Below are 288,358 nucleotides of genomic sequence, written 5' to 3'. Positions count from 1 at the left end.
AATGTAAAAGAAGTGGAGAAGAGTTTGACACTTTTAATTGAGCATATGAAAAGCAAAGGGTGGAAAATTAACCCTATAAAAATTCAAGGGCCAGCTCAAACTAAAAAAAAATGGTAAGTAATGGAATAGAGATCTGTGAGGGATTTTCTTATAAGACTGACAAAAGATTCAGGATTTTCCTATCCTTACCAATAAGAAAGAAACACAAAAGTTTATAGGATTATTTGGATATTGAAGGCACCACATTTCACATCTGGCACAGATTATGATACCTTTATATAAAGTTACTAGAAAAAAAATAAGAATTTGATTGGAGTCTTGAACAATGTAAAGTTTTTGAAGAAGTAAAGGCTGCTATACAATTGGCCCTAGATATATGACTTATGCAAAGTGACCTGGTAGAATTAGAAGTGACTGCACAGGATGAATATGCAAACTGGAGTTTGTGGCAAAAACAACAAAACTGAAATGTACCCTTAGAATTTTAGTGTAGGAACCTCCCTTCACCTGGAGTTCAATGTAGCCCTTTTGAAAAACAGTTGTTAGCTGCATATTGGGCTTTGGTAGAGACTGAACAACTAATTCTGGGGCATGATGACCTAGAATCCCAATTATGACCTGGGTAACGAGTACCCCAGCTTATCATAGAATTGGACATGCACAAGAGGCTAGAAAAATTAAATGGAAATGGTATATTCAAAATAAATCTAAAACTGACAAGAACAGAGTTTCTGCTTTACATGAATGTATAGCAAACATAGAAACTGAAGGAAATGATACACCCCCTGAACCAAAGCAATAGTTGGTACAGTCCTTGGCAAAATGGAATGAGGGATATGATGGATTAAGAGAAGAGCAAAAGAGACATGCATGGTTTACTAAGATGCAAAATATTTGGGCCACAAATTATATACATCAATGACAAAAAATCTTTCCAATGTTGATAAGAATTATTAGAACTTAACTTCCTTAACTGTTCTTTCAATAATCCGTTCATTCTTTCATTGAACCCAGACACTTGTGGATAACAAGGAATAAGATATGCCCATCCTGTATTGTTTAATATAGAATTGTTTAATATGTTTAACCACTGGAAAGTGGTAGACTATAACCCATGTACTAGGCAGACTTTGGAAAGCGCTGAGACAGGTAGAAGTAGTCAATATACTAAATTTATGGCAGTACATCAAGTTATCTAAACATAACAAAGAGGACAATATCATATATTCACTGATTCATGGGCTGTAGCTAATGGGTTAGCTACATGGATGCCCATGTGGAAAAATCAAAACTGGAAAATTCGTGGCAAACAAATCCGGGTCAAAGAATTACGGGAAGATATATGGGGCATGTCTTTGGTTACTAATTTGTTAGTTTTTCATGTAGATGCTCATGTGATCCTCACCATGCCAGACTGTGAGTACAATGCACATGCTGATCAACTAGTAAAGATTGCTACTCAACATATTGTATCCCTGCTCTGACACCAACTGATGAGCTGGTACTAGTAAAATGGGTCCATCAAGTGGCAGACATTTAGGTGTCCAGACCACCCACCAGTGGACACAAGACTCAGGTGTTAGTATCTCTCATTCATTGTTAAAATAAGTAACAGAGTAATGTTATGTATGTCAATTAGAAAAGGAATTAACTGTTCCTTGGGTAATAACTGGAGAGACAGCAAAGGGAAAAGTACCAGCCCAAATTTGTCAAATAGATTATATTGGACCCCTACCCTAAGATAAAGGATGCAAATGTATATGACACCTATTCAGGTTTACTAGTTTCTTGTCTCTATAAGAATGCAACCCAGGAAAACACCTGCAAAACTCTAGGTATCATAAGTCTACATTATCGAACCCCACTGCAGATTCAGAGTGACAATGGGTCACATTTCAAAGATAATGAAATGAACAGATATTATTTATTAAACAACATAGAATGGACATATCTTATTCCCTATTATCCACAAGTCTCTGAGTTCATTGAAAGACTGAAGAGATTATTGAAAGAACAGCTAAGGAAGTTAAGTTCTAGGGGGGCGGAGCCAAGATGGCGGAGTGAAAGCAACGACTCACCTAAGCTCCTGGAAAAACTCCTCTGGATATATCTGGGGGGAGAGTCTGACCAGACTTTGGAGGTGTAAAATCCAGGGGGTGACGGACTTTGACAGATTCGGAGCCCAGGCTGGACCGGAGGGTCCACGGGAGGGATCTGTTCCGCGGGGGTAAGACCCCGGCGCACAGCGCAGCAGGGTCGCGCTGCAGGGCGGAGGGGACCAGAGGAGCCCGAGAGTGGCGGGCGAGACCAGCTGAGCAGGAGATATGCCAGGCCGAGCCGGTGAGAGCCACTGAGTGCCAGACATCAGCGCAGCAGCCCTTGAAATCTTCAGCCTGAAGACAGACTTCGGTGGGTCACTACTTGAACTTCCAGGAACTGGGATGGCAGAGTGATCAGTAAGTGCTCTCTCCTCCCCCCTGATGACCCTGAGGGAACCATAAAATTCTTCCCCAGATTAATCCTGGATCAGCGGGAACAGCAGAAGGGGGCGGGTGGTCTCATAACACCAGAGGCTGGAAAAGTGGCACAGGGGGATTCTTCCTACTGTGGTGGAGGCGATCTGGAGGGACAGATGACCCAGGGCAGAGAAAATTCGCACTGAGACCCAGGCAAGCCTCAGAGCCAGGAGACGAGCCCCAGGAGGGGCGGGAACACGCGTTAGCTTCTAGGCGTGCCCCAGCCCTCCAGGGGAAAAGGGAAGACAATAGGGAAGCAGGGATTACCATCCCCTGACCTTGCCTTTGCCTCAAGTCAGCTGAGGAGATAGCTTGAGACCAGACCACACCTCCCACACACCTAACAAGCTAACCCCAGGGTTGATCGGGGAAACAAAAAACAAAAGCCTGCTTTTAGCCCAGACACACATCAGCTCAACTTAAAGATCTGTACCTTCTGACTGAAAGAACCAAAAGCTACAACACTCAGCCAACATCATGAATCGGAAAAAGCAGACGAAAAGTGAAAAAACCATAGAATCTTTCTATGGGGATAAGGACCAAAACACAAACACCAAAGAGGTTAGAGCTGAGACTGTACTTCCATCTGAAACCTCAGATGGGACTATGAATTTCTCCCAAGCACAACTAGATTACCTGGAACGTCTGAAGAAGGATATAAAAGAAAAACTGGCCAATGATTTTAAAACTATAAAAAAAGAATTCACTGATGAGAACATCACCCTGAAAAAGAAAATTGAAGAAATGGAAAAGGAAGTTCAAAAATTAACTGGAGAGAATAATTCCCTAAAAGGAAGAGCTAATCAAATGGAAAAGGAAACCCAAAACCTAATTGGGAAAATTGATCAGATGGAAAAGGAAACCCAAAACCTAACTGGGAAAATTGGTCGATTGGAAAAAGAAGTACAAAAATTAAATGGAGAAAATAGCTCCTTAAAGGGAAAAATTGGTCAGATGGAAAAGGAGATGGAAAAGCTAACTGAAGAAAACACTACGATGAAGATTAGAATTGGGCAAGTAGAAACTAATGACTCAATGAGGCAACAAGAATCAGTCAAACAAAATCTAAAGAATGAAAAGATAGAAGAAAATGTAAAATATTTAATTGGAAAAACAACTGACCTGGAAAACAGATCCAGGAGAGAAAATCTAAGAATTATTGGCCTGCCAGAAACCCATGATGAAGAAAAGAGTCTGGACAATATCTTCCAGGAAATCATCAAGGAAAACTGTCCAGAAGTACTAGACTCAGAGGGCAAAATAGTCATCGAAAGAATCCACCGTTCCCCTCCCGAAAGGGATCCCAAACTCAAAACCCCAAGAAATATTGTTGCCAAATTCCAGAGCTATCAAGTGAAGGAGAAAATACTACAAGCAGCCAGAAAGAAACAATTCAAATATCAAGGACACACAGTCAGGATCACACAGGACCTTGCAGCTTCTACATTAAAAGATCGAAAGAATTGGAACCCAATATTCCGTAAGGCAAAGGAGTTGGGACTTCAACCAAGGATCAACTACCCAGCAAAGTTCAGCATAACATTTCAGGCAAGGAGAAAGTCATTCAACGAAATAAGGGATTTCCAGAGCTTTCTGACCAAAACATCAGAACTCAATAGACAATTTGATCTTCAAATGCAGGTCTCCAGAGAATCATAAAAAGGTAAACAGAGGGGAAAAAACAAAAACAAAAACTTGCTACTCAATTAGGGCAAACTGTTTACCTCCCTATAAGGGAAGATGATACCTGTTAATCTTGAGAACTGTGCAGCTATTATGATAAAAGGGATATATGTAGAGGGAACGGGCATAAAGTAAATGATGTCATGTCAAAAATATGATTTAAGTATGAGAAGGGAATGTAATAGGAGGTGTGGAAAGGGGGAAGCAGAAAATGGCAAATTATATCACAGGAAGAAGTACAAAACTATAGTAGAGGGAAGGAGGGGAGGGAGATGAGCATTGTTTGAGAGGTACTCTCATCTGATTTGTTCAAAGGAGGGAACAATAATCTTAAGTAGATAAGCCTAACTAGCTCTATAGGTAGTAGGAGGGGAAGGGGGAAGAAAGGGGAGGGTGGCTAAAAGGGAGGAAAGAAGCAATAAGAGTAAAGGGAACTAAAAGGGAGGGGGGTCAAAAGAAGGAGGGGAAGGCTGCAGGAGGAGGGGGAGAAAAGTGAATACTATTGAGGAGGGGAAGGGAGACGGGAGAGCTAAAAGCACAAATGGTGGGAAAGAGGTTGGAGGGAAATACACAGATTGTAATCATAACTGTGAATGTGAATGGAATGAACTCTCCCATAAAACGGAGACGGATAGCAGAATGGATTAAAAGCCATAATCCAACAATATGCTGCTTACAAGAAACACATTTGAAACGGGGGGATACACATAGGATAAAGATCAAAGGATGGAGCAGAATATATTGTGCTTCAGCTCATGTAAGAAAGGCAGGAGTAGCAATCCTAATCTCAGACAAAGCAAAAGCAGAAATAGATCTAATCAAAAGGGATAAGGATGGAAACTATATCCTGCTAAAAGGCACCATAGACAATGAAGCAATATCATTACTAAACATGTATGCTCCAAGTGGTATAGCATCCAGATTCTTAGAGGAGAGGTTGGGGGAGTTGAAGGAAGAAATTGATAGCAAAACTATACTAGTGGGGGACCTCAACCTCCCCCTCTCTGAACTCGATAAATCCAACCTCAAAATAAACAAGAAAGAGGTTAAGGAGGTAAATAAAACTCTGGATAAGGTAGATATGATAGATCTTTGGAGAAAATTAAATGGGAATAGAAAGGAATATACTTTTTTCTCAGCGGTACATGGAACATTTACAAAAATTGACCATGTACTAGGACATAAAAATCTCACAATCCAGTGCAGAAAGGTAGAGATAATCAATGCATCCTTTTCAGATCATAATGCATTAAAAATTACATGTAATAAAAGGCCATGGAAAGAGAAACCAAAAATCAATTGGAAACTAAATAATCTAATTCTAAAGAAGGGTTGGGTTAAAGAAGAAATCATAGAAACAATCAACAATTTTATTCGAGAGAATGACAATAGTGAGACAACATACCAAAACTTATGGGATACTGCAAAAGCAGTTATTAGGGGAAGTTTTATATCTCTGAATGCTTACATAAATAAAATAGAGAAAGAGGAGATCAATGACTTAGGCTTGCAGTTGAAAAAGCTAGAAAAAGAACAAATTGAAAATCCCCAAGTAAATACCAAATTAGAAATACTGAAAACCAAAGGAGAGATTAATAAAATTGAAATTAAGAAAACTATTGAATTAATAAATAAAATCAATAGTTGGTTTTATGAAAAAACTAATAAAATTGATAAACCTTTGGTCAATCTGATTAAAAAAAAAAGAAAGAAGGAAGTTAAGTTCTAATAATTCTTATCAACACTGGAAAGATTTTCATTGATTTATGTAATTTGAATAATACATATTGGGAGAAAATACACCTCTAGCCAGAATGATGACTACCAATCTGCAAATTAGAAAACAACAAACTCATACAATTCCAAATAAAGGGTATTGGACTGTGAAGCCAGATGTCTCAGTCCTGTATCCTAGGACACCTGGTTTGGCAGGATATGATTTGCTTTGGTTAGTGGACTTTTGGTTGGACAGAAAAGAAACAAGAAAAATCTCTACTAGAATATATATGAGAATCTCTAAAAAATCATCTTGGATGGATATTACCTAAATCAGGATTAGTAGCTTGAGGAATACATGTATTGACAGGGGTGATAGATTCTAATTATCAAGGAGAAATTATTGTGACATTCCAAAATTTAATTGAAGAACTCAAAAGTTTTTTAAAATGATAGAATAGTTGAAGTGATTATTATTCTTTATGAAACAATATCACCTTTGAAAACTGACTCTCATAAAATCACTAGCAGAGGAACTATAGGTTTGGGTAAAATGGAAATCAGATGATGTTACAAAGGCTGTGGAAATTATAGCACATGGGAAAGATAATACCATAACTTATTTATTCAGGAGAAGATGATTACCAAATTCTACCCTTAAGTCATATATTCTACTGTGAATGAGGCTATGATAGTGGGTTCATGGACTCCAGAATCATGGCTAACCCTATATCTATCCTGCTTCTGGTTATTGTCTCCTTGTCTATTTTTTATTTCTATTAAATTTGTTCGCTAAATCTGTTTCCTGCAGGCTTAGTATCCTCCACTTGCAGATTCCTGATCACTTAAACCAGACATCATGCCTTGTCCATGACTGTGATGTGTCAGCCCTGGACCTGGAATCAGCTGAGCTCCAGATGCCAGCTAGAAAACTGACCCCTTGAATGGGACCTCTTGCGGCAGGGACAGCTCTATGTCCAATGTAAGCAGGAAGTAGCTATAGAAGAAGATACCTTTGCCCTTACCCCAAGATTTTAGTCTTTGGTTGAGGGGGGAAGGATGAGGTGTTTGTGTTCAAGCCTAACCCTAAGATTTTTTTCTGCTTATTTTTTGTGATCTGTGTTATATTGTTGTAAAGTTCTGTTGACACCTATGTAATGGATAAGAAAGATCTTGGAGCCTAATGTATTGATAATGTATTTTTGCTTAATTTGTAGATCTTTCTCACCCATTAATAGACCCACATGACCTGCTTAAACCACATGAAAGCCTAAGTCACATGTAGTGGGAGAAGCTTGCTGAATAGGGGGAACAGAGCTGGGAGGAAGTTGGTGAAAGCAGTTAGCATGGAGGGAGAGAGAAGACACCTGCAAGTAGACAGCTAAGATTGTGAGTACTTGGTTGGAGGAAGGCCCCAGTGAAGTGGGGGTGGGAGGAAACTTGGGAATGGAAGTATTCCCTGAAGTGATAATGTGCATTGACTTGTTAGTTACTATGATGCATTTGGCTTTCTGGTGTTGGGATGGGGCTTTCTGATATTTGAATAAATATTTTTCTTCTGCCTTCTATAATAGGGAGTCTGTTATAATTTGTGATTCAGAACTATGTTGGCATATTTATAGTTGCCGTCAGTGTCCTGGTAATACAGGGGCTAGGAGTGATAGCATTCCTCAACCATGCCTTGGTTTCAACTGAAAAAAGATCTCCTTTTGAACTAGGCTAAGAGATGGCATTTTGATAAAATGGGGAAAAGGATCAAATGATACCGCATAATATTAATTTTCCTCAGGCCCCAAAGGAAAGATATGAGAAGACATCTCACCCCACTCTTTTGTAGAGGTGGTAGGTCCAAAATACACAATATTGCATATATTTTCAAACTTTTTTGATGAATTATTAGTTTTGCCATTTTCGCCTCTCTTCTTTCTCTTTCTCTTTAAAAATGTCTTATGGGATGGTCCTCTAAGAGGGGGGAGGAGAAATAAAAAGAAAATTAAATGTTGTAAAAAACAAAATAAATTTTGTTTTAAAAAACAAACCATTCATACGTAAGACAAGCCAAGGTTGTGGAATAGAAGGAAGCAGTACTGTACAACTCTTGATACAAGTACTCGAATGAAACTAGGAAGACAGAGAGATCTGGTAGTGAATAAGAGTCATTCAATGGGGCATCTTTCTAGTCCAAGATCACAAATTCTACTGGCAGGCAAGTGATAGATGCAAGAAATACACAAAGGATGGGGACACTGGGTTTTCCAGAGAGACTGGAATCAGACTCTCAGGCTCTAGGGTCCCAAATAAAGTTGGGTCAATAGTGCAGCATAGGGTAGATCAGAGAAGGTGGTAGACTTAACCCTAGACCCAGGACAGTAGTACAAAGTCTTCTAGAGTGTGCCACTCTAGGGCAACTGCATCTATGATGCCTAGATATAAACCAAGGTCTGGAGCTTAGAAAAGCCAGTATATCAGGTCTCAGGCCATAACTTTGATCTGTCCTCATAAAATTCACCAAATTTTGCAGCTGTTTGGCTTGTCATCCCTGTGGTCTTTAAAGCATTCACCAAAGGATGCACAGACAGGACCCCAGATAAAACAGACCAGGATCATTCAAGCCACAAGAGTCCTGTCAGAAGAACACAGATTCTAGAACTAAACACAAGTCCCAATCTGGGAAATAAAATCCAAAGAAAGAATGAATAGAAAAAAGAGCAATCATGATGCCAAGAATGCCCACGGTACAAACACAATAGGGAAGAAAAATTACATAACGCCCACAAGCCAATTTCAAAGAAAATCACAACTTGAAGATGAAATAGATTAGAATTCTTAGAAGAAATAAAACAAGGGGTTTTTTTCCTTTTAAATTAAAAATGACATTTTAAATGAGATAAGAGCAATAAAGGAAAGAATTGGAAAAGAAATTTGAACTTCATAGGGAAAATCTGGCAAGAAGATTATCAGTTTAGTACAAGAGATGCAAAACCTTATCCAAGTTAACTAATTCCTTGAAAATTAGAGTAGTCTAAAAAGAACTTAATGACTCCATGAAACAGCAAGAAATATTAAAACAAAGGCAAAACATTGAAATTATAGAAGAAAATGTAGGTTTCACATATCAAAAACAATTGATCAGGAAAAAAATCAAGGAGGGATAATTTAAGAATCACCAGATTACCTGAAACCTGTGAGCAAGAAACTTATTTGATTTGAACATCCTCAGCCCCCAAGATGCATATACGCTAAGGTTCTCTTCTCAGATTGGCTAGAGAAAAGGGTCTTGAATCATTCTGTGTTCTGGGGAAGCTCGTGATCTTACTGGACTTTTAATAAGCAATTGAGTTATCAAAACTTCAACCCTTTCTAAAAATAGGAGATGCCTCTTTTGAATCTGAAACAACTTCCCTTTGACATTTCATTCTCTCTGTTTTTTGTCCTTGGTGATTTTGGTGTCATAGGAATTGAGATTATATCTCATTCTGCCACCTGTGTGACCTTGGGAAAGTTATTAACCTGTCTTTTTTTATTTGTAAAATAGATGAATTGGACTGGGTAAAGTCTCAGCTCCAAATCTGTGATCTTATGATTTTGGGCTTTCCTCATTTATTTTCCTTTCCTGGGGTACTCCAGTATTGCTATCAAGTTATTAGCATAATTTTTGTTAAGTAATCATATTATGTACAATGCCTAATTCAGGCTCTATTGATTCAGGCTTCTGATTCAAATAAAAAAATAATTTGTGGACCACAAATTAAATTAAAAATTACTTTCCTTATAACAAAGGATTAAAAGGATATAGTTGCTTAAAAAAGAACCAACAGATGAAGCAAGAAGATCAACAACATTGGGTCAGTAAAACATCTTTCAGGGGAATAGTTACTCTGCAAGATATCAGGACCAGAAGAACAGGATCTAGATCATCCACTAGGCAGCCTTGATAGCAGTATGATTGGTCAGCAGGATCTGGAAAGGTCCGTTCCAGGAGGGCTGGAGACCACATGTTTTCTTGAAATTGTGGATCTATGCAAAGTTTCCTGGTTACAATGAACATATCATCTTTTTCAAAGGTAGAATTTATCAAGAGCTACCTCCTTCCAGACCTGTGAAAGAGAACTAGGCAGAGAGACCGCAGATTTTATCAGGCTTTCACTTTCTATGGCCAGGCTCAGACTTGACATGTACTACAGCCTTTGCCAGAAGACTATTACATATACCTGTGCAGTCTTCCCCATCCTCTGTGAAAGGGCTGTCATGCATACCCACTAAAAGAGGATGAGAAATATAATGAAATAATCCCAAACAAATTTATGTCATCTTATCTTAACTGGGCACTCACAGAAGCAAGGCAATCTTAATGACCTTTTATTGACTATATCAAATTCCCTGTGAGTATATTCCATGGATATCATGTTTAAAAGATTTCCTGTATTTGGGTTATTTGTTATCTGCATATGCAGAAGTACAATTTGGAACTTTTCTCCTCTGTTACCATACTAAATCTCTTCTCAAAAACAAAACAAAAAACCAACTAAATGACCATGCTTTATCTTTTAAACTATTAAAGTCCCCTTCTCTTATTTTCCCAACCAAGACAAGGTCAAGGGTTAAAAATGTTTACTAAGGAATTAGAAAAAGAGAGAAAATGAGCCATGGAACTATTGAGTTACAAATGCTTAGAGATATTATCAAGCCCAAACAATATTAGAGATATTGTTCCAGGGTGTCAGTCTTAGAGGAAAAGAGTTTCCTCTTCACTCCTCTGCCAAACCTTCAATTTGCTCCACAAAGTACTATGAAGATATCGCCCCTCTCCTAAAGAATATCTTTTTCATTGTCACACCTCTGGCTTTTCCTGGAGTTGCCTAGTACAACTGGACCAATCATCCCCTATCCAACTTCTCTCTTAAGACTGCAAGTGAAGTCCATCCCTCTCTGGTTTGGTCCATTTTCTGCCAGGAGGATTCAGGCTCACAATTAGTCTATTTATCTCATCTGGTAATTTGTCCTACAGGTTGCCTGGTAAGATGATTCCTCCTTCCACATATTCTCAAGGGTTATCAGTTTGTTCAGTGAAACAGCACCATCTTACTTCTAGGGCCCACCTTTTGCCACTAAGGTACATTTGTCTCTATTAACCTCATATCTGCCATCTCCTTTCCTCTTATCTCTTCAAAGGAGTTTCCTGATCAGAGTATTCTTCTTTCTGAAGATTGTCTCCTGAAAGTGCCCAATTATTGTTGCCCTGTGATCTTGAATAATTGTACTTTACTTTTCTGACCCTCAATTTCTTCACCAGTAAAATGGTGAAAATAATACTTGCACTATCTACTCTAATGGGATGGTTGTGGTGATAGATACGAGTTATTTTAGAACTTCTTTTCTTATTTTTAAAAAGAAAACAAAAGACTCAACAATTACATATAGGACAGGTAATGTCTAAAAAATGTGTGTTTCATTTCAAGTTCATCATTTCTCTGACAGGAGGTGAATGGCATTTCATCTTAAGTCATTTGGATTGGTTTATCATTGTGCTAAACTCATGAGTTATTTTGATTCTTTCACACTGATTTAGCTACATTCATGGTTTGAGAACTTAGGATATTGTTCTGTCTCCTCACTTCTGCATAACTTCAAATCCAATAGTTACATTAATGTGTAAAATAAATCTGTTGTTCTGGGTCCATGAGTTGGGCAGATGTCTGAAGAGACTAGGACATTAAATCAGAATAAATGGAAAACAATACTGAAAGCTAGTGCATGTGTGTGGGGAAGGGGAATTCTCCACCAGGTGAGATTTTAGAAATCTTGAAGGAAGCCAGAAAATCCAGGAGGTGGAGATGAAAAGGGAGAGAAGTTCAGTTATGAAAGATAGCCAATGAAAAGGTCAACATTTGGGAGATAGGGTATCGTTTTAAAGGAACAGAAAGCAGACTGGTGTTGAGTTATCAAGGAGTGTGTAGAGAAGAATAAAGTGGAAAAAGTGTAGAGATAGGGAGGAGCAAGGCTATGAAGGACGAGAAAATATCAAACATAGGATTTTGTGTTCTATCTTGAAGATAATAGGCAGCCACTAGAGTTTATTGAGGAGGAGGTGACATGGTACTGGTTGATCTTTCAAAAAAATCACTTTTGCAGCTAAATGGAGTAATGGGAGTGGGGAGGCAGGGTGATCAACAGGAAGGTTATTACAATAATCAAGCGGTAAGATGATGAGGACCTAAACTAAGGTGGAAGTTGTGGGGGAAGAGAAGAGAAAATATTCAAGAGACGATGTGAAGGAAGAAAGGACAAAATTTGGAAATGGATTGACTATATGGTGTGAATGAGTATGAGGGGACAAAGATTGTCCCTAAATCACAAAAATGGGAGGATGATGGTACCCTTGACAGTAATGGGGAACTTTGAAAAAGAATTTGGGTAGGGGAAAAAGGAAGAGTTCAGTTTTGGATATGTTCCATTTGAAATGCCTAGAGGATATCTAGTATGAGATTCCAAAAGACTGTTGGTGATGTTACATTGGAGCTCAGAAGAATGAATGAAACATTTATTAAGTAAATATTTCATTAATTCATAAAGCATTTTAAGTAAATATTTTATTAATTTACATTATAAATAAATGTAAATGTATTGATTTATAATCAATTACATGCATCATTCATTCAATGCTGTAAAATAGGGATAATAAGAGCACCTATCATAATATTTGTAAAGTACATGGTGCCTGGAGCATAGTAGATACGGTAAAGATGCTTATTTCTTTCCATCTTTCCTTCCCAGCTCTCCTTGGGGATGCTTTACTACTTCAACTTAGCAAGCTTGCTTATCCTGTATACGGTATTTGGTTGACCTTTGGTGGGGATAGTTGGCCTCCATAGGATTTGGTTCCCTACATGATGACTACAAAGGTTGATCTGGAGATAGGACCAGTGGTCTGAATTGTGCTGCCACTCCTAGGTCACAAGTCTCTCTGCCTCTTGGTTGTAGTTGGTCAACAGTTGTTGCTGGAGGTGATGAGGAAGTTGGGTCCCTTCTCCACGGTGATTTTTCTCCTTAATAATGGCTGTCATGACTGAAAGCAGGTCTTGTGGTTTGTAGGGGGCACTGGTATTCCTGAGGCTCTTGGGCTGAGGGTCCTGGGCTGTGTCCATCCAAGTCTGAGGGGGAAAAGGAGAGAAACCAGGTCTGGACATATAGATCTGGAAATAATATGAATGAGACGTTAATTGAACCCATGAGAGATGATGAAATCATAGAATGGTGGCTGATAATGATTAACTTTAATAATTATATTTATATGATATAGATATACATACATATAGATACATGTATGCATAGATTAATACAATATATTGATTATTCATCTAATGTTTGTTGTTGTAATTATTAAAATTAATAATTAATTATAATTATTATTCCCTAAAAGGGAAGAGAAGAGGATATAGAATGGGTCCTTGGGATATTACCATGATTGGTGAACATGAATTGGATGAAGAACTGATAGAGGAAACTAAGAAGAATTGGTCAGATAGTGGAACTCTCACATTTGGTGGTTTAGTCTATTCTATGGGTCAATTTTTCTATTTTTAACTAATACCAAGTAACTTTGATAAGTATTGCTTTATAGTCTGAGATCTGAAAATGCTATTTGACTTTTGTTATTATTTTTTTCATTTTTCTTGACATTCTTGAACTTTTGCTCTTTAAAATTTTATTATTTTGTATATTTCTTAGTTCTGATTGATTTAGCCTTGAATAGGTATATTAATTTAGATAGTATAATTTTTACTACTTTGAAACAGTCCAACTATGAGCAAAAAAGTCTCAAATTATTAAGTATGAATTTGTTTATTGATAAAATGTTTTGAAGATGGCAGAGAGAAACCAGGAAGTTGCCTGAACTCTGCCCAGTTTCCCTTGGAAACAATGTTAAATCAAACCTCTAAATGGATTCTGGAGTGACAAAATTCATAAAAAGATGGAGTGAAACAACTTTCCAGCTTAAGATAACTTAGAAGGACTTTAGGAAAGGTCTATCTCACTTGGGTAAAAGTGGAACACAACACAGTGCACAGTGTGAGGCTCTTAGCCACAGCACAGATCAGCAACTGAGGCACCTCAGTTTTGACTCAGAAATCCAGGAGTGAAGGCTCCTTGGAGTAGAAGGCAAATAGTAAGCCTCAGAACTGCAGCACAATAGGTGGCACTAGGTTGAGTCACTGCCAGTACAGTGGGCAAGCCACAAGCACCTGAGGCCCCTTCTTGAAAATACAGTGACTAGGCCACTACTCCAGCACAAGAAACTTCAGGTAGTACCTCCTGTGCCCTAGGAGCAGAGCTCAACTTTAAAAGTAATGAAATAAGTTGAAAAATTAGTAAGAAACAGAAGAGGGTCCTGACCATAGAAAGTTAATATGGCAACAGGGTAGATCAAAACAAACTCAGAAGAGGACAATGTCAAAATCCCTAAAGGAGTAGGAATTGGTCTGAAAGCCAAAAAGTACTCTTGCTAGAGTTCAACAAGGATATTAAAAATCAAGTAAGAGTGGTAGAAGAAAAAGTGGGAAAATAAATGAGAGTTATGAAGGAGAATTGTGAAAAAAAGAGTCAACAGTTTGGAAAAGAAAGAACAAAAATTGACTGAACAAAACAACTCCTTTAAAAATAGAATTGGTCAAATGGAAAAGAAGGTACAAAAGCTAACTGAAGAAAATAATTCCTCAAAAAAAAATCAGAATTGACAAGTGGAAGCTAATGATACTATGAGACATGAAAAATGAGTCAAACATAATCAAAAGGATGAAAAATAGAAGAAAATGTAAAATGTCTCACTGGAAAAACAACTGATCAGGAAAATAGATCCAGGAGATATAGTTTAAGAATGATTGGACTTCCTGAAGGCCAAGATCAAAAAGCATCAGAATCCACAGAATGATGGAATGAAGTCAATCTCCAGCCCAAGACAACCTGGAAGATCACCAGGAAGTGTCGATCGTGTGGTGCTGTGAGCAGAGTGCAGTCCAGACCTGAGCAGACCTTGAGGCGACTGAATCTTGGGCACCTGTGGTGGTTTCCAGACTTCACGACCCCAAAATGCCAAGGACAAATTGGAAGGTCAGTGGAAAAGACCCTTGGCACCTGTGTGAGAGAATAGAGGGATTGTGCCCCAGCCCCAAGGCAGCAGTGGGGGTAGAGGAGCCTGTGGAGGAGGAGCCCAAGGAAGCAGCAGAAGCAGCAGCTGGGACAGGACCAGAGGCAGAGGCAGCAACTCTTTATGGAACTCTAGGCCCACAGATTGTGGGAGGATGGAGCGGCTGACAGTACACCCCTCACCCCCAATGGAAGCAAAGAACCACCTTAACAACGAGCTCAAAAGTCAAGTAAATAGCTGGGAAAATCACCAGTGAGATCATAAAAAAGGGAAAAGTGCCCACATATATAAAAATATCTATAGCTACTCTTTGTGTGGTGGCAAAGAATTGGAAATTGAGGTGATGCCCGTCAATTGAGTTGAACAAGTCATGGTATATGAAAGTAATGGAATGCTACCATTCTATAAAAAATGATGAGCAGGTGGATTTAAAAAAAACAAACAAACCTGGAAATACTTACACGAACTGATGCTGAGTGAAATAAGTAGAATCAAGAGCACATCAAGCACAGCAACAGCAGCATTGTGCAATGATTAACCATGATAGACTTAGCTCTTCTCAGCAAGACAATTCTAAAAGCCTCCTGATGATTTTCCACATTTTCCATGGCTAACCATATCCAGAGAAAGAACTGGAAAGAGTCTGAATGCACATTGAAGCACATTAATTTAATTTTTTTCTTTTCTTGTGGTTTTTCCCTTTTGTTCTGATTCTTCTTTCACAACATGACCAATGTGGAAATATGTTTACCATGGTCATAGAGGTATAACCTATATTGTATTGTTTCCTGTCTTGGGGGTAGGGAAGGGAGGAAGAAAAGTTTAGAACTCAAAATTTTACAATAATCAATGTTGTATGTAATTGGAAAAAATAAAATACCATTAAGAAAAAAATATTACCCTATATTACATATTGAATCCAGCTCTTTGTTTTTATTTTATTTTCCTACCTCCACCTCATTTCCAGTAATTTATTTAGATACATAATGTGCTTCATATTTATTTTCCTTTTGGACTTGTCAGTAACTGAGATAGATATATTAAAGTCATTTTAAACTGTATTATTCTCTAGCTCCTTCTGCATTTCAGTTAGCTTTTCATCTCTGTACCATTTAACATATTTGGGTTTCATATTATTATTTCATTATCTATGGTTACACTAAAATAAGTAGTTTTTTCATTTGGCATTTATTTTTATTGTTACCTGTTATGTGATCACTATAGTTCCTGTGTTTAAAAAGTACACTGGAAAAAAAAGATACGGATCTGCAATTGTATTTATATGTCTTGGGTATTTCTTGGTAGATTATTTTATGCATTTGTTAGATATTTTGCATGGGATTTCACTTTCTATTGCTTCTCCCTGGTTTTCTAACCAGCATATTGAAATGCTGATTATTTGATGGATTTGCTTTGCATCCTGCTGCTTTACTGAAGCTATTTATTTTTTCTGTAAATAATGACAATTTATTCATTTTCTTGCTTTGTTGCTATTGTTAGTATAATGGGGACTGGCCAATGAGAGCCTTAGTCCTTAGAGCATGTGCAATATCCATGTGGAGGCTTATTGAGCTTACTTCCAGAAATACATGGTGGAGGGACCCTATCCCTGTTTCAGACCATTTGAAAATATTCTCTCACTCTTTCCTATCAGCTTACTGTCTGGTGAAGAAAAGTCCTTTAAAATTATCCGCTAAGGCCCCTTTCTCCCCTTTCTTCTCCTTCTCCCTTCCCCTCTCTTCCCTCTCCTTCATCCCCCTCCTTTCTCCTTCCTCCTTTCCCCAGCCTAGACTATGATATGGTGGAAAGAGCTGAGAAGGCCACAGAGCCCACCAAGGTGGACATCACAGGGGTGTGCCAGGACATGTCCTCCAAAGTGACCGCGTACCTGATAGGCAAGCTAACAGCCACCAGCTGTCTTCTCTAGAATATAATCTTCTGGAAAATATGAACAAACTGACCAGCTTGAAGTATCTAGAAATGAAAGATATTGGAGCAAACAAATAGAAACCTAAAGGACTTAAACCAGAAATATGCCACACTTCAGCTTTATCTGAATCAGATCGCTTTAATTGAGGAGCAAGTACAGCTCTTGAACAGGCAGCTTACAATTTGGATGCATATTCAAAGAAACTAGAAAAGTACAAGAAGCTAAAAAGGTGATGAAAGAATTCTTTAGTACAAAGACTTTAATTACAAGAATGTTTCATAAGAAATGAAATAACTAGGCTGGAACTTATCGCTAGGCTTCAATTCCATAAAGGGAAGTGCACCCTTCCCACCCACCCCCATTTAGTTGAATGTGTAACTTTGGCCACCCCCTGATATTTTCCTAAACCTTTACTCCCTGGAACGTCATCTTATCTTGTGCTTCTTTGTGTGCCCTGGACCAAGGCTCAGAAATCAGGATCAATCCCTTCTAGAGGAGACACAGATGACAGACTTTAGTCTCCCTGTCTCCACCCTTATTCCCTTTCCCCTGGGGCTCTCCCTCATCCCCTTCATGACCTATTGTTTAACTTAAATAATAAATGCTGACTTATGAGCCTCAAAAAATTATCTGCTAAGCTCAAACTGAGTGTGTATACAAAAGATTCAAACTTTGTCTCTATCTTTCTCTCTCTGTCTCTCTGTTTTTGTTTGTCTCTGAGATAAGGTGTCTTATTTCCACATCTAGCTGCTGTGTGCTACCCACATGGTACCTGGGTTACTTCCATATTTGATGTGTTTTTTCCTTTTCTTATCCAAGGGCACTAAGTAACTAATGCTGAATGAACCAGATTATGAAATTTTTATTTTTGAAATACAGGAAAAACCAATGAAAGTCTAGGAACTGGAGGTGGTTACAGTCTCAGAGTCTGGTAGCTACAGTAGCTGAGCCTAGTAAGAAGTCAGCCCTAAAGAGAATTAAAACATCAAGTAAAAATGGGAATTGAGTGAAACACTCATTCCATTTTGTGAGTAAACCCTGGAGCTAGCTCAGTTTCCTTTCTATTCAATTATGAATCTAGTCCGATATCTGTTTGAACTTTATTCAATTGTGGGAATTGTAAGAAAATTTTATTGCATTGCTTGAACTTAGCCCAGTGTGGTTGGGAAAATGGACCACCTATACCTGCTGTTTAGACACCCTTCTTTGGTTGTGCTGACCAGAAACCAAGTCATATCCAAAGATTGACTCAAGGAATTTTCTCACAATTATGTGTCTCAAGCAATGCATATGTCTCCTCTGAAAACCGGATTCATACTTATCAATTGGTTGTTGTTTCTATATTCCTTTGATGACTTACAGACACCTGATATGTGGGGGGGGGGGAGGGAAATGGAGGAAGGAGAAACCACTTTTTCCAATTTCAGAGAATTGTATCTGTTCTCTCCCTCCCACTTTGGATACTTTCTAATCTTTTTTCCAATTAGAAATCAGATTGCCTAATTTTATATGCTATCTAATTATTATTTTTAATTAATTGGTTTTATTTGATTAATGTAGTTTTGTTTGGGGGATTTTTTTAGGCAATCAGGGTTAAGTGATTTGCCCAGGGTCACACAGCTAGTAAATATCTGAAGCCAGATTTGAAGTCAGGTCATCCTTACTGCAGAGCCAGTACTTTGTCTACTATACCACTTAGTTGACCTCAATTAATTGCTTTAATGCATAATTAAATGCTTTCAATGTCTCACCCTTTACTTGAGGCCAAGTGCCAAAGCCTGGCCCCGACTAATTATGCAATTAACACGCAGAAACTTGGACCTTTTATTCAGTCTTTTCATCTTTCACTTGCCACAGTCCTGAGGAAAAAGTTATGTGACCCATCCCAGGAGAAAATAGACCAACCAGCACCGACAATGTCCTTCAAGTGAAGGAGTCATTCCTCCATTGGTTCTACTACACCAACAAAAAGGACAAATTTCCTCCCAATTTTCAGGGAGAGGGGGAAATGTTTTATAAAAGCCATTTTATTTGGACATTAATACACTGTTGGTAGAATTGTGAACTCATCCAACCATTTTGGAATGCAATTTGAAATCTTCCCAAAGGGTAATCAAACTGTGCAGACCCTTTCATCCAGCAATGCTGCTACTAGGTCTATATCCCAAAGAGATCAAGTAACAGGGGAAAGGACCTATTTGTACAAAAACATTTATAGGAGCTATTTTTGTGGTGACAAAAAAATGGAAACTGAGAGTATACCAATCAATTGGGGAATTGTTAAACAAACTGTGCTAGATGAATGTAATGGAATAATATAATGCTATAAGAAATGATGTGCAGGATACTCTCAGAAAAACTTGGAAAGACATATATGAACTGATGAAAAACAAAATGAGCAGAACCAGGAGAACATTGTATACAATAACAGCAACATTGTATGATGATCAGCTGTGAATGGCTTAGCTCTTCTCAGCAATACAGTGATCCAAGACAACTCTGAAGGATTTATCATGATAATGAATCTGAATGCAGATCAAAGCATTGTATTTTTACTTTACTCTGCATGATTTTTTTTGTTTTGTTTCTTCTTTCACATGATTAATTGCAGAAATATGTTTCACATGATTGCATATATATATAATCTATATCAGATTGCTTACAATCTTAGGAAGGGTACAGGGGGGCAAGGAGGGAGAAAAATTTGAAATTCAAATAATTTTTAAAAATGAATGTTAAAAATTGTCTTTACATGTAATTGGAAAAAATAAAATACTATTAAGAACATTTTAAATTTGATCTACCTTCTGAGGATCGAAGTATAGCATGTAAAGGGAAAGGTATGCTCCCTGTTTGGTATACTGTTATCCTACAGTCTTTGCTGTATCTTCTCAATAAATATTCCTTTGTAAAATATAGTTGATTTTAATTGGACATTGGATATTAGGGAAATGTTAGCTGGTGGATGGATATTCATGGAGCACATTGGATGAGGATTCAAGAATGATGGTATTAGATACCCTCACTCTGAGAGTTACCCCTAGAATCCTGAGGAAGGAACAAAGTTCCTCTGAGGACCCAACAAACTAGCCAAAGTTTAGTTAGGAGAATAGACCCCAGAGTCTGTACACGTTTCACCTATGTTAAATAATAGTGGGAAAAGGAAGCATCCTTGTTTTACCCTTGAATTTATTAGTATATTTTATCAAAATGAAAAATGACCCTTCTGGAAGGGTGGAAGGATATATTTGGAAATGGTGATACAAAAACAGAAGATTCTTCTTTTGTTTCATTATCTTTATTTTAAAAATTAATTCATATATTTACTTTTAGTTTTCAACATTCATTTCCACAAGATTTTGAGTTCCACATTTTTCCCCATCACTCCCTTCCCCCACCCCAAAATGGAATGCATTCTAATTACCCCTGTCCCCTCTCTGCCCTCCCTTCTATCACCCCCACCCTTATCTCCTTCCCCCTTACTTTCTTATAGGGCAAGATAGATTTCTATGTCCCTTTGCCTGTATATCTTATTTCTCAGTTGCATCTAAAAACAATTTTTAGCATTTGTTTTTAAAACTCTGAATTTCAAATTTTCTCCCTTCTTCCCTCCCCACCTGCCCTCATTGAAAAGACAAGCAATTCAACATAGGTAATACATGTGTAGTCATGCAAAACATTTCCATAATAGTCATATTGTAAAAGATTAACTCTATTTCCCTCCATCTTATCCTGAGCCCCACTTATCCTATTTTCTCCTTTGCTCCTGTCCCTTTTCAAAAGTGTTTGCTTCTACTCCCTCAATCTACCCTCCCTTCTATTACCCTCCCTCCCATCCCCTTCTTCCTTACTTTTCTTTAGGAAAGGTACCCAATTGAATGTGGATATTATTCTCTCCTTAAGTCAAATCCAACAAAAATAAGGTTCACTCTTTCCATCTCACCTCCTCCTCTTCCCCTCCATCGTGAAACCTTTTTCTTTCCTCTTTCACTTGAGATAATTTACCCCATTCTATAGCTCACTTTCTCCTTCTCCCAATATGTTCCTTTTTCGCCCCTTAATTTTATTTTTTTACCTTATCCCTTCATGTTCAACTCACCCAGTGCCCTCTATCTATCCGTCTATCTATCTATATTTCCTCCAAATACCATAATACCGAGAACAGTCTTATGAGTTACAAATATCTTTCCATGTAGGAATGTAAACAGTTTGGCTTTAATAAGTCCCTTCTAATTTCTCTTTCCTGTTTACTTTTTAATGCTTTTCTTCATTCTTGTATTTGAAAGTCAAATTTTTTATTCAGTTCTGCTCTTTTCATCAAGGATTCTTGAAAGTCCTCTATTTCATTGAATGTCCATTTTCTCCCCTGAAATATTAGACTCAGTTTTGCTAGGTAAGTGATTCTGGCTCCTTTGACCTCCGGAATATCATATTCTAAACCCTTCAATACCTTAATGTAAAAGTTGCTAGATCTTGTGTTATCCTGATTGGATTTCCACAATACTTGAATTGATTCTTTCTGGCTGCTTGCAGTATTTTCTACTTGGAACTGGTAACTCTGGAATTTGTCTACAATATTCCAAAGAGTTTTCCTTCTGGCATCTCTTTCAAGAGGTGATCAGCGGATTTTTTCAATTTCTATTTTACCCTCTGGTTCTAGACTATCAGCATCTAGACTATCCTTGATAATTTCTTGAAAGATAATGTCTAGGTTCCTTTTTTGATCTTGGCTTTCAGATAGTTCAATAATTGTTAAATTATCTCTCCTGGATCCATTTTCCAGGTCAGTTGCTTTTCAATGAGATATTTCACTTTGCTATTTTTTTCATTCTTTTGGTTTTGTTTTATAATTTCTTAATTTCTCATAAACTCATTTGCTTTCATATGCTCCATTCTAATTTTGAAGGAATTACTTTCTTCAGTGAGCTTTTGGGTCTCTTTTCCCATTTGGGTTGGTTCAATTTTAAAGGTATCATTTTCTTCAGTATTTTTGAGGTCTCCTTTAGCAAGCTGTTGACTCGTTTTTCATGATTTTCTTGCATCAGTCTCATTTCTCTTCCCAATTTTTCCTCTACTTGTCTTACTTGATTTTCAAAATCCTTTTTTGAGCTCTTCCATAGTCTGTGACCAATTCACATTTTTCTTGGAGGCTTTAGATGCAGGAGCTTTGACTTTGTTGTTTCCTTCTAGTTATATGTTTTGATCTTCCCCATCACCAATGATGTAAGAAAATATCTTTTCACCAAGAAAGTAAGAATCTATAGTCTGTTTTCTCTTCCCTGTTTGCTCATTTTCCCAGCCAATTACTTCACTTTTGACTTCTTTGGAGGGCTCCAGAAACACCTGCAGCTTGTAGCCTCAACAGTGATTGTCACTGGCCTGGGGCTGGTGTGGGACTAATGCTCCCCTCTCAGCCAGGCAAGAGACCCTTCCTACTGACCTTAGAAGCTGTATTTGGCATTTGGGGGTTGAGAAGTCTGGAAACTGCCACAGTTGCTGGCAATTTGGTCCCTTAATACCAGCTTCATCTCCATCCACATAGGAATGACCCATGCTTAACTGTACTCTGCTACCTGCATGGTGCGATAAACCTTTCTTGTCCACTTTCCAGATTGTTTTGGGCTGGAAACTTGCTTCAGTCTGTCATGTAGCTTTTGCTGCTCTAGAATTTGTTTAGAGTCATTTTCAAAGATTTTTTGAGGGATTTGGGGGGAGAGCTCAAGCAGGTCCCTGCTTCTACTCCACCATCTTAGTGTGATTCTATTATTAAAATATTAGTGGAAAGGGAGAGGGAAAGAAATGGACTGGTGGTGTGGAAGGGGTTGGAAGAGAGAAGAAGAATGAGGAAAATTATGTCAAATAAATAAGATGCACAAATAGAAATCTGTAAAAACAAGTCATTAGAGAAGAGTAAACAAGACTCTTATCTGAACTGGTCAAAGGAAAGAAGAATATACAGACACAGACACAGACACATACACATAAACACAGAGAAAGAGTTGGGTACGGAAATACATTTCCCCCAATAGCAAAAATGGAGGAAAGAAGTTAAGTAAAAGTGGAAAAATAGGAGGATTAAAGGAGGAATTAGTCAGAGTCTTAAAAGTGGAGGCAAGAGAAAGAAAAGTATAAGAAAATAGGAAGAGGGAAATAGTTAATGTTGTGCATATGAGCAGGTTGAACTTATCTATAATCCATCAACCAGTACACATTTGTTAAGCACTTAAATTTAGCCATAGCTAAATTTAGCATTAAGCTAAATACTGAGGATGCAAAAAGTGGCAAAAGACAGCCCTTGCCCAGTTCACACTCTAAAGAGGGGGACAACATGACAAAATAAGTTATATACAGGATTGTTAGGAAGTAATTAAGATAGAGAAAGCACTGCAATAAAGAGGGGTTAGGTAAGTCTTCCTTTACAAGGTGGAATTTTAGTTGGGTCCTAAAGGAAGCCAGAGAGATGATGTTCTAGGCATGGGAGATAGCTAGAGAAAATGCCCAGAACTGAGAGATGGAGGGTATCGCTTGAAGAATGGCCAGGAAGTCAGTGTCACTGGATTGAAGGGTACATATTGGAGAGTAAGGTGTAACAAGACTGGAAATGTAGCAGGGGGCTAGGTTATGAAGGACTTTAAATGCCTCTTGCATTTGCTCCTGGAGGCAATAGGAAGTCACTGGAGTTTATTGAAAATAGAAGATGACATAGAATGGAGTAGAAACCAGAAATCAACAATAAGCTTTTTTTCTATTAAAAATTATACTTGAAACAGATCTCTTGCCATTAAGTGACAGAAGAAGACCACTATAATCAATTTGCCAGTCAAAGGCCAGGAACCACTGAGAATTATGTCATATTGGTCTTTCAGAAATGGGCACTTTGATTGGTATGAAGAGCATAGTTGGGCAGAAAGAGCTGCATCAACCTTTGTTAGGAGGAAAGATATTGTCCCAAACCTACACCAACATGGTATGATGGCCTACATGTCCTAACTGGCTATGGACCCATTTTCCAATGTTTCATGCTCATTCAGCTGAGCTGAAGGTATCTGTTGTCTCTGACACTAATATACTTCACAAACTATTGTATGTGATGAATTGTGATGGTAGATATCAGCAAATTCCTACATTAGTCTTCATCTCAAACACGATAGTCTTTGCTAGTACAGTCTTATTCTTTTCAGTTTCCAGATAACCCCACCATACTTATAACCACTGTTCAAAAATTAGTATAAATAAAAACATTATCAGTCCCATCCCTAAAGACTTTCTCATATCAGTCACAATCCAGTCAACTGGAAGGACATAACAATACCTCTCATCTGCCCTTGTCAACATTATATCACCAGTGTAGTGGCATATCTCAATACCTCTCTTCCCATCTCTTCTTCCTCTTCTTCACTTTTCACCTCCCCTCCTCTACTCCCACTTCTTCTCTCTCTTCCTTTTTCCTATTCACTCCCCCAAACAATCCCAGCCAACTCGATTTTGAATCCACAGATATGTGGATGAGCGGGGGACTCTTGACCATTCAGTGACTCATGGCCAATGACCATCCTTCTTCCCTCTGGCAGGATTTCCAAATTGGTCTTCAGACTCCACCAGGTTCAGAGCCACAAGAAGTGAAGATGTCTAATGTCTAACTTCCATCCCTCAGACTATCATCACTTACCAGATTCATTGCTACTGAAGTGGAATTTCATATACCTCTTGCATGGAGGGCAGAAGAACAATCAGGAAATAAAACAAATGGCATCCCTTAGGAGTCAGGTCCTTACAGGCCCACTGGTCTAGCAGGGCTAATGGAGTCACAACCTATTTGTGAAGGGTACTAATATACGAAGGGCCTGGGAGGGCTCAAGTTTTAATGTATCATTTCCACTTGACATAGATGCCATTTGTGCCCTACTCATCTTGTTAAAGAACCCATCTCTTATCATACAACTCATATCCAATTTTTGGTGAAGGAATGATCTGATGTGATTGACTTAGTAGTAGCTAGAACTCTGTAGCAAAAGAGTAACTTCTTTTTTTTTTATTTTATGCATTATGTTTTTATTTTATTATTGACATTTTATGACATAGGATTACTATTCCAGTCATTATTGGAGCCTAAAAAAATAAATCATATATCCAATATAATGAACTTTGATAAATTCCAATGAAAAATCAGTTAGTGAATCAAAGTATGTTACATTAATACTTTACAAAAATGCTGTACTTTAGAATCACATTTCAATGTATCCATCGACATGTTTATGCATTAAAACAAAGCCCTATGTATTTGGGTATTTACTATTTAAAATAATGAAAACCTGGTGTAAATAAATGCATATAAAAATATTTTTAAAAGCAGAATATGTGCTCTACATATTTATTGAGGCATTACAAAAAATATATTTATCTGAACATATAACTTGTTTAACAGAAGCATTTTTCCTCAGAGCTTTCACAACCTTAGTGTTCTTGGCTTCATTCAGTATAGATACATAGTGCTACCATGCAACTGTGCTGCAAAATAATTATTTTAAACTAAGAAGGAACATGAGTAACCAATAATACTCAAGGGATGTTGTGGGGGCATCCAAGAATGCGTAAGTATAACACATCCAGAACAGAAAACTGTACCCACTGGCTTGGGAGCATCATATCTAGAGTAACTTCTTTTCAAAAGTGAAATAATGAGTAGCTATTTGGGGAACTTTTGAGTTTCAGAAATCAAATTGTTGTTTGGTCTCTCTGTTTGTAGGTGCCTGCCAAAGATTTTACTTTGCCTGATCTTTGTGGAGAGAGACTTCTAAATACCTGGGCTACACAAAGTATAAGGGCCTGGTATGGCCTGTTTTAGGTCTTCCAGAATTGCAGTTTGTTCTGGGCTCCATTCAAAAGAAGCAAATTGGCAAGTAAATTGGTATATGGGAGCCATCAGGATACCAAAATATGAAATATGGTTCTCCAGAAAATGAAATATCCAATAAGTGTCAGACTTTGGACATTGCCTCACTCTAAGTGAGAACTTGAAAAGGTCTAAAAAAGGCCATGGTCTCCCATTGCATCCTGGGGCATCTCCAGTCATCTTGATGAATATAAGGTCATTGAACCCAGACGGCTCTGGAAGAGAAAGTGAGGTTGGTGACCTTGCACAGCCCTCCCTCATTCAAATCCAAGTCAAATGCAAATCATGTCATCATTCCTTGATGTCAAGGTCCTCTTCGAGAATGAAAGACAAACACAATGAGGAAGCCAATGCCAGTAGCTTATTTTAACCTGTGCCCTTAAGTATCTATTGTATTCTCAAGAACTGATCAGTAAGAACTGATCAGGCTGGACACTGGATTTTCTTGGGGTTGATTTCCCACACCTTATCCCTCATATATGTCACTATTCAATCCAGAGTCTCAGCTACTATGAGCTCATCTGCCCTTGTCAACATTATATCACCAGTGTAGTGGCATATCTCAATACCTTCAGGAAGAAAAACCTCTTTCAGATGTCTGCCCACCAGAATGTGGAAATATTAGGGTGAAGTCAGGTAACACTGAGGAAGGACAGTGAAGTATGGGGTGTCCAAGGAGGACTTGCACCTCTAGTGTGAAGACTTGCTGAGTAAGGAAGATGTGACTGTGGTCTTCCTGGGATATAAAGGCCCTAATCCTGGGCTAGGGTCCATTGGATTTCAAAAACACTTCCCCCCAATCCCTGCTCACACCAGAGCTTGACGGGTAGGGCATGGCACCAGAGGCCCAAGTTCTGGCCCACCTTTGGTATCCATATGCCACCCAACTCTCTCATCTGTGACTCCAAGAAGCATATGCAGCAAACACACTCCAGTAAAACCATCTTAGCAGATGGGCTAACCCAAGTTGAGAGTAACCAACAGGCTTCAAATTGGTTGATGAGTTAAGGGGATATCTACCCTTAGACATATGAAACATGCGAAGACTTCCTCCAGTGAAGTGGGTGGATGAGAACAATTTGTTCCAACATTCATGAAGACAGCTGAAGCAGGTGCTGTGGAGTACTTACAGTTGGGTCAGAACTAAAGACACCAAGGTTGTCCAGTGCATCCTAGGTCATCACCAGTTATCTTGACTTTTGTCTTGCGACTAGACTTCAATGACTTTGGAAGAAAGAGTGAGGCTGATGACTTTGTACAACTCTGCCTCATCTAAATCCAATTCACAAGCAAGTAAAGATATTACCTTGTCCTCAAGATATCCTCTGTCCTCTTCAAAAGCAACAACTGAACTCATTTCAAGGTGAAAGCAAATCATTCCTGACTAGTCTCAACCACAAGAATAAAGACATTGACAAAGTCAATAACCTCATATCACTCACTTTGCGTTAGGGACAACTGCAGCGATTGGTATGACAACTTTATTTCTTTCATTCCCCTGCAAGCTACCAGGCTCCATCTACATATTTAACTAGCTACACCACATAAGGGGATGCTGACATAGCACAATTCCATCCTCCATCTCTATCACTAGTGAGAAAATATCTTTCACCTCCCCAACCCCTACCCCCAAGGTATCTGTGTTGTTTATGGTACTAAATTCCAAGATGTCCTAAAGGAAAAGGAAGGGAATAACCATTTATAAGGTATCCGCTATGTGCCAGGCACTGGAACTAAATGCTTTACAGTATTATCTCATTTCCTTATACCTCTATTAACTACACCATTGAGCTGCTGCCATTTCCATAATATTCATAATATCCATTCCAATATGTTTCCTGAGATTATTCATCACAATTATAACCAACATGAGAAGTTCTTCATTGACTTCCACCTGAACAGAGATGCCCTGCTCTCTCAGCAGTCAGCCCCCTAAAGTTCCTTATGAAAACTAGAGTGTCTCTATGAATTTGTTTGGAGTTACATATAGTAACCTGTTTTCAGTGTCAAGTGGTCCCTTGAATACTTGGTATTCCTCTCTCCCTTTTTTGTCCCATAGCCTTGGCCCTAGATAGACTCATCCCCAAAGCTCCTAAAATGTGAATAGAGAGACTTGAACTCTTTTCTTTGCTTTTTCATAAAAAAACAGCTCATGTATTATTTATTAGTTCAGTAGTTTTCTTACTTTCAATTTTACTCATCTCTTGTTAGACTTTCAGAATTTCTAATTTTGTATTTAATTGGAGATTTTTTATCTGTTCTTTTTTCATTTTTTTAGTTGCATGCACAATTCACTGATTTCCTCTTTCTCTATTTTATGCATGTAAACATTTAGAGATACAAAATTTCCCCTAAGAGCTGCTTTGGCTGCATCCTATAAGTTTTGGTATGTTGTCTCATTATTATTGTCATCTGTGAGATTTTATGACTTAGCAAATGCCCAATTTTGTACAGGTGAAACTCACAGCTTTAAAATGAAAACTCATTTATTTTCCCCATTAGAAATTGTCAGAGTTCTAGTAATTCATTTTCTCAAGTTTTATTCAGTTCTTTAACTTCTTTCTTGTTTATCTTTTTGTTAGATTTGTCTAAGTGCAAAAGGAAATACAATGATATTCTTCATTATTATAATTCTACTATTTCTCTCCAAAATTCAATTAAGTTTTTATTTAAGTATTTAGATGTTACTCTTCAGTGCATAAATATTAAATATTTATCTGGTATACCTTTCAAATATAATGTATGATTTTCCCTATTTTTTATTTGACTGGAAATGTTATTGATTCTGCTCTAAACCCTCATTTTAATTTTATGTGAATTTTTATGTTTCAAGTATGTTTTGTTCAAACAACATAGTTTTGATGTTTTCAGCTATTCTTTTCTATTTTGGGGATGAGTTAATCCCATTCATGTTCTCAGTTATGACTGTTAATTATTTTCCTTCATTTATTCCTCTTGTTTACAGTTAAAATGGTGAGAGACTGCCCAACATTTGTGGCTTTAAAATGCCACAGTCTCTTTTGGTCCCACAAGTTTTTACTCCGTTTACATTTAACACTTCATTCTAATTTCCTTCTCTGGCAATAGAATTTTGTTTTTTGTCTTGCTTATAACTCCCCCCACACCTTTCCTTCCATCCCTCTTAAAATCACTTTTTTCTTATCATCCCTTAATATTTCCCCATTAAGTTTAATATATTTCTACATTACACTCTGCACATATAAGTATTGGTTTGTGGGATGTCTATTTCCCCCCATCCTTTTCTTCACTTTGGTATACTCTTCATCTCATACACTCCTATTATGTGAGATGAATTCTGTCCCCCTCTTCTTACTCTCCTTCCCAGTAGTTCTGTAACCATTTTCTTTTCCTCTACAGCCATCAAAAAAAGACAGAACTACTCCCAGGACCTGGATCTTTGGCATTTACTTTTTCTATGCCCCTTGAAGACACAGTTTTGAAAAGATATTTGTTTCATTTCTCTCATTAGCATGCAAACAATTCGTATCCACTATAGTTCCTTTAAGCTGATCAAATGTATGTACATTCCTACATTTCTCTTGGCTCCTGCTTTTCCAATTCTAAGTGTCTATTTAGTTCTGAAATTTTCATCAGGAATGTTTAGAAATCCTGTTTTTTTGATAAAGATCTGTTTCCCTTCACACGATTGCACTCTGTTTTGCCAGATGAGTCACTCTGGATTAAACTTTTGGGGATACCATATTCCAAACTCTCCTCTCCTTTAGAGGCAGATGATAATTGTGTTATCTTCACTGATACTCTTTGGAATTTGATCTCTGGCTATTAGTAGTATTTTTTCTTCTATCTAGAAGGTCTGGATTTTGACTGACATTCCTGGGAATTTTCATTTGGAGGTTTCAGAAGACAATAATTCCTAAATTCTTTCTATTTTTACTTTTACCTGTTGTTTTATGAGGATTTCCATGAAGGCAATATTCACTCGTGATTTCTTAAAATATAGCATCCAAACTTTCTTCTTGACCATGAATTTTAGATACTGCAGTGATTTTTAGATTCTTTCATTTATTGACTTGTTTTCTAAGTCAGTTGTTTTTTTATCCTTTTTTGCTTTCTAGTTTTTTCTTTATTTATTTTTTTGTTAATATTTTCTTATTATCTCATGGAGTGATTCTGTGTTTGTCACACAATTTTCAAAGAGTTCAATTCTTAGATGTTTGCCACTATGAAGTCTCCTTGCCATTTTTTCTCCCTAGATATTCCATTTTGTATCACTTATTTAATTTCTTTTTTATTTCTTAATAGTATTTTTTCAATTATATGTAAGGCAGTTTTAACATTCATTTTTACAAAATTTTGAGTTCCAAATTTTTCTCCCTCTTTTCCTCCTCTCCCCTTTCCTAAACCAGTAAGCAATTTGATATGGCTTACATATGCGAAACCATGTAAAACACATTTCCATATTAATTATGTTGTGAAAAAAGACACAGATGGACAAGAAAAAACCATGGAAAAAGAAAAGTGAAAATTGTATGCTTTTATCTGCATTCAGAGTCCATCAGTTCTTTCTCTGGATGTGGATAGCATTTTCCATCATGAGTGCATTGGATTTGTCTTGGATTATTGTTTTGGTGAAGACAGCTAAATCATTCAAAGTTGATCGTCACATAATGTTGCTATTACTTCGTACAATGTTCTCCTGGTTCTGTTCATTTTGCTTTGCATCAGTTCATGTAAGTTTTCCAAGTGTTTCTGAAATCAGCTGATTTCTTATTACACAATGGTAAGGGCAGCTAGGTAGTACAGTGCATAGAGTACCAGTACAGGAGTCAGGAGGACCTGAGTTCAAATCTCACCTCAGAAACTTGACACTCACTAGCTGTGTGACCTTGGGCAAGTCACTTAACCCCAAGTACCTCATCCTGGGTCATCTCCAGTCATCCTGATGAATATCTGGTCACCGGATTCAGATGGCTCTGGAGGAGAAGAGAGGGTGGTGACCTACACAGACCTCTCTCACTCAAAACAAAGTCAAGTGCAAGTCATGACATTATTTCTCTGATGGCACGGTCTGCTTCAGCAACAAAGGATGAACACACACACAATAGCATTCTATTACATTCATATACCACAGCTTGTTCAGCCATTCCTCAACTGATAGACATACCCTCAATTTTGAATTTTTTGACATCACTAAAAGATTTGTTATAAATACTTTTGTGCATGTAGGTCCTTTTCTTTTTTTAATGATCTCTTTGGGATACATATGGTAATGGTATTGCTGAATCAAAGGGTATACACAATTTGGCTGTGCTTTGAACATAGTTCTAAATTGTTCTCCAGAATGTTTCAATCAGTTCATAATTCTACCAACAGTACATTAGCATCCCAACCTTACCACATCCTTTCCAATGTTTATCATTTTCCTTTTCTGTCATACTAGCCAATCTGAATAGGTGTGATGTGGTACCTCAGTTGTTTTAATTAGGATTCACCTAATCAAAATGGATTTAGAACATTTCTTCATATGAGTATAGATAGTTTTGATTTCTTCATCTGAGAATTGCCTGTTCATATCCTTTGACCATTTATCAGTTGGGAAATGGCTTCTATTCTTTATATGTGACTCAGTTCTTCATAAATTTGAGAAATGAGGGCTTTATCAGAGACACTTTCTATAAGGATTATTTCCCAGCTCTCTGTTTTCCTTCTAATCTTGGTTGCATGGGTTTTGGTTGTGCAAAACCTTTTTGACTAAATATAAAAAAAAATCTATTTTTGCATTTTGTAATACTATCTCTTGTTTGGTCATAAATTCTTCCCTTTTACATAGATCTGACAGGTAAATTATTCTTTGCCCTTTTAATTTATTTATAGTATCACCATTTATGTCCTAATCATGTACCCATTTTAACCTTTTCTTGGTATACAGTGTAAGATGTTGGTCTATACCTAGTTTTTGCCATATTATTTTCCAGTTGCACCAGCAATTTTTGACAAATAATGAGTTCTTATCCCAGGGGCTGGAGTATTCTTCTGTATCTAATTTATTCTACTGATCCACCATTCTATTTCTTAGCCAGTTCTATTTAGTCTTGATAAATATCACTTTATAATGTAGTTTGAAATCTGGTACTGCTTGGTCTCCCTCCTTTGTATTTTTTTCCATTAGTTCACTTGACCTGTTGTTCCCCTAGAAGAATTTTTTTTCTAGCTCTATAAAATAAGTTTTGGTAGTTTGATTGGTATGGCATTAAAGAAGTAAATTGTTATTTTTACTTTATTGGTTCAGCCTATCTATGAGCAACCCATAACTGTTTAGATCTGACTTTATTTGTGTGAAAAGTGTTTCATAATTGTGTTCATATAGTTCCTGGATTTGTCTTGGCAGGTAAATTCCCAAATATTTTATAGTGTCTAAAATTACTTTAAATGGAATTTCTCTTTCTGTCTCTTTTTGTGGAACTTTGTTGGTAATATGTAAAAAATGCTGATGATTTATGTGGGTTTATTATATATCCTGCAACTTTGCAAAAGTTGTTAATTATTTCAAATAGTTTTTTGGTTGATTCTCTAAGTATACTATCATACTGGAGTGATGGTCTTGTTTCTTCATTGCCTATTTTCTTTCAGTTTCTTTTTCTTCTTTTATTGATATGACTAATATTTCTAGTACAATATGAATAATAGTAGTGATGATGGACATTCTTGCTTCACCACTGATCTTGCTGTGAAGGCTTCTAGCTTATTGTTGTTATAGTTAGTGTTTGCTAATGGTTTTAGAGAGCTGCTACTTATCATTATAAGGTAAGCTCCATCTGTTCCTATCCTGTCTAGTGTTTTTAACAGGAATGAGTGCTGTATTTTGTCAAAAGCTTTTTCAGCATCTATTGAGCTAATCATATGATTTCTCTTGGTTTTATTATTGATATGGTCAATAATGCTGAGAGTTCTCCTATTATCTAACCAACCCTACATTCCTGGTAAAAATTGTACCTGGTCACAGTGTATGGTCCCTGTGATATATCAATGTAATATCCTTGCAAGAGTTTTATTTAAATTTTTTTGCATCAATATTCACTAGGAATATATATATATATATATATATATATATATATATATATATATATATATATATATATATATATATATATATATATATATATATATATATTTTCTTTATCTGTTTTAGTTCTTCCTGGTTTAGGTATCAGCACCATATTTATGTCATAAAAGTAATTTGATAGAACTCATTGTTTACCTACTTTTTCAAATAGTTTATATAGTATTAGAATCAATTTTTCTTTAAATATTTGGTAGAATTTATTAGTGAACCCATTTGACCCTGGGGATTTTTTCTTAGGGAGTTCACTGATGAATTGTTCAATTCCTTTTTCTAATATGGGGTTATTTAGGTATTCTATTCCCTCTTATGTTAATCTGGATAATTTATATTTTATAAATATCCATCAAATTTACTCAGATTGTTAGATTTATTGGCATATAATTGAGTAAAGTATTTCCCAATGCTTGCTTTAATTTCCTCTTCATTGGTAATGAATTCACCTTTTTCATTTTTGATATTGCATTTTTGATTTCCTTCTTTTAAAAAATCAAATTAACAAATGATTTATCTATCTCATTTGGTTTTCTTTTTCACAAAACCAACTGCTAGTTTTATTTATTAACAATAATTTTCTTGCTTTTAATTTTATTAATTTCATCGTTGTTTTTCAAGATTTTTCATTTGATACTCAATTGGGGATTTTTAATTTGTTTGTTCCCAAATCAATCTGCTCTTTCTCTATTTTATTGATGTAAGAATTTAGAGAAATGAAATTATTCTTAAGTAATTTTGATATGTCATCTTCATTCTCTTTAATGAAATCATTGTTTCTATGATTTGTTCATTGACTCACTTATTCTTTAGGATTAGATTATTTAGTTTCCAAATTTTAAATCTATCTTTCCATTGTCCTTTGTTGTATGTAATTTTTATTGCATTAAGATCTGAACATGATGCATTAATATTTCTGCCTTCCTAAATATAGAGGTTTTTATGCCATAATACATGGTCATCTTTTGGGTAGCTGTCATGTACAAGAGAAAAATGCATAATCTTTTCTAGTTCCATTCATTTTTTCCCAGAGTCTTGATATATCCAGCTTTTGTAAAGTTCTATTCGCCTCCTTAATTTCTTTCTTGTTTATATTTTGGTGGGATTTATCAGTGTGGAGACTGTTGAAGTCCCCTACTAATATAGTTTTGCTGTCTATTTTCTCCTGTACCTCACTAAATTACTCCTTTATCAATACTCTTTGTGGTCAGGATGCTCCTTTTTCTGAGGCTCTACTTAGAATCTCTACTTCGTGTTTAGAGTTCCTTCTGCTTGTGTACTTTTTTGTTTTGCTCATATTTCTAGCTTCAGTTTCTGGATTAGGAACTTATTTTGTTTGGGTCATATTCCTATACTTCTGTATTATGTGGGTAGCTCCGACTTGATCCTGAGTTTGGTGTCTGATGAGGCCATAAATTGCCTGGCCTTGACTTCTGCTATGGTTCAGATCCAAGCTGCCTGGATGCTGGTCTTGCCTAGTCTCCTGTTGTGTAGGGATGAGGCCCTGGTTCACATCTTACTGGTCTAGGCTACCTCCATCTCCTGCATCAGATAGGAACTCAGCTCCTTGAGATGTATTTTGCCATCTTCAACTTTGGTCTGACCCTGTCTTTTGCTTGTTGCATATGTGAATGAAGTCAGCATCTCCCCTTTCCTTTTGGGCAATGGTCTATTTATATCTTGCTGTGGGCTTACATCACTTTTCACTTTGACTTGCACATAACTTATATCTGCTCCCCACTTCCATTGAATCTTTCTGTGCAGTCATGAGTTGGATAGCAGAATTTTTACTTGATTTATTTTGGTTTTCTTTTATCATTTTTTATTCTGGTGTATTTTTAAAGTTTTATGGCTACCTGTAGAGGAATTCAGCTTTATTAAGATCTAATATGTCACCATCTTCCCACAATCCCTAACTCCCTCATTTACAGATGAAAGTGAGGTCAAGGGAGGAAAAATTTCTTGTTCAAAATCACACAGGTAGTAAGCCTCAGAAACAACTTAGAACACAGGGCCTCTGATTCCTGAATCAATATTCTTTCCACTTTATTAAAATGTCAAGAATACAGATTGATTCTTAGAACTGTTAGAAGCCTTAGATACTTCTAATATAACTGTCTCTTTTTATATTAGAAAATTAAGAGATAGATGACCCAAATAAATGCTCAGGGTCAGACAGGTAATCAATATCAGAACAAAGGCTCAAACCCAGATAAACTGACTTAGCTAGTGCTCTTTTTGCCACAATCAACAAACACGTAATTAATCAATTAAAAGTATTTACTGAAGACCTACTATGTGTAGGGATTCAAAGTTTAAGACATAGCATTTTCATTCAATGAGTTTTAAATCTGTGATCAATTTTAGGGTGATTCAGAAGGCAAAGAAGAAAACACACCAGTGAAAAAAGAAATATTGATAAGTAAAAAACTCAGCACTTTGGGGTATGTTTGAAAAGGGATGTATGCATGTAAACTGAAGATGATAGCAAAATTCAGGGAGGAAAGCTGTGAAATTTGTAGCACAGGCATCTTGTGACTTTTGGGCTTGGGAAAGAAAAGGCTGGTATATGTGTCTAACTAAAATATTCTAAGACTTGGTGGTTAAACAATGAACAATTGTCATATAGTCATATATATATATATATATACACATATGGAGAAATGTTTTATCTGACTTTATATTATTTCTATCACCATAACCACAAAATAGACAAATCACATTGAATGACCAAAGTAATTTGGAAGTTTGAATAATTTGTGAGATAGCATGTATTCTTAGTTGAAAGGGAAACTTAAATCTAAAAGTAACTGAATACAGTTTCCAAGAATTCATCAAGATTCTCAAAAGTTGTTGTTTATTTTCCCCTAAAATCCCCACAATTTACGCTCTTTGAAAGCTTTTCTGAATCCTTTCAACAAATTTCATGCAGCCTCTCATTACTGTATTTGTAGTCTAGTCCATTGTTCAAAATTATTTCTGTTTATTACAGTAACATCAGTTTCTTTTCTTTTCCTTTCTTCTCTTTTTCTCTCCTTTCCTTTAACTTTTCTTTCGCTGTTTTTCCTCTCCTTTCCTTTCTCCTTTTTTTTCCTTTCCCTTCCCCCCCCCCATTTCTCCATGGAAGCATTTCAAAATTGATTTCCAGGTGATGTGTGACATTGATAACCATTATGCACAAAGGTTATGTTGATGGAGCATCATGTGTTTTCAGTGAAATCTGACAGTATAGTATTGAACGCATCAGTCTCAGAACAGGAGGCCTAAGAATAACAAAAATCCAAGGATCAATTATTGAGTTAATTGATAAAAATCTAAGTGCTTGTAGTTTCCAATTTTTGTCCCCGGAGGAAGGGTCAGATAAGTATGCATAAATCTGTAAAAAGTAAAGGGAAAACAAAAGTTGTTAATTTTTAACTAAAATTTGTTAGTTCATTAATATTTTCAGTGGAAGAGATTAGAACATATTTTGTTATTCCTTAGGAAATGCTGCCAAAAAGATCTAACATCTAGCTGTTAGAATGGAAAAAATAATGTCTTTTTTCTCCCTCTTGTCCTTAACTTATAAGTTTCCCCTAATGTATTTCAAGAGGATTACACATTCCTACCATCAGTAGTGTTCTGGATGACATTATCAGAGATGAATCAAACCCAGGTCTTCCTGCTATTGTATGTCCTGTAATTTGGCAATGGGAAGAAAAATAAAAACTCTCGGCCACTGGAGGTGCCTTTATTTCACCAGACAATTGAGGAACAGTAAAATATGAACACAAATACATCTTTCCTATTCTTTCTACTTTTCTTCCCATTTTATGACTTTCTCACCTTTTTTTTCTTCCCCCAAAAGGCTTCCATAACTAATGGCAAGAAAACAATAGATCAAATCTTTAAAATAATATAATGAAAAAAATTTATTTCAGGTTTCTCTCAATTCATAGGTTTATAGAATATAGAACTGAGATCCTCTCCTTCAATTCCCCTTTTACAAATGAGAAAATTCAAGTCAAGAGAGGTAAGATGACTTGTTCTTGAGTCCACTCATGAGTAACAAGATCTTGACTCAAACCCAGAAGCAAATGCAGATGCTTTTGGATTCAACACCATCTAGATGACTTGGGGGTCATATTTAATTCAAAAACAGTGGAATGGCATGTACACAAGTAATCTGCTTTGTAAGGAATGTTTTTTATTAGACTTTGGAAAAAGGATTGTGTTGCTATGTGTTTTTTTAAAATTGGTTCTCCATATATAACATTATATATATACACATATATGTGTGTGTGTGTGTGTATTTCACTTTTTTCATTGCAGTTTCACCTTGCCAAAGAGAAGAGAAGAAATTTTCATGTTGGGTGTTTTTTATGGTAGGAAATGAGTAAACTAACCCCAATTCTAATAAAAGTTATCATTTATTATGCAATTAACTGATTATAACATCTTTGGGTCTTCAAGTTTACACACTCCCAAAAATAGAGCAATCTGTTTTGATTAATATCCAGATTTGATCTGATCTCTATTATGTTTATAGGCTGGTACTGTTTTTAGTCCATGAAATCCCAAACAATGAAACAGTAAACATTTTTTTAAAATTAGAGCATTACCACATGACCTATAGATGTGAGAAAAATGAACGTAAATAACACTTGTTTTTACATAATTTAGAGTAAAGTCAGGAAGAAACATACATTTTTCTTGTAGACTAAATTATTTTGGATAGTGAGTACTTAAAGCGTTTATTCAAAATACTTAGTCAAAGTATCAATAGGGTTAATTGTCTTCTGAGATTAGAATAGCATGAAAATCTTATGGTGTGGTATAAGAAATAGATTTACACTTGCAATAAGGAAGATGATTTGAATCCCATTTCTTATATGACCTTTGGCAAGTCACCTAACCATTCTGGACCTCAGTTTCCTCATCTGTAAAATAATAATGTTGGACCTGATGCCCTCTAAAATCTCTTCCAGCTCTATGATCCTATGATCTCTAAATATTTACCAAACAGGAACAAATATACAAATACTATATGAAGAAAATGGTCTTTGGCTGGATTTCCACCTTAATGTAATAAAAGAAATTAGCCTATTTCTCCTCTTTCTCCTCCTTCATCATCATTATCATCATCATAGTTAACATTTACATAGTACTGACAGTGTACCAGGTACTGTATTAAGCATTTTACAATTACAGACCGCTCTTTATTTCTGTAAGTGGAATGTTAGGCAGACCTCTAGGTAAAGCCTGAATCCAAATTTGCCCCGGTATGCGGGGAAAGGAGGAAAGCAGGCAAACAGGAAGAGGAATGTTCTTGTGGAGGGAAAGGGCCAGAACGTAGTTCAAGGACACACAGGTGCAGAAAACAGAGAAGTGAAAACAAGAAAAGGAACTCACCATACTTGGGCGAGCCATATGGGGGCCTGGTTGGAACTGAGAAGTGGGTGAGTAATAATAGATACATGGGGACCAAACAATACAGACAGGAGGTACCCCAGCATGGGCAGACAGAAGAGAGGTGCAGACCTGACATGTGGGAGGGTGAGCAGAGTGAGTGCAAAGATCTCCTCTCTCAACTGGAGGTCTCAAACCACGTCCCTGATCAGGTGGCAGGGGTGGTAGTGTCTCACCTCTCCCTTATGCTTTCATTTGGAGGTTTGTTTGTTTCTTTTTAGTTTTTAGGGGGTTTTTTGGTAAGGAAGTTGGGGGCAAAGTATGGAGCTGAGGGGCAGAAGTGAGGAGAGACAGAGGAGAGTGACGTAAAGTTACCATAGATGTTTTTGAAATGTTGATAAGAGTGATAATTTTTTGGATAAAGTCAAATGTATATAAAGTAAATTTATGTAAAACAAGAGATGCCCTGCTAACCCTGTCTCATGTTTTGTAACTGTCATTTCAAAAATTGGGTATTTCCACCTTTGCCTGTAGTTAAGAGGAAGTTACAGCTAAAATAATTTGGCTATCATTTATGAAAGTTGTAAGATTGTTAGCTAAGTTATTTGGGACTATTGTCATAATGTTAAAACTTAAAATGGGTAATTGAGGGAATGAGGCAAAAGAGGCAAAGCCTTATTCAGATTGGCTCTGTTCATTCAGTCTTTTCCACCTTGGGGCAGGTGGGGTTCAAAGAGCACAGCCCACAGCAGCTCTAAGGGTAAATGGGGTTGATACCACCAACTCTCCTCTCTTAGGAAGACAGCCAAGGTTGCCTCTGATCTAGGGCAATAGGGAGTGACCAGAGGTACCATGTGACAGTTACTATATATTGGGATAAACTATATATTGGGATAAACAAACCTTGTCTGCCCTGGTAGACACTGGTGTGGAATGCCAGATGCTTTATGGGAGGTCAGAAAGATATCCTGGCAAGTGGGTGGCCATAGAAGGATACAGGAGAAAATCCACAAGCAAAAAAAAAAACACTAAATTAAGACTGAAAATAGAGGATTTGCCACCAAGAGAATATGTTGCTTACATCACTCCAGGGGAAGAATATATCTCAGTGGGTGAGCTGGTAGGGGCATCAGGATCAACCCCTTCTCTGGGGTCTCTGTTGATTCCCCTCGTTTTGCAAATTTGTCAGGTTCTTGGAAACTATCTGTGTGGGCAAGGTCATTAACTCTGGGAAAAGAGCTTGTTTGAGTAATGGAATTCCTAAACAATGAACTTGGCTTGCTGAATATTTGCAAGTTTATGTGTAGTACAGAAATGATTTCTGATGATTGGTCTTTACACGAAGACAAATTTAAACTTGAGAAGAAAAGAAAAACAAGTGAAAGACGGTAAGTGAAATTTCTAATATGTGTGAGTCCTGGTAAACTTTTATTGATTATTCCAACTTCATACGGGTAAATAAAATAACTTGTATCTAGCCTTAAGCTGTGATGAATAAAACTTGTCATTTTAAGTGAAAGCTCTTGGGACTGTAACTGATTTTGTTTTGAGTTTTGAATTCAGGTATAGTAGTCTGATGGATCATTAAGTCAGTAATCTACCATTTGAGAGAAATGTCACACGCTACTCAAAGGGAATGTGATCCTGAACTGTCACAGGTAAAAGTTTTCATCTGGGAAAAAAACAAGAAGACAACCTTAGTATTAGCTTAGGGTGGGATCCTCCTGACTCAGTTTCCCCATTGATTTCCTTTTGAATAGGAATGTTTCCCATCTGGCTATTCCTGAGTCTGGCTATGAGGTGAAATTATTACTGTGTGGCTGGTTGTTAAACTGTGACTCTTACCTGAAATCAAGCAAAGCTAAAGATACTTTATTCCATTACATATGTGTCCTTAAGCTTAAGCCTGAAGGGCCAGTTTGATATTTGTATAAACATGTCCCTCCTTCTTTCTTTTATAGCAAATTTCTATGATCAGAGCAAAAGGTCAGTAGAAGATATGAGCACAATGCAAGTATGTGAGCTCTTGGTATTTTCAGTCTGAAGGTGTAGTAATTCCATATCCAAAATAACTAAATGAATTAGCACTTAGGCTTGTCATCAGCTGCTAATGCTTACATAGTTAGGTGAAAGATTAAGTCTTGGAATAGTTTATTCTTTCAGAATGTTATGGGAATAACTGGACAAAGGTAAAATGTGAAACCAAGATATGAATCTAGTAATTTTTGTAGTGGAAATCAAAAACATTTTCAGTTTGATTTGGGGAAGAGAATTTCAGTGCAATCCATTTGCTTGGAGGGATGGAACTCATGGAATACTCTGTGTTGCATTCATAGAAAAGTCAAGTTCAAGCCAAAGTCATTCAAGTTTATTACTAATGTGGAAATAACACCTGTTTGTACTGTGTGTCCTGTGGTACAAACACATTTTACTATAAAAACAACTTATTGATGTGCACTGTTTTGTAATTAATTGCTTATATATCCTCCAATGTCTGTTATTATAATTAGAATGACATCAGTAAATTCATTTGTGTAACTATAGAATCCAGGGATGAAAACTTCTACCTATAAGAGTGTTGTTACTTATGTTTTAATATACAGTATTGAATCCTCAGTAGCATCTGATACTCCTAAAGAATTGGACTCAGAGTGGAAAATTTCGAGAAATCTACAAGGTTAGACAATTCTGTGTCAAATGTAAATGATTTCCAAAAGGGCATATAAAAACCAATATTTTCTGAGGCTTCAAGGAAACTCTGGGTTCTTACTTTGATGTTCCCCTTTATAGCTCTATTGTTAAGATCAGAACTCTTAAGGTTTATACTGCTTTTCACAATATGACGTAGTTATTTGAGAAGGAAAATTTGAAAGGCTTATATTTAGATCCATTTTGTAAAAGATTTTAGGAGTTGCTACAAGTTACCTGGAATCAGAAAAATAATTCTACTGAAGAGTTACTCCTGAGGACAACACATTTTTAAGACTGGCCCAAGAAAAGATGTTCCAGAGATCAGACAGCTACATGTGATGTCTGAATTCCAAGGAGAGTAGTCCCTAAGGTTATGCCCTCAGTCAAAATTCAGAAAATAACAGTAAAGAGGACCTGAAACCTAGGGCAACATTATCCACAACTTAGGACAAAAACTTGATAATAATAATAATAAGCTTCTAAAATAAAAGAAAATATGCAAATTAAAAATAAAAATGATTAAGCAAAGGAAAAAGGACCCAACCACGAATATCTATGAAGATCTGAAGGAAGATAGGAAAGTAAAAAAAGCCATTCCTACCCCAAACAGTAACATCAAATGGTCACAAACTTGTGAAAAGAACTCTTGGAAGAACTTAAAAAGAAATTTAAAAATCAAATAAGAATGATCAAGGAAAAATTAGGAGAAAAATAAAAGCAATTCAATAAACTTATGAAAAGAAAATTAACCATATGGAAAAATATTAAGGAAGAAAATAACTCCTTCAAATCTAGAATTGAGCAAGAGGAACTGAATGATTTAATTATAAGACACCAAGAAATAATAATACTAGAAGAGAAGTTGGAACATTTTATTAGTAAAACAACTGATCTGGAGAACAGAATGAAGAGAGACAATATAAGAATTGTTAGACTACCTGAAAGGTATAATCAAAAAGAAAATCTGGATATAATATTAGAAGAAATTATTAGGGAAAATTGCCCTGAAGTTCTACACCAAGAAGGTAAAGTAGAAATAGAAAAAAAATCTACTATTCACCATCTGAAAGAGATCCCAGGAAGAAAACTTAACTGGAATGTCATAGCTAAGTTTTAAAATATTCAGGCAATAAGAAAAAACCTTTTCACTATTGCAGAAAGAGAGTCAGAATTACATAACACCTAAATACCTTAAATACCATAAAATACCTTAAGCCTTGAAACATTCTATTTCAAAGGACAAAGGAAGTGGGATTGCATTCAAGAATAAGTTACCCAACAAAGTGGAGTATAATCCTGAATGAAAAAAAAAATGACTACTTGATGAACTGAAAGACTTTCAGGTATTTGTGACAAAAAGACCAGAACTCAATGGAAAATTCAATATAAAAGATTCAGAAGGAATGCAGGGAAAACATTGAAGACTAATTATAAAGCACTGATGAAGGTCAAATTATTTACTTCTTATATATGGAAATGTTGTCAGTGTTCTTAAAAGGTTACAGGGAAAAGGTAAAAAGAGAGGCTGACAAGGACAAACCTAGCTCTCCCTTTCTCTTTCTCCCATTGGAGGAAAATTCACAAATGACAACTATAACTTTGAATGTGAACAGGATGAACTCATCTATAAAATGGAAACAAATAACAGGATGGATTAAAAATCAGAATCCAACAAAATGCAGTTTACAAGAAACACATTTAAGAATGAGAACTACACAGAATTATAACGGAAGGCTGGAGTAGAATTTATAATGTTTCAACTGATGCAAAAAAGGCAGAAGTGGCAATTAAGATCTCAGACAAAGTTATGGCTAAAATATATTTTATTAAAAGTTTAACAGGGTAACTACACTTTGATAAAAGGTACCAGAGACAATGAAGCAATATCAATACTGATCCTATATGCATCAACTGCTATAGCATCTAAAATTTTAAAATACAAGATGAATTACAAATGGGGATACATAGTAGTACTATAATGGTAGGGGTCTTTAAACTTTTCCTCTAAGAACTAGATAAATCTAACCAAAGAATAAATAAGAAAGAAGTTAAGGAACTGAATAGAATTTTAAATAAACTTGATATGGTAGATATCTGGAGAGAATTCAATGGAAACAGAAAGAAACACACCCTTTTCTTGGTGGTTCACAGTACCTTTACAAAGACTGACCATATATTAGTACTGAAAAATTTTACAGTCAAAATCAGAAAAACAGATTTTAAAAGAAACCTTTTCATATGATAATGCAATAAAAATATATTTAATAAGAGAGCAAGGAAACACAGATTAAGATCCAATTGAGGATTAAACAACCCAATCATAAGGAAAGAATGATTAAAGAAAAAAATATAGAAACAATCTGTAATTTCATTAAAGAGAATGAAAAATGAGAAACTATTCTAAAACCTATAGGATACAGCAAAAACAGTGATCAGATCAATAAAATAGAGAAAGGACAGAATATTGAATTGGGTATGCAAATTAAAAAACTAGAAAAAGAACCAATTAAAAATCCCAATTAAACATTAAATTGGAAATCTGAACAACGAAGCATGAGATTAATAAAACTGAGAGTAAAAGAAGCCATTAAATTAATAAATAAAACTAAGATTTGTTTTTTGAAAAAACAATATCTATTGACAAAGAATTGGTTAATTTGATTTTTAAAGGAGAGAAGAAAATCAAATCACTGGTATCAAAAATTAAGAGTGTGAATATATCAATAATGAAGACGAAATTAGTCATTATAAGAAGTTATTTTGCCCAATTATATGCCAATAAATTTAACAATTTAAGTAAAATGGAAAAATACTTACAAAAACATACATTACCTAGGTCAGCAAATGATGGAATGGAATATCTAAATAGAATGATTTTAGAAAAAGAAATCAAAGAGGCCATAAATGAGCTTCCTACAAGTAAAGCACCCAGGATCAGATGTATTTACAAGTGAATTCTATTGAACATTTAAAAGTCACCTAATTCCAAAATTAATTATTTGGAATAATAGGTAAAGAAGGGATCCTACCAAACTCCTCTTAGAAAACAAATATGATAGTGATACCTAAGCCAAGAAGAGTAAAAACAGAGAAAAAAAATTATGTACCAATTTCCTTAATGAATATGGTTGCAAAAATCTTAAAATACTAACCAAAAGATTATAACAATATATTACAAAGGTTATACATTATGATGAAGTGGGATGTATATCAGGAATGCAATGATTTAATGCAAGGAAAACTATTAACATTATCAACTACATTAGTAATAAAAGTTTAAAAAATGATTATATGAATAGATGCAGAAAAAGCTTTTGATGAATTTCAACACATTTCAATTTTTTTAAAAACTTGAAAGTAGTGATATAAATGGAATTATCCTTAAATTGATAAAAAAAAAATTTGTCCAAAATCATCAGCAAGCACTATTTATAATACTTATTATATTATATTGTTATATTTATAAACTGGAGGCCTTCCCATTAAGATTGGGTGTAAAGCAAGGATGCCCACTATCACCAATATTATTCAGTACTGAATAGAAATCCTAGCAATATCTATGAGAAGAAAAAGAAATAGAAGGAATCATAATAGGGAATGAGGTGATTAAACTATCTTTTTTTTTTGAAGATGACATGATGATATTCTTGGAAAATCTCAAAGACTCAACTAAAAAGCTAACTGAAACAATAATTTTTAGCAAAGTAGCAGGATAAAAAATAAATCCAACTAAATCATCAGCATCTCTATATATCTCAAATAAAACTCTGCAAGAAGAGATACTAAAAGATACTCCATTTAAAATAACTTCAGGGGGCAGAGCCAAGATGGCAGAGTAGAAGCAGAGACTTGCTATTGGTCTCCCCTGAAGCCTGGACAAATAACTGTAAAAAAATGACTCTAAACAAATTCTGAACCTGCAGAACCCACAGAAGACAGAGTGAAGTAAATCTCCAGCACACGTTAGCCTAGAAGATCAAATGGTCTATTGCACATAGCTGGGAGCACACCACAGTGCAGCATGGGCCACTCCAGGGCAGATGGTACCTGAGCAGGCCTCAGGGGGACTAAATCTGGCACCTCTTATGGCTTCCACACTTCACAACCCCAAAATGTTGAGTACACATTGGAAGGTCAGTGGAAAAAATCTTTCAGACCTGTGTGAGAGAGTAGAGTGGTCGGGCCTGAATCCCAGGGTGGTGGAGGGGGTAGAGGACTCATGGCAGCAGTAGCAGCAGCAGCTGCTGTTGCAGCAGCAACTGTTTCTGGACTTTAGGCCCACAGATTGTGGGGAGAATCTAGTGGGTGACAGTACACACCCCCACCTCCACTGGAAGCAGGGAACTACCTTGACAAAGAGCTCAAAAGTCAAACAAATGACTGGGGAAATGAGAAAAAATGGGAAAAGAATTAGACTATAGAATCTTATTTAGTGACAAGGAAAAAGAAAATATACAAACAGAAGAAGACACCAAAGTCAAAGAGTCTACATCCAAAGACTCCAAGAAAAATATGAATTGGTATCAAGCCATGGAATAGCTCAAAAGGGATTTGGAAAATTAAGTAAGAGAAATAGAGGAAAAATTGGGAAGAAAAATGAGAGGGATGCAAGAAAATCATGAAAAACAAGTCAACTGCTTGCTAAAGGGGACCCCAAAAATGCTGAAGAAAATAATATCTTAAAAAATACACTAACACAAATGGCAAAAGAAATTCAAAAAGTCAATGAGGAGAAGAATGCCATAAAAAGCAGAGTTAACCAGATGAAAAGGGAGGTCCAAAAGCTCATTGAAGAAAATAATTCTTTAAAGATTAGAATGGAGCAGATAGAAGCTAATGACTTCATGAAAAATCAAGAAATTATAAAACAAAACCAAAGGAATGAAAATAGCAGACAATGTGAACTAACTGACCTGGATAATTTATCCAGGACGGACAATTTAAAAATTATTTCATTATCTGAAAACCATGATCAAAAAAAGAGCTTAGACATCATCTTTCAAGAAATTATCAAGGAAAACTGCCCTGATATTCTAGAACCAGAAGATAAAATAGATATTGAAAGTATCCACTGATCACCTTCTGAAAGAGATTCCGAAAGGAAAATTCCTAGGAATATTGTAGCCAAATTCCAGAGCTCCCAGGTCAAGGAGAAAATATTGCAAGCAGAAAGAAACAAAGTATTGTGGAAAGACAATAAGGATAATATCTAGTAGCTTCTACACTAAGGGACTGAAGGGCTTGGAATATGATATTCCAGAGGTCAAAGGAGCTAGGATTAAAACCAAGAATCACCTAACCAGCAAAACTGAGTATAATACTTCAGGGCAAAAAAAATGTTCATTCAGTGAAATAGAGGACTTTCAAGCATTCTTGATGAAAAGACCAGAGCTAAATAGAAAATTTGACTTTCAAACACAAGAATCAAGCACAAAAAGGTAAATGGGAAAGGAGACTTACTAAAGTCGAACTGTTAACATTCCTACATGGAAAGACAACTCTTGGGATTTTTCTCAATATTAGCATAGCTGGGGGGATTATATACATATAGACAGAGGGTACAGGGTGAGTTGAATATGAAGCGATGAAATAAAATAATAAAATTAAGGGGTGAGAGAGGAATATGTTGGGAGGAGAAAAGGAGAAATAGACTGGGGTAAATTGTCTCTCACATTAAAGAAGCAAGAAAAAGCTTTTTCAATGAAGGCGAAGAGGTGAGCGGTGAGAGGGAAAGAGTGAACCTTATTGTCATCAGATTTGGCTTAAGGAGGGAATAACATGTACATTCAATTTGGTATGAAAATCTATTTTATGCTTAAAAAAAAGTAGGGGGAAGGGCAAAAGGATGGTAGGGGGAATGACAGAAGGGCGGGCAAATGGGAGGAGGAGGTAATTAGAAGTAAATATTTTTGAGGAGGAATAGGATCAAAAGAGAGAACGGAATAAATGGGGGGAAGTATAGGATGGAGGGAAATAGAGTTAGTTTTTCAAATCATGACTGTTATGGAAGTGTTTTGCATAACTACACACGGATAACTATATCGAATTGCTTGCCTTCTCAGTAGGGATGGGAGAGGAAGGAGGAAGGAAAAGATGCTGGCACTCAAAGTTTTAAAAACTAATGTTAAAATTTGTCTTTCCATGCAACTGAGAAGTAAGATTTACAGGCAATGGGGTATAGAAATCTATCTTGCCCTTCAAGAAAATAGAGGGGAAGGGAATGAGAGAAGGGAGGGATATGATAGAAGGGAAGGCAGATTAGGTGAAGGTGTAATTGCAATGCACACTGTCTTGGGGTGCGTGGAGGGGAGAGATGGGGAGAAAATTTGGAGCTCAAAATCTTGTGTATGTGAATGTTGAGAACTAAAAATAAATAAATTAATTTTTAAAACTGACTCTAGACAATATAAAATACCTGTGAGTATGCCCACCCAAACAAACCTAGGGACTAAATAAACAAAATCACAAAAAACTTTTACACAAATAAAATCAGATTTAAATAATTGGAGAGATGTGAATTGTTCAAGGGTAGACAGGGCCAATATAATAAAAATATAATTTTACCCAAATTTATATATTCAATGTTATCCCAATTAAATTAACAAAAGTTCTTGACATAAGGACAAGAATATGAAAGAAAATAATGAAAAGATGTAAAGGAAGATTAATCAGTACCACATCTTAAACTATATCATAAGGTAAGAATTATCAAAACTATCTGGTACTGGCTAAGAAATAGAAATATAGAGCAATGGTATATAAAAGACTTACAATTTACAGCAGCAAGTACACATAATAACTCTATTTGACAAGTGTAAAGTATTTATTATTTGGTAAAAAATTGTTGGGACAACTGGAAAACAGATGGCAGAAAATGGTCATAGAACAATATCTTAAACCATTTACCAAGATAAGGTCAAAATAGATACCTAGATGACCTAAATATAAAGAGTTTTTACAAGAAAATTAGAAGAACATGGAACTTGCTACTTGCTAGTTAGGAGAACAATTTATGAATAAACAAGAGATAGAAAACAAATTGGTATAAAATAAATTAAAAAGGTTTTGTTCAAGTAAAATATGTCGCCAAGATCACAGGAAAGTAGAAAAAATGGTTTCTCAGATAGAGGTCTCATATCTCAAATATATAAAGATTTTTGCCAATCCAAAACAATATGTGTCATTCCCTATTTATAAATGAACAAAGGAGATAAACGGGCAGTTTTTCAATGAAGAAATCAAAATAATATATAGTCATATGAAAAGTGTTCTAAACCATAATGTATTAGAGAAAAGCAAATTCAAACAACATTGTGATAGCACTTCACACCTAACATACTGGTTAAAATGATTGAAGGGGAAAATGAAAAATGTTGGAAGGGATGTGTAAAAATTGGGACACTAATCCATTATTGGTAGAATTGTGAACTGATCCAACCATTTTGGGGAGCAATTTTGAATTATGTCCAAGGAATTATTAAACCACCTACACCCAGCAATACCACCTTTAAGTCTATTTCCAAAGATGATTAGGAGAAAAGGAAAAGAACCTATGTGTTCTAAAATGTTTATTGCACCTCTCTTTGTGGTGACAAAGAACTAAAAATTGCAGGGATGCCCATCAAGTGGGGAGTAGCTGAACAAGTTGTGGTATACAAGTGTGATATCATATTACTAATATAATAAGAAATCATGAGCTCAATGTTCTTAGACCTGCATAAAATATGAAAAGCAAAATGATCAGAATCAAGAGAACATTGTATACAGTAACAACAATATTGTTTTAAGAATGACTGAATAAATAAGTTATTTTGACTACTATAAATATCCAAATTAACTACTAAGGACATATGAACAAAGACACTGTATGCATCCAGAGAAAGAACCAACAAATAGAAGTATGTATAGAATAATTTTACATACATATATACATATACATACAAATAGATAGATAGATAGATACATAGACTTATTTTTTTAAAACATCATTTTCTCAAAGTAGTCAGGTAACCTTAAGAAATTTTTGTTCAGTCCTTTTTCAGTCACACCCAACATTTTGTGATCCCATTTGGGGTTTTCTTGACAGATGCTGGAGTGGTTTCCCATTTTCTTCTCCAGTTTCTTTTAGAGATGAGGAAATTGAGGCAAACAGGGTTAAGTGACTTGCTCAGGTTCATCCAACTAGTAAGTATCTGAGGCCAGATTTGAACTGAGGAAGATGAGTCTTCCTGACTTCACACCTAGTTCTCTATCCACTGCACAACTTAGCTGCCCCTAAAAAGCTTTTAGAAAGGTGTCTTTACTAAGCTAGTGCAGTAATAATAATTGGCAGAAACTATCCCTCCAGAAGGAGAGTTCAGAGGAAAAGTATGGATCAAATTGAGTGAGCACAGATGGCAAAGGGTTAAGTTCTAGCTCCTAATTACCTAAAAATTCTTTTCTCCCATTCATAGAATATTTTGTCACTTTCGCTAAATGTAGTAGATCTACATTTATCTGCCCTTAGCTGCCTATTCAGATCTGAGAATACTGGTAGGACACTGTTGGGAAGATGGAAAGTTCAAAAATCCTCTGTCCAAAAGAAGGAGGGCAAGGATATCTGTTCAGGATTAAACTAAGACTTCTCCATACTTTTCTCCACAGGGATGCATTAGAAAACCACACTTTCTGGAAATCATTTTCTTCTCAACCAATTTGATGATTTTGGGGGCTTGAGCAAGTTTTTCAGCTTGTCCAAACACAATTCTTATGCAACACCATTCCTGTTCAAAGGCCTTTCAATAATTAGTGTAATTTAGAAAGAAATAAAAGACTAATACAGTTTTATTTTAACTGTGCACTCCTTAGCCCAATGGATTTATGGGAGAATTCTATCAATTTTTCAAAGAATAATTATGACCCATACTTCATAAAACAGTCTAGCAGAATTGTTTTATGAGACAAACAATCCTAAATCTTAAACCAGGGAAGATGAAAGTATAGATGGAGAACTGTAGATCAATAGCATTAAGGGATATCAATTTAAAATTTTTAAATAAAATCATGCCAGACTAAATTATTTATCCAAGAAATCATTCATTATGACCAAGTTGGATTTACACTAGTGATATAAGGATGGCATTTTATAAATTTATTACTAAGGATAGTAACTTATAAAATTATAAAATAAGGACTAAATAAAAGAAAGAGAGGGGGGAGAGGATAAGGAAGGGATTTTTAGAGGGTTAGGGTGAAGGAATAGGTTAAGGGAGATATCAAAGGGTGTTTAGATTAACAAGGAATGGGAGAATGAAAGATCCTTGAAGGAGTGTAGGCTAAGTAACAGGAGGGCAAGATAGCCAGTAGAAGTAAAGTAAAGGAGTCTATGGAGAAAAATAGGGAAACTATACTATATGTCAGCCATATTGATTAATATTGTTTTAGACTATTTAAAATAACTAAACAGTATAAATTCAGAATATTGCTGTGGTGTAGGAAATGATGAGTTGGTGGACTTGGGCCTTAGAAAAATATGGAAAGACTAGAACTTACGAAGGAAGAAGTTATCCAATCTCAGAGAAACAATGGACAAATAAGCATAGCACAGTCTTACATAGATGTGTATGAATGTATATGTTTATATGTGAGTATGATTATAGATGTCGAAGTATGTGTATATTTATGTAAGTGTATGTATGTAAATCTGTGTGCATATTTATATATGTATATATGTGAGTATTTATATGCATATATGTGTGTACACATACATACATACACATACATATATACATGTTTGCTTAATTGCAGCCTTATTGGGAGAGAGGTGAGGGGGAAGGCAGGGAAAGAACAAAGTAAAAAGTCAACAGCAGAGAACTAAAGAAAACTCACAAGGAAGCAAAGAAAAGATGGACACTCTGAACATAATGCATAGTATTTATTATATAAGCTTTCTTGAAATGGAAATTTATTACTACATATTTTGAATCCTCTTTTACATTCTATTGTGCACATGATGATGCTTTTTTTCTTTTCTTATTATGTATTTATGTTTTAATATTTAAGTTTAAAATAAATAAAAACTTAAAAACCAATTAGTGTAAGGCCTGGTTGATTTTGGTATGTTCTTAATTAATTAAAATATCTCAGCTAAAATGGAATGGTGGAACAAGGATGCAAAGAATAAAGTTAAGAGAAAGAAAAAGGCACCGATAAAAATTTCTATGCTGATTAGTTAGATCTAAATTCCAAATCTAAAAAAAAATATGCTTAATAATACATCTTTAAAAAACACTATCACTCTGTTTTTGCTTAACTGTCTTTATTTTGACTGTTGCAGTGGGGGATGATGAATATAGAGGAGTGGATATTATGAAGTGTTATTACTGTAAAAATGTATTAATGAAACAGAAAGAAAATAGAAAATTGCCACTCTACAGCAAGGTTTCATAACCCTTTTTATGTCAAGGACCTCTATAGCAGTCTGGGGAAGCCTAGGGTTCTGTGAAACCTTCTCAGGATAATGTTTAAAAGCATAAAATAAAATATATAAGATTAAAAGGTAAAGCAACAATGTTGAAAAACTGATAATTTTTTTAAGTTTATGGATACCATGTTAAGAGCCCTGGTCTACAGTGTAATCTTTTTTGATGTATCATTTGATTTGATTCATTCATAACAAACTATTAATCATTAGTTTTATTTTAACTGTGCACTCCTTAGCCAATGGATTTATGGGAGAATTCTATCAGTTTTTCAAAGGATAATTATTACCCATACTTCATAAAACAGTCTCAAAAATTAAGAAAGAGAACATTCTAGCAGCATTATTTTATGAGACAAACAGTCTTAAATCTCAAACCAGGAAAGATAAAAGCATAGACGGAGAACTATAGTTCAAGAGCATTAAAGGACATCAATTAAAAAAATTTCAATAAAATCTTGCCAGACTAAATTATTTATCCAAGAAATCATTCATTATGACCAAGTTGGATTTACACTAGTGATATAAGGATGGTTCAAATCTAAGAAAACATAAACGTTTAAAACCATATTACTATCTCAATATATACAGAAAAAGCCTTTGACAAAATAAAAGTCATTTATATTAATTTAAAAAGCCCCAAACTCATGAAAGGGAATATATTTGTATTGGAGTTATAACTTAGGAATTTCTTGGGTAAACAAATTTCTTTCCTGTTATTCATTATTGCTGTTGTTGTTGTGTGTTTGTCCTTCCTTCTTGAAGAGGAAAATTTCATCAAGATGATGACATGACTTATAGTTGGCTTTGATTTGAGTGAGGAGGGCCTGTGCAAGGTCACCAGCCTCACTTTCTCCTCCAGAGTGATTTGAGTCCAGTGGCCAGATATTCATGGAAATGGCCCAGGATGCAATGGGAAATTCTCAGATTCTCACTTTGAATGTGAGATACACCCATTCAATGAATAGGCCTCTTTAAGTAGTTACTGAAGGGATGGCCACCTTAATGAAAAACAAAAACAAAAACAAAAACCACATCAAACTAGGAGGGGAAGACCTTCAGGGTTCTTGGGTAAAAGAAAAATGGTTACTATTTAGTATTTACATTCATTCTGTGCTAGCAGGGTGAGCAGGTCCAATCTATGAGCTCCAGAGTGAATTGGGCTTAAGGCTTGATCTTTGAGCAAGTAATCTAGCCAGTAAACCCTGAGGACAAAAGGTAGTTTTTGGCCATCTAAGTATACCTTCCCCTGGGCAGAGCACCTCAGGCAAGGAGGGAGAGAGGACAGGAGAGGGTCATCTCCAGTTGTCTTGATGAATATATGGCCACTGGACCTAGATGGCTCTGGAGGAGAAAGTGAGGCTGGTGACCTTGCACAGCCCTCCCTCACTCAAATCAAAGTCAACTGCAAGTCATGCCATCATCTTGATGTCATCGTCCTCTTCAAGAACAAAGGACAAACACAACCTGTGTATGAGTAACAGCTCCTCTCCTCTCCTCTCCTTCTGTCTTCTCCTCTCCTCTCCTTGCCTGGGGTCCTCTGCCAAGGGGAAGGTATACTTCAATGGCCTGTTTATCCATATGCACAAGTAGAAATTATGAGAATTTAGTTGTTAGAGAATTATTTTTTCCTTACATATGTTGTATTTGGTAAAAGCAAGATTGGCTGTGGGTCACAGACAGCCTTTATTTTTATGGATGAGTACTAAACACTTATACACATAATTGTATTATCTGATGTTCATTGGTAATGAATTGCCAAATGTCTACTCTTTGTTTCTAGTAGACTTGTTTCTTCTGTTACTTCCTAAAAGACAACATAGAAATCTTTGAAGATTTTCTATTAGTTTGAATTTATTTTTAAGTGAGGAGGATAAAGAGAACTGGTTACAGTATTTTAAAAGCAAAGTCAAGGAATAATTTGTCTTTAAGTGGAAATTTTGGGGATCCACAGTTAAAATTATTTTTTCATAAGATTTATAACTACTTAAGTGTGGCTAACATGAAGCCTGTGTGAGGATTACACTTAGTCTGTTCTTGTAGCTATTCATATAACAAGTAAGAAAATTGCCTTTGTAATTACAATAAAATATTGTTATCTTCCCTTTTGGAAAAATAAGTCCCACAAAGTACAGGCATGTAGGGATCTACTTTTTTAAATATCACAAAAAGTATCTAAAACCAAAAGCAAGCATTATTTGTAATGAGGGTACAACAGAAGCTTTTCCAACAGATTTGAGAGTGAAGTAAGGACAACCTCTCTCCTCACCAATATTTGGCATTGTTCTGGACATGTTAGCAATAGCAGTAAGAAAAGTGAAAGAACTTAATGGCTTAAAGATAGGTCAAAAGGACTATAGGTATTCCTGTCAGCTGCTGATGTAATGAATTACTTGAAAATTCCTAGAGAATCAGTAAAGATACTATTTAATACAACTTCAACAAAGCTTCAACAAAGTTTGTTGACTTAAAAAAAACCTACCAAAACACCTCACTGATTATATTTGTCTTATCTGCATACCAAAGAATTGCAAACAGGGGGCACTGGAGTGGTTGGACTCCAGCCTCTAACAGATTCACTCTTGATCTGGTCAGACAAGAAAGACAGGAAGACAACTTCAGAGGGGTTAAATAATCTGACTTTATTATAGTCTAGTCTTCTTAAAAGAGAGTTGCTGATAATGGGAACACCAGCTCCTACAGTATTCCCCAATCACTCTTCTCTCAGGGGCAGGTGAGTGGGTGGTAGTGGGAGCAACCACCTCTATGTCTCAATGAGGTCAATTGAGACAGGCACAACCTGTGCATTCCCGAAAATCCCTTCAGGTCTTGATGGGGCTGGTCAAGGCACACACAGATTCCCCACTCACTGACCAGTGCCCACTTGCTTTATAGGGCAACAGACAAGGAAGGTATCTTGCCCACAATGGCCTCACAGGTTAACTTTAGCAATATCATCATTCAGCAAAAGTATAGTAAAAATTACTTATGTCATCCCTATATCTCAATGAACAGAATCCTTGGAGCTATTCTGGGAGTTATTATCTAACACCTGGAAATGAGATGCTGCCATGGCTATGGATCCTGAGAAACTAAAGTCTAAAAAGGATAACAAAATCCTTCTTACATACACCTCCAGAAATAGACAGAAAATTGCCATTAAATAAATATAGAGCAGCAAAAATAAAGGGGTAAAGCAGTTGTCCTAGGAGGACAACTTGAAAGGACCTCAGAAAAGACTCCAAGGGCTGAAGCTTGATCTGAGTGAAGTGTGAATACCTCCAGACTCCACTGAATCAATAAACAGTAGGACCTGAGAGAAGCAACTAGGCCTCAAGAAATTTACCTCAACTTTCACGTAATTCATAGCCTCAAGAAACTTCACCTCAGGAACTTTTACCTCACAGCAGACAACTGAGTGAAGGAAGATTGAAAGACTCCCTACTATTTCCAGAAGCCAGATCTAGTGATGTTGACCAGCAGTAATCCCTGGCTTGTGGTTATGGGCAAGAAGGAGCCAATACAAGTCTCATGAATACAGACAGGAAACAAGAACATTTTTGGGGACAGCATGGATGGGGTTTTGAGGAAAAAGAGGAGAGTTCCTGAGGTTGAGTCCCCAGACAGAATTCAGGAAACAATAATAAGAAGGACCAGATGCCTATGGCAACATTACCCACAACTCAGGATTAAAACTTGATAATAATAAAATATTAAGCTAATAAAAAATAAAGTAAGACAAATTAAAAATAAAAATGAGTAACAAAAGGAAAAAGAACCTGACCATTGATAGCTACTTTAGTGTAAAATAAGATCTAGGTTAATCTTCAAAGGAAGATAGTGATGTTAAAAAATAAAAGCCGTTCCTACCCTAAAGAGTACCATCAAGTGGTTGCCCAAAAAGAAATCTTGGAAGAATTTAAAAAGGAATTCAAAAATCAAATGAGAGAATATGGAAAAATTAGGGAAAAAATAAAATCAGTCCAAGAACATTATAAAAAGAAAGTTTTACCAATTAAAAAAGGAGATACAAAATCTTAAGGAAGAAAATAACTCTTTGAAAACTAGAATCGGGCAAGTAAAATTAAATAACACCAGGATATAATAAAACTTGAAAAAATAGAAGAGAATCTGAAATATCTCATTAGAAAAACAACTGATCTGGAGAACAGATCAAGAAGACACAATATAAGAATTGTTGGACTACCTGAAGGTTATGATTAAAAAAAGGATCTGGCTACAATATTACAAGACATTATTAAGGAAAATTGCCCTGAAGTTCTAGAATAAGAAATAAAGTAGAAATAAAAAGAATTCATTGACCACCACCTGAAAAAGATCCTAAGAAAAAAGCTTACAGGAGGAATGTCATAGCTAAGTTTCAAATTTCCCAGGTTAAGGAGAAAATATTGCAAACAACAAGAAAAGAACAATTTAAATACTGCAGAAAAGCAATTAGGATTTCACAAGACCTAGCCGCTTCTAAACATAAACATTATCTTGGAACATTATATTTCAAAGAGCAAAAGAGCTGGGATTGCATGCAACAAAAACTTATCCAGCAAAGTTGAATATAATACTGAATGAAAGAAAAAAAGATATTTGATAAAAAGACTTTCAAGTATTTGTAACAAAAAAACATAACTCAGTGGAAAATTTGATATAAAAGATCCAGAAGAAAAAAAGGAAACATTAAAATTAATTATAAGATGGATAAAGGTTAAATTATTTACTTATGATATATAAAAATATTATCAGTATTTTTAAAACTGTTACAATTACTAAGGTAGTTTGAAAGAAAGGTTGTAGTTGAGTTACATATGAAAGGGTGATTCTAAAAACCAAACTGCGTGGGAAATGGCAAAAAGGAGCAAATATAAAAATGGGGCATGAAAGAAAGAACTAATACAATAGGTGGGGATGGAGGGCTACTCTCATCTGCACTGAAGAGTAAATAAAATGTACCTCTGGAGAGGTGTAGAAGTCTTCTGAACTTCTAGAGAGGTGAGAAAACTAAGGAATCATGTGGGGGAGGGACTTTTAAAAGGGTGTATAGAATAAGATTAGAAGGGTGGGGGGAGAAGGCAAGGAAGGGACTTTTAGAGTGTGGGTAAAATAAGGAATAAGAGGGTAAGGGGAGAACATAAGATTAACAGGGATAGGGTAAAAAGAAAGGCTGAGAAAGAAAATAGCAATAAACATAAGATGGAAGAAATTCAGGAGCAGCAATTAGAATTTTGTCAAATCTATAAGAATACAAGTCATTCCCCAACTGATAAATAGTCAAAGGATATGAACAAGTAATTTTCCAACGAAGAAATCAAAGCAATTTGTGGTCATGTGAAAAAAAAATGTTCTAAATAATTATTGATTAGAGAAATACTAACTAAAACAACCTTGAGATATCATTTTACATTTACCAAATTAGTTAAAATAATAGAAGGGGAAAGCAGCAAATACTGGAAGGAATGTGAAAAAATTGGGACATTAACTCATTGGTTAATGGAACTGTAAAATGACCTAACCATTTTTGGAGAGCAATCTGGAATTATGTCGAAGGAGTTATTAAACTATACTCTTTGACCCAGCAATACCACTACTAGGTCTATTTCCAAAGATGATTAGGAAAAAAGGAAAATAACCTATATGCTCTAAAATTATTATAGCAGCTCTCTTTATGGTGGCAAAGAAATTGTAAAGATGCCCATCAATTGGGGAAAGCTATGGTATATGATTGGATGGAATACTACTATGCTATTAGAATGATGAGCTCAAAGACTTTAGTAAACATGGAAAGACTTGCACAAAATAATGAAGAGCAAAATGAGAAAAACCAAGAAAACACTGTGTACAGTAACAGCAATATTCTTTTAAGAATAACTGAGCAAATAACTTATTTTGTCTATTATAAATACTAAATTAACTATGAAGAAAGATGTTATCTGTATCCAGAGAAAGAACTAATAAATAGAAATATGTATGGAATACTTTTACACGCACTTTTACACACACATACATACATATATGTATAGGTATGTGCACCTATTTGTTTTTAATGGCAGTCATCTCTAGGGCAGGGGGAAGGAGAGAAGAAAAAGAGAAAAACAAATTATATGAAAATTTCGTTGGATATTTGAAAGGAATACCAAGTTGTGCATAGTAGGTTGGCAGTTTCTTGTACAATCATCTTTCTTATTGTACTATGTTATGGAAATGTTTGTTTTATTCCATAACTTAAAAAATTTTTTTTAAAATAATATAGATCAGTCACCTGCATTTTTATGTCTTCAAAATTAGGATCCTTACAATAATGGAAAGGAAGAAAATAATTTATTTCAGTAAATTTGTACTCTCTCATTTAAGTAATTAAGTTGGTTGATTCATTGTTAACTCTAAAAGTTATCACTGAAAGGGACCTTACGGACTATATAGACAAACTAATGGCAAAATTTAGGTTCAGGACCCGGCTTACCTGAATGGCCAAAATCATTCAGTTAGTTGAAATCTGAGACTACAATGAATCTGCAGTCAAATCATTCTCAATAGCTGTTACCGATCTCCTAGCTAATCTACAATATTACCTCCTTTCTCACTGAACACCGCTAAAGCCTGACTGTCTTGGAGTGGCTAGAGGAAGAGGAAAAGAGAGCACTGTGAAGGTGAAAAGTAAGAGAAAGAAATAGGATACAGAAGTTGCAGGAAAATTAGGAAATAGTTTTGCAAAATAAACTTTAGATGCATGGGGGAAGTATTGTAAGGTTGTGGGAAAGTGGAGAGCAGTATATAAGAGTGACATACCGTAAAGGGTAACGAGCAGATCACAAACGTGATGGTCATGACAGCCAGAAGGATGAGGTGGTCTATCTCCTCCGACATGGACATTCTTTCCCTTTTCTTGAGGCTTCTAGGATTACCTGTGCCTGTGTCCGGGGAGTGCACCCTACTGTTGCCCTTTCTTCGGCGGTGCATACGGGCTAGGTTAAGGATGACGCTGACGTTACAGAATATCACCGCAACAATAAGAAGCAGTAACAGCGTGGCATATATCTGTAAATAAGAGGACTTTCCCGGTTTGATGAAACACCAAGTTCCAGGACAGTACTGCACATAATGCCTGTTGTCCAGCAATGGGAAGGAGCAAAAGAGCAGAGAAAAGACATAGACGCCTGGCAGGACCACCAGTCCAAGTCGCCAAGTGATGTAACGCTCGTAGAAGTAGGGATGGCCGATGGAGAGGCAGCGCTCTAGAGCCATAGCAAAGAGCATCAGCATCGTAGCCAGGCTGAAGAAGGTCATGGCGAAGGCAAAGTAGGTGCACATCCGGTCACCGGACGCCAGTGCTACCAGAGTCTGATTCCGTGAGTATGATGCCAGCACCACTGGACTGATGAGGCAGGTCCCGAGGAGATCTGTGAACACCAACTCGGTCACTAGCAAGTGGAACAGGGAAATGGGGGTCCTACAGAAGCAGTTGGGGGAGCCCTGGTCACTCCGAGAGCCAGCCCACCAGCGGTGTATCAGTAGTGCCAGTGCTAGGAGGTTGCCCAACACTCCCATACAGTACATCACAGCGCTTATGGATGGACTTTCACCAGGCGGCAGCCATAGTCGCTTCTTGCAGTCCCAGGAGTCAGAGATATTGCTCATTATTGGAAACTCCCAGTTTCACTTCAGAGAGGGAAGGGATGGGAGGAATAGGAGAAGAGGAAGACGTGGATGAGAAGAAAAAAGTCAAAGGGGGCAAGGGGAGATGGAGTAAGGAGAGAGCAGAGACCATAGAATGAACTAGGACAAGGGACAACTTCGTGTCCTCCAGGCTCCCCAGGGTGCTCAGTTTCCTGATTTAGAAAGCAGATTGTTTATACTTCATAGACTCTCCGGAATTGCAAAGTCATTCATTAAGTACTCAAGAGTCTGTTACAGCATTGCAGGCTCAGCATCCGGAGGAACGTGAGTACATCTTAAGTACTTCCCTTCCCTGAGGTAAGACGCTAGAGATCCCCAGTGGGAGTGGGCGGGCGGGCGGGGGAGGGGGGGGGGAGGGGGAATGTAGGGAGCCAAAGCAAAATAAGAGGGTGAGGGTATGCCTTTGGCCCTGGGAATCTGTGGAAGTCACACTCCTTTCATGGAGGTAGCTCGAAGCCTCATCAGGACTTTCTAATGAGAGAGAGAGAGAGAGAGAGAGAGGGAGAGGGAGAGGGAGAGGGAGAGGGAGAGGGAGAGAGAGGGGTAGAGGGAATGAGGGAGGAAGGGAAATTGCCATAGAATGAGGTTTGGCTCCAGCCACTTATTTCCTAGCTTACCAGAAGTTACATGTCTCTTAAAACTGAAGAACAGAAGGAGGAGAGCTCCCTCCAGGATTATATAAACCACACTGACACCTCCTGGAAAAACTTCATAGCCACACACACACACACACACACACACACACACACACACCCCCTACATGTCTACATACAGACTTGGACAAAGAAGAGGTAAAAAGGTGACCTGACAGGACAAGAGAAAGAAATCTAGAAACAATCTAGATTCCAGAGAAAACTTTATAAATGACTTCATTACAATCTCCTGCCTAGGGACAGCTTCAGATACAGGTCATTTATAGGAGATAGTTGAAAGAATTATTTAGGAGGAACCAGTCCTGATTGATTTCAAAGAGAAAAGCATGAAAGAAAAGTCAGGAAAGGACCAATCTAATTAGACAAATTTTCTCCATACAGCCAAGCTAATTCAGAAGTGCTTGTTGAGATTTCAAATTTGCTTTTAGAACTAGAGTTTCACTTTTTCTATGTAAAGACATGATCCTGTAAATCATACTGAAGTAACTTGGTTGCTTAAAGGCTGTTACCTGTTCAACATGACCCTGATTTCCTGCACAATTCCCTAGAGGGGAGAGCAATTTTCCCCTTGGGTGAACCTGGGACATATTTTTTACTTCAAACTGAGCTCTTATCTCACTCCTAGACAAAGAAATCATTCACCCTAGTATATTCTAATCTGTAAAACATCTTCATTTTCTGTTTACTATTCTGCTTAAATAAATAGGTCTATTCATTATTTGCCATTTTGATAGTCTTTTGAATAATTACTGTTTAGTGAGAAAAGAATTTAGCTATTGAGTGTAAGTCAAATGTTAGGAATTTCTTAGGAATGATTAGGCACGAAGTTTTTCCTTCTGAATCACTGAATGTTGTAGTCTTAAACCAGAGACATTTGAGGGAGCAGTTAAGTAATCTTGCCCAATACCCCTCTAGTCAAGGAAAGAGTTGCAGTCCTTCTCAAAGCATAAATCTCTCTCCCTTGTAGAAGTATGGGTCAAACTCCGGAGATATTTAACCATGCCATCCACAAGTTGAGATTATAATTTGGATGACTCATATGGACATGTCAACATATTTTATTTGGGCACACATTCAAGATATTAATCAATCAATAAACTTTATTAAATTTTTTATTAAAGGCTCACCATATGCTAAGCACAGTGTTAAACTAATACAGAAGTGAGACAGATGGAGTCCTCACAGAGATTATATTCTGTTAGGGAGATGCAACATGTAAATAGAAGATATATACAAAATAAATCACATATGGGGCACTAACAATTAGGGGAATTAAGAAAGACTTTTTAAAGGAGGTGGACCTTATGCTGATCCTTCAAAGCAGTCTGGCATTGTAAGAAGCAGAGATCAGGAGACTCTGGGAATAGGGAACAGAATACATAGAGATACAAAGGTGGGAAATAGAATATCTTATATGGGGAATAGATGAGTAGACCAGATAGAGTGCTTTGAGAGGAAATGTAAGATTCAACCATGAAAGATAGGCTAAAACCAGGTTGTGAAGAGTTATAAATGCCAGAGAAATTTTTATTTTAACCAAAAGGAAACAGAGAGCCACTGAAGCTTCTTGAGAAGAGAATAAGACATATTTTAAATAAGCTTATGTTCTAGTAAGTGGACACACACATGCATACACACACAGAGACACATTCCATTTAAATTTTCTGGACTCAGAAAATGAATTAGACTAAATGGCCTTTAAGATACCTAAATACACTAAATATGCGATCCTAAGTAAATAAAAATACATGCAATTTAATATAAAACAATTATGAGAAATAGTAGTAATAATGAAAAAATTGAGCAAAGGTGCAGAAGATATGATGGTACGTCTTCAGGGAACAGCTAGAAGCCTAGTTTAACTGTGAAAGTAAATGTTTGGGAGAACTTAAATGATTCCATCTTGTCCTATAATTGTTATTTTTTCTTTTTCTTTCTATATGATGCCTCTTTGATACAAACTAAATGTCTCCTTCAGTACCTCACTTCCCCTTAATCATTTTATGCTTTCAAAAGAAAACTCATAGGACATTATTAGTTCCAGGATCTCATCCCCTTCTCTTTCTTCTATCTATTAAAGCATGTTGTAGGGGCTTAACAAAATGCTGATCAACTGACTGATAAAGAAGAGACAGGTCTCTTGGTCCAGTGTAACTGGCTATGCTAAAGGATACTTTCTTTGTAACAATTTAAGCATCCCCTTTCTTGTTTTTTATTTAATATTTTATATTTCCTAAACACATGTAAAAATAATTTTAACATTCTTTTTTTCAAATTTTCAGTTCTGAATTCTCTCCCTCCTTCCCCATTGAGAATGAAAAGCAATTTCACATAGGTTATATATGTGGTCATGCAAAACACATTTTCATGTAAGTCATGCTGTGAAAGAAAACATAGACAAAAAACTCAAGAAAAATAAAGACAAAGTATCTTCAATATGCATTCAGACTCCAGCAGTTCTTTCTCTAGAGATGGACAGCACCTTTCATCAAGAATTCTTCGCAATTGTCTTCAATCAATGTATTGCTGATATTAAGATACTATTAGGAGATGCCCTGTTTTCCTGAGCTAAGGTTCAGTAAGCAAACAAGCTGTGCCCTGAGTTTGGCATAACAACAGTCCTTTACATCTACTCTCTGGATGAACACTGCTGCAACTAAATCACAGAACTGATGGTCCCTGAGCTCAGGCAAGCACCAATATTAAACTCTGCTATGAATGGACTTTTTGTCACTTGACAACCTTGTCTCACTGTTATAGTTATCCTCACTATGGTTGCTACGTTACACTGTTTGACTCTTTGTCTAGCCACAAATATGTAAACCATTGCTTCAGGTTTCCACTAGAGGTGTGGGGTGGCCCTATATACGTGTCTAGTTTCCCTCCTTGCTTGCAAGCCATTTCCCTCACTATAGAAAATAAACTTCTTAGTCTCTGCAGCTGCTCTTGCCTGCTCTGTTTGTCTCTAGTCTCTACAGGCTAAGAGGTTGAATCCAGTTGACACTCAGAATAGCTACATCATTCAGTATTGTCAAGAATAGCTAAGTTATTCACAATAGATCATCATACGATATTGCTGTTACTGTATACAGTGCTCTCCTACTTCTGCTCATTTTACTTGGCATCAGTTCATGTAAGCCTTTCCAGGTTTTCCTAAGTGCATTCTGCTTGTTATTTTCTATAGCGCAATAGTATTCCATCACAATCATAAACAACAACTTATTTAGCCATTCCCTAATTGATGGATATTCTTTCAATTTCCAGTTCTTAGCTATCACTGAAAGAGCTGCTACAAATATTTTTTGTATACACAATTTCTTTTTAATTTTGTTTTGTTTGGTTTTGTTGTTTAATTCTTTGGGATACAGACCTAGCAGTGATATTGCTTAGTCAAAGGATATTTCTGGTTTTATAACCCTTTGGGCATAGTTCCAAATTGCTCTCCAGAATGGTTGAATCAGTATACAACTTCACCAACAGTGCATAAGTGTCTTAATTTTCCCACATCCCTTCCAACAACTGTCATTTTCCTTTTTTGTCATATTAGCTAATCTGATCGGTGTAAAGTGGTAACTCAGAGTTATTTTAATGTGCATTTTTCTAATCAATAGTGATTTAGAGCATTTTTCATATGACTATAGATAGCTTTATCAAAAGCTATCTGAAAACTATCTGCTTGTATCCATCGACCTTTTATTAGTTGAGGAATGGCTCTTATTTCCATAAATTTAGCTCCATTCACTATATATTTGAGAAATGATGTCTTTGTCAGAGAAATAACTGTACTCTTTTTCACAGATCTGATTACTATTTCCCTTCATTCTATTTTCCTCATTTATCTGACTCTCTCTCTACTTTCACCTTGTCCATTTATAAATGTTTTGTTTCTGATTTTTACCTTCCCCAATCTGCTCTACTTTTTATCAGCTCCCCCACTTCTCTTGTCTTTTTCTTCCTACTTGCCTGTATACTAAGATAGATTTCTACACCCCAAAAAAGTGTATATGTTATTCCCTCTTTGATCCAATTCTGGTGAAAGTAAGGTTCATGTGCTCACCTCCATCCTCCATCTGCCTCTCCACTGTAAATTTTCTTTTATGTCAGATAATTTACCTCATTCAACCTCTTATTTTCCCCCTCTCACAGTGCATTCTTCTTTCTCAGTCAATTTTATTTTTTTAGATAATCATCCCTTCATATCCAGCTTACACCTGTGCCTTCTGTCTATGCATACTCCTAACTTCTTTAATAATGAGAAAGTTTTTCAGTTACAAATAGCATTCTACCATGTAAAAATGTAAACAGTTTAATTTTATTGAATCCTTTATGATTTATCTTTCCTGTTTACATTTTTATGCTTCCTTTGAGTTGTATTTTTTTGGAAATCAAATTTTCTGCTTAGCTCTGGTCTTTTCATCAGGAATGCTTGAAAGTCCATTTGTCCACTCCCCCCAAAAGATTATACTCAGCTTTTCTGGGTAGGTGATTTGTGATTATAGTCCTAGTTCTTCTGCCTTCCCGTATATCATATTCCACCCCTCCAATGTACAAACTGCTAAATCTTGTGTTATCCTGACTGTGACTCTATGATATTTGAATTGTTTCTTTTTGACTGCTTGCAATATTTTTTCATTGTCCTGGGAGTTCTGGAATTTGGTTATATTATTCCTGAGAGTTTCATTTTGTGATCTCTTTAATGAGGAGATCAGTGGGTTCTTTCCATTTCTATTTATCTTGTAGTTCTAGAATATCAGGGCAGTTTTCCTTGATAATTTCTTGAATGATGATATCTAGGATCATTTTTTAATCATGGTTTTCAGGTATTCTAATAATTCTTAAATTATCTCTCCTGAATCAAATTATTTTTCCAATGAGATATTTCACATTTTCTTCTATTTTTGCATTCTTTTCATTTTCTCTTTATTTCTTCTTGATGTCTCATAAAGTCAATAGCTTCCACTTGCCCAATTCTACTTTTGTACTTCCTTTTCCATTTGGCCAATTCTACTTTTTAAAGAGTTCTTTTCTTCAGTGACTTTTTTGTATATCTTTTTCCATTTGGCCAATTCTACTTTTCAAGGCATTCTTCTCTTCATTGGATTTTTGTCTGTATTTTGTCATTTGACTTATTCTGGTCTTTAAGGTGTTGCTTTCTTCAGCATTTTGTGTGTGTGTGTGTGTGTGTGTGTGTGTGTGTGTTTCTTTTATGAAGCTGTTGACTCTCTTTTCATAATTTCACTGTATCACTCTCATTACTCTTCTCAGTTTTGCCTCTACCTCTCTTATTTGATTTTTAAAGCCTTTGTGAGATCTTCCATGACCAATTCATTTTTTCTCTGATGCTCTAGATGTAGGATTTTTAACTTTATTATCTTCTTCTAAGTTTGGTTTTGATCTTCCCTGTCACCATGGTAACTTCCTATAGTCAGGATCTTTTCCTGCTGTTTGCTCATTTTCTAGAATATTTCTTGACTTTTAACTCTATGCTAAAGTAAGGCTTTGCTTCTGGAGTGGACGGGGCACTCTCCCAATCTTTCAGGGTTTTGTGCAGCTGTTTTCAGAATTAATTCTGGGGACCTATAAGTTTCCAGTTCTTCTAAGATGGTATGATTTAAGGAAAGCGTTTACTACTACCTGTATTGTGCATTGGTTTGTGAGCAACCATGCTACCCTGGAACCGTGAGAAGGGTCCCTGCTCCACCATGGCACTGATATTCTAGTGTTCCTCTTTGCCCTGGGACTGCCACCCAGGATTGGGACTCAAATCTAAGCATAGGCAATGCAACAGAGTCCTGCCCCAAGAGTCAGCAAAGTGACCCCTGTAATCTCTTTCTGACCAGTTATCCAGCCCCTTGGACAGAGATTTGGAAACCACCTCTGCCACTACTAATTCAATCACTCCCAAGGCCTGCTCCTGGTTTGTTGGGGTCTGGTCTGCATTCAACTGTGTGCAACAGATCTTTCCCATTGACCTAAATTATTTTGGGTGGGAAAATTGCTTCACTCCATCTTTTTGTGGGTTCTGTCTCTAGAATTTGTTTTGAAGGGTTGTTTTATTTTTGAGCTTTACATTTAATTTTTTTACTTTTTTCCCCAATTACATGTAAAAACTATTTTAACATTCCTTTTTTCAAATTATGAGTTTCAAATTCTCTCCTTTCCCCCATCCCATTGAGAAATCAAGAAATTTGACATAGGTCATATATGTATAGTAATGCAAAACACATTTCCATTGTTCTAGTTGCTTGTAATATTTTTTTCCTTGACTTGGGAGGTTCAAACATAGTTACGATGTTCCTGTGAGTTTTCATTTTGAGATCCCTTTCAGGTAGGGACGAGTGGATGTTTTCCAATTTCTCTTTTACCTTCTAGTTCTAAAACTTTAGGGTAATTTTCCTTAATGGTTTCTTAAATTATAGTGTGTAGACTTTTTTTTATCATAACTTTCAGCTAATCCAACAATTCTTATTTTTTTCAATCTGTTTTCCATGTGAGTTGTTTTTCTAATTAAATGGTTCATAGTCTTTTCTATTTTTTCATTTTTTTGATTTTGGGCTCTTATGAAGTCATTAGCTTCCCTTAAACCAATTCAGTTTTTAAGGATTAATTTTTTTCCATAAGTTTTTGTATCTCTTTTTCATATTGGTGCTTTCTTTTCATGATTTTCTTGCATCACATTTTTAAAAATAATTTTTCTAACTTCTCTTATTTGATTTTTAAAGCTCTTCCAAGAACTCTTTCCCCCTCAAAATTTATTAATTTATTTTCAGTTTTCAACTATCACATCCGTAAGTTCCAAGTTTCCCTCCCTTCCTTCTCCCTCCCCAAGACAGCATACAATCTTAAATGGGCTCTACATGTACATTCCTATTAAACACATTTTCCCATTAGTCATGTTGCATAGAAGAATTAAAATAAATGGGAGAAACCATGAGAAAAACAAAACAAAACATAAAAAACAAAATAGTCTGCTTCAGTCTGGAGTGAAGCAAATTTCTAGCCCAAGACAGCCTGAAAGATTGCCAAGAGGTGTGTATCATGCCACACTGGGAGCAGAGTGCAGTCTAGTGTGCACTGTGCTGGCAGAGACAGGACTTGAGCAGACCCTGGGGGGACTAAATCTTAGGCACCTGTGGTGATTTCCAGACTTCATGACCCCAAAAACCTGGAGGACAAATTGAAGGGTCACTGGAAAAAACCTGTAGGACCTGTGTGAGAGAGTAGAGTGTTTAGACCCCAGCCCCAGGGCTGAGGGGGGGGAGGAGCTCATAGAGGAGGAACCTGGGGCAGCAGCAACAGGGGCAAAGAAAGCAGCAGTGGTAGCAATTGTTTCTGGAACTCTAGGCCCACAGATTGCGGGGGGGTAAAGCAGATGACACTACTCACCCCACCCCCACTGGAAGCAGAGAACTACCTTGACAAAGAGCTCAAAAGTCAAGTAAATAGCTGGAAAAATGAGCAAAAACTAGAAAAAGAATCAGAATATAGAATCTTACTTTGGTGACAGGGAAGACCAAAGTATATAAACAGAAGACAACAAAGTCAAAGATCCTACAACCAAAGCCTCCAAGAAAAGATTAGAATGGAGCAGATGGAAGCTAATGACTTTATGAAAAATCAAGCAATTATAAAACAAAGCCAAGGGAAATAAAAAATAGCAGGAAATGTGAAATATCTCATTGGAAAAACAACTTAGCTGGAAAATGGATCCAGGAGAGACAATTTAAAAATTATTGGACTATCTGAAAGCCATGATCAAAACAGAGCCTAGACATCATCTTTCAAAAACTTATCAAGAAAAACTGCCCTGATATTCTAGAACCAGAGGGAAGAATAGATATTGAAAGAATCCACCAATTCCCTCCTAAAAGAGATTGCAAAAGGAAAACTCCTAGGAATATTGTAGTCAAATTTCAGAGGTCCCAGGTCAAGGAAAAAATATTGAAAGCAGCCAGAAAGAAACAATTCGAGTATTGTGGAAATACAATCAGGATAACAAAAGATCTAGCAGCTTCTACATTACGGGATCACAGGGCTTGGAATATGATATTTCAGAAGTCAAAGGAACTAGGATTAAAACCAAGAATTATCTACCCAGCAAACATGATTATAATGCTTCAGAGGAAAAATAGTCATTCAATGAAATAGAGGACTTTCAAGCATTCTTGTTGTAATGACCAGAGCTGAATAGAAAATTTGACTTTCAAACACAAGGTTCAAGAGAAGCATGAAAAGGTAAACAGGAAAGAGAAATCATAAGGGACTTACTAAAGTTGAACTGTTTACATTCCTACATGAAAAGATCATATTTGTAATTCCTGAGACTTTTCTCAGTATTAGGGTGCTTGGAGGTATTATATACATATAGACAGAGGACACAGGGTGAGTTGAATAGGTAGGGATGATATCTAAAAAGATAAAAGTAAGGGGTGAGAGAGGAATATATTGGGAGGATAAAGGGAGAAATAGAATGAGGCAAATTATATCACATAAAAGAGGCAAGAAAAAGCTTTCTCAATGGAGGCAAAAAGAGGGGAGGTGAGAGGGAAAGAGTGAACCTTACTCTCATCATATTTGGTTCTAGGAGGGAAGAACATGCACACTCAATTTAATATGAAAATACATCCTACACTACAGGAAAGTAGGAGGAAAGGGATAAGTAGAGGGTGGGGGGGGATAATAGAAGGGAGGGTAAATGGGAGGAGGGAGTGATTAGAAGTAAACACTTTTGAGGAGGGACAGGGTCAAAAGAGAGAATAGAATAAATGGGGGATAGGATGGAATGGAAATATAGCAGGATAGGATGGAGGGAAATATAGTTAATCTTTCACAATATAATATGTTATGGAAGAGTTTTGCATAACTACTCATGTATAAACTATATTGAACTGCTTGCCTTCTCAGTGGGGATGAGTGGGGAGGGAGGAAAGGAGAGTAGTTGGAACTCAAAGTTTTAAAAATGAATGCTAAAAATTATTTTTACATGCAACTGGGAAATAAGAAGTACAGGCATTGGGATATAGAAATCTATCTTGCCCTACAAGAAAATAGAGGAGTTGAGGATCAGAGAAGGTAGGGGTGTGATAGAAGGGAGGGCAGATTGGGGGAAGTGGTAATCAGAATGTAAACTCTCTTGGGGTGGGTGGAGGGGAGAGATGAGGAGAAAATTTGGAACTCAAAATCTTATGGAAGTGTCTGCTGAAAACTAAAAAATAATTAATTAATTTTTAAAAATTACATCATTCCTTATGCCTTACTCCTCCTAAATCTCCATTTATGCTCACTAAGATCTCCCTTCCTTCTACCCCAAAGGTTAACTTCTCTTGTTGCCTTTTCTTCTCTTTAAAGTCTCCATTTTTCAGGCTACTGAGTTATATTCTATATTAACCTGTACTCTTGAATTTTTTGCCCCTTTGTTCTATAGCCACTTACACACTGAAAACTCAGTGTTCTCAATTTCAGCCCTGTGTTACTCCCACTATTTGCCTCCTTCACTCTTACAAATTTAGGCTATCTAATCTCAAACGGGTCCTCACTGTGACTCCTTATTTCCCTCCACACAAAGGCCACACCTTTTTTTCTATCCTTAAAAATTCCACACCATCTCTCTCCCACGCTACCAGCTAAAAACCTCTATTCACACTTACTTTATGGAGAAAAGAGAGGCCATTCTTTGGCTCTCCTTTTCTCCTTCTTTTCATCTCTGGGTCCTTTGACATTGTCCTCCATTCTCTCCTTTACATAAATCTCTTATGTAGAAGTAGCTTTTTCTTGTCAATTTCAAAACCCTCTACATGTGTCTTTTATACTGTTGGGGAAACTCTCATCCTGTGTTCTTTGAAAGCCTAGGTATAATCTTACTTATCATCAGCACCATAGGAGTGGAGAAAAAATAAATTGAGTAGCCAAACAGAAAGGAGAAAAAATATATTAGCATGTCAAGAAAGATTGCTTGGCTTTATAATAGCTTCAGCTTCTTAGGGTACAGGTTAGGTTTTTATAACCTTTCAAGCTCACTTATACACAGTCAATCAGAGGCATTTTGAAACAGAAAGGAAATGTGCATGGTGGTGTGGAGAATTGTGCAAGTCTTGAGGATAAAGCAGTTGCTAAACAAGTCGGTTTACTTTAAAAATCAGAATTTGTTTCAGAAAATGCCATCTCTAGTTAGCCTTAACAGAAGTCTTGTGTTGATAGAAGATGTCTAAAGTAGTGGAGGCTTCTTAAAATAGAATGTTTTCCTCATCCTGCTACTGCTAGTGAAAAAGAGAGCAAAGTATGCACTGTGAATCTCTATTTACTTAATGTCAGCTGTATTTTCTTTAGCTTTCAGAAGTTACTTTATCTGGGGGGAAGATGATTCCCTAGAATTCACAGTACTTATGTTCATACTATTCTTCTCTGTCACCATCCTTTCCAGTCTTTTCCAACATACCGCTCCTACTACCATTCTCTGTCTCTCTGTCTCTGTCTCTCTGTCTCTCTGTCTCTGTCTCTCTCTGTCTCTCTCTGTCTCTCTCTGTCTCTCTGTCTCTGTCTCTGTCTCTCTCTCTCTCTCTCTCTCTCTCTGTGTGTCTCTGTTTCTGTCTGTCTGTCTTTTTCTTCATGCTTAGGCTACCTCTTTTTTTAAAAAAAACACTCAATATATCATTCAATATCACTTTTCCCATTCAAGGCTAAAATTCTTGAAAAAGCTGTCATTAGTGATGGCCTTTACTTCTCTGTTTGTTGTTTTCTAAATGCCCTACAATTTGGCTTCCTATGTCATCATTCAATCAAAACAACCCTTTCCAAAGTTACCAGTGATCTCTTATTTGCCTAATCTGATTGCTTTCCCCTCCCCCACCCCCAATTCTTGCCATTCTTGAAATCTTGATTGTGCTTCTACCTGTCTGACCATTGATTTCCAATCTTCTTTATCATGACATCATCCACAATATGCCCCCTAACTATGGTTGTAATCCAATGATCTGTCCTAGGCCCTCTTCACTTGTCTTGTTATACTATTGTGAAAATTTCATCAGCTCACATATTTTTGTTATCATTATTGACTCCAAAGTCATAAAGATGATAATAGGTTTTTAGTCATACTCTTTCTCCTAGTGCTCACTCACCACCAACTGTCCCATGGAATATCACAAACCGGACATCCTAGAAAGAGAAATGAGAGCAATGCAAAATCATGAAAATCAAAAGGAGACCCAAAAATGCTGATGAAAATAATACCTTTAAAACAGACTAAACCAAATGGCAAAAGAGGTCCAAAAAGTCAATGAAGAGAAGAATACATTAAAAAGCAGAATTGACCAAATGGAAAAGGAGATCCAAAAGCTCACTGAAGAAATGATTCCTTCAAAATTAGAATGGAGCAAATAGACACTAATTATTTATAAGAAATAAAATTATAAAACAAAACCAAAAGAATGAAAAAATAGAAGACAATGTGAAATATTTCATTGGAACAACAACTGACCTAGAAAACAGAGCCAGGAGAGAGAATTTAAAAATCATTAGTCTACCTGAAAACCATGATCAAAAAAAGAGCCTAGATATCATCTTTCAAGAAATTATCAAGGAAAACTGCCCTGATATTCTAGAACCAGATGGTAAAATAAAAACAGAAAGAATCCACCCATCACTTCCTGAAAGAGATCCCAAAAGAAAACTCCTAGCAATATTGTAGCCAAAGTCCAGAGGTTCAAGGTCAAGGAGACAATATTACAAGCAGCCAAAAAGAAACAATTCAAGTACTGTAGAAACACAATCAGGATAACACAGAATTAAGCAGCTTCTACACTAAGGGATCACAGGGCTTGGGATAGGATGTCCCAGAGGTCAAAGGAGCTAGGATTAAAACCAAGAATCACTTACCCAGAAAAACTGAGTATAATATTTCAGGGAAAAAATAGAATTTCATGAAATAGAGGACTTTCAAGCATTGTTGTTGAAAAGAACAGAACTGAATAGAAATTTTTACTTTCAAATACAAGAATCAAGAGAAACATGAAAAGATGAACAGGAAAGAGAAGCCATAAGGGACTCATTAAAGTTGAATTGTTTACATTCCTACATAGAAAGATATTTGTAACTCATGAGACCTTTCTCAGACATATATATGTGTGTATGTATATATTATGTGTGTATGTATATGGATGCATATATGTGTGTATATGTATGTATATATACGTACATATATACATACTCACACATATATATGTATATGGAGAGAGAGAGAGCACAGGGTGAGCTGAATATGAAGGGAAGATACCTAAGAAATAAAATTAAGTATTGAGAGGAATGTACTGAGAGAAAGAGAAAGGAAGAGGTAGTATGTAATAAAGCATATCACATAAAAGAGGCAGGAAAGAGCTTTTACAATGGAGGGGAAGAGGGGGAAGGTGAGAAGGAACAAGTGAGCTTGGATTTGGCTTAAGGAGGGAATAGTACATATTCAATTGGGTATGAAAATCTATCTTACCCTACAGGAAGGCAGGGGAAAGGAGGTAGGAGGAGAGTCATAGAAGGGATGGTAGACTGGGGGAAGGGGTAATCAGAAGCAAATATTATTATGGAGAGACAAGTCAAGGGAGAGAATGGAATAAATGGTGGGCAGGACAGGATAGAGGGAAATGTGATTCGTCTTTCACAACATAACTATTATGGAAGTGTTTTGCATGGCTACATGTGTATGAGCTATATCGAATCACTTGCTTTCTCAATGAGAGTGGGTGGGGAGGGAGGAAGGGAGAGAATGTGGAACTCAAAGCTTTAAAAATTAATGTTAAAAATGCTTTTGCATGCAACTGGGAAATAAGTTGTACAGGCAATGGGACATAGAAATCTATCTTGCTGTACAAGAAAATAGAGTGGAGGGGGATGCGATAAGTGGGGGTGATAGCAGGGAGGGCAGATTGGGGAAAGAGGTGTTTCGGGTGCAAACTGTCCTGGGGTTGGGGGAGGGGAGAGATGGGGAGAAAATCAGAAATTCAAAATCTTGTGGAAGTGAACGTTGAAAACTGAAAATAAATAAATAATATATGCGTATCAATGTGTATATGTATATACATACATATAGATAGACAGATACAGACATATAAATGCATTGTTTATGCACCTTGGTCCTTGGTGTTCTTATATTTTGATCTTCCTAGTACAATATGATTTGTCTGTAATCACAGTTATTGTCAGAAATGGACTCAGATTTTCCTGCCTTCAAGTCAAGCATTCAATCTCCTCCCTCTTTCTTATCATTCTGAAGGATATAGTTACAAAAGAACTATAAGATAAAGACTCAGAAGCATATACTATTAGTGGTCTTTAAAGGATAATGCAGTATGGAAAATGGACAGATATCCTAATTTTCAAAAGAGACAAAACAATGATTTCCTCCGACTACAAGGCCAGTGAATTTGACTTCAAAATCATGGCCAAATTTTGGAACATTTTATTAATGGGATGCCTTGTGAAAATTCAGAAGGGAAAGCAATGATCACTAGAGATAAAAACATATCCTACCAGAGAAATTTCATGTAGTGGTTGTTCACAGAAAACCCTAAGAGTTCATTCAACTTAGGTAATCAATCAACAAGCAATTTTTAAGTGCCTACTATATACCAGTCATTGTGCTATATGCTAGAGATACAAAAACATTGAAAACAATCCTGAGCTTAAGGAGTTTATAGTCTAGTTGGGGAGACAACATATACATTTGTTGAAAGAAATCCAGGTTAGGGCCTCATTGATCAGTTAAGGCAAACTCAGGAAATAAGGCAAAGCAATTTATTAACACCAAGAAAGTACACATTGGTAGATCAGCCCACATTTAATGTGTGTGCTGCTTTGGAAACAGGAGTAAACAATTTCCATAGATGGTTAGGGAGAGTGAAGTGGACAGAGCACCACGCCTGGAGTCATGAAGACCTGAGTACAAATTCTGCCTCATATACTTACAAGCTGTGTGGCAAGTCATATAACCCTGTTTGCCTCAGTTTCTTTATCTGTAGAAGGAAAAGGCAAATCACTCCAATATCCTTGCCAATAAAACCATAAATGGAATCACAGAGAATTGGACATGATTGAAAATGACTTAACAACAACAAGCAATTTCTATATAACAGAAAGACCATCTAGATTGGTCTGTGCATCAAATGAGGAGATGGGTTTAGCTCAGATCTTGATTGGTCCATGTAACATATGAGAAGGTGGAATTAGGATTGCCTCAGTTCTCCACTCACCTTTTGAAATATTCTCAACATTTAATGTTTAAATAATAGACTTTTTAATGTGCTATCCAGCTATTGGTGAGGGCCTTATCTAGAACATTGTAGAAAATATTTGCCATACTTTTAACATGACAAAGTGTCAGAATAGGACCACAGATGCAGGCTTCACTTGCAACAAACAAACAAAAAACCAGCCTCTTTGTGAAATTGCCATAGGTTACATTTAATAGTGGTTTCATGAGCTTCAATACTACATCTGCAAGTTGATGGATATTATTGATTCATCTTTTTCCAAGTAAAGAAATCCACTGAACAAATATTTGTTTATAGTATCTACTGCTAATCAAATTTTTAGTCCAACTTTGTCAGGCTTATTTGACATATACTGAAAAATTTTATAGTGTGCTAGATATTGCTCATCATCAACTATGATCTCTCCCTATCTCCCTCTCTCTCTCCACATCTATTTCTCATTATCTTTTATACTGTCAGAGAAAGAACTTTACTTATTGACTCATTGTTATAAGAATCAGATGGGTAATACCTTTTCTCTACCTCATGCATTGCGATTGTACCATTTATATCACTGAATTCTGAAAGTTCACTGCAGGATGAGTCAGATGGGATATTTCTTATTAGTTTTACATTTGTTTCTTGGAGCCTCTTAGACATTTTAGCAGTAAGGAAGAAACCAAAGCTACATTATTGTGATGACAAAATTACAAATTCTGAAAATTTGGAAAGCCAGGAAAAAACAAATTAGTAAAATAGTGGAAATTATTTGCAAAGACAAAATTACATTTCACTCTATAAATATATTATTCATAATGCTTTGCAAACATTTGATGAATTTTATTATTGTTCTCAGGGGAAAAGACATAACCTAAAAGACATGACAAGCAAAAATGACCCAACAGGAATAAATGTAGGAGCATTTCCTCTTATTTATAATAAAAATATAAAGTGTTTAAGTATTTGCATTATTTGATACATCTGGTCCTTATAGGTAGAACTACATATTTTATTTCTTTTGCTATTTGAAAAGCCTTTAGAATTCTAAGCAACAAAGGTAAAGTCATGAAGTAACAAGTAGAAACACCTAAGCCTTTTGAGTTTCAAGTGTCTAAAACAAAAGCAACAATTATGGCTAATTTTTTTAAGGCTTCTCGCCCAATCATTTATTTTTAAATAATGCTGACAGGTAGTTCTGTGACACATGTATATGCACACACATGCACACATACACTATTTTAATCTCAAAATGTCATTCTTACAATTAGAAAAAGAAATAAAATGTGGGGAAAAAACCAAGTAGCTGGATACACACACTGTAAAATCTCACCTACAATTAATTACCTTTCAATTCAGGAGTGAGTAGATTTCAACACAGGTCTAATGCATGTTTGAACCTATTGCACCAAGGCAGAAGTCATGCTCTTCATCCATATAAACAAAAACAAAATCAGAAATACAAATCAGAAGCTACTGAAAGTAAAAAGAAGTTTGCAAAACATCTCACATTTTCATTTTACATGCCCATAAATATAAGTGGACCATGGAAAACAAAATATTTGGATGGTAAACTATGAAAGAAGACTTAGAATAGAATAAATAATTTTATAAAGTTGTTTTCTTCCTTTTTTAACCCCCCAAATCTTAAATTCACTATTATATATTCTATCTGAATTCTGTTTTCAATGAAAACTCTATCTAGTGAGACTAATCTCTGGGGAATCTGTCTCACTACTACTGAAGATAATTGAGCTTCAACTGTTTGACCAGCTAAATAATGATGAAAACTACTTTACAGTAACTTCACCTGCATGAACATATTGAACAATTCTAAATGATTATCCAAACACAAAGTGAGCCTGGTTTTCATTCTGGGGAAAAGAATGCACATTTTAACCAATTCCATCTTGAATGAAATGTTTTTTAAAGCTTCACTGGAGGGAGGGAATCAGAATCTGACTCTGAGGCTTCCTTCTACTGCTGACATTTACTTAGATGCAGCCCCTCTTACTAGAGAAAACTACAATAAGCTAAGTCAAATGGAGCAAAAATCTTCCCAGAGAAAATAGTCCTGTTGTAAAGAGATTTTGATATGATACAATTTTAGAAAAATTGGTACTTTTGCCACTGAGGTTTTATTGAGTTAACACACTTACAAAAGCAGAGTTAAACACAATAATTAATAATGAATAACCAGTTCGAGATGTTAATATTGGTTTCCATATATTACCTACATATTTATACATAGATTACCTATATTTAAATATAATGATGTACCAACATAGCAAATTCAAGTGATTTTAAAGATAGCTACAAATTTACAAATATGTATAATGCAGATTGTTATGAGGTCAAGTTACAACTGACTGTGAATTGCTTTTAATCTGAATTTTCATTTTGATATTATTTAATCCTTTCTCAGTCTCATCACATAGGAAACTACCCAAGTTTTAAATGTTTTGCTTAAAATTGTACTGCAGTAATTTCTAGTTTTGCAGAATGCTTCAGCAGATTATGTATTTTAAGGTACTGTAATGTAAATAAGAGTTAAAAATCTTCCCTGCCCATCAATAGGCCTCAGATACCTTTTGTTAATTTGTAATGAGGCACTGGGTCACAAAGATCGTGATGCGCAATGGCTCTGAAAAGTGTATATATACTCCAAGGTGAAGTTTGACTTTGGGAATTGGGGATTTGGGGATGTGCCAGATGAGACTCTGGGTGGTCATTAAAGAGCACCGCTGCCCCCCCCCCCCCCCCCCCCCCCCCCGCCTCAGCTTTGAAAACCTAGATGTTGGTGCTTTGCTGTCTGGTAACTATGTATGTATGTAATAATCAGAAGGATCTGTCTATTGATCTGTATTGTATATATCGCTTATGGTCAGACAGTTAGAAGTCCTGTCTGTTGGTCTTTATTTCTCTGCTTATGTTTTGACTGGAACTTAAAAAGACTGTTGAACCCCTCAAAAGTTTTCCTTTTAGAAAAGCAAATCTAAGAACGTGTACAGCAGGCTATCTTGTATATGTTAGGGTGCTTACTGTTACAGGTAGATAGGTAACATTTATTATGTATATACATATCTAATCATTAAACCATCACATGTTGAATCTGATTTGGATGGAGTATCAGGCTTGGATAAGTCAACAGTTCAAACTGTACTAGAAGTGAACTTAACTAGTTTATATTAAGAAGTTTATTTTAAATAGTCTGAATTAATAGTCTTGTGTTCAGGTTTTAATTGCCTAATTTATGGTCAAATGGATTTAATTAATTTAATTAGCTCTTCTTGTAGATAAGAATGAAGTTGCATTAACTATTAATTCCTTCCATTTCATGCATATGAAACACGAAATTGGAAGAAAAAATAAAGTTGTATAAAGGAGCCCAATTATACCTTCAAAAGTTAATTCACAAACTCAGTCACTAAAGAAATACATATTGAGAAAGATACAGTTTTCTAAGGGCCAGGACTGCCAATGACACTATGCTGGACCAAACATCCTACAACCATAGGCTCCTCCTCATTCCCGCCTTAGTCTCTGTTACTACTGAGGGAGAAAGGTGAACTACACAAGCTCTCCAGGTTCCCTGAGGTTGATGGCATTAACTGTATATTTTAAACTTGGATTTCTCCAGTTCACAACACAACAAAAACAGGGAGCAAGAAGGGAGGGATGAATCGGTGCATCAGACTTGTGGGGGGCACAGTTGATGACTTCGATTTGGATTACTTCAGCAAATGGCTCTATTCTCACTCTTACTTAGTCAGACTCTAAATCACTATTGTAATAAATGTTTGTGTGTTAGCAAATAGGGAATACTATTATGTAAAAAGCCAAAGATACCTACATTTTGGAGAAGAAAGGGTTTAGCAAAACTGACTGGCAGTTACAATTTATCAACTAAAAATTCCATTGGTCAAGAATGACTAGAATTCATTCTGAGTCCTTTTTAACCTCTTTCTATACCAGTCAGCCATTGTAATATGTAGTTTGCAGAAATCATTCCAGATTAACATTTACCAAAGAAAATGCAGGCTGGGTATACATGCATACAAGACAAAGCTAAGAACCAAGGCAATTATGTGGGCAAATCAGGTAAAAATGTTGCCCTTGTTTGGCCTAAAATGGACAGAAATCACCTCATTTCTCTACTTTACTTTTGTGTAGCTAATTACAACCTGTAGGAGGTTTTATTTTTCAATTTTGATAGCTACGAGCTCAAGCCAAGATCTCAATGAAGCTTTTAACTACTCAATTTGGTAGTTACTACTCAAAACACTATCACCTACGACAAGCCGCTAAATCCATTATTTCTCCAGATTGCTAAAACATGTGTGAAATGAAGGGGGGAAAGGTCAAATGGACAAACTATGGTATCAACACATTATACAATTTTTTCATGGAAATGATTAAAAGAAAACTGGAATTGTTCTGTAAGCCTCTGTTAAAATGACTAAAGACAATACAAAACACTCAGCTCTAAGAATGAAAATTTTTTATATTGCGCTGTCTTTATGACTAGTTTTCCAGAACAATTCTGTTGGGTTACGTGATGTCAGTTTGATGTGCTGAGAAGGTGCCTGATGATAGTCTCTGCCAAAAACTCAGTCCCAAAAGACACTAAAGTTCTCTTTCAGCAAGTCCATTTTGGGTCTGCAATGTAGCAGCAAAGATGCTTTGTTAAATCTCCATTTGGTAGCAACTACAAACTTGCGTGTGTGGTCCTTGCCAAGAATCTCTTCCTTGCATAATATATCCAGCTGTTCATTACTTCTGGGATTGTCATTATCCTGTCTTGTTTACCTTCTGAGGTTGTTTTTTGGAACTGTAACGGGCTTTGGTTTCACTATTGGGATGTGAGTGTAAGTGCTGCTTTGCAGAGCAAGTTTCCCCTTTGATGTCTCCTGACACTTTCATGCCTAATTTGTGATATAATTCCCTCAGTTTCCTCATTTCTGCTTCTTGGAAGCCAATTTGTAAACCATGTCTTGCATGGTCCTGTCATGACCCATGCATTGCAGCGGATGACTGATGAATAACAGTTCTATACATTATTTTCAGTGTTATTTTCTTCCGAATACTCTACAGAAGGTAGGCAAACACTCCGTTCCGGTGGTAGCCTCAATTAGGTATCCATTACACTTCTTTTTCTAGTCAGCATCTTTGGGGTCTCCTTCTAGAAGTTCTGCCTTCAGTTTGTCCTTTCCTTGGGTTTTTATGCTACCGTTCTACTCCCTTATCCCGGGAGTCTGGTTTAGTCTGTCTTCTGGGTCGTCACCCCTGCTCCTTTCCTCCTGCCTTTCTAGCAGACAGCCTGGGAATCCCATGCTACCTGGTGGAAACCTTAAAAACTGCTCTTCATTTCACTTGTAAAAGTACTGATGACTGTGTACTACTGGGATATCTTGACAAGCGTAGAGTCGCAGATCCCCCGGGAACTTGCAGGAGAGGAAAAAGGGGAGGGGTGCCGGTTCCTCCTGGTTCTCCGAAAAGGAGGGGAGAACAATGTGTCCGGAGTTTAAAACAAAGAGGCGGAAATGCCCGAGCCCAGCCGAGGAGTCTGGGCGTCCAGCTCTGAGCACCCGGGGCTCCCTCCTGCCCCGCTCCGCCCAAAGGGGTGCGCAGGGGCGAGATCGGAAGGGAGTGAACCGTTGCCGGAGGTCTGCGAAGGAGGGAAGAGCGGCAATCGTTCAAGTTAATTGACCCATGTGGTCCTTCTAGTATTTCAATTTTCTCAGCTGTAAAATGGGTTTAACAAAATTTGTAGTATCTCCTTAACAAAGCTGTTTTGTGGATCAAATATAAAATATTTTAAAAAGTGAAATATCATATAAACATTCATATGACTCCTCTCCAAATCCCCTTTGCAAAATACATATCTAACACTTGCTAGTTGGTTGTACTTAATAAATAATTAGTAAAAGAAAAACAGCCAAGATTTCTTCATTACTTGTGTGGTATCACAACTTCTAATTTTCTACTGGTATATTACATAGAACTGAGATACAATATTTAAGTTGTATTTCAAACTCCTATTTTCTAAATATAGCTTGAAGTAATTTAATTTTTTAAATGAATGTTGGCTTAAAATTCTGTATTTTTTAATTGACAACTCAACAAAATTCTGTATTTACAGCTCAAAGAAATAGCTTTTCATTTTGGCTGAGCTTTGGTGACATGCAATTTCATGTTATCCAAGTTTGTTATGGAGCTAACATTCTCTCATATAACTCTTATAATATAATTGATCTCAGTCTTACAAAATAAAGCAGAAATGACTGGGATATTGGACAATGGTTTAGCTGAGTTAGACTAAAAAAAATCTGATCCATATTATTACATATTATTAAAAGTTAGTATGTCTTGACAGTAGCATGATAAATATTTCCAGATGTCCAACTTTTGGACAAACCAAGGTAAATTAAAGTTTATTCATATCCACATTCACTTGAGTTTTGGTAAGGCCATCCATCAGCTGTCATATTGATGGAATTCTAATAAAGCTTCCCCTAACCCCAACATTCTAACTTATTTATTTTAACTTCTTTTTTCCAAAGGCATGTCCTAATTTAACCACACAGTCTGGCTATAACCACACCACAGGCCCCCAGACTCAATATAATCACTGCCTCTAGCTAGCCACTGCCCCCAGATCCAATTCACATATTTGAACAGGTGTGTTCTTATACTCAACCACAATAACATCATCCATTTAGCCCAAGACAGGACCACAATACCCTAACTATCCATCTTGACCAGATAGGATCACAATAGCTCCCTAACCAGAAAGAGGCACAACCAAGATGTTTGAACACTGACCCCTTCCCTTTTACCTGATCCTTGAACAAACCTCTCCAACCTTTTTCATACTCATCAGTACACTATAAATTTGCCTGTGTTGTCTAATAAGTTGCTAGTTCCTCTTGAACCTGATGCACTTCTAAGGGGCATTCAATCCTCAATAATTGCCTATATTTGGATTATAGGTGGTCTCACTCTGAATTCTTTGAAATGGGGCCACCAAAACACAACATGAAATAAATATTACTGAACTTCAAATAAAACAATGGGAAATACATAAATATACTAAAACTTATTGCCTTACAGAAAGAAAAAGAAATTTCAGAGCTGCACCTCCCGTAGTTTGTATATAGCATTATTCTTTAGAGCATTTTGAGTGTGGCAAAACTGTGTAATAACATACTCAGTTCTGCTTACTGCATTTTAGGAAGAACACTGATAAAATGGAGAATGTGCAGAGGAGAGCAATCAGAATGACAAATGGCCACAAAAAATAAGTAGCAGAAAAATAAGTTATTTCCTATTAGACAAATGAATAAAAGATGTGAGTAGTTCTCCTAGGGAGAAAACAGCAAATAACAGCAACCATAGAAAAAAATGCTCTAAATCAATAAAAATAAGAAACAGCTGGTGACCAGAAAAGATGAAAGTATAGGAAGAAGCAGTAGAAACCAGCTTTCTTCCACAACTACTCCAGCAAAGACAGGACCAAGAAGTGATTAGGAAAACTAAGAAAACGTCATCATGTGTCATTTTTCCAGCCCAGGTTAGGAGAGGGAACCAATGGAGTGTAGGTACTGAAGAGGGAGCCCATCCAGAAAAGCCAGCCCAAAGTCTTATAGTATGGGAACAGAGCTGAGGGGCCATGGCTGTGTTTCATGGCAAAGAGCACCATAGCAAATCCAGCACTGCCAGAGTGTGAAGCTGTATACTAGGCATGGAGCAAGAAGAGAAGCAAGCTTATAGCTCTGTCACTCTGGCCCAAGAACAGGATCTTGAATTCAGTCCATGGTCCCAGGCTGGGACTTGCAGGCCAGGGAGTTCAACTCAAAATTGAATCTACAATTCTGTGATTCTGAACCTAGAGAACTTTTCAGCTAGTTAAATCGAATGAGCAGCTGCCTTCTAGACTGGCAATGGGGGCAAAGTTGCAGTTTTGTCATCCAGATGGAAATATTGCTACATAAGAACCCAAATCTGATGTGATTGAATGGCACAAATGTGGTCAGTGTAACTCTAAATTAGACAAAATGTCATAGTATCTGAGCCAACAGTAAAGAATACAATAAAACACACAGGCAAAAGAAACCAAAAAGGCAAAGTTTTTTTGTGATTTGCAAATAATCATATGTAATAGAAATGTTAGCAAGCATTTTTAGTTATATGGATTGAAGACTACAATAAAAGATGCATTCCCTTCAGCAGAGTAGCCACTCAGGCAAAAACTTCAAGTTTATTTAAGGCAGGGAAAGCAAATGGTAATGAAATGGTTAGTGAAGAAACTTACAGCTTTAAAAATTGAATTCAACTACAGACTGTTAAAAATTACCAGAGAGGTCACCAGTGTAGATGAGGCTGCTGTAACTTCATGTTTTGAAGAAAATACTTAAAAAACATGAATATACAATCAACACATTTTTAATGTGGATGAAACAGGCTTCATCTGGAAAAAGAGACCTTTCAAAACTTATATTTTGAAAAAATAAGACTCAACCTGGGTTTAAAGTGTGTAAAGATCATATTACACTTCTATTGGGAGGTAATGCAAAGGGAGATTTTAAAAGGAAACCAATGCTTATCAGTCTTGAAATCCTCTTGCTCTGAGAAGCTAAAACTATCTAATGTTTTTAGTTCTTTTATAAGAAAGCATGAGTGACTAGAATTGTTTTTGAATAGTGATTCTCAAGTTATTTTAGCACAGCTATTGAAAAATATTTCAAGGACAATAATACAGTATTTAAAGCATTAACTATTTTAGATAATACTCAAGGATAAAATTATGTATTGTTTACCATATAAGAATTTGAGCATGCAAATTCGCCAAGATGTGGATAAAGTTTTCTGAACCCACTAGCATATGAAGACTTACAGAAAGAAAAGATAGTTCAGTTTAGGCAAAAGTATTTTAAACAACAGTAATTATTTTTTCATCATAACACCAGTAAAGAATTTTATTTAAGTATAATAGTAATTTTTAAAACTTTCCTTGCTTTCTATAACTACTATATTACTTTATAATAAATGAATCAGAAATATATTTTCCTGATCTTTTGTTATTATGTTATATTAATAAAGAAATAAAGACCTTATTTTTAATAATTTTCATTGAACATTTCCATTAGGCTAGAAAAAATTACCACAATATATATACAGTCACTCCTCAACTTTGTACTGTTCTCAGAAAATGGAACAAAAGCAAAAACCCAAATGATGAAATATTGAACCTATGGGAAATAGGGGGTTAGGATCCCATGACCATCAAAAACTGTAATCTTTCACTAGAGATTGCTGAAAATACACTTTCCTACATACAATTCTTTATAATAAAATATTAATACTGATGACATGCACTTTTCTAACACAGTAACCATGAAATAACCCATACAATGCATTATGCAAAATACAACTGGTAACATTTTTTTCTCACTAGTAATTTAGTAGAATTCTGTGACCTTTTGTACTAACAGTTCAACAAAAAAATTGATTTCATATGATACTCACTTTTCATAATGCATGAAATCTATAGAAACATAAATATTATAAGGCAAATAAAAATTCTTAAAACTAAAACATATTTTAACCTGAATCTTACCTTCCACTGTGTCAGATGATAGTATGAGGGCATTGTATTGTATACTATACTTTACTCCTTTTTGCAGATATAAAGAATTGATGGTTTTGTAACACCAAACTTACAGAGATTTGTGCGGGGCAGGGTCAAGATGGCAGAGTAAAAGCAGGGACTTGCTTGAGCTCTCCCCCAAAACCCTCCAAATACCTGTAAAAAAAATGACAAATTCTAGAGCTACAGAACCCACAAAATGGCAGAGTGAAACAAATCTCCAGCCCAAGACAACCTGGAAGGTTGACAGGAAGGGTATATTACACTGGGAGTGGAGTACAGTTCAGCATGAGCACCAACACAGACAGGGCCGGAGCAGGCCTCAGGGGACTGACTCACTGGCAGCTGTGGCAATTTCCAGACTTTTCAACCCGCAAATGCCAAAGATAGCTTAGAAGTTCAGTGGGAAAATTCTGTGGGACCTGGATGAAAGAGAAGCTGGGGTAGGGAGTGGGGGTGGTAGCATAGCAGTGGCAACAACAGCAGCAACAATGACTCCCTTGGGAGTTCTGGGCCCACACAGAGTGAGGAATCAAGAGGCTGACACAAAATTTCTGCAGCCTGAGACAGTAAAGGCACCCCTACCCCCACCCCCACTAGAAGCAGAGTCCTACCTTCACAAAGAATTAAAAAGTCAAGTATTTGGCTGGGAAGATGAGCAAACAGTATAAAAAACTCAGACTACAGAATCTTACTTTGGTGACAAAGAAGATCAAAACATGAAACCAGAAGAAAACAAAATCAAAGCTCCTACATCAAACACCTCAAGAAAACTTTAACTGGTCTCAGGCCATGGAAGGGCTCAGGAAGGATTTTGTAAATCAAGTAAGAGAAGGAGAGGAAAAATTAGAAAGAGAAATGAGTGATGCAAGAAAGATGAAAAATGATTCAACAGCTTGCTAAAGGAGCCCCCAAAAAATGCTGAAGAAAATAACACCTTTAAAAATAGAATAAATCAAGGGCAGAGCCAAGATGATGGAGTAGAAAAAAGGACCTGTAGAAGTTCCCCCAGATAGACCATAAAATACCTGTAACAAATGACACTAAATAAATTTTAGAGCAGCAGAAGCCTCAAAAAGACAGAGTAAAAGAGATTTCCAGTCCAAGACAGCCTGAAAGCCAACAGGAAAGGTCTATTGCACCAGGCAGGAACAGGCCCCAGAACAGGCTTCAGGGAGGCATCAGAAGCAGCAGTTCCCAGATTCCTCAACCCATGAACTCCACAGACAGCTTCAAAGGTCAGTGAGAAAGCTCCTTCACCCAGAAGGGAATGTGGTCTGAATCACAGGCAGCAGTCACTGCAGGGTAGCTTAAAGTTCCAGGGGGAATTGAGGAGCTGATCGGAATCTCAGCCCTGGGTGGCAGCCCTGCCCCCCACCTAAAGTCCCTGGAGAATTGAGGCAGATCTGAATCTCAGGCCTGAGAGTGGCCTTGGGGTGAGGAGGAGTGCTGGCTGCCCTGGAGCAGGGCAGGGACTGGAGGCAGTTGTGAAGAGGGAATTCTCACAAATCCTGGGCAGAAAAACTTTTGGTTGCTCCCAGACCAATGTGCAGGCCAGGAGAGGAGTAAACTCCTGTCCCTTGATTGTGCCACTTTGGAGGAACTGAGAACATACAAGTCCCCAGAGTATACCCTCCTCTTGACAAAAGACTGAAAAGTCAAGTAACTGGCTGGAAAAAAATACCCAAAAAAGGGGGAAAAAATAAGACTATAGAAAGTTATTTTCTTGGTGAACAGGTATTTCCTTCCATCCTTTCAGAAGAGGAAGAAATATGCTTACCATGAGAGGAAGTCAAGGCTTCTGCATCCAAAACCTCCAAAATAAATAAGCAATGGTCTCAGGCTATGGAAGAGCTCAAAAAGGATTTTGAAAATCAAGTAACAGAGGTGGAAGAAAACCTGGGAAGAGAAATGAGAGCAATGCAAGAAAATCATGAAAATCAAGTCAACAGATTGCTAAAGGAGACCCAAAAAATGCTGAAGAAAATAACACCTTTAAAAATAAGCTAACTCAATTGGCAAAAGAGGTGCAAAAAGCCAATGAGGAGAAAAATGCTTTAAAAAGCATAATTAGCCAAATGGAAAAGGAGGTTCAAAAGCTCACTGCAGAAAATAGTTTTTAAAAATTAGAATGGAGCAGATGGAAGCTAATGACTTTATGAGAAACCAAGAAATTATAAAACAAAACCAAAAGAATGAAAAATAGAAGATAATGTGAAATATCTCATTGGAAAAAGAACTGACCTGAAAAACAGATCCAGGAGAGATAATTTAAAAATTTTGGGACTATCTGAAAGCCATGATCATAAAAAATGAGCCTAGACATCATCTTTCATGAAATAATTAAGGAAAACTGCCCTGATAGTCTAGAATCAGAGGGCAAATAAATATTGAAAGAATCCACCTATCACCTCCTGAAAGAGATCTGAAAAGAAAAACTCCTAGGAATATTGTAGCCAAATTCCAGAGTTCTCAGGTCAAGAAGAAAATATTGCAAACAGCAAGCAAGAAAGAAACAATTCAAGTATGTGGAAATACAATCAGGATAACACAAGATCTAGCAACTTCTACTTTAAGGGATCAAAGGGCTTGGAATATGATATTCCAGAAGTCAAAGGAACTAGGATCAAAACCAAGAATCACCTACCCAGCAAAACTGAGTATAATACTTCAGGGGAAAAAAATGTGAAGAGACCAGAACTGAATATGAAATTTGACTTTGAAACACAAGAATCAAGAGAAGCATGAAAAGGTAAACAGGAAAGAGAAATCATGAGAGACTTTCTAAAGTTGAACTGTTTACATTCCTACATGGAAAGATAATATTTGTAACTCTTGAGACTTTTCTCAGTATTTCTCAGGTAGTTGGAGGGATCACACACACACACACACACACACACATATACACACACATACATATATATAGACAGAGAGCACAGGGTGAGTTGAATAAGAAGGGATGATATCTAAAAAAAATAAAAGTAAGGGGTGAAAGAGGAATATATTGAGAGGAGAAAGGGAGAAATGGAATGGGGTAAAATATCTCTTATAAAAGAGGCAATAAAAAGCTTTTTCAATGGAGGAGAAAAGGGAGGAGGTGAGAGGAAAAAAGTAAAGCTTACACTCTTCACATTTGGCTTAAGAAGGGAATAACATGCTCACTCAATTTGGTATGAAAATCTATATTACACTACAGAAAAGTAGGGGAGAAGGAGAAAATTGTGGTGGGGGAATGAGAGAAGGGAGAGCAAATGGGAGGAGGGAGTAATTAGAAGTAAACACTTTTGGGGACGGACAAGGTCAAAAGAGAGATTAGAATAAATGAGGGGCAGGATAGGACGGAGGGAAATATAGTTAGTCTTACACAACGTGACTATTTTGGAAGTCTTTTGCAAAACTACACATATGTAGCCTATGTTGAAATGCCTGCCTTCTCAGTGGGAATGAGTGGGAAGGAAGGAAGGGAGAGAAGTTGGGAAGAGAAGTTGGGACTCAAAGTTTTAGGAACAAATGTTGAGAACTGTCTTTGCATACAACTGGGAAAAAAGAAGTACAAGTAATGGGGTATAGAAATCTATCTTGTCCTACAAGAAAAAAGAGAAGATAGGGATAAGGAAGGGAGGGGTATGATAGAAGGGAGGGCATATATAGGGAAGGGGTAATCAGAATGCAAAGCATTATGGGGTGGGGGGAGGGGAGAGATGGGGAGAAAATTTGGAACTCAAAATTATGTGGAAATGAATGTTGAAAACAAAAAATTAACAAATTTTAAAAAATAATAGAATAAATCAAATGACAAAAGAGGCCCAAAAAGCCAATGAGGAGAAGAATGCCTTAAACAGAAGAACTGGCCAAATGAAAAGGAAGTCTAAAAGCTCACTAAAGAAAATAATTCCTTAAAAATTAGATTGGAACAAATGGAAGCTACTGACTTTATGAGGAATCAAGAAATTATATAAACTATATAAATTACATAAAATTATATAAAACAGAACTAAAAGAATGAAAAAATAGAAGACAATGTGAAATATTTCATTGGAAAAGAAGCAAACACTATTGTGGGTGGACAGGACACAGGAGAGAATGGAATAATGGAGGGCAGGTCAGGACAGAGGGAAATGTGGTTAGTAATTCACAACATATCTATTACAGAAGTATTTTGCATGGATACACATGCATGACCTATATTGAATTGGAGGAAGGGGTGAGAATATGGAACTCAAAAATTTTAAAAAAGAATGTTAAAAATTGTTTTTCCATGCAACTGGAAAATAAGATATACAGGCAACAGGATATAGAAATCTATTTTGCCCTACAGGAAAATAAAGGGGAGGGGGAACAGAGGAAGAGGAGGTGAGAGAAGGGAGGATAGACTAGAGGAAGGGGTGGATGGGGTGCATGCTGTCCTGGGGTGGGGGTGGGGAAAGATGGGGAGAAAATTTGTAATTCAAATTCTTGTGGAAGTGAATGTTGAAAAATAAATAAATTATATATTAAAAGAGAGCTTACATCATCTTTCAAGAAATCATCAAGGAAAACTGCCTTGATATTCTAGAAACAGAGGGTTAAATGGAAACTGAAAGAATCCACTGATCACCTCTTAAAAGATGAATTTTTCTGGTAGACTTAGTACTTCATTGCAATGTAAGGACTTAAAAAATTCCCAGTGGTTTCTTAAGGCAAAATGCCTTCCACATCCAGAGAAAGAACTAAGGAATTCGATCACAGAATAAAGCAGATCATTTCCTTTTGTATTATATTTTGGCTTGTTTTATGATTTCTCCCGTTCATTTTAATTCTTCTATGCAACATGACTAAGGTGAAAGTGTATTTAATAGGAATGTATGTGTAGAACCTATATAAAATTGTATACCATCTCAGGAAGGAAGTGGGGAGTTAGAAAGGAAGGAGGGAGAGGTAGGGGAAAAAATCTAAGATATATGGAAGTGATTGTAGAATATTGAAAACAAATAAAATAAAAAATAATAAAAAAAAAGAAAAAAGTGGTTTAGCAAAACTAATAAATATATCAATTATGTTTGAAAAAAAGAGATCCCAAAAGGAAAACCCCTAGGAATATTGTAGCAGAGTTCCCAGGTCAAGGAGAAAATATTGTAAACATCCAAAAAGGAACAATTCGAGTATTGTGGAAATACAATCAAGATAACACAAGATCTAGAGCTTCTATATTAAGTGACTGAAGGGCTTGGAATATGATATTCTGGAGGTCAGAGGAGCTAGGATTAAAACCAAGAATCACCTACCCAGCAAAACTGAGTATAATACTTCAGGAAGAAAATGGAATTTCAATGAAATAGAGGATTTACAAGCCTTTTTGAAGAAAAGACCAGAGCTGAATGGAAAACTTGGCTTTCAAATACAAGAATCAAGAGAACCATGAAGGTGTAATTAAATAAAAAAAGAGTGGAAGACCACAAAATACCTTTTAGCATTTTTCTCTTAGAGTGAAATGGATTAGAAACAGAAAAGCCTCATAAACGTCAGAATGTTTATCTGAATTATTCAAGACCATAGAGAAATATGTACACTAGTACTTTTCAAACACTGATGTATAGCTTTGGATAAAATCTGCTTATTATTTCATTAGTCTCATGAAAAAAGTTTCCAAAAAAAATGCTTGTGTCATGATTACTTAATTATTAAATATATTTGATCCTCATTTGATGAAATTCTTGTCTTTCTCCGTACTACCTTTTTGATAAACTTGATGTGTCTAAGAGACTCCCTTAGATTTATAACATGTCAAGCCATTTTTGATTTTCATTTTCATGCCAAAATAATGTCTTCTTAATTCTATTTTGAATTGAATTCAAAATTGAAATGAATTAATTTGAACTTATTTCAACTCAATAAACAGTTAGGAAATGACTATTATGCATTAGGGAATGAAGCAGGAAGAGGAGATACAAAGGTGAAAATTTAAAACATTTCTTCCTTCAACAAAACAAAACACCAAACTCACAGCCTACAGACATTTTAGAACTAAGTATATCTAATACCTTTATTTTCTCATTAAGCTGCATCACTGACTTTGCACAATTGGGCTTAGGGCCGAATGGACTTGCACTATACTTTGGGGCCATAACTGCACACAAAACTCGAGTTTTAAAGGCAATGAATACACAGGGAGCTTTTTACTCTATAATGGCATGATGAACAAGACCAGTGAAGTTCCTAGTAGGGTACCAACCACTCCACAAATCTGCATTTTCCTAGACTCTCATTTTTTTCTCTACTGCACATAGTGAATGTATGTAATTGTCAGAGCAAAAGTGAAGATGAGGTTATTAATAAAATCAAGTGAATTCTTGAAGGTCCAAATGTTAAAGACAAGAATGCTGAGGATTGACTATAATTATAACCTCAAATAACGCAAATTTGGACTTGACCACTTCATGGGATTATTTGCACTAACTGGGGACTAGCAGATTTTGAGTAAGGGCAGCTAAATCGTCCAGTGGATAGTGCTGGGCCTGGAGTCAGGAAGACTTCTATTCCTGGAGTTCAAAGCTGGCCTCTCACACTTACTAGCTGTGTGACCCTGGGCAAGTCACTTAACCCTATTTGCCTCAGTTCCTCATCTGTAAAATGAGCTAGAGAAGGAAATGACAAACTTTGCCAAGAAAATCCCAAATGCGATATGTTGATATACTTAGAGAATCAAGTAAAAAACTACTTGAAATAATAAACAACTTTGGCAAAGTTGCAGGTTACAAAATAAAGCCACATAAATCATCTGCATTTCTATAGATTACTAACAAAGCCCAACAGCAAGAGATAGAAAGAGAAATCTCATTTAAAGCTATGGTAGACCCTATAAAATATCCAGGAGTCTACCTGCCAAAACAAACCCAGGGACTATATGAACACAATTGCAAAACACTTTTCACATAAATAAAGTCAGATCTAAGTAATTAGAAAGTTAGAAAATCCCAAATGGGGCTTTGCATATGGCTTTCATTTTAATGAAAAAAAGGGGAAGAGCCTTTCAATTTAAATATTTTGAAATTTATTTGCTACTTTTATCTCCATATGGAAGTTTCAAAATATCATTTCTTCTAAATAAGCTTCTCTGTAAAATTACTCTGGCAAAATGCAATGATAAAAATAACTACCAACAAAGGAATTAGGCAATTTTGCAAATGAAATGTTTTAGCATAAATATGTATGATGTTTTAAATATTAGGAACTATTTTTTTACATGTTTTGCATGATAGTATCTAGTGTTTTGTTACTAAGGCTAGGTTTTACGGGTAATATCTTGTTAGTATAATCAGTACTGTTTATTTTAATTAAAATTCACTAATCTCAATTGTCATCCAATTACTAATAGTAACCATTGATAGTAACAATAATATAAATTATATATGTATATGTGTGTACATATATATACATATATGTTGTATATATATACATATATATATATATAACATGTAACATTTTTTGATTTTTATAACAATTCTATAAAGGAGGTGGGCAAGTATTTTATGGATGGAGAAACAGAGACTTGGCAAGTTGTACTTGCTCAAAGTCCCACAACTGAGTACTAACAGAGTTGTAAAGAACTTGTCTACCTTAAGCAGAAATGTGACAGACTACTTCAACTTTACTATTATCTGAAATTTAGCAAGAATAGTAATTAATCAGCTCTTCTCATTTTAAATAAATATGAATCCTTAAGTCTTAGGAGGATTCATGAAAGTTTCCCAGGCTTTTAAAAAATATTGTTGGGAAATACCATAAACATAATTTATTTAGGCTATGCCTATACAAAAACTTTACATTTTATTTTAATAGTTTCCATTTTCTAAAAGTACTTTCTCATCTATTTTCTCACATATAACAATAATAAATCAGAAAAGTAAATTCAATCATCCCAATACGTCACAGATTTGGGGACAAAATAAACCAGTGCTTAGATCTTAATTGATGGATTCACGAGGTAGACTACTATGACAAACTGTTGGCAAATGTTTACATTTGTAGTTTGATATTAATGACATGCAAATACCTATATATAGTGATATGATCAAGCCATCTCCATATATTAAGCTTATTCCTTCCTCAACTCTATCTGGTAGGTCCTTCTCATCCATACTACCTGCTCCAGTTCTTATCACTCTCTTGAGATTGCATTTGTATATATTTTAGCTCTCCTTACTAATATATAGGTAAGTTCCTTGTATAAAACTCCCCAGGAGACTGTAAACTCCTTGAAGGAAAGGGCTGTCATTCTTGTCTTTGTAGCCCCAGAGTCTAGTACATACCTTGCTCACAGTAGGTGCTAAATGTTTTTTGAATTGAACTAAATGGCTTTATAAACAATAAAATGCTACAGAAATTATTATTGTTGCTACATTCTATTTATTCCTATATAATAAAGGTCATACAACAAAATTAAATTGATCATTTAATGATAAATATTTGATCTGTGGTATGATGGGACATTCCAGTGATTAGGACTAAGTTAAATTAATATACAATCTAAAGAACATAAATTTTATCCAGAGCTTTAAAATAGTTATAATTTTTAATTAAGGTAATATATTCAAATGCCAAATAAGTCAAAAAGCCTCTGACATATCTCCCCAAATTCTGCAGTTAACTAAATTTTGAAAATCACAAATAATTATCACCAAGTTTAAACATTTTTCCTGCTCTTTCAAATGGAGTTGTTTTCTCAGTGTTTCATTTTCATTGTTTAAGTAGCTTCCTTTCTGATTGCAGGTTTATCTTCAGAGTGTCCATTGTCATGCTGTTGAAGATCAATTGTTTTCGCACATGTAAGCATATTTGGTGCAGGAAACTGGGCAATTTCTGTGTAGGGAACTGTGGCATCCATCCTGCTAAGAAAATTGTAAGCAGGAAGAGGTGGCTTCCAGTCTTCATCAGATAAAGTTGCTATGAAAAGAATAATGTTAATAATTAAAAGTACAGTTGTTAGAAAGCTAATTAATGAAAGTACACAAAAGTTTTTTTTATAGTATTGTAATTTTCAGCTATTTTTGCAAAAGAAATATATTACTTTCACTAACAGTAAGAAATTTGGTAAATATGTTTTTCTTAGGATTATAATTTTTGCTTTTTGAAATCTTTGGTTAGCACCTCTTTTTCAACTTCAACTGTTTTTATTCAACATCAAGAGTACACATATGTGTGTGTGTAAATATATATGTACATACATATATATATATAATGCTATACAAAAAACTGCAACTGAATAGACTAAACTAGAAAATGGAAAAGTGATTTGCTTTGTAAGATAAGTTAAGCATTAAATGTAGTCAAAAAGAAATTCAATATTAAAAAAGTCCATGCTATTTCCAAGACTATAGAAAGAGATAAAAGAGAAGGAGGGGATGGAAACAAGGTTGGAGTTTCATCTCCTTTTGCAACCATGTTAGTAATTAGAAGTATGACATAAGCTAACTTATTTGTATCTCCAATAATTCTCCATTAAGATAACCCATTTTAGAAATGAGTTCTGGAATTTGACTAAAATTTTCTAAAATGCCATTTGGAAGAAACATAAAGCAATAAGGATGACTGAGCAAGGAAATGATTGGTTTTGGTTTCATTCAAACTTCTGATCACATGTATTTCAGTTTCCTATATACGTTACCTGTGTAACCAAAACTTTTTTAAAAACATAAATCCAAATGAAGAAAAATGAATTCTACTTCCTAGAAACAATTTCAGCATAATGTCAAGCAACTCAGAGATGTTTATGAGACAAATCTAAGCATTTCTCATAAGTAAAAAAAATTGAGAAAAGACTTTTTGAAAGTTCAAGGAATAAAGTCTAATTAATAAATAGTTATAAATTATAAATATATACATAAATATACAATAATATAAAATATATATAATTATATAAAATACAAATATATATGAATATAATGAATAAATTAATAATTTATTAGACCGTAATTAAACAAAAAAATTGACAAATGTAAATTTGTAGTCTTCCTTCAGCTTTTTTTTTGACCGGACCTGTGATTTCATTAGTATTGGGAACTCCAATTAATGTAGATCAGCACCTGTTCTTCAATTTATAGTATTAGAGACAAATTTATTTGAGACATTGAGTGGTTAAGTGCTTAGACAACAGTCACAAATAAATATGGACTTGAAAGCAGGTGTTAACTGATGTCATGACTAGTTGGCTTCTATTTACCATGCAATATTTCTGCTCATTGACATTATTACCCAAACATTAATGTTTTAGATTGGTGATCCCTACAGACAAGGTAGTAAATTCAAAGATGACATAAAGATGAATTTAAATATTTCTTGAATATAATATAAGTAGATGACTGGGCTTTGCACTAAAATACAACAAAACAAAGCAAAACAAAACCTCAGGAAAGGCAAATCATTTAGCAATTCCTTAATTTTTAAAGGTAAACACTGCAGCCTAGTGGTCTGACCATGTTGACAGGCTATTAAAATAATTTAAATCTTGTTCTGCTAAGGACTAGCTGAGCTAAACTGAAAACAAAACGAATCCTTGAATTTGGCTACACGATTCAGAATTGAAAGGATCTAGTATATTTCTTCATTATAAACGTGAGGGAATTGAGACCCAGACAGGTTAAGTGATTTGCTCAAAGTTGCACAGGTACAGCTAGAATCTGAAGCCAGATCCTCTGACTCCTAACTAATCAGCAAAATACAAAAGTGTTTGGTAATAAATGTTACAAAAGTAGTGAAGGAAAAGTTTTACAAATAAAACTAGTGTTAACAAAAAAGTGAGAGGCATTGTGGCACAGTGGATAGAGGACCAGTTTTGGAGTCAGGAAGACCTGGCTTAAAGTCCTACCTCTGGCACACAGTAGATGTGTGTGAACATGGAAAAATCATTTAGGCTGTCAGTGTTCTAGTAACTATCTCAAGACTAAGTTACAGATAAACATCAATAGCGTTTTTAGGAGTTTCTCACAGCAATGGATTCACGGGTCTGGACCAAAGAAATAAAGAAGGCAAAACCAGCGTATTTCACAGCTGTGACAGACACACACTCTGAGAGATGTTGGGTAACAAGCTGGTACAATGAAGAATGTAGTCAATTCACTAGCACACAGACCTTGACCACAAGAATACATTTCTACGGAAGGGGTTTTTGTTTTTTGGAGTTTCTCTCTCTCTCTCTCTCTCTCTCTCTCTCTCTCTCTCTCTCTCTCTCTCTCTCTCTCTCTCTCTCTCTCTCTCTCTTTCTCTCTCTCTCTCTCTCTCTCTCTCTCCCACCCTCCCTCCCTCCCTCTCTCTCTCTCTCTCTTTATTTAGTTAAAACAATTAAGACTTCCCACCTTGATTGCAACAAAGCATATCATTTTGGGAACCCAAAATGAGTGGAGATTCAAGAAAGATAATGATCTCCAAGAATGAAGTGGCACTTCTCTTTGCCAGGGTCAATCCTGCTAAGGACCCCTTGATTTTATCCTCTCCCTCTCTATGTATTTTAGCTTTCCTTATCTACTTGTTATTTCCTTACTGTCTTGAAACATGCCAAAGTCTCCTCATACCTATGAAATCCAAAAGATCCCATCTTTCCCTCAGGCTGTTATTGTTCTATCATCTCTCTTGAACAGAATTATTAGAACAAAGTATTAGTCATACTTGTTGCCCCTTTCCTTTCTTAACACTTTCCAATCTGGTTTCTACCCTCATCTCAATTTAAAGGGATTTTTCTAAATTACCAATGGTCCTTTAATTGCAAATTTGATGGTCTTTTCTCCATCTTCATCTGTCTTGAATACTCTGATTCATTTGATGCTGTTATCACTTTCTACTCTTGAATTCTCCTTTCTGAGCATGTGTAAGTCAGGAATGCTCTTTCCTAGATCTCTCCCCACTTGTCTGACCAGTCCTCATTCTCCTTTGCTGGCTCATCATGCAAAATTTGGCAAGTGATTTTAAATAGGGAAGGAAGAAGAATGTAGCTTGGGCAGGGGAAATGGCCTATGCAAGAATAAGCCCATGGGCTGCTTGGCTCTCCTGGGAATGAGGATAACCTGCCTGATCTCATTCCTCAATGATTAATTTAATCTTACCTTATGATATCCTACTCATCTTAGTTATTCTGAATCCGGAATTGTCATTGTACAATTCCTGTTACCATTCCTCTCGAGCTGAGAAGCAGTAAGGTCTCCTCTAAAGTTGATTCCCCAAAAGTCTCACTCAAAATCCATGGTACTCTGTGGAATGCCTGCTCCAGAGGAAACAAACTTCCTTTCATCTTAAACTTTTTCCTTTTTTACTTCTTCCAACTTCTTGTTCTCACTGAGATATGGCTCCTCCTGATGACACAACACCCTTAGTCACTCTTCCCAGCACTGGCTGCACTTTTAACTCGTACATCCAACTCAGTGATTGTGGGGGGCGAGTCAGAATACTCTTTGCTCCACCCTACCACTTGTAATAGGTAACTTGTGACCCACCTGCTGTTCCACCGATCTGCTTTGCCCTCCTAAATGTACATAGCCCATTTGTAACTCCCCTCACTGAACTTCCCTGTTTGAGTAAGATAAGACCATTGTTCCAGATTCTTTGACCCTCAAATAACTTACTTTATTTTTTGATTACCTTGTTGATCTGATATTTATACAGGTCTGACACCTCTTCCCTACTTCCTATTTATTCTTATAAATAAGAACGTCCTTCGGCAAAGAAGGGTGAACACACACAGATTCTTAAGCTAATCACATAACCTTGTTTACACATATTTGCTTGCTTCTTGTCTCCCCCATTAGACTGTGAGCTCCATGAGGGCAAGGACTGTCTTTCAGCCTTTCCTTGCATTCTTAGTGCTTAGTAAAGATACTTAAGAGATGCTTACTGACTGACAACCAACATACTTGTAGTAGTTATCTTTTTATTAATCTCCAGAAAATTCTCTTATTCCTCAATGATTTCAATACTTGGCCCAGTCTTTGTCTCTTCCCTAACTTCTGCCTTCACAATAAGGTACTTGAACATTCATACTGAACTCCCTCAAACACCCAGATTTTTAGGTCTTTAGCTTGTTAATTTCCCATGACATATTTACCCCCATCACCCCACATCAGCTCCATAGATAAGCACACCCTTGATCTTGCCAATACCCCTAAATACTCTGTTTGCCTGTTCATAAACTCTGAAATTTTTTTATCTGACTCAATTTTTTAAAAAATCATCATATATTTCATTCTACCTAACAACCTAACTGTTCCTCATTGTCCCTGGAAACTCAATTCTCCCTACACCTCAGTTCTTTCACAGACCATTACTCCTAAACTGCCTATATTCTTCTCCATTCTCCATTTTGACCTTTTGATGAACCAGTTCAACTTTCCACTATTTTCTCTCAAGTCCTTTACTACCCCTCACCTCCAAATCTATCATGAATATTGTCTGCCAGGTACCAGCCATGGATTACTCTCATCATGTATTGAAGAAAATTATAAAACCATGCTGAGTCCACTACAAATTTATATTACATAATATTAACTAGGCCTTCATTGCATCAAAACAATTCTTTTACAACTTTTTAAATGATTCACTTTATTCCATTCCCCAGAGGTTTTTCTAAGACTTTTCATTCCTATTCAAACTTCCCATGTTTTTTTATTGTCCCACATCCTAAGCTGAAAACCTAGCCTCTGATTTCATTGACAAAGGTATAGCTAGCTATTTGCTCAGCTCCCACTTCTCCCCTCCTCATGTCTCATATTACTCACTATTCAAATGCCTTTCTCCATGATCTCTTCATTCATCCTGTCTCATATGAAGAAGTCTTTCTCCTTGCCAAAGCAAGCTCCCTCTACATGTGCAAATGTCCCAAATATGCTTAGATATTAGCTTCTAAACTTAATATATTAGTAATGATATGTAACTGCTTTCTATTCTAATCATTCTATGATTCTTTATTGCATTATCTTTTCTGTTATAAGAATAAAGTTAGCTGTTTCATACTTAATTCATTTTTGTATTCTGGATACACTTTTTTAAACTTTCCTTCCTTGCTGGGAAGAACCTGTAAACTAAAGAGAAAAACAGAATTATTCCTAAAGAATCTGAGTTGGGAGTGTAAATGAAATATAGTTAACCCTAGAGAAATGAACTTAGGTCAAACCAAGAAGACTGGTACAGGTTGCCAACCCTTATAGTCTCAGCTGAATTTTGATACTCTACTTACTATGCTAGAGAGACAACATAATATTGAACTGGAGGAAGCACATTTTGCCATAATATAGTCTTCAGGGTCTATGCTATGGACCAATGTGAGAGGTAAGATTATGGCATTCTTCCAATAATAAACTCCTCAGGTAGATAACAGAGAGTGTTACAACAAAATTAAAGTGGTTCAAAAATGTTGCCAATACATTAATACTTTGATGTACCTGTGATCTAATGGATGTGAGTACTCTCTTCAGTGGTGCAGACTGTCATTCATTCATGTCTTCTCATTCTGTACAACACTTTTGTGCATGACTTCCTACAAATCTTTTGAGGAAAAAATGCAATATGTTGGGGGCCTTCCTACAGATATTTTGCTATTGCTTAGATCTCAATGAGGCAAATGAACTGTCTCTACTCCACACTTGTCACATAAACATAATTCTGAGGATATTCTTTCAGAAACTGCTGTGCAGCACTTCATTGCTGCATTCCAATTCTATTTTCAACATACCTCTCTACTGTCATTTGGGTATGCTAAGTGACTTGCAAATTTATATCTTTAAGATCTATGAGACCACATGAGTTACAATTATACAGCATGACCAAAAATACTGACATTAAAGAGATCTGCCTTTGTTTCAGGGAGAAGCTCAGTGCCATAAAAAGTACTTTATAATATATTCCAAAAACAATTGAGTCAATTTTCTTCCTCCTATTCAATTCTGATTCCAGTTCACTATCCACCTCTACAGTACACTCTAATACATATCATTATGAGGAAAAGGTATTTTTTAACTATTTGGTTTTCCCTATATAGACAGTTAGACTAATCTTTTTATTGAAACAGTCCGTTAAATTTTTTTAAATTATTTTTAGCTTTTCAAGTAGCAATTAAAAAAAAATGTGTCCTTTCCACTATCAACACTGCCCCCCCACCCCATACAACTTAGGCAATTTTTAAAAAATCCCTCAATAACAATATTATCCAGCAGAACAAATTCCTCTATTACCAATGCCCCAAAATGCAAGTCTCTTTTTGCACTTTAAATTCATCACATTTCTGTCAGAGGTAAATGGAGGTTTTATTAATCATTGTTCTCTTGGATTCAAATCTATCATTACATTGATCAAAGTTGTTTTTTTCTATAATATCCTGAAATTGTTTTCCTAGCTTTATTCACTTTGCTCTTTATCAGTTCACAAAGGTCTTCCCAGTTTCCTTTGAAATTGTCTATTTCATTATTTCTTATGGCACAAAAATATTCCATTACATTCATATACCGTAAGTTTTTTTCAGCCATTTCTCAATAGAAGAATTTTCCATTTTGGGGTACCATGAAAAGAGCTGCTACAAATATTTTTGTACCTATAGATCCTTTTTCTTCCTTTAATTCTTTTGTATATAAGTCTACTAGTGGGTATGTAGTATGTCAAAGGGTATGTACAGTTTAATAACTCTCTGAGCATATTTTCATATTAATTTACAAAATGGCTGGATCAATTCACAGCTCCACAGGTTACCTGTTTTCTCATAGCCCCTCCAATATCTGTCATATTCCTGTTCTTTCATCGTTGCCAGTGTGATGGGTATGAGGCAGAACTTCAAAGTTGCTTAATTTTATATTTCTCTAATTGGTGATTTAGAAAATTTTTCATATGATTGTTAGTAGCCTAAATTTCTTCCTCTGAGAAATGTCTTTTTGTATCTTTTGATCATCTATGTATTGGAGAATGACTCTGAATCATATAAATTTTGAAATATGTGTATATACTTATATGTGTGTGTACATCCATCCATACATACACACAAACCCACACACACAGACTTTTACCAGAGAAACATTGTAAAGATTTTTCCCCGATTATCTGTTTTTCTTCTAATTTTTAGTACATTAGATTTGATTATACTATACCTATATTTTATATAAATCAAAATCACTCATTTTGTCTTGTGTGATACTCTCACTTACTTAGTCATGAACACTCTTCCCCTATACACAAAACTGAAATGTAATTTTTTCCCTTGTTCCTCTAATTTAAGTTTTGACTTTTTTAACATCTAGACCAACGCTCATGTACATCAAGATAAGCTCCAACTGGATATATGACTTAGGCATAAAAAGTCACATACCAATCAAACTACCAAAAGCTATATAGCTAAAAAAAAATTTTAATTCATATGGATTAAAAAAAAATTAAAAAGGCAACAATAAAAAAAGTAGGGAGGAAGGAGATCTATCAATACCAGAACTCAAACTGTATAAAGTACTAAAATGTATAAAGTAATAATCATGAAAATTATTTAATACAAACTTTTTTAAAAAGAGGCTGGTGAGTGGAATAGAGTAGGCCCACTACATACCAAGTCAAACACTGTAGCACTGATAAGTCCCCAAATCCCAATTACTGGGGGTGGAGGAAGGGCCTTAATATCTGAAAAAAAACTGCTGGGAAAACTGGATAGCCATCTGGCAGTTTGATTGGTATGACACTGAATAAGTAAACTAAGTTAGCACTAGTATTGTCATTTCTATTATATTATCTTAATCTACTTAAGAGCAATTAATATTTCCCCATTTATTTAGGTCTGTATTTCTGCAAAAAAATATTTTATATTTTCACCTATTCCTTGGATTAATCTTGGTAGATACACTCCTAATATTGTATGATGTATGCTATTATCCTGAATTGTGTTTTTCTTTCTAGTTCTTTCTGGTTATATATAAGAATTCCAAGGATTTATATGTATTTATCTTACATCCTAAAGTTATGAGTTGTTATAATTAATTTTACTAGATTCTCTAGAGTTATCTAGGAACATTATTGTGTTGTATGATGTCCCTTTTCTGTTTACCTTTTTATACTTGAGTCTTGTATTTATTTGAAAATCACATTTTCTTTTCAGCTCTGATGTTTTTATCAAGAATGATTCTTGTTCAAATTGTAGCTCCTTTCCCCTCCAGAATACCTGCTACCAAAACCATTGATCATTTAATGTGGGAGCTGCTAAATCTTGTATTATCCTACTTGTGTCTCCACATTGTTTGAATTATTTCTTTCTGGTTATTTGCAATATTTTCTCCTTAACTTGGGAGCTCTGAAATTTGTCTGTGATATTCTTGGGAATTTTTGTTTTGCTATTTCCTTTAGAAGGTAATTGGTGGATTCTTTTTTTTAATAATTAATTTTAGTTTTCAACAGTCACTTCCATAACATTTTGAGTTTTGAATTTTCTCCCCCTACCCTCTATTCTTTCAATTTCTGTTTCACTCTCTGGTTGCAAAATATCAGGGAAGTCTTCTTTGATAATTTTTTAAAAGATGATACCTAGGTTTATTTTTTTAATCATGGTTTTCAGGTACAATTTTAACAAGAAACACCTACCTAGCAAAATTGAGTATAATTCTTTCAGGGGACAAAATGAAAATTCAATGAAATAGAAGACTTTTAAGCATTCTTGATAAAAAGATCAGAGCCAAAAAGAAAATGTGATTTTCAAATAAATACAAGACTCAAGCATAAAAAGGTTAACAGAAAAGGGACATCATAAAGGATTCAATAAGGTTAAACTGTTTACATTCCAACATGGTAATATGATACTTGGAGATTAATTTCATCTTTTTAGATATCATCCCTTCATATTCAACTCACCCTGTGCCCTCTGTCTACATGTATGTAATCACTTCAACTACCCTAATACTGAGAAAAGTCTCAAGAGTTACAAATATGATCTTTCCATGTAGGAATGCAAACATTTCAACTTTAGTAAGCCCCTTATGATTTCTCTTCTCTTCTTTACCTTTTCATCCTTCTCTTGATTCTTGTGTTTGAAAGTGAAATTTTCTATTCAGCTCTCATCTTTTCATCAAGAATGCTTGAAATTCCTCTATTTCATTGAATGACCACTTCTCCCTTGAAGTATTATACTCAGTTTTGCTGGGTAGATGATTCTTGGTTTTAATCCTAGCTCCTTTGACCTCTGGAATATCATACTCCAGGCCCTCCAATCCCTTAATGTAAAAGCTGTGAGATCTTGTGATATCCTTATTGTATTTTCACAATACTTGAATTGTTTCTTTCTGGCTGCTTGCAATATTTTCACCTTGACCTGAGAACTCTGCAACTTGGCTAAAATATTCCTGGGGTTTTTCTTTTGGGATCTCTTTCAGAAGATGATGGGTGGATTCTTTCAATATCTAATTTTACCCTCTGGTTCTAGAATATCAGGGCAGTTTTCCTTAATAATTTCTTTAAAAATGATGTCTAGGTTCTTTTTTGATAACAGCTTTCATATAGTCCAATAACTTTTAATTTCTTTCTCCTGGATCTATCTTCAAGGTCAGTTGTTTTTCCAATGAGATATTTCACATTGTCTGCTATTTTTTTATTCCTTTGGATTTGTTTTATAATTTCTTGATTTTTCATAAAATCAATACCTTCTATCTGCTCCATTCTAATCTTTAAAGAATTATTTTCTTCAGTGAGCTTTTGGGCATCCTTTTCCATCTGGTCAATTCTGCTTTTTAAGGCATTCTTCTCCTCATTGGCTTTTTGAATGTCTTTTTGCTATTTGGGTTAGTCTATTTTTTTTTGGGTCCCCTTTAGCAAGCACTTGACTCAGTTTTCATGATTTTCTTGTATCACTCTCACTTCTCTTCCCAATTTTTCCTCTACTTCTCTTACTTGATTTTCAAAGTTATTTTTGAGCTCTTCCATGGCCTGTGACCAAATCATATTTTTCTTGGAGGCTTTGGATGTAGGAGCTTTCACTTTGTTGTCTTCTCCTGTTTGTATATTTTGGTCTTCCTTTGTTACCAAAGTAAGATTCTATAGACTGATTCTTTTTCTACCGTTTGCTTGTTTCCCCAGCCATTTATTTGATTTTTCAGATCTTTGTCAAGGTAGTTCTCTGCTTCCAGTAGGGGTGGGGGAGTGTACTGTCAGTCACTCAATCTCCCCATAGTCTGTGGGCCTAGAGTTCTAGAAACAATCACTGTCATGGCTCCTACTGCTGCTGTGGTTGCCACAGACTCCTCCATCTCCTCCACCACCCTTGGTGTGGGGCTGTACCACTCTACTCTCTCACACAGGTTCAACAGGGTTTTTTCCACTGACCTTCCAATTTTTCCTCAGCATTTTGGGGGTCTAGAAGACCACAAGTGGCAGAGATTCAGTCCCCCCAAGGCCTGCTCAGGTCTCATCTGTGCTGGCATGGCCCACAGTGGCCTACGTTCCACTCCCAGCATGACACGCTCGTTGACCTTCTAGGCTGTTTTGGGCTGGATATTTGCTTCACTCGGTCATTCTGTGGGTTCTGCTGCTCCAGAATTTGTTTAGAGTCATTTTTTGCACGTATTTGGCTGAGTTTGGGGGAAGAACTCTATCAAGTCTCTGCTTTTACTCTGACATCTTGGTTCTACTCCTGAGAAACGCAATTTAAAACAAACCCTGAGGTACTACCTTTCTCCTGTCAGATTGGCCAGGAGGAAAGAAAAGAAAAATGACAAATGCTGGAGTGATGTGGGGTAAATGAGACAATGATTCACTGCTGGAGTTGTGAACTGATTCAACCACTCTAAAGTAATTTGGAACTATGCTCAAAGGGCTATAAAAATGTCTATACCCTTTGACCCAGCAATACCACTACTAGGTCTGTGTCCAAAAGAGATAAAAAACCAAAAAGGAAATGGACTAATATAAAAAAAATATTTATAGTAGGTCCTATGGTGGTGGCAAAGAATTAAAAATTGAGAGGACTTCCATTAATCCAGGAATGAATGACCAAGTTATGATATATGATCATGATGGAATACTATTGTACTATAAGAAATGATGAACAGGATGCTTTCAGAAAAATCTGGAAAGACTTAAATGAACTGATGCAAAGGGAAGAGAATAGAACCAGGAAAACAGTGTACATAGTAAAAGCTATATTGTATGATGATCAGATGTGAATGACTTTGAAACAATTCAATGATCCAAGAGAATTTCAAAGGACTCATGATGAAAAATGCTGTCCATCTCCAGAGAAAGAACTGATGGAGTCTGAATGCAGATTGAAGCATACTTTTTAAAATTTTCTTTACCTTGGTCCTTTTCTTTTTTTATGATCCGTGTTTTCTTTTACAACATGACTACTATAAAAATGTTTTGCATGACTCCATATATATAACCTATATCAAATTGCTTGCCTTCTCAATGAGGGGGGAGGAGAGGGAGTAAAGGAGGGAGAGAATTTGGAACTCAAAATATTAAAAAAAAAATTGTTAAAATTGCTTTTACATGTTATTGGGGGAAAATAAAATAATAAATAATAAAACAAAATTAGAATTGGGTAAGGGAAAGTTAATGATAAGACACCAAGAAGCAATAAGCAAAATGTAATAAGGAGAAACGTAAACTTCTATACTCAGATTTGTATTTCATCTATTAAACATCTTTAGTTCTTCACGCTGTCCTTCTAAAGCACTCTCTACCTCAAGACCCTTAATTATCCCAGTTGTTCTCCTTTGGATTCTCTCCAACACATCATTATTGTTCCTAAATGTGGCACTCAGAACTGAACAAAATATTCCATAAGTGTGGTCTGATCATGGCAGAGTACAATAGGATTATTATTTCCTAAGCACTAGATGTTGTTACGCTCTTAATGAAATCTAAGGTTATAATAGCTTTTTTCACTGTCCTATAACACTGCTGATACATATTGCATTGACAATCCACAAATTCCTCATATCTTTTTCAGATAAGCTATTTAGTCACGTCTTCTTATCTTGTAATTATTAATATGTCTTTTAAAAGTTAGTTGTAAGATGCCTTCTAAATAGAAACAGAATGTTAGTGATTAGGTATGTCCATCCAAGCACTTTCAAATCCCTCTAATTTGTCTGCTATCTAGATCACATTTGCCCAGACAGGCATAAGGCTAGCATGAAAGATTTTATCAAAGGCCTTGCTGAATTCTTAATTTATAATGATCCTAGGTCTATAATCTTCTGTTGACCTACCAAACTAACAATCTTGTCAAAAATGAATTGAGATTAGTCTGGCATAATCTTGATCAAGCCTTAATGGCTCTTAATTATCACCACTTCCCTTTTTAAGACACTCACAAGCCATCTTTTGTTCAAGTAAAAATTACTACTTGTTAGTAAGAATCTAACTTCTGCACAAATGTTAAATGAATAAGGAGGTTTTAAAAAACAAACTTTGTAAAGTCCTTGACTGATTTGGCAGTACAAACACGGACATGAAGTGTGGAAATCGTAATCTTAGTATCTTCTCAAAAGTTATCATACTAGTTGCTTAATATTTCTGCTTTAAATCCAAGTTTGTCATAAAATCTAAGAAAAATTTCTAAACAATATTCTTATTGAAATTGGGCTCAATATAAAGGGTGAATTCAAAATTTATTAAGGAGATTCTCTGCACCTTTGCCTGAATTGTCTGATTTTGACATCAAAGCATTCCAAATTTGAATAAAATTTCCCAAATTATCTTGGAAAACAGTGTAGTTATATTAAGACTTAAGCCCTTGAGCTGCCTGTAGTTTTATAAACAAACTTATAGTTCTCCAAGAACTCCAATTTCTATATTATACTAATTATGTATTGTATCACTGCATTATACTGTCATGCTAAATTATGTTATATCAAATGTTGTCGTGTCATATTTTGATGTTGTTACCAGTCGTTTCAGTTTTATCTGAGTGACCCCCATTTGGGATTTTCTTGGCAAAGATACTAGAGAGGTTTGTAATTTCCTTCTCTAGTTCATTTTACAGATGAGGAAAATGAGGCAAACAGGCTTAAGTATGGGCAGGGTCACAAAGCTATTAAGTATCTGAGGCTAGACTTGAACTCAGATGCTCCTGACTCTAGGTCTGGTGCTCTATGCACTGCACCACTCAATTGCCCATTATGTCATATTATATTACATTATATCAGAAAATATGTCCCGTGGCTCTTTTGTTAACAGATTACAAATGGGGCTTGTGTTACCATTACTGAGTACCACTGGTGTGGTCAATCATATACTAACTGAACAGATTTGGTGTTCAGTACACATATGGCTTTATGGTGGCCCTTATAAGGGATAGGGATGGGGAATTCTTATTATTATTATGTATTATTATTATTATTGCATCGGTGTAGGGGAATACTAGAGGAGGAATCTCCCTCTACCAATGTAGATCATCACCTTTTCTGCAGACTGTAGGGTCAGAGAATTGCCTGGGTAGAAAGGAATAATGATGTCCTGAAGGTCACACAGTCTTAAGCAGGATTAGAACCCAAATTTTTTCCTTGTCCTGGGGCCGGATTTCTATCCACTGTACCATAATGACTTTAGGTCCTTATAAATCAGTTGGAAATCAACTTTTAAGTTCTGTCTATATACAGAGTAAGTCATTAGTTACCCCAAGTCATTTAGTAAGTCTTTATGTTACCCTAAGGTAAGTTTTTTGGCATTATTGTCCATGCCTCAGAACTAATGAAACAATGAACAAACTTTTAGTACCTACTATATTCCAGGCACTGGGGATAAGACAATAAAAATGACACCGTTCTTGTTCTCATGGAACTTACATTCTAATGGGAGGCAAGGGAGAAGGAGGAAAAACAACATGTACATACAGAATAAATACAAGGTAAAGAGGGAGAGAAAATTAGCAGGAATTACCAGGAAAAGATTCATGTAAAACATGAATTCTGAACTACGTCCTGAAGGTTGTGAGGGATTCTTTGAGGTGCAAGTGAGGCAGGAGAACATTCCAGGTATGAGGGATGGTCAAAGGCACAGAGACGGGAGATGGAGTGTCTTGCATGAGGAACAGAGGGAAGGCCACTTTGGCTGGACTGCAGAGTTCAGGAAGGAGAGCAGTGTTTAATGAGAATGGAAATATAAATTGGGGCTAGGATGCAAAGGGCTTTAAAAATCAAACATGGATTTAAATCCCATGGAGCAAAATTCATAGCTCTATGTACCATACAAATCTGAATACTTACTGATAGGACTATCTAATCCCGCTTCTAATCTCTGAAGCCACAACAAAATGTTTTTTTCATTTATAGTTTGATCCAATGGAAATGCAGATACTTGGCCCCGTAAATGGAGATCCACTAAAATAAGAAGTGGCAATGGAGGTAGATGCTTGAAGTAAGCTTTCAGTATTCCTCTTCCCACAGGAGTAGTCTTACTATAAAAATGAACAATTCAACAAGTTAAAATTTTATTTCTGATACAAAATGCCATTATGTTTTGATAGAAATTAAATTTCAAATCTGTATGATACTAATAATTTCTATTTATGATAAGGACCTACTGAAAATTTTCTAGAAAATATGGCCTTCTGTGACTTCTTGGAAGAAATACATGTTGTGCCTAATATTGTTGAGGAAATAGCTCTTAACACAGAATAATGCGCTCCTTTGATGAGGAAAAACTTAAATTTTTATAAAGATTTTTAAAAATCAAGTTCAAAATTTTTCACTTGCTTCTATGACCAGTAATTTCTGTTCAAAAGTCAGCCATAAATCAGAATCAATACCTGCTGACTCAAAAATCAAATACATTCAAATAACCATAAGATGTAATCTTCCCCTTTTTATGAATTTTAAAACAAAATGCACATGTTCTTTAGAATAAAAAGAAGGAAGTAGGTCAGTAATAAGGCTAGAGGCCAGAAAAGAAAATTAGTTATCTGCTTTTTCTCAGAAAACAAAGCATGCTGTGGTTTCATGTTGTATAAATATAGCACTTCATTCTGAGATATTATGATTAATAAAAATTAGAAAAGCTAATAGCCTCTTTCCTCCATTTTTCTTATATTTTATTTAAACTGATTTTTTCTTCTAATTTTCAATTTAAAAGTTTTTCATTTTTCTTTAAGTAGGCTATATAATTCAAGAGCCAATTCATAATTATATCAGCCAAAAGTATCTGCTAAAATAGTTTAAATGAGCTCATCTCTAATAAGCTAAAAATGCAATATTTCACATGTTTAATATGAATGAGTGATTATTGATTACACTAATATGCAGTAATGTATATCACATTTGTAAAAATAATATATGCAAAAATTTTTTTTAAAACCTATCAGTTCTAAATATATTACAACCTACTAGAACACTACTGGCAGAACATAACTCATCTTAGTATGGTTCACTTATACCAAAAATACTTTGTAAAATATTATTAAAACTATGACCTGTTCCCACAGAATGGACACTGAATAGGAAAGCTCTGGGTTTTTTTTATATAGTAAAAACTTAATTATAACATTTTCTCCAGGATATTTTTAGTTATAGTAAAAATAAGAAATGTGTCATTGTATCCTTACAGATTTAACCAGCAAGGGATGAGTGTTTCCAGGTGTTTTTGTTTTACTAGAGGTAACATTTCTAGTTTATCCTTGTGACTTAAATTGCCATCTCTGAACAAAATAAGTAATGGTTTCTTAAGTCTTAAATAGATGGGAAGATTTTCCACTGTTATTTCTGGCTGTTAAATGCAAAAACAAACAGAAGGAAAACAAGGAAGAAAGAAAAGAATGAGGGGAAAGGAGGTAGGAAGAAAGAAGAAAGGAAAAAAGGAGGAAGAGGAATAGGAGATTATCATACATAAAACTGAAGAATACAATACAATCTGCTCTTACAAGTTTACATTTTGTCAAGCATATGGTTTAAATGTAGGTTTCATTTAACTACAAAATTTCCTACTTATAAAACTCACCCTCATCATTAACATCTATTCATATTATCTTAAATAAAACAATGCTGAATTAGTACTTCAACACATTAAAATTAATATTAAAATATTAGTTTTTCAAATATTGATATTTAAAAATAAAATCACTTCTAAAGAGTTTTACTTTTTTAACAGGAAGAACATTAAGCTTCTGATAACCTCTTTCCAATTTCATATATTGTTATGAGGTTAATCTGAAAGATCTAGCAACAGAAATACTAATCCACACATAACAAATAAACACATTAAAATGACAAACTTATCTTAATGCTCAAATTATTAACTTTCCTAATATTAATTTCTCAAAGGAAAATAAATTTGAATGCTAAAATTGTCAAATATTCTTAAGTCTCTTTTAATTTTTTTATTATTGTTAATTTATATGTTTTCAATTTTCTACAATCACTTCCATAAGTCTGAGATTTTTCTCCCCCTCCTTCCCTGAGACAGCATGCAATCTTACATGGGTTCTACACATACATTCTTATTAAACACATTTCCACATTGGTCATGTTGCATAGAAGAATTAAAATGAATGAGAGAGTCTCTATTTTTAAATAAAGTAAAATATTACTTAGTGTTTGGTAAAATCTTATAATGAGCTTTTAAGAGAATCATAAATAAATAAAGAGATGATAAAAATTTATCTACTCCAATGTCCCTGGATTGAAAATAACTAGAAAAAATGTCAATATATAATACAATGTTAAACCATATATTTTTTACTACAAATTAAAAGAGAAAAAAAACATATTTTTTTTGGAAATTCATAGAAAGCAAAACATATGATATAAGTCAAGGCCCCTGAAATAATGATAATGTATTTCTTAATACCCAAATTGGCTTTTTCAGAGTAGACCTATAACTTTATTCATGGATTGCACGGAAACTTGCAGTGAGGAAACTTCCCATACAGTTGTGCACAATGTTCTTTCTGCAGTCTCCTTACTTAGCCCTTCCCTTAAAAAACATAACAAAACAAAATATGCTACTTCTTTAAGCTTTTCCTTTTCATTCAATCCAAGTGAATCCTTCTCCCTTCCCCCTTTTCATCTCTCATATCTCTTCCTTTGACCATTGGTTTCATGCTTTAATGTTTTCCTCTTCCTACATATGTTGAAGGACTTGTGTTTTATTTTGTTTTTGGTGGTAGTTCCTTTTTTTCTCTAACAATGTAGTAATAGTTGTTTTGTAAAAAAAAAAAAAAGTATGTTATTCTACCAAGAAATCTTATACCACTTACTTCTATTAACTAACAATCATATTAGCCTTACAAATTATCCAAATGCTTATTAAATTTTGGTAGTGGATTAGGAAGTTGTATTTATGTAATTTTAATAATATATAGCAGCTAGCCTTCGGTTCAGTAGTTAAGGCCAGTAAAAAAGTTAGAAGACTATAAAGATGTAGAGAGAAATCTTGTTTTTTTAGATTGAGTTTTCCTGATTTCAAATGCCATTGATGCTATAAAAATATACTCACAAATATTTCCAACAATGCACTTTTTATTATTTGAACTATATTGTTAGCATTGGAATTAGGGAGCAAAATGCTATCTATTTTCCCTTCTTTGTGTCTGGCAAGCAGTAGTGCTGGAAGAGTCACAGCATATTTCTTTGCCCTGTGAAGAGACAAAGTAAGATTATTTTAGTAAACAAGATATTGTAAGTATATAAAATCTGAATTAGGTTCCCAAGAAAATCAGGAGACAAGGGGAGGATGCAGCAAATGGGAAGCTCTAATCAGTAGGAAAAAAAAATACAATGCTAGACAAACAAATTTCTAATTGCTTCGTTTTCGAAGACTGGAAAGCCTGGTAGATTCAGAAAAAGCAACAAATATAATCTCCAACTTGCTTTTCCAAATTCTCTTCTATACAATATACCTACCATTCCATATACTGGCAAAACAACTAATAGTTATTGTACTTTTCTGACCTAAAGAATCTTTAGGCTGAGAAGACAACATCACCCACTTCTGATTGCTACCTTCCACTCAAAATTCTCAATTAAATCAGAAAATTTGCAGTGATCTGAATGAAACAGTAATGAGGTATTGTATGAATTTTCCTGAGTCATATGCAACTTACCAATTTATATTAAAAATACAGACATTATAAAAATATGAGGTGAGCAACCCAAATACCACCCAAAAAATGCTCAGAAACCAAAAATTTATTTAAAATTGTAAGCTCAGATCACATTCTAAATGAGTACATAATTGTCTAAAAGATCAAAGAGACATTATTTGGAGATTTGTGGAAAGGGGGAGGACTTGTATGACATTACATAGAAATCTTGGGACCAAGATTTAATGTTTTAATTAGTGACATGGGTAAAGCATGATCATTGTTTGCATTTGATATTAATTATAGAAAGAGTGGGCAGGATAACAGAAAAAAGGATTATAATGGAATTAAGAGAATAGGTAAAGTTTCTAACATCCAGCTTATCGGTATACTACTACCTTCCAAATTTTTTTGGAGAAACCCAATCTTTGGGATAAATAGCTGTATCAGTAAGCACCCTAACACACATAGGGCAGCCTGCTATCACAGATTCTTAGATCTGCATTCATGAAAGGAAAGCAACTTTTGAGGGGTTAACAATCACTTTAATCAAGCATATGTATCATTTCTTTAACCAAGTACATAAATCATTCAGTTAGTTCAGAGGAATCAGAACCCTGAATTTCAAAGAAAATACAGAGAAGTCAAAAGATAAACAGACATGGCTTCCTCTGCCTGAATTCAACAGACAGTTAGACCCCAACTGTCTGACCATAGTTACCAGAGAGGGAAGCACTGACATCTGAGTTTTCAAAGCTGGGGGGCTCCTTTAGTAGCTTCCCAGACTCCTCATCTGGCCAAACAAACACTTCCAGTTGGCAAGCCCCAAAGTAATCAACAGACATGGCTTCCTCTGCCTAACCAGAATTCAACAGACAGATAAAACTGTCTGATCATAGCTGACAGAGAGGGAACCACTAACATCTAGGTTTTCAAAGCTAAGGGGCTCCTTAAAGCGACTTCCCAGAATATTCATCTGGCACTCAAATCTTCTAACAAAAACTAAGCCCCTAAGTAAAACCTTACCTTCAGAGTATTTATACACTTTTTAGAGCCAGAGGGCATAACCCTCTGACCCAGTGCCTCAGTACAAAAAACAAAAGGTACTTTTGGACCCTCCTACAAAACAACTCCCTTAATCAAGCTTCCCACAATGGGAAGGCCCCTCAATGGGTGGGAAAGATCTTCTTTAATCACATTATTCAATCAGAGGCACTTTTAGTAAAACAAAAACAGATCCTAATTTGATTGCCATCACAATAGCATGCTATACTCCTATTTTGTGTTCAACTGTTTGTGGGACAATTATGCACCCTGAGAGATTATGAAAAATTTCTGAATTATTTTCACTTATTTATTAAAACTGAAGAAAATAAAAAACTTACAGGATCAAAGCATCTTCTTCAGAATAGAATCCTGTGATGACATAACCTTTAAGATGGTCTCCTGCTTCAATGAAATTTTCTTTTTCTATAAACATAAAAATATGCAAAATTTTGAAATGTCCCCTTTAAAATTATGTTAGATTATAAATTTGATGAATCAATTTATAAACATTTGTATTTCTCTATACAAGAGAAATTCAGAGATATATGAATATTGGTACCTTAAAGACTTTTTCAACAGAGCATTTTTAATACTATATTAACATATTCAGAGGCGTAACTCATTTTTGTACCAAAAAATATTGATCCTAATATATATATATATTCCTTCACTCTCTTCTCCTCTTTCCTCTAATCACTTGTCACTCCTCTTCCTAACTTTCACAATGCTGACCTGGGACTCCACATTCACACCTTTCTTCAAAGATCTTTCTTTAAGAGTTGGTATCTCAGCTTCAGTTGATTGTATCCACACTCAACTCTCCTTTGAAAGATTGTGTTGATTGTGTTAGCTGGGCAGCCCCCCAGAGAGTAAAGAAATCAATATTTATTTTGTACTTGATGTGAGAAAGGATTTACTTTAGAGACTGCAAAAAATATCATAAAATAAACTTGTATCTTAAAATGTTATAAGATCACTATTGTAATCACTAATGCATTTTTCCTCCCATGTTAAATGCTTATTACTTTTAGCTGCTTTTTTCCTTTAAGATACTTGTAACATTTACCTTTTCAAAACACCTCATTCACACCTGATCAGCACAGTCTACTACAGCTCAGAAATCTTGAGTTCAAGAGATATGGGCAGCTTGCCCAGTGATGTCTCTTTCACTCCCTCTTAAGAATCTGAAATGTTACCCTTTGTAGTGGCATGTGTACTTTAATAGTCCAATAAAGCACTAATCTTAAGGAATGAAGCTCTAACTATAAAATTTCAGGTTGTCAGCTGGTACTTGGAGGAAAAATTTCTTTGAGGCAAGTAGAGCCTTCTTACCAACACATAAGTTACCACAAACTCCTTCTATTCAGATCTTAAGGATAAGGGTGGTTCTAAATTTCAAAATGGTATCCTGTCATATGATTTTTTCTTATTCTCTTGGAATTATTTAAACCAAGTCCTAAGCAAAACTTGCTGAAGTGGATACTACTAACTTAGACATTTTAAAGTTTCTGAAGCAAATGATTAATTTTATCAGTAAAAAGGCAAAAGTCAGTTGGGCATTTGTTCTAGTATGTTCTAGTATACCTCTCATTTCAGGTACATTGCTTTTAGTTAACATATGATTATGTTAGCTTTTCATGTTAGCTTTTAAACAGAGCAGCTGATAAAATCCTCCATTAAAGTTTGAAATTAATCATGTAAATTCTTTGAATCTTTCTTTGGTAAAATTTTTGAGGGGTTACATTTTAATTTCTTTCCTTTCCAATTCAAACAGAGGAATGAGGGAAAAGAAATCCAGTCTGTCTGTGAACCATGATATAGAGAGTCAACCTAGATCCTCTGTAGGTTCTATAAGTCATCTAGACTAGGTAGGTTCTCCTTCTGCTTTTGGAAAAACTTTGGGTTCCTTTCTGTGAAAGGAGGGAATGTAAATGAATATACTAAGATTGATTTTTTTAATGGTTAGATTTTTTCTTTTTTTCCCTAAGAACCAAAGAAAAATGTTCTCTTAAGAAAACTTTTGAGTCTTTCTATGATAACACAGGTCATACTCTAAAAAATTTCATTTTTAATAATTTCCACCAATTATATAGCTCACTGTAAACTTAAGAATTAGTAACAGAAGATATTGTTTCAGAGAAGAAACTGACTCAAATAAAAAATTCATTAAAAAGAGAAATTTGAGAATGAGTCAAGTGCAAAATGTTGTGTAATAAAAATGAAATGTTTTCAATTTTTGAAATTCTTAGTATAATATATTGAGAATTCACAAAAAGGAGGGAAAAGTATTTTTGTTTTGCTTTTTTCTCTTTCATTTTTTAATGTATAATTCATTTATTTTTCAGTTCTCAACATTCACTTCCAAAAGAATCTGAATTCAAAATTTTCTCCTCATCTCTCCCCAACCTCCATGCCAGGACAGCAGTCATCCCATCTACTCCTTCCTCCAGTCTGTCCTCTCTTCTATTAACCACCCTTCTTCCATCCCCCTTCCCCTCTATTCTCCTGTAGGACAAAATAGATTTCTATATTCCATTGACTGTATATCTTAATTTCCAGTTGGATGCTAAAACAATTTTTAACATTTATTATTAAAGCTTTAAGTTTCATGTTCTCTCCCTCCCTCTTCACCCTCCCTCATTGAGGAAAAAAGCAATTCAGTATAGGTCATACATGTGTAACAATGCAAAACACTTCCATAATAGTTGTGTTGTAAAAGACTAACCACATTTCCCTCTGTCCCATCCTCCATTTATTCCATTCTCTCCCTTGACCTGTTCTCCCACAATAGTGTTTGCTTCTGATTATCCCTTTCCCTAATTTGCTGTCCCTTTTATTATCTCTCCTCTCCTATCCCCTTCCCCCTTGCCTTACTGTAGGGTAAAATAGATTTCCATATCCAATTGAGTGTATGTTATTTCCTCCCTAAGCCAAATTTCATGAGAGTAAGGCTCACTTATTAACTTTCATCTCCCTCCCTTCCCCTCCATTGTAAAAGCTCTTTCTTCCCTCTTTTATGGGAGATAATTTGCTACATTCTACATCTTCTTTTCTCTTACTCCTAGTACATTCAACAGTAAATTTTATTTTTTTAGGTATTCTTGTTCATATTCAGCTCACCCTGTGCTCTATGTCTATGTGTGTATACACATATGTGTATATACACATACACCTATGTATATATACATACCTACACATATAGAATATACAGATACATACGTACCAAACACACCTACAGATATATTCTCTCCAACTACCCTAAAACTGAAAAAGATTTCATGAATTACAAATAACATCTTCCCATGTAGGAATGTAAACAGTTCACCTTTAGTAAGTTCCTTATGATTTCTCTTTCCTTTTTACCTTTTCATGTTTTTCTTGATTCTTGTATTTGAAAGTCAAATTTCCTATTCAGCTCTGGTCTTTTCAATAAGAACACTTGGAAGTGCTCTATTTCATCTAAATTCCATTTTTTCCCCTGAAATATTATACTCAGTTTTGCTGGGTAGGTGATTCTTGGTTTTAATTCTAGTTCCTTTGACCTCTGGAATATCATATTCCAAGCCCTTCAATCCCTTAGTGTAGAAGCTGCTAAATCCTGCATTACCCTGATTGTATTTCCATAATATTTGAATTGTTTCTGACTGCTTGTAATATTTTCCCCTTGACATGGGAAGTCTAGAATTTGGCTACAATATTCCTAGGAGTTTTCCTTTAGGGATCTCTTTCAGGAGGTAATCAGTGAATTCTTTCCATTTCTGTTTTACCCCCTAGGTCTAGATTATCAGGGCAGTTTTCCTTGATAATTTCTTGGAAGATGATGTCTAGGCTATTTTTTTGATCATGATTTTCAGGTAGTCCATTAATCTCTCCTGGATCCATTTCCCATGTCAGTTGTTTCTCCAGTGAAATATTTCACATTGCCTTCTATTTTTTCATTCTTTTGGTTTTGTTTTATACTTTCTTGGTTTCTCATAAAGTCATTTACTTCTATCTGCTCCATTAACGAAGTATTTTCATCAGTGAGCTTTTGAACCTCCTTTTCCATTTGACCAATTCTGCTTTTTAAAGCATTCTTCTCCTCATTGACTTTTTGGACTTCTTTTGCCTTTGGAGTTAGTCTATTTTTAAAGGTATTATTTTCTTCAGCATTTTTGTGTTGTCCTTTAGCAAGCTGTTGACTTGTTTTTCATGATTTTCTTGTATTGCTCTCATTTCTCTTCCCAATTTTTCCTCCACCTCTCTTACTTGATTTTCAAAATCCTTTTTGAACTCATTCATGACCTGACATCATTGCATATTTTTTTGGAGGTTTTGGATGTAGAAGTCTTGACTTTGATGTCTTCCTCTGATGGGATGTTTTGTTCATCCTCATCAGAAAGGATGAAAGAAAATACCTTTACATCAAGAAAGTAATCTTCTATAGTTTTATTTTTTTCCCTTTTTTGGGCATTTTCCCAGCCAGTCACTTGACTTTTGAATCCTTTGTTAGGTAGAAGGTATACTATCCTAGGCTTCAGAGGTTTTGTGCAGCAGTTCCCTGAGATATCTCTAGGGACCTGTAAGTTCTCAGTTCCTTCAAGGTGGCACAGTCAAGTGAGAAGAGTTTACTCCTCTCCTGGCCTGTGCTCTGCTCTGTGAGCAACCACAAGTACTTTTTGTTCCCTGAAACTTCCAGCAGGGTTCCCTCTCCATAGCCACTACCAGCTCCACCACATTTGTGCTCTTCCTCATCCCAGGACTGCCACTCAGAACTGAGACCCAGATCAGCCAGTTGATTCACCCAGGGTCTTTAGGCAAGGGCTCCAAAAGTGGATGCTGCTTCTGCAGTGGCTACCACCACACTGGGGCTGAGGTGGGGGCCAGAGCTGTGGCTGGACCTCACTTCCCTCTCATCCTGGTGAAAGAGCTTTCTCACTGACCTTGCTGTCTGTGGGGTTTGTGGGTTCAGAAATCTGGGAACCCCAGCTTCTACATGTGATTCTGTGCCCTGAAGCCTGCTCCAGTCCTGTCCATGCAGTGTGGTCCAGGCTGGGATGCAACCCTGCTCTGAGCCCAGTGTGATAGACCTTTTCTGTTGACCTTCCAGGCTGTCTTGTGCTGGAAATCTGTTTCACTTTGTCATTTTGTGGCTTCTGCTGCTATAGAATTTGTTTAGAGTCACTTTTTACAGGTATTTAATGGATTATGGATGAAGAGTTAGAGTAGATCTGTCCTTCTACTCTGCCATCTTGGCTCTGCCCCAGTATTTTTGGTTTTCAAGTTAAGGTATAATAGTGTATTCCTTGACTTAAAACTACAATGGATGATTCATTTTTTCTCTTTATGGTAATATAATGTTTATTCTTCCAATGTCTCATCATGATGTGGAAGTGATTCTAGCTTCTCAAAGTCTATGTCAGTGGAATGTAAATTCTGCCAGGTCCCAAACAAAGCTGGAAAATTCTCAAGTACATGCCCAGTTAGTTAAGGCACAAAATAACATTAAAAGGTACTTGAAGGTGGGGTCTGAAAAAGCAAACATTTCAGGTATCTAGTACAAGTGGACAAGTACAAGTGCAAGTCTTCATACAAAAATATTTTTTATAAATGTACTAAATTAAAGAGAGCAATATTAATGGTTATTAAATATCTTAAAAACATAGAAAAATTGGCCATATTTTACAGATGCTTTTAAAAATTTCATGAAGTACTTCCACTTTAGAGTGAAATGACATTTTAAAAATAATAACCAGCATTTAAACTTTCAGTTTCCCAAAGAAATTTACAAAAAGTATTTCATTAATAAACAGTAATAATAAATAGCAAACAATGAATTTTCAAAAATACATTTAATTATCAAGGACTGAAATTTACCTTTTGTCATGCTTGGGCTAAATATTCCCAGAACTGATACACTAGAATAGGATGTTAATTCTTTATATAACTCCCCATTTAAAAATTCTTCTGCTTCTTCAATAGTCACTATCTTCACTGGACATGAAATTCTGTTTCTAAATGATACATAAAACCATATTCTAAATTATTTTAAATTAATATTTCGGCCTATCAAAAATAAATTATACTTTTTATAGACACAAGTAAGCATTACTATTTTGAAATTTAGGCCTCTTTTAATAATATATCAGCTCCATTGTAATGACCACAAAGTGTTGACATATGAGAAAGATAACTATATAATCTCCTTTTCTGTTCAATTATTCTACCTACTGGTTTTCTCTATTTGCTCAAAACTTTAAATTAGAAAAATAATAATTAACTCATAATTAGAAGTTATATCTACCTAAAATTCTGCCATTTCCTTAGGATATTATGCCATTCCAATACTGAAGTGTATATACTTACAATATTATGAATTTTAGGAGATATTCAGTTTCGAGCATACCAGTATAAATTACTGGCTTTTCTCCTTCCTTAAATATTTTTATAACAGGATATTCAGTGACATTTTGTTTTGTACAGACATTAGACCAATCTCCACAGTTGACTCTAGTAAATAACATGTTGTACATGCCTAGATAAAAGAAAAAATAATAATATTTTTCTAGATATCAAACCCCCAAAACAGCCATTCAGAATTATTTGGATAAGAAAGGACTGTACTTGCTTGAAAAAATATTAGAATATTATTTGGGATACAGTTTGAACACTGATTTAAAAGCATGATGAGCACCAAGGAAATAAATAATATAATGAAATATGCTAATTGTTAATTCAATGAATGAAAGGGAGAAGTAATTAGCTTTGTTCTTGATTAATCTTGATTAATCATTCTTTAAATTCTCAAGCTTGTCAAGGCTCTGAATTGTTCCTCAAATTAATGTTAAGTGTAGAATTCAAGAAACATAATTCAAGAAAAATTACTGAATTTTCATTCAAAAATAAGAATTGGGTTTTTCTGAGACAGGGTCTCTCTATGTCACCTAGGATAGAAGTACCATGGCCGCTCTCAGGCCCTATCCCAATACTGATCAGTTTGGAAGTTTTGACTTGCTCCATTTCTGACCTGGGCTAATTTGCCTCTGTTTAAATATCCTAATGGCTTCTGCTCCCAAAGGCTCATCATAATGGTTCTCAGCTTAAATGTAGACATCTGATTTGCTTAGCTCCCTACGGCTCAGAATTCTCAAGCTCAAATAATACATAAGCTGCTGCCCCCAAGGCAACAAAGATTACAAGAGCTCACCATAATGCCCAGGATCAAGAATTAATTTTTTGATCAAATACCAAAGACAGTGACATCTAATAGCAATATTAAATGAAAGAACTTCCATGGCACATGAAAAACAATATGATGAACTAAATACTTTCCTCAGTCCTCACTAATTCTCAAAAATAGAGCAACATAAAAAACCTCCAAAGAGGAACTCTGAACCAGACAGGGAGCCGTTGCAGTTGAACACCCAGGACAAAAAGTAAAGCACAATCAGGTAAAATCCTTATGAATTAACACTGAAAAATGTTAAGTCTTAAAATACTTGCTCAATACCCTCATCAAACCCACTGTATCAGATTACCCTAATCACATCAGGGATTAAATTTGCAGGCTTGTGCCTGGTGCCCCAATATTGGGATCTCCTCTTGCTACAGAGATTTCACAGATAAGCAAAACTCACTCTCTGCCAGTCCCTAACCCTGCAACCTGATTGTGGCCAAACACCTGAGGAGGAGAGGAGGGGATATATGCTATCTTTTTCTTATGAAGCTGAGCTTAGCCCATCCTCTCCCCCCACCTCAATTTTGAAGAAGTCCTATTCAGAACATGTTCCTCATCCACATCCAAGTCTAAAAAAAGTAATTGACGCTAATTCCATTTAGGAAAAAGCCAAGGGAGGAACTAAGGCAGAGGACCAGTGGGGTCAGTTCTATTATCACAGAAGCTAATGGCAGGGACAAAGCTAGTGAAGACAAAATTCACCAAAATAAGAGGAGGCTAAAACAGTTTTGCAGTTTAGCTCTAGTGGTATGCCTATTAGGAAAGAGTCAGAAAGTGAGTAATGAGAAAATATTAAAAAAAAAATCTGAAATTCCAAAGACAAGAGGAAAAACTTTTAATAAAAATCTGGAAAGTAAGTAGGTAAATCAACAGAGAGAATCCTAAAATCAGAAGTAAAAATGAATACTAAACTCTTAAAGAATTATATAGTTCTCAACAAATATTACAACACACAAAAAAAGTAAAACAATTAAACACAGAAAACTGGGCTATCTCAACTAAGCATGAAACAACAAGACTTTCCAGAATGAATCAAAAGAGAAATAAAATCCCCAAGAAGAAATTACAAGTTAATAAAAGTCAGAATTAAGAGCCCTTAAGGCAAAATTTTAAAAATTGAAGCAGCATACTTAAAAAAAAATCAATCAGATGTTGTCCAAAGAAACAAAAATAGATTAATGGATTATGAACACATAAATACTGAAGTGAAGGAAAATCTAGCAGAAAAGAAGTAAAGAGCAACCATGTTAAACAAACACATTAACTGTATACACACCAAAGCCCTTGACTTTGAAGATAGGATGCTTACAAATAGTTCAGTGACCAGAGGTCACCCAGAAGAACATGACAAATTTGAATACCTGAATATCATAATGAATGCAGGAAAATAAAACTACCCAGAATTTTTAAATACAGAAAACAAAGCACCAGCTGAAGAAATGCATGGATTACCTTCAGAAAAAAATCTTATGTTTCAGATCCCAAGATAAGAAGTGGTTAAATTTAATAGTTCCAATGTCACATGATAACTTGTGGCACAGACCAAGAGAAAGATCTTCAAATATAAAAGGAAGAAAATTCAAATAACAAAGGGTATTCTGCACCCAATAGAAAGCTCATAAGAAAATTGAAGAATATATCCTGAAAAGCAAAAGAAGTTAAGGTGTTACTCAAATGGCATAACCTATTACATATCTGAACCTAATTATCAACAACAAAAAAACTCCACACATTTAAAAAATTCCAGGAGCCAAGATGGTGGAGTAAGAAGTTGATCTCACTCTCCCTTACTGACCTCTGAAAGCCCAGAAAATGTTACCTCAGGAAAAAAAAACCCTGGAACAGCTGAGCCAGCAGAAAGACAGTGTGAAGTAGTCTTGTAGCCTGGGAAGTGTGGTGGATTAATGGGAAAGACACATGAGGCTCCGTTAGAAAGGGAACAGTATAAGACAGAAGACATCCCAGCACGCCAACAGCAAGCCCCCTCTCAGAAAACCAGGGGGAGATCCTAAGTCCCAGGGTGGTGGAGCAGGCAAATGCCAACACCAGGACCCCCTGAGTGTCTTTGCACAGGCAAGGGAACCAGAAAACAACAGCTCAGAAAATCACCATATGCACCAGTGAGCTGGCATCCCTCAGCAGCCAAACCTCCTGGTATTTCAACACAACTCCAGGAACCACAACTCCAGGATGCACAACTCCAGGCTGGCAGGCATCCTCAAACAGATAAACCTTCCAGTGCTTTAAAGAAGTGCAGAGTAGCAGGAGTCCTCCAGGGGCCAGATTCCCAACCCCTCCACCCTGACAGCTTCAGTGTTGCTGACCCCAACTCAGCACCAAGTAAGCTGCCAGAACCCTACAACCTCCAGCTGACAGCACCTGAGGCCCCAACACACAAAGCCGGTGACCAGGCCCCAGGGCTCCCAGCCCAAAAAGCTTGGGTCCCTGCCCCCTCTACTCTACCAGGAGAGCTCAATTCTAAGAGCCACAAAATAGGCAAATACCATGAGTCAAAAGCAGAAACAGACAATGACCATAATTTCTTACTATGGAGACAGGGAAGACAGAAGGTACAAATTCAAAAGAGGACAACACTATCAATTTACCTACATTTGAAACCTCAAAGGGGAATATAAACTGGTCTCAAGCCCAAAAAGCCTCCTTGAAAGGGCTCAAGAAAGATTTTGAAAGTCCAATAAGAGAGGTAGAAAAAAACTGGAAAAACAAATGAGAAGTATGCAAGACAGAATCAAAAGCTTGGAAAAGGAAGGACAAAAATTGACTATAGAAAACAAGTCCTTAAAAAATACAATTGGCTAAACAGAAAAAAACTACAGTGAAGAAAACAACATCTTAAAAAATAGAATTGGACGAATGGAAAAGGAGGTACAAAATCTAATTGAAGAAACCAATTTGTTAAAAATTAGAATTGGGCAAGTGGAAGCTAATGACTCTATGAGTTATCAACAATCAGTCAAACAAAAGCAAATGAAGGAAAAAATAGAAAAAAGCATAAAATACCTCATTGGTAAAAACAAATGACATGGAAAATAAATACAGGAGAAAAAAATTTAAAAGTATTGGTCTACCTAAAAGCATGATGAAAAAAAAGAGCCTAGATAGCATTTTTCAAGAAATCATCAAGGAAAACTAGGTCCTAGAACCAAGGCTAAAAGGTCATTCAAAGAATCCACTGATTACCTCCTGAAGAAGATCCCAAACTGAATATGCTAAGGAATATTGTAGCAAAATTCCTAAATTACCAGGTCAAAGAGAAAATAGTGCAAGCAGCCAGAAAGAAACAATTTAATTATTATGGAATGAAAGAATTATGCAGAACCTTGCAGTTTCTACATTTAAAGATCAGAGAACATGGAATACAATATTCCACACAGCAGAGGAGCTGGGATTACAACCAAGGATCAACTACCCAGCAAATGTGAGCATAATCTTTCAGGAGAGGAGACATACATTCATTGAAACAAGGGAATTTCCTCATTAAAATACCAGAGATCAACAGAAAATTTGATCTTCAAAAACAAGACTCAGAGGCATAAAAAGGTAAACAGAAATGAAAAAAAATAACGTTATTAATAATGGCAAACTGTTTACATCCCTACAAAGGAAGATGATATTTGTAAATCTTGAGAATGTTATCATTATTACAACATTTAAAAGCAGTATACATAGACATAGGTCATGAGCATAAGTTGACTTGGATGTGATGATAAAAACTCTGATGAAGTGATAAAAAGGGATTGTATTGAGAGAAGAGGAAAGGAGGAGGAAGAAAGGAATAAATTGCATCACATGACAAGGCACAAAGACCTATTATATTAGAGGAAAAGAAGGGAGGGAGATGAGCATTGTTTGAACCCTATCCTCATCAGATTTGACTCAAAGAGGGAATAAAATACTCAGGTATAGAAATATAACTTATCTTACAGGCAGAAGGAGGGGAAAGGGGAAAGAAAAGGGAGGGGGTAGATAAAAGGGAGGACAGATTGAGGGAGGCAGTGGTCAAAGCAAAGCTCAAGTAAGGAGGGAAAAAAGGAAGGAGAGAGAAAAGAATAAATGGGGGGGAATAACATAGAAAGGAAGACACAGATAGTAATCACACCTGTGAATTTGAATGGGATGAACTCTCTCTTAAAATGGAAGTGGACAGCAGAATAGATTCAAAACTATAATCCTACAATATGTTGTTTACAAGAAACACATTTGAAACAGAGGGATACAGAAAGAGCAAAGGTAAAAAGGCTGGGGCAGAATATATTATGCTTCAGCTGAAATTTTAAAAAAAGCAGCAGTAGCAATCCTAATCTCAGAAAAAGCAAAAGCAAAAATAGATCTAATTAAAAGAGAAAAGGAAGGGAACTACATCTTGCTAAGAAGTAACTGACAATGAAGTAGTATCATCACTAAACATATATAGAATTCAAATTCTTAGAGAAGTTAAGGGAGTTACAGGAAGAAATAAACAACAAAACTATACTAGAGGGGGGGGCCTCAACCTCCCACTTTCAGAACTAGATAAATCTAACCACAAAATAAATAAGAAAGAAGTTATGGAAATGAATAGAATTTTAGAAAAGTTAGATATGGTTCACCTCTAGAGAAAAGTGATTGGGGAGAGAAAGGAAGACACCTTTTTTCAGCAGCGCATGGCACCTACACACAAAACGACCACATATTAGGACATAAAAAACTCACAATTCAATGCAGAAAGGCAGAAATATAAAATGCATCCTTTTCAGATAATGATGCAATAAAAATTACATGTAATAGGGGGCCATGGAAAGACAGATTAAAAATTATTTGGAAACTAAATAAGCTAATCCTAAAGAATGAGAGGGACAAACAACAAATCATAGAAACAATCAACTACTTCATCCAAGAGAATTTCAATAATGAGACAACATACAAAAACTTATGGGATGCAATGGAAGCGGTTCTTATGTGAAGTTTTATATCTCTCAATGCTTAGATGAATAAAACAGAGAAAGATGATGTCAGTTAATTGGGCATGTAACTAAAAAAACTAGAAAAAGAACAAATTAAAAATCCCCAAATAAATACCAAATTAGAAATTCTGAAAACCAAAAGAGAGATTAATAAACTTGAAATTAAAAAAAACTACAGGATAAATAAAACTAAGAGCTGGATTTATAAAAATAAAATAAATAAATTTTGGTTAATTTGACTACAAAAAAAATAAAGAAGAAAACCAAATTACCAGTATCAAAAAAGAAAAGGGTGAATTCACCACAAATGAAGAGGAAATTAAAACAATAATTAGGAACTATTTTGCCCAAGTGTATGCCAATAAATGTGACAATCTTAGTGAAATAAATGAATATTTACAAAAAATATAAATTGCTCAGATTAACGGAAGAGGAAATAAAATACTTAATTAACCCCATTTTAGAAAAAGAAATTGAAGAAACCATCAATGAACTTCCTGGGAAAAAATCTCCAGGGCCAGATGAATTTAAAGTGAATTCTATCAAACATTTAAAGAACAATTCATTCCAATACCATATAAACTATTTGGGCAAACAGGCAAAGTAGTCTGACCAAATGCTTTTTATGATACAAATATGGTACTAATATGTAAATCAGGAAGAGCCAAAATGGAGAAAGAAAATTGGAGACCAATTTCCCTAATGAATATAGATGCAAAAATTTTAAATAAAATATTAGCAAAGAGATTACAGGAATTTGTCTTGAGATTAATACACTATGACCAGGTAGGATTTATACCAGCAATGCAAGGCTGGTTCTATATATTAGGAGAATTACTAGCATAACTGACCATATCTACAATGGGAATAACAGAAATCACATGATAGATCCAGAAAAAGCAAATGACAAAATATAATACCCATTCCTATTACAGTCACTAGAGAGCATAAGAATAAATGGAGTCTTCCTTAAAATGATAGGCAGCATCTATCTAAAACCATCAGTAAGCATCATATGTAATGGGGATAAACTTGGAGTATTTCCAGTAAGATCACGAGTGAAACAAGGATGTTTCTTAGTGCATTATTAACACTGTTATTCCATATTGTACTAGAAATGTTAACTTTATCAAATAAGAAAGGAAAATGAAATTGAAGAAATTAGAATAGACAAAGAAAAAAACAAAGGTATTGCTCTTTGAAGATGATATGATGGTAGACTTAGAAAATCCTAGAGAATCAAGTAAAAAACTACTTGAAACAATAAACAAGTTTAGCAAAATGGCAGGATATAAAATAAACCCACATAAATCACTTGCATTTCTATAAATCAGTAACAGAGCTCAACAGCAGGAGATAGAAAGGGAAATTCAATTTAAAGTTTCTGTAAACATAAGAAAATATTTGAGAATCTACCTGCCAAAACAAACCCAGGAACTATATAAACATAATTACAAAACACTTTTCACATAAATAAAGTCAGATCTAAATAACTGGAAAAATATCAGTTGCTCATGGGTAGGCCAAGCTAATATAAAAAAAAGTTACAATTCTACCTAAATAAATTTACTTATTCAGTGCCATACCAATCAAGCTACCAAAAATTATTTTATACGGTTAGAAAAAACAATAACAAAATTGATCTGGAAGAATAAAAAATCCAGAATATCAAGGGAATTAATGAAAAGAAATGCAAGGGAATCTGGCCTTGTCAAACCAGACCCTAAATTATATTATAAAGCAGCAATCATCAAAAGTACTTGGTACTGGCTAAGAAATAGAGTGGTGGATCAATGGAACAGGTTAAGCACACAAGACACAGGAGTGAATGACTATAGTAATCCACTCTGATAAATCCAAAGATTCCAGCTTCTGGAATAAGAACTCACTATTTGACAAAAACTGCTGGGAAAACAGGAAAATAGTATGGCAAAAACTAGGCATAGGCTAACATCTTAAACTATACACTAAGACAAAAGTCAAAATAAGTCCATGACTTAGCTGTAAAGGCTGATACTATAAGCAAACTAGGAGAGCAAGAAATAGTTTACCTGTCAGATCTATGGAGAAGGGAAGAATTTGTGACCAAACAAGAGATAAAGAACATTATGAAATGCAAAATGGAAGATTTGGATTACATTAAATTGAAAGGGTTTTGCACAAAGAAGCCAATGCAACCAAGATTAGAAGGGAAGTAGAAAGATGGGAAACAATGTTTATATCCAGTGTCTCTTATAAGGGCCTCATCTCTAAAATATGTAGAGAACTGAGTCCAATTTATAAGAATATATGTCCTTCCTCAATTGATAAATGGTTAAAGGATACGAAGAGGCAATTTTCAGAGGAAGAAATTAAAGTTATCTACAGTCATATAAAAAATACTCTTAATCACTATTGATTAGAGAAATGCAAAGCAAAATGACTCTGAGGTACCACATCACACCTATCAGATTGGATCAAAACAGGAAAATGATAAATGTTGAAGAAAATGTGGGAAAATTGGAACACTAATGCATTGTTGATGAAGCTGTGAACTGATCTAACCATTCTGGAGAACAATTTGGAACTATGTTAAAAGGGCTATGAAGGGGGCAGAGCCAAGATAGTGGAGTAGAAGGATGGACCTGCTCCAGCTCTACTCCAATAACCCATAAAATACCTTTAAAAATGGCTTTAAAGTAATTCTACAGAAGCAGAAGACACAAAACGATAGTGAAAGAGATTTCCAGCCCAAGACAGCCAACAGGAAAGGTCTATCACATCAGGCTCAGAGCACAGTGCAGCCCAGCCTTGGCTGTCCTGCTCCGCACAGACAGGACTGGAGCAGGCTTCAGGGCATGGAATCACAGGTAAGAAATGTGGTTCCCAGATTTCTCAACCCACAAGAATCAAGAAAATCATGAAAAAGTTAAATAGGAAAGAGAAATCATAAGGAACTCACAGAAGTTGAACTTTTTATATTCCTACATGGAAAGATTATATTTGTAACTCTTGAGACTTTTTCAATATTAGGGTACTTGGAGGGATCATATACATATAGACAGAGTGCACAGGGTGAATTGAATAGGAAGGGATGATATTCAAAAAAATAAAATTAAAGAGTGAGAGAGGAATATATTGGGAGGAGAAAGGGAGAAATGGAATGGGGCAAACTATCTCTCATCAAAGAGGAAAGCAAAAGCTTTTTCAATGGAGAGGAAAAGGAGGCAGGTGAGAGGGAAAAAGTGAAGCTTACTCTCATCACTTTTGGCTTAAGGAGGGAATAACATGCACACTCAATTTGATATGAAAAACTATCTTACACTACAGGAAAGTAGGGGAGAAGGGGATAAGTGGAGTGGGGAATGATAGAAGGGAGGGTAAATGAGAGGAGGGAGTAATAAGAAGTAATCACTTGAGGGAAGGGATAAGGTGTAAAGAGAGAATAGAATAAATAGGGGGCAGGATAGAATGGAGGGAAATATAATTAGTCTTTCACAACATGACTATTATGGAAGTATTTAGCAAAACTACACATACATAGCCTATATTGAATTGCTTGCCTTCTCAGTGGGGATGGGTGGGGAGGGAGGAAGGGAGAGAAGTTGGAACTCAAACTTTTAGGAAGGAGTGTTGAGAATTGTTTTTGCATGCTCAGGGAACTATGGATCCAGTACTGACACACTGCCTACTTAACAATAGAGAAGTCAAGATGTTTCAGTACAAAGGCAAAGAGGGTAGGAGAAAGGCTTCTGCATCTTTGCTGAATATCCTTTCTATGCTATGGCTAAGTAAATCTTTTACGAATTGTTGGCTGGATCAGGATAGGGAGTAATATAAAATGAGGCTAGAAAGGCTGAGTCTGTCTTGTAGGGTTTTAAAAGATAAATACAGGAGTTGATATTTGATCCTAGAGGCAAAAGGGAGTTGCTGGAATTGATCGAGTAGGAGAGGGACCCAGTCAGATCCACGCTTAAGCAAAATCACTTTAGCAGTAATGTGAAATGAAATAGATGGACTAGAGTGATGGGAGCCGTGAGGTAGAAAGGCTAGTTAGGGATATGTTATAATAACTAGGTGAGAGCTGAAGAAAGCCTGAACTAAAATGGTAGCTATTAGTAGAGAGAAAGAGAATCAAGAGATTCAGTGGATTGGATATACATGAGGTACAGATAACACTGAGGTTACAAACCTAAAAGACCAAAAGAATAGCAATGCCTTCTACAGAAATAGGAAAGTTTAGAAAATGGTGGAACTTTTTGGGGGGGGGTGGTAGAGGTAATAAATTGTTTTGCACATGCTGAGTTTGAGAAGTTTCTGGAACTGCCAGGAACCTCTAAATGTAATCTAATAGTCCAACTGGTGATGGGGCCTGAAGCTAAGAGAAGAGACCAAGGCCGTACACTTATATAGATCAGTGAGTTATCTACATAAAGCTGACCTGTATAGGAGAATAGAGGAAGAAGAAAAAGAAGGCCTTGGACAAAAACTGTGGAAGAACCACACCTAGGAAGCATGATACATATTTTGTATATACTTAAAATAATAATAGCAGCAGATATCAATACAGGATTGCAACGTTTGCAAAGTGTTTTACATACATTATCTTGCCTGTTTCTAGCAACAACCCCATAATATAGATGCTATAATCAGCCCAATTTTTCAGATGAGGACACTAGGTTCAAAGCCCTTGCTGACCTGACCCCTAGTTCTTTGCGTCTGAAGAAAGAACATGCCACAGAAACCAACAGTGCTGTTGCCTAACCATTTTGCCCTCCTTTAACATAGGAACCAAGAAGGTAGGTTCCAATCAACTATTATTTCTCTATCTATAGTAGCTAGGCAGCGCACTAGATAAAGGAGAGGATAATAACTTCTGCACTTGGGAGTCATGAAGATATGAGTTCAAACCTTGCCTCAGATACTTAATCTAGCCTTTGACTCTTAGTAGTTGTATGACCCTATGCAAGCCACTTAACCTTTCTTAGCACCTAGTTTCTTCATCTGTAAAAAGGATAAAATAATAATTCCTACCTCCCAGGACTGTGGTAAAGATCAAATGACATAATATATGTAAAACACTTGTGAACCTCAAGGTGATATATACATGCCAGTTATTGTTGCTACCACCACCACCACCATCAGCATCATCAGCATTATCATTGTTAGCAAATTCTAATTCTCCTATAATCCCTAGTACTCAGAGTGGTGGTAAAAACTGCCTAACAAACTCCTCTCTTAGTCACTATAATTTAAAATGGCCTCTCCTATTCCCAATCCCCATACTCTCCTTCCCCATTCAGCTGAGACCTCATTGTACCCTCTCATGGGGCTCTCTAGAGTTCCTGCTCTTATCATTACCACATGTCCCCTTCATCTCAAATCTCTTCCCCTTCATGCTCCAACTTGTCACTAGGGGTACAAACAAATGCCAAAACAGGGTCCTTGCTCTCCAGGAACTCACTTCTAATGGGAGAGACAACATACAAATAACTCTGTATGTATAAAATGCATACAGTATTTTTTTCATATGGGGGGGAGGGCAAGATAGAGTCAACATATCAGAAACCAAAAGGATAAAAAAAAACCCTCAAAACTTCAATACCTACCCTAATCACTTCAATAGCCTGGCAATAGAAGCTGGCAATACTGATAACACCGGAGAGAAAATGTAAGAGTAAATCAAACAGACTCAACAGTGCAGAGCTAAATTAAGGAGACCTGTATGCCAAAGCGTTACTTTGTTATCACAACGGTCACAAATACCTAGCATTTGTACCTAGTATGGTATGGGCAATCTGACTTTATATCATGTTACTATTTTATAATTCATGTCTACTTAATAATAAATACATGTTTATTAATAATATTGCTACGAATAAATTATTTACATCAATAATTCTTAAAAAGTGGATTTATGGTCATATTAGTAATTGTAGTTGCATATAATATTTTAATACAATAATGATAACAATATAAAACAGAGCATTCTTTGCTTTTTAGGGGGTTCAACAAAACACAAAACCCTTTGGAATACAGCACAACTTAGATCTGTTTAATCAAGCTCTTTCCCCTGTAGATTGTGATTTGGTTATTATTTGAGACACAAACTATAGAAGGACCAAAGCCCAAAGAGTCTGATATGCTATATGCATTTGTATATGTGTGTACACATATATATGTATGTGTGCACATACATACACACACACACACACACACACATATATATATATACACACACATATATATATATATATATATATATATATATATATATATATATATATACATAAAAACATATATATACCCCAAATAAATACCAGCAAATGAAGGGATGCCTACATAACCCTGGGCATATAATGACTACGGGGTTCTCTGGTCATTCAAATAGAGTGGTTGACAGATACACTGAAATACCTACTTTCTATCAAGCCATGCTTACATACTGGAATGATTTTGAATAGCATCTTTATAAAAGATTTTTACTACCATCAATTTAGTTATGAAGATATAATCATCGTGTGCTTAGGTTTCTCTTGGGCTTTCTGTCAAATTGCACAGACATATCAGAAATTATTACACTATAGTACTATACCTTTCAATTTAATTGCCACATCAATATAGGTTTGTAAAAATGCCAAGGACACTGCTTCCCCTGCAAAGGAAAAAAAATAGATATATGTATCTATATGTATATAGATATACATATGATAGCAATATAGATATGGTATTTGAATAGTTACTATATTGTTTATAATTATATTCTTAAAGGTGTATTATATTTTGTTACAAGGGATATCTTGCTATCACCAATGCATTTTAAAAACACGTTAAAGTTCTGTTATTCAACCAAATTGTTACTTTTTAATTGTATAAATGTTTTTTAAAATTCTAATACTTTTTGTAAAATTCCAATAGTTATGGGAAATAAATATTAAGTATATCAAATTGTCCTTAATAATAGAAAAATAGATGAATAAATTTCTCAAAATTTAAATAGCATATTTCTATCAAATCTACAACTCGTCTTATTTATCAATTATATAGTACTCTAACAGAAAAATATATTAACAAAATTATAAAAGTATTCTCCAAATTTCTTAGTAATTTGTCCTGTTTAATAACTGATTCAAACTTCTTGAAAAAAATAAGGCTTTAGATTATAAATATAGTTAGGATGGACAGGTATGAAGACATAATTAAACACTTCAAAAAATCATATACTTAGAAAATTTGAAAGCTATTCTGTTTTATTTCTAGTTACATTCAAAATATTAAATAAAAGTAATTTCAATATTAAAATTTGAAATAAAATTTTTATTTTGAATGATATACTTACAATTAGCATAAAATAATATTATGCTGCTAGAAGTATTCATTATTATGCTGTTAAATGTTTCCTCAGTTAGGTCTATTATTACTTCCAAAGGTAAATTTCTCTTTCTGTCTCTATAAACTGTTTCAACCACTTGATCATCTTGGATGCCTATAATGTTTTAAAAGAATAAAACAGTATGTGAAATGAAAAAGATCTAAAGTTAATCTTAAAAGTAAACATATAAAACCTTAATTATATCGTAAATATCTGTGAATTCATATTGATCTAAGGTAAAATATGTGATAATATAGAAACTTATTCAAGGATCTAGATCTTCAATTTACAGAAGCCTATACATGACTCAGAAATTGAGATTGGTTTTAATGGTAGTACGTGGAATCCAGCAACAATGTTATAACTTTTACATCAAGCTATTTACAATGCTGCTTTGTTGTTAATAAAGCTATATTAATCTATAATCAAATACTCAATAACCAAATGGACCTGTAATATCATCAGTATGGTTGTTTGACACAACAATGTTGATTCCAACCTATGATGCCTGACCACCGTATGTAACTCTTGTCCAAGTCTTTCCATAAATTCACCAGAGGGAAATCATCCTATGTATTAGGGGCTTTCCTCATTTTCTCCTTACATCATAAGGATGTCAATGGACATTGGGGGTCTTCTATCAGTTATTCTTTGTTCTCCTCAGAAATGCAGCCTTTCTCCCTTTTCCCTAATAGGTTTCTTTAATACCATTATTTACACCACCTCTTCACCACCACTCTTGTTAATAATGAGTTACTGTCTACTCTCTACTGCCTTTTGGATAATCCTCAATTTCACTTCATTAGAGACGGTAGTGTTTCATGACTTACAAACACAGAACAAAACCAAAAGGTAACTGGTATTAAAAAGATGGGTATTAAAAAGATAGAAACATGGGATCATTAAAAGAACCTGTCAGTTTCCAAAGTTTTCTTTTTTCCAAAGTTTCCAAAATCATTCTTTTCCTTTTTTTCAATTCTGGGCACAGTCTCTAATAGATACATTCTCCCAGATAAATCTATAGTATGGACAAAAGGTATGCCACTATAAAATGTAAAACTACACTCCCTAAAGTGGATGAAGCCTATAGGCTTTATGATATAATTTAGCTTATTCAATTTAAGCTACTATTCTTGCTCACTAGTTCCATGTTGTCTCATTTAGCCATATGGGGCAATGAGATGGAGCTAAGGAATATAGCTGGCAACTCAGAGTTAGGTTGCTCTGCTGATGTGCTATTCCCCACCCTTCCTCCAAAAATATATAAGACCTCTGAAGCACACTGCAACTGAGATTTAATGTAATTTTCCTTCTGAGAAGACTTGACCCTTCCTTTCCAGGACATACCTATAGATAATCATAAGTGGCAAGGAGAGTTACGTCAAATCCAAACCCTGTGTCTGACTTGAACCTTGAAACTTTTATGCTTGAATTGCTTTTGCATCTTTCATGTAGGTTCTTTGTTTTCTTTGAATTGACCAGTGTCTTAGTTATTTCATTTCTCTCATATCCCAAACCTAGGAAACGTGTTTAGAACCAGCCTAATATAGCCAGGATATTCAACAAGGTATGTAGAAAATGAATATCATGGTTGAAATGACATAGTGATGAGAGGAGAAATCTCTGTCAAAGTTAACCACCTCAAGGTGATTCCCTAAAAATTTCTGGCATGAGTTTGCTATAATCTTTCTGTCAGAAGCCATGACTCTTAACACTAGCCTTCTCTTAGTTCAAATTCATTGTTGGGATGAAATGAGGAACATGTAAAAGTCATTAAACATTTAATATAACCTAGAAAAGATACACAACCAGGATACAACAGCACTTAGTTTCTCAAGACAGTTTCTCATGTGGAAACTCATGTGGTCAGCAAAGCAGGGTAAAGGTTACTTGCAGAGGTTTCAGAAATCCCACCCAAGGCAAAAAGGCTTGATTACATGTGGCCAGTACTCTTTTTTAAAAAAAATATAGATGATGAGGAAACTATATCAGGGAAGCCAGGACCAATCAAGAACCAGGAACCACTTTGTCTTAGATCCATCCCATGCTGGCTAGCTGTTGGGTAGGTGTGAGAAAAGGAAACTATATGAAGGAAGCTGGGGTCAATCACATAAGCCATTCAGGTTATGGAAGCAAATTTGCTGTCTTTTGGGTAAAGCTTTCTTATGTTCTAGGAGGGAGGAAAGAAACTGTGTCAAGAAAACACTGGTCCTTTCATATCTTCATATTCAATACAGCATGAGGGAAAATTCAGACATTTAGTGGCAGAATTAAGACTAGTTATACTTTTTGTGCTTGACCTCAGAGAGCAGAGCTAGGAGCCAAGAAGAATAATTTCAAAGAGGCAAGTCTGAAGATGATTTACGCAAATATTTGTTAACAACAAGAGCTATCTCTAAAGAGGAATGGACTACATTGGGTGGTGGTAAGTTCCCCTTCCCTAGAGATCTTCTACCTAAGACAAAATGACCATTTCACAGGGATCTTTTAGAGGAGATTCTTGCTCAGGTATAAGAGGAAACATACTACAAGAATCCTAGACTTGGACACAGGAGGGTCGTATGTTCAAATTCCATCCCTGATAATCATTAGTTACATGGCTCTGGCAATTACTGTCCCTTAGTCTCTTTTTCTCCACCCACAAATTGGCAATAACATTTACACTGCCTACACACAGAGGGGTATTATCAATGTTGAGCACAGAACCTGGCATATTGTAGGCAGTTATTAAATACCTGTTGACTGATTGATGTCCTAGACTCTAAGGAGAGTAGAATGGTTCAAAATTTTGAAAAGTAAAGTATCTAAAATGTAGAACAATCATTCCGCATAATGGGAATATGCCAGAAGCCAGATCAATAGTGAAAGACAGATGCCCATTATCATCACTATTATACAATATTGTGCTAGAAATGCTAGATAAAGCAATAAGACATGAAAAAGAAAATAAAGAAATAAGAATAGGCAATGAAGCAACAAAACTATTTCTCTTTGGAGACAATATAATGATATACTTAGAGAACTCTAGAGAATCAACTAAAAAAAGTAGTTGAAATAACTAACAACTTTGGCAATGCTGTAGGATATAAAATAAACTCACAGAATCAGCAGCATTTCTATATGTTATAAACAAAACCCAGTAGGAAGAGATAGAAATAGAAATTTCATTTAAAATAGCTGCAGAAAATATAAAATACTTGAGTATCTACCTGCCAAGACAAACTTGGAAACTATATGAAGATAATTATAAAAACTTTTCATGCAAATACAGACAGATCTAAGTAATTAAAGAACTGCTAATTGCTTATGGGTAGGCCAAGCCAATATAATAAAAAGAATAATTTTAACTAAATGTCTTCACTTATTCAGTGTCATACCAATAAAATTACCAAAAATATTTTATAAAGTTAGAAAATATAATAACAAAATTCAATGGAAAAAAAGATTTAGAATATAACAAGAATCAACAAAAAAAAGTGAAGGAAGGGGAGTTTGCTAACTTTGAGGGAAAGTCGAACTAACACATGGTTGGCAACAGTGGAGCAGAAAAGAAGTGGGCAACTTTCAAATATTTAGTGTATAGCAGCATTTACTGAGCCAGAACACTCCCAAACACCAAGACTTGTTTGACAAAAATGATGGGGAAATTCAGAAGCTGCTAAATGAAAAACAAGAACTCCACAGGGTTTATCAGCAGGATACCTTATACTTCTCCAAGAAAGTAAAATGTAATTCCATCAAAAGTAAAGTGCAAGTGAAGCTTAAAGAGATGAAGGATCCTTAGCTAAGTAAAGCAGCTGATGAAATTCAGTTTTCTACTGACAGTAACAATCCAAAACGCTTTTATGATGCCCTGAAGGATATTCATGGGCCAAAGACCTACAGTGCAGTTCAACTTAGTGCTGAGGGAGTCACACTGTTTAGTGATAAGGACAGCACAACCCTGGCCACAGCAAACAAAGAGCAGGCCTTGGGAATGACTGAATCAGCAGCAGTAGTGGCAGTGGCACTTCTGGAACTTTCAGCCCACAGATGGTAAGGGGCTGAACAACTGGTCAGAAGGAGATTACAGGGTTTTTTGATAGCACTGAGGCAGGACTCTGTTGGTTTGACCATACTTGGCTCTAGGTTGAAGCCTTGGGTGATAATCCTGGGGCAAGGAGGAGTACTAGCATAGCAGAATTTGTAGCAGCAGTGGAGGGGAGACCCTCCTCCAAGCCAGAAAAGAGTGCTTGTGGTTGCTCACAGAATAGAACACAGGCCAGGAGAGTAGAATACACCTCTCCTTAGATCATACCACCTTGGAAGAACTGAAAATTTAGAAGTCCCTAGAAGTATCTCTGAAAACAGCTATAGAAATCCACTGAAGCTTGGGATAGTGCACCTTCCACCCTGCAAGCGGAGCCATACTTTAACAAACAGTTAATAGTCAAGTAATAGGATGGGGAAAAGAGCAAATAAAGTAAAAAAATTCTGACTACAGAAGGTTATTATGGTGACAAGAAAGATTAAGAAATACACTCAGAAGAAGATAGCAAAGTCAAAGCTCCTACATCCAAGGCCTCCAAGAAAAATATGAATTGGTCTCAGGCCATGGAAGAGCTCAAAAAAGGTTTTGGAAATCACGTTAAGAAATTGGGAAGACAAATGAGAGTGATGCAAGAAAATCATGAGAAAATTGAACATAATCTTTCAGGGGAGGAGATGGATATTCAATGAAATAGGGAACTTCCAAACTTTCTTGATGAAAAAACCAGAGTTGAACAGAAAATTCAATCTTCAAATACAAGACTCAAGAGAAGCATAAAAAGATAAGCAGGAAAGAAAATAAAATGCTATTCAATAAGGTTAAACTGTTTATATCCCTACATGGGAAAACAATACTTGTAACTCTTTATTATGACATTTAGAAGGGATAGACATAGACAGAGGGCATGGGTATAAATTAAATATCATGTGATGATAAAAAAACCTAATTAAGTGATAAGAAGAGATTTTACTGGGAGAAAAGGAAAGGAGGAGGCAGAAAAGGGTAAATTACATCACATGAAGAGGCACAAAAACATATTACATTAAAGGGAAAGAAAGGAGGGAAGTGAGCATTGTTTGAACCTTACTCTCATCAGATTTGACTTAAGGAGGGTATAGAATACTCAGCTAGGTATAGAAATATAACTTGCCCTATGGGCAGTGGGAAGGGAAAGGGGAAAGGGGAAAGAAAAGGGAGGGAAGAAGTAGTAAGGTAAAAAAGGAGGAAAAGGGAGAGAATTGATAGAAGGAAGAGAGGACTGACAGAGACAGAGGTCAAAAGCAAAACTCTGGTGAGATGGAAAAGGAAGAAAGGAGAAAGAAAAACATAAACAGGAGGGAAAGAGGGTGGAGAGAAAAACACAGATAGTAATCATAACTGCGAATGAGATGAACTCTTCCACAAAACAAAACCTGACAGCAGAAAGGATTAAAAAACATAACCTTATAACATGTTGTTTCCAAAAACCACATTTGAAACAGAGGGATACAAACTGAGTAAAGGTAAAAGGTTGGAGCAGAATATATTATGCCTCAGCTGAAGTAAAAAAAGCAGGGGTAGCAATCCTGATCTCAAAGTAAAAACTAAAATAGAGTGAAAATTGGAACACTAATGTGTTGTTGATGGAGTTGTGAACTGATTCAACCATTCTGGAGAGCAATCTGGAACTATGTTCAAAGGGCTACAAAAACTGTGCATAGTCTTTGACCCAGCAATACCAATTCTAGGCCTGCATCCTCAAGAGATCATACAAATGGGAAAAGGAACCACATGTACAAAAATACTTATAGCAGTTTTTTGTGTGTTGGCCAAGAATTAGAATTTGAGGGGATGCCCATCAACTGGCAAATAGGTGAACAAGTTGTGGTAAATGAATGTGATGGAATACTATTCTTCCCTAAGAAATGATGAGCAGGATGACTTCAGAAAAACCTGGAAAGCTTCTATGAACTGATGGTGAGTAAAGTGAGCAGAACCAGAAGAACATCGTACACACCAACTGTAACATTGTGCAGTTACTAACTTTGATCTCTTCTTATCAATGCAAGGATCTAAGACAACTCCGAAAGACTCCTGATGGAGAATGCTGCCCACATCTAGAAAAACTACTATGGAGTCTGAATGGAGATCAAAGCATAATATTTGTCCTTTTTTGTGTGTCTTCTTGTGGTTTCTCCCATTGGTTCTTGTTCTTCTTTACAACATGAGTAATGTGAAAATAGTTTTAATTGAATGTATATGTAGAGCCTATATCAGATTACACCCAATCTTGGGGTGGGGGTGGGGAAAGATAGGAAGGAAATTTGGAACTCAAAAATCTTGTGGAAGTGAATGTTGAAAACTAAAAATAAATTTATTTAAGAAAAATAATTAGAAATTGAGGGGATACGTATCAACTGGGGAATGGCTAAAAAAGTTGTGGTATGTAATCATGAGCAGTATGCTCTCAGGAAAACCTGGAAACATCTGCATATGTTGATCCAAAGTGAAATGTACTGGGTACAAAATAACAGCAATATTGTAGGATTATCAGCTGTGAATGACATAGCTATTCTCAGCAATACAATGATCCATGAGAACTCTGAAGGACTTAGTATGAAAAACATCCATCCCCAGAGAAAGAACTGATGGTGTCTGAATACAGATTGAAACATACTTTTTAAATTTTATTTCTGAGTTTTTTTGGTCTGTTTTTTTTTTTTTTACATCATGACTACTATGGATATATTTTGCATGACTACACATAAACAACTTCCATGAAATTGCTTGCCTTCTCAATGAGGTGGGTGGGTGGGTGGGGAGGGAGGGAGAGAATTTGGGAGTCAAAATTTTAAAAACAAATGTTAAAAATTGTTTTTACATGTAATTGGGGAAAATGAAATATTAAATTAAAAAATATTTAATTTTTTTTTTAAGTTAGGAAGACCTAAATTAAAATTCCACTTCAGATGTTTCCTAGCTATGTGACCCTGGGCAACTCTTTTAGATTCAATTTCTTTGTCAGTGAAAGAGAGATGATAATAGTGCCCACTTCAAAGACTGTAGTGAGAATCAATTGAGGTATTATACGAAAAGTTCTTTGTAAACCTTAAAGCTATGTATAATATATATGAGATATTATTATTTAAAAGATTAAAATAAAATATTAGAGCATTCTAGTATGTGCAAATCTTTGCCAACAAATATGTAGAAGTTTCTAGACTGTGGAAGAAGCTAGAGTTAAAAGAAGTGATGCTCAATTAAACTTTTTTTTAAAATCTATGAACAACATGCATTCAGAGTCTGGATATCACTAACCAATATTATGGTGAAAAGTATAGTAATTTCATAACTATTAACTTTTTAAAATCTTACTTTTTCAAAGTAGGTTTCTATAAGTGATGCACAGGACTAAATATGAACATATTTCATAATAGAAAATTAATAAATAGGATTCAAAGCAAATTTTAGTATGACAGAAAAAAATCATGACAAGCATTACCTAGATTTAAAGTCTCCATGTCATCTTCTTCATATTCTTTAACTGGCTCATTATTTTGGATAGGTATGTTATTTTCCACCAGGGATATTATCGAGTTAGCATCATGTAAAACCAAGAAGTCGAGTGGTACTCCCTGAAAATATTAAAATATTCATATAATTAAGAGTTCCTTTAAATACATGCCAGATAGGTGGTATATGACCATTAAAAATGTAGCAAAGTAAAAAACGACATATTTTTCCCATTTAGTACAAAACTTTTACTGTCTACAAACTCTAATTTTAAAAAACTAAAAGGAAATTCAAATAGAATCTCAGATCACAAACAATATTTTTTTAAAAAGCATTCAAGTCACTGATTAAACAGTTTAAGAGAAGAGGCTCAAGGACAAAATCTGATATGTCATTAAAGACAAACCTCCAGGTTGGCACTGTTCCATTAATCACCACTTTTCATGGACATATAAATGACCTCTTTATGAAATTTGTTGACAAGACAGTCAGGGGAATTCAAAAAGATTGAAAACGTATTAACTTGGGTAGGGATGCTAATTGATAATCAAAGCCAGACAAACAAACTAACCTTATCCCAGGAAAAATTAAATAAAAAAATGAAGACTCTAGAGATGTAATACTGAGGATTATAGTTCTATAAAAACACAGTTTGGTGACACAGAGGATAGAGTGCCAGACCTGGAGTCAGGGCGACTCATCTTTCTATATTCAAATCTAGCCTCAAACACTTCAGAGCTGTGTGACCCTGAACACGTAATCCTGTTTGCCTCAATTTCCTCATCTGTAAAGCGAGTTGGAGAAGGAAATGGCCAACCACTCCAGTATCTTTAGCAAGAAAACCCCAAATGGATCCACAAAGAGTTGGACACAATTGGAAAACGATAGAACAACAAATAAGTAGTAGTTTTACATAGCACTATATCACATGGGGTATGACCAATAAGAGCACAGATTTTCAAAGTGGACAATACCACACCCCGGAGGGTGCTGGAATCATCTGAGTGGGGCAGTAGTAGCCTCAGATGCAATCGGGAAGCACTGAATAAAAATAAGGGAAGCATAAGTAGAAGTATAAGTGGAAGTATAAGAAAAAAAGTAGATAAGAAAATTTTGAAAAACCTTTCAAACATGTCTCGTCTGTTGCATAACAGAGTTAGAGTCATAATGATTACATTATTTTCCAAATGAACATACAAAATGCAAGTTATAACCAATCAGTGATCAAGTCTGCTGACAGGTCTTAACAAGTGAGTCTTGACAGGCAAGCGTGTCATATGTTAGGAAGCCCAGCATGCATCAGCAGGAATATGTGCTAGTAATGACTTGTTTACAATACAATACTATTGGTTACATGATGCAATATTGTGCCATCAAAATTTCAATGCAGGAAAAAACCCACAAATTTATAATAAATTATTAAATTCAAGATGCATCATTTTTTCTAAAAAACATTTTAGTTTTTGAAATGACGCAAATAAAAAAAAGTTAAAGGGTTAAAGAATAAAGTAGGTTTCCGGAGGAAATTGAGTAAATTTTTTTTAAAAAGGGGGTGGTAGACCAAATAAGTTTGGAAACCTCTGAATAAGAGGATAAGGATATGCTTCCAGGAAGTAAAAGGTAAGGATAATTGCACAGTTTCCTCCAAAGACCATACAATCTATGTCTATTCCCCAAGAGCACTTCCCTTATTCTTCCCAGTTGCTAATGTTCCCTTTACCTAAAAAAACTTCTTGTATTTGACAAGTGATATTTAGGAGAAGCAGAAACAGTAGGAAAAGGATGCCTTCTAGGATACTGACTCTAAACTTCATAACAACTGGAGCACTTTCTCTTCCTTGACTCATCACTCAGCTTATTGAAAGAATCAAGCAACAAGTGACTAAATTATACCTAATCAGAGGAATCTCTAAGACAGTGAATTTACTCTACTGTTTCTCCCTTCTGTTTCACTGTTGCTTGCAACTAAGGGAACTGAGGGGATGAGGGTAGCAAGCAGTTAATTGTGGGAACTGAGTGGACCACACTGACTTTATCTTGTGACTCAATTCTGGAGCCAGTTCAACTCCCCCTCTATTCAATTATAGGCCTAGTCTAGTTTTATCCCATGACAAAACCTTATTCAATTATGGAAAGTGGGAGAAAACCTTATTGCATTGTTTGAACCTAACCCTGCATGGTTGGGAAACTGGACCAGGACCTCTACCTGTTAATTGGAGACCCTTAACTAAGGACCTTTTGACAAGAAACTCAGTAAGATCCAAAGACTGATACAAGGAATTTCCTCACAATTGCAAATCTCAAGCAACTCAGGTCTTATCTGAAAACTGACTCCATACTGATCAATCAGTAATTGTTTCAATGTTTCTTTGACTTTTTACAGACACTGTGTGGAACAAGACACCTCCTTTTCTGATTTCAAGGAAATGCATCTATTCACTCTTGGAACTTCACTCTTGGAACACTCCCAACTTGGAAAGTCCTTAATCTTTCTTCCAATTAGAAATCATATTACCTAATATTGTATTGTTTCTTTTTAATTAACTGTCCTTATTTGATTAGTTGTTTTTAATCAGTTTTAAAAGTCTATCTCCCTCTGTATTCAGGGTCCAGCAATTAGCTAAAGAAGAAACCTGATCTCAGTTTGTTAGGCAACTGGCATTGCTTAATAAATCAAAATGCTCAAAAGCTTGAACTGTCGTTTCCTCAGACATTTCATTTTTCACCTGCTACACAACAGGAAGCATAGTTGGCATTTTTACTATAAATAATGTGTTTGGGGAGAAGGAAAGACCTAGGAATAACTGACTACACCAAATTCGAATGTCTAGGAGACCACCTTTCTGGTTTCACAATCAAATGATTACCAGGGGGCTCAGAACATTATGTGAATTTTGTTGATAAATTTCTAGTTTTGCAAATAAAGAAAGCATGGAGGAACAAGAACTTTTTGTCTTAGACTAAAACTCTCATAAACTAACCTCATTATCTCCAAGCAGATAAACTGACTTGAACCAGAGAGCTATGGTCAAGAAAGGGGAAGTAGAGACCTCAACAGTTCATGCCCTGAGTTGAAGTCCCAGAAGGAAGAGCTAGGCATGGTCATAGAGAATCAATTCCACCCACTCTCCTAAAAGAAAGTGAGGTGAAATATGCTCGTCATGTAAACTGTACTACCATAGAAATATCTGTTGGGGCATCACTGTCTGTGAACATGCTATATCACTTCTAGTAGAATGTATGCTCCTAGAGGGTAGAGACTGTCCTGCTTTTGTATTTGTATCCCAAGCACCTAGAATAGTATATAGACCCTCAAAGGAATAATTATGCAGCTTTACAGGAGAGGTACCACCAAATAAGAATCGTAGGAAAAAAATAATTACCAGTGATTGGTGATGACCTTCTGAGAGGGTACTAAGTTAGCTATCTACTAGGCTTTGCTATACTCCAAGGAATTTCCAATTCAACAATCACTATCCACTTTTGGCATTTCACATAGGGATAAATGATACTGCCAGAAAGAATCTGGAAAACATTACAAGAAACTGATGAAGATGACCCTGGCCAAAAAGAACAAGACAAAAAAAGTACTGTTTTTTCATTACTTACTAAAAAACATTAAAAAGTATGTTTGGGAAGGAGCTGATTTCATTTTAGTGGTTTCTGAAAAAAAATAAATTTATTTCTAGATCATAGTTTATATAATAAAGAAGTTTTTTGACCAAAACTTGAGTGCTTATAGGTACCAGCTAAGCCTACATGCCAGAGATCAATGAAAAGAGGCCACATGTATAAAACTATTTATATGCAAATTGTTTTCTGATGGCAAAGAACTGGAAACTGTGGGAATGCACAGCAATTTGGAATAGCTAAACAAATTATTGTTTATGGATATGAGAGGATATTATTGTGCTCTAAGAAATGATGAAAGGGGGATGGAGTCAAGATGTCAGAGTAACAGCATGGATTTGCTAGCACTCTGCTCCCAAACCCAGCCAAATACTTCTAATCTATTAGTATACTCATTACACATATCATATCAATTAATGAGAAAATCACAATTCCCTTCATAATGGAAACGTCCTTTATTTCACCATTACCCACAAGTGTACCACTACGAGGATCAAATCTGAAATTTCTTCATCCAAATATAATTTTCTACTACTACACCATTCCCTAAATGGGGAGGGAGGTGGAACCAAGATGGCAGAGTAACAGCACAGACTTGCAAGCAAGCTCTCCCCAAACCCAGTCAAATACCTCTAAACAAATTCTGGAGCTGCAGAACCCACAGAATGATGGAGTGAAGCAAATCATCAGCCCAAGACAAGAGAAAAAAAACAAAGAAAAAGCTGGGAAGAATAATATGAACTGATACAAAGGAAAGTGAGCAGAACTAGGAGACACTACATACAGCAATGGCAATACCATAAGGATGACCAATTGAGAAAGACTTATCTACTCTAATCAAAACAATGATCCAAGACAATTCCAAAGGATTAATGATGAAAAATGCTATCCACCTCCAGAGAGAGAAGTGGTGAACTTTAAGTGCAGAATGAAGCATACATTTTTCACTTTCTTTATGCTTTTTTCTTTTTCTTTTCTTTTTTGGTAACATGGCTAATTTAATGGAAATGTTTTACATGATTTCACATATATAACTGAGATAATGCCTTCACAATGGGTGGGGGAGGAGTGGGAAGGAGAGAATTTGGAACTCAAAATTTTTTTAAAAGAATGTTTAAAATAAATAGAAATTTTTTTTAAATAAAAAAGGAATCGATTCTGAAAGGAAGAGAGTCAAGTTTGTTTGCTTTTAAATATTTGAGGGAAGTATTCGGGTGTATTTGAAGACAATAGGGAATGAGCCAATAGATAAGAGAAAATAAAAATCAGAAGAAGGAATGATTGTAGGGGGAGGGGTTAGAGGAATGGAGGGAAGGAAACCCCTAGAGATGGGAAGAGCTGAGATCAAGGACACAAGTAGAGAAAGGCCACCTCATTACTACAAGGCGAGAACAAAAGGAGGAAAAGAACAAAACAAAGGAATATGATGATTCAGAATGTGGAATTGTGGCTAAGAAGAAGCTTTTAACAAGAGGAATGGGGACACTCTAAAGGATACAGCTTGAGAAGTTAAGAATAGTTTTTGAATAACTGCTTTAGGGATTGTGATGGAGAACTGTTGAGGAAAAGATAAAAGGGTTAACATGAAACTGAGCCAAGAATTAGAAGGCACCAGACATGATGAGCAGCAAAAAGCATCCTTCAAAATGAAACTGATCATGTTTTAAAAGACAGGAAATAAATCACTACTAATTGAGTCATTCTACAATCAGCTATCTCTGTATTACAAATCTAAGATCAAAAAGATATAAAGCTTTAAAATGAAGAACACATGGTACACAATAAAAACAACTTCAACTTGACCTACTAATGAATTACTGATAAAAAATGGGAAATGGAAAGGATATTTACACCAATTAAAACAACTTACTAGAGAAGTTTAGTCAAGTATATTAATTGTTGTAATGAGGAAACAACAATCTACCAGATTGTTAAGAGAACTCGGGGTCACCTACACAATACAATTAGACTTCCAGAAGGCCCTACTAACAAATCAAACTTGGTAACAGATTCTCTGTTGATATAAGATGATTTAAATTACAGATCTAATTTTTTTATTAACAAAGAGAATTTAATTGACCTAAGAAACAAAATTAACAAGCTTGAAAACATTTTTCTATTACCCATAATAATAGATAAGCAAAATTTCAGAATAATAAAGACTAACCTCTTCTGCTCTTTTGAAGATCACGTTGGCATGAGCAGGAATATTCAAATCTCTGGAGTTCCTGTTTCAAAATGGAAATTAATCTTTCAGCTACTTCACATAAAGAGCAGTTGTCCCTAGACTTAACAAACAGTAAGTCTAATTAATGCCTTTGTAAACAATGCCTAATTATTATAAGATTACTAACAAATGACCCATATGTTCTCATAAAACTTTTTTTGAAGTCCTTTGTAGCAGGTGGAATATGCGTATTTTTAAAATTAGACTTTTACCTAATTGGTAGGGAGAGTTTATCTAGATAACTGTTGGTTTATCTCTATTTGTTACAGTTCTGAATTAATATATAAGTAATGAGGGTTACCATTTAAAAATGTTTTAAACTTTTACATGAAAATATTCTGCCTTAAAGTAATCAAATTTTACAATACTTTAACAATAATGCAACTCCTGCTTTTCCCAAGAGGCGCCAAGCAACTATTTCTGCAGTTTTCTTATCAGCTTCATAGGTGGTTTGTTGACTAAGAATAAAAATCAGTGGCAAACCAAGTTGGAGATGAAGAGTTGAAACCTTTTCAGGATCTTCAGTAACTTCTGTCTTTATAAGAAAAAAGAAAGAGTAAATTATAGCTATTATGCACTGTTGTTCTACAATTTTTTACACTGAAAATAAATGAATACAATAAAGAAAATAAATTTGCTATTCTGACATAATTTTCAGCATTAATAAAATTGTTATACACTATGAAAGATAAGAATCTATAAACCAAATATAACATTAACCGAAATTTTTCTGTCATTATTTTAGCCTGATGTTCCCAATGTGAAACTTAAAATTGTGATAGAGTATGACATACATAAACTTAAAATAATAAATATATGGATTTTCTTAAAAACATATGCACAAAGACGTTGCTATATGCATTAAGTAGATATTTATATATTCTTCAAACACAGCTTAGGCTTCAGAGAATAGCTATTCAATTTAAAATGTTTCTCTAAAAAAGTTATTAGTCAAAAAACTGACTTAGTCAAAATATTCATGAAAATGTCTGAACAAGTCACAGTAGTGAATGGGATGATAAGTCAATTAGGAAAGTGCAAAAATATGGGATTTGAAAAAAAATGGATTCAGCAAGGGGGCTTGTGAACATGTGAAGACTCTAAAGGAATATGTAGATGTCTCCAAGTATCCAGGGTGCCCTCAGTCACTTTCAGAGAAATATTTGCTCCTTATTTTTGTTATTACTTAAAGTGATAATAGAATGAATAATTGATTAGATTTTTAAAAGTCCCGAATATCACTATACATTTTACATTCAGATAGACAGATATCTGTGGAAAACACATACAACACCTGAAAACTGACCCATTTTCACACAATTGTTCTATCAACTGACTTCAAACAGCCGAACTTTTCACATATACATTAAATGTATATATGTACACAAATGTACACAAAATGTGTGTGTAATGTAAGGTTTTTGCACAAACAAAACCAACGCAACCAAGATTAGAAGGAAAGCATAAAGCTGGGAAACAATTTTTATAGGCAGTGTTTCTGATAAAGGCCTCATTTCTAAAATACAGTAGAGTATTAGTTTATGAGTAACCTGGTTTATGTATGTTTCACTGGATGAGGGAAAAAATTTCACAAAATTTGTCTTGCAGGACAAATAATGATTTTCAATATAAACATTATGTTTGGACTTGAATGGCTCACAAAAGGATGATGCTCAACTAGAGCAATGGGTTTGGTTTTTTTTTGCAAAAATGCAAAGTTTTGTTGAAAAACATCACCCAAAAAAGGCTGTAGCAATAAGAGCCACGAATATTTTTTAATGATAATGCAATGTCACATTTCCGTGACATTCTGAAAAAATGTCAAAAACAAGTCAGTAGATAGATTCCTAGTCAGATGCAAACATAAAGAAAAAAATCAGTGACTCAAAACATGAAAGTGATTCTGAAAAACAAAAAATAAGTGAAGGCAGTAGTGTTGGTCTTACTTTTAGCAAAAGTAGCATAAGAGAGAATATTCTTGACATTGAAATTCCTGATGTTCTCATAGGAGATTCTCCTTCCAAGCAATAACGCTTCCTCCTCTTCCTCCCTCTCATCTCCCTCACATCAGCCACAATGCTTCTCAAAGGTAAAGTGCAGGTTAATTTATTTTATTTTTGGTTTATATTGTGTACTAATCATTGTTACTGTATTTCAGACACATTCAGGACCAAAACCTTACTTAAAATTATGAATAATTATTTCATATGAATATTTTTGGGGATGTGGTATGGATCATCCGACTTTACATTATTTCCTATGGGAAAATTCACTTTGCAATACACCAAATCGCATGACTAACAGAATCGTGGAATGAATTAAATTCGTACACCGAGGTTTACACAAAAGCCATCCCCAACTGATAAATGGTCAAAAGATATGAACAAGCAGTTTTTAGATGAAGAAATTAAAGCTATTTATAGCCATGTAAAAGTGCTCTAAATCATTATTGATTAGATTAATGTAAATTAAAACAACTCTGAGGTACCATCTTATACCTTTCAGATTGACTAATATGACAGACAAGGAAAATGATACATGTTGGAGAAGATGTGAGAAAACTGAAATAATGCATTGTTGGTGAAGATGTGAACTGATCCAACCATTCTAGAGAATAATTTGGAACTATGCCCAAACTGTGCATACCTTTTGATCCAGCAATACTGTTTCTAAGTCTGTATCCCAAAGAGATCACAAAAAAGGGGATAGGACCCACATGTACAAAAATATTTATAGCAGCTATTTTTGTGATGGCAAAGAATTGGACACTGAGAAAAATGGGGAATGGCTGAACAAGTTGTGGTATATGAATTTAATGGAATACTGCTGTGCAATAAGAAATGATAAGCAGGAAGACTTCAGAAAAACCTGGAAAGACTTGTATGAAGTGATGCTGAGTGAAGTGAGTAGAACAAGAAGGACATTATACACAGTAACAACACTGTGCAACAATCAACCATGATAGACTTAGCTTTGATCCCTCAGGATTACCATGATCCAGAGAAAGTACTATGGAGTCTGAATGCAGATCAAAGCATACTATTTTCATTTTTTTTGTTTTTCTTTCTCGTGGTTTTTCCCTTTTGCTCTGATTCTTCTTTCAATATGTTTAACATGATTGTGTATATACATGCATACATACATACATACATACATATATATATATACACATACACATATATATGTAAAACCTTATATCAAACTGCTTGCTGTCTTGGGGAGGGGAGAGGGAATGGTAGGAGCAAGAAAAATTTTGGATGTCAAAATTTTACAAAATGAAAAATATCTTTATATATAATTAGAAAAAAATAAAATATTAAGTGCAAAAACATTTTAAAAAGGACCTCATTTATAAACTAGTCTTGCATATGGTATGATCTCATAGAATGATCTATTATACCACTGGTGAAGTGGGGGATGGGGAAAGGCGATGGTACTAATAGAGAGATGTCCAAGAATAAAAGGAAATTTTATCCAGCACTAAACTTACTAACCATTTATTTACTTTCTCCTGTACTGTATGTGTCTACCTCTGGAAGAGAACAAAGGACAATTACCAACCAACCAACTAACTTTATTTACCTACCATAGCTAGGTGGCTCACTGGATAGAGTACTGGTCCTAAAGTCAGGAAGTTATTGATGTTGTAGTTCAGTCGTGTCCCAACCCTACATGGGATTTTCTTGGCAAAAATACAGGAGTAGTTTGCCATTTACTTCCTTTTCACAGGACCTTCTGAGAAGTTCTTAGTTCAAATTCAGCCTCAGATACTTTCGAGCAGTGATCCTGGGCAAGTCACTTAATCTTTGTTTGCCTTAATCCAACAGATAAGGAAATAGCAAACCACTCCAATATTTTTGCCAAGAAAACTAGCATGCTGTGGTCCACAGGGTCATGTAGAGTTGGACATGACTGAAAAACTAAACAACAATGTATAATTAAAAGTTTAGTATAATAAACATCTTATCCCCACCCATCCTCTTCCCCCAAAAAAGCAATGGTAAACTTGTAGAGAAAACAACAAAACTAGAAAGGAGAACAATGGAACAATGGAAATAAATTCCAAGTAAATTACTAATAAGATTATGTATTAAAAGGAAGTAGGACAAGTTAGCACTTAACATTACGTGTTTCTAGATTATTGATAATTCATTGTGCAAAAAAAAATCTGAATGTATCAAAAATTTTATTTCAATTCATATCTGACAAATAGAAATTACCACAAGACGCTACTCAAAAATCCTCCAGTTTCTACAGCATGAATGCAAGACGATTGCAAGACTTAATATGGCTCAGTGCTTTAACACTATTAAACCCTTAATCTATCATCTTACTTCTCTCCACTCTAGCACTCACAGTTTTGTTTTGTTTTAGAAAGAATCATAGAGTCATCTGTATTTGATGCCTTGGCTCTATCCATTGAAACTGCTCTCTCTAAAGTCAGAAATGATCTTCTAATTTCCAAACCCAATGACCAGTTGTGAGGTACCCTGTTTCTCCTTGACCTTACCACAACATTTAATACTGCTGGCCATGCTCTTCTTATTAATTCCCTCCCCTCCAGTGGCTTCCACAAACAAATGTACTTTCATAACTCTCTTAACATTCTAACCACTGTTTTTCTAACTCCCCTTTTTCATAACAACTAGACTATGTTTAGTTCTCATAATTTCTGTTTTCCCTTAGCAATCTTCTACATTCCCAGTTTCCACTCCTAAAGTGATTCTCAAATCTATACTTCCATTCCTATCTTCTCTTTCTGAGGTCTAGAACCATATTTCTAAATAATAGCAGACTACTGCTATGGGATGTCTTAAAAATCCAACATATTCAAAACTCAAGGATCTGTTATCACATCAGTATGGATAAGTCTTCACTAGTACAGTTTATAACTCATGTAAATCTTCTCATCTTGTGAAAATTTTGTCCCTGGCTTTCGAGAGCAGAAGCTAAAAACCTGCTTTTTTATGTCATGAACCACTTTGCAAATATGATAAAGCCTATAGCCCAATTCCTTATCAGAATAATATTTTAATGCATGAAATAGAATAGAAAGAATATGAAGGAAACAAATTATATTGCAATATAATTAATCAAAGTAATAAAAAAATAAGTTCACAGATACCAGGTTAAGAATCCCTGTTCAAGAGGATTTATTTAGAATACTATAGGGTCTCCCTCCTGTTCTTTTGCTATTTCATGTATACCTGTAGAGCTCTCAAAATGTCAATTTGTTATCTTTTACTAATGTTATGTGATTAGTTTAACCTCCTTTTCAGCTACACATACTCTATGATATTTTCTTACTTCCTGAAAACAAATTCTCATTTATGAACAGACCATATACTCACCATATTTTCACTGCTCTTTAGCAAGATTTAGAAACACAGAATATAAAATCTGAGAAGGGGTACCTAGGGAGAGGTATGTAGAACAGCCTTCATCTTAACTGAGATTCTTTGAAGGATTCCTCTTTATAAAAATTCTAACAGATGGTCATTCAGCCTTTATTAGAACACTTACAAAGATAGAGAATTTGCTACCTGATGAAACAGCTCATTCCTTTTGTGTTTATGTATGAAAGCTTTGACTGTTAGGAATTTTGTTCTTTTTTTAATTTAAAAACCAGCCTTTTTGTAACTTATTTTGTCCTAGCTCCATCCTCAGATGTCCCACCTACAAACTCAGATACAGAACAAATCTGTTTCCTTTCCCACATTCTTTTAAATATTTGAAGGCATGTATCAAGTTTCACAAGCCCTTTCTTCTAGGCAACAATGCAAAATTCCTTGAAGTATTCTTCCTATGACATTGTTTCAAGATTCCTCACTATCCTGTTTGTATTACTATTAGTCAATATTTCTTTTAAAATGAGGCATTCAGAAATGAACACAGTATTCTATATGTGGTCTAATCAGCATAGATCACAATGGGACTATCACCTCCTTTGTTTTGAACACTGTACAAATCTGTCTTTCAACCACACTGCACTTTTCGGTTGTGATGAATTTATAGTAAACCAAAAGCACTATTTTCATATGTACTACTATATATAGTCTTGTCTTTACTGTTTATTTGCTATCTTAACCATTTTAAGATAAGCCTTAGAATGATAGAAGACAACAATAAAATAATTTGTAAAACTATATTTATCCCTATTAAATTTCATTTTGATAGATCTGACCCATTTTCCATCCTGTTGAAATTTTTAGGACCCTAATTCTGCCATCTAATATTTAGATGCTTCTGCAATTTTATATCATCTGCAAATCTCAGAAATACTCATCTATGCTATCGTTCAATTTTTTTTTACAAAATACTGAACCTGAAAATATGGCATACTTCAGAAAACATGATAAACTAATATTCCTCAGGGGTGAATAATGGCTCAACATCGTACCCTCTCAATTAATTATGTAAAAATGAATTCTAAGTAGGCATGGAATTACTGAGTCTTCTGCTTTTGTGAATCCAACTTCATTGGATCTAAATGTCATACTTTTAAAAAGCACCCCTTGGGGTCTAAATTGCAATACAGATAGCAAAATCCTATTTCAGAGTGACCTCTCAGTCTCCACTTCACCAAAGCTTAGCCCTGAGAACTCCTGAAGTGCTCTAAGTGATAAGGCTCTCTTATCTCACTATCATAATTTCTGACCAGTCATAATTTAAGCTATAACAGTAATTCTTTAGGTCTTCAGAAAAGAACTTCTGCAGAAAGCTAATACTTAGGGTGTTTCAAGAGGCTCCTCAAGGCACAATGAAAGTGTGGTCCCAAGAATTTTACAGACCTAGAATCAGGCAACTGATCTTTCTGTTTAAATTATTTCTCCTCTGCAGCCCATTTTCCACACAGGATATTACAGGACATTATTTGATATTACAAAAATACAAATCTGACCATTTCATTTTTCATAAATTTTCTTGTTGCTTTTAGAATGCCTAAAATGTAAAGCCCCTTATAATGTAGCTTCCACTTACCTTTCCAGTCTTATTTCCTATTACTCCCTTTTTCATACACTCTCTGCTACAAACAAACTGGATAGTTCTATCATGCACACTCTGCATGACATCACATCTCCTGCCTCTGATCCATTGCACAGGTGATCCCCATATCTAGAAGGCACTCTCTGCTTACCTTTACCTCTAAGAATCTCTAGCTTCCTTTCTAAAGCCCATGTATTTCCTACATGAGGTCTTTATTGATACCGCTAATATGAGCTCTGTAATGGTTATACTATATATTAGAACTTCCCTTCTTCACAAGGGAGCAGAACAATGGAGTTACACAACAACCAGTCAATTAGAAGGATTTCTGAGGCTTAGAGCTATTTGACATACCAGTGATCCTTTGCAAGTGAATTCTAGCCAAATTTGGAGATGCCTGTAGCTGCCAGAAACCACAAAGCCAGTCTTGGTCAGCCCAAGGGCAACCTTGAGCAGAAGTTGAAGATTTAAGATCTTGCTCAGGGCTTTCTAAACATCCTGCTGCCTGGCTTATTGTGTCTACAGATGGCCTCTCCCTCAATCTCTGCTCCTGCATGAAAGCCTCCAGAAACTACATCTCACCCTTTTGAGCAACTGAGAACTCTCTCTCCCTCCCTGCTCCCTTGTACCATCTTCTCTCCCATATGAGTCTTTTGCTAAGACAATAAATGCTTTTAATTGGTGACTGGACTCTGTTTCATTTCAGGTCCCTCTATATCCCTGAGGGTCTTTTGTTAACAACATCTACCTTCCAATCCCCTGCCAATTTTTAACACTCTCCTTGAAATTATTTTGTATTTACTTATCTTTCCCCAGTAAGTAATTATATGTTATATTTATGTTCAAGAATATACAGAGTTCAGTAATATCTTCCAGGCTATCATAACTATATTCCTTGAAGGGAATAGCATCGTAACAAAAGAAAGAAATGTGCCCAGTAATAGTTTGAAAAAGATACTCATCTAGGCTAGACTCACATGCATGAAATAAAAATATTCTGAATTCATCCTTGGGATTTCTCATTAATACATACCAACAAAGGTGCATCCATCAGCTTGAGAAATCGATGAATGTTTAATATAGTCAATGGTTGTTCTAATACAGTCTTTTGGCACTTTTGAGCCAAGTCTAAGACAAGTTTACAGTGAAAGAAGAAAAGACGTCCGGATATTATATCAGAGGTTTCAGTCCTAATAATGAAAGACAGATAGATAAAAATATTTACTGTCTTAAGATTCAATATACCTGTGTGTGAGTGTGTGTGTGTGAGCGTGTGTGTGTGTGTGTGTGTGTGTGTGTGTGTGTGTGAAGGATCTATCATTTCAATGGTATAGGTACTTTTATGCCTCCATGTCTTCCATGATCTATGATCACCACAGATTTTATTAAAAAGAAAAAGACTTCTGTATAAAAGTAAAGGTAACATAAAGTTGTTTTTTTTTTAAGTTTTTTTTTTTTTACCAGAGATGGAAATAAACTTTAACTAACATCTTAAAGAATATTTTCTGAACAATATTATTTTTTCATCACCAATTTGCAAATGAAATCTTTCAAAAGATGGTTTCTAACCTAAGTCTCTCAATGGAACAAAAATTTTTAATAGAACAGTATCACTTTCTAATTAAATTATGTTTAAAAATATGTAATAAAGTACAAATAAACTTTCTAATATTTCCTTAAACTCAAAATTCATATTTTGAAAGGACAAGCAATCTGATACTATAAGGAGATGTGTTTCTATCTTAATGTGCTAGAATTTAGCAACTGTGAGAGAAATAACTATGAATAACTAATTATTAATATGGAGGATCAAGGGTTTTGGTTCATTTTTTCCCCTTTCTATTTCCTTATTTAGTTACTAGGTCAAGGCAGCCTCTGATGGAGAGGGCTGATGATAAGATTGGGGGCAATCTTGAGCAGGAGTACATCCAAGTAGGAAAGTTTAGATCTGATTGAAGGGTAAAGACCATCTTTCCTAAGTGGAATTCTTACCATAACCCCACTATTGTTCTACTGGTAAGACTGGTTGGAGAACAGATTTTTTTTGTCTAGATTGCCCCAGGCAGAGATGGTCTGGTTAGAGATGAGTCTATCAGACATAAGAGTGACATAATTAAAGTCAAGTTTCCCCAGTCCCTTATTATAATAAGCCCATTTCTCATCATAATATTCATTCTTTCATTAATTGTTAAGCAATTACAGTTAATTTCTGCCTGCTGGGAACACTCACTCTTCCAACACTCACACATTCAGAAGCCTCCAAAGTTCCTCTTTGGCTTTTGAGAGTGCCGCTGACTTTACATTTTTATTAATTATTTGCTAATCATAATTAATAACCAATTATTAATTACCTAGAAATTATGCCTCTTGGATTTTTCATTCATCAAAACTATTGCTTTCTTTCAAGTTTAATAGTTCACTTCAGTATAAAAACAATATAGCTCAAAGACAGAAAAGCATTCCTTGAAATAAAAATATCAAAAAGTTAATTCCTCACAGGACTTCATGATCTTCTACTGAACTACACCCAAAATTAATTTATTCTTCTATTACAATACTTAATAGACACTTGAACTAAGCCACAGGCCAGAGTGGGGGAAGATAGGGGATAGAGATTAGAGGAAAAGAAATGCTGGCCTCTCTCTCTTGCTCAGGCTGGTTCTTTCCTTGTGCCCTTCCTGCTCTTAGTATCTCTTTGCCTGTCTTTCTCTTCTTACTTATTACCCAGAAGGTCACAATATGGACCTGGTACACTGGTTTATGTTTTTTCAATATGTTTTATGTTTCTAATTTTTAAATTTCCCCCACCAATCCCCCCCCCTCCCAACCAGATGACTAACCCTAGTTCTATCAACATTAATTTTTACTTAGTATGTGCTCCTGGAATGATTTCCTCCCATCCTCTTGGAATCAATGTCCCTAGCTTTTGGGGGTTTTAAGTTCCCAGAGCCTATTCTAATATTTAAATTGAAATTAAAGTATTCAAAACGTTTGGTAATTCCTAACAGTTAAAAATTTGTAGGAATTGTTACCTGTCTGGCACAATCTCTCAAAAAATTGAAATTAGAGTAATATTAATTTAAAAAGAGAAGAATTAAAAGGTCCCAAGTTATGATGTTTGAAAAAAAAGCTGGACTTGTAATCAGAAAACCAAGGTTGATACTTAAGAACCACATTATTTTAGAAAAGTCATAGCCCCTGTGAATCTCAATTCTTACATTTATGAAATGAAGAATAATAACAATGCTTTTACTATCTACTTCATAAGATAAGAAAAAATCACTGCAAACTATAAATTGCTATGTGAATGTAAGGTACTTTTACTTTACACATTACTTTTCTTATCAGAAAAAGAATGATAAGCTAGAATGGAAAATAAATATTAATAAGAAAATATTTTATGTAAATTATAAATACAGAATAAGACTATTATGGTAGAACAGTAGCTTAACAATTTTTAAAAGACTTTCAGGTGACTGAGGTAGCAATCTGTTAGTCTCTGGTATCCCGTTACGCCAGTTGGGTTAAATATTTCAGCAAATTTTAATTGAATGCTTAGATTATTGTCTTTATTATCCAGGCAGAAAAGTGTCTTACCAAAAATGCCTTCTACAGGGGGATAGGAAAAATTTTTATTTGTTATAGCCATTACATTAACTGTTTTATATATTTCAACATGGCAGTCATTAGAAAGGAAAACAATTTCAAATTCTTTTGATACATTTATCTCAAAAGAAGAAATGTAGGTTGCCTTTAGAATATTTATCTACATATTGTCATAATTTATTTTGAATAACAAAATTTAACATTTTGGACAGGTACCTCAAATACATACCCAATTCCTTCTAAAAGGGCAGTTTCTGTAGTTAATACAAACTGATAAGCAGTACCATATACAAAAGCAGTTTCCATTACTGACCTATGTTCTGAAAAAGATGAGGAAAAGGGAAGTTAGTTTACATTTACAAAGAAGAAAAAAAACAAGAAATAAGCAGCTTGGTAAAGGAAACACAAAATAATGGTAAAAAATGCGCAAAAAAATTCACTGAAGAAAACAACTCTTTAAAAAGTACAATTGGCCAAAGGGAAAAGAATATACAAAAGCTAACTGAGGAAAACAACTGTTTAAAAATTGGAACTGGGCAAGTGCAAGCTAATGATTCTATAAGACGTCAAGAATCAATTAAACAAAATCAAAAAAATGAAAAAATAGAATATGTAAAATATCTCATTACAAAAACAACTGAGAAAAATAGATCCAGGAGAAGTAATGTCAGAATCATTGGACAACCTGAAAATCATAAACAGAAGGAGGATCTGGACAGCATTTTTCAAGAAATTATCAAGGAAAACTGCCCTGATAGCCTGGAACCAGAGGTTAACATAGGCACTTAAAGATTCCATATATCACCTCAAGAAAGAAATACCAAAATAAAAACTCCAAGGAACATCATAGCCAAATTTCAGAATTATCAGGTCAAGGGAAAAATACTCTTATTGTCCATGAAGAAATAATTCAAATACCTGGGATCTACAATCATGATCACACAAGACTCAGCATCCATAATATTAAAGGATCAGAAGTCATAGAACATGATATTCTGGAAGGTAAGGGAGCTAAGACTACAACCCACCTGGAATCACCCACTCAGTGAAAATGAGTGTAATACTTCAAGGAAAAAAATGGTCCTTCAATGAAATAGAAGGATTTCAAGTTATCATAAGAAGACCAGAATAGAAAAAAAGAAGCATAAAATGTACACACAAAAAAAGAAAACATAAGGGATTCAACAGGGTTAACCTGTTTATTATTCCTACATAGGAAGCTGATACTTGTAATTCTTGAGAACTGTACTACTAATAGTGTATGTAGAAGGAATATGCAAAGACTGAGGGTATGGGTATAAAAATTTAAGAGAATCACATAAAAAATTAAGGGATGAAAAAGAGGTATACACTGGGTACAGATAGAAGGAAGAAGTAGAATGGCATGAAGAGGCATGAAAGAGAGTGGAGGGGAACTAAAGTTATCTGTAGTTATATGAAAAAAATGCTCTAAATCACTATCGATTAGAGAAATGCAAATCAAAACAACTGTTAGGTACCACCTCACACATATCAGATTGGCTAACGTGACAAAACAGGAAAATGATAAATGTTGGAGAAGATGTGGGAAAATTGGAACACTAATGCATTGTTGATGGAGTTGTGAACTGATCCAACCATTCTGGAGAGCAATTTGGAACTATGTTCAAAGGGCTATAAAACTGTGCATACCCTTTGACCCAGCAATACCACTTCTAGGTCAGTAATGTAAAGAGATCATAAAAATGGGAAAAGAATCCACATATACAAAAATATTTATAGCAGCTCTTCTTGTGGTGGCCAAGAATTGAAAATGGAAGGCATCAGTTGGAAATTGATGCTCATCAGATGGAGAATAGCTGAACAAATTGTTGTATATGAATGTAATGGAATACTATTCTTCCATAAGTAATGATGAAGAAGTGGATTTCAGAAAAACCTAGAAAGATTTACATGAACTGATGCTAAGTGAAGTAAGCAGAACCAGGAAAACATTGTACACAGTAAATAACCACACTGTGTGATGACTGATTTTGATAGACTTAGCTCTTCTCAGCAATAAAAGGATCCAAGAGAATTCCAAAAGATTCATGATGGAAAATATTCTCCATATCCAGAGAAAGAACTATGGAGTCTGAATGCAGATCAAAGCACACTATTTTCTTTATCTCTTTTTTTTGTTTCTTCCTTCTCATTGCTTTTCCTTTGGTTCTAATTCTTCTTTACAACATGACTAATGGAGTAATATGTTTAATATGAGTGTACATCATTGTATATCAGATTGCATGCCACTTTGGAAAAGGAAGCGTGCATAGAGGGAGAGAAAATTTTAAACTCAAAATCTTATGAAAGTGAATGCTGAAAACTAAAAACAAATAAAAAATTTTTTTAAAAAAAGAAAAACAAGAAAGACAAAAGGCAAGCATGTGCATACACACACACACACACACACACACACACACACAGAAATTATAAATGAATATTGCCCAGAACCTTTAGAATGAGAGGCCAAAATGAAAATGGAAAAAATGAGTTAATTCACTTCTGAGTAGAAATTCCTTATCTCTAAATGTTTTTATCAACAAAAGAAAGAACAAATAATTGAACTGCACATGCAACTAAAAACTTGAAAAAAACAAAAAAAATCACCAGTTAAATATCAAAATAGAAATTATGAAAATTAAAGAAGAGATAAATGAAACTGGAAGCAAAAAGACCCCTGAACTGAAAAATGTAACTAGATTTTTTTAAACTAATAAAATAGATAAATAATTATTCAATCCAATTAATTTAAAAAGAAAGGAAAACCATGTTATAGTCTTCCCATAAAAAGAAGAATTTAAAACAACTGAAGTGAAATAAACTTATTAGAAACTATTTTGCCCAAATACATGCTAAAAAAATTGATCACTTAAAGTAGATAAATGTTTAGAAACATAAGATACTTAAATGAACAAAAGAAGAGATAGACTATTTAGCCCAATATCAGAAAAAGAAATTGGATAAGTCATAAATGCCCAAAGAAAAAACTTAAGAAGGCTTCACAAGTGAATTCTATCAAACATTCCTAGATTCTAATACTATATCAACAACTATTTACAATAACAAGAAAATAAAGCACCCTTCTAATCTTTTTCTTTCTACCTAAATCAGGAAGAGACAAAGTAGAGGAAGAAAACTACAATTATCCCCAGTGAATATTAATGCAAAAAATTAAATAAATAGAAAGTATCATATACTAGGGTGAGACTGGGTTTATACCAGGAATGCAGGGTTGATTCAACACAATGAAAACTATAAATATTAAAATGTAAATAACCATAAATAATATATACTATAAATTACAAATAGTATAAACATAAAACATAAAACCATGTTAACATAAATTATAAATGGATGACTATATTAATAGATGCTAAAAAAGACTTTTGACAAACTCCAACACTTTTCTATTAAAAATGCCACAAATCATAGGGATAAACAGACCTTTCCTTGATACAATATGTACCTAAATCCAAGAAGAAACACTATATGTAATGAATAAAAGTTAAAAGTCTTTACAACATGGAGGTCAAGCAAGGATTTCTATTATATGTCTATTTAATGTGGAAGAAGGAAAAAAGAGAAAGAAGGAGGAGGAAGATGGGGAGAAAGAGAAGAAGAAAGAAGAGGAAGGGGGAGGGAAAAGGAAAAAAATAACAAGTAGGAAGAGGAGAAAGGAGAGGAGGGGAAGAAGAGGAGGAGGAAGAGAACAAAAAAGAAAAGAAAGAAAAGAGGAGAACAACAAGAAGATGATGATGATGGAGGAGGAGGAGAAGAAACTGAGGGAATAAGCACTGACAAAGAAAAATCAACTTATTTCTATTTTTTAAGATCATATGATCATGGACTCAGGGAAACCTATAGAGTCAACTAAAAATTAATTGAAATAATAAATACAACAAGGTTAAAGGTCATAAGATAAATCCACATACGTTATCCCCATTCAAGGAGGTCAAATCAATCAATATTCAAATAAATTAATTCAGGCTATTCCCTGTAAAATCAAATACCAAGGCTAAGGCTTAAATACTTTGGCCACATGAAAACATGGGACTCACTGCAAAAGACCCTGATATTGGGAAAGATGAAAGGCAAAAGGAAAATGGGGTAGCAAAAGATGAGAAGAATATATAGTATCATGGAAACAACCAACATGAAGTTGGACAGATTTCAAGAGACACTGAAAGCTAGAAGAGCCTGCTATGCTATGGTCTATATGGTCCAAAGTGTAAATACAACTGAACAACTACACCACAAAAACATATAATCAAGAAAGCCAGGAGGAAGAGCTAGAAAAAGGAATTTTGTTCAAATTAATTTAAAATGTTATAAAACACCTAGGAATGGACTTCAAATTTTACCCAGAAACTATGAGTTGAATTATAAAACATTCTTTGAAGACAAGCAAGCTTAAATAATTCAAGAAGTATCACTTATTCATAGGTGGATTGAGCCAGTATGATGAAAATGGTGACACTGCTTAAATTAATTCACTCAATCAGTGCCACACCAAACTATCTAAAGAATAGTTTATATAGACAGAAAAAATAATACCAAATTGATACCAAAAAATATACCAAAATTCATGAGATGAATAAAAAGTAAAAAAAGTTTTAAAAAAGATGATAAAAAAGTAAAGAAGGTAAAAGAAAATCCTAAGAATCTCAATTTTTAAAAGTGGGGGGGTCTATTAGTACCAAATTTCAAATTGCACTATAAAGTATGAATCACTAAAAATTATTTAGTTCTGGTTTAAAAAGAGAGGTTAACAGGTAAAACAGATTACATATACAACAGAAGAAAACAAGATAGGAAAATAAGGTTTGAAAAGCCCAAAGATTACAGTTATTGGGGGAAAGATTCACTATTTGACAAAAATTTCTGGAAAAAAAATCTGAACTGGATTCTGGCCATGCATGCATGCACTGTACTCACCAATAAACACATACCAATAAACACTTCTAGGCACTTGAACTGTGCCTCCTTTCCCACTGTTCAGGCAGATGCTGTACCACAATTAATTTTCCTTAAGCTCATTCTCATCATGTCACTACCTTACTCACAACTGGTATTCACAATTCCTGCTAGGATCAAGTACAGGTTATTTGAACTCTTGATGCAGTTTGAAGCTATTAAAAGCCAAGATAACAGAGTGATGGAAGCACTATAGCCCAGCTCTCCAAACATTTCCTTCCAATTCCTTTACAATAATGATTTAAATTGAATTCTGGAGCAGCACAGTTAACAAAAAGCCAAGGTAAGATTTTTTTTAAGCCAAAGACAACATAGGAGGTTGAAAGAGAGGTCTGTGACACTGCAGAAGGAATTTGCAGGAATGCCCACAGTAGCAACACCAACTGTAGGTCTTAGAGGCAGCTCAGCAGCAACTTATTTTGGAGCTCCCAGTTCAGAGATAATAAGGGGATAGTACAACTCGTCAGAAAGAGAATACAGTGGACTCCTATGCTAGTACTTGGCACAGGAATAGACACTTTTTGTCAATTTCACTGGTCATACCCAGATCTGGGTAGTAGTTCCAAGGAAGAGAAAAGCACTTGCAGTCTAACAGTAGCAGGGAACCGTGTTGGCAGGTCCAGGATAGAGAGGAGTTTGAAGGCTTGTGGTTGTAAAGGAGTAGAGGTCCTTCTTGGATAAGAAAGATAACACAATTGCTTCTAGGGCTGTATGCCAAAGATATCATAAAAATGGGAAAACATCTCACATATACAAAAATATTTGTGGCAGCTCTTTTTGTGGTGGCCAAGAACAGTAAATTGGGAGAATGCCCATCAACTGGGAAATGGATGAACAAGTTGTGATACATGAATGTAATGGAATATTATTGTGCTATAAGAAATGACAAACAAGAAGACTTCACAAAAGCCTGGAAAGACTTATATGAACTGATGCTGAGTGAAATGAGCAGAACCAGGAAAATATTATACACAGTAGCAGTCACAGTGTGTGAGGACTGTTTCTGATAGACTTAGTCCTTCACAACAGTGCAAGGACTTAAAACATTCCCAAAGGATTCTTGATGCAAAATGACATTCACATTCAGAGAAAGAACTATTGAATTGGAACACAGAATGAAGCATTCTCTTGTGTTATGTTATGTTTTGGTCTGTTTTTTCTCATGGTTTCTCCCATTAGTTGTAATTCTTCTATGCAAAATGACTAATGTGAAAATGTGTTTTATATGAACATATGTGTAGAACCCATATAGGACTGCATGCCATCTCAGGGAGGGAGGGGAGTGTAAGGAGCAGAAAATTTAAAACTTATGGAAGTGATTGTTGAAAACTGAAAACAAATTAATTAAATTTTTAAAAAAAGAAAGAGAACACAGACCAGGAGAGCAGTGAACACACATCTCCCTGGATCATATCATCTAGAAAATTTGCAGGCCCCTAAAACTAGCTCCAAAAACAGAATCTTAACAAAAGAACATGAACCTTTGAACAGTGAACCACTCCCACCCTTTAGATAAGAAAATCATAACTTTAACATAAAGTTCAACATCAAGAGAAGGGTTAGAAAAATGAGCAAACAACCACAAAAGAATCTGACCATAAAAATCTATTATAGTGTCAGGGAAGATCAATTCATAAACATAGAAGAAAAGAATGTAAAGATAGCTACAAGCAAAGCATCCAAGTTAAATTAAAATTGGACACAAACCTCAAAAAAGAATTCCTAGAAGAGGTAAAGAAAGCACAAGAAAGGATCTGAAAAATCAAGTATGAATGATAGAGGAAAGATTTGGAAAAGAAAAAGAACAATTACATAATGGGATAATGTTTTGACTTCTGAGTGAACTAGATTTGTGAGACAGGGTTGCACAAAGTCACCCACCTCACTCTCTTCCTGAATTATCAAAGTCCTATGACAAGACAAAAGTCAAAATGAATGGTGATGGCCCAGGATGTAATGGATGACCTTGCTGTCTTCAGTATCTGACCAGGCTCTAAGCACTCCACAGTGCCTGCTTCAGCCACCTTCATGACCATGGGAACAAATTGTTTTCATCCACCCATTTCACTGGGGGAAGTCTTCATATACTTGGCATAGACATCCCCCTAATTCATCAACAATTTTGAAGTCCACTGGTTACCCTCAATCAAGTTTAGCCCATCCGTTGAGATGGTTTTACAGGGTGTTACCACTGCACATGCTACAGCTTCTTGGAGCCACACATGAGATTTGGGCAATAGGTGGACACCAAAGATGGATAAGCATCCCTGAAAAGGTCTCAGAAAGCCTTCAAACCAGAGGTACAAGTTCTCCCTGAATATGTCATACACCCCTGAGAACAATATGAGAAAATTATAAAAATTAACAGCTTTGCATAAGAAACATAAAAAATGCTAAAGAAAATAAAAACTTGTAAACCAAAACAGACAAAATGGAAAAAGAGGTACAAAATCTCACCGAAGAAAATAATTCTACAAAAATTAGAATTTGTCAAGTTAATGCTAATGACTCCATAAGACATCCAGAAAAGAACAAATTAAAGAAATTTAAAAATGGAAGAAAAGTGAAATATCTTATTAAAACGCAATTAACCTGAAAAATAGATCAAGGAGATATAATTGAAGAACTATTAAACAATCTAAAAGTCATGATCAAAAGGGGGGGGGGAACCTAGACTCATATTTCAAGAAATTAAAAAGGAAAACTCTCCCAATATCTTAGAACCAGAGGGCAAAATAGAAACTGAAAGAATCCCTTGACTGTCTCTTGAAAGCAAACCCAAAATGAAAACTCTCAGGAATACTAGAGCCAAATTCCAGAAATCTCAGGTCGAAAAGAAAATATTAAAAATGCCAAAAAAGAAACCATTCAAATACAGAGCCATAGTCAGGGTCACACAAGTTTTAGCAGCTATTACACAGAAGCAAAGGAGTTACTATTACAACCAAGAATAGTCTACCTAGTAAGTATAATTCTTGAGGGGAAAAAGAAATAGAGGACATTAATGAAATATAGGATATCAAATATTCCCAATGAAAAGAACACAGTTGCATAAAATATTTGACAGTCAAAAAAAAAAGAGAAGCATAAAAAGGTAAATATGAAAAAAATCCTAAGAGATTTAATAAGGTTAAATTCTTTACATTCCTATATGGAAAGATACTTTTAAGAACTTTAACATCATTAGGGCAGTTAGAAGGAGTCTATGTAAACAGAGGGCATGGGTGTGAATCAATTATGATGGTTGTGATGGAAATCAAAATAGGATCTTTTGCTCTTTTTGTTTTAGTATAATCAGGTGCCTCTGATTCATTCTTGCCTTTATCAATCAAGAGTCTTTACAAGGAGTAAAGTATAGAAACAAGAGTTTCTTTAACTAAAAACAGTGTATGTATTTCTATTGATAATTATTTTAATGTGATTAAAGATCCTTCCCACCCACTGATGGAACTGCCCATTGTAGGAACCTTGATTAGGGGAGTTGTTTTGTAGGAGGGTTCCAAAAATCTTTTGTTTTTTCTATTGAAGCAGTGGGTCAAAGGGTTGCAATGGCCCTCCAGCTCTAAAAAAAAAAAATGGTATAAATACTCTGAGGGTGAGGTTTTACTTTGGGGCTTAGTTTTTGGTAAAAAGGTTTGAGTGCCAGATGAGGACTCTGCGAAGTGGCTAAGGTGCCCCAACTGTGAGAACCCAGATGTAATGCTTTACTCTCTGGTAACTGGTCAGACAGCTGTACCTGTCTGTTGAATTATGGTTAGGTAGAGGAAGCCATGTCTGATGATTACTCCGAGATTACTGATTGGAAGTGTTTGTTTGGCCAGACAAGGCCTCTAGGAAGCCACTAAAGTAGCCCCCCGGGTCTGAGAACCCAGATGTTGTACTTCCCTCTCTGGTAACTAAGGTCAGACAGTTGGGGTCCAATTGTCTGTTAAATTCAGGCAGAGGAAGCCATGTCTGTTGATCTTCTGATTTCTCTGTATTTTCTTTGAAATTCAGGGTGCTGACTCCCTGAACTAACTGAATGATACATGTACTTAGTTAAAGATATGATATATGTGTTTGATTAAAGTGATTGTTAACCCCTTGAAAGTTGCTTTCCTTTTATGAATGCAGATCTAAGAACCTGTGATAGCAAGCACCCTATGTTTGTTGGGGTGCTTACTGTTACAATGGTATGGTTTCAAAAAAATTAAAAGATGAAAAAGAGGGATGAACTGGGAGAAGGGAGAGGAAAAACTGGGAAATTTATCTCACATAAAGGAGACATGAAAAAAAGAGCTTGTACACTACAGAGGAAAATGGGGGTTGGGGGGATGGGCAACACCTAAACCTCACTCTAATCTGAAGTAGTTCAAAAAGGGAAGAATATATATAAAACTCAGTTGGGTATGCAAACATAACTAACCCAGGGAAGCACAAGTGGAAAAAGTTATACTGGGGAGTGAGGTGGAATTGGAAAGAAGAATGGATTAAGGAAGGCAGTGGTCAAAAGTAAAACCAACATTTTAGAGGAAGGGGAAAGGGAGGGAGAGGGAGAAGGAGAGGAGAAAGGAGAGGGAGAGAAGAAAATAGGATAAAGGGAAATACCCAGCTAGTAATTACATCTGTGAATGTGAATGAGACACACTTACCCATAAAATGGAAGTGGAGAGCAGAACAGAGTAGAAAGTAAAATCCAATAATATGTTGCTTACAAGAAAAACAATGAAAACAAGAAGACAAGCACAAAATTAAAATAAGGGACTAAAAAGGAATCTGTTTTGCTTCAGGTGAAATAAAAAAGGAAGAGGAAGTAATGATGATCTCAGACAAATAAAACTAGGAGCAAGTTTTATGAAAAATGAAATAAAATAAATTAACCATTGGTTAATTTGATTTTTTAAAAAGAAAGAAGAAAACTACATTACCAGTATCAAAAATGAAAAGGGTAAATGCACTACCAATGAAGATGAAATCAAGTTAATTATTGCAAGCTGGTTTTCCCATTAATATGCTGATAATCCAAGTGAAATGGATAACTATTATAAGTGCAAGTTGTCAAAATTAACATAAGAAGAAACAGAAAAATAACCCAATCTTAGAAAAAGAAATTGAACAAGACACAAATGAGTAGCTCTAGGAATATCAGTATTTCAGCATAAATTCCTGCATAGTTATGTTCTTGCTTGTGGCCTTTCCCAGTGCCAAGGTTAATACTAAGAATTGCCCTGCACTACACCACCTACTCAACATGTCCTGGCTGACCAGCTAGAATAGCTGTACCTTCATGGAAACCCTGAATGTGTATGTTTGGTGGAATATCAAATTACTGCCCGTTAGAAAACTTGCATGAGGCATTAACCCAATTCTTCCTAATGGACGGGAGTTTTCTCTCACCACAATAGCCAGAAAATCAAGCTACTTCCCACTAATATCACCATCTCTAGTCCTCCAAGCCTTCTCTGGGGAGTACAGTACTGGCAGCAATGTGGAAAGTGCCCATCAGTTCCAGATTATCAGAAGCAAAGGACAATACTAGACCTGACTATCACTGCCCACGCCAGTGCCCATTATACTGGGGGCCATGTCACTCCCTATTCCAATTCTGCTAGGTCCTGCTACCACTGGAAACCACTCCTTTCTTGTTGCCATTAGGGTCTGCCTTAGTGCCCACTGCCACAGGGATCTATATTATTGTGCCCCTGAAGTTGGCCATAGCAATGACCTCCTGTGCTAGTCAGCACTGCCTTAAGCACTACCACTGCTGGAACCTAAGCAATGGCCCCAGGGCTAAGATCCAGAAATGCCTTCTTGATGCCAGGACAAGCAATATCCCTGTGTTCTAGAACCTGAAAACTATCCCTGAAAGCTGCTCCTAAATCCATACTGAAGCATTCAAAACTGCCACTATCTCCCTTTGCTAGATGCTGCCACTACTGGGGTTTTAGCTTTACCTTTACCAGAACCTGAGTATTATCTTTGAAATGGACTGAGCTCAGCCCACCCCATCCCACATACCACTCCTAAACACTGGGACTGCTGTAGCCTGAGTTTTTCTTTCCCTCCTATGTAGTGGCCAGAAGACTGCCTCCCTTGTGTTAGGTACTGCCACTGCTGGAGTATGAGCTCTGTTCTAGATGCCATGCTTCTGTAAGAGATGCCACTGTTGAGACCTCAGCTTTGCTTCCCTTATTCCAGCATAGGAGCACTGCTGCTGTGACAGATTGCTACAGGTGTTGACATGGCTGGGGCATAAACTTAGCCCCACTATGTCAGGTTAAATGTTGGTCTGGGAGCTATTAATGTTCCCTTGGTCTCTAATGCTACTCCCCTATGCTGGGGCCCACGCTTGAGGGGCACCTTATAACCCTTCTTTACTAGAAGTTCTAGAGGATATACATAAACTACTTTTTCTTGAAAACTAAACAAATTTAATGCAACCCCATCCTGTTCTTGGGAAATGAAGTCAATTTGCACATTCAACTGCAGAAACATCTCTGGGCTCTCTAAGAGTATTGCTTGTGTGTGTATATACATGTACATACAGACACACACACACACACACACACACACACACACATACACACACGTTGTGTCATCTCCTCAATTAGAATATAAACTCTTTGAGGGTACGGAATGTTTTCACTTCTTTCCATACCTGGAGCTTCACATAGTGCTTAGCACAAAGTACACTAATAATAATGTTTGCTAATTCCATGATTATTTTTTTAAAATGACTTAGAAAAGAAAAATGCAGCCATTAAGGCAGTGTATCTTTTTAAATTATATATCTCACTTGTATCTTTTTAAATTAAATTTTTTTTCACAAGATCTACCTTCTCTCCCTCTCACCTTCTTCCCACCCTCAACAAGAAAGCAAGAAAAACAAAAGCTCTATTATAAACATGTACAGACAAGTAAAACAAATTTCCACAAAAGACATACGCAAAAATAATGTCTCAGTCTGCACTGAGTCTATCACCTCTCTGTTGGGAAAGGAATGGTATGTTTCACAAGTCCTTTGGAATTGTGACTGGTCATTGTATTGATCAGAATTCCTAAGTCTTTCAAAGTTGTTTGTCTTTACAAGGTTGATAACATGCAAATTGTTTGTCCCCCCAGGTGCATCTTAAGATTACACAACATTCTTTGAAAGACTGAAACAGACATAAATTTGTTCAATGATCCTTTGGCTATAAATATAAAATAAGTTTGTCAAAGTTCTTCCTAAAAGGCAAGAATCTGCAATTAAAGAAAATGTTCAAAATGTGGTTCAATCGGGTCCAAGGACAATAGGGCTACTCTCATTTTTCTTACATGACTAATATTTCTTTTTTACAACAGTTGAAAAAGGTGAGAGCTTTTTAAATAACTGACATTCACTATTAAATCATGCTTACCCACTGATTCTGTTTTCTAAGTATGTCTCCCTAGTCCTTGTACTCATGCAGTTAAATTTTTTAAGCAAAACACAAGACCTTGGACCTATTTCTATTATGTGTAGTCCATTGTTGTAGGCTAATGAGATTTATCTTTTGGTTCCTGAGTGAGATCCAGTATGTTATTTAATAACAAATTCCACTAGCACTCCATCTGTACTTTTATCCAAGTTAGTGATAAAATGTTAGCTATTACCTGCTAAGAGAAACTAATCTGGACAATGAAAGGTTTTGATGTTGTTCACTCATTTCAGTCTGACTACTCATGACCCCATTTGGAGTTTTCTTGACAAATTTTCTTGACAAGTTTTCTTGCAATTTCCTTCTCCAGCTTATTTTACAGATGAGGAAACTGAGGCAAACAGGGTTAAGTGACTTGCCCAGGGTCACACAAGTAATGTGTATAAGGTCAAATCTGAACTCAGATCTTCCTGACTCCAGACCCAATGCTCTATCCAAATATCCATGAAAGATAGTATGGTATAAAAAGGATTGGGCTTAAGAAGCAAAGAATCACAGAATTTCAGAATTGGAAGAGAATGCAGTGACTATTTAGTTCAACCTATGCAGGAAAACAAATCACTTCCACAACACTGCACTTTGGGATGTTAGGAAGTTTGTCTCTGCAACTTCCACCTCCTGCTCTCAATTCTGTAGTCTGCAATAAAGTGAAGAAACTCCCAGAATCCTAGCAGCAGAAGAGTGAGTATGTGCAATGACAAAAAGCAGAACCACTGTAACCTAATGCTTACTATAATCTAGAACTAATTGGCCCCTCTATATTTCTGTAAGTAACTAGAGGTCATTGTACAACTCTTCCCCAAGAGGGCTTGGAAGGCCATGGGGTGGCACTGTTGGGGAGGACTTTCTTAACAGGCAATAAGAGGGAGATTTTTTTTTAAAAAGTGCTAACCCAGCTCCCATAGAATAAAGGATGTGGTTCCCTAGGGATTTCCCATAGGGGAAAAAAATTTATTCCCCCTCATCCTCCCATATAGCTCTCAGGGAAAGGGAGGTCACAGTGGGTAGGCCAAGGAAAACTAAGTGAATAGGAGTACAGAACAATCTGACTCATGATGAGGATCAGTGGCTATGCAGGAAGTACCATGATCCGTGCTATAGACCTGATATTCCTGGTCCTGTTCCCATACATAGTGACCTTTTTACATTGAGAGACCCACTATAAACTTCAAAGATTTGGTATCATTTACATACAGACTTGGATGTTTAAATCCTCCCTATGACTCCCAGCTTCAGTTACTTCTTCAGGGAGCCATTAAATTTGTTTTCTATGCTTCTGCTTTAGTTTTTCTCTTTCTCTTTTAATGATGTCAGCATCAGACTTCTTGAATACTAGAAGTAACGGTTGACTACTAACAGCCCTAAAGTCATTAAAGTAATGGACAGTCCTGTAGAAGACCTTAAGGTCCTTTACTAACAAGGGATGATGGCAAGAACAATGTTTTAACTCTTCCCCCCCAAACAAGTTAGCATTTTTTCCCTAACAGGTATTGAAACATTCTGAGACTTGAATACCTCCAGTTCCAGGGCAAAAAAAAGTACTTGTGTCCACTGAAAGACCAAAGCACAGGCCAAGAGAGTAGTAAACACACCACTCTTTAGATCATACCACCTTGGAAAAACTAAAAACATACAAGTTTTTAGAAGTATCTCTGAAAATAGCTGCACAAAACCCCTGAAATTTGGGACAGTGCACCCTCCACCCTGAAAGCAGAGGCCTATCTTAACAAAGGGTTAAAAGTCCAGTAATAGACTTGGAAAATGGGCAAACTACAGAAAAAAGTTCTGACCATAGAAAGTTGCTATGGTGACAAGAAAGATCAAAACATATACTCAGAAGAAAATAATCAAGTCACAGCTTCCAAAAAAAATATAAATCAGGCTACAGAAGAACTCAAAAAGAGTTCTGAAAATCAAGTAAAAGAGGTAGCAGAGAATTGGGAAGAGAACTGAGAGTGATGCAAGAAAATCATTAAAAAAGAGTCAAAAAGTTGGTAATGGAGGCATAAGAAATACTGAAGAAAATAACACCTCAAAAAATAGACTAGGCCAAATGGTAAAAGAGGTAAAAGAAAAATAATTAAATAAGGAGAACACCTTGAAAATTAGAACTGGTCAAATGGAAAAGGAGGTACAAAACCTCACTAAAGAGATGAACTCCTTAAAAATTAGAACTGGCTAAAAGGGAAAGGAGGTACAAAAGCTCAATGAAGAAAATAGTTCCTTAGAAAATTAGACTTGAGCAAGTGGAAGTTAATTACTCTATGAAACATCAAGAAACAACAAAAAACAAAAGAATGAAAAAAACAGAAGACAATATGAAATATCTCAGAAAAACAATTGACCTGGAAAATAAATCTGAAACAGATAAATTTTTAAATTATTGGATATGCTAAAAGTTATGATAAAAAAGAGCCTAGACACCATCTCTCAACAGTTTATCAAGGAAAACTGCCATAACAAACTAGAACCAGGGGGTAAAATAGAAATGGAAAGAATCCAACAATCACCTGCTGAAAGAAATCCAAAAATGAAAAATCCCAGGAATATTACATCCAAATTCTAGAGCTCCAAGGTTAAGGAGAAAATAGTGCAATCAGAAACAATTCAAGTATGATGGAGTCACAGTCATAGGATAACACAAGACTTAGAAGCTTTTGCATTAAATGATCAGAGGGCTTGGAATATGATATTCCAAAGGGCAAAAGAGCTAGGATTACAACCAAGAATCACCTATCCAGAAAAACTGAGTTTAATCCTTTGGGGGGAAAAATAGATATTCAATGAAATAAAGGACTTTCAAGCACTGCTGATGAAAAGACCAGAGCTGAATAGAAAATTTGACTTTCAAATAACAGATTCAAGAGAACCATAAAAAGGCATATTGTTAATGGAATGAGAGATCTCTCCCATCCATTGATAGGCGTATATGACCTGCTTAAGTACGGAAGTCTGAGTCACATGAGTCTAAGTCACAGGAGCAGGAAGGTGTGGAGAGGAAGGGTGGAGCAGAGCTGAGAGGAAGTGAGACAGAGCAGGTAGAGTTGGGAAAGAGAGAGGAAGCAAGCAGCTAGCTGTGAGTGAGAGAGGGAGTGATTTTGCTTAAAGGAGTTGGTTTGTGTGAAGGCCTTATAATGTCTATTGACTTCTTGGTTACTATGATGGATTTTTTTGGTGTTTAAATAAATGTATTGGTTCTGTCTTTAATGAAGAGAATCTGTTATATCTTGTGATTCAAACCTGAAAATATGCATATTCATGGATGCTGCTGTGGGTATTGCCTTGGTGATATAAAAGGTAAACAGGAAAGAGAAGTCATAGGAGACTTAATAAGGTTAAACTGTTCACATTCCTACATGTGAAGATGATACTTGTAACTCATAAGAACTTTGTCATTAGTTAGAGCAATTAGGAGTATATGTAGACAGAGGGCACAGGTTTGAGTTGAATATGATGGAAAGATAACTAAAAAATAAAATTTAGGGGTGAGAAAGAGGCATGCATTGGGAGAAAGGGAAAGGTAGAATGGGGTGAGTTATCTGACATAAAAGAGGCAAGACAGAGTTTTTACAGTGGAGGGGAAGATGGGGGATATGGTGGGGAATGATTCAACCTTAGCCTCACTGGAATTGGCTCAAAGAGAGAATAATATACACATTCAATTGGATAAAGAAATCTATCTTATCTTATGAAAACGTAGGAGGGGAAGGGCAATTCAAAAAGGGGGAAGGGGTGTGCTCATAGAAAGAAAGATGGATTGAAGGAGGTAGTAGTCAGAAGCAAAATACTTGAGGAAGAACAGGGTGAAAAGAGAGAAAGAAAAGAATAAGAAAGGAATAGGAGAGAGGAAAACATAGGTAGCAATCAAAGATGAAAAAATTTTGAAGCAAGTTTCTCTGATAAAGGGTTCATCTCTCAAATATATTGAGAAATGAGTCAAGTTTATAGAAGTAAGCACTTCCCAAATAATAAATAGTCACAAGATATGAGCTGTCAGTTTTCAGATGAAGGAATCAAAGCTATCAATGGTCACATTAAAAAGTGCTATAAATCACTACTGGCTGGAAAAATGGAAATTAAAGTAATTCTGAGGTATTACTTTATATCCATTAGATTAGCTAATAGGACAGAATAGGTGAATGACAAATGTTGGGAGGCGATGTGGAAAAACTGACACACTGATGTACTGTTGGTGGAGCTGTGAAATGATTCAACCATTCTATACAGAAATTTGGAATTATGCCCAAATATTTATAGCAGCTCTTCCTGGTGGCAAAGAATTGGAAATAGAAGGGATGCCCATCAAATGAGAAATGGCTGAACAATCTGTTAGTATATGATTGTAATGGAATACTACAGTGATATAAGAAATGATGCTAGATGCTCTCAGAAAAACCTGGAAACACTTAGATGAACTGATGCAAAGTGAAATGAGGAGAACTAGAACATTGTACACAGTAACAGCAATAATATAAGATGATTAACTGTGAATGATTTAGCTATTCTCATCAATATAATGATCCAAGACAACTTTGAAAGATTTATGATGAAAAATGCTATCCATCCCCAGAGAAAGAACTGATGGAGTGTGAATACAGATCAAAGTATACTTTTTTAATTTCTTTATTTTACTTGGTTTTTATTTTGGTTTATGTTTTCTTTTACAAATATGGAAATATGTTTTGCATGACTACACACATATAACCTATATCAAATTGCTTGCCTTCTCAATTAGGGTTGGGGAGGGATGGTGAGAATTTTGAACTCAACAGTGTTGAAAATTGTTTCTACATGTAATTGGGGAAAAGTAAGATACTAAATTTAAATAAAATACAATAAAGAAAACAATTCTACTATTCTTGTTATTTTTTGTTTTGAAAAACAGCTATTTTTCATGTTAATATATTGTGTTTCATTATTGCTATTTTAAAGGCTTTTTAATAAATATTTTAAAATCTTATCCATCTTAATTTCTAACATGGTAAAAATCAATACATAAACCCCACATAAACAAAAACTCTTTTAGCTCCTCTACAATTTTTGAGTGTAAAAGGGTCCTGAGATAAAAAAATCTGGAAACTGTCAGCGGAATCCTTATTCAAATTCTTATAATGCTATATATAGCCATTACACAACAACTATTTCATTATGATTCTATCCAGGAAAGAAATGCAATTTTTTAAAAATGTAATTTCTATAATCTAGAGTTATATGATCAGACTCAAGTATAAATCAGAGTCTCAAAATTGTTACAACAAAAACCTTTGTTCTACAGTTTAGAACCTACAATTTATTCTGTCATGAAACAGCAAAATTATGCTCCTCTACCTCATAAGGCTGCTGTAAAAGTAAATCATAATAATAAGAGAAAAAATAGGGAAAATAAATAACTAACAAACAAATTTCTAGGATAAAGCATACTCAGTGGAGTCACATAACATAACATAACTGACTTCAGTTATACACAGTGTGAAAAAGAGAGAAAAGGAAAGAAACAAGCAATTTTTTAAGTATATATAATATGTGACAGGCATTGTGCTATGCACTTTCAAAATATTATCTCATTTGATCCTCACCACTCTAAGAGTCAGATGTTATTATTATCCCTATTTCACAGTTGAGGAAACTGGGACAAAGAGAGATTAAATGACTTGCTCAAAATCAGATAGCTAGTAAGTGTTTAAGGGTGGATTTAAACTTAGGTCTTCCTGACTCCAGGGAGGAAAGAAGGGAAAGAGGGAAAGGAAGAATAATTAACATAGTGCAAGTAATTCTATATCCACTATTCCATTAAATGAGCAGAGATAAACTTAGGGCATGGCTTGCCAACTTCCATTACTCACCTGACAAAATCAGTTAAACTTGGAGATTTCCTAAAGAGGGTGCCATTTTGACAAAACATGATTTTTTTCTTTACATGCTGATTTTTGAGACTAATTCCACTTTAAGATGCAACTCCTTTTCACATCTCCCATTACAATCCCTTAAATCACATTTTTATCATTACATCATTTACTTTATGCCCGCTCTCTCTACGCATATCCCTTTTATATATCATAAGATACAATTCTCAAGATTAACAAGTATCATCTTCCCTTATAAGAATGTAAACAGTTTGCTCATATTGAATAACAAGCTTGTTTTATCCCCCTGTTTACCATCTTGAGACCTACGTTTGAAGATTGAATTTTCTATTGAGCTCTGGCCTTTTTATCAGGAAGGTCTTATTTCATTAAATGTCCATCTCTTTGCCTGAAATATTATGCTCAACTTTGCTGAGTAAGTGAACCTTGGTTGTAATCCTAGCTCCTTTGCCTTACAGAATATCATATTCCAATTCCTTCCATCTTTAGATGTAGAAACTACCAGGTCCTGTGTGATCCTGACTGGAGCTCCTCGATATTTGAATTGCTTCTTTCTGACTGCCTGTAGCATTTTCTCCTTCACTTGATAGTTCTGGAATTTGGCAATGATATGCCTTTGTGTTTTCAGTTTGGGATCCCTTTCAGGAGGTGAATGGTGGATTCTTTTGATGACGATTTTGCCCTCTGGATCTAGGACTTCTAGGTAATTTTCCTTGATGATTTCTTGGAGGATATTTTTCAGGCTCTTTTTTTTATCATGGCTTTCTGCTAGACGGATAATCCTTAGATTTTCTCTCCTGGATCTATTTTCCAGGTCAGTTGTTTTTTCAATTAGTCCTACACTGGTCCCCTTCAGTAACAGCAAGAGGGACCCTCCTTTTATGATTTTGCTAGCTTCACAGGCTAAGAGACTGCTTACCCGTTCTGCTGATCCCACTGTGCCAGGATTTTTCCTGGGGAAATATTCTCTGAGCTCTTCAAGGTCAACAAGGGGAGGGAGATAGCAATTACTGATCACTCCGCCATCTTGACTCCTGGAAGTTCAAGTAGGTGACTTATAGATATTTAATTTGCGAGCTAATAGTCTCAGAAGTGGCTGCTGCAATTACTTGGGGTGCTGTGCTTCTCTCACCCTCAGTTTCACTGGAATCCCATCCTGAGCTGATATGTTTGAGAATTCACAGCACATCTGCAATTTCAGGGGCTTCCTGCTCAGCCTTGCCACAGCAGGGAAAGCACTGGTACAGCCTGTGCACTGTGCACTGTGTACTCCTCCAGCCCTGCACAGCAGATCCTTCCCATTGACCTTCCAGTCTGTCCTGGGCTAGAAATCTGCCACAGTCTCTCTCCTATTGGATTCCGTCCCTCCAAAATCCACTCCGATTTTCTTTGTAGAGGTATCTGAAGGAGTATGTCTTGGAGCTTAGGTGAGTAGTTGCTCTCACTCTACCATCTTGGCTCACATCATGGGAGATGCGAAAAGGAGGAGGCAGGAAAACGTAAATTACATCACAGGAAGAGGCACATAAACATATTATAGTAGAGGGAAAGAGAGGACAGAGATGAGCATTGTTTGAGATTTACTCTCATCTGATTTGGTTGAAGGAGAGAACAACAAACTCAGTTAAGTATAGAAATATAATTAGCTCTGTAGGCACTAGGAGGGAAAGGGGGAAAGAAAAGGGAGGGGAAGCTAAAAAGGAGGGGAAAAGTAGCAAGGGAAAAAGGGAGTAAAAGGGAGGGGAGCTGAAAGAAGGGTGGGAAGACTAAGGGAGGTGGTGGTCAAAAATTAAAACTCTATTGTGGAGGGAAAGGTAGAAGGGAGTACTAAAAGCATAAACAGGGGGAAAGGAGATAGAGGGAAAGACACAGATAATAATCATAACTGTGAATGTGAATGGGATGAACTCTGATAAAATGGAGACAGACAGTTAAAAACCATAATCCAACAATATGTTGTTTACAAGAAACACATTTGAAACGAGGGCATACACATAGGGTAAAAGCAAAAGGTTGGAGCAAAATATATTGTGCTTCAGCTGATGAAAAAAAAAGCAGGGGTAGCAATCCTAATCTCAGATAAAGAAAAAGCAGAAATAGATCTAATCAAAAGAGATAAGGAAGGAAACTATATCCTACTAAAAGGCACCATAGACAATGAAGCAATTTCATTACTAAACATATATGCTTCAAGTGATATAGAGGAGAAGATAAGGGAGTTACAGAAAGGAAAAGACAGCAAAACTATACTAGCAGGGGACCTCAACCTCCCCCTCTCTGAACTTGATAAATCTAACCTCAAAATAAACAATAAATAAGTTAAGGAGTGAATAAAACTCTAGATAATGCAGATATGATCTCTGGAGAAAAATGAATGGAGAAAGAAAGGAATACACCTTTTTCTCAGTGCCACATGGCATATATACAAAAACTGACCATGTACTATGGCATAAAAACATCACAGTCCAGTGCAGAAAGACAGAGATAGTGAATGCATCCTTCTCAGATCATAATGCAATAAAAATTATATGTAATAAAAGACCATGGAATGATAGACCAAAAATTAATTAGAAACTAAATAATCTAATCCTAAAGAATGAGTAGATTAAACAACAAATCATAGAAACAATCAACAACTTCATTCAAGAGAATGACAATAATGAGACAACCTATCAAATCTTATGAGATACTGCAAAAGCAGTTCTTAGGGGAAGTTTTATATCTTTGAATGCTTACATGAATAAAATAAAGAAAGAGATCAATGAATTGGGCATGTAGCTGAAAAAAGTTAGAAAAAGAACAAATTGAGAATCCCCAAGAAAATACCAAATAAAACCAAAGGAGAGATAAATAAAACTGAAATTAAGAAAACTACTGAAATAATAAATAAAACTAAGAGTTGGTTTTATGAAAAAAACAATAAAATGGATAAACTTTTGGTCAATTTGATTTAAAAAAAGAAATAAGAAAACCAAATTACCAATATCAAAAATGAAAAGGGTAAACTAACATTCAATGAGGAGGAAATTAAAATAATAATTAGAAATTACTTTGCCCAAGAGTATGCCCATAAATTCTACAATCCGAATGGGGTGGATGATTATTTTTAAAAAATATAAATTGCCCAGATTAACAGAAGAGGAAGTTGAATACTTAAATAACCCCATCTCAGAAAAAGAAATTGAAAAAGCCATCAATGAACTCCCTAGGAAGAAATCTCCAGGGCAAGATGGATTTACAAGTGAATTCTATCAAACATTTAAAGAACAGTTAAATCCAATACTACATAGAATATCTGGGAAAACTGCCAAAGAAGGAGTCCTACCAAATTCTTTTTATGATACAAATATGGTTCTGATATCTAAACCAGGAAGAGCCAAAAGAGAGAAAGAAAACTATAGACCAATTTCTCTAATGAATATAGATGCAAAAATTTTAAATAAGATATTAACAAAAAGAATACAGAAACTTATCACGAGAATGATACATTATGATCAGGTAGGATTTATACCAGGAATGTAAGGCTGGTTCAATATTAGGAAAACTATTAGTATTATCGGTCATGTCAACAACAAAACTAACAGAAACCACATGATTACCTCAATAGATGCAGAAAAAGCTTTTGACAAAATACAACACCCATTCCTATTGAAAACACTGGAGAGCATAGAAATAAATGGAACTTTCCATAAAATAATATGCAATATCTACCTAAAACCATTAGCAAGCATTATATGCAATGGGGATAAGCTAGATGCATTTCTAATTACATCAGGGGTTAAACAAGTATGTCCATTATCATCACTATTATTCAATATGGTACCAGAAATGTTAGCTTTATCACTTTTTAGAAGACATTAAAGCTATCTACAGTAATATGAAAAAATGCTCTAAATCACTATTGATTAGAGAGATGCAAATCAAAACTACTCGGAGGTACCACAACCCACCTATTCGATTGGCTAACATGGCAAAACAGGGAGATGATAAATGTTGGAGAAGATGTGGGAGAGTTGGAACACTAATTCATTTTTGGTGGAGCTGTGAGCTGATCCAATTATTCTGGAGAGCAACTGTGGTATATGGATGTAATGGAATATTATTGTGCTATAAGAAATGATGAACAGGAAGACTTCAGAGAAGCCTGAAAAAATTTTTCTGAACTGATGCTGAGTGAAAGAAGCAGAACCAGGAGAACTTTGTACACAGCAACAACCACAGTGTGTGAGGAATTTTTCTAGTAGACTTTGTACTTCATTGCAATTCAAGGACTTAAAAAATTCCCAATGGACTCTTCAGGCAAAATGCCTTCCACATCCAGAGAAAGAACTACAGAATTGGATTGTAGAATGAAGCAGACCATTTTGTTTTGTATTATGTATTGTTTATTTTGTTTAATGACTTCTCCCATTCATTTTAATTCTTCTTTGCAACACGACCAAGGTGAAAATGTATTTAATAGGAATGATGTGTAGAACCTACATAAGATTGTACACCATCTCAGAGAGGAAGTGGGGAGGGATGAGAAAAAAGATCTAAGACATATGAAAGTGATTGTAGAATACTGAAAAAAATAATTTAATAAACAAAAGGAAAAAAGATGCAACTCTACTGTAATTAGTCAATATTAATTAAATGCCACAGAATAACAAAGAAAGTAGACAAGATCTACAAAATATATTTTCAAGTTTGACACTATGATCATAATCTATTTTACTTACCTTCTGTACAGTTACACAAATATAGTAACACAACAAAATTAAAAGTTTTTACTTAGTACCTGGTGTTCCAATTGCTCTTACATATATGAGGGCAATATTAGTTTTTCCCTTCATAGCATTTTCTATATTTTCAAAGTCCTCTAGTGAAGTAACGTATTTTATTTCATTAAATAGAAGTGCACTGTGAAAGAAAAAAAAATTTAGTTTATATGCATTACTTCCAAAAAAGAGTAAGATAAAACAATTAAGTCAATTTATCTCAAACTTCTGATTCCATAAGAGTGGCAAAGAGAACCAATTTAAAAATTACAAAACAATTGTACCACCTCCTATTTAGTTTTAACACTAATCAATAACAATAAAATCAGAATTACTCTAACTGGTAAGATCCATAATCCTAATCAGTAGTCTAGTTCTTACAGTGACAACAAGGTACAGCTCATAGGACAGCAAGATTGTCTTCCATGATATTATTCAATTCAACTCAATATTCTTTAAATTTTATAACTAAAGTAAGGCACTAGTAGGTACTAGCGATAAAAAGATAAAAATTATAATCTCCTGCCCTGTAGGTATTTTTTAATTTTGTGGAGATGTAACATGTATACAAATAAATTCTAATATAAAGTAAGATATAATAGAGGCCAAGGAAAAAATCAAAAGTCTTCTACCAAATTTGATGAGAAAAAAAATCACTTTCAATTCGATAGACCAAGGAAGTGAGAAAGAAATGCACTCTACATAAAGGATAATTTGCCAATATTCTAGTTAAAATATGTACTAAAGCACATTATCCTAATATTCTCAAATAACCCCTTGGAAAATTATCGTCCATTAACATGTAAAATCTTTAATATATTTTTATTTTCAGATTATACTACCTTGTATATATACTACCCTTGTAAGTTCCTTAAATTTACTACCTGTTGTATAAAGTAGTACTAAAAACATTATTTAAGTTATCTTTTGAACCCTTTAGAAACAGCTTGGTCATATGATGGATAAAATGTTTGTCCTGGAGTCAAGAAGACATGAATTCCAATCTGGCTTCAGACACTTACTAGCTACGTGACCTTAGTCAAATGATGTAAAATTCCATCTGATTCAATTTCCTCAACTGTAAAATGGGGATAATAATCATTATCAACCTCCCAGATGAAGATCAAATAAAATAATATTTGTAAAATTCTTATCATAGTACCTCAAATATAATAATAGGCATTCAATAAATACTTATTCCCCTGCCCACCTCTTTCTTGCAGTCTCAGTTTTCCAAGACACATTAATCATAATGACACTCAATAAGCACTTGGGTACCAAAATACAAAAATTAACTCAAAAATTAAAATACTACTTTGTGTAAGGATGGAATCACATTTTTTTTTTGTTTCTACTACTTTTTCTAATTATATTTTAATGGTCAATAGATATTTATTTAGCACCTTCTATGTGCCAGGTGGTGTGCTAAGTGCTATTATATTACAGTACAAAAAAAGGCAAAAGGCTGCAAGGAGTTCACAACCTAATGGGGAAGACATTGTACAAATAACTGAACAAACAAATTATTTATAGGATAAACTAGAGATGAAGGATAGAAAGAGGCACTAAAATTAAAGGGATCAGGAAGGAGGTGGGATTTTGGTTCTTTGGTTGGTTGGTTGTTGTCCTTAGTGATAGTGATATCACTATGCTACATGAACACACCCTACACCCCAGGCGGGATTTTTAGTTAGTACTTGAAGTCAGAGGTCTAATGGACAGCCAGTAAAAATGCCCAGAGTGAAGACACCAGCACCACTGAATCACTGTGTATAGGAGGAAGGGGGATGTGGGGAAGGCCATATGAAAGGAGAGTTCAGGGTCAAGGGGCATGTAAGTTATAAGATGATCACACAGGTTATGAAGGGCTTTGAGGTCAAAAAAGTGCATTTTCTATTTCATCCAAGAGGTGATAGGGAATCACTGCAGTATACTGAGTAGTGAGAAGGGGGTGGCATGATCAGATTTTCACTTTAGGATGATGGTTTCAGCATTTGGGTTGAAGTTATTGGAGTGGGGAGGTATTTGTGGCAGGGGGAACAACAAGCAGACTATTATTGCAGTAATCATGGTATGAGATGATCAGGGCCTAGGCCAGGTTGATGGCAATGTCACATAAGAGGAAAAGACATACATAAAAGATGTTACTAAGAAAAACTTAGAAGTAGGCCTTGGCAATAGATTGGATTTGGGGGAGCAAGGATATGTGAAAGAGTGAGGAGTCTAGAATGACACCTAAATTGCAAGCCTTGGTGATTGGGAATATGGTGGTACCCTCAACAGTAATAGGGAAGCTTGGAAGAGGAGAGGTTTTGAGAGGAAAGATAACGAGTTCAGATTTAGACATGTTGAATTTAAAGTGTCTACAGGATATCCAGTTGGAGATGAGAAACTTGGAAGTCAGCAAAAATGTTAGCATTAAATGACCAAATCTGAGAATCATTAGCATGATGATTTAATCCATGATAACTTAATCCATGACAATTAATGAGATTACAAAGGGAAATAGTACGGTAGGAAAAGACAAAAGGGTCCTACGGAGCATCCATGATTAGTAGGCCTTTTCCTGGATGAAGATCTAAAAAAGAAAAGGAGTGGGGAGATAGGCAGTATGAGAATCAGGACAGAATGGTGTTCTGAAAACCTACAGAAAAGACAATATCAAGGTAAAAAGGATAAATGATAGGATCAAAGAGAGAGGTCAGGAAGAATGAGGACTGGTAAAATCCCATTAGATCTGGCAATTGTTAGTAACCTTGGGGAGACTAAAAAAGTTAACAAGAAAGTGAAAAGTGAGGAAATTATTATTATTACAAATGGCCTTTCAATGAGTTTAGCCACAAAATGCAGGAGACATATAGGTTGATGGTGGGGATGGACTGATCATGTGTGGATTTTTTGAGAATGGGGGAGACAGGGGTATATTTGTAGGCAATGAGGAAGCAGCCAGTAGACAGATAGAGACTGAAGATAAGTGAGAGAGTGGGGATGACAGAGAAGGCAATATTTTGGAGAAGATGTGATAAAATGAGAGGTCTTGGCAAGAAAAAGGGCCATTTCTTGTGAAAGATAGGGTGAAGTAGATAGTGATTGAAGGCAATGTGAAGACGAGGAAGAGAGAAAAAGTGAGAGCTTTCTGTGAATAGCCCCAATTTTTTTCAGTAAAATATGAGTCAAGATTCTCAACTGAGAGGATGGGAGGAAGAGGAACCAAGGGATGTTTGAGAAAGGATGAAAAAGTTTGGAAAAGCTGCAATGGTAGGTGTAATAATGAGTTAATTAGGAAGACATATAAGGATTACCTTTTATCACAATTTTTTAGTTAGAATGGTTTCATAGGCATAGGAGTGAAGACAATATATGATGGAAGTGATCCAAGCTGTGACCTGACAGGGCAAGACTGGCTATATGATAACTGGACAAAGAACTCAAGAAAAGAGAACAGTGTAGAGGTTTACCAAGGGGTCAAGATGGAGAAAGGAAGAGAGTATAACTAGGCCTGGGGTGATATCCTACGAGAGAAATGAAGGGTCAGAGATTGGGGGTCACACTGCTGACAAAGAATAAGACTTTTTGGAAGACAGAAGGAGAGGTGGAATATCAATAGATCTGTGATCAGATGAGGAAATTTCAGAGTTCATGAATGTGAAACTCTTGAATTTGTAGGTGACAGCAAGAGTCAAAATTCAGAGCTCCCAGTCAAGGAAAAAACACCACTAACACCCAGAAGGAAAGAATTAAAAGTAGCAAAGTATCACAGTCAGAATCACACAAGATTTAATATCATAAAGAAGTTGAAAGTTTGGAATATATATTCCAAAAAAACCCCTAAGATTTAGTTTTACAAGCAAGAATAATTCTACAAAAGAAAAAAATGCCCTCTGCTAAAATAGAGGAGTTCTAAGCATCCCTGAAAAGACAAAAGGCTAGTAAAAAATCTGGCATATAAATGACAGGAGTCAAGAGAAACATAAAAAGGTAAAGATGAGGAAGCAATCATAAGGAACTAAAGGATAAACTGTTTATAATCTTATGTGGACAGATGATAACATGTATCCCTTTAGAACTTTCTCTTCATTAGGGTTCATAAAAAGAAGACTTCATTTAATAAACCTAGGAATTATTCTGTTACATCTTGTTGATTGTAAAAGAAGAATGGAAAGGGAGGGGATATGGAACTGGAGGCCAGGGAGGTGTGGAGGGGAAGGGAAAGAAGAAAGGAGAAAATTATCTCACTTAAACGGAGCATGAAAGGAAAAGTTTATACAAATAGAAGGGAAGAACAGGAAGGGGTAGTGGGCAATACATGAACTTGACTCACATCTGAGCAGGTTAAAGAATGGAAGAATACACATACACAGAGAGCTGGGTACAGAAATACATTTCACTCAAAAGGGAAAAAGGAAGGAAAGAGGTTAAGGGAAGGGGAGGGGAGAAAGAGAAGAGAGAGTACATTAAGGTAAAGATTAGTCAGAGGCAAAATAAATTCTTAAATAGGAAAAAAGAAAAGAAAAGGAAAATATAAGAAAACAGGATGAAGGGAAATATAGAACAGTCATCCATAAAATGGAAGAGAATATAAAAATGGATTGGAAACTAGAATCTAACAATATATCATTTGCAAGAAACACACTGAATACAGAGGAGCTAAAACAGAATCTATTGTGCTTCAGCTGAAATAAAAAAGACAGAGGTAGCAAAAGCAAAAATCATTAAAAAAATAAATGGAAACTACATTTTATTAAAAAGCAAAGTATCACACATATATGCACCAAATGACTCAGTATCTGGATTCACAGAGGACAAGTTAAATGAGTTAAAGGAGACAATAAAACTATAAACGTGGGGAATATCAATTAACCCGTCTTAGACTTTGATGAATCTATATAAAATTTTTTTAAGAGAAATAAAGAACCTGAGATTTCTGGAGAATACTGAATGAGAATAAAAAGGATCATGTCTATTTATAAGCCATGAATGGAATGCTATAAAATGCCATATAATGCTATAAAAATTATATTTAATAAAGAGGATCTGAAGCAAAGATTAAACTTAATTGGAAGTTAAGTAACTATCTTAAATGAGTAAAAGAACAAATCATAAAATCAATTATTTTATTAAAGACTGACAAAAAATAAGACAACAAAGCAAAATTTTGGGAATACTGTCAAAACAGAGTTTAGGGGAAATTTTTTATCTATAAACACATTCCCAATAAAACAGACAGGGCAGATCAACAAGCTAGGCATGCAACTAAAAATACCTAAAAAACTCCAACAAATTAAAAATTCCCAATTACATATCAAAATAGAAATCCTGAACATTAACTGAAAATAAAAGCAAAAATAAAAAAAGAATAAACAAAAGAAGTAACTTTTCAAAAATAACAGATAAACTAATATGTGACTAACAGCCATTCCCTAACTGATAACAGGTCAAAGGATATAAACAGCTCTCAAAAAAAATTTGCAAACTATAAACCACATGAAAGAATATTCCATATCCCTATAGAGAAATAAAAAACAGAACAATCCTGAAGTTTTTCCTATAATGTGTAAAATGGCAAAAATGATCAAAAATACAATAACTTTGGGGAAGTTGTGGGGTGACAATACCTACTAATATATTGTTTGTAGAATTGTTTTGGAACTTGCACAATCATTTTGGAAAATGATTTGGAATTAATCAAATAAAGTGTCTAAAATGTCCCCACCCTTTGACCCAGAGACTCTGTTACTGAGCTTATACCCCAAGAAAGTCATTGATAAAAGGAAAGCCCCCATGAACACCAAAATATTTATAACAGCAGTTTTTGTACTAGCAAAGAAATGGAAACAAAGTAAATGCCCAACAATTGGAAAATGGCTAAAAAATATATGGTACATGAATGTATTGGAATATTACTGAGCTGTAAGGAAAGATGAATGTGATGAATAAAGAAAGGCACAGAATGAACTGCATGAACTAAAGCAGAGAGAAGTAAGCAGAAGCAAGAAAATTATGCACAATTACTACAAAAATGCAAATGGAAACAAAAACACAAACAAATACCAGTGAACGTAGCAAAATTATAAAGGTCAAACATGACTCAAATGAAGAGATAAGAGAGGACACCTCCAGCCCACTCCTTCCTGGAGGTGAGAAGTCCACAGATGTTGGACGCTGCACATGCTTTTGGACTTGTTCAATGTATTGATCAGCTGTGCTGACATTTTTCACCTCTTTTTCTTTTTACCTGCCTTTTAAAAATACTATTTGTTTTATGTGATATATCTGTTATATGGGAGAACTCTGGGAGGGGGAAGGAAATGCAGAGAGATAAGAGGAAAAACCATGATGATTTAAAAAATAAGACATACTAAATACCTGTTTGATATACCTCAATACATTTTTAGTTTAGAACCTACTTACCAAAACAGATACAGGCCCTGTACATTTTATCATTAATAACTTACAAATCTCAAAAAAAAAACCCAACTATCAAAATCAAGTTTAAATCAATATAAGACAACTTTTAAAAAGTAACAAATGAATTCATTTTTACTTCTACTTACAAGAGAACATTAGCTATAATGGCATTCACATCAAACAAAGTATCAGTGGGGAATTCTCTGAGTAATATGTTCCCTCTGTCAAAAAAAAATGAGAATTCATGTAGTATTTGAAATTACTTATTACTTTTGACTAAACTTAGTATTAATGAACACTTCATACAAATTATCATTTAAAAATCATTTATAAAGGATTTATTACATCAATCCCAAAACTATATGTAATAATACTATTTCAAATTAATCAAGTTTCATTTGCCATGTTTTCTCTAAACTTTCTATCTACTACTTGCAATGTTCTATAAATAATAGGAGACAGTATTCATTGGATTAGAAAGAATATTTTATTAGCAATATGAAATGTTCTATTCTATGAAAATGACAGATCGTATCCTAAAGAATATGGTGTTATGTTTGGAGTCACCAAAATGGTTTGCAACACACTTGCTTTTTTTAATTTTTATGAATAAAATGATTCCAAATGTTTTATCACTATAGAGTAGAGACTTAAATAAATCTACTCAGTAAAGTCATAGATTTATAACTAGAAGGGATCTTAGAGGACAACAAGTAAGAGACTTAAGGTAAGAAATTATGTCAGAATGCTTATGTTCAGAAGAAAACTTGTACCAACATATAATACGAAACAACATATATTATTAATGAAATGTTAAGTTCAACTAAAAAATTAAATGTGTACTCTCTACAAAACAATATGCTAAAGAATATATAATGTCTTGATAAAACATGATGCATGGTAATTTTTTTAAAAGTCAGACATTGCACACCCATTAAATGGATCAAAAATTACTGTTCTTTGAAGACTAGTTCCTAAAAAGGAAAGATACTATACTTTAGATATTAAAAAGTCATGTCATATTCTCTTTTCAACCTCTGTTACACATGACTTCATCATGGTTCCACACTATGTTCCTTCCCTTCCTCCTCCTATCTGGCCTTGCTTTTTATTTTCCTCCTATGTGTTCTCTTTCCTCAGTAGACTGTAAGCTTCTTGAGGACAGGAACTGTCTTTCTTTTTCATATTTGTATCCTCACAATTTAGCATAGTACTTAGAACATAGTAGGCACTTAAAAATATTTATTGGCTGACTGTCTAACCTTTATGGAGAGTATTATTCTTTTTGTCTAAAAAATTGCAATACATAATGAAATTATGTATTTTAATCTCAAAACTTAAAATTTACCTTTATCTACTTTTCTACTTTTTTTTCTACTTTTACCCCTTACTTTTCACTATGAGACATATATAAAACAAGTTTCTACTTTTCTACTTTTTACATATTTTTTACATATATAAAACTTTTTACATATATAAAACAAGTTACCGGAATAAATATGCTTTTGTCAAATCATTTTCCTTTCCACAGTATTTTGATGCTTCTTCTTTAGCACAGTTAACCTGGAAAAAAGTTTGAAATATTTAAGTTTTATGACATGAAAAATACATATAAATATGTTAAAAACAATTATCCACATTGTAGCTTCTCTCCAAACTGGTCATATTTTAGGGAGGCAGGATAATAAGTAGGAAGAGCAATGGAAATACAGAGATATCTGGGTTCAAATCCTGTTTTTGAAACTTAATAGTCGTACGGACATGAGTTAGTCACCTAAGCTCTCTGTACCTCCAATTCCTTTTTTCTGTAAAATGGGGCTAAAAACGTGCTACTTCCTCTGAGTAGCTATGAAGATCAAATGAGGTAACATGTAAAATGCTTAGGAAATGTTAAACCAATACAATACTTAAACCAGTTATAAATGACCTTGTGACACACTTATTGACCATCTCTGCTAATATTCTGATGACTTCTTTTATTAATCCCTATCTAGATGTAGACATCCCATAGGCACTGAAACTCCAATATGTCCAAAACATAACTCATTATCATTCTTCCTAAAACCTACCCTTCCTTCTAACTTCCTAACCTTTGTCAATGGTACCAACATTCTTTCAGTCACTCAGATTTACAACTAGGAGCCATCCTTAATTCTTCAGTCCCTCAATCTCATATTCAATGAGGTGCCAAGTCTTGCATATTCTACCTTAACAATTCCCTTCACTCACACCAAATACACAATAATCCAGACTTTCTTCATTAATGCAACAACCTTCTAACTGGTTTTGTCACATCTAACTTCTCTACTTATCGATCATCCCCCATATAACTACAAAATTTAATGTTCCTACTACAATACTCTTCTGCTCAAGGTGCTTCACTTGTTCCCTATGACTTCTAGGACAGGAGCTCTAGTAAATTCAGCTTTTAAATATTTTAATAATTCTATTTCAATATAATTGATCCCCTTTGTAATTCTATGCATTTTATTTTATACGCTAAAAATATTATTCTAAAGAGTTCATAGACTTCACCAGACTGCCAAAGAGGTCAATGAAACAAAGTTAAAAATCTCTGCTCTAGGATAAAATATGAACCTCTAAGTGACATTTAAAGCTTTTCACAACTTTTTTTCCAACCTATCTTTCCTGACTAATTTTATATAACTCCCTCATGTACCAAAGCAGTCTACTTTCTATTCTGTTAAATTTATTCAATATTACATCTCCTGTCTCAAAATCTTGACACACATAAGCTGTTCCCCATGCTTTCAAGTTTGCCTCTGGAAACTCCTATCTCCTTTCTACGTTGAGCTCAAGTGCTTTCTATGTGAGGCTTTTCCTGATTCCCCCAATTGTTAGTCTTCCCCATCTTTATTTTGTATGTATTTTGTTTACATTGTTCTCCCCCACCTCTTCTGACTAAAATGTGGATTTCTGGAAAAAAGTGGCCATATTTTGGTCTTTGCATCCCCCAGTACCAGTTGTTAAAATGAACTGAATATTACAAAATGATACCTGAGATTTTGATTTCTTAACATTTAGGAATAGTAGAATTAAAAGCAATCTTTAGGCTTATTAGTCCAACTCTCCCATTTTACAAATAAGATCCCAGTGGTTAATTGGTTTAGCCAATGTCAAACTGCTATGTCAGTAACAAAGCTCTATTACAAACAAATAGATGAGAGTAGGGGAAACCTGAAAGATTCAGAGAAAGGGACACTGCACAATCAAACAAAAGTAAGAATGAAAAATGTTGAATAATTTTCTTTTTGTTTTGAATTTTAATTTTCCTTTTACTATGAACTTAGTATTCATTCAAAAATATAATCTAACACACACATAAGAAATAAAAAGAAGGTTTCAAATAAAAGCGCAAACTTGCTACATATAGTTTGGTTGTTTTCCAAACTACAGACTAACAGAGGTTCATAGTTTTTGAACCACTGGTACATTTCAGTTTGACTGATACTGCTCTAAATGTGAGACTCTTGCCCAATGACTATGACTGAGTGGACATATTGCTGGAAGAGCTGAATCATATAAATTTGGATACTGTTGCTATATATGATATCAAAAGAAATAAGGAAATTGCATCTAGATGGAAGGATAGCTCACAATTACTTCTTGCAAAGGTAAACAAAGGAATTGGCTGAATGGATTTTATAATATGCCCAAAGGCAATAAGTAACATTATTTCATTGGATATTGGTCATGTATTTGTCAATATTAATGATAATCAGCTGCAAAACATCTACCATGAAAATAATTATGGTTTATTTACCAACACTGATTGCTGAGGATGAAGGAGTAGAAATATTCTATGAAGAATTTGATAAGGCCTTCCAGATGTAGTCAGCATACGCTGACTTTGGTGGAGATGGGAAGGGGTTTGAACACTTCAATAAGAAACCAGAAAAAGGTGAATATGGGATGGTCTCATTCAGGAAAAAGAAATAAGAGAAGCCAAAGACCTATAGATTATATAAAAGTCTCATGCCTCTGGGTCCTGAACATTTTCTTAAAAAAAAAAAAGAATCAGCAGGTGCTAAATATGTAGAGTACTAGGTACCACCAAAGAGAATGAAATAAATTATAACAGAGAGGAAAAAACTTATTATTGACATGAAAATACCTCCTAAGTTAGCCATGTATAGGTGGGCCATAAAATTGATGAGGTAAGACCAGAATTAGTAAAAAATTAAAAAGAATAATAATGAAAAGGATATGGTGAATAAATGAAATGATGACCTATTTAAAATATTTAAATGTTAAAATAAGTGAAAATAAAAATAGTAATAATATAATAATTGATCAAGAAGTTTTAAAGCAACATACAATTGCTGCAACAGAGGGCCTACAAAATATCTTAAGAAACATCTGCCACACTTGCCAAACAAAGAGAGATGGCTTCCAAAAGTAATAATGAAATAGAACATATGATAAACGATGATAGACAAGCATGTGCGTTATCAGTATCTTCTAATCAAGCAAACCTGAAGAGTGGAAGACAAAACTCATTTTAAAGATGGATTAACAAGATATCCAACTAAAAAGTTATCCAAAAGGTATTAAAGGACAAAAATCAAAGGACTACAAACATAAGAAAAGTGGAAAATATCTATATAAACTGTTTTCTCCATCAAAGATGACAGATACACCACACATAGTCCTAGATGTGCTTATAAGGTAAAAATGGAATTATGGAGAACAAATATAGAAAAGCAGTAGAACTGAACCAAATATATAGAGAAGAGATCTGTGCTAGAGACAAAGTAACTGTGAAAGTATTAAGGGACTGAAGTATAAGGTAGGTGAAGAAGGAAGAAATACCAAAGCCATTAAAAACTTAAGACCTTATTAATATCAAAAAAGGTGACAGGAAACATCAACCCATCTAGATGTCTATTCTCTCAGCTAAATCAAAGGTTTATGAGATATCTATACAAGAATCAAAAGTATACTTGATGATAGTATGGAGTGCAATAAGCAGGGTTTCACAAGTGACATTAAAAATGGACAATACATTTACATTTCATAGTTAACTGATAGTATAAGATTAACTTTATTAATTACAAAAGCATTTGATTAGGTAGAACACAGCATTACAGGTTATTTTCCAATAAAGTGTCTCCCATTCATCTATAAAGAGGATTCACTAATTCTTTGGAAGATATAAAACAGAATTAATCCTGTTTATTATATTATATATATTATATATCATATATTTATTCATTTATTTTAAATATTATTATAATATAATATATTATATTATGATATATATTATAATTAACCCTTTGATAATAAATATTAGGTAAGACAAAAACAGACATACAAAGAGATGCTTGCATACTACTCTATTAAGGGACATCTAATAAAGAGCCAAGATTGAAGATAGATTCCCAGTGGATGGTGTCATCTTCCAATATGTTCCTGTTAAGGGATGATCGCATCAAGTACTAAAGCATTACTGAGTTACCTGGAAGAGGTCTGTAATCATTCACAGGTATCTGACCTGTCCATCCACACAAAAAACAAGTCTATGTCTAGTGTCAGGCACAAACAATACAGAACCTAGGATGCAGTAGAAGGGCATACAGTAAGGCCTTGTGGTCTTCCATCTAACTGAAAAGATTGTAGTTAATGACTTCTAGCTTATCCAAGAAGTATGAGTTTTTCTCATATTGCACAGGGCCTTCTCAGTAAGTGGTTCCCTATTACCTCCAGGATCAAATATAATGTTCTCTATTTGGTATTTAAAACCTTTTACAACCAGGTCCCTTCCACATACTCTCAGATCCTACTCCAAAGAAGTTACTCTTGAGTTCTTTACATGATACTCCATTTCTTGTCTCCATGACTTGCACTTATTGTCCTCCCTTCCTGGAATGCTGTCCTCTCACTTCCATCTATTAGTTTCCCCAGCTTCCTTCAAGACTCAGCTCAAATCTCACTTCTCTAGGAGCCTTTCTAAGGCAATTCCCTGCTAGGGACTTTTCTCTTTGATTATCTTTCACTAAAGTAAACTTTATATTTTCATCCTTGCTTAGCTTTCTGATGGATTTATCCAATTTTCAGACAGAAAAATTAAAATGTCTGCCTTGCAATTCATGTAAGTTTTTCTTTTAAAAGAACTTAAGTCACTATATTTTGTGGTGCATACATATTTAGTTGAGTTAATTATTCACCATCGATGATGCCTTTAAACATAATTTAGTTTCCCTGGTTATTTATTTGAATTCATCAGCTTTAATTGTTGCATAATCTAAGACTGATTAAACTCTTGATTAGGTGACTAAAACACAGCAGACTGCAGTTTTCTTCTTTACTCTTTGACTTTCACTGTGTCTGTTTCTTGTGTGCAGGAAATTCTTGCGGATTTTTGTTGATGCTGCTGTTCATCCATGGTTTTATTCTACTTTTAGTAAAACAATTTAATCCTTTCATATTTAGGTTTCATACTCAGGATTAAGTTTGGAGTTCTCCATCAAGCACTAATATGAATATCTATTTGATTTGTCATCAGATGGGTGACCTACATCAGCTGCAGTGGCATCTATAAAACGCACTGCTAGCTGCCTAGCCATGGTCTCGTAAAACTTCACCAATCTGGGTACCCCCTGGAGAGGAGCCATGCTGAGCTATCTGTCCAACTCCTCCCTGTTGGTTTCTCCTCCTTCCTGCATCACTGTCCCCGGAAATGCCCAGGACCATATCTACCATGAAGCAATAAACAGAATAGCTCCTTAGTGACCATTAGTGAGATAGAAGGATTAAGTGAGGCTTTTTTTAAGGTTGTGGAAACAGTTATACTTGAAGACAGAAGGGAAGAACCCAGTAGACAGTAAGAAACTGAAAATAAGAAATAGAGGAGGAGGAGCCAAGATGGTAGAGTTAAGGCATTGAGAAGCCAATGTGCACCCCCCCCCCCCAACAACTTTAGTGTTAAATCTAATTAAGGAGCAGCATAGTTAACAAAAAATTGGGGAGAGACATTTTTCAGCCCAAGAAAATGAGGAGAAATATGTGACACTAGGATGGGTGCCAGGCCAGAGTAATACTAGCTGTGTGCCTCAGAGGCTGCAACCGCAGGACCATCTGGAGCTCTCAGCCCAGAAACAAAAATAGGGTCAGAAAGAGATTAGAGGGGATCATTTGCCAGCACTGGGCACAGGACCTGGCATTATTTGGTAACTTCATTGCCTATATATATAGTTCTTTGTCACAGTTACAGGGAAATGAAAAGCAATTGTAGTCACAAAGGAGCAAGGGCCCTGGTCACAATTTCAGGGCCCTGAGAAGTGCTGGAGCTTGAGAATGTACGAGAGCAGGGGCCATTCCTAGAAAAGACTAGAGCTCAAACCAAGAGAGTAGTGACCACATCTTTCCCTAGATTATACCATTCTGGAAGCAGTGAAAAACAGAACTAGATCTGAAAACAGCAGCTTAAAAGCCTAAAGCTTGGGAGAGTACCCCCACCTCAGGTAATCAGGTAAGCAAAGCCTATGTTTAACAGAAAGTTCAAAGTCAAGAAATAGGTTAGAAAATGAGCAAACACACACAGAATCTAAGCATAAAAAGCTAATACACTATCAGGAGAAATCAAAACATAAACTCAGAAGACAACAATGTGAAAACAGTTGAAAGCAAAGCTTCAAAGAAAATTCTAATCAAACACAAGCCCAAAAAAATTTCTAGAAGAGTTAAAGAAAGAGGAAACTACCAGGTCTGCTGCCCCTTGAGGGAGATCAAGCCTCCCTTAATTGCAAGGACAGATGACTTGTCTTTTGAGGGGTGGCACCAAGTAAGGCTGGTTGGGGCTTATACACAACAAGCCAATGTCCCAGGCACTATGGACATGAATGATTTCAACATTCCCTTTCAACCACACCTTTAACCTAAAACTGCATTTTTCAGCTTAACTCTCTAAGACTGAAATGTGTCTTCAGAAAATGGGAAATAGGATCAATTACATTGTAAAATCAGTACAGTAGATATTAGGGATAATATTAACTTTTATCTTTTCACATTTATATGGTCACTTATACAATACTTATGATTTTTTCTAATATTGAACTAGTCCTACATTCTTGTATAAATCCTACCTGGTCATCTTTGTGAGATATTGCCGTCATCACCTCATTAGTATTTTATTTAAAATTGTTACATCAAAAAAATAAAATAAAATTGTTGCATCATTATTCATTAGGAAGATTGGTACATAATTTTCTTTGGTTTTGCTCTCTCAGGCTTAGAAATTAAAACCATTTGGTAGGACACTTTTTTAAACCAATTTTTCAAATAGTTTATATAATGTTGGAATTAATGGTTTACATCTTTGATAGAATTCACTTGTAAATATGTCTGGTCTGGGAATTTTTTTGTTAAGGAGCTCATTTATGGCTTATTCAATTTCTTTTTCTAAAATGGGATTATTTAAGTATTCTATTTCCTCTTCCATTAATCTGGGCAATTTATATATTATTTTGAAAATCATCCATTTCATTGTTAGTTTTACTGCCACTTAATAGGGCAAAATAGCTCCTAATAATTGTCAGGATCTTATCTTTATTAGTGGTACATTCACCCTTTTCATTTTTAAAAAAATCAAATTAACAAATGGCTTAACTATTTCATTGTATTTTATTTTATTGGTACACCAGTTCCCGGCTTTTGGTGGTTGTTTTTTTTACTTTTAATTTTATTAATCTCTTCTTGATTTTCAGAATTTCTATTTTGGTGTTTAATTGGAGATTTTTAATTTGTCCTTTATCCATTTTTTAATTGCATGCACAAATCTTTGATCTGCTCTTTCTCTTTTTTTATTGATATAAGCATTTAGAGATACAAAATTTCTCCTAATTATTGCTTTGGCTGCATCTCACAAATAATTGATTGATTCTATGCCTTGTTCTTTGACTCACTCATTCTTTGGGATTAGATTATTTAGTTTCCAACTAATTTTTAACCTATATTTCCAAGGCCCTTTATCAAATGTAATTTTCATTTCATCTGAACAGAGTGCATTTAATATTTCTGCTTTTCTTCATTTGTTTGTGAGGTTCATATAGTCTAATACATGGTCATTTTGTGAAGATGCCATGTACATCTAAGAAAAAAGTATACTTTTGCCTGGTGGTTTCCAGTTCCCTAACAAAGATTACAAGAGACAGATGAGTCCCATAAAACAATTAACATTCCTTAATTGTCAGAGAGACATAGTTAGACACAACAGAATGCTAATCTAGTTTTCCTTGTATAGCCATACACAAATCCCCCTCCATTCCTGTATGTCAATAAAGATGGTATCCCCTTTCTCACTGAGGTCACTGATCTTACTGAGGTGACCAATCTGACCCACATTGTTAACAATTACATGTCACAGCTACTAAACTGACTCAGAGTGTGTGGTTTTGAAGGGCACAGGAGAGGTATTTTAAAGAAAAAAGAAAAGGAAGCATTCCTACACTTTAAATGTGTTGGAAAGAAAGATCTGAGAGAAGTTTTTGGTTTTAAGAGTTAAGAATTGAAAAGCCAGGGGTAGCTAGATGACACAGTGGACAAAGCACTGGCTCTGGACAGGAAGACCATGAGTTCAAATCTGGCCTCAGCTACGTGACTCTCAGCCAAGTGACCTCAGTCACTTAACCCTGATTGTTTCACAAAAAAAAGAAAAGGACTGAAAAGCCTCAGGGACAGGTAAGAGGAGGTAGGGACAGAAACACTTTATCAGGCTTTTGGGGTGATCTGAAAGGAAATAGAGAAAATGGTATTCTGAGTAGAGAGTACTATCATGTGTCTTTTAAAATGAGCTAAGTAATAACATCAGGCTCTCAATTTTGAAGTGCTGCCAGAAATTTTTCAGATTTTAAATGTGAGAAAGAAATTTAAAATTTTCATATTAATTGTTATATGCATAATGAATATACTAGTAATTTAGTTTTCTGAAGAGCTGACTCTCTGGCTTGGGAGTCAGAGCTCACAATGCAGCTTAAACTCTGACATCAAAATTCTGACAATGCTCACAATCACTGGATCTTAAGTGAAGCAAATCAAAGATTGCAGAACCTGTTCCCATCACAGAACTCTGGTTCTATACTTTAGGGGAGGTGGTGGTCACAATCCCCAAAGACTTAACTCCAGAATTGTTGAACTGTGGGACTTAAAAGTTTCTCATGGAAAACCAATAAATGACTGTTTGTAATCTACCTTCTTTCCACCGCTCCTTCCCAACTTGTGACTTAAGTATACAACCTGTGCTTTTACTTCAGCTAAGAGAACCTGACTCACTCTGAAACTGATTAATCTATTTGATTCCTGGCATTCCCTCTATGTCTGTTTTGGGCAGGCTCTGAGCATTCTCAGGTTAGAGACTGGCTCAGTAAAAATCCTGTTAACAAATGTTACCATTAGTGGTTATAAAATCCGTATTTGATTTGGTCAAAATCTGTCCTGAAATTAAATCAGAATGTGGTCTATGTGGTCCCCTATTAGAGTAACTGTGGTAGACTAGAACTTAATAAAATGTAATTGCTATTTGGCATCAACATATGCATTGGTTCTGTGACTTTGCTTTATCTCAGTTTACCAATCTGTAAAGTGGATAAATAAACTAACAGACTATGCTCCCAGCTGCATAACCCTGGAGATGTAAATTAAATCCTTTTTCTTGGCTTCAGTTTCCCTACCTATAAAGGAAATTCTAAATTTCCTATAAAGGAAATTCTAAAATCTACTCCATCTGGGAGCCAAGATGGAGGAACAAACAGTAAATCACTCTCTTTCCCATGTTCACCTGCATAAAAACCATAAAACAGCACCCCAGAACAAATCCTAGAACTACAGCGTCAGTAGAAGGACAGAGTGGAGCAGTCCTTTAGCCTGGGAAACTTGAAGGATCAGTAGAAAAAAGTCTGTCACACTCCAGTAAAAAAAGAGCACACTCTAGGACAGGAAGCATCCCAGCAAGCCAGCAGCAAGCCCTACCTGAGCAAACCAGCAGGAGATCCTGAACCTCCATAGTTCCAACATCAACACCCCACATACCATAGTATGGCCAGGGGAGCCAGCATACTCCAGTTCAGGGAAGCACCACATGCTTTAGTGCAACCCAGAGCAGACAAGCATCCAAAAGCTGCTGGACCTCCCTGTGTTCCAGCGCAGTCCCAGGAGTGCAGGGGTCCTCCAGCAGCCAGACTTTCCAGTACTTTGGTGAAACCTCAGAAAAACACAGAAAAACTCCACCTAGTCTCGGCACACACCAGACACCACCAATAGGACCCCAGCTTGTACCAGGTAAGTTACCAGACTCCTAGAGACCCCAGCTGCCAAGACCTGAGGCCCTACATCACAAAGCCAGTGTCTAGGCCCCTTTCTCTGAGCACAAAAAGCTTGGGACAGTGTCCCCCATGCTCTAGTAGGAGAATTCAACTTTAAAAGCCAGGAAATAGGCAAACAAGATGAGTAAAAAGCAAAAAAGAATACTGGTCACAGAGAATTACTATACTGACAGAGATCAAAACAAAACTCAGAGGAGGACAGCATTGTTAAAATACTTACCTCTGAAACCTCAAAGGAGAATAATGAATTGGGCCTAAGCCCAAAAAGCCTTCTTGGAAGAGCTCAAGAAGGATTTTAAAAGTCAAATAAGAGAGTTAGAAGAAAAATTAGTTTAAAAAAATGAGAGGTATGCAAGAGAGAGTCAACAGTTTAGAAATGGAAGGACAAAAATTAATTGAAGAAAACAAATCCTTAAAAAATACAATTGAAAACGGAAAAAAATGCACTGAAGAAAACAACATCTTAAAAAGTAGAACTGATCAAATGGAAAAGGAGGTACAAAAGCTAACAGAAGAAAATAAAAATATTTCCTTAAAAATTTTTTTTTAACTCCTTAAAAATTGGGCAAGTTTTGGAAGCTAAAGACTCTATGAGATGTCAAGAATCATTCAAACAAAATCAAAAGAATAAAAAAATTGGAAGAATATGTAAAATATCTCATTGGAAAAACAACTGACCTGGAAAATAAATCCAGGTGAGATAATTTAAAAATTACTGGTTTACCTGAAAACCATGATCAAAAAGAGCCTGGACAGCATCTTTTCAGAAATTATCAAGGAAAAACTTCCCTGAGGTCTTAGAATCAGAGAATAAAAGTCATTGAAAGAATTCACCAATCACCTCCTGAAAGAGATACAAAAATGAAAACACCAAGGAATATTGTAGCAAAATCTCAAAATTACAACATCAAGAAGAAAATACTGCAAGCAGCCAGAAAGAAACAATTTAAATATAGTGGAATTAGTAATGATTAGACAGGACTTAGCAGTTTCAACATTCTGAAGGCCTGGAATATGATATTCCAGGAGGCAGAGTAGCTTAGATTACAACCAAGAATCAACAACTCAACAAAACTGAGCAAAATCTTTTCAGGGAAAAGATGAACATTCCACACAAAGGGGGACTTTCAATCATTCCTGATGAAAAAAATAGAACTGAACAGAAAATTTGATTTCCAAATACAACACTGAAGAGAACAATAAAAAACAGGAAAGAAAAAAATTGTTCAGTAAGGTTAAACTGTGTATATCCCTAAATGGGAAAATGATATTTGTAACTTTTGAGAACTTTATATTACGGCATTTAGATGGCGTATACATAGACAGCAGCTGTAGGTAAAAGTTGACTTTGATGCAATAATTTACAAGTTAATTAAGGGGTGAAAAAAAGGATTGTACTGGGAGAAGAGGACAGGAAGAGGCAGAAAAGGGGAAATTACATTACATGAAGAGGTTTAAAGACTTATTACAGTAGAGGGGGAGAAAGGAAGGAGACAAGCATTGTTTGACCCTTACTCTCATCAAATTTGGCTCAGAGGAAATAACATACACCCTCAATTGATTATAGAAATCTATCTTACTCTACAGGGAAATAGTAGGAGAAAGGGGAAAAGAAAAGGGAAGAAGGGGGTAATAGAATGAGGAAGGTTGTGGTCAGAAGTAAAACACTGGTGAGGAGGGAAAGGAAAGGAGGGAAAGAGAGAGAGAAATGTATAAAGGGGGAGGAAAAATAAGATAAAGAGAAATATACAGTTATACAGTTACTACTCATAACCAAATGTGAATGGGATGAACTGTCCCATAAAACAGAAGTAAATAGCACAGTGGGTTAAAAAACAATCTTATACAATATGCTGTTTACAAGAAAGACATTTGAAGCAGAGATACAGAGTAAAGGTAAAAGGCTGGAGTAGAATATATTATGCTTCAGCTGAAGTTTTTTTAAAAAGCAAACAAAGGAAAAGCAAAAATAGATCTAGTTAAAAGAGATAAGGAAGGAAACTACATCGGGAGGTGTATTTATTTCATGTTTTAAACTTGGTAACATCAACACTGCAAGGAAAATAATTTCTTTTATAATTCAGATACTATTAGGTTACAAATTCAGCTATTAAGGAGCTGTTTAAAAGCTGTTTAAAACACTTCATTGGAAATATTCTATTTCATTAGGACTATGATAAGAGTCTCAAACATCTCTTAGTATGTTTCAATGATAAGTTATCTGAGACTTGTTATTTGGGCACAGTTACAAGATCTTCTCATATCGCCTGGTGATATGATATAAGATTTCTATAATGCTTACACCTGAGAAATAGTAGTACTGGGGCTGGAACCTTGCTAACCTTCAGAGTTTGAAGAACTAGCTTCACACCCAGCTAGAATGGGAAAATTCACAAGTTTGCTTACATTAAAAAAGTTCAGTTCCACCTAAATTTATTTAGCTACATTAAAGTCACATCTTAAATTAGTAGCACAATCTCTAAGCTTACAAGCACCCAGCAATATTCTGGAAGTTTGGAGTCAACTATCATGTGAACTTAAAAGATCTCTGCCAGAATTTGACCTTCCTGATTATGTTTTGTGTTGTTTTTTTTAAAGAAGGGGAAACAGGACTTCAGGCATTTTGATCCAGCCCTAGTCCTTTCATCCATCCAGTGGTTTACTACTCGGCCTGGAGAATGTAATTAATTATTTTTCTTAATTTTGAATGACTTTGACACCAGGATGAGTTTACACTAGGAAAGAAGTTACAAAAGAAGAAGTAAAGAATGTTAAGTTGGATAAACTTTTATTATTACAACATGATAGTAATAATAACTATGTCCACCCCTAAGATATAATTAGTGAAAGTTTGCTATTTAAGGTTAAATCTTTTAGAACTATGAATTTTCTTTTTGAGCTTTATTTTCGATTATGTTTGTGTCATTAAGCCGCTGCTTTTTGCTTCAACAAAAATGCCAGCAGTTAAATGAGAATGACAGCTGTGAATTGCTACTGGTGTATATATGTTTCAGAGAATACTGGGGAACAACCTTGGGTAGGTTTCCCAATAGAAGAACTTTCCCCACCTGGTTATTCCTGAGCCTGGCTGTGATATCCTGTCATATAATTGGTTGCCTATATGACTCTTACCTACAATCAAACAGAACTAATGATGCTCTTATCATACTATTCCCTTAGGCATAGACCTGGAGGACCAGTTTTAATGCTCTTGTAAACATATGCCTGTTCTTTTCCTTTTATAGCAAATTTCTATAATTAGGGTCCATACAAAATATGAATACTTATTCCATTATTTAATAAACTAATACTGGAACATTATAAAGTTAAGATGAAACTATATAATGTCTTTCTGTTTTTAATCTGAGATTTTAGTCATTTCCATGCCCCCAAACAACTAAGCAGATAAGTATCTGGACTTGTCATCTGCTCGCTAGTAGTTATATATCCATGTGTAAGGTTAGGTCCTTGAAATAGACCTGTATACAGAGCATGATCTGAAATGCAAGCAAATTCTAAGAGAGCGAGCTTGATTATGTTGTTTGGAGAGTATTCAATAGCAGCAATGTGTGTGTGTACGTGTGTGTGTGTGTAATATTTCATTTGAACACAGCTAACAACTAAGCATGTTTTACTATAAACAACTCAATTGATATATGCTATTCTCTGTATACAATTTGGAATTAATTACTTAGTATATTTACATGTTCCATCCCAGGTCTTTTGTTACAACTGGAGTGAAATAACCATCTCTTAAGTAAAATTCATTTGTGTAGCCATTGACCCACAGCATAGAAGTAATCTACTTACAAAGACTATTGTTATCTATTTGTTCATCCTCCTAAGGGGTAAATTAAATAGAGTGGAAAATTTTGAGAGATCAACAAGATCAGATGATTATGTGTGTGTGTGTGTTTGTCCTTCGTTGCCAAAGAAGACCATGCCATCAGAGAAATGATGACATGACTTGTACTTGACTTTGTTTTGAGTGAGGGAGGCCTCACTTCTCCTCCAGAGCCATCTGGATCCAGAGACCAGATATTCATCAGGATGACTGGAGATGACCCAGGATGAGGCAATTGGGGTTAAGTGACTTTCCCAAGGTCACACAGCTAGTGAGTGTCAAGTGTCTGAGGTGAGATTTGAACTCAGGTCCTCCTGACTCCTGCACTGGTACTCTATGCACTGTACCACCTAGCTGCCCCTAGATGATTATATATGTCAAAAGCAAAATAATTCAAATGGATATATAGGCCTTGAGCATGTTCTAATAATAAGTTCTAAAACTTGGGTTTGGGATTTTATAAATGCAATTCTATTATTTACCCTCTGTACAAACAGTTTAAAACAGTTAGTTAGGTTCTAATTTCTCAGTTGTTATCTGAATTTCTTAAATATATCAATATAACAATTTATAACTTACTTCACAGAGCAATTATAGATAGTAAAGATTTTTCCCTTTGTGGGGCTTGAATCCAAGGTGAAGAATGAAATAAACACAAGTCTTAAGAAGTTAAATGATAGTCAATGCCAATTTGGAAAAGCATTCTTAACCTTAGCTTACATGTTTATTTTGGTAAATATTAAATCTTTAACCACAAGGGCTCATTTTACAAGTCAGATCCTCATGGATTTTTTTTTAATTCTTCCTTCAGACTGTTGTTTGCAGTGTATATGTTAGGTACAGGATTTAGATAAAGATAAAAACAAAAAAAGGAAATGCAGAAACCTAAATTCCATGAAGTTTTATGTGAACTATGGGTCCTTAATTTGATGTTCTTATAGCTCTGTTGTCAACAGGATTAGGATCATAAGGTTTGAGCTGGTTTTTACCACATGACCTACTTACTGAAAAAGCAAACTTAAGTCACTGTACTAAATTGTATTGAGATTTGTTTTTGCAAAAAATTTGACCAGAAATTTAGTAGAAAATCTAAGGAAGTCCCTCCTTTCAGAGAACATGCCCATTCCAGAATGCCCAAGAAAAGAGGTTTTCAGAAATCATCAAGAGATGTTTTCAGAAATCATATGACTGTATCAAACATCTGAACCCTAAAATATGACGTACTAATGAAACTGACATTGAGAATCAGTTATTAAGAAAAAGACTGAATGTTCATCCTTCACTTGTATTCCTTCTCTGTGCTACACTATGGCCTACTTGCCTAAGGAGACTTCCTCCAATGGATCTTTCTCTCCCTCCTCTCACATTATTCCTATCATAATAAAAAACCCTTAATGGAACCTAGCTACCATAAAACAGTTAACACTCCTTAATTGTCAAAGAGGGGTGTGATTATCCATCCCTGAATGCCATCTCACTTTTCCTAGTATAGTCAATTATAATGCTTCAAAACGACCCCAACCCCTCTCGATGTCTGCATTGTCAATAGAGTACTTCCTTTCTCACTGGGGTCACTGGCCTTACTGAGGAGGCCAGTCTGCTTTGTTAACAGTTATACCTATAACTATTAATAAATTGATTATGTTTTGTGCTTTTATTGCATTTATTCATCACATGAATAACAAAAACAACAAAAATCATATGATTATCTCAAAAGATTTGGAAAAAACTTGACAAATTCCTATTAAAAACACACGAAAGTATAAGAATAAAAGGAGCTTTTTTTAATGAGTAACATCTCTCTAAAACCAAAAGCAAGCATCACCTGTAATGGAAATAAACTAAAAGTCTTCCCAAAAAGATCAGGAATAAAGTAAGGATGTCCATTATCACCACTATTATTCAACATTGTAATAAAAATGCTAGCAATAACAATAAGACAAGAAAGAGAAATAAAAGGAGTAATAATAGACAGTCAGGAAACAAAACTATCATTCTTTGAAGGCAATATAATGGTATACTTAGAAAACTCTAGACGATCTACTTGAAAAAATTAACAACTTTTACAAAGCTGCAGTATATGAAACAATTAAAAACTTTTACAAAGTTGCAGGATACATAAATCATTGGTATTTCTACATATTACCAACAAAATTCAGCAGAAAAAGATAGAAAGAATAATTGCAGATAGTATAAAATACTTGAAAGTCTACCTGACAAGACAAATCCGGGAGCTATAGGACAATAACAATTACAAAACACTTTTCACACAAACAAAGACAGATCTGAACAATTGCTCATGAGTAGGCAAGATACCAAGGTGGTATCTGGGTGGTACAGTGGATAGAGTGTTCATCCTGAAGCCAGGCTTCCTGAGTTCCAATGAGGCACCAGACATTAATGGCTGTGTGATGCTGAGCGAGTCACTTGTCCCTGTTTTCCTCAGCTCCTCATCTGTAAAATGAGCTGGAGAAGGAAACAGCAAACCCCTCCACTATATCTGCCATGAAAACGCCAAACAGAGCCATGAAGAGTCAGACACAACTGAAACAAGTAAGTAACAACCAAAAATCCAAGCCAATATAATAAAAATGATAATTCTATCTAAATTAATTTATGTATCATCATACCAATCAAAATACCAAAGAACTAAATCATATATCTAGTAAAAATAACAAAATTCACCTGGAAAAAGAAAAGGCTAAGAATACTAAGGGAATCAATGAAAGAAATGTGAAAGAAATACATAGGAGTAAATGACATTAGCAATCTAGTGTTTGATAAACCCAAAGATCCAATACTTGGGGACAAAAATTGCTGGGAAAAGTGGAAAGCAGTTTGGCAGAAACTAGGTATAATATTAAGATTAAAATAAGATCACATGGGTACATGAGTTAGACATAAAGGTAATTTCAAAAGCAAATTAAGGGAGTATGGAAAATTTTCTCTGTCATATCTATAGATAAGGGAAGAGCTTGTGATCCAACAAGAGACAGAGAGGATCACAGGAAGTAAAATGGATAATTTTGATTACATGATATTTAAAAAGTTTTACAAATAACAATGCAGCCAAAACTAGAAGAAAACTAAGAAAAAAAATTTTACAGCAAGTTTCTTTGATAAGTCTTATTCCTCAAATATATATGGAACTGAGCCAAATTTATAAAAATAAGAGCAATTCCCCAACTGATAAATGGTCAATGGATATTAACAGGAAGTTTTCAGAAGAAAAAAATAAAAGTTATCAATAGTCATACAAAAAAATGCTTAGATTAGAGAAACGAAAACTAAAACAAAGATACCACTTCATATCTATCAGATTAGCTAATGTGGTAGAAAAGGAAAATGACAGATGTTAGAGGAGATGTGAAAAAATTATGAAACTAATGCACTATTGGTGTAGTTGTGAACTGGTCCAACCATTCTGGAGAACAATTTGCAAATCTGTCCAAAGGGCCACAAAATTACGCATACCCTCTATCCAGCAATACCATAGAAGTCTGTATCCCAAAGAGACAATAAAAAAGGATAAAGACACTTATACAAAATATTGAGATTTTGTGGTGCTAAAGAATTGGAAATTGAGGGGATACCCATCAATTGGGGAGTGGCTGACCAAGTTGTGATATATCACTATGATGGAGTAGTATTGTGCTATAAGAAATTATGAACAGGATAGTTTCAGAAAAATATAGGAAAATTTATATGAATTCAGGCACAATGAAGCGAGCAGAACCAGGAGGTCATGGTACACAGGAACAGCAATGTTACAATGATAACCAACTATGAAAGACTTAGCTACTCTGATGTATACAATGATTCAAAACAATTCTAAAGGACTTGTGATGAAAAATGCTATTCATCTCCAGAGAGTGAACTGATGAATTCTGAATGTAAATTGAAATGTAATTTTTAAACTTTATTTTTCTTGCTCTTTTGCAACATTACTAGTATGGCAATATACTTTACTTAATTTCACATGTATAACTGATATATTACTTTCCTTTTCAATAGTGGGAGCAGAGTGGAAGGGATAGAGAAAATTTTGAATTTGAAATTTTAAGAAAGGATACTAAAAATAAATCATCTTTAAAAAAAGAAAGAAAATGGTGATAGAATGAGAATGACAGGGTAGAAATCTGATGGAGATGACAGGATGGAAGAGTATCAATCAAGCAGGCAAAAGAATTACTAATTAATGTCATCTCATCATAGGGATGATGAAGGAGACAGTGGCAGAAGGCATACAGTAATGAAAGATGAAGAAGGAGAAAAGGGAACTCTATTATAATAAATGTACTCATTTTTTTCTGTAAAATATGAGATAAAGTTCTCAGCTGAGAAGGTGGGTAAATGGGGAACCACAGGAAGTTTAAGGAGGGATGAAAAGGATTGGAAGAGCTACTGTGGAAAATGGAATAGTAATTGATAAGGGATGTATAATAGGACTTCCTACCAACAGTGAAGGTTCAGCTGAGTTCATGTAATCTTAATTTGTAGTGGACCCAATCAGATGGTTGCATGATCTGATTGTTGACTTATTGATCTTAAGGCTGCCTAAACCAGACCAGTGCAGTCTATCAGTGTGTGGCAAGAACCAGAGTAGAAGTTGGTCTTTGAATTATTGTTATTTCTTTAAGATATAAAGTTGTCATTAGTGAGTTTGTATTTCAGCACCTTTTATTTGGATTATTTACAAAGGGGTGGAAAAATCTATCCCCTAAAAAATAACTTGTGACAACTAAAGATTCTTCTGTTGGATTATTCAAGCTCAGACAGAAAAGGTCACCTAGAACTTAACTTTCACAACTTGACTGGTATGCCAAATGACACATACAGATTTAATATTTCTATTGTTTCACCATGAAGGATGATTTCAATCATAATGTAGTTTTTTATTTGTCTTGGTAATAATAATGATTGCCATTGCCCAATAAGCAATCATAACTGCCACCTCTGAGTTTTTGGATTTAGATGAAGCATAACTGTGAAATTATTACAACACTTCATTTTGAATTTCTGTGAATCTCAAAGTTTTTAGAGTAATTTATTAAAAGTAGCAAAGTGAAAGTGTTATTTTTCTAAGCCCTTAAGAAACTGACTTTTCTATTAGTGAATTAAGACTATCATGCAAGACTGTAAGTAGGTTTGGCTGAGTCCTTGTATTTTGTTTTGTTTTCATTTTTATTAGCATAGGGTACCAAACTGCCTGCTTTATTTTTAATAGCTCATATTCACTAATTTCATTATTAATACATAACTACTTCTAGCTTAATTTTTCTGTCCATATCAATAAAAGATCTTGAAATTGATTGTACTTTTACTAATGTAATTTTTAAAATCTTTTTTTCTACCCTTTCCACTGTAGCTGAGCTAAGAGTACTCTTTAGAAATCAACATATCTTCTAATCCCTACCTGTTTTGGTTAACTTTATTCTATAGACCACAATTTAAATGTACATTATTTCTCTTCCATTCCCTATCCCTTCAGTCTTCCAGAGGGCTTGTCTTCATGTTTCACTATCAAGAGATTCTGTCTTCTTATTCCCAACTTTGGGGATTTTTTCAGTGACAAGTGACAGTGTGAGTGGCAACTGCTCTGTAATCATAAGACGTGAATTCAAATCTCAGCTCTATCATTTGCTACCTATGACCTTGGGAAGACGATCAACCCCTTTGGGCCTCAGATTACTTATATTTAAAATTAGGGTTGGACTAAATGGCCTCTAGAGGCCCTTCCAGACCTAGATTCATGATGCCAAAAATACAAGTTAGGCAAAAATTAAATGTTGCACTAGACTTTTCAGCTCTTTATATCATGTCAGCAGTGTCAAAGACTCTTAATTTGCATATAATTCAAGGTTACCTTCTTGAGATTTCAATTGATCAATGGCAATATTAAAGCCCTTGAAATTCTCACTAGAAAGAACTAAAATTTCTGGACATGTTCTTATGGTATAATAAGATGCTTAGCTTTTCAATATGGGTAAGGTTGAGCTACAAAGGAAACATTCATCTGATTTTCAGCACTTGGCAGGCAGGTCTCTTCTTTTATTTTTGTCTTTATTGAATAACGGTATACAATTAGAATTGGTTGGTGGTTGTCTTTCATTCTCAAAGAGGACCAAAATAACATCACTATGCTAGAATCAAGTTTCAATACATCCAACTATGGCAGATCAGACCAATACAAGCTTAGAATGTTCCACCACAAGTTAGGGACAAATAGTCCACGTGAACATTTGGGGTGGACTCTAAATTTGCGCATCCTGTGTTTCCTTGGAGCTGGTTCAATTCTGCTTTGCTCATAGAAGAAAGAATCTTCTCTGATGTGGGCATCCCACACTAAGCAAACTTATGCCAGTGTCTCTCATGTCACACAATAAATTTCAAAGTTCTTAAGAGAGACTTGGAGAGTGTCCTTGTAACACTTCTTCTGACTACCATGTGAACACTTGCCCTGTGTGAGTTCTCCATAAAATAGTCTTTTTGGCAATAGTTTGCATTCAAAAACATGGTCAGCCCATCAGAGTTGTGGTCTCTGAAGAAGAATTTGAACGCTTGGCAGTTTAGTTCCAATAAGGACCTCAGTGTCTGATAGCTTATCCTACCAGGTGATCTTCAGAATCTTCCTAATACAATTCAAATGGAAGCAATTCAGTTTCCTGACATGGCACTGATATGCTGTTCAGGTTTCACAGGCATACAACAATGAGGTCAGCACAACAGCTCTGTAGACTTTTAGTTAGTACCTAATGATGGCATGCTTGCCCGGATTCTGAATAATGGACAATGGACAATGCTCTTATGCTTTCCCAGTTACCAATGGAATGAAAAAGGGCTGTGTGTTTGCTCCCATGCTTTTTAGCATGAGTTTTCAGTCATGTTGTCAAATGCTTTCAGTGAGGATGAGCACAAGGTCAGCTGCCTCACTGATGGCAAATTCTTCAACTGAAAAGGCTACAAGCCAAGACCAAAGTGGAGGGAGTGTTGATGTGTGATTCTCTTGTTTGCAGATGATTGTGCGCTCAATATAGCCTCTGATGCTGAGATGCAACAAAGTATGGATCAATTCTCTGCCACTTGTGCTAATTTTGGCATAACAATAAATACCAAGAAAACACAGGTGATCCATCAGTCACCACTACACCATCCACACATGGAACATTGGTTACAGCAAACAGAGAAGTATTGAATGCTGTGGATAAGTTAACTTACCTTGGTAGTATACTTTCCAGGGATGTACACATTAATAATAAGGTTGATGCCAGAGCTAGCTCAGTGTTTGGGAGGTTCCAAAGGAAAGTATGGGAGAGAGAAGATATTAGACTGACTACAATTAGAATTAGTGCTTCTTTGATCAACAATCATTTATTGTGCTTTTATCATCTGCTTTTATCATCCTCAATCACGAGGAAAACAAAGACAAAAATGAAACAACCTTTTTTCTCAAAGAATTTACACTCCAGTGGAGAAGTGACCAACTCTTCTTCAGTACTTGCAAGAATTTATTTTTGATATGAAAGGTCTGGAACTTCACAAATACATTTCTTATTCAGTTAAGGTTAGAGTTTCCCTTTATCAGTGTCCTATGGATTCTACTGATTTGAGTTCTGCCCTCTGTGTCCAAAATCCCTAGATAATTGCCTAGAATATGGCACTCAAGCTCTGTTTCCTTTTATTTTCCTAACAAATCAGTAATTCTCATTTTGTCTCTCTGGGTTGTATCCTTTAACTTTGTTGCTCTGGCATATAGAAAGAGGGAAATTTTTTAAAGGGCATATTCAAGAAGGGATTTAGTCATAAGCAAAATAAATCCTAAGCTCAAAAGGGAGAATTATAAAGACAAGCTTCTAAGGAAAAAAGGGATATGAACCCATGATAAAAAAAAAAGGAGACAAAGAGCAGTAGAGAGGAAACATTATAAGAGAATAAGAAAGAAGAAAACTTACAATATCATAATTATGAAAGTGAATGGAATAAACTCACCCATAAAGTAGAAGGGATAAACAGAATGGATTAGAAAGTAAAATCCAACAATATTTTTTCACAAGAAACATGTTTGAAATATAAAGACTCATAAAAAGTTAAAATAAGGAATTGGAACTATTATACCTCAGCTTAAATTTTAAAAATAAAGGTTAATAATCATGATCTTATACAACACAATAACATAAGTAGATTTGATTAAAAGAGATAAATAAGGAAATTACATTTTGCTGAATGATACCAGAACCTGTTACTTGATTTTGATACATAATCTACACATACCAAATCCCACAGAATCTAAATAGTTAAAAGGAAAAGCTAAATGAGCTATCGAAAGAAATGGAGATTAAAATTATGATAGTGAAGGACATTAATATGTTTCCCTTTAAGAACTAAAAAAATTTAATTAAATAAATAGGAATATGACTGACAATTATCCAGAAAGAAATGAGTATAATCCTACAGGGGAAAAAAGTAAACTTCAATGAAAAAGAGAATTTCTAAGCATTCCTGATAAAAAAAGAACAGAATTGAGTAGGAACTTTGAAATACAAAAACGGGAGTCGAGAAAATACAAAAAGGTGTGCAACATAAATGTGCAACTAAATGAGACTTTATAAAGATGAACTATTTACCTCCTTGGGGAAAAGGGATAATAAAAGTGTGCCTTCAAAACGTTACTATCATCAGAGTCATAGAGGGAGTCAAGTAAGATAGAAGTTCTTAATGTGGTCTTGTTATGTTTCATTTATATTAAAATAAGAAAAGGAAGGCAAAAGGAGGTAGGAATTAATCTCACATAATCAGGTACACAAGTAGAAATCTATATAAAGAAGGAAAGGGTTGGGGGGAGAAAGTGTCACTCAAACCTCACTTTCATCTTAACTGGTCAAAGAAAGATAAAACATACAAACATATACATAAAGAGTTTGAATGTATTTCTACACCAACTCACCAGTAGAGAACCAGAAAAGAGGAAAGAGAAAAATAAAAGAGAAAGTAGATTCACAGAGGGATTCATTAGAAATAAAACCCTAAGCTTGGAAAGGATTGTATGGAGGAAAAGAAAAAAAGGTTATTAAATACAATTACTAACCTCAAACACTAACTCTACTAATCCTAGAACAAAAGAGATAAAAAATGACTAAAAAGTGCTATATGTACAAAATTATTTATAGTAACAATTTTAATAGTGGCAAAGAACTAGAAACTAAAGGAAAACTCGTAGAATGCTTTCCTCCTTGCTTCTCTCTATTCAGTTATGAATATACTTTTTAATAAATACTATTCCACCACATAATCCCACAATCACAGCTTTAGAACGAACCTCAGGAAATGTAGAAGTCACATAATTCAATCCCCTCATTTTACATATAAGGAAATTAAGTGATTTGCTCCAGGTTTTTCCATGATATCTGACTGCCTCTCCCACAGTTACAATTGTTTTTACTTCCTAATTATAATAACATGCACTTCAGGTTACCTTCAACCCAGAAATTATCTACAAAGTTATGGATGCTTTTTGTTTGAAAGTAAAACACCTTGGAAAAGTGTGCTAGTAGAGATAAAGAAGGGAGTAGAATTACAGGCTCTGGTGACAGGCCAAGGACTAAGGTAGAGGTAGGGTGGGTGACAAAAAATTGAAGATCAGGTGCAAGAATAGACAAATTAGAGGAGCCAAATTCAGGGGCCAAGAAAGTCGGGAGCTCAGTAACTCAAACCAGGGTTGAAAGACTGGCAGAGTTTGGATTATGGTAATAAAGAATTACGAGGCTAAAGAGACAGAGTTAATTTGGGTCATTTATATGAAGGGACTAATTCCTCAGAAAGCAAAATTCTAGGCTCCTGCTAAGTGCCATTTTTTAAAATGCTACTATGAGGATCCTTATTATAATGCCTCAGAAAGGCAAGGATCATAAAACTTGGAGCTGGAAGGAACCTTAAGACCATCTAGTCATAGGATCATAAATTTAGACTTGGTGGAGACCTTAGAGACCATCTAGTTCAGTTCCCTCATTTTATAGATGGAAGAGTCCCAGAGAGATTAACTGGAGTCAGGATTGAATTCTTGGTCTCTGAATTCAATATCAGAACACTTTTCACTCTTCTAATGTAGCTCCTCTAAGTACATGATTCTGCTCAAACCTGTGACCTAGAGATGTAAAGAAATACATCTTCCTGTAGCTTTATAATAACCTTCTCTCTGAAGTTAGATTGACTGGGAAATAAACAAGTAAAAACATACCTTTCAGGACAGATGAATTACTTTAAGGATACTTCAGAAATTAATTTGAGGCAATTTAACAGTATAGGATTATTTCTGCAATCAATTTTTAAAAATAAAGACCAACAAATACTGTAAATTTAAGCTTCTCAAGTAAAAATAATTGTCCAGTTATTCATTTCCAAAGTGTAGAAGAGAACTACTCCAAATCTGTGTTTGAATGCCAAAGTTTGTGATAGATGAAAGCAACTAAAATGAACACAAAGACAATGAATGACAGTCCGTGCCTTCAAGGAGCTTAAATTCTTAGACTTAAGACAGTCAATTTTCAATGTCTCAATATACATATATACATGTATGTATATTTTTGTGACATGTATATACATACATACAAAATATATATACATATGTATGAGATACTGTGGGATAACAGAGTTGATCTTGAAGCCAGACTGTGTCCAGGTGTTCTGGACCTGAGTTCAAGTCCCACCTCTTACGTACAAAAACAAGTCATTTAACCTCGCTATGCTCTTCTCAACTTTCTAAAACTCCAAGTTTCAGAGAAGGTGGTGACTTGCACTGGTAGAGAATGCTCCCTCACCAAGAAGTTCCCTATACCAATGGAATCACAAGTCCAGAAGCAGTATCTGTTTATCTATATTACATATAGAAATGAATACACACACTACATATGTGTATCTATGTACACAAAAACATACATATACATGCACAGATTTCCAAAAGTCTTAGTGAAGTTTAAAGCTATTTTAGCTATTTATAGCTATAATAAACCACACTAAGAGTTTGGGGACACTGAATATACATTTGCAAATACACATACACACTCAGAAAAACTCCTTAAGTTAATTATATATCACAGTCTGGAAAATAGGCATTATTTATCCACTTCATGTTTATCATACAAATAAGTCAAACTCTTTTACATAATTCTGAATCTTATTTAGGACATGCTGTAGGACATTTTCTATTTCTATGCATCCTCTTTCTGTAATCTTTTTTTAGCTATAAAAATTTCCAAGAAGAGATCTATACTCAATTTTTCATGTTACATTTGAGTGGAAATTACAAAATGACAAAAAGAATTTCTGTTCTGGAGTCAGAAGAGCTGGGTTCAAATCTCATCTCTACTACTTATTACTTATATGATGTTGGGCTTCAGTTTACTCTTCTGTAAAACTGAGAGAGTAGGTCTAGATGACCTCTGAGATCTCTTCTAACTCTAGATCTATAATTCTCTAACCCTACATATTTTCAAATTTGTGACTCTCATTTAACAGATGTGAGAAATTTTTGCAAGATGAAGCAGTAAAACATTCTAGCCATCTCAATTACATTTGTGTTCTACATAACTGTTATTTGATAAATGCTTGTTCAAAAAAATTACATTGCCTTACTTATACATATGTCTACGATATATACATGTATATATATATGTATGTATATATTTACCAAAACTAATGTAATATAAAGCCAAAACTAATTAAAGATAGAAAACAATGAGAGTCCTATTTAAAACAACACAGCTTACATAAGATATAGCCTATCTTTGGGAATTTTGATGAACAGATTTGTCTTTGCTTCTGTTTTCTGAAATATGGAGCAAAGTATATTTCCACACTCTAGAGAATACTGTGAAAAACAGTAACAATACCAAAATATTTTTAGATTCTCAGTCATAAGACAACAGAAAAATAATAAATAAAATATTAGTGATCCCATAAGAAAAATGTTATTTTACCTTTGTAACTGAAATCCCATAGTTATGAAGAGGTCCAGCTGCTTTTTTCAATTCTTCAAGAAATACAGTAATATCTAGAGAAACTCAAATAAGGACATAAAAATATTTTCTAATATTTGTCTCTTAAAAGTGAATTTTAAAAATCCAAGAGAAATTATCCAAATATAGAGGCTTATAGCTAAATACAAAAATTATACCTGTTGACCCTACAAAGAATACACAAAATACTTTGAAATTATAACATACTATACTTTATTTATACTAAGTTTGAGTCATTATTTTTCTTTTCAAAGATCTTTGACTTAGTATTGTAAAATTCACTGCACCAAACAATCAATCTTTACCTTACTAAAGATGGTCTTTTGTAGGTTGTTGTGGATAAAAAAGTTCACCATCTTGTGGCCAAACTTCTGGTGATTACCCTATTTCAAATTTACTTAGGCTGATCCTTCAAGGACAAATATAAAGTTTGTGACTGGGCTTTTACTCAAGCAGTTCTGGCTTGGTAAAACATATTCCAAAGCACTGGCACAACCAATGCAGAAGATAAAAAATAACAATTTGAAGGATAACTATTCTGATTTATATCATTCTTCAACCCTGTGTAGTTAAAAATATTATCTCCATTTTATAGAAGAGGAAACTGAGGTCAAAGCAGGTTAAATAAAATACCAAGTGATTGATCATATGGCTAGCTAAGTATCTGAGGCAGGATTCAGACCCAGATCTCCTCACTTCAAGCATTCTAGCCACTGTCTTGTTGCCTCTTGTTATTCAGGCTAGAGTTTCCTCAGAGCCACAATGAGAGTTCAAAATCAGACTCTGGTGAAAAAGGAACATATAGCCAAAAATATAAATCAACTTATCACTTGACATAAGTCATCAGCCCTCTAAAAAAAATTGGTACACCACACTATTCACACAAATTACATTTAAAAGTAATTTTCCCAATTTTTATTGCTTTGCAATTATAGGCAGGTGTCAGTCTGAACTCTAAACAGAAATAAGAATTGACTTCATCAGTAATATAAAAAAATAGTATTCTTTGAAATTATGAAATGACACTATTAATAATATTAATTCTACTTAACAGAAAGAAAAGCATAATTAAAGGTGTTGCTAAAGTCAAGTGTGTACAAAAAAATTAATGAGAAACTCAATTCTGAACATTGGTAACAGGAAAGAAATCTTTTTCAAACAATAACATGCAAAAAAATGAAAATAAATTATTATATAGATTTTCAGAAACAGTATTAAATTTTGAAATGTTTTTCATTACATTACATCGCATTTACAACGTTTTGTATTAATTCTTGGAATAATAAGGTTTTCCCACTGAACAACAGTTTGTTTAAACAGGAAATATCATGAAAACATAAATTGTACTTTAAAAAAAATACTAACCATCTTGACTAAAATAAACTAGGGAAGTTTTTCCTGTCTGCAAAGTGCTGAAATATTCCTGAAGACTCAGTTCCATTAGAGTGTCTCTATTTCTTGCAAAAGACTTATAAAATAAACATATCAGCACAAAAAAGATGCTGTATATCCATATGTTTAATCTGGAAGACATTATCAACTGAAGAACTAAATGAAGCAGAATCTGAAAGAAAAAAACATGGGATTACCTTGGCATCCTTTAAACTTATTTTATAATAATAATTTCATAATAATTTAATTTTATTATTTCAATAATAATGATTTCAGTAACTTCTTTTTGTTTTGACTCTTCCAGTTATTAATATGACCAAACAACATTTCTTTGTTTATGCCACTGATTTCTGGAGCTTATAACAGATTTCAAGTACATATATCAGTAAAATGCTTTTTTGAGATAATCATTAAAATTTGTTAAAAGTATTATTAAAGGAATAACTTCAGTGAGGACTTTCGGCATTACATGATCAATTTCTTTAAATTAACATTATAGAAGGAAATTTCACTTTGCACAGAAAAATACATACAAAGCCAATCTGTTCATAGCCAAATTTCCAAAAGTGTAGGTGAATATAATATTTAAGACTAAACTTTAAAATCTGTTTACCATTTTGCATTGATTTAAGATATCTTTGTATCCTGAACACAAGGAATGCTTTTTGCTATGTTCATTTCATTTTATGTTCTCAATCAACATTTATTTGCTGAAAATTCCCAACATATTTTTTCCTACATCTTATATATGCAATGGTAATTCTCCCTCTTTAAAGTTTCAGTCTTAAAGCTTATCCTAAACAAGTCTTTCTTTCATTAAGGTTTTTCCATAGAGAGCCTGTATCTTATAAAGAAAAGGAAAGATATTTCAGAAAATTCATACAAATATCAAATATTATACTCAAATATTAAATATATCCTCAATGGATCAGATTAAGTATCAATTTTTCTGGTCTACACATGGAATGCACATGGAATTTTAAGAAAAAACTATATTCTAAACATGCGAGTATGAAAAAACACAGAAAAATTCATTTTAAACTTTTCTGGAAATGGAGTGGTTGCTACTTATATTAATTTACAGAATTAATCAAAATATTCACGTTATTTAATAAAACTGGACAAAATATGAAGAACACAGAACCAAAGATTTTTGAAATCTAGATCCAAGAAACTGACAGATCAAGAGTTGGAAGGGGCCTCAGAGGCCATAAAATCCAACTCCCTCATTTTACCTAAGGAAACTGAGGTTCATCAAAGAAAAAGATCAAAAAAGAGTGGCAGAAGTAGGCTTGTAGACCACTTAAAGGAAATGCAGTGCATTTTTTTTTAAACTATGATTTTTAACGTAATGCTACATAACTCAATTCCTGGCTCTTCCATTTACTCACTATTAATGGACTGTGGATAGGTGTATAGGCTTTCCTTATCTATAAAATAAGAGACTTGGACTAGGTGATCACTGATATTCTTTTACGTTCTAAATCCGATGTTTATAAAGGAGCAAACTGAGGTCCAGAGAATGGAAGTTACTTAACAAGACGACACACTGAAAGAAGCACATTGGTCTAGAGCTCAAATAACTCGGCTTCCAGGCTATTGTTACCTCTCTGAACTTTCATTGTATTGTTATCCTATTTAATAAATTATAACAATCCAAGGGGAACCTAAGATTAAGGCTTTCAAGGAAAACAATTTATTGAAATAAGAATGAGTGAGAACTGCCATTACCTAATCTCAAACTATATTTTAAAGCATCAGTAATCAAAATCACTTAAGCAATTCTGCACAGTAGCCTAGTGTTCAATAAAATCAAGAACACAAAGTACTAGAACTACTTGACAAAAATTGTCCAAGGAGACTGGAAAGCATTTTGGCAGTAAATGGGCTTTACTCGATATTTTACACCACATACCAAAACAAACTCCAAATGGATGTGACAATGTCACATCATAAGAAACATTAGAGAATGGAAAGCAGTACCTTTCAGATCTATGGTTAAGGGAAAATTATTAATTGAACTTAAGATATAGGTTTTCTTAAAAGATAAAATAAATTATTTCAAGTGTATAAAATATAGAAACTTTTACACAAAATCAATAAGTAGTTATTTTTCAATTAATTTATTTGTTTTCAGTTTTCTACAATCACTTTCATAAATCTTAGATTTTCTCTCCCCCCCTTCCCTTCTTTCCCCACTCCCTCCCTGAGAGGGCATGCAATCTTATATGGGTTCTACACATACATTCTTACTAAATACATTTTCACCTTGGTCATGTTGCATGGAAAAATTCAAATGAATGGAAGAAACCATGAGAAAAAAATAAAACAAAACACAAGAGAAAATAGTCTGCTTCATTCTGTGATCCAATTCTATAGTTCTTTCTCTGGATGTGGATGGCATTTTGCCTCAAGAGTCCATTGGGAATGTTTTAGGTCCTTGCAATAGCACACTTTGGTTGTTACTGTGTACAAGTTCTCCTGGTTCTGCTCCTTTCACTCAGCATCAATTCATATAAGTCCTTCCAGGCTTCTCTGAAGTCTTTCTGTTCATCATTTCTTATAGCACAATAGTATTCCATTACATTCATATACTACAACTTGTTCAGCCATTCCCCAGTTGGTGGGCATTCTCTTGATTTCCAGTTCTTGGCCACCACAAAGAGAGCCGCTATAAATATTTTTGTACAGGAAGGACCCTTCCTCATTTTTATGATCTCTTTGAGATACAGTCCTAGAAACAATAGTGCTGGGTCATCTGGTATGCCCATTTTTGTAGTCCTTTGGGCATAGTTCCAAATTGCTCTCCAGAATGGTTGGATCAGCTCACAGCTCCACCAACAATGAATTAGTGTTCCAACTCTCCCACATCTTCTCCAACATTTATCATCTTCCTGTTTTGTCATGTTAGCCAATCTGATAGGTGTGATGTGGTACCTCAGAGTTGTATTGATTTGCATCTCTCTCATCAATAGTGATTTAGAGCATTTTTTCATATGACTACAGATAGCTTTAATTTCTTCCTCTGAAAACTGCCTGGTCATATCCTTTGACCGTTTATCAATTGGGGAATGACTAGTATTCTTGTACATTTGACTCAGTTCTCTATATATTTTAGAAATGACACCTTTATCACAGACACTAGTTGCAAAAATTCTTCCCCAGTTTTCTGCTTCCCTCCTAATCTTGGTTAACTGGGTTTGTTTGTGCAAAAATTTTTCAATTTAATGTAATCAAAATTATTCATTTTGCACTTCATAATGTTCTCTATCTCTTGTTTGGTCAAAAATTCTTCCTTTCTCCATAAATCTGACAAATGCACTATTCCTTGCTCCCCTAATTTTTTCATAGTATCATTCTTTATACCTAGATCATGTATCTATTTGGACTATATTCTTGTGTACAGTGTCAGGCATTGATCTATGTTCAGTTTCTGCCACACTGTTACCTAATAAGTAGTTATTAAGTGCCTGTGTTAACCTGAATCCAATTTAATCTCTGTCTTCTTGATCTGCCATATTTGCCAGAAACACTGGACCCAGAGTATGCTGGAGGTCCTGAACATATTAAGGACAAAGTTCCTCCTGGGCTGACATAATTTGTTATTTTTACCCCTAGCCTTGGAAATCAAACTAGCTACAAAGACAGATGCCAGTCAATGTGTACCAGACTAAGAAACTGTGCAGCTGGGACCCTTGTCGATAAGCAGACTATCATATCTTTATAGCTTGGTATCTCCCAAGGGAAAAGAATGCTGCTTTTGCCATCCTACTTACTCATGTTTTCCCTCCCTCCTTTTCACATTTTTCCTCCCCTTCAGGAGGGGATTGATCATTTTTTCTCCCATTCTCCTCCCTTTTGGGAGGGGATTACCCTTCATTCTTCCCCTTTAAGACTTTCTCTTGTTCCAACTCATAAATATTCAAGCTTCTGTCTAAATTGTGAACTTCATACTTTTAAGAAGAGTTCCACGTGCATGTACATTTATCTTGTAATAAATCCAGTTTCACATATGTTTCATGAAGTTGTGATTTCTAGTTAACTACAATGTGCCAGTCACTGTGCTGGGTGTTGGGAATACAAGACTAAGATAATCTCCATGCTCAAAGAAACTTACATACTGTAAATACAAATATAAAAAAGAGAAGCTATCTACCAAGAAAAAAATCTTATATTCAATATCTCTGATAAAGACCTAATATCCAAGATAACATAAAAAATTTACATAAACGGTCACAGAATATATAAACAAGCAATTTTCAAAAAGGAAGAAATTAAAAACTATTGATAGTCTTTTGAAAGAACACCTCAAGTCATCAATAAATGAAAAGAAAATTAAAACTCACACCCACCATAAAGACAAAGCTAATAACGGACAAAAACAGTCAATGCTGAAGGGACTAAAGGAAAACAAGCACTCTAATAAACGGTTGGTAGCACTGTATACCGGTCCAACCATTCTGGAAAATAATTTGGAGATATGAGAAGTTAATAAATTGTTATTTAAAAGTTACTCAACCTTAACCCAGCAATTCCACTACCAAGCATGCACCCTGTCTAGGTCATTTCTGCATCTGGGACAATAGATCACTCAGAGTCTAAGGACTTATGCAATCAATACCTTTTAATAAAAATGTAACTCTCCCCAGGTTGAAGCAGCTCCTCAGATGCTTAAAAAGTAGTTCACAGAAGCAAAAGCAAATAACAAGTCTCTGACAAATAAATTAAATGTTACAACATTTAATTCCTGGTTCCCTGGGGTTTCAGGAGCTCTTCACTAAAGTCTTGAAAAATGTATTTAAGCTCTTCTTGTGAAATCCAACTAGAAGAAAAGTTAACTTCAACTGCCTTTCTTAACTCATAAGAATTATCAGCTGGTACTGTGGAAGTGTAGGGAATTAACTCACACCTCCAACAGATCCACTAGTATCTGGTCTCACAACATACCTCAAGTCAAAAATGAAAAGAAATGCACCATATATACACTGAAAATTCAATGTATCTTTTTTTGTGACAGAGAAAAAACTGGAATAAATATCCATCAATTTGATGGAATCCTAATAAAGCTGCCTCCAATACCCAATATTCTAACTTCCTTATAGGCCCCAGTGAACAGCAGGCCTACTGCCCCTACCTAGCCACTCACCCTGCTCCAAACACTCAATAGCCTAACTTCTTCATATACACCTCATTCTCACTGGTACAGATGTGTCCATGAACTCATATTTCTCACAGAAACAGCAAGTGTGTCCATGCATTCAACCACAACGACATCCATCCAGTTTCAGAGAGGACCACAATACTCAACCAATCAGAAAGCAGCATCACCATGACGTCCAAGCACAATGGTCAATAGAAGGGACTTTCCCTAAGTAAGCACTAAGTGAGTAGGTGAAAAGGCCTAGCCTAAAAAGGCCAAAGTCTCCCACTGCATCCTGGGCTATCTCAAGTCATCCTGATGAATATCTGGTCACTGGATCCAGATGACTCAGGAGGAGAAAGTGAGGTTGGTGACCTTGCACAGGCCTCCCTCATTCAAAACAAAGTCAAGTGCAATTCATGTCACCATTTCTCTGAAGTCATGGTCTTCTTTGAAAATGAAGGATGATTGGAGAAAATGTGGGAGAGCAGGAACACTAATTCATTGTTGGTGGAGCTGTGAGCTGATCCAGCCATTCTGGAGAGCAATTTGGAACTATGCCCAAAGGGCTACAAAAACATGCACACCCTTTGACCCAGCAATACCACGTCTAGGATTGTGCCCTCAAGAGCTCGTAAAAATGGGAAAGGGTCCCACATGTACATAAATATTTATAGCAACTATCTCTGTGGTGGCCAAAAACTGGAAGTCAAGGGGATGCCCATCAACTTGGGAATGGCTGAATAAATTGTGGTATATGAATGTAATGGAATACTAATGTACTACAAGAAATGATGAACAGGAAGACTTCAGAGAGGCCTGGAAAGACTTATATGAACTGATGCTGAGTGAAAGAAGCAGAAGCAGGAGAACTTTGTACACAGCAATAAGCACAGTGTGCAAGGAATTTTTCTGGTAGGCTTAGTACTTTATTGCACTACAAGGATTTAAATAATTCCCAATGGTCTCTTAAGGCAAAATGCCTTCCACATCCAGGGAAAGAACTATGGAATTCGACCACAGAATGAAGCACATCATTTTCTTTTGTATTATGTTTTGGTTTGTTTTTTGATTTCTCCCATTCATTTTCATTGTTCTATGCAACATGACTAAGGTGAAAATGTATTTAATAGGAGTGGATGTGTAGAACCTATATAAAACTGTATGCCGTTTCAGGGAGGGAATAGGTAGGTAGGGGGAAGGAGAGGGAAGGTAGGGAAACATCTAAGATATGTGCAAGTGATTGTAGAACACAGAAAACAAATTAAAAAAAGAAAACAAAGGATGAGCAACAACAACCTGCACAGTAATAGCAAAAGCTGTCCTTTAGATGAACCTGCGACATAGAGGGGCTTATTATAATATCATTATCTTACATACATACCCCCCAAATGGATTTTTCTGTATGCATTGTAGGTAAACATATGGGCAGTTCCACTATTACCTAATCCCTTAACAAGCCCCTCCTGCTTTTTTAATATAAATAATTTCTGTTATGTAACTGCATCTTTACCCTGTAAAAATCTATCTTGCTTTCTCTGAAGTTGCTGGTTCCTCTTGGAACTTAGCCCACTTCATGAGAGGCGCCAATATCAATAAATGCCTGAGACAATTCTACTACAACATATCATAAAATCACAACAAACTGAAGAATAATTGAATAAATTGTGATATATTTCAGTAATGAAATATATTTGCATCATAAATGCATACAATAAATAATTAATTGGAAATTAAGAGAAACATGAAGATATGTAGAGGGCAAAAAATCTACACGATAAAGTAAACACTACAAAACTGTATGCTCAACAATCACAATAATAAGGTTGATTGTCATCCTTCATTCTCAAAGAGGACTTTGCTAGAGCCAAGTTTCAGCATGTCTGACTGTGGATGATCAGACCAACATGAGCTTTGAATGTTCTACCACAGGTCAGGCACAAATGGTCACTGTGAACATTTGGGGTGGATTCTCTAAATGTGCACATCCTGTGTTTCCTCTGAGCAGTTTCAATTCTGCTTTGCTCACAGAAGACAGACCCTTCTCTGATAAGGGCATGACATGCAGAGCAGTCCTGTGCCAGTGTCTCCCATGTCACACAATCAATTCCAAAGTTCTTAAGAGAGACCTGGAGAAGGTCCTTGTATCACTTCTTTTGACCACCATGTGAACACTTGCCCTATGTGAGTTCTCCATAAAATAGTCGTTTTGGCAAGTCTACATTTTGCATTCAAACAACATGGTCAGCCCATCAGAGTCATGCTCTCTGAAGCAGAGTTTGAATGCTTGGATTAGTTCAAGTGAGGATCTTAGTGTCTGGTAGCTTATGCTTCCAGGTGATCTTCAGAATCTTCCTAAAACAATTCAAAGAGAAAAGATTCAATTTTCTGGCATGGTGCTGGTATACTGTCCAGGTTTCACAGGCATACTGCAATGAGCTCTACACACGGCTCTGTAGACCTTCAGTTTGGAAATCAGTCTAATACCTCTTCTCTCCCATACTTTCTTTTGGAGTCTCCCAAACACTGAGCTAGCTCTGACAATGCATGCATCAATCTCATTATCAATTTGTTCATCCTTGGAAAGTATACTACCAAGCTAAATGAACTTATTCATAGCATTCAAAACTTCTCTATTTGTGGTAAAACTGAGAGTTTCACGAATAGATTATAAGAGCACAAACAAAATTAGCACAAGTGACAGAGAACTGATACATACTCTGCTGCACCTCAGCTTTGGAGTCTGTAGTGAGTGCACAATCATCTGCAAGCAGAAAACCATGCACCAATACTCTCTCTACTTTGGTCTTGGCTTGTAGCCTTTTCATGTTGAAGAATTTGCCATCAGTGAGGTAGCTGACCTTGATGCCACGTTCATTCTCACTGAAAATACTTGACAACATAGCTGAAAACATCATGCTAAAAAGCATGCGGGCAAGCACACAGTCTTGTTTTGCTGCACTGCTGATTGGGAAAGTACAGGAGCACTGTTCATCATCCAGAATCTGGGCAAGAATGTAATCATGAAAATAATGCACAGTGCTAATGAACTTGTCCAGGCAAACAGATTTTGGCCTAATTGTCCATAAACCCTCACAAGTGACTGTATCAAAGGTGTTGGTCATACCTACAAATGTTGCATACAGACCTCTGTTCTATTCCTGGCATTTCTACTGGAGTTGTTGGGCAGCAAACAGCATATCAACTGTTCCTCAGCCCTTTCTGAAGTCATACCAGCTCTCAGGTAGATGACCACCTTCCAGGTGAAGGATCAACCTATTAAGGAGGACTCTGGCAAGATTCTTGCCAGCAATGCCTAAGAGAAGGACACCCCTGTGATTGTCACAGGACAATTTATTTCCTTTACCCTTAAAGAGATGGACAAAGGAGGCATCCTTGAACTTCTGGGAGATAACTTCCTTTTCCCATATAACCAGGAAAATTTCAGTCAGCTTTTGTATAAGCTACCTTGTAAATCTCAGCTAGAAGAGAAATCAGTACCAGATGCTTTGCCACACAAAAGGAGCCTAATTGCATTCAAAACCTCTTCTTCAGTTGGAACTTCAAGTAGGCAAGGATTGACTTCAATCTGAGGTACACAGTCAGTTGATTGATGATGGTCTGTTGAGAACACTATAGAAGTATTTAGCCAATCTCTCTAGGATCATATCTTTATCGCTAATCAATATGGCTCCATCAGCAGAGTACTTGAGATGCACCATAGGTCTTTGGCCCATAAATAGACGTCAGGGCATCATAAAAGCACTTTGGATTGTTATTATCAGCATAAAACTGAATTTCACCTGCCTTCTTACTGAGCTAAGAATCCTGCATCTTTCTAAGCTTTGCTTGTACTTTACTTTTGATGGAATTAAATGCTACCTTCTTAGAGATGGATGAACTATCCTGCTGGCAAACCCTGTGGAGTTCTCATTATTCATTTAGCAGCTTCTCAATTTCCCATCATTTTCATCAAATCAGTCTTGTTGTTTGCAAGTGTTCTGAACCAGACAAGCAACTGGAGTGCTATACACCAAACCTCTGAAAGCTGCCCACTCTTTTTCTGCTCCACTGTTGCTATGTGTTGGCTCAACTTTCTCTCCCAGGTAGTAACAAACTGTTCCTGCTCAGAAATGAGCTTTAATCTTTAATTCTTTTAGTAGTCATTTTGCCTTGGGGATACCACTTTTGTTGAATGCAAATATTTTAGCTTGGAGAGGATAAGTTTATGATAGGTTGAGCACTCTGTACCACACATTGCCTTCATCACTCTCACATTCCATCCTTCTCTTCTCCTTACAATCACATAGTCAATTAAATGCCAATGTTTGCTGTGAGGATGCAGCCACAAAGTTTTATTGCATTTAGAATGATGATGAAAAAGTCATATGATGCACAAGTCTTCAGTAGTAAGTGACCATTGCTGTTGCTATTTCCAATTAAATTCCTCCCTAGGACTCCCTGTCAAGTCAGGTAATCTGAGCCTACTCTCGCATTAAAGTCACCCAGAATTATAAGCTTGTCCTCTTTTGGCATATTGATGATAGCAGTCTCCAGGTCTTCATAAAATTTTTCTTTGACCTCATCAGGGTTTGTCATGGTGGGAACACAGGCACTGATGATGGTGGCATAACATTTTTCTGCAAATGGCAATTGCATCGTCATGAGCCTGTCATTCACTCCTTTGGGCTTGTTGACTAGATTAATTTTGATTGCAAAACCTACACCTGCTTCATGGCATGCCCCTTCACTGTGGCCACTCCAGGAAAATGTATATTCAACTCTGTCTTCTATAAGTTTGCCAGCCTTGTTTCACTCAGGGCTGCTATTTGGATGCAGTACTGGCTGAATTCTCTCCCAACAAGAGCTGTTTCTCTTTTAGGTCTACTGGATTTTCATTTTGTGTTGTCTATAAGTGTACACATTCCATGTACCAATGGTGAATGGATTCATCTTTGCAGAAGTTTTTGTACATTTTTTGTTTTGACTATAGGGTGAAACCTGCAAAAGTGAGCAGGCCAGGGTTGGATAAGCAGATAATTTTTAGGACACATTTTCTAGCCCCTTCATTTGTCAGTCAGTCTGTGCCAGAGTGGGAAATCTGCTTGTGAAGCTGAGATCCTGCAAATATGTGGACTCTCTTATCTTCATAGTTGAGTTCCCAAGGGAAAAGAATGAAGTTTTCACTGTTACCTTCTCCTCCCCTGCGGGAAGGATTTTGTCCTTTTCCCATTTTTATTGGACCTTCTCTCCTCCCAAGCCATGCCCCTTCCTGGTATCCCCTCCTTCCTTTGTCCTGCTGTCATAAATATGCAAATTTCTGTATGGATTGTGAATTTCTGGGGTTCCATATGCATGTTCATTTCTCTTGTAATGAACCTGGTTTTCACAAAAGCTTTGTCACGTTGTGATTGCCTATTGACAAATGGTGTTAGTGGTGGGCTATGATGAGAGAAAGTGACTTACGCTAGCCAGAGGCTTCAGGGGAAGGTTACATGAGGTTGTTTTTTTGTCTCCACTTGTGTCAGATCTCTGGTTCGAACAATTTCACTTCTCCACTCATATTTTGTACTCCCCTCTCTTTGGGCTGAGTTCCTCGTTACAAGAGAGAGTAGGTCAATCACAGTTAATGGGACAAAGATAAGGCCTTGTTTGTTTAAGGGTATCTCAGCCAATTCAGATTTGAAAATCCTATTTGGATAAGTGTGCTGGATGAAGGACAAAGTTAGTTAGCTAGGACAGGATTGAAGCTAGTTGACCCTAGCTAGAAAACTCAGCCAAAGAGAGCTTTGGGAGGTTACAGGCTATCCAGCCTTTGGGGTGGTCAAAGGGGGCTGGGTTTTTGACCCCATGTCCAGGGTGCTAGCCAAGGTGGTGCAGTCAAAGAGGTCTCGGTATCCAACTGAATATATAAAGAAAATTAGACGTGAAGAAATATAATTGGAAATATAAATTTTAGGGTTATTTGTTGTTGTTGTTTCTGTTTGTGCATGTGTTCTGTATGGGTGACAAAGTGTCCAAAGATGACTTTGTTCCCCCTAAGGGAACTGTCAAGGGACAACAATTATAGCCATATGGCCCTGAAATCTTGCAGGTATCTATGTGATTGGAGAAGATGTGCATTTTAACTTGATTTGTAGATCTAAAGCCAAAGCTAGCAAGAAATTTTTAGTGCTGCTAAGTTCTTGGTCTTTGTGTTTCTTTCAAATTCTTGGTCTTTGTGTTTCTTTCACCTATGTTTATATGTCTCTCTATGTCTTGTCAGCTAATTTAAATTTTTAGAAAGATTTTGTTCTCTTCTTTTGCACTTCTAGACTGTGGTCAAGTTCCTTCCATCACCCCACCTCCACTGCTGGAATGACTGCTTTATTGTTTTACAACTACCCTTATTTCACCCAATGGAAAATGCATAAAATAAGGACTCATCACTGCTCATACACAGATGTAGACATAAAGGTTCTTAAGTAGCCCATTTGTCAGAGAAGCATCCATCAGTGTCACCCCCTCCTTTTCCCTCTCCTTTCTAATCCCTCTCCATGATCTGATGAGTCTAGTAAACTGAGGAGAACATGAGGATTGTGGTAAGTGTCCTATGCCTGGCCTCAACCCCTATCACTAACTAAATCACCTTACCTCCTTCCTCTCATCATCTCTGTGATGATGGATTGCAAGTTGTTTAAGCATAACCTTTCCCCCCAAAGCCACTTTCCTTTCTCTCCTTTTCCTTTCTTATATTGGTCCAGCCCTTTCATTGTGCCCTCTTAATCTCCCATTCCATAGTTAAACTTCTCTTCATTTTAGACTTGCTCTTCTTGGGTTCCTGCCATCTACTGTTAATCAGAAACTGAACACCCCCACAGATGACTAGATACTCTCTCCAGGATTGAATACCATTTCTCATGTGTCCTGAACATACTAATCCTGGAGAGGGAGTCAAAATACCCAAACACCACTCCCAGACTCTCCCTTTATCTGAATCACACTCCTCTGAGATTGACTCCATTCAAATTTTGTCACCCATTTCAGATCAAAGTATCTATTATCAACTAGACCCCAGAAGACCACCGCTTCTTTCTACCTGGTTCACAAAAATCATCTATACCCCAATTCCTGATCTAACACAATATCTAACCTCTAATACTAAAAGCATAATCAAGTGTGCCAAGGGACAATTAAAAAGAATCCCTAATCTTCTCAACTCCCATGGCCTAGTCTTTCACTGTATATTTCACCTACACACAGAGTTTGGTCACACTCTTGATATCATCATCATGCACAAGCATTCCACTTCAGTGATCAAACTCTACACAGTCCGTTTGTCTGCTCCTAACCTATCATTCTATCTCTCCATAAGCCTTCTAAAACTATACTTCATCCTCACCATGACCTTAATCCCTCTATCCTTAAGTACTCTTCAAGGCTATCAATTCTGTTCTAACCTTGACTCTATTAGTTAACTACTTCAACAATGTCTTCTGTTCTTGAATTCCTTGACCCTCTCCTATGGATGCTCATGCCTTTCCATATCCTAATCCCTAGATTCCTTTCACCCTCCACCCTCTATTCCTACTACTGATGTGGTAAACAGAGTTGGAGGAAGGTACATAACTTAGCAAACATTGCAAAGACTAGAAAATGGGAAATAAACTTGTGCATAAGGAAAGTATAATGAGTCTAAGATGTGCAGGTCTTTAAGAGCTAAATAAAGGACCCTCTATTTTATCCTAGAAGCAACAAGCCTTTGGAATAGGATGTGGCGAAACCTATGCTTTAGGAAAATCACTTGGGCAGTTAGTTTTGTGTAGGATATACTCATATGCCCACTTTAACATATCTATATCTTTTTATATGAACAAATATAGACATATAAAAGAGTGAGGAATTGAAGTGCCTTGTATAAGAAACAGTAATAAAGCCAGTGTGCCTAGATCACAAGATACGTGAAGCAGAGTAATGTGTAATAAGGATGGAAAGATAGGTTGGCTACCAGTTATGAAGGATTTTAAATACCAGATAGAGATGTTTGTACATAGAAATAATAGCCCCCTGAGTGTACTTCAGTACATTCAGTCACAAGGAATGACATGGTCAGATCTACAGAAGCACATTTAAAACCTTTTTTAAAATAATGAAATTTTAATAAGTAATATTTTCTTCTAAAATTCTTCCTAAGAATTGGAAATTGAGAGGATGCTCATGAATTGGGGAATGGCTGAGCAAGTCATGTATGAATATAATAGAATACTATTGTTCTATAAGAAATGATGAGCAGGCAGATTTCAGAAAAACCTGGGAAGACTTATATGAACTGATGCAAAGCAAGTGAGCAGAACTAGAAGAACATTGTACAAAGTAACAGCAACACTGTAAGATGATTCACTATGAATGACTTAGCTTTCTCAGCAATATGGTGATCCAAGATAATTCCAAAGGACTCATGAGGAAAATGCTATTCACATCCAGAGAAAGAAGTGATATACTCTGAATGCAGAGAAGCATACTATTTTCATTTTCTTCATTTTTATCGTTTCTTTTTTCTTTTAAGAGGTTTGTTTCTTCTTTCACAGCATGACTAATATAAAAATATGCTTAACATGACTACACATATAAAACCTACATCAAATTGCTTACTGTCTTAGGGAGGGAAGAGAAGGTAGGAGAGGAGAAGGAGGTGAGGAAAAGAGGAAGAAATTTGGAATTCAATTTTTTTAATGAATTTTAAAATGTCTTTACATGTAATTGGAACAAATAAATTACTATTTAAAAATAAATAAATAAAGGCCTTTCTAAAATCCTTGGAAAAGTCCCTTACACAGGAGGGTTCTTACCCTCAAGTCAAACGGGACAAAAAGGCTTCCTTAGGAAAATAAATAACCAAGTTTAACTCTTGTTTAGGCAGCTAAATGGCACAGTGGATAGAATGTTGGGGCTGGAGTAAAGAAGACCTGAATTTAAATACAGCCTTAGTCATTTACTACTGTGTGACACTGGGGTAAGTCAGTGTCTTGTTTCTGCTTCAGTTCCCCTATCTTTAAAATGGATAGAATAATAGCAGTTACCTCCCAGGATGGGTGGGAGGATAAAAATGAAATATTTCAAAAGCACTTTGCAAACATTAAAGTGCTATATAAATGTTGTTATTATTATGGGAAAAAGTTAAAGATTCATGATATGACAATAAAAACTGCTAGAGGAGATTGGAGGTGAAGAAGTCAACTATATCTGGCTTTGGCAAAGGATCACATTTTTGTCAAAAAATGGCAGAAAGTAAAGACAAGAAAGGGCATAACTTATGTGGGAAGCATTCCTGAATCAGCTGTCTGGAGAATCGGACCACAGGCTTCTTAGAGAAAAGATCAAATCTAGTACAAAACTAGAAGAATAAAAATGTGAAAAATTGCTAAGTGCAACTGAAGCAACGCAATTCTAACCTCTTCAAACAAGCTGTTAATTAAAATAAGATATCAGTGGAGGAAAGGACATAGACACAGACTATAATAATTGCATAAGGAAGTTAAAACCAGTGTAAACTGTTACAACAGTCTACAAAATGCACTGAACAAACACCTGCCAAGAATCAAAAGCAACACAAGAATATAAACGTATTTATAAAATCCTTGAGAGAAGAATGAACGTAACGAGCAGCATCCTCTTGTAAAACAGAGAAAGTAGTGAAATGTAAAATCAGTTGAAAGAATGTTTGGTGAGGGACCAAGCACAGTAATCAGGAAAACAACAATGAGGAAAATATGAAAGATCTAGAAGTGTTTTGAGAATAAACTTTTTTACCATCAAGTACAGTGGAGCTGCCTTACTTGGGTTTCAACATGACAGTCTTAGATGTTCCTATAGAGGAGGTAGAAATGACACTAAAGTGAATCACAAGGGAAAAAGTCAACCATGTGCATATTGGAGATACGTACTAGAGGCACCAATTGTAAGGGAGTTGAAGAAGTAGTTCACAAAGTATCTGAAGAAGAATGATAAAGGCATGGGAAAAATATTATACCACAAAAAAAGGGTACCCAGAGAATTATTTCAATCATTTGATCTGGTGCTAATTTTATTGTTTACTATATAGTACTTATAGGAGAGATGGTCTGTAATTTTTCACTCAGTCAACTTAACCAGAAACCCTGGCTCTTTAGTTTCGCTAAATTGACTTTTTTAGGTCCTTTTTTTTTTCTTAGTTATAATGTATGGTTTTCTGTTGGGGGAAGGGAAGAAAGGGAAGCTGAAATGCATTAGGAAATGTAAGTGGTATTTAAAAAAAGACTACCATGAAAAACATTTTTCAAGAACTATTAACATAAAAAAATCAAACCACTTTATTTTATTAACTCAGAGAGATGCCCAAGCACACTGGGTAAAGATCTGAAATAAATTGTGTCTATCTCCACTAACACCTGAGTCACCTAAGGCAAATAATTTAACTTAGTTTCTCCAGCAAAATGATAATATTACTTTCTTCAAAGGGATAGTGACTTTATGAACTGCTTTTCATTCTGTAGAAAATATCATAATTATATAATCTTTGTTATAAATAACTGAATTGACTTTCTATTTGTTGCAATAACAACTGGGAAAATGCAGTATTTGCAAACATGTTTAAAACCTACGGTTACAAGTTCTAGTCTTCATTTTGCTCCAGCAAATAATATAGTTATCATTTAACAAACTACAAACAAGCTTTACAAATACAGAAATCATTCATACTCAAAGAGCAATCAAATTGTGCATAACCTTTGATCCAACAATAACATTACTACCTCTATATCCCCAAGATATCATAAAAAAGGGAAAAGGACCTACAAGTACAAAAATATTTACAGCAGCTCGTTTATGGTGGCAAAGAATTGGAGACTGAGGGGATGCCCATCAGTTGGGGAATGGCTGAACAAGTTGTGGTATATAAATGTAATGGAATACTATTGTGCTATAAGAAACGATGAGCAAGTTGATTGTAGAAAAATGTGGAAAGACTTACATGAACTGATACTAAGTGAACAGAACCAGGAGAACATTGTACACAGTAACAGCAATACTGTACGATGATCAACTCTGACTGACTTAGTTCTTCTTAGCAGTACGATGATACAAGACAATTCCAAAAGACTCATGATGGAAAATGTTATCCATGTTCAGAGAAAGAACTAATGAAGTTTGAATGCAGATCAAAGCATGCTATTTTCACTTTATTGAGGGTTTTGTGGTTTTTTCCTTTCATTCTGTTTCTTCTTTGACAACATAACTAATGCGGAAATGTGTTTTACATGACTGCACATGTATAATCTATATCAGATTGGTTGCTGTCGTCGGGAGGGGGAGGAAAGGAAGGGAGGAAGAAAAATTTAGAAGTCAAAATCTTTTTAAAAATGAAGCTTAAAATAGTATTTACATGTACTTGGGAAAAATAAAGTACTGTTGAATTTTTTTAAAAAAGAAATCATCCACTGTGCAAATCCAGTAGTACGCATATATAGCCAAAGTAATATTTTCAAATTTCCCTGGAAAACATTTTGTCCCAAAATGTTTGTAATCATCTAAAATCATGGGAATTCTGTAACTCTGAATGTTTAAATATTTCCTTTAGGCAGAGAATGTTTTTTAAATAGAACAAAAAAACAAGACACAACCTAACATCTCTGTCAAGAAAGATAAAAGCCAATTTCCTTTGCAAGGTTAACGGAGATTAATCTGGACTGGAAGGAGAAATCTGGTCATTTTGTTTTAGGAAAATTTGAGGAGGGAAAGTATTTTCAGGAAGCAGAGGGGGAAAACTATGGGAGATCAGAGTAAATAAAAGCTATGTGATAGAGAGGATTCTTGTTCAGGTTAAGGCGTTGGACGTAAGAGCCTCTGAAATCCCTCCTAATTTGAGAATTTCCCACAAGTATACAAACAAAATGTCCCTGACACCTCCAGCCCAAACTATTTATTACAATAGCCTCTGGACTGGTCTCCCTGCATTCAGTCCTTTCCCACTGAGATACATACTCTAGAAAGCTATTAAAAAATTATATTGCTAAAGCTTAAACCAAACTACACTACTCCCTTGCTCAAGAAGTTTAAATTGATTTCTGTTGTCTCTAGGTGAAAAAAAAAAAAAAGATTCCAATGTTTGGTATTTAAAATCTTTTACAACCTGGCTCCTGTCCATCTTTCCATGGCTACATTTTACTCCTCTATCCTCCCAAATTGCTTTCCCCCATACAGGACATTTCAGTTCTCAATTCCATGCCTTTGCACAGGCTTTCCCCCATAGCTGAAATGTTCTTCTTTACCTCTGGCTTCTTGGAAACCCTAGGTTCCTTCAAGATTCAGCTCAAGTGCTACAGTATACAAGAAGTCTTTCCTAATTTCCCCAGTTGTTAGTCTTTCCTCTCCCCAATTACTTTGTATATGTCTTGGATTTATTTATCTTTGAACATGCTGCATCTCCTTAGCAGAACCTTAGGGACAGAAACTATATCTTTCTGGTATTCATATTTCCAGAACCTATCACAGTGCTTAGAATAAATACATTCTAATATATCTGTATGGTTGCAGAAAAAGGATAGAATAAAATAGCAATACTTTTCATAAAATATTAATTCTGCATTTAATTCACAATCTATACACAAAACTACATATTTGTTAACGGCAAACCATCAATAATAAATGAGTAAAATATTTTACAAGATATATCAATATATTGATGAAACAGTTCTATGTAGATCTTGTATTTCATTTCTACCTCTGAAAAAAGCATGAACGTAGAGAAGCAACAACCTCTCTGTGCCCCCAAGTAACAACTAAGTGGCTATATTATAAATAGTTGCTAACCTGAAAATAAATGAAATTTCTGTATAAGGAGCTCCCTACACTAGTAAAATCACAAGGACAAACTAGGTAGAGATAGAAAGATACATAACAACTATAAAATATATTTTCATTAATAATGAAAACACACTGTTCTTGGGAGGGGTAAAAATTGTATCTAAAAAGTCTAAAAAATGAATTTCAGATTGTTGCCTTTTTTGCTACATGCTTCATGATGCATGAATAATATGGGTAAAAGAGTCAATTATCAAAATGAGTGATTTTTGTTGCATGATATTAGATTTTGAAAAACAAAATTTGGTAGAAACTCTCATCTTTCATATTCTATTTTTTTAAATAACAGTTTACACATGGAAAATTTGTATAAAGCTTTCTACTCTTAAAAAAATGTCAAGGAGATTTTCTTGATTCTTTGATTAAAATGTCAAATGAGGAAAATTGTCTATGAGCAAAAGTCAATAAACCCTTGTTATCTCATTAACAATACCCATGGATTTTATTTCTTCCAAAGAAAGAAGCTCTAAAATCAATCCAACCACATAGTATGCCTCTTTTGAGTAAAGATCTTTGAAAGAGATGGCCACTGTCCTCTATCAACAAGCACATACTAGGAAACAAGCACATAAAGACTAGGAAAAACCAAAACAAAGACAAAAATTTAACAGTTCCTGCTCTCCACAAACTTACACATTTATCAGTGTAAACAATAGGCACACATATTAAATCCTCAAAACATTTCAGAGTCCCTACAGACCCCCCAAAAGTCTTATATCAAAACTCAAACTACTGGTGTGCCATCAATGTCCTCAACAAAGCGGCCATAGATACTCTCATCTTCACCTCTTCTGCTTACCTGCCTTCTTTCTAGTCATTCTTAAACCATCTTTCCAAATCCTCTTCTTCAAACCTCCCGTCAAATCCCATTTTTCTGATAAAACTGCCCTTAAGCACAGAGTTAGGAGTAAAAAGACAGAGGTTCCAAATTTCCCACTCCTGGGGAGCACTTGACTGCCTTCCCATCTCCTTTCTGTATTGTGGACATCTTGCAAATTAGGGATGTGTGAACCAACCAAATCTTAACTCTGGAACTTTCTCTAGTTTCCCTCCCAACCTCACCCCCAGGAAAATTCGCCAGGAAGAGTGAGAGAAATACCCAGCTACAAAAGATAGTCTATCTACCTCAACTGACAAATATTACAACACTGCCCAGAGCAGGGGATCTGTGAACTTTTTTTAAATAGCTATTTTGTTAACTATTTCAATATTATTGGTTTTCTTTGTCATTCTATGTGTTCTATTCTGTGCATTTAAAAACATTCTGAAAAGGGGTCCATAGATGTTTACCAGACTGACAAAAAGGAGCATGCCACACAAAAAGGGGCTTAGGCCTTGGGCTCCTTCCCCCACCACTTGCAGCCCAGCCCGGATGAAAGACTAGAGGAGAGAAGAAGTCAGCATTGGCTCTGAATTAAAAAACAAAAACAAAAAACCCACACACCACCATGACTCACCTGCCTGGGATTCCCTAAGCACTGTCTGTGGCCCAGTCTCTCCTCACCCGTGGGGAAGAGGCTGCACAAAAATGCTGCAGCTCCTGAGGAAGCAGAAGGATGTGGCTGTGCAAGCGAACCGGGGCTAAAGGATAAATCCTCCTGGAGGAAGGTGCACGTTTAGCAAGCTCTACATCCTTCTCTAGGCCAACACCAGGAGACTAAACTACGCCTACCTGAGAGGGACTCTCCGCCCCCAACCAGGAAAAAGAAAAGCAATCTCCAAGCCTTCGCCCTTTCTTCAAGCTATTTACGCAGACGTTCCCGAAGCCAATGGGAACCAAAGAAGGTGGGCCCGGAGCAGTCCATGGGTGACCTCCGAAGAGGGAGTCCTCCAACGAAAGGAGCTGCCGGAGCTGCCACCAGCCCACTAAGCAACGTAAGCGGGAGCAAGCCGCCGCCCAATCACGAGCTGCTGGCTCGCCCGCGATGGGGACCCCAGATCTGTGGCCTCCTGACTCCTGCTGGCTGGAGGCGTGCCCGGCTGAGCCAATCCCGGCGAGCCAGGGGTGCGGAGCGAGCTGCTCAAACGCTCCGGCTTCTCAGCTGATTCTTTCAGTCCCGACTTGTTTTTTTGCAACTGTGGAGCCGCAGGAGGAGGAGCCCACGTCTTCCCCCCCACCCTCACCCCCGGAAGCCAGGAGGAAGCTCCGAGATTCGGCTGTGGCTTAGGGATCCTGTCATTATCGCTCCCGCAGGCTGGGGTGGAAGGGGTGTGACGAGGACTTCTTTCATCTGCCCCCACCCCCTTGACTCTGGAAGCTCCAAGTGCGGTCCTTTGCTGCCCGCTGAGCCTCCCCCCTTCAGCTCCTTTCATGAGCGTGACTGTCAGGGGCTCCCCAGCCGCGTTTGAGGCTGGTGGGGGGGCGACAATGGCCAGCAGCAGAGTCGAGGAAGGCGAGAGAGCTGCAGCTGTCACTGTGGTGCCCGGCTCGGTGCAGCTGGCCCTGAGCATCCTGCATACCTTGTTGTACGCTGCGCTCTTCTCCTTCGCCTACCTGCAGCTGTGGCGGCTGCTCCTGTACGGAGAGCGGCGGCTGAGCTACCAGAGCCTCTGCCTCTTCCTCTGCCTTTCGTGGGCAGCACTCAGGACCACTCTTTTCTCCGCCTCCTTCTCCCTCGGCGGCTCCCTGCCCCTTTTCTGGCCGCCCTCTAGCCTCCACTTCTTCTCCCGCTGGCTGCTCTACTGCTTTCCTTCCTGCCTCCAGTTCTCTACACTCTGTCTCCTCAACCTCTACCTGGCAGAGGTAAGGAGGAGCGGAGAGGAAAGGGACCTGGGACTTGGGGCTGGGAGTCCGGGAGTGGAGTGGGGGGGTGGGGGAGGGGAGGGTACCAGAGATAGCCTCCCAGAATGGTAGGAGAGGAGTTTGGGTCAACTGGACACTAACCCGGGATTGTTGGTTTACCTTTTGCCATGAGTACTTTCCATTCTAAATTTAAGCAGCTGACGCTTCAGTTTCGTGTCCAAATGCTTTGTAACTTTAATCTGCAAAACAAGCCTTTTGTTTAGCATCCTGACTCCCCTAGGAGAACTGCAGCACTAACAAAGTGACGGGGGAAAAAGTAGTATTTTCAGTAGTCCTGCTGTACCTGAACTGCTAAATCTGGCCCGCTGCCAGCCATTACGTCACCAGGCAGAGCTGTTTCTCTATTGTTGCTGCATTTCTTTTATTAGCAGCTTATGTACCCTCCTACATCTTTTTCACTATGGCTCAAGAAATCTCACACTGACGTGGCTCAGTAGCTTTGGTAGTATAGTCAGTAACTTGAGGTGTAACAATATAGACCTATCTTGGTCCTTCTATAACAGTACATAGCAAGCATTATGAATGAATGAATGTGCCAAGTGCCCTAACTATTTGGTGCTTTGTCAAACCTTTTTAAAGTTAGTCCTGTTATTGCTAATAAAACAGTTTAATTTGTGCTCATTACAAAAAGCATAAAACTGTTTTTGCAGTCACTCGCTTTATAGCTGAATTCCAATCCAACACCCTATGTCTTTCTTCTGGAATAGTGCTGCTGGTTGGGTTGCATTGTTCTGCAGCACTTAGCTATTTGACCTATTTCAAATAGTTATCTGGGGTTGTTATAGATGCTTACATGACATATGTGCTTTCAGTGCTTCAAAAGTTCCCAAATGATGCTAAAAGGGATTTGGGGAACCTAGGAGACTTTTATCTTCGGAAAGAAATACAAATACTCCATTATAGACTAATCTTGGTTTGTATTACCTAGTATTGTGTTATTTATTATTATTATGTTATTAATTGATAATAAAATAATCAACTAATAAATATTTATTATTAATCAATCATCAATTAATTAATTATTAATCAGCAAGCATTTATTAGCCATTAACTATGTGTCAGGTTTTATGCTAGATGTTGAGAATACAAATAAAAGGTGAGCTACTCCCTAACTTCAAGAAGCTTTTATCCTGCTAAAAGAACAAAGTATGTTGTTCTCAGATAAGTAAATAAATGAGGTATACCAAATAAGTACACTGTGTGAGACTTCTTTGGCTGGAGCAGATTATGTGAGTGCCAGTGATGTCTAAGACTGGAAAGATAACCGAAGTCAGAGTACAGGGCTTTAAATGCCAAACAAAGTAGTTTGTATTTTAATCTAAGGGCAATAGGGAGCTACAGAAATCTCTTGAGTGGAGGCTAGACCTGTGCCTTAGAAATATTAATTTGGCAGCTGTATATAAAAGAGTAGTTTATTAAATTAGTATATGTGAGCATTTCTCTTAATATATAACCAACTTTCAGTTATCTTTGAGAGACAGTGCAATCTGAAAAGTTATGGTAACTTCAGCCTCCTACTCTTCCAACCATTTAAACAATCATTAACCATATAAAATTAACTCATCCTGAGTTTCACAAAACAACAGGTAGGAAAAATTGAGAAGTCCAGGTCATGATATGCTTAAAGCTGAGGCATCAAGCAAGAGAAACAAAAGGCAAGGGTAATAATAAATTGGATGATAAACCCCTAAATGAGTAATCTGTGTATATTGGTCTTCAACTTTGTTTAAAAGCTGTATGAGACCGTTCATATTAATGTTCCGGTAATACACATTCTCTGTCCTTCCACCACTCCTAATAAGAGACTGATATCCAGTGTTTACAACTAAATTCTAGTTTACTATAGATCTTCCTTAAATGAGACATTGATGTTTTAAGCTCTAAAGTTTCAAATGGCATTTATAACAATGTAAACATTCTAGTTCTGCAATGAGTATGAGAATTATACTGGAATAGGGTTTGTTTGACTTGAACACTGAATTTATGAATTACATTTTGCAGAAGAAAAAATAATGGCATCTGTAATCTAAGCTCAAGACTTTCGAATTATACTTCCATGGTATGATACCTTGAAATATTGGAACTAGATGTCTCATGTAATAATCCAATGGATGTCTGAACTGCTGAGAACTCTAAGCATTAGCGGGGGTGGGGAAGAGAGGTGTTAAATCCTTTAAAAGTGATAGTCAAGTTAATAGTAGAAAGGTTTTGAAGAGCTCTACAATGCTGTGTAGAAAATAAATTTTTCTTCAAGCTATTCAAAAACACCTACTTAAAAAGTAACTTTCTAATTAGAAATCACTTTCCTAGTTAGTTAAAAATAAGTCATGATTATAGATTTAGAACTGATGAACTTGGAGTTCATATAGGTCATTTTAGAGGTAAAGAAAGTGCAGTATAATTTAAAATTACATAGGCAAATGAAAATAGCAAAAAAATGAACTGGTCATAATAGCTAGTATTTATAGAGTGCTTTAAGATTTACAAACTGTTTTTTTCATATTGGCTTATTTGAATCTCCTGTCATGTGAGGTAAGTACTATTATTATCTGCAATTTACAAATGAAGAAACTGAGTTTGAGAGAGGTTAAATGACTTGCCCAGGGTCATACACCTAATTAAATGTCCAAGGCAAGAGTCAAACTTGTGTCTTTCTGATTCCAAATCTAGCATTTTTCTACTGTGCCACTTAGCTGCTTCAAAGAAGAACCAATGTCTTCTGGCTCCAAATTTACTATTAAGCATTTTAAAAATTCAGATATTTAGATTTCACAATTTTGATTATCTTTCTCACTAATTTTATTCCTATTCATTTATAGTTAAAGAGGCATAGTGGAGAGAAAAGCATAGTGAATAGAAAGCCAGCCTCAAAGTCAGGAAGACCCGGGTTCAAGTGTTGCTTCCGAACATACTATTGGTGGGATCCTAGGCCCCCAGGCAACTGATGTGTTACAGACCTGCATTAGTAGAGAGAGTTTCATTACCCAGAGGTTCTCTATACTAATGAAATTACAGGGCTAGTGAAGAAAATACTGAGTTAACAAATATATGAGCCATGTCAGATTTTCACTGGACCAAACATCCCTTGTATTTATAAGTAAATTTTAATAATACCTTTTATTAGTGTAATTCTGAATTTGCCCTCATTATAAAAAATTTTTTAAGTAAGCAAAAACCAAGCAATATAATGACTACCTCTGACAGTGTTCACAAGATTCTATACCTATAATTCCCCTCCCTCCAACATTTCAATATCTATTCTCCAAAACTGATTGTTTTTAAAGTTGGATTTTCTTTTTGTATTCTAGTCATTTATATTATTTTAATTATTATGTATATCCTGCTTACTTTATTCTGTATCAGTTCATACAAATCTTCCAATGCTTTTCTGAATTCCTCTTATCTCTTATTTTGTAGTTATTTGTCCTTCATATATCATGATTTCTTCAATTGTTACCTACTCAGTAGGCACCTATTTTGTTTTCAGTTTTTTTGCTACCACAAAGAGTGATACTATGAATATTTTATTATGCATATATTCCTAAGTTGATACAAAATCTTTATTTTCCTTAGTTTCTTTTAAAAATGATATATAATTAGTTTAGAAAACTTAATGGGTGTTTTTGCATTTAAGTTACCTTCTTATCAAGTTTATAGGGTAGTGAGTATGCCTTGTCTTCCTCTCTCAGAGCCCGGATGGCTATATCTGCCTCTCTAGGTTCTGGACTATACTGAAAGAGTTAGGGGTATTTCTCTTCTCTACTCTTCTCAAGCCTCCAACCAGCTCTTTCTTCAACCCCCAACATGGTCAGTCTTGCTTCCATTTAGTCACTTAACATCAAATGCTTTTACCAAGGGAAATTTATATTGAAGATATAATAAAAATAAACATACAAATATTTCCCTCTAACACTTCAGCTGCATACTCTCCCTATATCACCTTAGTTTTAGGAGGGAATAGACTCGAAACAGCCTACATAACATTGGTCCCACCAAGTTTATGTCTAGGTGCATCATGACTGCTGGGCTCAATTTCTGCTGGTCTAAGTCCTGAAGGTCACTCCTTGTTCATCAAGGCATGGATGCTGGACTGGCTGCAAAATCCAACCTGGAATCTAATTGCTAGATTCCTGTGACTTGATTTCCTGACCTTTTGAAGGTCACAGGATTTGAGACTACACTTTCTATGCTTAGAATGTAAAAGAACAAATACAGAGACCAAGGATGAAGGCCTGGTTTTCAAAATCACTTGTCTTGGATGGGGAAAAGGCCCCACTCGTGTTTGGTCATCATACCTCTCCGAGACCCAAGCTCTTTAGCTTGTCTGTATAAATGATAGACACTTCATCATTTATACTTTTAAAAATCCTTTACAGAAAACAGGGAGCACTAGTATGATGACAGCTGATAAAGAAATCATTACTAGAATGGCAAATATATTTCCCAAATTCAGCTGTAGATTATTGCCTACTCTTCCCTACTTAGCTTCAGGAAGGTCCCAATAACCATTCTATCTTGTCACTTTTGCGGGGAATCCTGGGAAGGGAAAGGAGAAGTAGAGGAATCCTAATTCTCAAGTAATAATTCTGGATGCAGTATTATTGCTTATGCCATAAGTTTAAAAACAAAATACATTATGATACTAGTTGTGTGTTTGTTGTCTTAAGTTTGCTGTTTCAAGAATTTTTTCTTAAGTGATGTGAGAATTTTCAAGGTCCTTCTAGCTGTTGTCCAGCTAAACCAGCGTAGGATACAGACACAGAAGTAAATTGCATTTACAGTTTATTTTACTCAGTAGGTGATGGACATGTGTGTCTCACAATTTAATAGATGACAGGTATATAGACAGAGATCAAGATAAATATACAAATTTATATATGTATATATACAATGGGTAGTTATGTTTGTATGTGTGTATGTATTCATAGATAATGTGAATATATATGTTTGTGTACATGTATATATTCATATGTATATACTTCTAAGTATATACATATGTGTGTATATATACATGTGTGTATATGTGTGTGTGTTTGTGGGTGTGGGTGTGGGTGTGTGTTGTATCCTCTCGTCTTAAGCTATATAACCCAGGGAAAGTAACAAAAAAAAAAGATGTGTTCCTTACAAAGCAGTTTTGGGTAAGAAACTGCTATGTAGGACCGACTTAGGACATATGTTGGGCACCAGGCACCTAAGCAGGAAAAGCTAGGTATTAAAACAAGAAAGAGGATGTTTAAGTTGTTGCAAAGGAAAGAGTGTATACTTTAGCATAACCATTCACACTAGGTCAAAGGAAATAGTTATTCCTTCCACATCTTGACTTTCCTCATCATGGTTTCAATATATTGGAAGTCAGCATAAGAAAAATGGGATTTTTTTGGAAGTCTTGAGGAAGTCATGAACAACCTATAAGGTCCAGCAGATGACATAGAAAAAATTTAGAAATTCAAGAATGCATAGAATATGTGTATGGTCTTGTATAATATCAACCCAAATTTTATAATAAGGTACTGTAAATACCCTATAAAAAAACAGAAAAAAATCAGATTTCTTTTCTGATACAAGAGAGAGCCAAAAAAATTTACACAGATTTTCTAAATCATAGACATACTGCACCCTGATATGGAAGGAATATCTGTAGTATCTTCTTTATTAATCAGTTAGCTAATCACCTTTTGTTAGACCTCTACTACCTGCTTTATTAGATATGATAAAGAGATGGGGGTAGTTCCTGGAACTATTCAAAGGTCCCTAGAGTTCTCTTTTGTAAAATTATGAGGGGGGGAAAAAGGAAAGGTATTTTAGAAGAGAGACATTTTTTAAGTTTCATTAAATCATTTCTTATTGGGGCTAAGGACAAACATGGATTAGGGAAGGTTTCATGAGGTATCTAGGTGAAGTAGATAGAGTATTGGTTCTGGAGTCAGGAATACCTGAGTTCAAATCTGACCTCAGACATTTACTAGCTGTGTGACCCTGGGCAAATCATTGAACCTCTATTTGCCTCAGTTTCTTCATCTGTAAAATGAGGGTAATAATATTACCTCCCTCCCAAAGTTGTTATGTGACTCAAATGAGATAATAATTATAAAGCACTACATAGTACGCACAATATAAATATTAGCTATTATCATAAAAAAGATAGCCTCTGAGCCTCAAAGAAACTTAAGGACTCTAAAAAATTGTGATAAGAAGGGGACTACATGACCTGCACAAGGGATAGCTTGCTTAATCAAATACATGGAGGTAAGAGATGGAGGGTACAGTGTAGTAACAGCTAGTGCTCCAGTTTGACTAATGTAATGAAAGGGGATGAGAATTTTTTTAAAAAGAGAAAGCTAGTGTTATAGGAAATAATGAGCAGGTGGACTTCAGAAAAACCTGGAAAGACATATTATGAACTACTGCTGAATGAAATGAACAGAACCAGGAGAACATTGTACACGGTAACAGCAACATTGTGCAACGACTAACTTTGATAGATTTAGCTGTTCTCAGCAACGCAAGGATCTAAGACAACTCCAAAAGACTCATGATGGAAAATGCTGTCCACATCCAGAAAAAGAACTGTGGAATCTGAATGCAGAGCGAAGCAGACTATTTTCTTTATGTCTCTTGTTTTATTTCTTCTTTCTCATGGTTCATCCCACTGGTTCTCATTCTTCTTTACAACGTGACTGATGTGAAAATATGTTTAATAAAAAAACTGATGGACTCTGAAACAAAGAGAATGCTAGAAAGAGAAGTTGAAGCTAAGTCCTTAATCACCATACAAAGACATTTTATCTGAAGGATAATTTATTTTAACTCTTTTTCCTCTATCCCTCAAAACCTGACTGGGTGGACTGGACCTTGGTTTTCTTAAGGTTTATGTCCTACCTATCTCCATCATTAGGGCCACTACATGATCCAGGACCTCAGATACTATAGTGTCCTCTAGCCCAATCAACACTCATCAGTGTCGTGGTATGCATGGAAGCACTTAGGAAGGGAAGACTCATTTAAGGTTGCCCACCAGAATGTGATAATTTGAGGGAGAGCCAGAGATGTGCTGAAGACAATTCATATCAGCTAACAACTCCCAAATCAGCAAAGCTATAAATCAGGGCTTGATTTGTTTTGTTGGTTGTTTATATCTAAAGTGATTTTAAAAAAACTATTAATAATGTAGGTTAAACTTAAAGGGTATCTTATATACAATGAAGAACAATTTGTTAAACATTTAACCAGCACACACCTGGGGAGTTCATCTGATTATCCTACTTCAACCATGCTAGGGACATCTCTTTCCAGCTATCGGTTATGCTACTTGTCATAGTCTGGGCCTGACTCTGTACTCAAGAGGACACAAATGAGTCTAGTCAACAGGGCTTGGGACACTGGGCTATTCTGAAGGCTTCAGATTCCACATGAGTGGACCTCTTTATGCCTTTAGGTAATGAGAAAGCCAAGTCAGCAAAGTCTGAGGCTGGGAAGCTGTTCCAAGAGGTGGGCAGCTCAACGCTTAGCTCCTTGAGCCAATCTAATATTGGGAACAGTTTCCTGGCCTTTTCGGGGAAAAAAAATAACAATCTACATTGGTGGGGAGGAAAAGTTTAGTAGATTTTGATCCTGTTACAAAACGAGAGTCTGCTAGCCATAGGAGAGGAGTCATTCAAACAACTAGAGCTGCTAAAATCTGGGGTCCTATAACCCTTTTGAATGTGTCATCAATGAACGGTCTCCTTCCACAACTTATTCAGTTGATATTCTAGAAAACAAAGAGTTGTGACAAAGTATCTAAGCCATTAGATTTGCAGTGACAGGTCCTCTGGTCCTGGGCTTCTAGATTTGTTTAGAGATAAGTAGCCTTTGGTATAGATACTTTAAGATCCCTTAAAACTCAGAAAAGAAATCCCTCAACATATTTATCCTGCTTTTATATCTCAGGCTATTCAGAGTACTAGATTGCCTATGCTAATACAACTTAGAGCCTAGTCATTATTCTGAATAGTATTCTAATAAATGGATTTCATCCCTCTTCCATTTTAAGATGAATGTTCACAGCTGGTACCAAATGTGGGTTCAGTCTCACTTTCATGGGTCTGATCTTCAAATATTTACTAAACCAGACACTTACTAGACCCCTCTGCTATCTACAATTGCATATCATCAGTGTTCTGCAGTGGTTATCAGGGATAAAGTAACCACTGAGCATCCATGTCATTCTTTAAGGTTTAACTTAAGTGCCATCTTGCCCATTAAACTTTCACTAAACATTTACTGTCCTTCAAATTATCTTCTGTTGGTTTATTTATGTAATTGAATTTCCTCAATAGAGTGTGAACTCCTCAAGGGCAGTGACTGTTTTGTTTTTCTATTGAGACCTCTTAGGATACTGTATTGCCCACAATTAATACTTAAATATTTATTAAATAGAAATCATATTGAATAATAGCTTAAACTTATTTTAACAATTTTGCACAGTGATGTTTTTACAAGGGATGGTGAGAATTCCCTGTATCAAAAATCTGTCAAATAGGAAATTATAAAGGCTTACAGTCCAATGATAAATGTGTTTGAGATTTTTAAAACACAAAAGAGAAACTATTCAGATTATTGGAATTTTTCAGATATTCTTATCCAGCCCTAACCTCTCTCCTGAAACACATTCTTGAATTTTCAATTGGACATCCCAAATGGGATGTCTTATAAGCACTTTATTTCTTGACCAGTACCATATTATTTTAATAATTAGCACTTTATAATATAGCTTGAGATCTGGTACGGCTAGACCACCTCCTTCACATTTTTAAAAATTGATTCCCTGGAGAGCCTTGGCATTTTATTGTTCCAGATGAAGTTTGTCATTATTTTTCTAGTACTATCAAGTAATTTTTGGGTGGTTTGATTGGTATATCACTGAGTAAATGGATTTATTTAGGTGGAATTATCATTTTTATTCTATTAGCTTGGCCTATCCATGAGCAATTGATATTTTGCCAGTTATTTAAATCGGACTTCATTGGTGTGAAAAGTGTTTTGTAATTGTGTTTATATTGTTTTGGGGTTTGTCCTGGTAGACAGACTTCCAAATATTTTATATTGTCTACATTTATTTTAAATGGAATTTCTCTTTCTATCTCTTGCTGCTGAACTTTGTAATATTGTGGTTTGTCATTCGCTCTCAAAGAGGACATGACATCAGGGATTTGATGACAGGGCTTGCAATTGACTTTGATTTGAGTGATTGAGGGCTATGCAAAGTCACTAGTCTCACTTTCTCCTCCAGAGCTATCTGGGTCCTGTGGCTAGATATCAATCAGGATGACTAGAGATGGCCCAGGATGCAGTGGGAGACTTTGACCCTCTTAAACTAAGGTCTTTTCAAATTCTCACTTGCTGAAAATTTATGTAAATTTATTTTGTATCCTGCAACTTTGCTGAAGTTGTTCATTGTTTCAAGCAGTTTTTTAGTTGATTCTCTAGGATTCTGTAAGTATGCCATCATATCATCTGTAAAGAGAGATAGTTTTATTTTCTCATTGTCTATTCTAATTCCTTTGATTTCTTTTTCTTTTCTTATTACTATAGCTAACATTTCTAGTAGTGCATTAAATAATAATGATAACATAGACATCCTTGCTTCACCCCTGTTTGTACTGGGAAGGCTTCTAGCTTATCACATTACAGATAATGCTACTAGTGCTTTTAGATAAAAATATTACTTATCATTTTAAGGTAAGCTCCATTTATTCCTAAACTCCCTAGTGTTTTAATAGAAATGGGTGTTGTATTTTGTCAAAGGCTTTTTCTGCATCTGTTGAGATAATCATATGATTTTTGTTGGTTTTGTTATCGATGTGGTCAGTTATGCTGAAATCCCACATGATCACAGTGAATGACCCTTGTGATATATGGCTATAATCTCTTTGCTGGTATTTTATTTAAATTTTTACATCAAAAGTTATTAGGGAAATTGCTCTCTCTGGGCTCTTCCTTGTTTAGATATCAACACCATATTTGTGTCAGAAAAAGGAATTTGGCAGCAATTTTTCTTTGCTTATTTTTCCAAATAGTTTGTATAGTACTGGGATTGTTTTTTAAATGTTTGGTAGAATTCGCTTGTGAATTCATCTGGGCCAGGGAATTTTTTCTTAAGAAAGTTATTGATGACTTATTGATATTTTTTCTTACGACTGGGTAATTTAAGTATTTTATTTTTTTTAATCTGGGTAATTTATATTTTTGTAGATATTAATCCATTTCATTTAGATTGTCAAATTGATTGGCATATAATTGGACAAAATTGTTCCTAATGATTGCTTTAATTTCCTCTTCATTGGTGGTAAATTCACATCTTTCATTTTTGATACTAGTAATTTGGTTTTCTTCTTTCCATTTTTATTCAAATTAACCAATGGTTTATTTATTTCATTGGTTTTTATCCCCTATAAAACCAATTTCTAGTTTTATTTATTAATTCAATGGTTTTCTTACTTTAAACTTTAGTATTCTCTCCTTTGATTTTTAGTATCTCCAGTTTGGTTTTTAATTGGGAATTTTTAGTTTGTTCATGTTCTAATATTTTTTAGTTGTATGCCCAATTCAATGATCTGCTCTTTCTCTATTTTATTAATGTAAGCAATTAGAGATATAAATTTCCTTCTAAGTACCATTTTGGCTACATTCCATAAACTTTTGTATGCTGCCTTGTTGTAGTCCTTTCCTTTAATAAAATTGTCCATTGTTTCTATGATTTGTTTTTTGACCCACTTATTTCTTAGGATTAGATTAGCTTCCAATTAATTTTGAGCTATCTTTCTATTGCCCATTATTGAATGTAATTTTTACTGCATTATGATCTGAAAGAATGCATTTATTATTTCTGCTTTTCTGCATTTGGTTGTTAGGTTTTTATGTCCTAATATGTGATCAGTTTTTGTATAGGGGCCACATACTGCTGAGAAAAAGGTATATTCCTTTCTATTCCCATTCAATTTTCTCCAAAGATCTATCATATATAACTTTTCCAGGATTTTATTCCCCTCCTTTATTTTTTGGTCAGATTTATCTATTCTGAGAGGGGAAGGTAGTAGACCTCCAATAATAAAGCTTTTTTGTCTATTTCCTCCCATAACTCATTTAACTTATCCCTTAAAAATGTGGATATTACACCATTTGGTGCATATATGTTTAGTACTGATATTACTTCACTGTCTATGGTACCTTTCAGCAAAATATAGTTTCCTTCGTTGTCTCTTTTAATGAGATCTATTTTGGATTTTGCTTTGTCTGAGGTCATGATTGTTACCGCTACTTTCTTTGCTTTAGCTGAAGTATAATAGATTCTGCTCCAGCCCCTTACCTTTATTCTGTGTGTCTCTGCTTCAAATGTGTTTCTTGTAAACAACTTATTATAGGATTCTGATTTTTAATCCATTCTGCTATCTATTTCTGTTTTGGCGGGGAGCTCACCCCATTCACATTTATACCTATGATAACCTATTGTATATTTCCCTCCATGCTATTTTCCCCTTGTTTATCCTTCTCTTTTACCACACACCCTGTCCTTCCTCCTGAGTGTTTTACTTTTGATTACTGCTTTCCCCAATCTGCCTCCTTTTATCATTTCCCTCTCCCTCCCCCAATTATCTCTGTCTCTTTTTTTACTTCCTTATAGGGTAAAGTAGAGTTCTGTATCTAACTGAGTCTGTATGTTTTTCCCTCTTTGAGCCAATTCTATTGAGAGTAAGGTTTAAACTTTGCCCACCAACCACCAATCCTTATTTGTGAGCTCTGAAATTTGATTATGATATTCCTGGGAGTTTTCATTGTGGTATGTCTTTCAGGTGGTGATCAATATATTCTTTCCATTTCTATTTTGCCCTCTAGTTCTAGTACATCAGGGCAGTTTTCCTTGATACTTTCTTGAAACATGATGTTCAAGCTATTTTTTATCATGGTTTTCAGATAGTCCAATAATTATTAAATTATCTCTCTTGGATCTATTTTCTAGGTCAGTTGTTTTTCCAATGAAAAATTTCACACTTCCTTCTATTTATTTTTTACTTCTTCATTTCATTTTATCATATCTTGATGTCTCCTGGAGTCATTATATTCCACTTGCTAAATTCTAATTTTTAAAGAATTATTTTCTTCACTGAGCCTTTGTACTACCTTTTCCATTTGGCAAATCCCATTTTTAGGGAGTTATTTTCTTTGGTAAAATTTTGTATATTCTTTTCCATGCTGTTGACTCTTTGTTCGTGATTCTCTTACATTGCTTTCATTTTTCCCATAATTTTACTTCTACTTTTCTAATTTTTTTAATCCTTTTAAAGCTTGTCCAGGATATCTTTTTTGGGCCTGAGACCAAATTACATTTTTCTTTGAGGTTTCACATTTAGCCATTTTGATACAATTGTCCTCTTTTAAGGCCTTGATCCCTGTCGTCATCGTAATTTTCTATAGTCAAGTTCTTTTTCTGTTTTTTGCTCATTTTTTCTGCCTCTTTTGTGACTTGGTGTTTTTATGTGAGAGTTGGCTCTGGTTCTGCACTGTCCCAAGCTTTTTATGCTGGGGCTCACGGTCTTGCTGCTGTCTTTCACTGGGCTTCAGGATCTAGCTACTTGCTTATAGTGGAGGGTAGGCTTCCCATCTGGTTTGTACTGGGGTATAGGGGCACACTGTTGACCTCCCCAAAGTATGGAGTTTATCTGCTGGCCTGGTCCTTGCTGCTGGTTTGTTATGGAAACAATATTTCTGTTGGTTGTCTTATTGCTTATTGCTGGTCACCTCCAGGAGTGGGGCCTTGCTACTGGGTTGCTATGGAAACAGGGTTTCTCTGATTGAGGGCCCTGGGGGTGAGGCCTCACTACCAGTCAGCAATGGCATCTCGATCTCTGGTGACCAGTGCTGGGGTTGGAGCCCCTGGGGTAGGCCCATACTGTGCTGCATGAGCTGCTGGATTGCCTAGAGACTGCTGGTTTGCAGGACAGCTGGTCCTCTCTGGTGAACTGCCCCAGGCTTGGAGACTTGCTGCAGGTCCCTTGCTGCGAGACTGGCTGCTGCTTCTCTCTGACTTTGTTCCCCTCACATTTTAGTGAGAACACTTTTTTTGCTGTGCTGCTCTTCAGTCAGTTCTGAGGCAGTTTTCAAATTGTTTGGAGGAGAATTTGGGAGGGTTCTATGGAGTTCTTTCCTCACTCCACCATCTTGGCACCATAAGTGTGGCTTTATTTAAAAACTTATTCTAAGCAATGGAATATGAAAATACTCAAATGTCCCACAAAATATTTCTCGTAACAGCTGAATTCATGATAAAACCAACTCTGTGAACTCCATTATTTGCCAGATTTCTCAGCTGTAAACCTCACCAGAGCCTACTATCTCCATTGTTATTATCCTATCTATATCTTTTTTCTCCTCAACTAAACTTGTGGAAAATCAGTCTGCTCTTCTGGGTCAGGTTACCAGTAAGATGGAAGGCTAAATATTTTGTCTGATACTCATGACTTCTCAAGCTTCTTCGAAATAAGAACTATATTCAAAAGATAATGAAATTTCATCTGCCTCCATAGTCCAAGACACCAAGAACTCTGTCTAGGTAACAGCCTGATGAAGTAACAGCAGAGAAGGTTAACCCCTAACTCCTACCATGCTCATATAATACTCCTTTCCTCATGAGCCTCCAGGCCCTGGCATGGCTACCCCACCCAACTTACAACAGAACTCAGCTTTGCCTCCCCCCATCCTTGTGTAGCAGAGGCAGAGGTACAAAAAACATGGAAACCTACACTGCCTGAGGTGGCAGCATGACAGCCTGCTATGTGGCAGTGCTCAGTCAGATAAGGAAAAAACAAAGAGAAATGAGGTATAGTGCCCATGTGTATGGGGCTCAACCAGGCGTATACAAAAGAGGGTTGGCATCTAGCTATCCCTCCCAGATCACTTTGGACAGAAATTGAAGTGAGTTAAAGGTAAATTTCCCCATATAGGAGGAAGCCTGGGATAATTTTAAGGTCCAGTTCCTGGAGAAATCACCATTCAAAGAAGAAGGAGTCCCAAACTGAACATTAAGGGAACATAAGGGGAAAAGTTTGAAATTGCCAAAGATGTCAGGATGAAGAAAATTCAGGTTAAAGTTTGAGCACATACAGATAAGCCAATAGTAAAGATATTAGCAGAAAATGGATTCTGGTCATCCAAACAAGTACAAATATTTCTGATTAATATTGTAAGAGAAAGGATAATGAGTCAATATCTTATGAATCAGAAGACCCTATGTATTTTGAAAAGAGAAAGGAACTGCAGCAGCATTTTTGAAGAGAAAAATAAGAATCATGAAAATGAATTATGCCCTGCATAATAGAAATAATTGTCAAAATAGAAAAACTTGAATCCATGGTGGCAAAGGCAAAGGCAACAAATTTTAATTATGCTAGGTTAGAAAAAGAGATATGTATGGGATTAAAAACAATAGCATCAAGAGATTTCTTCTAAAAATATAAGGAGACAAGAATGAAGGTGGAACTTTTGTGGAGGAACTGAGGAATAATCATAAAGCACCATGGAATAAACCCCATAATATCCCATTTTCAGATCAATCAATGGGTTTTTTTTTTATTTTGTTTTGGGATTTTTTGAAAGAGAAAACTGCAGAATGGGTGAGATGGCAAAGAAGAGGAATGAAAGGGAGAAAGAAAGGGGGAAATCTCAATTCAGTGATGAATGCTCCCAAATAGGGGATATATATTCTACAATGGGAAAATGAATAGGTATAGTCTACAGGGATTTGGTTCTTAGGGAGACCACTACCTCTGAGAATGTTGAGCCTCCACAGACAATAACTTTTCAAGAGAATGGGAATCAAGTTCATGGGGAGAACTGACATCCCAAAAGGTTAGAGGGAATGAACCCAGAGAGGAGATCTCATTGAATTTGGGGGGAAAATGAGTATGAAGAGAGTAGGAGTTAGTAAGGAACTGTATAACATAAAAAGATAAACAAGGATCTACATTATGCTGAAAGTAACTATTAATTAATATCAACATCAAAAATATACATCTAATTTGTTAGTATCTAAACTCATAAAAGACTGAATTCCAAGAAAACATAAATAATAATGCAATAATTGGAGACTTTAATGGCCCTCTCACACATTTGATAAATCAAACATTTTTTAAAAGGGAAAATATAAAATTGAACAAATTTCTTGAGCATGTTGTCTTCCTCATTAAACTGTGAGCTTCTTGAAAGCAGAGACCATCTTTTACCTTTCTTTGTATCCCCAGTACTTAGCATAATGCCTGGAATATAGTATCTGCTTAACAAATATTTCTTGACTGACAAAATGGTTGGTTGGTTGGTTGTTGTCCTTCATTTTCAAAGAGGACCAAAATGACATCACCATGATAAAGTGAAGTTTCAGTGTATACAACTGTGGCTGATCAGACCAATATGAGCTTGGAATGCTCTACTACAGATTGGGCACAGGTACTCCATGTGAACTTTTGGGATAGTTACTCCAAATTTGCAGATCCTAGATTTCCTGTGTGCTGTTTCAATTCTGCTTTGCCCATAGAGCCCAGCACCATTTCTGATGTGGACATGTTGTACTGAGCAGTCCTGTGCCAGTGTCTCCCATGTCCCACAATCAAATCCAAAGTTCTTGAGAGAGACCTTGAGAGTGTCCTTGTATTGCTTCTTCTGACCACCATGTCATTGCCTGCCCCATGCAAGTTCTCCATAAAATAGTCTTTTTAGCAAGTGTACATTCAGCATTCAAACAATGTGACCAGACCATCAGAGTTGCGCTGACACAGTTTGAATGCTTGGCAGTTTAGTTTGAGCAAGGACCTCAGTGTCTGGTACTTTATCCTGCCAGGTGATCTTAGAATCTTCGTAACACAGTTCAAATGAAAATGATTCAGTTTCCTGGCATGGCACTGGTAGACTGTCTGTAATTCACAGACATAGTATAATGAGGTCAGCACAATGGCTCTGTATAGAGCTTCAGTTTGGTAGTCAGTCTAATTCTTCTCTCCTAAACTTTTCTTCGGAGCCTCCCAAACACTGAGCTAGCTCTGGCAATGTGTGTGTCAATTTCATTGTCAATGTGTACATCCCTGGAAAGCACATGACCAAGGTAAGTGAACTTATCCACAGCATTCAAAACTTCTCCATTTGTTGTAACCAATGGTTCCACGTATAGATGGTGTGAGTGGTGGCTGATGGTGCACCTATGTTTCCTTGGTGTTGATTATTAGCCGAAAATTAGCACAGGCAGCAGATAATTGATCCATATTTTGTTGCATCTCAGCTTAAGAGGCTGCATTAAGTGCACAATCATCTACAAACAGAAAATCATGCACCAACACTCCCTCCACTTTGGTCTTGGCTTATAGCCTTTTCAAATTAAAGAATTTACCATCAGTAAGGTAGTTGATCTTGATGTTGTGTTCATCCTCACTGAAAGCATTTGACAACATGGCTGAAAGCATCATGCTAAAAAGCATGGGACCAATCACACAGCCCTGTTTCACTCCATTGGTGACTAGGAAGGCACGAGAGCATTGCCCACTATCCAGAACCTGGCCAAACATGCCATCATGACGTACAATACCAATGAACTTCTCTGGGCAACCAAATTTGGACATAACTTTTCATAAGCCCTCATGACTAAGAGTGTCAAAGGTCTTGATCAGATCTACAAACGTTGTATACAGACCTCTGTTCTGCTCCTGGCATTTCTGCTGGAGTTGTTGGTCAGCAAACACCATATCAATTGTTCCTCAGCTCTTTCTGAAGTCATACCAGCTCTCAGGTAGATGACCATCTCCCAGGTGAAGGATCAGCTTATTAAGGAGAACTCTGGCAAGATTCTTGCCAACAATGACTAAGAGAGAAACCCCCCTGTGATTGTCGCAGAACAATGTATTCCCTTTACCTTTATAGAGATGGACAATGGAGGCATCCTTGAACTCCTAGAGGATAACCTCCTCTTGCCATATAACCTGCAATATTTCAGTCAGCTTTTGTATGTATGTACAAAATGTACAAAAACATCTGCAAAGATGATTCCACTCACCATCAGCATATGGAACATGCACACACTTATAGACAACATAAAATCCAGTGGACCTGAAAGACAAACTGCTCTTGTTGCAAGAGAACTCAACAGTTATTGCATCCAAATAGCAGCCCTGAGTGAAACAAGACTGCCAAATGAAGGCCAGCTTACTGAAGTTGGAGCTGGATACACATTTTTCTGGAGTGGCCACAGTGAAAGGGAGTGCCATGAAGCAGGCATAGGTTTTGCAATCAAAACTAATCTAGTCAGCAAGCTGATATGCCTGCCAAAAGGAGTGAATAACAGGCTCATGACAATGCGATTGTTACTTGCAGGAAAATGCCATGTCACCATCATCAGTGCCTATGCTCCCACCATGACGAACTCTGATGAAGTCAAAAAAATATTTTATGAAGACCTAGAAACCTTTATCATCAGTGTGCCAAAAGAGGACAAGCTTATAATTCTGGGTGACTTTAATGTTAGAATAGACTCAGACTAATAATGACATGACTTGCACTTGACTTTGTTTTGAGTGAGGGAGGGCTGTGCAGGTCACCAGCCTCACTTCTCCTCCAAGGTCATCTGAATCCAGTGACCAGATATTCATCAGGATGACTGGAGATGACCCAGGATGAGGCAATTGGGGCTAAGTGACTTGCCCAAGGTCACACAGGTAGTGAGTATCAAGTGTCTGAGGTGAGATTTAAACTCAGGTCCTCCTCACTCCTGCACTGGTGCTCTATCTACTTCACCACCTAACTGCCCCAATAGACTAAGTGATTGTAAGGAGAAGAAACAGACATGATATGAGAGTGACAAAGGCAATGTGTGGTGCAGAGTGGTGGCCTGATAAGAGACTTATCCTTTCCAAGCTAAATATTCACATTCATCAAAAGTGCCACCCCCAAGGCAAAATGACTACCAGAAGAATTAATGTCAACAAATTAGAGCTATTCTCTAAGCATGAACAGTTTGTTGCTAACATAGAGGGAAAATTGAGCCAGCATACGGCTGGCAACAGTGGAGCAGAAAAGAAGTGGGCAGCTTTCAGAAATTTGGTGTACAGCACTGCATTTGCTCATCTGGGTCACAATACTCTCAAACACCAAGACTGGTTTGATGAAAATGATGGGGAACTCCAGAAGCTGCTAAATGAAAAAAGAGAACTCCACAGGATTTACCAGCAGGATAGTTCATCCATCTCTAAGAAGGCAGCATTTAACTTCATCAAAAGCAAAGTACAAGCAAAGCTTAGAGAGATGCAGGATTCCTGACTCAGGAAGAAGGAAGATGAAATTCAGTTTTATGCTGACAGTAACAATCCAAAGAGACTTTATGATTCCCTGAAAGCTATTTATGGACCAAAAATCTATGGTGCATCACAACTACTTAGTGCTGATGGAGCCACATTGATTAATGATAAGAACATGATCCTAGAGAAATGGGCTAAACACTTCCATAGTGTTCTCAACAAATCATCATCATTCAATGCTGAGACCACTGACCATTTACCTCAGGTTGAAGTCAATCTCTCCTTAGCTGAACTCCCAACTGAAGAAGAGGTTTTGAGTGCCATTAGGCTCCTTTCATGTGGCAAAACACTTGGTGCTGATACTATTCCAGTTGAGATTTGCAAGGTAGGAGGACCATTGCTCATACAAAAACTGACTGACAAAATAAGTTAAAGAACAAATCACAAAAATAATTATATGAAAGAAAATTTTAACAATGATATAAAATGTGAAAATTTCTGAGATACTGCTAAAGCAGTCCTCAAGGGAAGGAAGGGAGAAAAAAATATGCATTGGCTAAATTGAAAAGGAATTATTAAGCTAAATGTGCTTTTTTAAAATTAGAAAGTCAATAAATAAGCCTAAAATAAGCACAAAATAGGGGCTATTTAAAAATTAAGCAAAAACAATTTGGACACCAAAGTGACTACAGGAATGATAAAGAAAACCAAAAGCCGTTTGTAGGACAATTTGATAAATCTTTTGCCGGACTGATTAAAAAGAAGAGACAAAAAATCAGATTGAAAGAGTAGATGAACAAGGTAAAGTCATAAAACTTGAAGAAATAATTAGAATTAATAAAATCTACTGTAAACAGTTATATCACAATATAACTAAGAAGATAAAATAGTGTTATCTTTTAAAATATAAAATATCCAGGCTAATACAAGACTAAATAGAGTAATTTGACCTAAGAAAAGGAATTAGAGTATCTGTAAAAGAACTGCAAAGAAAAAAAACTTCTGATCCTGATGCATTATAAATCCAATTTCATTATACCTTTAATGAATAATTAATACTAATATCAGAAAAAAACAATTCTCAAAAATTGAGAAATAGCCTTCTCCCAGATTCCTTTTATGAGACAGAGTCCTAACACATAAGCAATGGGGGAAAAAAGCTAATGTTATTAACAGATATCAATTCGAAAATCAAATAAATAAAATCCTATCAAATAAACTGCAGCAATACATGCAAGAAATAATTGGTTATAGTCAAGTTAGGTTAACATCAAAATTGTAAGAATGGTTCAACTTTAGGAAAAGAAAACTTCACAAACCACATGACTATCTTGATAGATGCAGAAAAAGCATTTCCAAAAGCATGATATTCTTTTACACTAAAAACTCAACAAATAAGCATAGAGCTATCTTTTTAATATCATGAAAATTCTCCAAAGACAAGATAAGCATCATTATATAATGTTCTGGAAGTGTGTATTTTTCCTCCATAATAGTATTTTAATTTTTTTCCAATTACACATAAAGATAGTTTTCCACCTTCATTTTGGTAAAATATCAAGTTCCAAATTTTTTCCCTCCCTGTCCTCCCCCATCCCCCGGACAGCAAGCAATCTGATATAGGTTATACATGTATAATTATGTTAAACATATTTCCATATTAGTCATGGGAAAGAGGAATCAGAACAAAAGGGGAAAATCATGAGAAGCAAAAAAGTGTACATGAAAATAGTATGCTTAAATCTACATTCAGACTCCCAATTGTTTCTCTGGATGTGGTTAGTATTTTCCATTATGAGTCTTTTGGGATTGTCTGGTAACTATGGTCAGACAGGTGGACCTGTCTGTTTGTTGATTTATATGCATTGCTTATGTCAGACAGTTTTGGAAGCGCTCTCTGTTGATTTAAATTTCTCTGTATTTTCTCTGAAGTTCAGGGTGCTGACTTTTTCTCCTGAACTAAATGAATGATACATGCATTTGATTCAAGTTGCCTTTCCTTTTAGAAAAGCCGATCAAAGAACTGTGATAACAGGCCCCCTTGTGTATGTGAGGGTGCTTACTGATACACCTGCTTATGGTATCATTCCTTCTGTCTATATCATGTACCCATTTCAAACATTTCTTGGTATGTGGTGTAAACTGTTGATTTATGCCTAGTTTTTGCCATGCTATTTTCTAGTTTCCCAGCAGTTTTTGTCAAATAGTAAGTTCTTATCCCAGAAACGGGAGTCTTTGGGTTTATCAAGCAGTAGGTTACTATAGTCATTGACTACTGTGTCTTGTGTGTCTAACCAATTTCACTGATCCACCACTCTATTTCTTAGCCAGTACCAAACAACTTTCATGAATGCAGCTTTATAATGTGGTTTCAGATCTGGTATAGCTAGGCTACCTTCCTTTGCATTTTTTTTTATTAATTCCCTTGATATTCTTGATCAGTTGTTCTTCCAGGTAATTTTTGTTATTATTTTTTCTAGTTATAGCAAATAATTTTTGGTAGTTTGATTGTATTGCACTGAATGAGAAAATTAATTTAGGTAGAATTATCATTTTTATTATATTAGCTCTACCTACCCATAAGCAATTGATGTTTTTCCAGTTGTTTAGATCTGACTTTGTGTAAAAAGTGTTTTGTAATTATATTCATGTAGTTTCTGGATTTATTTTGGAAGGCAGACTCCAAAATATTTTACACTGTCTACAGTTATTTTAAATGGAATTTCTCTTTCTATCTCTTGTTGCTGGGCTTTATTTTTAATATATATACATGCTGATGATTTATGTGGGTATATTTTAAATCCTGCAACTTTGCTAAAGTTGTTAATTCTTTCAAGCACTTTTTTACTTGATTCTCTAGGATTCTCTAAGTTTACCATCATATCATGTGCAAAGAGTGATAGTTTTGTTTCCTTGTTGCATATCCTAATCCCCTCTATTCCTTTTTCTTTTCTTATTGCTAACACTATCATTTCTAGTACAGTATTTAATAATAGTGGTGATGATGGGCATCCTTGTTTCACCCCTGATCTTATTTGAAATGCTTCTAGCTTATCCTCATTACAAATAATGCTTGCTGCTACTTTTAGATAGATAATATTTATCATTTTAAGGAAAATTTCCATTTGTTCCTATGCTCTCTAGTGTATTTAATAAGAAAGGGTGCTGTATTTTGTCAAAAGCTTTTTTCTGCATCTATTTAGTTAATAATACGATTTCTATTGGTTTTGTTATCAATGTGGTCAATTATGCTGATAGTTTTCCTAATATTGAACCAGCCCTGCATTCCTGATATAAATTCCATCTGGTCATAGTGTATGATCCTTGTAATAAATTGTTATAATCTCTTTGCTAATATTTTATTTAAAAATTTTTCCATCAATATTTATTAGGGAAACTGGTCTATAATTTTCTTTCTCTGTTTTGGCCGTTCCTGTTTTAGGTATCAGTACCATATTTGTGTCATAAAAAGAATTTCATAGTACTCTTTGTTTGTCCATTGCATTTCTGCATCAGATTGTGAGGTTTTTATGCCCACACACATGGTCAGTTCTTTGTAGGTGTCATATACCACTGAGAAAAGGTATATTCCTTTCTATCCCCATTCAATTTTCCCCGGAGGTCTACCATATCTAACTTTTCTAAAATTCTATTCACCTCCTTAACTTCTTTCTTGTTTATTTTGTGCTTAGATTTATCTTTTTCTGAGAGGGAACAGTTGAGATCCCCTACTAGCATGGTTTTGCTCTCTATTTTTTTCCTATTATTCACTTAACTTCTCCTCTAAGAATTTGGATGCTATACCACTTGGTCCATACATATTTAGTATTAACATTACTTCATTTTCTATGGTCCCTTTCAGGTAGATATAATTTCCTTCCTTATCTCTTATAATTACATCTATTTTTGTTTTTGTTTTGTCTGAGATCATGATTGCTAACCCTGCCTTTTTATTTTACTTATTTTGATCCAACCTTTTACCTTTCCTTTGTGTGTTTCTCTCTGCTTCACATGTGTTTTTTTGTAAATAATATATTGTGAGATTCTGGTTTTTAATCCTCTCTTCCATTTTATGGGGGAGTTTAGCCCATTCATATTCATTTTTATGATTACTAATTGTGTATTTCCCTCCATCCTATTTTTACCCATTTATATTTTTCACCTTCCTTTCACCCTGTCCCTCCAAATCAGAGTTTTGCTTCTGACCACCACTTTCCTCAATCTGCCCTCCCTTCTATCAACTCTCCCATTTGTCCCTTCCCTTCCTACACTTCTGCCCTCTGTTCTATCAGGCCCCCATTTCTCTTTTCTTTTCCCTTTCCCCTCCTACTTCCAACCCAACTGAGTATATATATTATTCTCTCTTTGAGCCAAATCTGATGAAAGTAAGGTTCAAACAATGCTCACCTCCTCCCTTCTTTCCCCAATACTGTAATAGGTATTTTGTGTCTCTGCATGTGATATAATTTACTTTACTCTGCCTCTCCCTTTTTTCTTCTTCCAGTCCAATCCTTTTTTTTACCTCTTAATTTTTCATATGATCACATCAAAGTCAACTTATGCCTATCCCCTCTGTCTATGTATATGCCTTCTAACTGCCCTAACAGAGATGCAGTTCTCAAGAGTTACAAATATCTTCCTGTTTAGGGAAAACAGCTTAAATCTTATTCAATAATATTTTTTTCTTTCCTGCTTACCTTTTTATGCTTCTCTTGAATCTTATATTTGAAAGTCAAATTCTCTATTCAGTTCTGGTCTTTTCATTAAGAATACTTGAAATTCCTTTACCTCATTGAATGTCCTTTTTTTCCTCTGAAATTTTTTATATTCAGTTTTGCTAAATAGGTGGTTCTTGGTTGTAATCCTTGTTCCTTTGCCTTCTCGAATATCATTATCCAATCTCTCTGGTTCTTTAATGTAGAAGCTGCTAACTCCTGTGTAAACCTTACTGTGGCTCCTTGATATTTGAATTGTTTCTTTCTGACTGCTTGCAGTATTTTCTCCTTGACCTGTTAATTCTAGAATTTGGTTACAATATTCCTTGAAGTTTTCATTTTGGAATGTCTTTCAGGAGATGATCAGTGGATTCTTTCAATGATTGTTTTACCCTCTGGTTCTAGGATATCAGGGTAACTTTTCTTGATAATCTTCTTAAATGATGATGTCCAGGCTCTTGTTTTTTATCATGGCCTTCAGGTAGTCCAATAATTCTTAAATTATCTGTCCTGGGTCAATTTTCCAGATCAATTGTTTTTCTAATAAGGTATTTTACATTTTCTTCAATTTTTTAATTCTTTTGCTTTTGACTGATTCTTGATGTCTCATAGAGTCATTAGCTTCCATTTGCCCAAGTCTAATTTTTAAAGATTTATTTTCTTCAGTGAGCTTTTGTAGCTCCTTTTCCATTTGGCCAGTTCTACCTTTTAAGGAACTGGTTTTTTCAATGGGTATTTTTTTCAAAACTTTTTGTTGTTGTTCAGTCATTTCAGTTGTATCTTAATGACATCATTTGAGATTTTACTGAAGTGCATTGCCATTTCCCTCTCCAGCTCATTTTACAAAGAGCTAAGGAAAGTAGGGTTAAGTGGATTTCCCAGAGGCACACAGCACACAGTATCTGAGGCCAAATTTTGAAAGCAGAAGATGGGTTTTCCTGACTTCAGTCCTGGCACTCTAGCTGCCCCAACCCTCAAAGTTCTAGGGTACCCTATAAATTAGCAGGGGTGCCTGTTCTCTACTTTCATGAGCATAAGATCCCACTAACTTTTTTCTTCTATCTCTTAATGTCTATTAGACACTAGATAGTATACTATCTGATAGTACCTCAATTACACATAACCACTTAACATTGAGCTTTTACAAAGGAATATTTATTTCAAAGATCCAGCAAGAACAGAGTACAAACATTTCTCCTGTTACCATGCAGGCACACACACATACTCTCCTCTACACTACCTCTGTCTCCTCGGGGAGTAGGATCAATTTAGCTCAGTTCCTTCATAGCCTTGCCTACATCAAATCCATATCAACATGTGGCATAACTGCCTGATTAGTCCTCATTTCAGCCTCTGCTGGTGTGGGTCCAGAAAGTGATTCTCAAAGGTTGTTCCTTGTTTCTTGGGGCAGTGATGCTGCAAACCCAGATTCTGGAAGACCTTCAAATTCACAAAGTCATCTTCACTGATGGCCAGGAGCAAAAAAGACCACCCCAAGACCACTGAGGCAAAGAGGAAGTAGCTGAGGCTGAAATGTTTTTTAAGGCCTTCAAAAGGCAATCAAAGAGCCTCCACTTCACTGTGTAGTCAACTGACTAGAATCAGTTATAGAATGTCCCCATGTGCTTCTTTGTCTCCAAAGTAGTTGTATTCTACATAATCACAGCTTTCTGAAAAGAAGGCTCCCTAGCCTTCTCCATGTCAAGAGATGCCATTTGAGGGCTCTGCCATTTAGCCAAACTCAGCCTTCTCCCTACCCCACATTGCCACTACCTATATATTTTCAGATATTTTGATGTGTTGATCAGTTTTGCTGATTTCTTTTCTGTTGATCCACTTTTTAAAAAATGCATGAAATTGCTCTCAGGGAGGAGTGGAGGAGAAGGAAGAATATAAAAAGAAATCTAGAGTATGTGAAAACAAAAAATATCAAAAAAAATTTATTTTACAAGTAAATGCTTTTTGGACAAATGAAGAAATCTCTCAGTTTAGATACAGCTTTCTTTTGATAGCTCCTATAGCAAGAATGTAAAGTTGATACATTTGATTCCTGTAGTCATTTATCCATTCCTTGGTTATTGGACATGGATCTCACATTTAGAGTACAGCAGCTATATTAATGTTTTTAGATAGTCTAACAACTGGTTCTCAGTATCCTTTGTTCTCTTTTATACCACTTTGCCATCACCACATTACAAGTGAAAGGTGAATATCTGAGATCCATTTTGGATTTTCTTTGCTTTATGAGTTGCCAACCTAGAAGAATTTATTTCAAAGTGGTTAGCCTACTGGTCCCTCCCCACTCCAATGTAATTAATCTGGCCCTTAGAAATCAGACACAATTTGCTAAGGCACCTATTCAAAACAACAATGTAAGACAGCAAATGATCAGTTTTCACATATATACATATATATGTATATACATGTACATGTGTGTATATACACAAGTGGTATGTGTGTGTGTGTGTGTGTGTGTGTGTGTGTAATATATATGCCCTTTTTTTTTATTATAACACCCAGGATGGAACAAAAGTCAGAAAGCTTATTCTGCTTTTGCATAATCCTTAGTGCTAAATGCACTGCTTTATAAATATTGGGTACTGCAGTATGTAATGGAAGGATAAATGATTGAAGTCAAAGTTGTATTAAGCTATCCTTTAGTGAGTATACCTTTCCTTCTGAATTCCCTGTAGAACTAAATCTCTGTTTACCTGCTATACTTTTGTAATCTTGCTTCTCTTCTTTGTTTGGTGCACTTTTTTTTTTTTTTTGCTGTCCCCTATCTCCATCTCTCTTTCCTCCTATAAAAGACTCTTAGAGAATAAGTCACTTTCTAATTTATATACATAATTGGGGTGTAAGTCTAAACATCTTTGTAATGTGAGGTTCAGGATAGTTGACGTAATATAGTGTTTCATAAATTAGGAAAGTTTTGCGCAATATCATGAAGGCTTATCATACAGAAATAAATTGTTAATCTTTTTAACTTAATTTTCCTTTAAGGTAGAGGTGGAAAGGCACTGTGATGTAATGAATGGAGAGCTAGACTTAGAGGCAGAAAGACCTGAATTCAAATCCTGTCTCAGATGCTTACTAGGTCTATTATCCCAGGCAAGTCATTTAACTTCTCTTAGCCTCAGCACCTTCCTCTGTAAAATAAGGGTAATAATAACCCCTATGTTGCTGAGTTATTATGAGGCTCAAATAAGATAATAAATGTGAAGCTCTTTGCAAACCTTAAAACTCTATGTCAATACTATCTTTTCTTTTAACAATTCTTACTTTTTAATAGGAAGAAAAACATTTAATTTAATCAGTTTAACTTTTATTTTTTAGTAGCTAACTACTATAGTATTTTGTAAATATACTGTGCATGTCCAAGTGCTCAATTATATTTGCTAATGCATTTTTCAAATCTTTCTTTATAGGTTATCTGTAAAGTCAGATGTGCAGCTGAACTTGACAAAAACAAGTAAGTATCATAAGCAGAAATACTTAATGACAAATAAGACATTTCTCACCAGATAAATCAGCAGTGAAAGTAGAGTTCAGAAGATCTGAGCTAAGTTTTTTTTTTAATTTATGTGAAAGTTACCAGAAGTATTAACCTTGTGGGTAAAATTCTCTTTTTATTTTCAAATTGCATTCAGGTGTTAATTCAATGTACCTACTTAATTTGGGAGTTAATCTATTTAATCAGTTCTCTCTCTTTCTTAATGTTACTGATGATTTCTACCTCACTTCTGATCCCCAATCTTTGAAGTAATTTCTAACAACTGTGATAAATTAAAGATACATTACTCTAATTTAGGATAGAATTTCTTGTTTCTATACTTGTTAGCTTAAGAACTCATATTTCTATAGCAATGTGTGGATTATAAACTGTCAGTGAAAAGTACTTACTATATTAGGAAATCTAGCTTCTAATCTCTGATATGTCACTATCATGTGATCTTACAAAAGTCACTTTACTTTTCTGACACATCAGTTAAATGAAGTGGTCTTACTACATGGTATTTAAAGTCATCTTGATATCTCTTGATATCTCTGACTTTATGATCATGCTAATTAAAACCTTTGAAATTCATAGATTAAATAAATCAGTCAGACTAAATCTTTGTGTTTCATAGTATAGTGGAGCCAACAAAACTTGGAGTTGAATCCTGCATCTGACTCTTATGAGTTGTGATTATGGGCAAGTTTCTTAGTATCTCTGTACCTCAGTCTTTTCATCTATAAGATAGAAATGGTATTTATAGTACTTACCTCACAGGATTATATATTATATATATATATGTGTATTTGTATTTATATGTGTATTTATATTATTTTTATTATATTATATTATTGTATATTATATTATTATATATTTATATTATATTTATATATGTATTTAATTATATTAAATGTATATATTTCTATCTATGGTTCTATATATAAAGAGAATATAACATAGTTATATATATGTAGAACCATACACACATACACACATGTGTGTGTATATATACATAAAGCATCTTTAAAATGATATTTAAATGTCAGTTATATCAGGAATTACTATGTAATTTAAGACTTTTGTTTTTAGGTCATTTATCTTGAGCAGATCATTCTGAAAATACTGGGAACTATATCCAAATTATTGAATCAGTGGTATAAATAATCCAAATTGGCAAATAAATCAAAGACTTCCTTACTGGAATATGTCTAAGCTAATGTAGTGAGTGTATGAACCAATACCTTCCCACCAAGTGGACTTATTCACCCAATTTGTCCCTGTGCTAGCAAACTGAGGGGTTCTAAGAGGTCATGGTCAATCCTACAACTTTAACTTTTCAGGATTTTAGGAGGAAAGCTTTGTGGAAGAGATGCCTTCCTAGTATTTTACATTATAGCTCCTGAGCCCCTACCTGTATTTCCCATTTAACAAGTAATGACCAGGCAGTGTTCATTTGTCCAGTAATTACAAAACACTTCTAACATTATTTCCAAAGTTAATCTTGTCAGTCACACATAAATTAGATGCTGGAACATAGGACAACGCAGTCATTTTTACCCTGAATAAATGTTTTGTCTCTACAAGATACTTTCTTGATGTTTCTCAACTACACAAGTCTCACATTTGTTTTTGTTGTTTTTGTCATCAATTAGTAAAACTGTCCATCTTAAAAAGGCATACCTTTATACCAGGAAGCAGACTGATTTACCATTCCAAACTTTGCTTCATTCTTCCTTACAGCTATTTAATATTACATTTTGGAGATAATTCTACCATATATACACAGAATGAAACAAAATGTGACATTTCTCAATTTTTCTGGCACAAGACAGAAAGTCAGGCTTTGGGGCTTCAAAGAACTGCTGTGAGTGAATAGAAGTCAAGGCTTTTGTATTGAAAGTTTGAAACTAAAGCAAATAATAATGATGACTAAATTTATATAGTCATTTCTGTATGCCAGGCACTGTGTTAAGCACTTTACAATTATTTTCTCATTTGATCCTCACAACAGCCCTGGAAAGTGAGCAAAATGAGAAGGTATTGTGAAACTAGAAAGTATCACCCGTAATAGGTAATCTAAAGGTAGATAGATAATGAAAATCTGACTATGTAACTCAGCCATTGTTGTAAATAGTTACAAAAAAAGGATTATAATAAATCGTTATAAGAAATATATTTGTACATAGCCTCTACAAACTTAAAAAAACTGTCCATTCCATTCATTAATTTCATAGTATTGTGCTTAATAGTCATAAAAATGCAGAAGCTAGAATTTTAAATAATGCTAAAGAGAAAAAAGTTTTTGTAAAGTACCATTATTTTTTCCCAAAAATGTTTATTTTATAGAGATTTTTATGTCTAGTAGAGTCTTCTAAACATAATCCTAATTTAACATTAAATCATAAAATACTGGAATCTCAAACTTGGAAGAAGCGTCAAAGATCTAGTCCAAACCCTAGTTGATTAAGAATCAGTTCTACGAAAATGAAGTCAAACGAGGGGAATAAAAAGAGACAACTGAGCATAGCTTGCCACAGTCCATACTAAACAATGATCTAGAAAATGTACCAGACTTAATTTTGATTGGGAAAACCTAGAAAAAGTTGACATTGAGTCATTTTTCTAGTCTAGTCCAGTCCAGACAGAAAAGTCAGTAGACACAGGGGATGGATTCTGACAAGGAGCATGAAAAGAACATTCTAGCACCCAGGGATAGAAAAAGAGCCAAGAAAAGGCACAGGGATGAAAGTACCAATATAGAGGAAGATTCCAAAAGATCCTTAAACTGGCACTTGGTGCAGGAACAGTTGGTATCTGGCAGCTCTTTTGCCCATTACCCACTTCTGGGTCACAGATCCAAGGCAGAGAGAGGTGGTCCTGATCATGGGCCCTCGCTGTGTAATGAGCAAGGAACAAATTCCTGAAGTAAATGTTAGCTGTGTGACTATGATCCCAGTAGGGAAACAGTGACTCAGTTGAATCCTTTAGCCGAGCATCTAAGCCTACAATAGAATAACCAGTTACCAGACACTGAATTAATATCAATATTAAACTTATATGCACCAAATAATATAGAATCTAAGTCCTTAAGGGAAAAATTAAAAGAGTTATAATAATATTGGACTTCAATTTATCCATCTTAGACCTAGATAAACCTAACTATAAACACAAGAAAGAAGATAAGGAGATTAATAGAATTTTAGAAATCAGATATGATAGACGTCTGGAGAATATTGAATGGAACTAGAAAGGAGTATGCCTATTTCTCATCTGTGAATAGCACCTTTACAAAAATTGACTAGCATACAAATTTCTCATACAAATGCAGAAAAGCAGAAATATTAAGTATATATTTTACTAATCATAATGCAATAAAAATTATGGATATGGATTCAATAAAGGGCCTTTGAAGCAAAGATTAAAATTAATTGTAAATTAAATAATTTAATGCTAAATAATGGATGGATCAAAAAATAAATCACAGAGGTAATCAATAATTTCATTAGTGATAATGACAATGATGAGATAACATACCAAAATTTGTGATATGCAGCCAAAACAATACTTGGGGGGGGAAGCATATATCTAAAAACTTGGGTAAATAGAAAAGAGAATGGGCAAATTAACATATTAGATGTACAACTAAAAACAAAACCAGAAAACAAACAAAAAAGAAACCCCAATTAAACACCAAAATAGAAATTCTGAAAATCAAAGGAGTTATTAACAAATTTGAAAAGGGGAATACCTATCATAGGGTACCTTGTTCCAAGGAGTTTTAACCAGGTAAGGCAGCAGAGGTAAAATGGAGTAAGCTGAGACAGTCTAGTTTCTGCCTTCTAGTCAGAGGGGAGAGGAGGCTGAGGGAAGTGGTATTAATCAGGGCTTGAGTTAGAAACATGATGTTGAGTATAAAAATGATTGGCTTCCTGGAAGTTCCCAATGGCTTTCCTGATGTAAGGAGATAATGATGAACAGAAACAGCACTAGAAATATCAGGGCCATAGTGCAGATGATATTTCTGTCAGTTATCTATCATCTTCACAGATCACAGTCATCTGTAGAAAGATAACTTCTAGAGGTCATTATGCTCTTGGATGCAGCTTATTTTAGTACCAGGGTCAATACTGAGATTTACCCTATAAACCTCACCTACTCAGTGATACCTTTCCAATCTGTCAGGACTTTTCTCTCCCTAGAAGTCCTACTGGAAGGGTTACACTAAATCTCCCTGACCCGTTTGAGGACTTTGTGTAGAGGCTGCCTTCTTCTTTCACTGGAGCTAGGCATGAACTATCCCTCACCCTTTTCCAAGGACTCTTGATTGCCATAAAGCCAGGTAATATATCCCTTTTTTTTCAGAAAAATATAAATTTACCATACTTAATACAAAGACAGCTTCACATTCTCTGTGCCTTTAAAAAGCAAAATATCTCTTTAAAATTCTACTCTTTGATCCCACAAATCCTTCTGAAAAAAGAGTTACCCTAACCAACCTGGAGGCAAAGGAAATCTGCCAATTGAGGATCAGCTAAGCAGATTCCCTGGAGTAAATGGAGCCCTTTGAGGAGAATGAGGCGTTTTGAGGCTTAGGCAACTATGCACTGAAAATAAAATAAGGAAGGGCCAAGGGAGACAATTAGAACTGCATCTATAAGAAGTCCCTTCTTATCCCTAATACCTTTGTAGATAAGTTCTTGGGGCTGGATCCAAACAAATTCTGGACTGGAAAGTTACACCTCATCCCCTTTTAAGGAGGCACCAATTTATGATTTTTGTAGGCAAGGCTTCTGGTAAGTGGGATACTCACATGAACTAGTTAGGATATTGGGCAGAAATAGCTGCCTTAGCTTTAGGGGTAATAAGTTCCTGCACTTACAAAAAGCAATGTATCATGACCCCCCCAATTTCACATTGATGACCACCCCACTTCACTGATAATTATGTGTGGGAGAAGGGATTGGCAAAATTCCTTTATTAGTCCTGACCCCAAAGATGAAGTCCTTTAATTTTCTAATCTTATTCCCTCCAAGACACAGACAACTTGGCCACCATTCAGAAATTAGTGTAGGCAAAGGTCTTATCTGCCCCATTCCTCAGGGCTCTGTCACATACCAACCATGTGGCTCAAAACAACTTACTGGAGGGGCTTGCCAGGTTTTTCATCCCTCACAGTAACAATTGGCATCAATTGATGACTGCTGAGATCCAGTTGTGCATACTTCACAAAGGGCAAAGCTGCAGGTGAATTCAACAAAACATTAATTCTCAAAAGCTAGCTCCTTAAGGGCAAGGTACCATTTTACTGATGGACAAAGGACAATTTCAAGTTGTTGATTAATATTATCAGCAATACTACCCAGTGCTTGTGCCCATGACATTTCTCATTCTACAGGGGTTAATTTTTGCTGATATCTGCTTTGTTTTCAAGTAGGATTATATCCTGAATAATCTGAATTGTCTAATGGACTGTCCCAAAGTTGGCTGAACAAACTCTATTTCTCCCGTTCCTTTTACCTTCTGCCCTGTCTGGTCTAGTCAGCTTTATGTCAACCCTATAGTGGTAGACATAAATACCCTCAGAAAATGAGACCTCTTTCAGATTTCTGCCCATCAGATCTATAGACCTACAGACTAAGTTTATAAGTTTTGCATTCTCTCTATTATCATAATCATTATCATCTATTTGATAAATAAATAAGATCCTAGACTTATAGTCAGATTTTGGCTCAGGCCTTTCCCCATAGTCTTATGGAATGAAGTAGAAGTCACTTTATCTCTCAAAGTCTCATTTTCCTCTGTAGAATGGGATAATATTTGTATATTTTAGCTCACAAGTCATGAAGAAAGTGCTTTTGTAAACCCTAAAGTACTGTATAAAAAGAAGATTTTATCATCATACCATCTACCTCAAATAGCTATCCTATTCTTTCTTTAATCTTTTTTTCAACATAGCTTTAAAAATATTTTTATTATTTTCATTTATTATTTATTATTCTCACTAACTTCAACTCCTTCTGAGCCTTAGTATTCCTAGTGTTGTCCTTACTGTCAGTTTTGTATCTATGTTCCATTAGTAAAGTTGGTTTCAATAAGGTTAAGAAACTTCTGAGAATTTTTCTAATACATAAGATTCACACTTCTGAGGAAGCATGAACTGATTTTTAAGTTTCTTTCATTATTTTTGTAAGTACACCTAACAGGTTTGCTTTTATTTTTTTTTTCAGAATTCTTCTACGTCTGGGATTTATGTTGGCAAACCTTCTCTTTTTGGTGACAAACTTAACTTGTTCAATGTTAGTTCATGGAGATATTTCAGATAATCAATTGAAATGGACAATATTTGCTCAAGCACTAATTAGTGATAGCCTAGTCATTCTTTGTGTCATTTCATTAGTTAGTTACATATGCAAAATTACAAAAGTGTCATCAGCAAATGTCTACCTCAAATCAAAGGTAAGTGTGCTATCACTTAGAATGAATTTTGGATTCTTTCTTCCAAGATACTATATATAGGCAACTAGATGGCACACTACATAGACTTCTAGACCTGGATAAGTAAGACCTGAATTCAAATCCAGCCTTAGATACTTACTAGCAGTATGATACTGGGCAAGTCACTTATAGAGCTCTGCCTTCCTTGGTTCCCTTTTCTTTAAAATGGAGATAACAATAGTACCTACCTCCTAGGGTTATTATGAGAATAAAAATAAGAAAATATTTGTAAATTGCTTTATAAATGATAGTTATTAGTATTACCATTGCAATATGATTTAGATACTTAGATCTGAGGTCTCAGCTGTATGAGAAAACTAACTTCAGAGGTGCTGATCAAAATCCCTTAGTACCTGTTTATAACACATATTTGTTGTCTATGTCTCCTTTCCTATTCATTAATATCTTTTATCAGTTTATTCTGCTTGGGGCATGTAAGTCCTAAATCTATGACCCTATCTCAACTTGCCCCTGCCTACCTATCCTGAGAGACACTTGTCAATATGCAGACATGAAGTTAACACAGAAGGTTCACCCAGAGTGCTAGGAACCTTCCTTTGGGTATAGATAAAAACTGAGCTGTCCCTTGGTTATCTTCACACTTCCTACATCATTAGATCATCACTTTTTCCAATCATTTTCCAGTTCAAATCTGACCTCACATACTTGCTAGCTATATGACCCAGGGCAAGTCACATAGCCACTGTTTGCCTCAGTTTCTCCAGCTATAAAATGGGAATTATAATAGCACCTATTCACCCCCATCCCCCAGTATTGCTAAGAGGGTCAAATGAGTAATATTTAGAAAAGTGCTTAGCATAGTGCCTCACCCAAAATAAGTATTTGTAAATGCTTATTTCCTTTTGTTACCCTTCAAATGTTTCTGACATCCTTTTATAGGATTTTCGTGCAATGATTCATTTGTTATTTATTGCAGCCTGCTCAATTCACCATATGACCTCCCCATTACCCTTTAAGTGGTCATCAAGTCAGTTCTTCAGACTAGTATTCTGTAACTTTTGGCCATACAATATCATCAGAAGGATATTGATCTTAAAAGAAGAACCTTAGTGTCAGAAATAAGCTTAGGGTCCTTAAAGGAACTGTGAAACTTCCCAAAAGTAATCAGGTTCTCCTGCTCAATTGTGAACACAATTCATTACACATTGTCAGTGTCTGTCCAGTGTCTATGTATTGACTGATGAGTTCTAAGAGTTGTCTATCCAACTACATGGACAATAGGCATTCTTCATGCCTTCAGGACTTTTTTTTTTCTTCAGTATTTACAGGTCTCGCTTGGGAAGCACTGTTTTAGGACTTTATTTAGTCAACAAGCTGTCATCCACACGCAAGAACATCTGGAAGATTTCATTAGGGAATCACTTTTCCTTAAGTACTCTGCCCAATTCTTGGCAAATTAATTTGGTGAACATAGATCTGTCTTCCTGTATTATGTCTTATATATAGAAGAACAACAAACAAAATTATTTTGTATAAGAAAGTTCAATTTTTTCTAATACATAGGGATATACTTTGTTGGATAGTTTGTTAGGTAGACTTTTACACTTGTGAATCAATTTGTTTTATAATGAAGCAGAGTGGGATCTTGTATTCTCTATGCCTTTTTGAAAGTGTATGACTGAAGACATAGTATTATATACAATATTATTTGCAAAAAGTCTGAAAATACTGCCCCATTCATCAAAGATGCCCTGCGTGTGTCAGTCATTCTCATAATACTTTGAAGAGATAAATTAGACAAGGTCAATTACTAGTTTTATATTCTCAGTTTTGCCTTTTGGAGGGAAGGATACCTGAGATTTTTCTAAGCATTTGGTATCCTCCTGTTTTTCAGATATCTTGAGAATTAAGTTCTCGCTACCCTCAATTTGTTTGCTCCCCAATATGGATATCCTCTGGATATAATTGGTCTAATCCATCTGTACTTACCATCTTTTTCTACAAGCCATTTCTACAAGCCATGGTTCCCATGGACCTCGAGTTGGCTATAAAAATCTTTACAGAGGCCAGATGGTAGAGTAAGAGCGAAAACTCAACTGAACTCACCCAAATTCCCATCCAGGCAACTTTAAAATAAGGCTTCAAAATCAAATTTTGTAGCAACAAACAAACCAACAAAAGTTTGGGTGAAATGATTTTCCAGCCCAAGACTGGTCAATACTGACCAAGGAGGTCAGTAGGAAAGGTCTGTCTCTCAGGGTAGTGGCTGATTTGGAATACAAAGCATCAGGCTTCACCAGAAGACCTTGAAGGTGCCTGCATCAGTGGCAGCAACATCTTTAGGAGCTCTCAGCCCACTAATGGTAAGTGGATCAGACAACTGGTCAGAAAGAAATTGTAAACCTTTCGCTGGAGCTGGACTCAGGAGTCTGTTGCATTGCTCATACACAGTTCCAGGTCACAATCCCAGGGCAAAGAGGAGCACTAATGCTTGTGGCCAAAAGAAAACAGAGGCCCTGGTCACAGTTCCAGTATGGAGAAGAGTGCTTGAGGTTGCTCACAAGGGATCAGGGGACCTGGTGTTAGTTCTAAGGCAGAAAGGAACAATAACACCTATGGCTACAGCAAATCAAAGGACATGGTTACACTTCCAGGGCCAAATGGAGCAATATCTTTTGTGGCCATATGGGAGCTAGAGCCCTGGTCAGAGTTCCAGGATGAAGAAGAATGCTAGCACTTGTGGCTACAGGGAAACAAGGTCTCTTCCTAGGTAAAGACCAGAGCACAGGCCGGGAGAGAAGAAAGCACAACTCTCCTTAGGTCATACTACCTTGGAAGCACTAAAAACCTACAAACTCCTAGAACTAGCTCTGAAAACAGCAGCACCAAAAAACCTGAATTATTGGACTGCCTGAAAGCAATGATGAAAAAAGAGCCTATGTATCATATTTCAAGAATTTGTCAAGAAAAAAATGCTCTGATATCCTAGAACCAGAGAGTAAAATAGAAATGAAAACAATCCACTGATAGCCTCCTAAAAGAGATTTCAGAATGAAACTTTCAGGAATATTAGAGCTAAATTCCGCAAGCAGCCAGAAGGAAACAGTTCAAATATTGTGGAACCACAGTTAATCACAAAAGATTTAGCAGCTTCCATAGTAAAGGATTATAGGGCTTGATATTCTAGAAGGCAAAGGAGCTAGGAATGCAACCAAAAATAACTTACCCCACAAAACTAAGTATAATCCTGGGGGTGGGGGGAGAGAAAGAAAGAGAATGGATATTTAATGAAATAGAGGACTTTCAAGCATTCCTGATTAAAACACCAGAGCTGAATAGAAAATTTGACTTTCAGATGCAAGATGCAGAAGTACAAAAGGGTAAACATAGAAGAGAAAACATAAGGTATTAAATAAGGTTAAACTGTCTATATTTCCATATGGGAAGATGATAATTATAACTCCTAAGAACTTTATCATTATTAGGACAGATAGAAGGAGTATACATGGTTGTGAGTTGACTATGATGGGATGATTTCTAAAAAATAAAATGAAGGGATGATAAAAAGAGATAGATTCACTGGTAGAAGGAGGAAGTGAGAGGAAGAACAGGAAAAATTAACTCACAAAAGAGGCATGAAAGAAAGCTTTTACAATGGATGGGGAATATGGGAGAGGAGGTGTCAGTCAATGCTTAAACCTTACTCTCATTGGACTCAGAGGGAATAACATAAAAACTCAGTTGGATATGGAAATTTACCTTACTTGGAAGCAGATGAGAAAAGAGATGAGATGGTGAGGAAGGTGTGGGAGAATTGATAGAATGGTGTACAAATTAAGGGATGCGGTGGTCAAAAACAAAATAGCCTTTTGAGGGAGGTGAGAAAGAGAGAGAGAATATGATAGACAGGAAAAATAGGATGGAGGTTAATACACAGCTAATAATCATAACAGTGAATGTGAATGGGATGAACTCACCCATAAAAATGGAAGCAGATTACTGAATGGATTAAAAACCTGAATCCAATAATATGTTGTTACAAGAAACACACTTGAAACAGAGAGATGCAGAAGGAATTAAAATAAAGGACAGGAAGAAAATCCATTATGCTTCAGCTAGGGTTAAAAAAAAAGGAGGGGTAGTGATCATGATCTCACATAAAGCTAAAGCAAAAATATACCTAATTAAAAGACATAAACTGGAAAGCTACATTTTGCTAAAAGGTACCACAGGCAATGAAATTCAACAATAAACATATATGTACCATATGGCATAGCATTGAGATTCTTAAAGGGAAAGTTAAATGAGTTATAGGAGGAAATAGTTAAACTATACTTTGGGGTACCTCAACTTTCCCCTCTAAGAGTTAGATAAATCTAACTATGAAATAGACAAAAAAGAAGTTAAGGGAATGAACAGAATTTTAGAAAGTTTAGATGTGATGGACGTCTGGAGAAAACTAAATGGAAGTAGAAATTAGTATACATTTTTCTCATATGGCAACTTCCCAAAAATTGACCATGTATTAGGGCATGAACATCTCACAACCAAATGCAGAAATATTAAATGCATCCCTTTCAGATTACAATGCAATAGAAATTATATTCAATAAAGGACCATGGAAATATAAATTAAAATTCATTGGAAATTTAATAATCCTAAAGAATAGTGGGTCAAAGAACAAATAGAAACATTCAATAATTTGCCATTAAGTTATTATGTCCTAAATCATTAATTAATCATTAAAGAGAATGACACCAACAAGACAACATACCAAATTTTATGGGATACAGCCAAAACAGTACATAGGGGAAATTTTTTATCTCTAAATGCTTACATCAATAAAAGAAAGAGGTCAATAAATTGGGCATGCAACTTGGGAAAAAGCTAGAAAAAAAACAAATTTAAAATCCTAATTAAATGCCAAATTGGAAATCCTGAAAATCAAAGGAGAAATTGATAAAATTTAAAGTAAGAAAATCATTAAACTAATAATACTAGGAGCTGATTTTATAAAATAAAGTAAGCCACTAGTTAAGTTTATTTTAAAAGAAGAAAACCAAATTATCAGTATCAAAAATAAAAACAGTGAATTTACCACCAAAGAAGAGGAAATTAAAGCAATTATAAGTGTAGCTATTTTCTCCAATTATATGCCAAAATCTAAAAATTTAAGTGAAATAGATGGATATTTGCAAAAATATAAATTGACCAGCTAAACAAAAGAGGAAATTGAGTAAATAACCCTATCTTAGAAAAAGAAATTGAACAAGCCATAAATGAGTTCCCTAAGAAAAAATCTCCAAGACCAGGTGAATTGACAAGCTAAGTCTACCAAATATTTAAAGAACAATTAATTCCAATTTGGTGTTTAATTTTGGATTTTTAATCTGGAGTGCTAAAATTTTTGCATCGATATTCACTAGGTTAACTGGTCTATAGTTTTCTTTCTCTGTTTCCACTCTTCTGAGTTAGGTACCAAAACCATATTTGTGTTATAAAAGTAAAAATAAGCAAAAAAGAAACCTTTCCAAATTCATAAGGAATATTAATGAAAAACTTTTAAATAAAATATTAGAAAGGAGATTACAGCATTATATCACAAGGATCATACACTATGACAAGGTGGGATCTATATCAGGAATTCAGAGCTAGTTTGATATTAGGAAAACCATCAGCATAACTGACCATATCAATATGATAAAAATGACAATTATACGTAAATTAATTTGCTTATTCAGTGTCATACCAACCAAATTACCAAAAAACTTATTTTAGAGAGCTAGAAAAAAATAACAAAATTCATCTGGAAGAACAAAAGGTCAGGAATACCCAGAAAAATAAAGTAAAAAGGCTGGGTTGGGGAAGGGGAAAGAAAAAGAAAAAAAATTCATAAAAAAACTGTGAAAGAAGGTGGTTTAGCAGTATCAGATCTCAAACTGTGTTACAACGTGGTAATCATCAAGCAAATCTGGTATTAACTAAGAAATAGAACGGTGGATCAGTGGAATAGATTAGGTACACAACACAGAATGGTAAATAATCATAGTAATCTAGTGTTTGACAAGCACAAAGATTCAAGCTTTTGGTAAGAGAACTTAATATTTTATTAAAATTGTTGGAAAAACTAGAAAGCAGCTTGACAGAAACTAGGCATAGATCTGCATCTTACAACATATGCCAAGATAAGCTCAAAAGAGATACATGATTTAGACATAAAGGTAATATCATATGCAAATTAGGGAGCAAAGAAAAATTTCCTGGTCAGATCTATATATAAGAGAAAAAAATTATGACCAAATAAGAGATAGAGAGCATTACAGGATGTAAAATGGATAATTTTGATTGTATAAAATTAAAGAAGTTTTTGCATAAACAAAATTGATGCAGCCAATATTAGAAAGGGAGTAGGGAAGTGTAAAAAAATTACATCAAATCTCTCTGATAAAGGCTCATTTCTCAAACATATATAGAATTAAGTTATAATTTATAAGAATGCAAGTCATTCCTGGTTGATAAATGGTCAAAGGATATGAACAGAAAGTTTTCAGATGAAGGAATAAAAGTTATCTATAGTCATATGAACAATTGCTCTAAATCACTATTGATTAGAGATGCAAATTAAAACAACTCTGAGGTACTACCCTCACACCTTTTAGACTGGATAATATGACAGAAAAGGAAAATGACAAATATTGTAGAGGTTGTGGGAAAATAGACTCTAAACACTAATCCAACCATTCTGGAGAGCTTTTTCGAAAAGACATAGTGATCCTTTGACCCAGTGATGCCACTCCTAGGTCTTTATCCCAAATAGATTTTTAAAAAAGGAAAATAGTCCCGTATGTATGAAAACATTTACAATACCTCTTTTTGTGGTGGCAAAGAATTGGAAACTGAGGGGATGCCCATCAATTGGGGAATGACTAAACAAGTTGTGATATATGATTGTGATAGAATATTACTGTACTATAAGAAACGATAAGCAGGATGCTTTCATGAAAACCTGGAAAGCCCTACATCTACTGATGCAAAGTGAAGTGAGCAGGACCAGAAGAACATTGTACACAGAGACAGCAATATTATACAATGATCAATTGTGAATGACTTGGGTATTCTCAACAATATAATGATATGAGAAAATTCCAAAGGACTTATGATGAAAAATGCTATCCACCTTCAGTAAAAGAACTGATGGAGTCTGAATGCAGATTGAAGCATACTTCTCTCTCTCCCTCTGTCTCTCTCTCTGTCTCTCTCTCTCTCTCTGTCTGTCTGTCTCTCTCTCTCTCTCTCTCTCTCTCTCTCTCTCTCTCTCTCTCTCTCTCTCTCTTTCTCTTCCTCTCTCTCTCTTCCTCTCTCTCCCTCCCTCCTTCCCTCCCCCTCTCTCTCTCTTTTTCATCTGCCTGTTTTTTCTTTCCAATATGGCTGATATGGAAATGTTTTACATAACTGCCCATGTCTAATTTATAGCAAATTGCTTGCCTTCTCAGGGAGAGGGGGAAGGGAGGGAGAGAATTTGGAAATCAATTTTTTTAATGAATGTTAAAAAAATTTTACATGTAATTGAGAAAAAAATTTTAAATATTTATGTCTCTTCCATTTTTGTCTGTTATCTTCATTCTAGTTTTCAACTTAAATGCCCCCAGAATGAATCTGCTTAGTTGGATCTCTTCATCAGACTTTACAAAGCTGTCCATTATTTCTCATCATTTTATTAAACAATATGTGAATTTTGCAGGCAAATTTCTCTATGTGTGTGTGTGTTTTGATCTGAGTTTCAAAAATACAAGAAATTTCTCTATCACCCACCATTATTTAGTTATTCATATTTTGATAAACCATGCAATATGAAGAAGTAATGAAGTGTGGTGTGGTGGAAAAGAGACAGAAAAGAGTTACTAGTTGGCTTGTTTTTGGATGCTATGTAAATACTTATCTCATCTGCTATGTGGCTTCAATGAACTCTATAAGACTGAATGAATTGAAAAAAAGCATTTTTAGTCATTTACTATGTACCAAACATTGGGCTAAGTGCCAAAGGATACAATAGAAAATGCAACCAGTCCCCACTCTCTAGGAGCTCACATTTTAATAAGGGGGAGTCAACACATGTAGGAAGGATTACAAATATTTGTGTGTATACATACAAATGTATATCAGACCTCTCTCAATGCTGTTCTCAATTGTTTTGTACTTCTGAGATGTTAATATACATTTACTTGAATTCTTAGTATGCTTTGTCAGTCATCAGAATTGTTTGAATTGTGAGCTAACTCAAAGACTAAACTCTCAGACTAAACTTTACTCCTTTGGTTAAGAAAGCACATAAACTCTAATTTAGAGAGAAGAAAAGGATCAGACTAATGTTTGGGCCCTTCAGTTGTGCTGTTGAAGTAGCTAGATGGCACAATGGATAGAGTGCTGGTCCTGGAGTCAGGAAAACCAGAATCCAAATCCAACCTAAGACACTAGCCACAAGTGACTGTGGATAATTCATTTAACTTCCATCTGCCTCAGTTTCCTCAAATGTAAAATGGAGTTCATAATTATAGCATTGACCTCCCAGGTTTGTTGTAAGGATCAAATGAGATAATATGTGTATAGTGCTTAGCTCAGTCCCTAGCACATAGTAAACACTTCACAAACATTTGTTTCCTTCCTTCTTCCTTCATTCCTGTATGATGGCATGGTCTTCTTCAGCAATGAAGGATGAATACAATTTGTTAGGTTACTGATTGGGAGGATGCCTGGTTCTCATCATATACTATTGGCAATTCCTATGATTTAGAGACAACAAGACTATTTAACAGATTTCACTTCACAAGTATCAGTAATTATTTTTAAACATACTGTACACTGTCCAAATCTATCATCCTCACAGTAAGACATGTCTTACATAGTACAAGAAACTTGTAATTTGAATAAATATGAACCTGATGATACCAGATTGTAATGAGGAAGTTCAAAATGACAAGGTAGGAGACAACCAAAGAAGTGGTCTCTCCCTCTATCATTTGAAGTAGCCTTTCTGTCATAAGATCCTCTGCTGAGCATACTTAAGAACTTTGTTCAATATCTTCTCTAAGAATCAAGTGGAACTTTTTACTTCTAGATTAAAAATATGGAACCTCCTTCAAGAGGGCACCAAAATTTGTTCAAAACAATAAGCATCTTAAGAAGTATTATGTATGAAAAGTATTCCTGGCATATTAGGGGAAATCTGAAAATGATTGCTCTTTCACTGAGGCTATAATGTGACTTATATTGATGCCTTCTTTGTGAATAGGGCATCGGAGACAGAAAATGCTATTATATCAAAACACAGACATCCAAGGAAAGAGCAGATTTTTCAGGGAAAAATATCGTAAAGCTTGAATTTTCTTATCATCATTATACATGAAACTTGGCTTAACTGAAATTTTTTATCGAGTTGATGAATTGAAACAATGCAGGGTTTGTTTGTATTTTTAATCTGAAGAACAAATTTCCAAGAATCAGGCTAAAATCAGAAGGGATGCTTGTAAGTCCTCAATATGGAAAGTAATTAAAGATCATTGTTTGAAGAACAATTGAAGGAGCAGAATGGAAAACATTTCCAAAAGTCACCAAAAAATTTTAGGGGAAATTAAAAAGCAGAAAGTCAACAAGAAATTATCAATGATCCTCTCAAAATCTATAATGTTAAGGGATATAACATGTCAATCAAGATAAATTTCTTGGATTCACATTTGGACTTCTTCCTAGAAAACCTAGGTGCTATCAGTGATTGAGCACCAGGAATGCTTCCATCAAGAAAGCTCCACAAGGAAAAGCAATACCAGGGCAAGTGGAGTCCAAGTATGCTGCCTGACTAATGTTGGACGCTGATGAGGGATGTTCCACAGACAAAATACAATATGATATTGTCATTACCTACATTTTTAGGTGAGTTAAATGAGCCCAGTTTTGTTTAGTCAAATGATTCTTTACATAAAGTTGATGAAAATGGTGGGTGATAGACAAAATTTGAAGTCAGGCAAAAAAAAAAATCTACTAAAAAATTCACCTATTTTATGGTTGTGAAGAAAAGTCCAGTGTAATTTTCCACTATCCTTCCTTTTCCAACATAATATAAATTCATTTCTAAAGATCTTAACTATTGTCCTTGGCTTCCTCATCTCTCTCTGCTTAATCAAGATGATGCAGCTCAATTTTTCTTTGTTTTTGCATTTTTCTCAGGTAGCTTCTAAGCTCTTTTTGATCTCATTATGCCAATTAATTTACATTAGCTAAACTTATTTAAGAAATCAGTATAATCTGTTTCTGTTGCCCTCCCATCCATTTCCTATAACAGCTTGCTTATTATATAGCCCAGGTTGTTTTTGTTTGTAGGCAATAACTTTGTCATTTTTATTCTTCCAGTATTGTCAATTTGATTTTTGTTCTTGTTGGTGGTACAACCCTACATAGTAGGCAACTGTGGAAAATATTTCCACATCAGTAACCAGTCATTTCCTGTCAAAACAAAAAGAAGAATCTTCATCTTTTGATACTATGTGACACTTGCCCAAGTCAAGCACCTCCATGCTTTTCTTATGGTGTAGAGCTGAAAGGTAGTCTGTAAACATTTTGCCTCTCCTTTCTTACTCCTGAACCATATTTTCTAACATTCTTTTTATCCACCCCTGTACCCACAGAATCATAGACTCTGATGGTTAGAAAAAGATCTCAGATTATCATCTAGTTCAACTCATACCTGAAAAGAATCTCCTCTACAACATATCCAAAAAGTAGTCCCGCCACCATTTCATGTTGAAGTCAGAGTTATGAGAGTGTGTATAGACACACACATACACACACACACACACACACATACATACACACACACACACACATACACACACACACACACATACACACACACACACACACACACACACACACACACACACACTGTCCCAAAACTCTTAGTACAGTTTCAAGCTTTAGTAAATTCCAAAATATAAATGGAACAAACTTTAAAATAGTTTGAAAGGCTTTTTTAAAATTTTTAATGTTTCTTATTAACATTCAACATAACTATAATCTTGTGCTATGCATTGCTCTAGTTTATTTTTGAACTTTGTAAAAACTCTCAGCAGTCACTGCTCAGTGATTAAAAGGAACATATTTGTAATTCTTTCCTTAAAATTATCCAGCAAATGAGGTTTTGATGTGTACATGACAGTTTTGTCATGACCCTACAAGTTAAAGTCTAATGGAGATAGATAAGATGAATAAGGTAGCCAAGCAAAAGAATGTCCCCTACAGATTCATTCATCTGAGAAATTCAAAAATTGTTGCACATGCAATGCAAAATGGCAGAGTTCCCTGTCTTGTTAAATTAAAATGAAAAGTTTATTATTCAGAATTCATAAAACCAAATAGATGTGAAAGAACTTTATATAACTAAACTTTAAGATGATGTTCTTGTAAGTTTGTAGCATTTGTAGTTCTAAAATTATCAAAAGTTTAAAACTACACTAAGAATTTTGGGGCACTTGATATAATTTTAATTTAGACAAATTTACAAGGTTCTTCATTGAATTTTTCTGCCACCTTGTTCTTTGCAATCAATGTGTTCATATACACTGCAATCATTTTCATAGTGACATTTTTACAAATATTTATAATAAGCACCGCAATTTGAAATGATGAATGTCCCATGAAATTATATTGTTGCTTCTAGATACATGCTAGAATCATCTCTATCAATTCCTTTATTTGCCTCTCCAAGGAAAACTTTTAAGCCAGCCTTCCATTATTTACTGGGTTAGCCTAGTAGGGATGAAAAATAATTTGTTAAAATTATTGCTTAAGAATTCCAGAATATCAATTAATTTAGTTTTTATATCTCTATATATCAACTGCTTATTTTGTAAAATGAAGAAGTTGTACTATAAAATCACTAAAATTCCTTCTATTCCCAACATTGAAGTCAGATTCTTTATAAAAGAGTTGATTAGTGCATAGGCTTAGAAACTAACATGTTACTTTATTCTCTAAAATTAATACACAATACTTAAAAGTGGTTCTAAACTTAGCCTTATCCATAAGTGTATTTAAATTCTCTCTTCCTCATTTTGTTCCCTCTCTTTTCCCTGAGGGAAACTGAGGAAGGAGGGCATCAATGTACTCATATTCCTCCTTTGTTTATTTAGTTACAATCTATGTGATTCAATAAAAATTAAAGGGCTCTGAAAGTTCCTGTTCCATTTTGGGGGAGGAGAAATAAGGAGGGGAAGATATAGTTGAGCCATAATTGTCATCTTTGTGTGTGAATAAATACATTTACATATGTGTTTGTACATGTCTATCTGTGTATATGTGTGTATAAATTTTTCTATACCCAAAGGACAGTCGTTTGTTAAAGACCTTGGAATTCCTTATGGATGAAAAGTTTTAAAATGTTAACACTTGTTTTAGGCAGGGAATAATACATTACCTTGGTTGACATCATTACCCAGTCATAGAAGGCAAGATAGTTTCCCAGTAAGGTGGAAATCATGCTTTGTTTTTTGTTTAATCTTAGTCTTCATGTAGTAAGCTACTATAATAGCTAACATCTATGTAGTGCTTTAAGGTTTCCAAAGTGCTTTAGAGATAGTATCTTATTTTGTCCTCACACAACTGTGGAAGATAAGTGTTATTATTATCTCCATTTTACAGATGAAGAAACTGAGACCAAGGAAAGTTAACTGGATTTCCCAGTTTCATGCAACTAGTATGCATTTGTGGCAGCATTTGAACTCAGCTCTTTGAGACTCTAAGTCCAGTGCTACTTAGCTGCCTAGTTTCTAGAAATTTCTGTTCTATAAATTTTACTAGAGATTTTGGTCTTACATTATTAAAGATATTTCAATGGAGATTATATATGGCATACAGTAACCAAGTCAAACCCATTAGTTTGACCAAAAACTTAATTCTAGGTTTTGTTCTAAAAACTCATACTATTTGAATGTATTGAATTAGTTAGCAGCTATTTGAAATTTAGAACACCACACGTGTTATGTCTGGTAAGCTTAGTGGTATAGGGTGTACTATTGCTAGAATGGTAACAAACACAAGTTTATATTTATGACTATAGTATAAACTGAAAAGGTTGAATTTGAAATATTAAGGATATATAACTGAAACCAATACTGAGAAGAAAAATTTAGAAATAGACATTTAATATCATGGTGATCCAAGAATGGATTGATGTTAAAAGTTCGAGGAACCACTTCAGTGGTATAGATGATAACTTATCTATGCCTTTGCATTCCATGCTGCTTTTGTTAAACTTTTCTATAAAGAGACATTTTTCTAGCTTTCTTTACATTATATATGTGTTAAAGTTAAGGAACATGCAGGCTAATCCTTCACTTTTACCAGAACTGGCTTTACCTCCTTTGCAATCGTACATTTTTTTGAGGATGTATCTTCTTATTGGTAACACCTACTAATTGTAAACCCTACTTATTCCTACCATGCAAACTCTTCATTGCCCTATGCTGACCAAAATTTTTCATTCTCTGAATACTAGTATTCCATACTTCAGAGCCATAGCATGACTAGAAAAATGTTGGTGTTAAAAAAAAAAGTCATTTGTTCCAAGGAGAAGCTTGAGATCTATTAAAGCACTATATAATTTCCCAACTGTAATCCAGCCAAATCTTCAATACAATTCTGGACTCACTTTATATTCTGTGCAATAACTAGCCAAGCTCCAAGGGCTACCCATCCAACTATATGCATCATTCAACTTATTTTATTTCCTGTGTAGTTAGGACTAACTATTAAATGATAATAGAACATGGGATTAACAGCACCTACCTCACAGGGTTGTTGTGAGGATCTAATGAGATAACATATGCAAAGTACTTTGCAAACCTTAAAGCTATATAAACACTAGCTATCCCATCTATTTTATCGTTTTACTCTTGTGATTGGACTTACCAATGTCCACTCTCTCCTGACTCTTCCTGAAGAAACTATGCCTTACATAGACTTGAGGCTTCCATTTTGACTATGTCTTTTTAGCCTGTAGTTGCTTGATCTTGAGCCGTTTTATTCTCTATCCTTATGCCTGCCTTTGCATTGAAGTATTCATTTGTAGTTCATTACTGAGATCCTTGTAGATTTTTTCTACCTCCACATCCTCTGCAACAGATGTTAGCATACAAACGTCAAGTATTTTCTTGGTGACCTTTTTATTAATATTTATCATTAATACTGTAATAAGAGAATTTCATTCTCATGAAATTATGTGAATCTAAAGACCAACTCTTTTCCAAGAGGACTATTTTGCAACTTTCCAAGTGTTCTCCTTCTATTAGCCCACTTTCCTTTCATCTCCTTCATGTATAACCCCTTTCTAAAAGGCTTCCAATGACTATCAAAAATAGGTCTTTCTCCCTTGAAAAATAGAGGAAATCATGCTGCTGGGTGAATTTCTAATTGACATGTTTTTGGGGATAGTCTAATCCCTCAAGTTGGACTGTGATACATATAACAGGCACTATCAGACACTATTTGTAAACTTAGTGAGGAGAGTAAGTAGCATGGGTGAGCCAAACTTAGGGTAATATAAGAATTATTTCTGTTCTGAAAGATCTATCTTATAATTTCAAAATGTATTTCTAAATGGAATTTCACAATACTTCAAACAAAATAATACACTTAGCTTGTAAATGCCCAGCTATTCGCCATCTTGTACTTTGACTCATTTTATGTTGAGAAGGGAACATCCTCACCCTTTATACTGATGAAGAGAATCTTCTAAAACTGAGTTCTAGTTTGTTTTTCTTTTTACTATATACTGTATCTAAATAATCATTTAAGTTCATTTATAACTTTGACATCATGGTTTTATCTCTTTTAGGGAACATCTATGTGTCAGACTGTTACAGTAGGCTCAGTAGTCATTCTTCTTTATTCCTCAAGAGCTTGTTACAATTTGGTGGTGATTACTCTATCTCAGGAAACTATAGAAAATCCATTTAACTTTGGATGGGATAATCTTTCAGAAAAGGTAATTCCATAATGTGCACTAATAATTTAAGCTTATAGAAATAAAATAAACTTTAATTTGGGTATAAATGCTAGCTGTTAGATGCTTTTATTAATTCTGCTTAACTTATTACTAATTTCCAGTTACATGCAGCATTTATAGCTTATTCAGACATTTTTAGAAAGGGTTCTAGTCATATTTCTTTTAAGTAAATATTACTAGCATCTGGATATTGGCAATAAAGCTATCTTTTATTTTAATAAAGTCTTCAATTTTTTTATATTATGTATGCTTATCTCATATCTTAAAGTAAAATTGAATATCTTTTTGAATAGCCACTCAGAACTAGTGTATAACTTGACTAGTTGGTTGAAAATTACAATTTTAAGGAGAGAATATTGCTCTAATCCTACAGTTTTCAACCTCAATAATGAAAAGAAACAATTCCTTGGCCATGAGTACTTAGTACAGTGATCTCTATTCTAACATTCTCCAATCCAAATGAGAGTTTAAGTGTTTGCTGTATGCAGCATACAGTATAACCCCAGGGGCTAGGGTTATAAGAAAAACAAAATACAAAACATCATCTATTGCAATACTGCACTAAGCTTTGTATAAACCTTGGTAACTAGTTATCATCATGCAAAAGTATACTGTTCTAATTTTCTTGAGTGATAATATATGATATCACTTTATCTCACATGTAGATTAGTCTTTTAGAATAGCACTTAAAAAGAGATAGCATTAGAAAGAATACTTGACTATTCTTTAAACAAAGTTGTTAAGTATTGTTTTAAGGGAGAGAAATTACCAGAGCTGCAGTACCTTATGCTTCTATTCTCCATTATATACAACTAATAGAATGAAAAATGAGCAAGACCATGGAGGAGTAGGCCAGAATAGTATATTATTATTAGCAGCTATGCAACTGTTTTTAATGTTACTCCTTGTTCTTGCTCATGCAAATACGAGTATACAGATTTTTTTCTGTGTACCATCTAACATACCAGACCTAAAAGGTGAGATTTCTCTAAAGACATTTTCTTTCTTTTTTCAAAAAGTTTCCTTTTTTACTGAAATCAACATAGTTGTAACTGACCTATTCTTAACTAGATGCTAGCAAAATAAAAATATTTTACATTTATGTACATTGCAGGTATCACATGGAAGACCATTAAAAGTGATTTCATTTGTTTATGTACTTCTAATTTCTTTCTTAGTGCATTAGATTTTTTCATTTGATGCTTGTGTCCAATCTGAGGCAATTTGGTCATAATGGACATTTTGTAAATGAAACAAAAGTATTTTTACGTGCTGTGTACTTGCAGAATCATGTGGAAGACATCAGTGAAGAAGAATATGTAGTGTTTGGCATGATCCTCTTTTTGTGGGAACATATACCAGCCTGGTCAATGGTGTTGTTTTTCAGAGCACAGAAGCCAAACCAGAATTTGGTAGGATATTATAAATTCTTAAAACACACTTCTTTTAAAAATCATGAAGTTTTTCTATGTGGAAGTTCAAAAAGTGTCAGCCTCCTTTGTGATTACTTGAAAAGAAGACAATTTTTTCATACTTGTTTTTATATATTCTTTTGTTCACAGGCTCCTGATGGTACTGGAAATAGTCACAGTTACAATTCCAGAGCTTACTTTTTTGACAATCCAAGACGGTATGATAGTGATGATGACTTGCCAAGACTTGGAGGCTCAAGAGAAGGAAGGTAGATGTGAACAAAGACAATTAGACAGGATTAATGTTCTGTTGAAGCATTCTTAACAGCTCTTAATTTTGGAGAAAGAATTTTTGACCCTTAAACCTTATATGATAGTATAGTAGTGATATGTCAAAACTAACTGAAGCGCTTAAAGCAATGGGCACAAGGGTCATTGAAAGCTATCCTTCCTCATTCCTTCCTGCCTTTACCCATGATTCTACAGGTCTGGTTGGGAGATCTGGGAAATTATCTTCTAGATCCTTAATCATTCAAGGCCTCATTCATCATAAACATAGATGATAGGTATAGATATATAGATATTCAGTGTCACTCAAAATTCATTGAAAAATCAAGAAATAGACCTCCTGTGATCTCAAGAAAAGGTCCCAGACCTAGTTCTGAAGGGATTGTGGGATCCTCTGGAAACCTTTATGTGAACTAGGGTTATTTGTTCAGGCAGGGGAAAGTACTCCATTAAAGCCCTTATCTAAACTTGCTTTTATCTTCAAGTTTAGTGCTCTGCATACAATAGGTGCTTAAACATTTGTTTGAATTTGTTTTTGACATTAGTAATCATTATTAGCAAATTAAATTTATTTTATATTTCTTCTGGGGGCATTGTCTTTTTAAAGCCAGATTAGCGTAAATAAGGTAACAAAGGCATAAAAGAATAATAGGTTACAGAAAAATTTCAGTCTAAAAATCCATTAAATTCCTGCTAAACTTCATTTTTGGAGTTGATGGAGAAAGATTTAAGTGGGAACACAAAGTTCTGGATCACTAAAACTAAATATGAAAGTTAATTGAAAAGCTTTTTTTTTAATGGTGACCACTTTAATTATATATCCTAGGCATAGTTTGAATTTTGTTGTTGTTGTCGTTGCAGTTTATCTAATTCACAAGGCTTGGGTTGGTATGGAACCATTCCTGGAAGTGGCAGCAACAGTTTCATAGTCAATCCTCATCTGAATGGACCAACATCAGATTCTGCTCCTTTTCTCTTTGCTTGTGGTAACTTAGATATGCACAATCACTATGGCTTATATTCTTCTCCACAAAACTGATAACATCACCAAAATCCATATTCCTAAAGTGGTTTTCATGAGTATGTATTTTCTCAGTATTTTGACTTTATCTACATTAACATTCCATTATCTTTTATAATTAAGGGGAAAAAATAAAGCTAGAATTAGCTGTATAAATGTAAGACAAAACCATTACTTTTGATCTCTTCATTATAAATGAAGTAGAATTGAAACTTAAGAGTTGGAGATAAAATAAGGGCCCTAGAATTTCCTGATTTTAGAAAAATAAATGTATATTTGCACTTTTTTCTTTATGCTCTAGAGGAATAAACAATAATCTCAAAAACAATATTCTAGGGTTCAGATTGTTTTGTTTTATTACGTTCAAATTGTTTTGTTTTACTATACATCAAACCTTGGCAGCAGTCTTTCCAAAAAGATCAAAGTGTCATAGGTGAATTTTGGTATTGGCTTCAATACCACTATTTTCTTTTGAAAGCAGGTCATACAACTAGCTAGAACCTACAAAAATCAAGCTGAGACATCAATTATGGTCTTGGTGCTACCTAGTTAGTTCCTGCTCTTTCTTTCTACAGAAATCTAGATTGACATTTCAGCTATACTTCCAGTGTTTCCTGGCTAGTTTCTGTTTTTGTTTTACTTGACAAAAATCTTCCCCTTCTGCTACCTATTTTTTGAAGTGTAAATCTTTACCTTCTTTTGCCTTCTGCAAAATTCTAGTGTAATTATCCTGCATTGTAACTAAAATTTATATAAGGCTTCTGAAAATGTCCATTGGTTTTTGTGAACCATGGGTCTTTGCCAAAAACATATAATAAACTGGTTATTAAAATGTCTCTGCATGTTGATAAGTATAATTGGCAGCAGTACCTATCAACAAGTCCTTGGACAATTTTTATATCAAAAGCATACATTATGTATTCACTAATGTTCTCTGTATCAAAATGCAAAATTAATTAGAAGGGCATGAAGTGAATTCAAGCATAACAGTTCAATACTTTAAAAATATATACTAGAATTATTGTTTCTAAAGAAATGGTCTTTTAAATACGAATTCTAAAACACTACCCAAAAGTTTCTCAAAAGCATTTATAATTGTTGTAGTAACTTTAACACAATGGTGACTAGCGTGGTTAATAAAAGGTAATTGTCAGTTCTTATTAGGCAAAACTGGCTAATGAATACTTTTACTAGAGTTCTCAGTCAAAAGATCATTTTGCAGTAATATGACTTCATTCTATATGAAGTACTTGAAACCTAGTTCCTTCAGAAAAGGAACAGTGAATTTTAGAACTTAAGAATGGTAGAAATTCTTGGAACCAAACAATTTCACAGGTACAGTTCACAAAATGAACAATTTTAATTGTTTAGGGATTTTTTTTTAACATTATAGATTAGGGCTACAATAACTTTTGAAAGAATTATTTTAGGTTAATGTAATCAGAGGAGCTAATTATCAGTAATGGGATTATCTTCAAGTATATGAAATCATAATTGATTAGCATAGTAAACATAAGTGCAGCACTTCAGAACATGAATTGCCTCAAATTTTTAGTATATGGTGTTCCTATTTTTATATATCTTCTATATGTGCAATGTCAAACACTGGGATAATAAACAAGTACAGTAAGCGTATTGGATTTTTTAAAGTGGCTAACAATGTTTAAGAGAATGCTTTCCTTTTTAAACTAAATTACATTTTCTTCATGCTCTCTCTTATATCTAAAAAAAATTGAAAATGAGGATATGTTAATTTTATAATAGAATTTTTAAATGTATTTTTTAAAGTGTGTCTATATGGGAAACAACAAGAACAATAGTGGGTACTAGAAAATATGCAACAATTTGGATTGGGATAATTGTCACTATATGTTAAAAGATATCAACTGCTAAAAAAAAAAAAAAAAAGGAACTAACATTAATTCATTAGAATACTTTTTCTCTCCGGTACTGTCTGGGAAGTTCATCTTGGTTTCATTAAAATCTGAAAGGCATTTTAGTTAATATTGCTCACTAAATAATATAATAATAACCTCACTAAAATAGTAATATTACTAGAGGTTTAACCAAAAGTAAAATGAAGTCTTTGTTTTAAATTGTTGAGTAGGCTGTTCATACACAGCTAAATAATCTTTTTACGGTGCAGATATGACTTTTAATTCAAACACAGATAAAATACTGCAGCTAAAATTAAAAGTCTATTTAGTGTTTAGAAAATCCAATGATGGAAACACTTGTGCTTCAAAATCTTCCATAAACTAATTTCTCCAGGATAAAACATGTAGCAATTTAAAATTTGCATATAATTATTTTATCAATACAAATTTTTAGAATGCCTCAACTTTTTAAAATTTTGCTAATGTAAGCTATATTATTATAATCCATCCACCACTGACTAAAAATATTTGTCATTTGTTCATTCCCTGGTCTAAGAGCAAATTTGTTCTATTTGGATTTCCCAAGATAAGGTCGTTTGACCAGCAAAATATTAAAAGACTTTTTAAAAAGAAAGATATTTTTAGTATTAAATATCTTGGCTCTTCCAGCTGCTTTAGTTTAACTTACCCAAATTGTGATTTAGAAACTTGCTTTTTTCACCAACTAGTAGCCCTGAACCCTTACCTTATTGTTTCTCCTTGCACATACCTCCTTCCAAAAAAATCACCAAAGATAAAATAAACTCTCTAAGCTTCTGGCCTGAATTTTGCTGAAGAATTCCAAAGCACTGGGAGCACTTTAATTATAGTCTGGAAGGAAGGGAGCGTATGTAAATGAGCAAAGGGCTAGTGGCTTACTATTCAATTTGCACTGGAACACATAATGACAATTCTGAAACTTTCTTTTGATTCATGAATATGGAAGATTAGTCTTGTTATGAAGCATAAAATTCTATGTGACTAGCAGTACTAGTTTTTACAATTTTTTTAATGGAGGGCTATTAATTTTGGATTTCTGATCACTCATTTTGGCTGGTTGCAGTCTTACTGATGTAATTTGTTGCTAAAAATTGGCTTTTATATGCATAGCTTTCTATTTATTCTTTTTTCTTTTCCTTCTCTTTTTCTTTCTGCTTCCTTCTTTCCTTTCTTTTTTGTTTACATTGCTGAGAAACACTGTTACTCATTTGCAAGCTAGTTGCAAAAGTATAGCTATGGCCAATGAATGTATTATTTGTTATTTCACTAAAATGTAACAAAGCACTACTGATAAAATAAAAGTGGTTCTGTGCCCTTTGCAGAGATACAACTTGGTCAACATTTGGTGGGGGATGGTGGAGTGGTAAATGGACTATACAGATGAAGTTTCCCTAAAATACAAACTATAGAATTTAAAGGATTAGGGAACTGAAAATACAATTGAATACATATAATAATTTATATGCGAAACCATATAGTCACACTTGGTATTATAAGGAAATCACTTGAGTGTTTCAAATACCTGGTAAGTGTTTAAAT

The 288,358-nt window shown here is 35.4% G+C and overlaps 3 protein-coding genes and 1 pseudogene across 8 annotated transcripts; 1 reads left to right on the top strand and 3 right to left on the bottom strand.

Annotated features, from left to right (window-relative positions):
* Window positions 1-12,546: 12,546 nt before the first annotated feature.
* Window positions 12,547-59,530, bottom strand: PTGER2 (prostaglandin E receptor 2). 4 transcript variants are annotated; one of them, XM_072629708.1, is made up of 2 exons: window positions 58,316-59,530; window positions 12,547-13,108 (listed from the first exon to the last, which is right to left on the bottom strand). In XM_072629708.1, the coding sequence occupies exons 1-2, from the start codon at window positions 59,162-59,164 to the stop codon at window positions 12,863-12,865; spliced, it is 1,095 nt and encodes a 364-aa protein (XP_072485809.1). In that variant the 5' UTR covers window positions 59,165-59,530; the 3' UTR covers window positions 12,547-12,862. The 4 variants fall into 4 exon arrangements, with proteins under 4 accessions (XP_072485809.1, XP_072485810.1, XP_072485812.1 ...); XM_072629709.1 differs by having other exon boundaries at window positions 12,547-13,066; XM_072629711.1 differs by lacking the exon at window positions 12,547-13,108 and adding an exon at window positions 23,291-30,838.
* A 17,352-nt stretch (window positions 59,531-76,882) lies between these two features.
* Window positions 76,883-79,420, bottom strand: LOC140517440 (polycomb group RING finger protein 3 pseudogene; annotated as a pseudogene).
* A 12,734-nt stretch (window positions 79,421-92,154) lies between these two features.
* On the bottom strand, window positions 92,155-233,230 carry TXNDC16 (thioredoxin domain containing 16). Of its 3 annotated transcripts, none has more exons than XM_072629704.1 (20): window positions 232,807-233,230; window positions 213,307-213,505; window positions 211,903-211,985; window positions 186,237-186,310; window positions 184,894-184,968; window positions 178,360-178,481; window positions 155,511-155,601; window positions 152,709-152,865; window positions 145,057-145,223; window positions 144,629-144,689; window positions 138,821-138,953; window positions 131,277-131,423; window positions 130,533-130,592; window positions 118,124-118,292; window positions 117,635-117,771; window positions 112,117-112,201; window positions 110,146-110,284; window positions 108,257-108,417; window positions 106,923-107,113; window positions 92,155-92,658 (listed from the first exon to the last, which is right to left on the bottom strand). In XM_072629704.1, exons 2-20 carry the CDS (start codon window positions 213,473-213,475, stop codon window positions 92,459-92,461), a joined length of 2,421 nt encoding a protein of 806 aa, XP_072485805.1. In that variant the 5' UTR covers window positions 213,476-213,505; window positions 232,807-233,230; the 3' UTR covers window positions 92,155-92,458. The 3 variants fall into 3 exon arrangements, with proteins under 3 accessions (XP_072485805.1, XP_072485807.1, XP_072485806.1); XM_072629706.1 differs by having other exon boundaries at window positions 233,022-233,216; XM_072629705.1 differs by having other exon boundaries at window positions 211,903-211,976; window positions 232,807-232,964.
* Window positions 233,231-233,331: 101 nt separating this feature from the next.
* On the top strand, window positions 233,332-285,233 carry GPR137C (G protein-coupled receptor 137C). Its single transcript, XM_072629707.1, has 7 exons — window positions 233,332-234,092; window positions 260,604-260,647; window positions 266,899-267,127; window positions 282,012-282,161; window positions 283,469-283,594; window positions 283,745-283,863; window positions 284,744-285,233. Exons 1-7 carry the CDS (start codon window positions 233,661-233,663, stop codon window positions 284,919-284,921), a joined length of 1,278 nt encoding a protein of 425 aa, XP_072485808.1. The 5' UTR covers window positions 233,332-233,660; the 3' UTR covers window positions 284,922-285,233.
* The last annotated feature ends 3,125 nt before the right edge of the window (window positions 285,234-288,358 follow it).

The sequence above is a fragment of the Notamacropus eugenii genome, chromosome 1, assembly GCF_028372415.1.
Source record: "Notamacropus eugenii isolate mMacEug1 chromosome 1, mMacEug1.pri_v2, whole genome shotgun sequence".
In the NCBI taxonomy this organism is placed as follows: Eukaryota; Metazoa; Chordata; class Mammalia; order Diprotodontia; family Macropodidae; genus Notamacropus; species Notamacropus eugenii.
Note: the sequence above shows the minus strand (reverse complement) of the source record. Positions and strands in the feature narration are given on the sequence as shown.

What these genes read in the sequence shown, in the direction of transcription:
- TXNDC16 (XM_072629704.1), bottom strand. Translation starts at nt 213,475, where the DNA reads ATGTCTTCCAGATTAAACATATGGATATACAGCATCTTTTTTGTGCTG. An exon ending in AATATTATTTTATGCTAATT is followed by an intron (nt 130,593 to 131,276) that starts GTAAGTATATCA and finishes TTTCCTTTGCAG; the next exon opens with GGGAAGCAGTGTCCTTGGCA. An exon ending in ATCCCTTGCTGGTTAAATCT is followed by an intron (nt 107,114 to 108,256) that starts GTAAGGATACAA and finishes TCATTTTTATAG; the next exon opens with TAAGACTACTCCTGTGGGAA.
- GPR137C (XM_072629707.1), top strand. Translation starts at nt 233,661, where the DNA reads ATGAGCGTGACTGTCAGGGGCTCCCCAGCCGCGTTTGAGGCTGGTGGG. An exon ending in GGGATAATCTTTCAGAAAAG is followed by an intron (nt 282,162 to 283,468) that starts GTAATTCCATAA and finishes GTGTACTTGCAG; the next exon opens with AATCATGTGGAAGACATCAG. An exon ending in GGAGGCTCAAGAGAAGGAAG is followed by an intron (nt 283,864 to 284,743) that starts GTAGATGTGAAC and finishes TTGTCGTTGCAG; the next exon opens with TTTATCTAATTCACAAGGCT.
- PTGER2 (XM_072629708.1), bottom strand. Translation starts at nt 59,164, where the DNA reads ATGAGCAATATCTCTGACTCCTGGGACTGCAAGAAGCGACTATGGCTG. An exon ending in TCTGCTCGTTACCCTTTACG is followed by an intron (nt 13,109 to 58,315) that starts GTATGTCACTCT and finishes TATTATTTCCAG; the next exon opens with ATCTATATGTCCAGACCTGG.